The 286,864-nt window shown below is 44.7% G+C and overlaps 10 protein-coding genes, 1 long non-coding RNA gene and 1 other non-coding gene across 25 annotated transcripts; 4 read left to right on the plus strand and 8 right to left on the minus strand.

Annotated features, from left to right (window-relative positions):
• Window positions 1-586: 586 nt before the first annotated feature.
• Window positions 587-85,416, minus strand: LOC128326385 (cytochrome P450 2D14-like). 5 transcript variants are annotated; one of them, XM_053253114.1, is made up of 11 exons: window positions 85,117-85,216; window positions 80,569-80,627; window positions 79,173-79,412; window positions 32,776-32,947; window positions 27,682-27,834; window positions 24,759-24,919; window positions 20,574-20,747; window positions 11,328-11,469; window positions 5,428-5,615; window positions 4,317-4,458; window positions 587-3,718 (listed from the first exon to the last, which is right to left on the minus strand). In XM_053253114.1, the coding sequence occupies exons 4-11, from the start codon at window positions 32,801-32,803 to the stop codon at window positions 3,540-3,542; spliced, it is 1,167 nt and encodes a 388-aa protein (XP_053109089.1). In that variant the 5' UTR covers window positions 32,804-32,947; window positions 79,173-79,412; window positions 80,569-80,627; window positions 85,117-85,216; the 3' UTR covers window positions 587-3,539. The 5 variants fall into 5 exon arrangements, with proteins under 5 accessions (XP_053109089.1, XP_053109087.1, XP_053109088.1 ...); XM_053253112.1 differs by lacking the exon at window positions 80,569-80,627 and having other exon boundaries at window positions 85,117-85,255; XM_053253113.1 differs by lacking the exons at window positions 79,173-79,412; window positions 80,569-80,627 and adding an exon at window positions 81,736-81,811 and having other exon boundaries at window positions 85,117-85,245.
• On the plus strand, window positions 85,412-88,380 carry NDUFA6 (NADH:ubiquinone oxidoreductase subunit A6). Its single transcript, XM_053253116.1, has 3 exons — window positions 85,412-85,598; window positions 87,148-87,263; window positions 88,178-88,380. The coding sequence occupies exons 1-3, from the start codon at window positions 85,457-85,459 to the stop codon at window positions 88,307-88,309; spliced, it is 390 nt and encodes a 129-aa protein (XP_053109091.1). The 5' UTR covers window positions 85,412-85,456; the 3' UTR covers window positions 88,310-88,380.
• A 4,718-nt stretch (window positions 88,381-93,098) lies between these two features.
• On the minus strand, window positions 93,099-95,712 carry SMDT1 (single-pass membrane protein with aspartate rich tail 1). Its single transcript, XM_053252723.1, has 3 exons — window positions 95,486-95,712; window positions 94,443-94,583; window positions 93,099-93,406 (listed from the first exon to the last, which is right to left on the minus strand). Exons 1-2 carry the CDS (start codon window positions 95,627-95,629, stop codon window positions 94,446-94,448), a joined length of 282 nt encoding a protein of 93 aa, XP_053108698.1. The 5' UTR covers window positions 95,630-95,712; the 3' UTR covers window positions 93,099-93,406; window positions 94,443-94,445.
• Window positions 95,713-98,799: 3,087 nt separating this feature from the next.
• Window positions 98,800-105,400, minus strand: PHETA2 (PH domain containing endocytic trafficking adaptor 2). Its single transcript, XM_053252722.1, has 3 exons — window positions 105,096-105,400; window positions 103,379-103,541; window positions 98,800-100,822 (listed from the first exon to the last, which is right to left on the minus strand). Exon 3 carries the CDS (start codon window positions 100,803-100,805, stop codon window positions 100,011-100,013), a length of 795 nt encoding a protein of 264 aa, XP_053108697.1. The 5' UTR covers window positions 100,806-100,822; window positions 103,379-103,541; window positions 105,096-105,400; the 3' UTR covers window positions 98,800-100,010.
• A 4,424-nt stretch (window positions 105,401-109,824) lies between these two features.
• On the plus strand, window positions 109,825-130,832 carry NAGA (alpha-N-acetylgalactosaminidase). Its single transcript, XM_053252719.1, has 9 exons — window positions 109,825-110,305; window positions 114,103-114,263; window positions 117,047-117,221; window positions 119,109-119,286; window positions 121,000-121,094; window positions 122,777-122,938; window positions 124,132-124,329; window positions 126,031-126,177; window positions 129,585-130,832. The coding sequence occupies exons 2-9, from the start codon at window positions 114,112-114,114 to the stop codon at window positions 129,747-129,749; spliced, it is 1,272 nt and encodes a 423-aa protein (XP_053108694.1). The 5' UTR covers window positions 109,825-110,305; window positions 114,103-114,111; the 3' UTR covers window positions 129,750-130,832.
• On the plus strand, window positions 117,465-117,535 carry TRNAA-AGC (transfer RNA alanine (anticodon AGC)). Its single transcript has one exon. It is a non-coding gene; the product is annotated as a tRNA-Ala (tRNA).
• A 2,384-nt stretch (window positions 130,833-133,216) lies between the features above and the next one.
• On the minus strand, window positions 133,217-149,448 carry WBP2NL (WBP2 N-terminal like). Of its 2 annotated transcripts, none has more exons than XM_053252720.1 (8): window positions 149,268-149,448; window positions 142,172-142,280; window positions 139,787-139,922; window positions 138,996-139,088; window positions 138,451-138,642; window positions 137,736-137,879; window positions 136,360-136,436; window positions 133,217-135,274 (listed from the first exon to the last, which is right to left on the minus strand). In XM_053252720.1, the coding sequence occupies exons 1-8, from the start codon at window positions 149,324-149,326 to the stop codon at window positions 135,227-135,229; spliced, it is 858 nt and encodes a 285-aa protein (XP_053108695.1). In that variant the 5' UTR covers window positions 149,327-149,448; the 3' UTR covers window positions 133,217-135,226. The 2 variants fall into 2 exon arrangements, with proteins under 2 accessions (XP_053108695.1, XP_053108696.1); XM_053252721.1 differs by lacking the exon at window positions 149,268-149,448 and adding an exon at window positions 148,804-148,953.
• Window positions 149,449-152,657: 3,209 nt separating this feature from the next.
• Window positions 152,658-187,487, minus strand: SEPTIN3 (septin 3). 4 transcript variants are annotated; one of them, XM_053255514.1, is made up of 10 exons: window positions 187,080-187,484; window positions 175,270-175,461; window positions 172,966-173,094; window positions 171,892-171,973; window positions 169,428-169,565; window positions 168,312-168,429; window positions 168,112-168,207; window positions 166,950-167,046; window positions 162,241-162,292; window positions 152,658-160,085 (listed from the first exon to the last, which is right to left on the minus strand). In XM_053255514.1, exons 1-10 carry the CDS (start codon window positions 187,087-187,089, stop codon window positions 159,950-159,952), a joined length of 1,050 nt encoding a protein of 349 aa, XP_053111489.1. In that variant the 5' UTR covers window positions 187,090-187,484; the 3' UTR covers window positions 152,658-159,949. The 4 variants fall into 4 exon arrangements, with proteins under 4 accessions (XP_053111489.1, XP_053111488.1, XP_053111492.1 ...); XM_053255513.1 differs by having other exon boundaries at window positions 166,950-167,049; window positions 187,080-187,483; XM_053255517.1 differs by lacking the exon at window positions 169,428-169,565 and having other exon boundaries at window positions 187,080-187,487.
• Window positions 187,488-190,673: 3,186 nt separating this feature from the next.
• LOC128326509 (uncharacterized) lies at window positions 190,674-194,128 on the minus strand. Of its 3 annotated transcripts, none has more exons than XM_053253452.1 (2): window positions 193,027-194,128; window positions 190,674-191,690 (listed from the first exon to the last, which is right to left on the minus strand). In XM_053253452.1, exon 2 carries the CDS (start codon window positions 191,679-191,681, stop codon window positions 190,692-190,694), a length of 990 nt encoding a protein of 329 aa, XP_053109427.1. In that variant the 5' UTR covers window positions 191,682-191,690; window positions 193,027-194,128; the 3' UTR covers window positions 190,674-190,691. The 3 variants fall into 3 exon arrangements, with proteins under 3 accessions (XP_053109427.1, XP_053109426.1, XP_053109425.1); XM_053253451.1 differs by having other exon boundaries at window positions 192,478-194,128; XM_053253450.1 differs by having other exon boundaries at window positions 192,176-194,128.
• A 1,955-nt stretch (window positions 194,129-196,083) lies between these two features.
• SMIM45 (small integral membrane protein 45) lies at window positions 196,084-209,862 on the minus strand. The gene is made up of 3 exons (XM_053253454.1): window positions 208,259-209,862; window positions 203,841-203,907; window positions 196,084-202,858 (listed from the first exon to the last, which is right to left on the minus strand). Exons 1-3 carry the CDS (start codon window positions 208,268-208,270, stop codon window positions 202,647-202,649), a joined length of 291 nt encoding a protein of 96 aa, XP_053109429.1. The 5' UTR covers window positions 208,271-209,862; the 3' UTR covers window positions 196,084-202,646.
• Window positions 209,863-215,523: 5,661 nt separating this feature from the next.
• CENPM (centromere protein M) lies at window positions 215,524-226,225 on the plus strand. 2 transcript variants are annotated; one of them, XR_008308089.1, is made up of 7 exons: window positions 215,524-215,873; window positions 217,123-217,202; window positions 218,111-218,209; window positions 219,177-219,256; window positions 219,798-219,889; window positions 222,630-223,352; window positions 225,944-226,225. XR_008308089.1 is itself a non-coding variant. In XM_053253453.1 (6 exons), the coding sequence occupies exons 1-6, from the start codon at window positions 215,817-215,819 to the stop codon at window positions 222,768-222,770; spliced, it is 549 nt and encodes a 182-aa protein (XP_053109428.1). In that variant the 5' UTR covers window positions 215,524-215,816; the 3' UTR covers window positions 222,771-226,225. The 2 variants fall into 2 exon arrangements, 1 of the variants encoding a protein (XP_053109428.1); XM_053253453.1 differs by having other exon boundaries at window positions 222,630-226,225.
• A 47,002-nt stretch (window positions 226,226-273,227) lies between these two features.
• Window positions 273,228-281,063, minus strand: LOC128325659 (uncharacterized). 3 transcript variants are annotated; one of them, XR_008307540.1, is made up of 5 exons: window positions 280,532-281,063; window positions 277,240-277,390; window positions 276,828-277,047; window positions 275,551-275,684; window positions 273,228-273,703 (listed from the first exon to the last, which is right to left on the minus strand). It is a non-coding gene; the product is annotated as an uncharacterized LOC128325659 (long non-coding RNA). The 3 variants fall into 3 exon arrangements; XR_008307542.1 differs by having other exon boundaries at window positions 276,828-276,937; window positions 280,532-281,062; XR_008307541.1 differs by lacking the exon at window positions 277,240-277,390 and having other exon boundaries at window positions 273,234-273,703; window positions 276,828-276,937; window positions 280,532-280,913.
• Between the last annotated feature and the right edge of the window lie 5,801 nt (window positions 281,064-286,864).

Raw genomic sequence — 286,864 nt, forward strand, 5'->3', positions numbered from 1 at the left:
CCCCTGCCCCCATTGTTTGCCGGAAATACCGGAAGTACTGGTTGTGCATGTGCACGTGTGCCATGCATGTCACACATTGCGTGCGCACGTCACACTCAACGTGTGCACGCAACATGCAATGTGCACAGTGAGTGTGCATGCAGTGGCAGCAGGTGCACGCACGATCTGTACTTCCGGTATTTCCGGCAAACAATGGGGGCAGGGGCAGCAGGGAGGAACGCTGATGCCCCGAAAACATTTCGGAAAAAGGGAGCGCTGGCGGGGGGAAAGCGGTGGGAGAGGTAAGTGCACCCTTAAAGAGAGACCCCTGCCAGCGCCGGACCACACCTCCGCAGTTCCATGCACATCCCTAAGTGCCTCTTCCTATTTGCTCTGGAGTTTTCAGAAAAAGTTGCTTAAAACCAGCATTTTAAAAACCCAGAAATACATTGAGCTAAGCTAGAATTTGGAAGACAAAGCCCAATTTGTGTGTGTGTGTGGGAGATTCAGGGTAACAGCCCTGTCTGTAAAGCCCCCAGGCAGCATTTTTATCACAGAGAAGTAGACAAGTGGATTTCCTGAGCCCTGGAAATAAATACCACTCCTCTTCATATAGAATGTATATTTTTAATATGTTCTGAGAGACATAGAGTTGACATTATTCAAAATATCTCATGGTTTAAATATAGGGTAATATAGTTTCTACTAGTACTATGTGAATATATACATAATACATTTTGAAAACAAAAATGGATAATTAGCATGCGAATTGTTTGGAAATATTGTAAGTAATATTGGATGACAACAAGGCTAAATTACTCTTAAATAGTCCTATTAGAATTAAGAAGTCCTTTAGAGTAACTGTTGAGTAGCTCTGTCTGAAGAGCACCCTAATTCAGACATCGGTCTGAGGAAGAGGGAAACACTCATTTAAAAGGGACCCCTTCCATGGATGATGAGCCCATATCCTCTTGCACAGGGGATACTCCTCTGGGGGGTGGGGGCCTCCTTGTAGTGGGTGATTTGATAGAGAGAGGTAGAGAGAGATGGGTCTGAATTTCAGAAGAGGAAACTTCTCCAAAATGAGGAGTATGGTGAAAAGAAAGCTGAAAGGGAAAATCAGGAGAGTCACTTCGCTCCAGAATGCATGGAGTTTACTCAAAACCACAATACTAGAAGCTCATTTAGATTGTATACCCAAAAGGAGGAAAGGTACCACTAAGTCCAAGAGGATGTCAGTGTGGATAACAGGTACCATCAAGGAAGCCATAAAAGGGAAGAAGACTTCCTTCTGAAATTGGAAGGCCTGCCCAAATGAGGAGAACAGAAAGGAACACAAACTCTGGCAAAAGAAATGCAAGGTGACAATAAGGGAGTGGGGGGGAAGAGTTTGAAGAACATTTCGCTAAAAGCATCAAGGGGAATAACAAAATCTTCTTTAAATACATCAGATGCAGGAAACCTGCCAGGGAGGCAGTTGGACCTTTGGATAATGAGGAATTGAAAGGGATTATTAAGGAGGATATGGAGATTGCAGAGAAGCTAAATGAGTTCATTGCATCTGTTTTCACGGCAAAGGATACTGGGCATATACCTGTTCCTGAAACAGGCTTTTTAGGGATGGAGGCTAAAGAACTGAGTCAGATAGCAGTGACAAGAGATGATGTTCTAAACTGTCTGGAAAAACTGAAAACTAGCAAATTGCCAGGGCCGGACGGCATCCATCCAAGAGTCCTCAAAGAACGTAAATGTGAAATTGATGTCCTCTTTGCTAAAATATTATTTATTTATTTATTTATTTATTTACACAGTCAGACAGGTGTTATTGACTGGTTTGTTTTATCCAGACATCGAGTCCTTCCCAAGGACCTGGGATGGCTGAATATCAATGTTGTTGCTGTTATTATAGATATCCTCACAGAATATAGGCTGTTCCCAGTAAAGATGCTTTTTGTAATTGGCTGATGATGATTTCTGTGATGATGATGATGATGATGATGATGATTCCCAATTCCATGCTAGGGATAATTAGGAAGGGGGTTGAAAATAAAACTGCTAATATTATAATGCCCCTAAACAAAACTATGGTGTGGCCACACCTGGAGTACTGTGTACAATTCTGGTCACCACATGTAAAAAACATTGTAGAACTAGAAAAGGTGCAGAAAAGGGCAACCAAGATCATCGGGGCCTAGAGCACCTTTCTTATGTGGCAAGGCTACAACACTTGGGGCTATTTAGTTTAGAAAAAAGACGACTGTGGGGAGACATGATAGAGGTCTATAAAAATCATGCATGGAGTGGAGAAAGTGGATAGAGATATTTTTTCTGCTTTTCATATAACACTAGACCCAAGGGTCATCCCATGAAATGATTGCCGGGAAATTTAGGACCAGCAAATGGAAGTATTTTTTCACACAACGCATAATCCATTTGTGGAATTCTCTGCCACAAGATGTGGTGACAGCCAACAACCTGAATGGCTTTAAGAGGGACTTGGATAATTTCATGGAGGAGAGGTCTATCAAAGGCTACTAGTTGGAGGGATATAGGCTACCTTCAGCCTCAAAGGGAGGCTGCCTCTGAGTACCAGTTGCAGGGGAGTAACAGCAAGAGAGAGGGCATGCCCTCAACTCCTGTCTGTGGCTTCCAGCGGCATCTGGTGGGCCACTGTGTGAAACAGGATGCTGGACTAGATGGGCCTTAGGCCTGATCCAGCATGGCTTTTCTTATGTTCTTATGACTGGTAGAGGATGTATGAGACTATCTGCCTTCCACCACACATCCAGAGCCCGAACAGGACTCTGCCATGAACAGGACTCCGCCATGCTGAGATGAGCGGCGCGGTGGCAGAGTGAGCAGTAGGTGGGGGGGAAAGTCAGGCCACCAGGAATAGGTGTGCAGAACCGGTTCGATTGCGAACCGGACTGCTATGAACGGGGTCAGTTCAAGTGGTTCAGTCATGAACCATTTTGAACCATTTCAAGCTGGTTCATCGAATGGACCGGCCTAGCTGTTCGGTTCCACTGAACTGGCTCACCGACTTGCAGTTTGCTTCAAACTTGGAGTTATGGAGCAAAACCTGCAGTCACTATTCTGCTCAAAAATTATTTTCAAGCCAATTTACATAATATGCAAATTAGGCACCCAGATTTGGAAAGCCAGAATATGGCAGCCCTAGATGGAAATCAGTTCTATGATCACCTCCAGGTTTCTCTGCTTGTCTCTGGGAGTGGATTCTATTCCAAATTCAAAAACATATCTTTGGTCTGAGCAGCAGTTTGTATTCAAGGTTTATATGGTTTTCACAACACACTGATTAATCTGCTTCTACAATTTCCCCCAAGTTTATGTGTGCTGGTAGCTCTTAGGCTCCCCCAGACTTGGCAACTGCTGTCAGGGAAGGAGACACTGAGGGAGCCCAGCCCATTTTTGCATGTTCGTGTGAACCACCGGGATCATACCTGATCCCGGTGCCTACACGGTGGCAAAGTAAGTTAAAACCTCCTTCCCCGCAGACCGTCCGCGAGCTCTTCTCACAGATCGTGAGAAGAGCTCCATTATCTAGGAATGGCACAAATCTGTAAAGTTGGAGCAGGAATTGTTAGGGCAAACACCCTGTCTTCCTTGGGCGTGGGTGAGTTCTCAGGAATGCACAACGTGAAATGCTGCAGAAGGGAGATGAAGAAGATGAAGAGCTCCATTTTAGCCAACTGTTCTCCAGCGCAGACATGGAGACCTGCAGGTAAGGGAAGCAGAATATTTTGTGCATGAGAATAAGTGAAAGAGGGGCGCAGCATCCATCCCTCTCTCTATGTGTATGCCCCCCCCCGCACTCCTTCCATTCTCTCTTTGTTGAGTTGAGTTTTCACTATCAGCCTACAGCAGCCACAGATTTGAGACAGCTCATGCTGATTTCTGCCTTCTTCAGTCTGTATCAAATCAGTGACTTTTTCACTACAGGCTCAAGTTATTCCAAATTTAGCTTAAACCCCAAGGATCACAGGCTGAAATGGTTGTAGGAACTGGACCCTGTGCCCTGTATACTCAGATACATGCAGGCATTCCCTGAGATGTCAAAGTCTGAACTGTTGAATTCAGTCATAAATGTCTATGTCTTCTTGGTGCAACATTCTCCATACAAGATAGCCAGAAATGTGGGAAGTTGCTTATAAATACTTGTGTCTACAGGACAGTTATTTTTTAAGAACGTCTTGGAGTCTTCTCAAGGAAAGTGATCACGAATGTTACCTTGGAGTCATCTCACCATTTTGGAAAGAGGAAGGAAATCAACTACCTTTCATTTTATATCCCATTTATCTTTTCTTTGGATTTACCCAATGAGAAGGGCAGGAAGGCCTCATGTTTGACAAACTGTCCATTTGCATCCAGGAAGTGTTCTGGGTAAAATTGATGTGGCTTCTCCCACATGGTTTCATCCTTCAGCACAGTAGTCAACATGGTCAAGATTACGGTTCCCTAACATGGTGCAGGGGAAAAAGAGTAGTAAGAATCCTCTGCCTATTTTAGCTGGTATTTCTTTCATGACTATGTTGTCTTAAATTAATTGAAATATGTCTCATTTTACAGAAGGACTGTCCAAATTGGCCAAGACCAGTTCCTTTATTCAGAAGTTATAAATAGGACAAATTACTTGTCATCCTGGAAACCAGTCAGTGAAGAGAATGAACACACGTCCTGTTTACAACAGATATACCAGAGAGCTGTAAAGAGAGTGGGCCTCTGCCTTAAATTTGTGGGGTCACCTCCTGGCAGATTTTAGAGAAGGAACATCAGTTGACCTAAAAGGAGATCTGCTCTGCTCAGTGGTGGAAACAGCCAGATCATCAGTGGCTTAGGAAGGAGTCCAGGGGTGTAACTATAATAGGGCAAGGGGAGACAGTTGTCTGGGGGCTCACTGCCTTGGGGGGCCCCCCAGAGGCAAGTCACATGACTGACTCCCCCAGCCACGCACCTGCCCAGGCTTCCTTCAGTTTTATTCATCCTCCGAAATTGATGTGAATATTAAGATCTGGAGCTACCAGAACAGCATGTCTTTCTCTAGTACCATTAAAAGACTTGCAAACATTTATTTACTATGCTTGTTGTTACCACTATTCAGTCTCATTTAAGATTTCTTTACTTCATGAGCTGAGCTTCAGTGAGGGGGGGCATTTTAAAATCTTGTCTCTGGGCCCACTCCAACCTTGCTACGCCCCTGAAGGAGTCTGCAGGCCCACTCAAATTTGTCAATTAAAGATGAGGTTTTTTTAAAAAATAAAAAAATTACAGTTTTTCTGTATATATTGCAATAAAGTATATACAAATTAAAATAATACCAACCGGAAAAAATCCTGGTGCAGAAGAATCAGATCTTGATTTGTGTACATTGCTCAAACATTGCAACTGTGATTTGTTTCCTGAAAATATCTTTTTCAGGGACTATACCTTAGGGATGTAAAAGTTGTCAACTTCAGTATCTCGGTATGTTGCACGTGGAAGTGCAATAGGTGCAATATCAGCAGCACGCTGAATTTCATGGATCACAGCATTCGTATAAGGCAGCTTTTGCTGGTCCTCCATCATGGGTGGTCTGGCCCTTCCAATCACGTTATCGATTTCTTCCTGGACCTTTTCTGGGAATATTAGTTTAGTACTATTAATTATTTTATATGAACCCTAGTCTTCCTTTAGTTAGCTCAGAGTGGTATTCTGAAGTCCCTCAGCAACATTGTCCACTCACTGGCCATTAGGGCTGAGCAGGGATTTGAAGTATTATAATTTAACAAACGAGTCATTCCAGCTCACTTTTTCTCAGGAAGAAGAGAGAGATAAATAGACAAAGAGGACATAAAAAGACACCTTCGACCATCTCTCTGGCTCAGGTATAGTTCTCACAATAAAATCCTCAGAAATGACACATTCAAAACCAACAACTCACATTCTAGATTGGTGAACTGCCTGTCCTGTTTTGTATGTATTGATCCAGTCCCCAGAAGTAATGTCCAGTAGAAGTTTTGATAGGCTTTCTGTCCTTTCCTAGCTCTCCATGCATGGATTGGATCCTGACCATGCTCACTAAAAGGTTTAGAATGTCTTTCCTTTCAGTTCCTCTCTTGTTAAAACTAAATTGAAAGTGTGGCAGCCAAGAAGCGGAATGAAAACACTTTTCCTAATTTGGAAGACATTTCATAGATTTTTCTTATGGAAAAATAGGAATTGGTAAGAAATTAGAGCAGGGGGGAAAGATATATGCTCCTTTTTAAACGATGAACAGTCATGATGGCCGGCCAGTATGCAATTGGACTAGATCAAGCCTGGTTCATGGCAGACCAGTTTGGTGGTTTGAAGGGCAATGCTTATAAAGGGGAATCCATTGAGGATTCCCCTTTACAAGCAAAGAGGAAGCATTCACAAATGTCTTCTAGAGAACGGGGCAGCAGCAAGAGGCAAGTAACAACAGTATATGTAGATGAAAAGATCCTTACTGGTGTGCCTGTGGCCACTGTACCACTCCTTGCTGGCCGGTCAACCTTCACATTCACTGCTGCTGCACAGAAGAGGTGTGTGCTCCCTCCCTCTAGCAGCCCGTGACATACCCAGAGATGTGACTCAGCCTTTTAATGGCTTTTTTGTTTTTGTTTTATTATTAGGTGCTCTTGCACAAGAGCAACATTCTGACAAAACTAGAATGATGCTCTTTCACAAGAACACCATTCTGGCAAGGATAGAATGGTGCTCTTGTACAAGAACACCATTCTAGTTTTGCTAGAATGGTGCTCTTGCATGAGAGCACATCATAATAGATTTTTTAAAAATAAATAAAAGTCTGGGTCAAATCACCACGTGCACCATGGGTGGCTGGAGGGAGGGAGCAGGCTCCACTGCTCCACAGAGGCAGTAAGTGTGAGGACCATGGCCGCCGCTGCGCTGCTAAAGACTTTCTCATCTATATCTACCCTTGTTAGTTGCCTCTCACCGCTGCTCTTGGCTGCCCTTAAGAAGACTTTTCAAGGATCCCCCACCAGGGGCGTAGCAAGGTTGGAGTGGGCCCAGAGACAAGATTTTAAAATGGGCCCCCCCCCAAAGTCCAGGGCCTCCGCACACCCAAGGCTCCCAAGGATTTAAGTCTGATATTCCAAAATAAGTATGCTGCCTGCAAATACATTTCACTGAATACACACACACACACGTCACAATATATAGTGATATACATTGAGTACTATACATTTGTATTATTTTTAATGCCTAGAACACACTAGAAAGATGAATTATTAAAATGGCCCCCTCGCTGCAGATTAGCAAAGGAGACTTTCAACCATGCAGGGTGAACCTATGTTTGTTTTCTCAGAATTCTGAACAAATTCAGTCAAGTTTGATTGCAGGAGGTTTTTCACAGGAGGCTTTTAAAGCCTTTTAACACACATCTCCTCTGGAATAGAGGTGCTGCATTCACATGTTGGCCAGATTTACCCTGAAGTCCCTGCAAGTTATTGGGGAGCAGTTCACACACAAGAAAAATAAAATAAAAGCACCACACATGCTTCACAGTTCTCACTCAGACCTTCTGGGTTGCAAAACAACTTGAACATAAGTGCATTTATAAATGAATGAATAAATAAATAAAATTAATAAAATACTGTTCCAGAAGTTTTTGCAATTTTCTGCCATGAAACAAGCCACTTATAGGACTTTTTAGATAGTTTTTTTAAAGTCAGCAAATTTTCCAAGCTGTTTCAAAATAAATATTCAGAGACTTCTCGGTCCCTCCCCCCCCCATCCAAGCCCTATGGCAAGCAGATCCCTATATATGTGGGGGGGGGGCGGGAAAGGTAACCACAAAAAGGAGTTCACACTCTACCTGGCAAATGCTGGTCTGGGTTAAGCAGGGCAGCAAGGGGTCTTCTGCTGCAGAGAACACTCTGGCTGCCTCCTCCTTCCTGGCTGGCTTGGGCCCTACTCGAGTTCAGGCTTCACTGCGGCCTACACGGAGGCCTCCGTGGAAGCCCCGCCCACCCGCCGATCAGCTGAGAGGCGGGAGAAAAGGAGCTCTTTGCAGCTTGCCTGCTGCTTCCATTGCGGGCCAGCAGAACAAGCAGGAGAGACAGCGAAGAGGGCAAGTGGCTGAGAGGCTATGGGGCTGGGCAGGGGGCAATGGGGAGTCACATGAGGTGCCTCTGGGGTGCCCCTCCAGGCAGTGGGGCCCCCAGACAACTGTCTCCCCTTGCCCTATCATTGTTACGCGCCTGTCCCCCACCCCTTTGCTTGTAAAGGGGAATCCTCACCAGATTCCCCTTTACAAGCATTGCCTCTCAAACTGCCGAACTGGTTCAACCTGGTTCGTTCAAACAGACCGGACCACCCCATCAGTTTGACCAAACCAGTCTGGCCTGAACTCATTCTGAATTTGGATTGAACGGCAGAAATTGGTTCCGTGCACACCCCAGAGATCAATGCCACAGGCCCTCCACTCTTTTATTGTGCTCAGACAGGATCAGTCTCCTTTGGGGTGGTATGGCCACAGGCTACTCTTACTTAATGCTGAAGACTCTGCTCTCTGCTGTATCCCATATTCATCTGCTTTGCATTAGTCTACCCAGCTGTGCTTTAAAGGTCATGTTGGTACTATAGTCTGTTCTCAACAGTTCAAAACAAGTCCCAACATGTGAAATGGGAGGCTGGGCACAACATGGTGGCTTTGTGTACATGAATGTGCATTAGAGACAACAGTTTGCCCTTCACTCAGAGGCATAACCTCTAGAGATCCAGGAACTAGAGCTCAGCCCTGAAAAATGACCACATGGTGGCTTCATGTACATGAATGTGCATTAGAGACAACAGTTTGCCCTTCACTCAGAGGCATAACCTCTAGAGATCCAGGAACTAGAGCTCAGCCCTGAAAAATGACCACTCTAGCAACTCATACTACAAACATTGTAAGCTTTTTCCCCATACCGGCAAAAGAAGGACAGAGTCTGTAAGGACAGTTGGAGCTCTTGTCTAGTCTTGTCCAGTCTCTTTACATTGTAAAGAGGTTCTTTACAAAGGGTTCTTTGCAAATAAGATCTCCTGTATTCGGGCTGACTTGGACTCCACTATTTCTGCAAGGTCTATGGAGGAGGTGTCCAGCAATCCTTCTTGCAGTATTAGATTGGATCAGTTTCAATCTGTGACTCCTGAGGATGTGGACAAGATGCTTGGGGCGGTGCGGCCTACCACCTGTTCTCTGGATCCTTGCCCGACTTGGCTGCTTCTATCTAGCAGGGAGATTGTTGAAGATGGCCTAATTAATATCATAAATGCATCGCTGAGGGAGGGGAGGGTGCCCCCCTGCCTGAAGGAGGCAATGATTAGACCACTCTTAAAGAAGCCTTCCCTGGACCCCTTAGCGATGGACAGATACAGGCCAATCTCCAATCTCCCTTGGTTGGGCAAGGTGATTGAGAGGGTGGTGGCTGACCAGCTCCAGGCAGTCTTGGAGGAAACTGATTATCTAGACCCATTTCAAACTGGCTTTAGAACGGGCTATGGAGTTGAGACAGCCTTGGTCGGCCTGATGGATGACCTTTACCGGGGAATCGACAGAGGGAGTGTGACTCTGCTGGTTCTTCTGGATCTCTCAGCGGCATTCAATACCATCGACCATGGTATCCTTCTAGATCGCCTGGGGGAGTTGGGGATAGGGGGCACTGCTTTGCAGTGGTTCCGTTCCTATCTCTCGGGCAGATTCCAGATGGTGGAGCTTGGTGACAGTTGCTCCTCAAAACGGCAGCTGTTATATGGAGTCCTTCAGGGCTCCATTCTGTCACCAATGCTTTTTAACATCTACATGAAACCGCTGGGTGAGGTCATCAGGAGGTTTGGTGCTGGGTGTTATCAGTATGCTGATGACACCCAAATCTACTTCTCCTTTTCATCCCCAGGAAATGGCACTCATTCTCTAAATGCCTGCCTGAAGGCAGTAATGGGCTGGATGAGGGAGAACAAATTGAAGCTGAATCCAAGCAAGACGGAGGTGCTCATTGTGGGGGCTCAGAATCTGAGGGGTGAGTTAGATCTTCCTGTGCTGGATGGGGTTACACTCCCCCAGAAGGAGCAGGTGCGTAGCTTGGGAGTACTCCTGGACCGAGGCCTCACTCTGGTATCTCAGGTGGAGGCCATGGCCAGGAGTGTCTTCTATCAGCTTCGGCTGATTCGACAGCTCGCCCATTCCTCGAAGAGGATGACCTCAAAACAGTGGTGCATCAGCTGGTAACCTCCCGGCTTGACTATTGCAATGCGCTCTATGTGGGGCTGCCTTTGTACGTAGTCCGGAAACTTCAGTTAGTTCAGAATGCGGCAGCCAGATTGGTCTCTGGGGCAACCCGGAGATACCATATGATGCCTGTTTTAAAACAGTTACACTGGCTGCCAATATGTTTCCGGGCAAAATACAAAGTGCTGGTTATTACCCTTAAAGCCCTGAACGGCTTGGGTCCAAGGTATCTTAGAGAGCGCCTTCTTTTACATGATCCCCACCGCACGTTAAGGTCATCTGGGGAGGTCCGTCTCCAGGTGTCACCGGTTCGTTTGGTGACGACTCGGAGGCGGGCCTTCTCTGTAGCTGCTCCTGGACTGTGGAATGCACTCCCAGCAGAAATTCGTAATCTTGATTCTTTGCTGTCCTTCAAGAGAGCCCTTAAAACCTATCTGTTTGGCCTGGCCTTTCAGGGTTTTTAATCAGTTTTAATTTGTTTTAATACCTGGTTTTCAGGGTTTTAATTGTTTTGATAGTTTAATTGTTTTTTAAGTTGTTTTAAATTGGTATTTATATTTGTATCTCTGTTTTAATTGTTTTTAATGTTTTCTGTTTTAATTGTAAACCGCCCTGAGCCATTTCGGAAGGGTGGTATATAAATCAAACAAACAAACAAACAAATAGATAAATAGTCTTTTCATTGTAAAGACTAAAGACCCTTGTTTCAATCCATGGCAACCTTCACTTTTCTGAAGTAAATGGAGGTAAAAATGAAAGACAGAATCAGAAGCTATTGATCTTTCAGAATTGCTCTGCTTAGAGAAAGAAACTTTAGATTGGAGCAGAACTAAAGATAGGGCTTATTCATGCAACTGTTTAACAAATAATATTTAATCAAGTTACCCCTTGCCCACCAGTTATTCAAATATATGCCTTCTATTGCTTTTATCTAATGGATTTTGCAATTCTCTTATGGTCTCTGGCTGATACAGAAATTCAATTAAACTGGCTGTGTGTGCCACGGGTCTTCAGGAAAATAAGCCCGCCAGTTACCAAAATGTTTAAGGTCATTTAACACATCCCTCCATATCCCCCGATGGTGATCACTTACGCTGAATCTCAGGATGGAGGACCATGTAAAACAGTCCCCAGAGGAGAGTGTTAGATGTGGTTTCAGCGCCAGCCAAAAACAGATCGCAAATCACATTAATAAGGTTTTGCTCATTAAAGCTGGTCTCTGGATTCCCTTTGTCCTGAAGAAAATTAGAGAAGAGGATCATTTGGGTAGAAACACCTCAATATTACAGCATGCTGGTAAGATACTAGTTGTTATGGAAAGCAGACGCTGCACCCAAACATGGCATCCATGTTTAAGAGCCCTACCCTTCCTCGCCACAACATGTAAATGCAACTTCTCTCGTGTTCTTACATCATTATGCTCAATATTTCCCTGCTACTGGCTGTCACTGGTTAGGGATAGGAGTCACTCAGCTTAATAGTTGCCATGAAGTACCATGATTGAAGCATTGTGTAAGCACAAGGACTAATGAGGCCTGTCTTAGTGTTATATAGATTATATACTAGGCTTGAGGAGAATATGCCCCTCCTTCAATATTCTCCACAAAATATCAGGGGGGAAATATGAGGTGGGAAATTCAGACAAATTTCCAGTGAGATTTCAAATATTCTTCAAAAGATTATAACCCTATCATTTTCAGAAATTATTCCCCCCCCACCCCCCGCATCATCCTCATTCAGGGGAAGAAGATGGAAAAAAAATGCCACCATTGTGAAATAATTGATGAAAGAAATAAATGAGACTTTGTGGCTTGCTGTCTATAAAAGAGCAAGTGGCTGTTACATTTTTAACAGCCAACACAATGAATCATTAGGCGTTATTAGGAGCTATTCATCTTGACTGTTGTAGAGGAACCAAGTGCATGATGGGAGATTGCCTCCATAACTGAGTTAAGTTTTAATGTGTCTGGGTCTGTCTGGAGATGGGGAGACAGAGGGTGTATCAACTGATTATGGGTCAGCTATTAAAGTGGTCGTGCGGAATAGAAGAAATAACATTGACAGGTCAATAGGCCGTTGTAGGGGAAGGGAATCAGAAACTTAATTGCTGTTTCCCCTTCTGGCTGTCCTGCCAGCTCTTTGACCTTGGAAAGCAATGCCACCCACCCACAGAGCCTCGTCTTGCTCCTTTGTAATGCCAGGTCAGTCCAGAATAAACCTGAAATAATCCATGATCTGATTCTGGATGAAGGGGCCGATCTGGTATGTATTACAGAGACTTGGTTGGGGGAGGCTGGTGGCCCAGCCTGGTCCCAGCTTCTCCCTCCAGGGTACATTGTTGAGGAGCAGGGGAGGGGACGTGGGCGGGGAGGTGGAGTGGCTGTGGTCTATAAGAACAATATCTCCCTTGCCATGATCTGTGCCGAGAGGTGTCCCGCTTGGCAAGCACTGGTGGCAGGCTCCCAAAAATGGCTGGGCAGAGGCTGGCGCAGCAACTGGGGCTGTTGTGACGGGCATGGGGACTGGGAGGGGGGAGAGTTGTGGAGGAGGTGGCGGGCCCTGGCAAAGGAGGCAGCCAGTCGGCAAAAATGACGGGGAATAGATTGGGGTGGAGGGCGGGGGGAAGCGGCAAGGAGAGACTAGCGGCGCAGATGCTGTGCGCCGGTTCAGCTAGTTACCTATAAAGCCCTGAAAAGCTTAGGCCCTGGGTATTTAAGAGAACTACTCGGCTACTCGGGAACAGGCCTTTTCCATTGCTCCCCCTGGACTTTGTAATGTGTTCCCTGTTGAAATAAGAGCCTCCTCATCTCTGGCAACTTTTTAAAAAGCACTGAAGACACATTTATTCACCCAGATTTTTTAATTAGATTTATGGATTTAAATTTTTAATGTTGGTTTTAAATGATTTTAATGTTAATGATTGTAATGTTTAAATGATTTTAATTGTTTAATTGGTTTAGTTTTGATTGTTATTGTTAATTGATTTTAATTGTTTTTATTTTGATGTGCCATTTTTGGAAAGGTGGTATATCAATCAATCAATCAATCAAACAATCAATCAAATAAATAAATAAATGTGTAGAGAAAACATCATATCCACAAGATCTGCAGGACAGGACATTTCCCAATCCCCTAATCCTGTATAACACTGAGAAATTGATACTTTTTACCTAACCTATCCTGTGGGGCCTGAGACTAAAAACTTTGAAATACAGAGAAGTGTCAGTCCCACAGTCGCCTCTGCCCACAGGGCATCCCACCAGCTCATTGGCTGAGAAATTGTCAACGTGAACCATTGTGACATTTAACACAAGATGCACTCTGCTCAGGAAACCAGAGCATGCTGTGGGGCTGACCAAGTTGGGTGGGGACGGGCTTCTGTAGTGGGCAAGAGCTGCAGGAGCAGCACAGGTATTTCCTTCCACCACTGACCTACAGCACAGATTTGTCTTAACAACTGCGTTCCAAGCTCAGATGTGCCCCATAGAATGCTCTAACATTGGTTGACATATTGCACAGTGCGCTACTGATCAAAGAGTGGAGTAGGAGTGTGCATGGAACTGGCTGGCCTGGTCCGGCCTGGTCCAGTTTGGTCTGGTACCCTTTGAACACCCCCCCCCCCGCCGGTACGGGCCGGGAGGGGTTCGCGAATTCTTTCTAAATTTTCTTCTGCCCCTTCCGGGGGCAGCCGGGGGAGGTCCACAAAGGTTCCCCCTCTCCCCACCTGCCTCTTAAATCACCACCACAGCCCATCTGGACCAACTTTTTTGGCCCGTTTGAGCTTCGGTAGCTCGTCGCGGCAGCCATTTTGGAGGCCACTGCGCATGCACAAATGGCCTCTGCGAGGCCTGGCATTCGTGTGAGAATGTGAACTTATGTGCGCATGATTTCCGGTTAGGTGGCGATGTGATCAGTTGCACTTGTTTGATTTTCTTATCCTGAACTGCTTTATCTTTTCATGACAGAGGAGACGTTATGATATTTCTTAAAACTATATCTGCTGATTTAAAATCCAACCTAAAAAATATCACAGCTTCAATTCACTTCAAGCCTCTGTTGACACTATAAATGCCAAATTGGGAGTACTGGAGAAAAGAATCTATCAGTTAGAAGATAAGAGCTCTTCTGTTGATTCTGCTTTGGGCACATTACAAATGCTCAACAAGAGCCTTCAAGCCAAGGTCTTTACCCTGGAACTAGAGTCTCGTCAGAATTTGAGTATCTGGGGGATTCCAGAATATTTGGGAAAGACTGACTCTATTAATTTTGTCAAAGAGTTTCTCCACACAATATTCACATTGCCAGAAGGGTATGTGTTGGAAATTGAAAAAGCTTCGTATACCTATTCCTTCTTCGCATGCCAGTGATAAGCCTCATTCATTTATTGCAAAGTTTTAAAATCTACAGTTAAAGAGGATCTTTTGAGGCATGCTCAAGAAGGAAAGGGGTTTTTGTGGAGAAACTCTCGTATCATGTTATTCCCTGATTTCCCCAAAGTGATAGCTGATAGACATCATCCCTTCAATAACGCCTGCATGATGGCTAGAGGAAAGAATATATTCACTTCCCAGCGGTGTTCTGTGTTTACTACAAGAACAAATTGAGATCCTTTCATGATTCGTCAACTGCTGAACAATTTCTGTCTACTCATGCTGGAGAATGAATAAATTGTTTAGACTAACTCCCACTATTTGAACATCTGCCGAAACGTCTTATCTCCTTTTCTCACTTTCTCATTTCCAAAGTCTCTATACTAAAGTTAGTTATTATCCTGACTTTAATTGCTTTTTCAGGGGACCACTGGAGTTCGCTGTGAGCCAAGAACATCAAGTTCGAACTGAAAGTACAAATGGTTGTTTGTTTCTTTGATTTTTTATTTTTTCGCCATCTTCTCTTTATTTATTGGGTTAATTGGAGTTTGCATAATGCTAAGTTTTCCTTACTAATAATTATGTATCTGTCAAGTTGTATTCATTTACCTCTTCATATGTACACATATTCATTTTTTCATATGAGCCAGTAAAAAGTTGTTTGTTATTGCTGTTTTGGCCTTTTTCTGCAATCTTTTTAACAATTGAGCATGGCGGTTTCTCTAGTTAGTTGGAATGTCTGCAGACTACATGCCACCTAATGGTGCAGCGGGGAAGTAACCTGCCTAGAGAGCAGGAGGCTGTTGGTTCAAATCCCCGCTGGTGTGTTTCCCAGAATATGGGAAACTCCTACATTGAGCAGCAGCTATACATAGGAGGGTGCTGCGCAGGAGATGGCAATGGTAAACTCCTCCTGTATTCTACCACAAAAACCACATGGCTAGGGGTCACCAGGAGCCGATGGCACAACTGACTTGAAGGCACAACCTGGAAAGTTGCCCTAATACCTCATTTAGGTAGTATATGAATATATCCCAGGTGAATGATCCTCAATTTATTAGACAAATGGAACAGGAGATGGAGGAGTTTTTTCATTTTAACAGGGGCTTCATTACATCATTATCCTTGGTTTGGGATACTTTTAAAGCATTTTTGTGGGGCCGGATCATTGCTTATTCTTCATACAAAAAAGGCAACTAGGGGCTCAGATGGTATCTCTTGAGCAGCAAGTTAGACTAATTAACATTGTATGCATTACATCCACCATCTGAGTTGTATAGAACTTTATTTATGGCTAAAAATGAAGTTAATAAGTTATACTCCTTAGAAACTGAATTTCTGTTGAATTGTACCAGACAAATATATCAGGAACGGGGTGGGGGTGGGGGTCTAGTAAATTATTAGCTTCCAGATTGAAGCAGTTAAACAGCAAAAGATTATAACTTCTATCCCTGATACTCAAGGCAATGTTTATAGAGATCCTGATTTTATAAGCCAGACAGTTTTTTGAGTTTTACTCCAGCCTTTATAGCAGTGAGGCATCTAATATTGACACAGCCATAGATAGCTTTTTGCAACAGGCGCATCTTCCACAAGGAAGATGATCCATCTAATCATCTGATCCACAGGTCCATCTATAGGTCCATCTAACCCAAGATCAAGTTAATATTTTAGCTGCACCCCTCTTCCTCCAAGAGATAATGGCTACAATTAAATCCATGAATGGTCCCTGGGGCTGGATGGATTTTCCATGGAGTTTTACAAGAAATATATTAGTTTCCTAGCCCCAATCTTACTGGAGGCCTACAATGACACTTTTAAAAATAAACATCTCCCTTCTTCCGTTAATAAAGTTTATATAACAGTTCTTCTTAAGCCTGGTAAATACTAAATATTATGCACTAGCTATAGACTGATCTCTTTGTTAAACGTTGATGTTAAGATACCGACAGCTACGTTGGCATGTAGGGTACAAACTGTTCTTCCCATCATTATCCATCCTGTTCAGACCGGATTTATATCTGGTCATCAAGGATCAGATAACATTAGATTGTTGATTGATGTATTCACTCTATCTTCGGAGAGGCAAGACTCGGCCGCTATAATTACTTTAGATGCTGAGAAGGAATTTGATATGGTCCATCTGGGATTCTTGAAACATGTTTTGACCAAATTTGGCTTTCCCTCAAATTTTTTGACCTGGGCTACTATATTATACAGGCCTCCTTATTTACAGGTTATTACCAATGATATATTATCCCCTTTAATTAGGCTAGAATGGGGCACACATCAGGGATGCCCTTTATCTCCTCTCTTTTTCAATATGGTGTTAGAATCCCTGGTTTGCACTATTAAAGACTTGGATAAAATAAAGGGTATTACACTAGGTGGAATTGAACACAAGTTGATTATATGCTGATTATATTTATGTTTTATTTGTGTACCTGAGGTATCAGTTCCTAATCTCATTTCTATGGTTCAAACGTTTGACAATTTATCCGGTTATTCTATAAATTGGGGTAACTCGGATTTGATGCCTTTGGGCTTGATAGGTTTTCCTGATGAGTGTAGGCTATGGGGTTTTAGGTGGTGCCCAGAGTTTTTGTTTGTTTGTTTAGGTATAGTAATCTCTAGGAAAACTTCTCAATTAGTAAATCTAAATTTTTCCAATTTTTTGGCTGAAATGAAATCAGTGGACTATGATCCCATTGAGTATTTGGAGCAAAATAAATGCACTTAAGGTGAATTTAACACCAAGGCTTTTATCTCTCTCTCTCTCTCTCTCTCTCTCTCTCTCTCTTAAGAGGTCTTCCAATTCTTGTACTTTCTTCTTATTTTAAACAAGTTTATAAATTAGTAAATGACTTCTTATGGCAAGAACAGCCACCCAGATTTTCACTCCACAAACTTCAATTACCTATTGAAGAAGACGGATTTAATTTCCCACATTTTCAGGCTTACCACTGGGCAATTATTTTATCTTCAGTTCTAGGCTGGAATAATGAGTCCCAGGCTTCAGCAACACCTTGGGCACAGCTTGAGAATCATTATTTGATCCCACAGAAATCTTGGCGGGTGCTCGGTTCACTATTTGTTCATGGATCGGAGTCATTACAGGTAGTTAAAGCGGCAAGGCATATATGGAGAATCCTGGGTTCTAGACATGGCTTTGATCCTTTTCAGCATGACAAACCTACATAGTAGATTAATCCTAGTTTCAAGTTTGCTTGTAAGTCTTTTTATTGGGCCAGCTGGGCCTCTTGCAATGTCATCACATTAGATCAATTGATATCTTCCGAAGCTGTTCTTAAATCCTTTGACACTGTGAGAGCTGAATTTGATATACCTTCAAATGCTAGCTGGCAGTATAGCCAGCTAAAACATTTATTGTCATGACTCTTTGGTCCTGATGTGATCACAATTTCTGAAATTCCATCTTTATTATTAGATTTGGAACTTTTATTAAATGTCCCTAAGCCTGTAGCCTCACTTTATCAGAAACATAAAGACATTGATAAGATCTATATTGATTATATCCAAGATTTGTGGAATCATGATCTTGAATACCCTATTTTATTAAAAGAATGGCAGGTCGCATTGAAGGCAATGAAACATGCCTTTTTAGATCTTAGAATGCAGCTAATAAAGCAGAAACTTTTATTTTGTGTTTATTGGACACCTCAGATAATGTTTAATAAGGGATGGTTACAGACTGCTACATTTTGGAGGTGTAATTTGTACATAGATGCACTTAGACATATGGTTTGGTCCTATCCAATTATCACACCATTTGAGTCTGAAATCCACAAGGTAGTCAATATGACATTGCAGCTACCACTGTTCATTAAGGATGTTCATGTCTTTCTGGGGTATGATTATAATACAACACTGGAAGGACAAATTTACTACCGAATTACAGCTTTGGATTACTGATATGTGTTTCTTGTCTGCATTTGAACTAGTTTTGTTGTTGTTGTTGCCGCCAAAGTAAAGGAGAAGAATTCTCAGCGATTTGGTCGAAGTTCAATGAACTGTTTGTGCTTTGAAACATAAGCCAAATATCCTGTAAGAAAGTGTTTAAAAAAAAAAAAAAAACACAAACAAACCCTTTTTAGCCTACTTTCCAGTAGGCTTATGATATCACCCGGCATTCTCTGTGTGTGTCCTTGTGTGTATCCCACCCTGGACCAATATGAACCAAATCGGGTACAGTTGTAGGGACACATAGAGACATATCAATGGTGTCATTTGTGATGGTGTCATCCACCCTGATCCAAGATGGCGGATACGTAAATTTTGAGACGCCTAACTTGTGAATCACCTAAACAATTTGAACCAAATTTGCTTCAGCTGTAGGGACACATAGGGATGCCCTAATGGCATGGTGTGTGATGATGTCATCTACCCCAAATCAAGATGGCAGACGCATGAATGTTTGAGGTGCAAATGGGCTAACTTGTGGACTGTCTAACTGATTTGAAACAAAATTAGGTACAGTTGTAGTGAGTGACACACAGGGACACCTCAATGGCATAGTTTGTGATGATGTCATCCACCCTGGTTCAAGATGGAGGACGCATAAACTTTTGAGGTGCAAGTGGGCTAACTTATGAACCGCTTAACCGATTTGAACTAAATTTGCTGCAGCTGTAGGGGCACGTGGGGAAACCTCATTGCCATAGTTTGTGATGATGTCAACCACTCCAATCCAAGATGGCGGATGTATGAATTTTTGAGGCACAAATACACTAACTTGAGGACTGTCTATCCAATTTTGACCAAATTTGGCACAGTTGTAGTGAGTGACACACAGGGACACCTCAATGGTGTAGTTTGTAATGATGTCATCCACCCCGATCCAAGATGGCAGACGCATGAACATTTGAGGTACAAGAGATCTAGCTTGTGGACCTCAATTTGAACCAAATTTAATCCAGTTGTAGAGACAGAGAAAGGAAAGTAGGCTGATTAATTCTTACTAGAACAAATTATATGCATCTGTATTAACACAATCCTTGATATGTTTATATATACTGTGACCTTATTTCAATAAAGAAAAGGGGGCAGGATGTTAACTTACGCATGGCAGGGATACTGGTTAATTTCCACTGAGTTCACCAGGATATTTAATCTTGGATCAGAACTGGGCTTGTCATTCTCCAAAATGCCCTAACCAGGGCCCACTGAGGGTACACTCGCAGCACTGAGGGGAGTAGCCCCTCCCCTCTGCTCTCAGGTTTGCTTTTGATGCAAGTTCACATGTTTTCCTTCGTGTTTTCCTTCTAGCCAATGGTGGGAGGTGGGGAGAGGAAGAGAGTACTGAAGAGCTACATCTGCATTTGTAAAGAGAGTATCCTTCTTATCGTGCTAATGATTCTACATCAGTGCCTCTCCCTATTTACTCCAGCATTTTCAGAAAAAGTAGCTTAAAACCAGCATTTTAAAAACCCAGAAATACATCGAGATAAGCTAGAATTCGCAAGACAAAGCCCAACTTGTGTGTGGAGTGGGTCCAAGTATCTCGAAGTGACCTCAGGGTAAGTTTGGCTGGTGTGTGAACGCACACACTCTCTCCCGAAGGAGATTCGGGGTAGAAGCCCTGTGTGTAAAGCCTCCTGGAGAAGGGATGTGCAAACAGATTAACTGATGAATTGATTCGGGTTGAATCAGGCATGTTTCGATGATTCTACCTCAAACCAAATCACCCTGAAAACAAAGGGTCAGATATGGGGTAGAATAGAATCACCCCAGATTTGACCCGAATCAATTCAAGTGATTCAGGCACCATTTTGAGGCCTTTTTGGCTAGAACGCTAACATTCTTTGTTTACCCACGGGGTTGTATAGCATCACTGACTTGATGTTGGTTGCAAGTTCTTCCATCACTAATCAGTTAAGATCTTGATATTATATAAGGTTTATACATTTCTTCCTTCCTTTCTTCCCATCTTCCCATGAATTTATTCCTACCTTTTCTATCTCCTCCAGATATTCATCAATCACATCTCTTGCCAAAGTGGGATCCCTGGTTTTCTTATGTTCACTCACAATCTCGCTTAACATGCCGCAAAAATCTTTGAAGAGTCTCAGAACGTTATGGTGAGGTCCAGGAATATAGGCCAACCAGGATCCTGCAGAGAAAACCTGATATGGCCATGAATAGAGAAAAAAGATACATGGTAAGGGTAGCATTTCCCTGGAAATGAAATTGAGCTGTACTATCTACTTTTTCATTTTGAAGGGAAGAACCCTAATCCCCAATCCTGCCCTGCTTCCCTTGTGGTAGTTTGATGACTGGAACAGGTAACCATTGTATTAGAATTCTATACCTCAGTTGTCAAGCAGTTCATAAAAAGTCTCCCCTCCCAAAGAACTTGTATGGTTCAGTAAAAAAAACACTTTCACATCACTCAGAGGGATGGGCAAATAACTTTAGCCTTACAGTAAGGCTATGCTCACGATCGCCTCCATATCGAGGAAGGTGCTTGCGCCATTTAACCTGCCTAAATGCTGAAGTTTAAAGTAGGGTTAGGCAGGGCAGAAGGACCTGGATCAGGAGTGATCCCAGTGTTCCACATGAGCAGCCTAACCCAGGCTGGGCTGCTCTAGCCAGGGTTATGGTGCTCACAAGAATAGCCTTAGTATCTATTCAAAGGAAGTTTAAATTGCAAAGAGGAACAAGGAGGAACTCAATGCTCCTCAGCTGAAAACAAGGCAGAAACAGGAGCAGCCCAATATATGCTCATGCAGGAGGTGGGGCACCAAATGCCTGCTGCCTGTGGGGAGCAAGAAACACTTGGCATACCAAGCGTTGCCCCCTCCTTACCCAACAGTATGCCATGGTGCAAGCCATTGCTGCCAGTGACATTACTCTTCCAAGGAAGAGATCTGGAGAGGAAATGTAGAAAAGAGTCAAGTGGTGGGATAGAGCACCTCCTGAAAGAAATGTTCTGGCCCACTACTCATCTCTCCTGCACACTTCATCTTCCACTCTGTTCTCCTCTGTCTTTCAGGAACTGTGGGATGAGAAGGAATGGAAGCAGCAAATTATAGAGGCAATCAGAGGCAGGTGGGTGGCAGTGGCAGCCTCTGTGGCCCCAAACCCCCACAATGGAGATGTCTCCTCATCTATATCTATATATCTATATTATTCTGTTCTCAGCAAAAAGTGATTACAAGTCACCTGAAGTTTCTTTACTTTTGCTAAAATCTACTCATATGCAGCTGAAATCAAGGCTTGAATTTCCTATTTGGCCATACGTCCTCCCAAAGAGACAGCAGCCATGATGGCTGTGCTGTGACATCGTCACTGATTTTCTGCTGAGGCCTGGTCATTCAGAGTATGGAGAGTGAAGTTTGAAAAATCCAGAAGGTACAAGTGGTGTATGGTGCCATTGTGTAACAGCATAACAAAAAGCACACCAGGGAAAAATATTTGTGCATGTTCCTAAAGAGAGGAAGTGATGGAAAGCTTGGGTAGATGCTATAAGAAGTGAAAAATTGTTCAGTTAGAAATCCCATTTTTGTCTGTCAGGACGATTTGAAGCTTAGTAAAAATTTGTTATAAAACATTTATTATCCTCCAGTATAGTGCTTGAATTTCTGTCAGGGCTGGTGAATGTGCCCCTCCCCTGGGAAAGATCAATCTCTTGAAAATAAAGGGCAACCATTATTATATTTGTATGGTTTAACTCATGTATATGAGGTAGATTGGGCCTTTTCTGTCACAAAGGCTTTAAATGCCTTAGGGGAGGAGAGACAGTCTTGTGGTAGCAAACATGAATTGTCCCTTTTGCTAAGCAGGGTCTGCCTTGGTTGCATTTGAATGGGAGACTACATGTGAGAACTGTAATATATTACATTTAGGGGATGGGGCTACTCTGGGAAGAGCAGCTGCATGCTTGCATGCAAAAGGTTCCAATTTCTTTCCCTGATATCTCCAAGATAGGGCTGAGAGAGATTCCTGTCTGCAACCTTGGAGAAGCCACTGCCAGTCTGTCTAGACAATACTGAGCTAGATGGACCAATGGTCTGGCTCGGTACATGGCAGCTTCCTATGTGCCTATGTAATATTTTGTAGTGTCAGTGTTGCTTCTAGATGACAGTGGTCTCTTCCTTCATTTTGTTTCATTTTACTATCCTTATATGGTAGGTAAAGTTCCATCAGTTGGTTGTCTGGCCTGTCATGCCTAAAAGTCCTGGGCCCTCTGGTACATACAAGGAATTTGGCAGTCCATTCCACTTATACGGTATAAAGTTGGTTGTAAAAGCCAAACAGGAGCACTGAGGCCTAGCAGTTCTGAGGTAAAATGAAGGAAGAGGCCACTGTTAGATAGAAGAAATGAAGGAAGAGGCACTTTCATAGCTAAGTAGTCAAAGCCTATACGATTAAGCCCATTTGCCTATTTACCTCAGAGACATGAGTTAAATCATCCAAGTGTAATAATAGTTGCCCCTTCTTTTCAAGATATTACTCGTTCTTTGGGGGCAGATTTATCCAGCTCTGAAAGCAGAGGCAGAGCTATAAAAGGGTGGATGAGTTCAGAGAACCCAAGCCTCCCTGCATTCAGGAGTCACTGAGTATCTGAGAGCTGATGAGCTCCCCACTTCCTCCCTTTCACTGGATGGTACTCCCGCCACTGCCACCGCCTGCTTCTACCACCAGCTACCTTCTTCAGCAGCTCACTTCACTCCTAGGTCCATCCTCCTTCCATTGGCTGGGCTCCTGGCTGATAGAAAATGGATGCACACACGTTCCTTATGGATGGAGGGCGCGCAGTGCTCCAATTGAGCTTGCGCTCCCGACCTAAGGAGGATGGGCCAGAGAGACGAGCAGCTGATGGAAGGAGGGTGTGCCTGCATGCCCAATGGGCCAATGGAAGGAGGGCAGACCTGGGAGCTGGGTGGCAGGAGGCGAAGTTGACCAATAGCAGTAACAGCAGTAATGGTGGGGACACCAGCCAGGTAGGCAGCCAGCTGGAGAGGAAAGGTGAGCATGGAGGAATGGGTGGGGGGTTCATGTGTGCATGAGCATGAATGCAACCATGGGGGAGGGGCACTGCTGCAATGGGGGAGGCCACCTGAGTTCATTAAGTAAACATGGGCCCTTTCTGCCCTTACTTGTGATCATGCAGGAATCTGCAATTGGCAGATTTCATGAATTTCATTTTACAAATCCTTGTTTACAAATCTTCAGCAATCAGTACAAAGCAAATCCATACAACTCAGTCCTCCCTCACATATGAGAAGCCTGCAGGGAGGTTGAGCAGCGCAGATGCCATAATCAATTCAACCAATGGGAGTTTTCCTCTGCCAGGGAAATGTGAAACCTGAAATAGGTTTTTAAAACAAACTACTTTATGAAGGATGAAAAAATCACAACACTACCTAATGGTGAGCTGCTTAAATACTACTTAAAATGCTATATGAGATTTAGAAGACATCCTCATTCTACTGCCTTAGGCAACTGCTTCAGCCCACCTCGTGAATAAACTGGACCTATTCATGGGGCGGGTTCTGTAGATTAGGACAGTGTTCTGTAGATTAGGTGTAGTAAACCAAAGGTCCTGTCTTGTGTATTTCTCTGCCAAATTCAGGACTACTACTGCTACGACTACTATTTATATACTGCTTTTCAACAAAGTTTCCAAAGTGGTTTACATAGAAAAATAAAGAATAAATAAATAAGATGGTTCCCTGTCCCCAAAGGGTTCACAGTCTAAAAAATAAATATAAGGTAAACACCAACAACAGCCACTGAAGGGATGCTGTGCTGGGGTTGGATAGGGTCAGTTGCTCTCCCCCTGCTAAATAGAAGAGTATCACCACTTAGAAAGGTGCCTCTTTGTTCTGTTAGCAGGGGTCCTGCTAACCGGCTGGTGGCAAGTTTCTTGGTGTTCTTGGCAAACTGCCCTCCATAGACCCCCCCTGACCTTGGTGGACCTGAGAGAGTTGCTCAGATACTACCACATGAAGTGTATGAGCAAAATCCTCTCAGAGATCAGCAACTGGCCTTTCTGGGGCCCTTGGGCCCTTGGCTGCAATTCAGTGAACCCGGCTGTTCAGTGAACCCTGGGGCTGGCCCTGTTCAAATATCAAGTTGCGGAGGGATTCCCTGCTTTTGTTTACATACTTCACTCAGACTCATGAAGGTACCTGGGGTATGACTCTGGCCATTGCCTTCATGAGGTTTTCAGCCAAATGAATAAGCTTCAGGAACTTCTCATCATTGTATTCAAAGCGATCCCCAAATGTTAGGATGCAGATGATATTAGTGACTGCATTGAACATGATGTACTCGGGGTTAAAGGGAGATCCTGTATGAGATGCAAGAACAACAAAGAGATTAGAGATGTGTCATCATATATGGCCTGCTTCTTCCTAAGAAAGAGTTATACTAGTATAGAGGAGACAAGAACAGTTCAGGCAAGAAAGCACTCTATCTTTCAAGCACATCTTCATCCATGTAGAAATCAGTCTATTATTTATTGCATTTCTGTCCCATCCTTTCTCCAGGAAGACATGTGTTCTTTGCCCCTTTTATCCAGCTCACCTCACCCCGGTGAGCTGAGAGATAGTGACTTGCCCAAGATCACGCAGTGAACTTCACGGCTGACTGGGGAAATGAAGCTCAGCCTCCTGTTCCTAGTCCGACACTCTAATCACTTGCCTGATGGGATGGATGAGGGGAAAGTGTTGTATGTGAATGACACAAATACATTTGCAGGGCTCACTGCTTGGATCTGTCCCCTGGAACTAGCCTCATATCATTCATATACTACCTCCTGCTGCATGGCAATGCATTACAGAAATGCTATTCCCAGGTGGCAGATCTGCATCTGGAGGGACCCATGATTGTGGACCAGGACATGTATCCAGTCTCATATAACTAAGGCCAAAGTGTCATCCTCCAGCAGTTTTAGGGCACAGGAAGATGAAGATGAAGTGCATAGAAAATGGTTTTTAAGCTTTCTATATTCATAACGGTTCTTAGATAATCCAGAAGCATAATATCATCTATGAGCTTTTCCTCTTAGAGGTACCTTTCTGTATTAATCCTGTGACAGCTAGCTTAATGAAAAGAGCTCACACAGCTACTTTGAGTTTCTTCCCACTGGGAATTTGGGTTTCCCAGCATGGTTAGAAAAAACCCTTCCCTTTGCTAAGCAGTGTCCGCACTTGTTTGCATTTGACTGGGAGACTACATGTATGAGTACTGTAAAATATTCCCCTTAGGAGATGGGACCACTTTGGGAAGAGTGCCTGCATGGTTGTATTAGGGGTGTGCAGAAGCAGTTCGAATTGAGCCAAAAAGGGAGGCTAGTTCAAGTTCGTTCGGTTCAGATCGAACTGGTTCGGCTGGTTCGGGATGCTTGTGAAGGCGGATTAGGTAAGGATTCCCCTTTACAAGCCTCGGGGGACCCCTAGCAACTTAATTAGGGTTGAAAAGAATGGAGGAGGGAGGCCACCTTCACCATGGCAGAACCACTGCAGTGGTGGCGGACCAGTGGTGGCTCCTCTAGGACCTGCTAGTCCATGCTTATGGGGAGGAACACTGCAGAGCCTAGAGGAGCAACCGCTGGCCTGCTGCTGCCACTGCAGTGAAGCTGCAATGGGTAAAGTGAACTCCTGCCCCCCACCTACTCTTTTCAACCCTTATTCAGTCGCTAGGGATTCCCCTGATGCTTGTAAAGGGGAATTATTAAAGGAATCCCCTTTACAAGCCTCCCAATCTGCGCTGAACTGGTTCAACCCAGTTCATATGCATGAACCAAACGGCCCTGCCAGTTCTAATGAACTAGTTCATGGATCACCGGTTCCATGAATATGGTTTGAATTACAATGGTACCGATGCTGGTGGTTCTGTGCATAGCCCTAGCTTGTATGCAGAAGGTTCCATGCTCCCTCCTGGGCATCTCCAAGATAGGGATGAGAAAGATGCCTGCCTGAAACCTTGGAGAAGCCACTGCCATTCTATGTAGATAATACTGAGTTAGATGGACCAATGGTCTGACTCAGTATAAGGGAGCTTCCTATGTTCCTAAATGTGGGAGGCTAAGTCTACCAATAGACGTGACTGGGAGCACAACGGGGAGCACAACTGCACCAGTAGACCTGGACTCTGGAGTGATGGTGTGCCCAGCAGGAAGGTGCTCAGAGTGGCTGTGTAGGCTCTCAGCATTAAGTCAATGATGGCACATGACGGTGGCAGCAGCAGTTTTCTCCTCCTTCATTTCCACCGGGGCTCTTTTCCATGTCTGGAGGGAAGATGGCCTGGTGAAAGTGAGGAAGAAGGGACCTTCTGTTTCTACCCTTACCTTCCAAGGCAGTGATGCACTCTGCAGAGAGTCGTGTCAAAGCTTGGGAGGCAGGGGTGGGGTAAGGTAGCTTCGACCTGGCCCAGGACCGACATCAACTATGCAGCTGGAAGGCAGGGGGTACAGGGGCAATGGTGGCACATTCGGTTGTCTCTCCCCACCCCCAACCACATTTTTCAACACAATTTAACTTGCTAGGGATCCCCTGATGCTTGTAAAGAATGATTCCCCTTTAGAAGCATCCCGAGATGGACTGAAGCAGTTTGATCCAGGTCAACCCGGTTCAACCTGGTTTGTATGCACAAACCAAACAGCCCCGCCAGTTCTAATGGACTGGTTTGTGGACTGGTGGTTGGGTTTGAATTCAAACCCAACTGCCACTGGCAATTCTGTGCACATCCCTATTGTCATCTGATAATTCTCCACATACCCCTCAGGTGCTAGAAAATGCAAGCTAGCAAGATTTTGACAGTTCAAACTGTGCCCAGCCCAGCTTCACATTTGAATGATGGAAGAAAGATCCAGAAATTCCACCGGTCAAAATAATCATCTCATGAATTCGGACAACAGCAATAACAAAAGCTCCCCCTGCCCTCGCATTTTCCCTATCAGGATTACCATGCAGTCATCATTTCGTCTTCCCTCATCTGGACCAAGACCAGAATTAGACTCATCTCTCTCCATGACTGAGATATCATTAAAGATCATGTATCTTCCTCACGCAAACCCCACACCCCATCTCCCCAAGAAATGAGATTCACCTCTTTTGGATCTGAGCTCGGAGCACAAATATCCAGCTTCTTCACGTATTCGCTTTTCAAGTGTTTTCTTCCCCATCCCAAAGTGTTTCAGTACAGACATACAGAACTTTCTCTGCTGCTTCCAGTTATTACTGTAATTTGCCAAGAGTAATCCTGAAGGGCAGAAAGAAAATATTCTGTCAAATCAGTGCTTGTTCACTTCTCCCAGAAATTATTCAATTTAATTTAGATTGCTATCTATCTATCTATCTAATCTATCTATTTTTGTCCTCCTTTCCTCAGCTATTGAATGCAATTCAGTATTTATATTACAGCATTTCGTACTGGGGTTTTTTAGATAGAAGTCAGGTGGCTACTCAGGGATGGTCTATCTTCATTGCCACCCTGAGGTTTGGAATGCACTCCCTGCAGAAATAAGAGCCTTCCCATCTCTGACAACTTTTAAAAGGGCTGTTAAGGTGCCATTTATTCCTCCAGACTTTTAATTATATATACAGAACCTGTCACTGTTTTAAGTTGCTTTAATGTTTACTGTTTTAATGTTTTAATTCTTGTTTTAATTTACGTTATTTTATTGTAAACTACCCAGAAACACGACTTTGGGGTGTTATTGGTATATAAATATACCAAACAAAGTCTGCAAAATCCACCAACACCTTTACTAGCTCATAGCCCATATGTTTCTTGCTAAGTTGGGGCCTTCAAGAACTAAAGCTTGAAGTTTATAAGGCTAACAGTATTTACCATTGTGTTAAATTTTAAATTATTTTATTGTTTTAATTTTGTATTTTACTGTAAACCGCCCAGAGACGTATGCTTTGGTGGTATATAAATGTGCTAAACTAATTAATTAATGAAATAGTCACCTTTTTTTCTTAGTTGGAGCCTACAAGAACAAAAGCTTGAAGATTCTCAGCCTAGTCACCTGCATGTGTGCCATCCGTGTCATGGGCAACGGGGTGAGTGTCTGTCTACAAGTCTGAGTGCCACCGTCACCCATGTACATACTTGACTGCTGGCTGCCTCTCTTTGCCTCTTCTCTTGTCTTCCTTTCTTTCATGTTCCTGTCCTTTGTATGGACAGGTCTAATGGGGAATCTGTACTGGAGAGAACTAGCAAGCCTACTTTTGAGGTGTGTGTGTGGCGGAGGATATCTACTGCAAAGAAAAAGAAAAAGGCAGTTTTTGGTGAGGGCCACTGTTTTGTGGCAGATATTGTTTCTGGAATGCCTTGTGAATGGGGCATCATAGGAGGAAATGCAAAATATCAGAAAACAGCTTCTTCTCTGGAAACTGTACACCGCCACCTCCACCACCCATTTTCTGGTGAATAGCACTGTGAAACTACAGCACAGCCATATTATGCCTCCCTGCAAAATGCCATTTCAAAAATGGAAGAAGGCGGACTGGCCCACACACACTTTTGCTATGAGGGAAGGAAAGATGGACATCTTGCAGCACAAGGCTTATTAAGAAAATCCTTCCTTAGTTTTCCAAAAGGTTCTTTGATAAAGCTGGTGAACAAGACTGGACTTGGGGAAGCAGCAACCCTTAGACTGTCAACTATTACCTGATCAAAAACCAACCATCATTTGCATTCCACAGAGTTTAAGGACCAAACCAGACATTATGTTAATCACGATGCTTGGCCCTGCATGTCTGTATTGTTAACATAAATAGCAGCTGCAGGGAGCCCCATTCCAGATCTTTACTGTCCTAGGGCAGTTGGTTAAAGCCTCCTCTATGCTGTACTCCCAGCCCATATCAGGGCTTCTGTGGCTGTTATTTATGTTAAAAAATACCAACATGCAAGGCTGAATAGCATGATTAACGTCACAACTGTTGGAAGTGAAGGACTTTGCGCTGTCTCTTGTCTCAGTGACAGACTAGTGAGTCAGAGGGCTAGAGGGTCAAGACATTGGTCATTCCTTCTCTACTGCTCTGACACTATCCCTTTGGAATGTAGATTGCTAATTTTAGGGAATTCCTTCCTTCCAGCCACTTTCTTCTTTCCTTCTCTTCCTGTTCCTTCTACCTTGCAACATGCAAGCAAGCTCCTCTCCCTGCACCATGTGTGCAGAGAAGATGCAGAATCCATCTGCATCCAGCTAGCTAGCTAGATTAAAGATCCTAACTCCTCACTTTCCTATCTAGAATGGAGTTCTCTAATAAATGCCATATATATATTGATTTGAAACTATGAACTGGCTCCAAGTTACTTTACTCTCAGCATACACACATGCCTAACTAAATTCCGCTGTGTTGTGCCTCTGTGCACTCTGCTATAATGAAAAGGGTTTCTCCTATCAGATAGAATTCCCAACAACAACTAGTCTGGTTCTTAGACCTTTAACAATGAAGAGTATCCCTATAAGGGGTACGTATAGGTGGCTCTAGAGTTCCCAGAAAAGGTGTAGTGCAGGAGGGTGTGGCTACAGCAGCCTTCGTTTGCCCTAATCCAAAGGGAGTCCTTGAAATATCTGTACTGACTGGCACTTTAAGATGTGGGCAAATATGCGTCCCCAGGGGGCAAGAAAATGCTACCTTTCTACACTGAGAAATCCTAACTATTGTGCTGCTGCTAGTAAGAAAACAGGGCATCATGTGCTCAACAAGTCTGATTTGCCCATGGGAAGAATACTATACTAACTTTTAAAAACAGAAACTGGAAAAGATTCCCATTTTTTGACAAGCATATAGGAGTGGTATGCTGATGGTAAGAGCAGATTGTTGTTGCAGCTCGTTGCAGATTCTTGATGGAATGACTGAATGCAGGAATACACAATCCAATCTAATAAAGGGTGTGTTGCCTGTTTATACACCATTTATTGAACAGCCTCCCCAATGAGGTTCACCTGGAATCATCACTATGTTCTTTAGATGCCAGGTAAAGACTGTTCTGTTCACTCAGGCCTTTTAAATTTGATTTTAAAATCTGACTTTTTAAAAGTTTTGAAATTGTTTTGTACTGTATTTTGTATTTTGTGTATGTTGTGATTTCATGTGTTTTGTGTTTTTACTTGATGTTTTAATGCTTTATTGTGAGCTGCACAGAGAACAATTTCTTATGGGGCAGTAAACAATTAAAGTTTGTTTGTTGATTGATTGATTGTTGTTTACACAGTCAGACAGGTGTTATTGACTGGCATCAGACATTTATCCAGACATTGAGTCCTTCCCAAGGACCTGGGATGGCTGAATTTTATTGTCAATGTTGTTGCTGTTGTTATAGATATTGTCACAGAATATAGGCTGTTCCCAGTAAAGTTGCTTTTTGTAATTGGCTGATGGTGATTTCTGTGGCCTCTGTGGTGTTGAGGTGCTCTTCAAGTTGTTTGGAATTGCACCTAGGGCACCAATTACCATTGGGATTGTTTTGGTCTTTTTCTGCCACAGCCTTTCAATTTCAGTTTGTAGATCTTTGTATTTGGTGATTTTTTTCTATTTCTTTTTCTTCTATTCTGCTATTCCCCTGGTATTGCTATGTCGATTATTTTAACTGCTTTTTCTTTCTTCTTGACTACAGTTATGTCTGGTGTATTGTGTGGAAGATGTTTGTCTGTTTGTAGTCGGAAGTGCCATAATATTTTTGCATCTTCATTTTCTACAACTTTTTCAATTTTATGGTTCCACCAATTTTTGGCTACAGGTAGCTTGTATTTTTTGCAGATGTTCCAGTGTATCATCCCTGCTACCTTGTCATGCCTTTGTTTGTAGTCAGTCTGTGTGATCTTTTTACAATAGCTGATTAGGTGGTCCATGGTTTCATTTGCTTCTTTACAAAGGCGGCACTTGCTGTTTGTGGTTGATTTTTCTACTTTTGCTTCCCCCAGTCAGTGGCTTGTTGAATCACTGACTAGGAGCTTCCAGTCAGCAATTCAACAAACCACTGCCTGGGGAAGCTCTTCAGGGGCTCACGGGCCTCACCTCCAGTACTCGCCATGCCCCCTGCATCAGGGGGTGGGGCTTATGGTGTGCAACACTTTGCATGCACACTTTACAGTCCTAGGGGGCAAGGGAGCTGCCAGCAGGGCTATGTCCTTCAACCACCTAAGTGCTCCCTCACCCCTGGCTCTAGGGGCCCATCTTAACTTCTTGACCTGAAGCCCACTCTTCAGAAGCACTGGTGCTTCTCAGGGTGCCCTTGAGTTTCATTAGTAGGGATGTGCATCGAACCATTCCAGCTGGTTTGGTTTGAATCCAGACCCGGCCCAGTCCAGTTCTGAATTTGGTCGAACCGCAGGCTGGTCTGGTTTGACCCTTGAGCCAGGCCAAAACAGGCCGGTTTGATATCAAGCCTGGTTCGAAACGAGCTGGCTCGCACATCCCTATTCATTAGTTAGGACATCAGCCACTGAGTAGTAGCTTGTTTGTGATGATGCATAGAATTATTATTTGGAAGTGGGATCAGTCATCCTAGTAAGTGAATATATGAATTCTAAATACAATAACTTGGAGAGAAGGGGAGCTCTAAACTAAATTAAATAACAAACTATGCACACTGGCTGTCATACTACACAAAAATTGTGCAAATGAGATTACACAAGAGTAAGTACATGGAGAATAATGGGCTTACTTGTAACATCATTTGTACAATTTTTGAGTCAGTACAATTTTCATAACTTGTGTGCATGCTGTGTTAGTAGGCTGAAGTCCCCTTGCACAGAATGTCTGCCACTTACTTTCTTTTTCTCCTATTTATATCTGTTTTGGAGGAGGGATTGGCAGGAAATTATGGGGAAATATAAGTGTAATTTCTTCAGCATCTGAAATGTCTTCATCATCTGCAAGGCAACCCACCCACCCCCATTTCCCCTGCCCCGATTCTCTCTTCTCCAGCTGCTTTTGTGAGAAGAAAAGGCACATGGAAGTAAATGAAGGAGCAACTTTATTCTGGGCTGCTAAATCCATTAATAAATACCCATGACTGTTCTGTCCAGACTACAGTATCTTTGCAAGAAATGGGAATATAGCAGATAACAGGTGGAGCACAAATTAAATTGCACAAAGACCACTTTTTCTCTGTGCAGTTATGGACAAATCATTTTGCTAGAACATTTATAATTTGGTCCATCAGCACACGAGCAACACTTACCTGCAGCATTTCTTTTATGGCCTATCATACAAAGCAGTGGCAATGATGGTCGATCACTAAAGTCCTCTGCTTTCTTCCCCAGAGCCTCCTTAATCACCTTGAACCCATTAAGGACCACTATATTGTTCCATCCAGCCTGGAGTGAGAATACATTTCCATACTTTTCTCTAATCTATAATAAAGAGCAGCAAAAAAGAAAATCACTACAACAAAAAAGATAACTCCCAAGTGGTGCAAAACAATACATTTTGCAAAATCCAAATGGTCTAAAAATGGTCAAATATGATGTTTTTCTTCAAAAAAGACTTCAAAAAGGCAAAGTTTTCTTAGCTATAAATATAAAAATACCTATAACATTTCCTAATGAGGTTAACAGCACTAAACTTTAGATTAGATGTTTAATTCAGGTGTCCAGATTTGCTCCAGAAATTCTTTTGAACTAGAATCAGGTAGATGAGCCTCTCATGTGAGGAGACTTACAATCGGAAAACTTATGTTCAAGCCCTACTGCTGTACCTTGCCAAGACTATTTCTGAAGGAAACAAATGACATTCCTGCCAATTTGCTCTTTGCTCTCCTCACCTATCCCAGGGAGCACCTAAAAAAAGGTTTGTTTTTATTATTTTTATCTTCAGATATTCTGCAAAGCAGGACTGAGCTGGCTTTTTTGGAAATTCTGATCCTCTTTTGCCAGCCCTCCGAGACCATGTCATGCACATTGTCATGGACAGCCTCCAAATCATACTCTTCCCCATACAGGACATCCTTCCTAACCGTTGCACAGAGAGCTCCTGCCCAGGCATACAGCTGCACATGCACAAACAACAGCTGTCTGGGAACCCCTTGGAAGTTGCCACCTTATCACCTACTCAGGCCCTGTGGAATGTGCACGGCTGAGTACAAACATGGGAAAGCAAGTCCTTGTGCAAAAGGCCCCACTATCACCATGACCATACACAGTACATTCAGTGGAGTGGCCAGGGAGCCCATGACCCCTGGAACTCCAGTACCCATGCCAACAGTATAAGATTGCTCCCTTGGACACAACTCCCAGCTAAGTGGCATCGCAGACCATGGCAACTGTTTAAGAAAATGGTAAGCAGTGGGCAGGTGCACATGACTCTGAGAACTAAGAAGGTATCCTCGAAGGAACCACATTCTCCAGAAGGCCAAGGCCATGATCTAGACCAGTGTTTCTCAACCTTTTTGGAGTCAAGGACCGCTAAATTCTTCGTGCAGAGTTTCAAGGACCGCTACATTCTTCATGCGCAGTTTCCCGGACCGGCAGTTAGTAAAGGGGTTTCAAATCTATCTATCTATCTATCTATCTATCTATCTATCTATCTATCTATCTATCAGACTTCTATACTGCCCAAAACTTGCATCTCTGGGCAGTTTACAATTAAAATAATATAAGCATTAAAATAATTAAATTTGGAATCTTTTGCAAACATGGAATATTAGGGGTTCTCAACCTTGGGTCCCTCAGTTAAACTCCCATAACCCCCAACCACAATGGCATTTGGCCATTATGGCTGGGGATTATGGGAGTAGAAGTCCACCAACGTCTGGATACCCAAGGTTGAGAACCCCTGAATCTAAAAGCCTGGGTGAACAAATTTGTCACCAGTATGTCTTCAGTATGTGTGGGGTGGGGGTGGAGGTGCTTGTGATTACTCAATGGAGAGGGGATGTTGGGCCATTAGAAAAATTCAAAAGCTACATGGGGGCAATGAAAACAACACACAAGCAAGCTTTGAATCCCCCAAAATGCTTCATCAGGCTGGATGTCAAGCAAAGCAAAAAGGAGGTGAGGAGAGGAGAGCAGGGCAAGCTCAGTAGAGCCGGAAATCTACAGTTTAACCCTCTCATGATGGAGGTGGAGTATTAGCAGGAGTTGTGTAGTCGCAGGGCAGGATCCAGACAACGTTAGTCACGCCCACCCACTGAAATTAATTTAATCATCTCTCATTTGTGTCAATGCTGCTTGGTCATGATCACCTGACTTGATCTGGATCCTGCTCTTAGATGTGCACTTTGTGAGGTGGACCTAATGAAACCCGTGCAGCTCCTCCAAAACTCGTTAAATTTGTTACATGGCAGGTGCTGGGAATTGGGTTTTTTTTAATGGTGAAAGAAAATGTGAAGAAGAGCGGTGGATACCTGGCATTAAAAGAAAGGGGGTGATTCTGAGATGGCGGAGGGTGTGGGGCGTTGTAGTGGTAGATGCCTCATTTTCCTCGCTGGGGAGACGAGGCACTGTTCAGGGTGGGTGAGGCAATGGTGCACCGGACTGCACTCGGAAGGTCGCCTGGGTCCAAGAGCTGCCGCCACTGTGCTTGCGCACCAGAGTGTAGCAAGTGTTCCCCATCCTCTCTCACAATGTGCACTTCTGTGCCCCCCTCCCAACTCCCCTGCGGGAGCCAATCACACCAGCCTGCCTTTGGGGCCACGCAGCTCACGTGGTCCCACATGCTGCCCGCGCATACCTGTGAGGTGAGCCAGGGCGGCCCTCCTCCCTCCCTCCTCTGCTTAGCCCTCACCGCGGCATGATCCCGGCCAGAGATTGTCCCCCGCACCCGGCGAGGTCATAAAGGGGACCGCCGTCCTCCACCGGCGGTGCAGACCAGGGGGTTACAGGGGGCAGAGGGACCACAACACCCCACCGATGCAAGAGGGAAACAGCGTTCCCTCTCAAGGCGCCTCGACCACAATAGGCAGCTGGGTTTCAATCAATCAACCTTTGGCTGCAAACAATGAGCATGCAAGAACCAGCAGCCCTTCAAGTGGCAGCCCTTCAGGTGGCATACCTTTTCATGCCCCCACACCGCATACAGTTTGAAGCTGTAAAGATAGGGAATAAAATAGCTGTAGGAAGATCACAGCAGCACGTGGAGGCAAGGGACAAGAAGGTGATACTCTTCCTCTTCCGTACCATGTGCAAAATTGAGGAAGTGAGTGCCTTGATTGCAGTTGTTGGGGGGGGGGTTGACTCCCAGTCAGGGACCGGCGCTCAACCCTTCGGGGACCGGCAGCGGTCCCCGGACCGGTGGTTGAGAAACTCTGATCTAGACTGAGGAAGAGATGGTGGTCTTGGTCAACCTCTTGAATGCAGACTTGAATTCAATGTTTTTGAGCTGTTCGAATGTTTAAATTGTTTTTATAGTTTTGATTTTAATTGTTAACTGGTTTTAATTGTTTTAATCCTGTTGTAAACCACCCTGAGCCATTTTGGAAGGGTGGTATATAAATCGAATGAATGAATGAATGAATGAATGCATAATGTTCAGAGTGCACTCCTTGGCAAATATCAGAAGTATGAAGTGTTGTAGTGGATCTCACAGAAGATGTCACTCAGGGGCCATGATCTCACCTCCACCCAGTATAGGGACTGCTTACACTTCCTCAAGAGGTCCACAACAAACTCTCTGGGGTGCAACCCAGAATCATGGTGGCCTATGACAGGCTCTCAGAATTCCTCTATGACTGCCACAAAATGACATCCATTTTGACATCCAAAATGGTCATCATTGGCAAGAAACATAAGAGCCTCCCAAACCATCAAGAAAGCAGACCTCGCCCCTGTGGTCACCACTAAATCACACACACAACCCCTACCAAGCTCAGCCCATGAGTCAAAGTGAGACAGTGGTGAGGTCTCTCAAGCATCCTCCCAGTCAGGAATGACATGCAAGTCCGTCATGTCAAGGAGGTGGGTCAACAGAGGTGAATATCAGGAAGGCCTCCGCAGGGAACAACATCACACAGGTCAGATACCCAGCAGGCGCATGTGCCTGCAAGAACACTATCTATGTTGTTGCAACCTGTAACAACTCTATCTAAGACACACCAGGCAGGGAAGGGGATGACCTGCAAGCACGGGTCAGGACTGTCCATTGTTCATATTTGTCTTTTCAGGCAAAGACTGTAATTGTGGCAAGTGGGAGGAACTGTGGTATGTGGAGGTGCTCTAAGTCAAAGTTAGTGAGCACCAAAGTAGGGGAGGGGGAAGTGCTTGCCAACAGACTTGCAGGGACACTATAGCCATGCACAGAACCCCCATTCATAATGCCTGAACAGAGATATTGACACATTCAAAACTTTGCCTTCTATTTTAGTGGCCTGGAAACAAATCCCACCTCTACTCTGGAATTGTGTGGTGGGGGTGGGTGGGAAGGGGCCCTTGATCAGGTCATTGCTATCATGCAGTGATATCACGTTTTCTATCATGTTTTCCCGGCTGGACTGCTGAATTTTATGCCACGCTCCTTCTGGCAGATAAGAAACCTTCTATCCCCTACAAAAATGTTGCCAAATTTTGTGCAGCTGCTGTTAAGATCTATCAGCAGCTAATTTCCAGCCTTTATTTTTAGATACTGCTACAAGAGGCTTCTATGTTGGTGTATTCTGTATGACTTAATTTTTATCTGAATGCAGTATCACCTGTTTGTATGTCTAACTGATCAATGATAGTCATAAAGCTATTCATTCAACTGGACTCCGTTTCCCTGTTCTTCAGTTATACATACCATCATGCTTTTCTAATCTCAGAAAAACTCACTGGGTGAATTTTAAGGCTGAGGACCAAAGTGTCCTTTGCACTCAGCTGGGTTTATTCAGTGGTGTCATGGCAATTTAGAAGTGTCGACACTCTCCATGAAAGCCCACAGAACAATGCCCACCCCAGCAGCCATGCCCCATAGCCATGCACACCCTACAGCTATGCCCCCATTGCTACACCCCCAACTTAGACAGATTCAATAATTTGGGGGTTTCTGCTACAAGAAGTCAAGGATACCTTCCTAATCCTACAGACAGTGAACTAAGTAGCCCTCTCTTACTGCTCAGAAAGGCTTCCTGCTTTTTCTTACCTTCTCCAAACAAGCAGTGGATACCTGGCCACTTATGTGCAGCATTCACGTTTAATATACTAATAAAAATAAATTCAGAATTTGTGCTTAGAGATATGGCTTTCCTAAGGCCTCGACTGAACTATAGGCCACCTCCAGCCTCTGGATGCCTCTGAATACCAGTTGCAGGGGAGTGAAAACAGGAGAGAGGGCATGCCCTCAACTCCTGCCCGTAGACTTCCAGCGGCATCTGGTGGGCCACTGTGTGGAACAGGGTGCTGGACTAGATGGGCCTTGGGCCTGATCCAGCAGGGCTGTTTTTATATTTTTAAAATCTGAATTAAGGACTTTCCAGCTGTTGTGAACCAGGCCTGATTTGTATACTAAATCTGCTTATGAGCTAGCATCCAAAATTAGGCCTGTTTCATCAGTGTCACGAAGTGACCAGTTCTTTTATATGGTGACCATGTAGGATCTGGGCGCAAGGAAGAAAGGAGATCAAAGCAATCCAAACAGAACAATCTATCAGTATTACTAACAATATTTCAACCCTAGCCAGCAACAACATTCACCCAGTGTTCCTAACTAACATATGTGTGTGTATTAAATCTTCCTAGAGCCTAATAATAGAATTCAGATATAGTCGGAAAAGACGAGGGGGGTAAGGAAGGTTGAAGGCTGGCATGGGTTGGGGAGATCAGGAATTAGTAGAGGGAAGAGGGGAAAGGATAAGAAGGGGAAAGGATGTGGGGGGGGATCCAAGGCCTGTGAGAACCATATTACCAGGGTCAGAGGCTTGAGAGCGGTGAGGCCTTCAGCTGAAGGAGAGAGGCTGTAACTGGAAACAGGAGCTTGAGAGCGATGATCAAGTAGGCAGTTTGCTCAGAGCAAGGCTGAGAATGAGACCACCATGGCTGAGGAAGTCTTGACTTCTCACTGCGCAGCAGAAGTCAGACAGTTCCTGTCCATGGACAGAGTTCCTGCTGGTTGCCCCGCGGCTTAGCAGCAAACTCTGGGATGACTCTTGAGCAAGTATGCTTGTTAGGCAAGATTGCTTGGGAGTATCTTGGCTGGGGAGTCTTGAATTCTTACTGCATAGCAGAAGTCACAAACAGTCCCTTCTCCCTGGAAAGAGTTCCTGCCTCTAGCCTTGGGCAGCAAACCCTTAGATTGCTCATGAGCAAGTGTTGCTGGTAGGCAAAAGATTGCTAGTAGGCAAAAGACTGCTAGCTCTCTGTCCAGTAAGCCTCATTCTTTATAGTTGTATCTTCCTTTGATCTCCGTAGAGTCTATTCAAAATATCCTCATCCTTCCTGGGTCCCCCAAAAGGTGACAGTGCTGTTACCTGCTGGACATTGTCCTTTGATTAGTCAGGATATTAGCCCAGCCCAGGGAGATCTTAATCTCATCTTCTGTTAGCTGCTATCTTGAGGAGGGGACGTTGCCCAAAGCAAATCTGCATCTCTGAGCTGCAAATGGGAATCTTCTCTTGTCCCAGATTTGCCGGCCTGATCCCATGAGGTGTTAAGGTGTTAGTCAGGTAAGAATTAAAGTCTATAGATGTTTTCTTTGTGTGCATTTACCTAGAGTGGGAATTCTATAGACAGTAATTGAGTATCCCCTTTGGGCATAGCAGAGCAATCACTGACAAGGATTAACATAGACCTTGCAGGAGGAAGTGAGAGCTGAGCTTCTCACTTCTTCCAGACATTATCTGATAATGGGTTAGATTTTAACATCTGGATCATTCTGGCCTGGCTTTTGTGCTTCTTTGAGTACCTGTCAAGGTCTGGCCAACTGCCAGGGAAGATCACGAGACAAAGCGGAGCTGCTGAAACTGGATACGGCTTGGGAAGTTGGTCTTGACCGGACTTGGCTGCACGCTGTCGACACATAGGTTGACGAATGTTGCTTTTCAGCAGTGAGTAGAAGACTGGTGATGTGATTTATAGTGCAAGCCGAGAGCTCCCAGCTGGCAGGAATTCAAGGCTTATCAGCCCTCTGCAAGAGGCGTTTGCTTCTCCTAATAGTCTCTAATTGATCCCTGCATCTCGTGACACGCCACTGTTGTGGAGTCAGCAGGGGTTGGTTGCATAGCTCCTCTTCAGATTGGTCTTTCACGATTTCTGCTGCCTCAGGTTGTTGTGTCTGCTCTGAATTATTAGCCACAGCTGTTTCATGAACACTGGCAGTCGGGCTCTGCCCCTCAGACACTCCTGCATCGCCTGGAAAGTTGACAGCTTCCCCTTCCTCCTCGCTGTCTGACATCGAGGGCATGACAGTACCCATTTCACAATACAATGCTGGATTGCCTCTTCCTTCACAGAGCAGTTCATAAGACCTGGGTGTCAGTTCACCCTGAGTCCAGGGATTAATTCATTTCTTGATAAACTAGAACCAGACACAGGACTGAATTCCACATACTTCTGGGTTGGTATCTCTGGGTCTAATGTTGGGGTACGTGTGCCCCCAACACAGCTTGCCTAGTAAATCAACATATCGGCTCTCAGTCCAACAGTAACTTGCACATTCCCCAAAGAAAACTACTTCGAATCACAGAATTTTAGAGTTGGAAGGGAGGAGAGCTGGTCTTGTGGTAGCAAGCATGACTTGTCCCCTTAGCTAAGCAGGGTCTGCCCTGGTTGCATATGAATGGGAGACTAGAAGTGCAAACGCTGTAAGATATTCCCTTCAGGGGAAGGAGCCACTCTGGGAAGATCAGAAGGTTTCAAGTTCCCTCCCTGGCTTCTCCAAGATAGGGCTGAGAGAGATTCCTGCCTGCAACCTTGGAGAAGCTGCTGCCAGTCTGTGAAGACAATACTGAGCTAGATAGAACAATGGTCTGACTCAGTATATGGCAGCTTCCTTGTTCCTATGTAAGGGCGCTTCTAGTCCAGTCTTTGCACAGTGCAAGAATCTGCCAAGCATGCCTGGCAGATGGCTAGCCAACTTAGGTTGGGAAACCCCTGAAATTGAATCAGGTCTGAAGTTCTGATGTTGCCTGCTTGACTCTGCCCCATGAGATCCAAGACACAGGCCACACTTGTGGACTGCAGTCTGTGAATGGACTGAAGTCTGGACTGAAGCAAGGGAGTGTTAGCGTGCTTCAGAGAGGCAACAGACTTAGAGGCAACGCTTTTGTAATTTAGAAGCACAATGTAAAATGCAGTGGTTGGCAAACTTAATGACTTCTGTTGTACAGAGAGTGAAGACAGGTCCCAGGATGAGATAAGGAGGGGCAGGGGGGACACTAGCAGAGGAAGCCAGCCGGCAGCCGGTGTTCCTCCCACCAGCACCTCCCGGCCATGCCCCCTGCATCTGATGTCAGATGCTACTGCCTTTAAAGGCAGGGAGAGCAGCTCCTGGCCATGCTGAGAACACACCACTGGCTAGTATTTGCTTTCAAATGGGGCTGCATGGCCCTGTTTGGGAGCAAAGCCACACCCCCGGCACCTGATGTCAGATGCAGGGGGTGTGGCTGGGGCACCAGGCATGGCCCATGATTGGCAGAGGCCTGGGTTCTTTGAACCTGTCCGCTCAATGGTGGCTCCACCCCTGGCAGGGCAGAGTGGAGGTTCTGATAGCTTGTTGATGGATGGACTTTGGAAGGTGGGGAGAGAAGGGGTGGCATCTGTTTTGTGAGGAATGCCAAAGGGGATGTATTTCACCAGAGAAGATTCAAGAGTCTCAGCAGCAGAAGTTCTGCTGCTGTTTGATTTTAACTGATTTTTAAAGAGTTTTAAAATTGCTTTGTATTGTATTTTATATTTTCTCTTTTCCCTTTTGGCCTGTCATGATTTAATGTTTTGTGTGATTTTATTTCATGTTTTAATGTTGTGTTGTGAGCCGCTCAAAGGACAATTTGTTATGGGGCAGCTAACAAATAAACAAACAAGTTGTAGTTACCAGGGATTAGTAGTTAACAGTTGTAGTTACCAGGGATTATGGGTGTTGTAGGCCAATATCTGCAGGAGGGCTGAAGCTGAGCAGCTCCCTGACCTAGGGTGACCTGTCTTCCCAAGCTGTTTGGGCATGTTCAGGTGGCATGACTAAGCTGTTTTGGTTCAAGGAGAGGACTGAGAGAGGGACTTCTCTTCCTCATGGCATCAACTGCTTTTCCTTGCAATATCTAGATCAGGATTAATGCTAAATTCCAAAACTGGAGGGACTGTTTGGCGACACAGCTCTTATTTGTCCTGATCTGAAGGATATTTCTGACATGCTTGAACTAGACTTGGAAAGAATATTTGCCAGTGAATTAATTAGAACTGAAGAGAATATTTCAGAGAATTATTCTATCCATTCTACTAAACGCATTGGAGAATATTCTTTTCCAAGTCTAGCCTGATCAGGTATAAACAACATTTATTTAAGGTGCTAGCAAGTATGTGTGGTATACGTGATGGCCCAAAGCAGATGTGAGAAGCACAAGTGGGCATAATGCCTTGGGCTTGCTCACCCCTGTTCACCTTTGTACATGAGAGGAGGCTATTTAAAACTTACTTTTGCATTTGTAGCTAACTCCAGTTTTCCATTACTTCTGAATATGGGCAACTTTCAAACCATGATTAAGTCAGAATATCAAGCCTGATTTTGATACTGAGCATGAATTCTGAGATTGGTTTGTTACAAGCCACACTCACTGTGCCATTTTGGATGCTTCAGTGTACACCTCAAACTTAGCCACTTAAGTCATTTTCTTTCTTTAGCCTGCTTGGAAGAGAAAAGATGGCTGCATCCAGGTAAAAGGTCATTCTGACAAGGCATTTCCATGGCCATTTGCAAAAGGCTGGAATGGATTAAAAGAAATGCTCCTCTGATTGTCTGTGAGCACTTACAGAGAGAGAGAAGCAGTGCAGACCCAAATTAAAGTAGAGAGACAAGGAAAGGAATGCAAATTCTCTTCTTCCCATATATGATGATACAAAGTTTCAAGGCTAAACAAATCTTCTCACCTCATTTCACCCACCCCCCACAGTTATCAGAATTGAGTGAATAATGACAGAAGATGAGATGTGCCCCCACCCCTCTCTGTGCAGGCGATTGCTCTCAACAATCTCTTTGGGAACATCTGTTTTTAAAGGAGCATACGGGGGGGGGCACCCCAAACATAACCTAATCAATATTTGATATTCATGCCTTATTTGGAGAAGGACTGTGCACAAAAGCGCTTCAGGTGGTTTGGTGCAAATTCAAAACAAATTTGAACCGAACTGCTGATCCGCAAGAACTAGGCATCATTTCAGTTTGTGCACTGGGTCAGACTGAGACTGGTTTGACCCCATTCGATTTGGTTCAGCATTCTTGCAAAGAGGAATCTGGTAAAGATTCCTTTTTACCAGCAAAGGGGGAATCCTATGGAGTTGAAAAAGGGAGGGCAGGGTGGTAGTGGAAGCAGGCTTGAAGTTACCTTAACTGTGGCAACAGCATGAATCCTCATCAGCGCTGGCAGTGGAGGGCCAGCAGTGGCTCCCCTAGGCCCCACCGCCATGAGCGTAGGCTGGTGGGGCCCCCATTCAGGCCTCCAAGCTGAGATCAACCTAGTGGCCTCTGCACTTGCACAGAGGCCTGAATCTGTTCCCTGCTGGCTGGTGCTGATGCGGGGGAGCATCAGTGGGGCCTAGGGGGCTGCCGCTGCACCATCACCACATTGCATGCTGCCACTATGGTACATAAGGTGACCTCCCGCCTGCCCTTTTCCAACCCCATAGGGTTCCCCCTTTGCTTGTTAAGGGGAATCTTTACTGGATTCCTCTTTGCAAGCATACCTGAATTGGTCAAACTGGGCTGAACTGGTTTGATCCAAACCACATCCAGATTTGGCACAAACTCAGACCAGCCCCGCTTTGGAGGGGCAGTTCAGTTTGAACTCTAACCAGTTTAACTGGGCCAGTACGAACTGAACCTAGTTCAGTTAGAACTGGTTCTGCACATCCCTAAGTTGGAGCAAGAATTCCAAAATTCCAAAATCCCTAGAAGTGTCCTAAAGAAGCACCTTATTGATCTCCTCCACCAAAACTCTTCAATCAAGCCTCAGCATATGTTTTTGCCAATAAAAAACCCCTCAAAGATGGCAATGATCTCTTGCACTCTCAATCTACCACTGGACTCTGTGCCCCACATTGCTCGGGCGCACCTCACTACTCACCTCATTCTTGAGCCAACAACTGGTGAGGCTGATCCCTAGCTAGAAGCAGGTAGCAATGAAAAATAGCTTTTCTCTTTCTTTTTCTTTCACCCTCAAGCATCTTTCGCTTTCCCAGAATTAAAACTAACCACCCTCTTTTCACTCTCTTTACCCCTATTACCCCTCAATAAAACAGCTCTTTGTTTTCAAGAACACATGTCTATTCTCCTCTGGCCTTTCCAGTGTGTTCATGCTGTGGCCAACATTCCCAGAGTATTTTAAGGGTAATATTACTATTGATTGGTCTGCACCCATTTGAAGCTAATTTCCCCCACTGAAGCAAAGCATAGCGACGGTGCGTGGTAACTGCCATGTGTCCACACAGACCTCTTAAAACAGTGTGATAGTGTTCCTCCTGGTAGCCACTGGAAGAGTGGTACACAGGTGGTGGGCTGCTGCTGCCCCCGCCCCCATTATGCTGCATCTTCATTTATTTAGGGGAGGCTGTCCTCAGCGCCCCCCCCCCCAGTTTTAAGATGAAAGTTCTCAACTGATAACTTTTCCCACAGCTGTAGGTCTAAATAAAATAATTTGGAGGGAAATGGAAACCTAAATGAAATTGATTAATATGTCGAGAACTGTCTCAGCCCTTACAAATATATGCTTTAGCTAGCAGGATGTTATTAGCTGCATACCGATGCAACCTTAGCTTTGATTTTTTGACTTCTATAGTGGTAAGAGTTGCATAGAAAATATAGTTTTACTAGGGTTTAGCCCACCATCACACTGCTTAGTAATAAAACAGGAGAACCTGCCACGATAAAATTTCACTTTCTAGGCAGCTCTTAAAGGAACAGGACTTCTCAAGCCCTGAATGTGGCAACTGCTACCTTCCCATAACATCATATGTCTGGCAAAGCTTGTCCAGTTGGTACTTACACGTTGGAAAGAATTAGGTGGATAGCGTAAATCCAACTCCAGCAAATTCCCAATGAAAGGCAGTGGGGTAGGTCCTGGTGGATAGCGACTACATCTCTTCCTGCGCTTCACATAATCAAGCAGCAGAGCAAGCAGTAGGAGAGAAATGGCCTGTGTGGTGAAGTTGAATGAGACCTGGGCCCACAACCAGGAGACAGAAGCTAGGATCATGACCATCATCTTCTATTCACTTTCTTCCTTCTGACTAATTCTTCTCCTGCAGATTGAAGTTGTTGCAGCTCCTAATGCTCTGTCTGAGTCCCATTCCTTCTTTTATCTTGTCTGTGTCAGATAATCCAGTATCATTAATATAGTTACATTACTAGGTGTGTCTTCCTACTGCAACAGATCAGTAATTATGCCTATGTGTGGAAATGTTGTTGTAATATGTCCAGCCAGTCCTGATGTATAATGTCAAGCTAATAGTAATCTTTATTAGAGGCAGAGTCCTTTCCTGCCTATACTTTTTGTTGAATTTGACTCTTCCTGTAACAATATAAATGAAGTCTTCTCCTCTAATGGCTGCGTTCTTCTGAACTCCCATGATAGATTTCAACAAGTTCTTATGAATACTTAAAAGTGGCTTGTATAAGATAGATCTTTATTACCGTAAAATAAGAAACAGTCCACAACAATTACAGTTCATAGCAAGCATACAGTCAGTACAGTCAATTTACCAAACTACCCACATTTACATAATGAACAGTTCACCTAATAAAGACTTTACCTAACCAATCGAGGGGGCCTTAACCATTACAGGTACATGATAGTAAAAAAATTCACTGAATTTGGAAATCTTAACAGTGTTTTGAAATACTTGCTCCATATACTATATGGATTTTGTAGTAATGATTAGGCTTGGCATTGCCTTCTGTGGTCTTCATAAACAAAATAATTACTTTGTTGGTGATTGCAGAAGGTAGTAGTTTGAACAGAAATGGGAGTGGGCACATCTCACTCTGGCATTACTCACCAAATCTTGTTAAAGCAGAAAAGGGGGAGTGAAAAGAGTACTGAGAAAGATTGTCTTTGAGGAGTGCTTATCAGCTAAGGCTCACAGTGGAGGAAGGAAGCCAGAATTCCATTGCCTTTTGTAATTTGTACCTCTAATTTGGTCTGCCCTGAATCTCTGCATATGCTTAGATGCAACCAGAGAGGCATCTCCCGCATCCATTTTCAGTCCTACAATGACCTGGAGGCTTCAGGGAGCGCCTTATCAGAACAATCTTTAATTTTTGTAATACAGCCCACTAAGCTTCTCCGGCAAAAAGGCTAGGAAAATGGCTATGTTTCTGGTTTGTAGGATGTACTGAAGCACACAAAAATGGCATAGCGAGCAAACTTGGAGACAATTCCTTCTGTTGAGAGAGATCTTTAGGGCTACCCCAAGTTCTTCTTACAGATGAAGACAAGTATAGCCAGACAGGGGATATCCCTCGCCAATGAGCTCCGATCAGCACACCTGGGTTTAATGGAAGTTCACAGGTAGTTCACAGGAAGTTCACAACCTGGATGGCTTTAAGAGGGGTTTGGATAACTTCATGGAGGAGACGTCTATCAACAGCTACTAGTTGGAGGGCTGTAGGCTATCTCCAGCCTCAGAGGCAGGATGCCTCTGAGTTCCAGTTGCAGAGGAGTAACAGCAGGAGAGAGGGCATGCCCTCAACTCCTGCCTGTAGGCTTCCAGCAGCATCTGGTGGGCCACTGTGTGAAACAGGATGCTGGACTTGATGGGCCTCGGGCCTGATTCAGCAGGGTTGTTCTTATGTATTCCATCTTGCTAAGTATATAAAGAAAACTGTGACCTAACTGTGTATGAGAAGACTATGGCATTTGAGGGTCATGGGTGTTGTGTGTATGTACTTCAGAGAGCAGAAGAACATTTTAAACTAAATAACCTAAGGCTGATTTGCAGGGAAAAGATATTGGCTTAACCTCTATTGCATAAAGGAATGTGGGCATGAAATAAAAAGGCAATGAGGGAAGACATTTTCAACATCTCTCAGCTAAATAATTCTTATCTCTATGGTACCTAAAAATAATAATAATAGGCAATTCAAATGCTAGCAAAACTATCAATGGTAGGTTGGTGGCTTTCCTCTGCAGCTTTGGGGTACCTGTATTGCTTTTGATGTGAGAGATCTGGTCCCTCTATGAAAACAATCCCTTCTCCTTTCACTAGTCCACATTCCATTTTACTTTTGGCCCAAACTAGAGGCACCTCCTGCCTCCAGGGGTCATCTGGTGATTCTGGAAAGGGGAGAGGAGCCTTAAAAAAAAAAAATTACATTTATATCCCGCTCTTCCTCCAAGGAGCTCAGAGCGGTGTACTACATACTGAAGTTTCTCCTCACAACCCTGTGAAGTAGGTTAGGCTGAGAGAGAAGTGACTGGCCCAGAGTCATCCAGCTAGTATCATGGCTGAATGGGGATTTGAATTCGGGTCTCCCTGGTCCTAGTCCTGCACTCTAACCACTATACCACGCTGGCTCTGTGGTATACAGCCTTAATGACTGTGCACCTATGGATGGTTGAAATGACGGTAGGAAAAGTCTGAGGCTTGCTACAATAAAATGCTACCATTGGCTAGGCATATTGTGATGTGGTTCTCTTTAAGGAAAGAAACCCCCAAGATTTCCTTCTCCTTTCCTTTGTGGAATGCACCTTCTAAAGTGCACTCCAGCTTAAAGACTTCGATGGGGACATACCGCACAACAGGCGCTGGCTTGACTTCTCCTCCAAAGCCACTGAGCCTACCTGTTGAATAGGGGTGTGCATGGTCCGGAGCCCCCCCGGACCGGCACGGGGGGCCTGTAACTTTAAGCGGGGGGTGGTGGTTGTACTTACCCCCCCCTCCCCGCCACTCTTCCCCCTCCGGCGCTGGTCCGTTCAAATATCTTCTGGGGGCGGCAGGGTTCCTCCCTGCCGTCCCTGCCCCCGTCGTCGTTAGTTTAGGTGCCCAAGAGTTAATCTGTGCAGAAAACTGAAAGAGAGAGGAGCGCTGCCAAGCCTTTTGAAAAGAGACTTGAGGAGGTAAAATGTTTGTAAAAGAGACGAGCGGCTTGCCGAGCGCTAGTGGCGCGCATGCGCCCTGCACGGTGCGCGCGCTCGTCTCCGATGCTGCCACGTGCGCGCTACGCATACGTATGCGGCGCGGCAGCGTCAGAGACGAGCGCGCGCGCACCACACAGGGCGCATGCGCGCCACTAGCGCTCGGCAAGCCGCTCGTCTCTTTTACAAACGTTTTACCTCCTCAAGTCTCTTTTCAAAAGGCTTGGCAGCGCTCCTCTCTCTTTCAGTTTTCTGCACAGATTAACTCTTGGGCACCTAAACTAACGATGACGGGGGCAGGGACGGCAGGGAGGAACCCTGCCGCCCCCAGAAGATATTTGAACGGACCAGTGCCGGAGGGGGAAGAGCGGCGGGGGGGGGGGTAAGTACAACCACCACCCCCGCTTAAAGTTACAGGCCCCCCCCCGAACCGCCGGACTTCCGAACCGGTCCGGCGGTCATCCCAATGGCCCCGAACCAAAAACCATGCACATGACTACTGTTGAAGCAGGCAGAAAGCAGGAGAGAGTCAGATATCTATTTATAGAGAACTTAAAGAGAGTGTTAGAAGTTGCAGACTGAGAATTTCAGATTTTCCAGCAAACAGACAGCTAGTGTCTTGTACATGTGTAATGTGCATGATACAAATGTGTCAAGAATCACGTGATCAATTATGCTTGCTTGCCTCCACCCGTTCTGTTCAGAGGTCTGTTCTGAAGTGTGGTAACAACAACCTTTTGTGACTAGGCTTTGCTCAAAGTTTGAAGCCTTATCCCATGGCAATACGTGCCACAATGAAGCAATTCTATTCTGCACGTATTGAGTCTGCAAGTTCGTGTCCAGTGGAATTTTTCACATTTGTGAGGGGAGTGACTCAGGTTCCCTCCTCTTTGAACTTAGATCTGGACTTCAGCACGGATCCAAGCCATGTGTGAATGCACACTCTCCATTCCCCAAGGAGATGCAAGCTAAAAGCCATGTGTGAAAAGGTTTGGTTTGAATTCAAATTGAATTTTGTGGTGCCAAAACAGCTCATGGTGCCAAACCAGCTCATGGTGCCAAACCAGTTCGGTTGAACCGAGTGGCCTGACAGCCAATTCAAATTTGGCTCCACAATGTAGCTGACAGAGCCCACTATGAAGGAAGTGGTGGCTCAACAGCTCAGTGAAGACTGCAGCTGAAGAAAGGACACTTTCAGAGCACAGCACCATCCTAGAAAATAAGAAGCCAGAAGAAGTAGCATCCAGTGAAGCAGAAGGCTTTAATGGTGATGATCAAAGAACTGGTTCCTCTCTTCCTACATACGTGCAAACAACATCAGTGTTTGAAGAGTGGGGAAACTGGCAAACAGAATGGGAGCAGCTTAATCTGGGGGGAATCAATTTAAGCAGATTAATTTCGATGAGCTGTTAACCACACATTGGGAAATTTTTATCGTTATTGTGTAGGTTTTTAAAATCCTCCTAATACTTTAAATATAGCCTGCTAATTGAACTCACACAACCTGGTTTACTTAAATGAAGTTATGTAACCTCATTTCATAATAAAGTAAACTAACTTCTGTTAATATCAAAATAAGTAGGGCTTCATTACTGCCACAAAGTGAAAGAAGTAAAACTTCAGAAACAAAGTGGAGACATACATTTCAGATGCTGCTGATACCAATATATTGTGTCAAGGTGTTTGGGTCCTGTCTGGAGTGGCAGTGGATGGAAGTAGAAATTGTGACTCCCAAGTTGGACTTGAGACTAGGCTACTAGTGGATTCTCATAAGCTGGTCTTTCTATCCATAAATGATTGAAATTTTCACTTGGTTCTTGCTTACATGAATGGTGATAGTGTTTCAGCACATCCAATTTCTGCAGTACATATACACACAAGATGACTCAAATGGTGTCCACAGCAGGAAGTGGAGGAGGATGGGGAGAAAACTAATCAGACTGCCAAATTAGCTCAGTTAGGAAAACCCACAACTTGTATTGGCTACATCTTTACAGAAATTACTGTGTCATAAGACAAGAATCCCATCTGCTAACAGTTCTCCACAGCCTTCCCATTGGAGGGCATATTTACCTTCACCTAGGGGTGTCCATGCAAGTTATTGGGGAGCATTTCACATGCAATTCTGGTTTTCCCCAAATTTGGGCTGTGCATTTCAGCTTAGCCTGAGTTATGTCCGGGGTAAAAAAAAATTAAAATAAACTAAGGTTTTGGATATGCCCTGATGCTTCTCCCGTGATACATGGAGGGGCCATTACTGATAACTCGGCTTTTTTCAAAGTTTGCATTTTCATGGGTTGGTTTTTTTTAAGAACATCAAGTGAGGTTTTTTTTTTAAAGAACATCAAGTGAGGGTGCTGCTTGATAACTAGATTCACTCACCTTCCTCTAGGCTAAATGAAGGGGACTTTGATAGCTGTTTTTTTGAATGATCTGCTATATGAGTGACTTGAAATTGCGGGGGGGGGGGGGGGAGGTCTGATTGTTTGTGACAGAATGACAAAACTCTGTGGGGGTTTTCTAATTTGTTTTCCCTCTTGCACACAGGGTGCAGACTCTGAATTTCGGGTACTCTCCTCTCCTCCCAGCCTTTTTCTCTTCCAGGAGGCTTTACAAACAGGACTTCTACCCCAAATCTCCTTCAGAAGAGAGTGTGTGCATTCACACACCAGCCAAACATACCCTGATATCCCTTTGAGATCCTTGGACCCACTCCACACACCAATTGGCCTTTGTCTTATGAATTCTAGCTTATCTCAATTTTTAAAATGCTGATTTTAAGCTACTTTTTCTGAAAACACTGGAGCAAATAGGAAGAGGCACTGATATAGAATCATTAGCATGATAAGAGGGATACTCTCTTTAGAAATGCAGATATAGCTCTTTAGTAATCTCTCCCGCCCGCCCCGCCCCCCGCCATTGACTTGAAGGAAAACATGGAAGCCTGCCATGTGAATTTTCAAAAACAAAAACCGAGAACAGAGAGGAGGGGCTGCTTCCCTTGATGCCGCGAGTGTGATTCAAAGTGGCTTTGCTCAACATTTATCCCGTAACATGAAGCCATGTGTGAATTTTATTTATTTATTATTTTATTTTTACATTTTATATCCCGCTCTTCCTCCAAGGAGCCCAGAGCGGTGTACTACATACTTAGGTTTCTCCTCACAACAACCCTGTGAAGTAGGTTAGCCTCCAATTGCAAGAGGGATTGGATATTAGGAGCTGGGCAATGAGGGCTGCATATTGCGATATTGAAGAGACGTACATTGGGATCCCAACATTAGAAAATATGTTTCTGTAATTTTTTTTGCCAATTGTAAAACTAAGGGTACTGTCTATGTGGTAGTTTGCCCATGTAATCTATTGGGAGCAGCATGAGAGCTATTAAGACCCGTATTCTTGAACATAGATCCAGGATTAAGAACAGAATATTGGATGCCCCATTGGTACAACATTTTGTAGAAAAGTCCCACTTACCTGATGATTTGAAATTTTTTGTATTGTTCAAATATACATCAAGATCCTTTGACAAACAGGATGTACATAGGATTCTCCTTCAAAAAGAGGCTTATTTCATTTATAAGTTCAGAACATGTATACCTAGGAGGTTAAATGTAAACTATGATTTCTCCAGTTTCCTTTAGAGCTGCATGGAGATCATTAGAATTTGAAATTGTTTCCACCTGTTCTTTGATTGTTTGATCCATTTGGGGAGTATTTAACTTCAAGGCTGATTGCAGTTTACTAAGGAGATTAGCATGCTTTAGCAGTCACTTGTTGTGCCACTTTTAGAGGCAAAGCTATTCCAGATGGAAGGTCTGTTTTTGAACATTTACAACATTCATATTGTTTTCCTTTACATTGTGGGTGCATTATCATTATTTTTGGTTTATGCGCAGATTATTTGTACTTCCGATGAAGACTATTCTGAAAATGGCTTTTACCTAGGAGGCCTGTTAAATTCTTTAAGACGATCACATCTCATCTACGAGGATTTACTTCAGGCATTTTTGGCACCATTACATCAGCATTTGTAAAGAATGACACCTTTGAGTTTGTGGAGTTATTTGTCTACGTCTTTGGTATTTTGGGACCTTGCATTTTCTCCATTCCTAATGTAAAGATTCTTTTTCGAACTGAGTGTGCATTTTTACACATTCTCCACCATCTGAGAGTGAGTTACTCCCACCTTTTCAGAGTGATTCATAGTGTTCATTGCATATTTATCATCTTACAGTGTTTGTATTTTGGATGCCTTGTGAAGATCTTGTATCAGTCTTTATTTGGTGCAGTTTTGCACTTTTTGTTTGAGTATGCGTTTGTTCTGAACATCCTATATAATAAAGCCCTAGCGTGTGCGCCCGTGTCTCTGGTGTCTGCGCCCATGTCTCCCTCGGCCGTTCTGGGCATGCGTGGTGCGCGTGCGCAGAAGAGCCGAGGGAGAAACGGCCGCAGGCACCAGGCAGCCATGTTGGCTGGATGGCCGGCCCGGCCACGGGAAGGCCGGAAGCGGCGGCCGCGGGAACGGACAGACTGCGGGGAGGGCAGAGGCGGCAGCGGTGGGACCGGCCCTGCCGCGGGGAAAGCCGAGGCAGCGGTGGCGGGTCCGGCCCGGCCGCGGGGAGGGGAGAAAGGGCGGCGGCGGGTCCGGCCTGACTGCAGGAAAGGGAAAGGCAACGGCGGCGGGATCGGACCGGCCGCGGGGAGGGGAACTGCAGCAGCGGCGGGACTGGCCCAGCCTAAGGAAAGGAAAAGATGGCGGCGACGGGACCGGACCCGACCCGGAAGGGAGAGAAACGGCGGTGGCAGGACCAGCCCGAAAGTCCAAAACAAAAGGTTGTACTAAACACAAAAGTCCAAAACAAAAAGTTGCAATAAGCACAACAAAGAAAAATACACAGAGCCACAGACAGAAGCAGCGGCCAAGTCCGACACCCCCCGCCCGCCAAATCACCCGGAAGCCAACACTAACAATAAAATAAATAAAGGCACACACAAGAGCAGCACCCCCCCCACGCCCAAAACCAGAGAAGAAATAAGCCCCCCCACACAGCCTAGGGCGGGAAAACAAGGTTCGTGATTTGCGCATGCGTGCCAGAAACAAACGGACCAACGGTCGCTGCCGTGAGACTCCAAGAGTGCCACAAGCACAGCAGCAGCCATCCAAGCCTCTGAGTCATTAAGCAGGCCCCAAGGAACAATCAGTGCCTTAATTAGTTGTCCTGTGTTATTGACAGTTCATTTCGCTTTTCCTAATGCTTGCCAAGTAGGCTGATCTTACTTTTGCGCTGCATCTGCACCAGATTTGAATGGCAGACTAACAGTGTGTGTGTGTTGCCATCCATCCCTTCCTTGACTATTGAGGGAAGAAGCTGGGAGTCAAAATCCCCTGCGGGGAGCCAGCCGCCCACCCGGGAGAAAAGCCCTAGGTTCGCCCAGCCGGAGCATGTGTGGGGGAGAAAGCCCAAAGCACCCACTCCTTAACCCAACAGGACTGCTGGCCAGTAAAACAGGCAAAAACACATTGCAGAGAAAAGCACTGTTTAGAGCAGAGCTTGCTCATCACTACCATGAAGGGAAGAGGGAACATCTTGGGCAAGGCAGTGACTGTGCTTCTGCCCCACCTTTCTCCAGGCGTGTACCATCTACCATCAGCCTCTGCTGCTTTAAAGCTCAGGCTGAGCCAGGGGCTGAAGAAGGGAACATCTTGGGCAAGGCAGGCTGAGCCAGGGGCGTGAGCCGAAGGGAGAGAGCACAAGGGCTCTCGTCCTTGTGGCTCTCAGCCTTGGGGCGAGCTGCCTGGAGTTGGAGGATCTTCAAGACATCCCTTCTATCAAGAAGTCAGCATATCCCTTCCATCAAGAAGTCCCCCACAAACGGGGCCGGCCCTTGGGGTGGGACTGGGGACTGAGGGGTTGGGTTGGGCCGGGCCAGGCCTTTTGCAGACATGTGTTTGGGCTCTCTTGAGTGGGATGGTGCTGGGGGTGTGTCTAGCAGTTCAGGGGCAGCTATTACTGTAGTGGTGGGGAATAGAAGAATTGGCGCTGGCAGAGCAGCTGGCCGTTACAGGGGAAGGGAAATCAGTAATTTAGTAACTGTTTCCACTTCCAACTGTTCTGTCAACTCTTTGGCCTCGGGGAGCAGCTCCAACGACCCACAGAATCTGGCCTTGCTCCTCTGCAATGCCAGGTCAGTTCAGAATAAGATTGAAATTGTCCACGATTTGATCGTGGATGAGGGAGCTGACCTGGCATGTATAACCGAGACCTGGTTGGGGGAGGCGAGTGGTCCAATGTGGGCTCAGCTTCTCCCGCCAGGTTACTCTGTTGTGGAGCAGGCCAGGGGAAGTGGGCGGGGGGTGGTGGAGTGGCTGTGGTCCATAAGAATACCATTTCCCTTACCAGGGCCCCTGAGAGACAGCTGACTTATATTGAGTGCATATTTTTGAGGCTGGGAACTAGGGATAGATTGGGGATTCTGTTGGTGTACCGTCCACCCCACTGTCCAACTGCCTCCCTAACTGAGCTGACGGGGCTGGTGGCGGAGTTGGTGTTGGAGTCTCCTAAACTTTTGGTGCTGGGGGACTTCAATATCCACTTTGGGGCTGGCTTGTCTGGTGCGGCTCAGGAGTTCATAGTGGCCATGACAACTATGGGCCTATCCCAATTGGTTTCTGAACTGACTCATGTGGCTGGCCATGCACTCGATTTGGTCTTTTGCTCAGATCAGGGGGGTGTTCCGTGGGTGGGGGACCCAGTGGTTTCCCCATTGTCATGGACGGACCACTACCTGGTTAAGGTTGGTCTCACAGCCTCAATCCACCCCTGCAGGGGTGGTGGACCTATTAGGATGGTCCATCCGAAAAGGCTGCTGGACCCAGTGGGATTTCAAAAGGTCTTGGAGGATTTTGACGTTGGTGCGGACGGTGATTCTGTCGATGCACTGGTGGGAACCTGGAACAGGGAACTCAACAGGGCAGTAGACACAATTGCTCCCAAGCGTCCCTTCCGACCTGCTGCAAAAGGGGCCCCTTGGTATACTGAGGAGCTGCGGGGGCTGAAGCGGTTGGGTAGGCGACTAGAGCACAAGTGGAGGAGAACTTGGTTCGAATCTGACAGGATTCAGCATGTGACCCATTTGAAGGCTTATGCGGTGGCAGTGCGCGCAGCGAAAAAGAGATTCTGGTCTGTGCGCATTGCGGCTGCAGGCTCACGCTCGGTGGAGCTATCCCGGGTTGTGAGGAGTTTAGTTTCTGCTCCTTCTTCTTTCAATCGGTCCCCGGAGTTGCTCTGCTGTGATGCCTTTAATGGGTTCTTTGCGAATAAGATCTCCTGTATTCGGGCTGACTTGGACTCCACTATTTCTGCAAGGTCTATGGAGGAGGTGTCCAGCAATCCTTCTTGCAGTATTAGATTGGATCAGTTTCAATCTGTGACTCCTGAGGATGTGGACAAGCTGCTTGGGGCGGTGCGGCCTACCACCTGTTCTCTGGATCCTTGCCCGACTTGGCTGCTTCTATCCAGCAGGGAGATTGTTGGAGGTGGCCTAGTTAAAATCATAAATGCATCGCTGAGGGAGGGTAGGGTGCCCCCCTGCCTGAAGGAGGCAATGGTTAGACCACTTTTAAAGAAGCCTTCCCTGGACCCCTTAGCGATGGATAGCTAAAGGCCAATCTCCAATCTCCCTTGGTTGGGCAAGGTGATTGAGAGGGTGGTGGCCGACCAGCTCCAGGCAGTCTTGGAGGAAACTGATTATCTAGACCAATTTCAAACTGGCTTTAGAGCTGGCTATGGGGTTGAGACAGCCTTGGTCAGCCTGATGGATGACCTTTACCGGGGAATCGACAGAAGGAGTGTGACTCTGCTGGTTCTTCTGGATCTCTCGGCGGCGTTCGATACCATCGACCATGGTGTCCTTCTGGATCGCCTGGGGGAGTTGGGGATAGGGGGCACTGCTTTGCAGTGGTTCCGTTCCTATCTCTCGGGTAGATTCCAGATGGTGGAGCTTGGTGACAGTTGCTCCTCAAAACAGGAGCTGTTATATGGAGTCCCTCAGGGCTCCATTCTGTCACCAGTGCTTTTTAACATCTACATGAAACCGCTGGGTGAGGTCATCAGGAGGTTTGGTGCTGGGTGTTATCAGTATGCTGATAAAAGAAGGCAGTAATGGGCTGGATGAGGGAGAACAAATTGAAGCTGAATCCAAGCAAGACGGAGGTGCTCATTGTGGGGGCTCAGAATCTGAGGGGCGAGTTAGATCTTCCTGTGCTGGATGGGGTTACACTTCCCCGAAGGAGCAAGTGCGCAGCTTGGGAGTACTCCTGGACCGAGGCCTCACCCTGGTATCTCAGGTGGAGGCCATGGCCAGGAGTGCTTTCTATCAGCTTCGGCTGATTCAACAGCTGCGCCCATTCCTCGAAGAGGTTGACCTCAGAACAGTGGTGCATCAGCTGGTAACCTCCTGGCTTGACTATTGCAATGCGCTCTATGTGGGGCTGCCTTTGTACATAGTCCGGAAACTTCAGTTAGTTCAGAACGCGGCAGCCAGATTGGTCTCTGGGGCAACCCGGAGAGACCATATGATGCCTGTTTTGAAACAGCTACACTGGCTGCCGATATGTTTCCGGGCAAAATACAAAGTGCTGGTTATTACCTTTAAAGCCCTGAATGGCTTGGGTCCGAGCTATCTTAGAGAGCGCCTTCTTTTACATGATCCCCACCGCACGTTAAGGTCATCTGGGGAGGTCCGTCTCCAGTTACCACCGGTTCGTCTGGTGGTGACTCAGAGGCAGGCCTTCTCTGTGGCTGCTCCTGGACTGTGGAATGCACTCCCGGCAGAAATTCGTAATCTTTTCTTTGCTGTCCTTCAAGAGGCCTGGCATTTCAGGGTTTTTAATTTAGTTTTAACTGTTTTAATCTTAACCTGGTTTTCAGGGTTTTAATTGTTTTGATAGTTTAATTGTTTTTAAGATGTTTTTAAATTTGATGTTTATATTTGTTTTTCTATTTTAATTGTTTTTAATGATTTCTGGTTTTTGATTGTAAACCGCCCTGAGCCAACTTGGAAGGGCGGTATAAAAATCAAATAAATGAATAAATAAATAAATAAATAAAATGATGTAATTTGAAGGATAACCTAGAAAGAAAAATAGAAAAGAATAACCTAAAAACATAATAAAAAAACAAATAAGACAAAACAAAAACATCTCCATGTAGAAAGTAGTTTGACCGTGAGGTGACTAATTTCAAGACCAGACACATATTGGAGACTTGAGGAAAAAGAAACAAACTTGACCAAAAAAAACACCAACCACCATAAACCAGTGCCTCAGCCTTGAAGGCCATGCCATGACGCTCAACAGCTTTCAATAGAAAACACTTCTCACTTCTGCTCTCAGGCCTAGATCCTCAACTCAGTAAGTAAGATCTAACAAACATATCTACACAACCCTACTAGCGCCCGTTATTTTAACGGGCTTAAAAATACTAGTTCATTAATATTTCGACCTGTTTAAGGTTGATCACAGATTTTGTTTATGTTCATTACAGCCTCCAGGCAGGCATTTAGAGAAAATATGCCATTTCCTGATAAGGATGACATGGAGAAATAGATCTGGGTGTCATCAACATATTGATAACACCCTGCACCAAACCTCCTGATGATCTCTCCCAGTGGTTTCATATAGATATTAAAGCGAACTGGAGACAGTATAGAGCTGTGTGAAACTCCACACTTTAGTTCTCACTTTGCAGAATAGTCTCCAAGTGACATCATCTGGAATCTACCAGAGAGGTAGGAATGGAAGCACTATAAAACAGTGCCACCCAATCCCAACTCCCTCAGGCAGTCCAGAAGGATACCATGGTTGATAGCATCGAAAGCCGCAGAGAGATCCAAAAGGATCAGCAGAGTCACACTCCGTCTGTCGATAGCCAGTTGGAGATCATCCATCAGGCCAACCAAGGCAGTTTCAACTCCATAGCCCACGCAAAAGCCAGTTTGAAATGGGTCTAGATAATCCCTATCATCTAAAACTGCCTGGAGCTGAGAGGCCACCACCCACAATCACCTTGCCCAACCATGGAAGATTAGCGACAGGTCTGTAATTAGCTAACTCCGAGGGAGCCAATGCAGGTTTCTTCAAAAGCGGTCTGATAATAGCCTCCTTAAGACAAGGAGACATCCTGTCCTCCTTCAGAGACCCTCCTTGATAATATAATTATCAGATGAAATAAGCCAAGTTGGGCAAGGGTTCAGAGAACAGGCTGTAGGCCACACAGTCCAAAGCAGTTTGTCCACTTCATCAGGAGTCACACTTCCACAGTAGGTATTGCAGAGTCCACAGTAGACTCTGCAATAATTGTGAAATCCAACTGAGCCTGAATATGAAAGATTGTATCTGCAAAAAAGTCATGGTTCCAAGTTTAAATTCAAGGGGGAGCGGTACATTTAAAATCAAGGGGGAGGTTTGTGAGCCCCCTCACAACCATAGACAACTCAGCTGAACATGAATTTGTGGAAGCAATGTGGGCGGAAAAGAACTGCTTCTTTGCTGCTTGCACTGCCAGAGCATAGCTTTGAAATGTGCTCTGTTGTGCCCAATCAGACTTGCACTGAGTCTTCCTCCACTTGCACTCTAGTCGTCTACCTCGCTGCTTCAGCTCCCGAAGCTTATCCGAATACCACGGGGCTGTCTTTAAAGGAGGTCGGGGAGGACTCTTAGGAGCAATTGTGTCTACTGCTCTAGTGAGTTCATTATTCCATGTTTATATAAATAGATTGGAGTGGGGGAGAAATAAAGTTAAGTGACAGGGTCAGGATAACTTGTCCCAAGGAGGTCTTTTGCTTAACATGCCTCTTTCTGCTGAACTCATACTTAACCTTTGATGGAGCTGTTACATAGAAAGCTTGCAGCTGATTCTCCTTATTTTTGGAAGAATATTCCACAGACTTATTCTCAAGTGAATGTGTGGGTATAGATTTACGGTAATATATCAAAGTGAAAGCCATGCTATCTCCAGCTCCCTTCATAAGCAGAGGTGATCCTATAATGAGGCAACTGCTTGAAGGAAATGATGTATGGGTACTATATTACAGCAGGCCTGAACAACATAAGGCCCGGGGGCTGGATCCAGCCCACTGGGGCTTTTTTGCTGGCCCCAGGGGTGACCCAAAGTATTGTGATGCCTGATGTGAGGTGCAAAATGCCACCTTGCCCTATGGACTTGGTGGGGGTCAGCCCCCTTTCAAAATTGACCTTTGTAAGCATTGAAAGTGCATGGGGGACAGAGAAGAGGAAAGATTGCTAGGAGCCTCCTCTTACCGTCTCATGCTGGGGGTAACTAATAATTACTTTAATTAATATTTGTAATAATTTAATAATTTAAATGTAATCATTAATGTGCTGGAAATTTACCTTGGCCCCTATATACCAAGACATAGTTGGTTTTGGCCCACCAGAGTATTTGACTTGTGCAAGCCTGCATTACAGAAAGACAACACTTGTTCAATTCTCATTGACTTAAGTGGTAGTTGCACACAAGAACTTTCACCTAAATCAGCAGATTAGCATCACCAACTTTCACATCCTTTCCCAATGCTTTAATCACTATAAACTAGCTCCACCTCATCTCCTCCTTGTAGTAAAGCAGCAAATAATAAAGCAGCAAATAACAGCAGTGTCAAAGAAGATTAGCAGATAAGAAGCCAGAATTACACAACACAAGCAGAATCTCCAATTCCAGTCGTATCAGAGACGTTTCTACCAAAGCATAGAAGGAGAAACTGCAAGAAACCTAGAAACACCAAGAAACAGTGCAATACTGGGGGAAATTATGGGACAATCCAATAGATTATAATAAAAAAGCAGGCTGGGTGAAAGAGGTCGAAAAATGTAACCAACAAATGCAAGATCTAATAATAACACCAGAATTAATAAGTGAAAGAGCAAAGAAAATTAAAAATAGGACTGCTCCAGGTGACTATGAACTGCATGGCTTTTGGCTTAAACACCTAACAAGCCTTCATAAACAACTATCAAAACAGTTCAATCACATTTTGCAAGGAGGTGATATTGAACAATGGCTAACAACTGGGAAAACTCATCTCATAATGAAAGACCCAGCAAAAGGTGCAGTTCCAAGTAATTACAGACCGATAACCTGCCTGCCAACCATGTTCAAATTATTAACTGGAATAATAGCAGATGAAGTAACGCAGCACTTATTAACTAACCAACAGCTTCCAGTTGAACAGAAAGGAAATTGCCCGAACACCAGAGGCACAAAAGACCAGCTGCTGATTGACAAAATGATTTTAGAAAATTGCAAGAGAAGAAAAACAAATCTAAGTGTTGCATAGATTGACTACAAGAAAGCCTTCGACTCATTGCTTCACACATGGATACTAAAATGTTTAGAAACAACTGGTTTCAGCAAAAACATTCAGATATTTATTAAAAAAGCAATGAACATGTGGAGTACACAGTTAACAATCAATGGCGAGACACTTGGACAGGTTAGCGTTAGAAGAGGTATTTTCCAAGGGGACTCACTATCCCCTCTGTTGTTTGTAATCGCCATGACTCCACTTTCACAAATACTAAACAGAACAGGCCTCGGATACCAAACATCTAAAACATCAAGTTATCAGATACAGTGCGGGAATAATAGACTGGACCCAGGCAGAGCTAGAGATGATAGATCGTAAGACCAGGAAAATCATGACCATCAATCATGCTCTGCACCCGCGCAGTAATGTAGATAGACTACCTCCCTTGCAGCTCAGGTGGAAGAGGAATGCTGCAAGTCCATCAAACAGTAGAGGAGGAGAAAAGAGGCCTTGAAGAATATATAAAGGACAGTGAAGAAGATGCACTTCAAATGGTCAATAATGAGAAACCATTCAACACCAATGAAACAAAACAGGCCTACAAGAAATAACAAGTCAAGAACCGAGCACAAAAATGGAAAAATAAGCCACTACATGGTCAATATTTGCACAATATAAGTGGAAAATCAGACATCACCAAGACCTGGCAATGGCTTAAGAATGGCAGCTTGAAGAAAGAAACAGAGTGTTTAATACTAGCTGCACATGAACAGGCACTAAGAACAAATGCAATAAGAGCAAAAGTTGAAAAATCCACAAGAAACAGCAAGTGCTGCCTTTGTAAAGAAGCAGATGAAACCGTGGACCACCTATTAATCAGCTGTTGTAAAAAGATCGCACAGACTGACTACAAACAAAGGCATGACAAGGTAGAAGGGATGATACACTGGAACATCTGCAAAAAATACAAGCTACCTGTAGCCAAAAATTGATGGGACCATAAAATTGAAAAAGTGGTAGAAAATGAAGATGCAAACATATTATGAGACTTCCGACTACAAACAGACAAACATCTGCCACACAATACACCAGATATAACTGTAGTCAAGAAGAAAGAAAAACAAGTCAAAATAATCGACAGAGCAATACCAGGGGATAGCAGAATAGAAAAAAAAGAAATAGAAAAAATAACAAAATACAAAGATCTACAAATTGAAATTGAAAGGCTGTTGCAGAAAAAGACCAAAATAATCCCAGTGGTAATTGGCGCCCTGGGTGCAATTCCAAAACAACTTGAAGAGCACCTCAACACCACAGGGGCCACAGAAATCACCATCAGCCAATTACAAAAAGCAACTTTAGTGGGAACAGCCTATATTCTGCGACGATATCTATAATAACAGTAACAACATTGACAATAAGATTCAATCATCCCAGGTACTTGGGAAGGACTCTATGTCTGGATAAAACAAACCAGTCAATAACACCTGTCTGACTGTGTAAATAATAATTATGTAATACATAATAATGTATTTTTTCTAATAATGTATTATGCTCACTCACAAACATATAGCACTAATTAATTTAAATTTTTTGCATTTTATATCCCACTCTTCCTCCAAGGAGCCCAGAGCGGTGTACTACATACGTGAGTTTCTCCTCACAACCCTGTGAAGTTGGTTAGGCTGAGAGAGAAGTGGCTGGCCCAGAGTCACCCAGCAAGTATCATGGCTGAATGGGGATTTGAACTTGGGTCATAAGAACATAAGAACAGCCCTGCTGGATCAGGCCCAAGGCCCATCTAGTCCAGCATCCCGTTTCGGACAGTGGCCTACCAGATGCCGCTGGAAGCCACAGGCAGGAGTTGAGGGCATGCCCTCTCTCCTGCTGTTACTCCCCTGCAACTGGTACCCAGAGTCACCCCGCCCCCGAGGCTGGAGGTGGCCTACAGCCCTCCAACTAGTAGCCGTCAATAGACCTCTCCTCCATGAAGTTATCCAAACCCCTCTTAAAGCCATCCAGCTTGTTGGCTGTCACCACATCTTGTGGCAGAGAATTCCACAAGTTGATTATGCATTGTGTGAAAAAGTACTTCCATTTGCTGGTCCTCGATTTCCTGGCAATCAATTTTATGGGATGACCCCTGGTTCTAGTGTTATGGGAGAGGGAGAAAAATTTCTCTCTATCCACTTTCTCCAAACTGTGCATGATTTTATAGACCTCTATCATGTCTCCCCGCAGTCGTCTTTTTTCTAAACTAAATAGCCCCAGGTGTTGTAGCCTAGCCTCATAAGAAAGGTGCTCTAGGCCCTTGATCATCTTGGTTGCCCTTCTGCACCTTTTCCAGTTCTGCAATGTCCTTTTTAGATGTGGTGACCAGAATTGTACGCAGTACTCCAGGTGTGGCTGCACCATAGTTTTGTATAAGGGCATTATAATATTAGCAGTTTTATTTTCAATCCCCTTCCTAATGCTCCCTAGCATGGAATTGGCCTTTTTAACAGCTGCTGCACTTTCAACGAGCTGTCCACCACAACCCCAAGATCCCTCTCCTGGTCAGTCACCGACAGATCGGATCCCATCAGCATTTACTTGAAGTTGGGGTTCTTCGTCCCAATGTGCATCACTTTACACTTGCCAACATTGAACCGCATTTGCCACTTTGTCGCCCACTAGGACTGGGTCTCCCCAGTCCCACTCGAGTCCCACTGGGTCTCCCCAGTCCTAGTCCGTTCCAACAATATATGGCATATTACATATGAAAATCCAAGATTCCACTTCCACCCTTTGCCGACCTTCACCCTCACAACAGATATTACAGAAAGATCTAAAATATATGTAATATATTTGTCAGCCCTCAGTATTAAAACACACACACACCAAATCTTGGATGTGGATGTTGGCCCTGTGCTATATTGAAATTTATAAAAGGTTCCCAAGTTAAAACAAATGTTTCATCTGAGTTATTCTGCAAATAGGTGGTAACTTTAGCCATCGAAGCATATTCCCATAGCTTTAGTAGTCATTCATCCAAAGCCGGGATTGCCTGTGACTGCCAATTGGCAGCATAAAGAATCCTCATGGCAGTAATCCTCTATAATAAAACCCTTGAGTGTGTGACCGTGCCGCCCGTGTCTTTTTCGGCAGTTCTGGGCATGCGCTTTGCGCATGCCCAGAACCGCCAAAAAAGATACGGCCGCCCAGACACGGGCGGCCATGTTGGCCAAATCGACCCAATCGTCCCAAACAATTCCTGCCGCGGCCGCAGACCGACCGACCGACCGCCCGCCCTCCTAGCTGCCCGAGTCCTCCTCTCCCAGCCTCCCCCACATGATTAAGGGCCAAATCGGCCCAAACAATTGCTGCCGCGGCCGCGGCCGCTGTCCGCCCGCCCTCCCAACTGCCCGAGTCCTCCTCACCCAGTTAGGCCCCCGTCAGTCGGCTGATGAAAGTCCATATTCTGAGAAGGAGAGAGGAGCTCGCAAACAGAGCTCCTCTCTCTGCAAAGCCTCTGCCCAAACTGGTGCTATGGACGCAAAGGATGCAACAAGCGTCCTTTGCACCCAAAGCGCCAGTTTGGGAAGAGGCTTTGCAGAGAGAGGAGCTCTGCTTGCGAGCTCCACTCTCCTACTCAGAATATGGTTTTAGATCACCCGACTGACGCAGGCTGGGGTTGAGGAGGACTCGGGCAGCTGGGAGGGCGGGAGGGCGGTTGGCAGCCGCGGCCATAATTGTTTGGGCCGAATTGGCCCTTAATCATGTGGGGGGGCGAGGACTAAGGCATAAGTGGGGGGGAATCTAGCGCCCATTATTATAACAGGCTGAAAAATACTAGTCATATATAAAGATAGCTCTGTGTATTTAGTAGGTATACAGGGTTTAGTCATATTTGATAAAAAGAGCTCAGGTGAATAAGGAAAGTTTATATTTAGAATTTATTGCATCTTAGTATCAATTTATTCCAGAATTGTTGTGCTTTTGCCGCAAGTCCACCAAATGTGAAAGAATCTCCCCACATGATTCTTACATTTCCAGCAATCTCCCGGGTAATCACTGTCCGTCTTTCTAATGGTCATGGGAGTAATATAGCAATGAAAATACATTTTGTACCCATTTTCTCTTAGGGTACTATTTTGCTGTAAATTTAATATTCACCTTCCATTGATGCTCCCATTGTTGAATATCAATTGTCCTGTTTAAGTTTTGCATCCACTTAATCAAGCAGTCTTTAATCTATTCTGTTTCTGAATCATATTTCAGCAGCAACTTATATATCAGTCCCAATAAATGATCAACGGTTTTGGTTATTAGTACTTCAAATTCCGTTAAGTCTTTGAGCTTACCTCATTGTTTTTGTATTTCTTTCTGCACTATCGAGCTAATTTGTAAATACTAAAACCATGAAGGTTCCTTGGACCATTCCAAAGCGAGTTTGAATAGATTTAGGTATTGTTTTTCCAGTAGTTAAATTTTGCATACTATATGCCTTCTCTCTCCAAATATCAAATTTATTAGATTTTTCTTCTTGGGGAAAAAATTTAAAATGGATGTCAAAGGTGATAGATCCAGGCTGATCCTATTTTTTGTACTTATCCATGAACCCTGATATCTGTAGATTTTCTAAATACTGTACAGTCTCCTCCAGATCCATTGTTTCCTTTCTGTATAATTTAGTATAATAATCTGTAAACTGATCAATCATTCTATCCGTATTTAAAACAAACTCTTCGCCATTCCATATGGAGGTGATAACTCTCTTCTCGCTTTCTTTTCTCAGTTGGTACGCCAATAGTTTATCAGGTTTATTACCCTTCTCAAAATGTTTTTGTTTTGCATAAATCATGTTCTTGTGTGTCTCTTTTGCTTCTATGAGATCCAGTTGTTTACGGAGCTCCTTTATACTCTGCCACATGTCCTTCAAAGGATTTGTTTTGTGAGTAGTTTCTAAGTGGTTCAGCTCATTTAGTAGGGACTCCTCCTGCTTTTGCAGATCCCTCTCCGTCCTTGAGACCTCCGAGATAAACAATCCTCTCATAAAAGCTATACTAGAGTCCCATATGGAGAATAATGAGACTTCTGATGTCATATTTCTCTGGAAGAAACTCTTTAATTCATCTTAGCACTTCAACTTAACTTCTTGCAGTAACAGAAGATTATTCATTCTCCACCTTCTTGGACCCATACGTTCTCTATTGAGTCTAATTACTAATGGTTTATGATCAGCATAAGTAAGCGGCACCACTTTCACATCAATCAATCTCGGTGATGCAGATTTCGAAATCATACACATATCTATTCTGGAGTAAGTTTGATGGGGTTGGGAGAAAAAGGTATAGCCCTTTTCCAAAGGATGCTTGTATCACCATGCGTCTTCTAGAGATAGAAGTGTCATGTAATCCAGCGTATTTCTTGACAATTTGCCAGAATTCTTCTTGTGTTGTCCTGATTTGTCAAGGGCTAATGAGAAAACTGCATTCCAATCTCTCATCACAAATACTTCTCCTTCAGCTATCTCCAGCAGTGACTGAAAAAACTGCTCGCAGAATTGAGTCTTGTTTTCGTTTGGGGCATAAATTGAGGCTATTGTAATTTTGATTTGTTGCTGAATGTGGAACCTCAGTATAATGTATCTGCCAGCTGTATCCTGTATTTGCTCTTCCAAAGTCCATGACACGTCCTTGACATAAATCACCACTCCAAAAAAAATTTTTTTGTATACCCAGAGGCCACATAACTCTGGCCCAGAGACTTGCAATCCAACAAATTAACATTACTTGACCTAATATGAGTTTCTTGAAGGCAAATGCTTTTTTTTTTCAATTTCAGAAAAAAATTCTTTTAAATTGATTATTCAGTCTGTTGACATTTACATTGAATATTTTTATTTCATCCATGATTCTAAATTCTTAACGTCGTGTTTTGTTTTGTTTTGTCCTTACCCCCTCCCCTAAAAAGCTGAGGCCTGATCCTGTTTTGCATCTTCTGGTTGGTCCCCGTCCAAAGTTTTATCAAGCACAATTTACATTTACATTTTATATCCCACTCTTCCTCCAAGGAGTCAAGAGCGGTGTACTACATGCTTAAGTTTCTCCTCAATTGAAGTGTCTGTTACACTTAAGGATTCCAGAAGGCGTTCTGCATCTTGAGACATGTATATCTGGGCCTTCCCACTGTCCATAAAGATTTCCAGACAAAAAGGTACTGCCTGCCTGTATTTAATTCCTCTCTCCTGAAGGGCAACAATCAGAAACTTCAGCTCCTGGCGCTTCCTTAAAATATCAACAGGGACGTCTGGTGGAATCTCAATTCGCTTGCTTCCTTGTTCCAAAAGGGAGACTCTTTGTACACGAAGAATTGTTTCCTTGGTCCTTTCGTTTATAAATTTTATCATTATATCTCTTGGGAGATTCTTATCTCAGGCATACCTTGAATTCACTCTATAGATTTCTCAGATATCAAGAGAGTCTTCCGGATCAAGTCCCAAAAACTGTAAAAGGAGGGATTCAATCTCCTTTTCCAGGTCCTCTTTTCCCACTTCTTCTCCCACGCCACCAATCTTCAAATTACAGGCATGAGGTTGAAATTCTAAAGTCTCCACCCGCTGTTCCAAGCGTTGATATTCAGATTCTCGTGTTGTCTTCACGGTTTCCAGTTCCTTCTGAGATTCTGTCATCTTATGAATAAGTTGGTCATGCTCGGCTAATTTCTTTTTAACCACATCAAATCTGGATTTCACTTCTGTCTGAAAGGAATCCAATTTCGCTTCAATTCACTGTGTTGATTTCTGAATTTCTCCTGTTACATTGTGTAATTCTGTAGCAAAAATTTCTCGCAGTTTGGAAAGGGAGGTCGCCTCCTGGGAGAGTTGTGGGTTTTCTTGTTGGCGCAGTCCTACAGCCTCAGAGTCTTCTTCTGTATCAGCTTTATCGCCTCCATGATCCTTTTTTAAAAATCAGTTTTTCTGGATTGTGGAAGAGCCTTTGGCTCAAATACTTGCTCATTAAAAATGTCAATGGCGAGAGCTATTTTTTCTTGGGAACTCACAGGATTTAAGAGAGCTTTATGTTTTAACTGAATTATTATTGTCTCCATATCCACAAGATTTTCTGTTATTCTATTCCAAACCAAAAGATTTTATACAGAAATAATTTCCCTAATTTAATGGGCCAGCCGTTGTACTAAAATTACAAAATTAGCAGAAGCTTCTATGCTATGGGATTAGAATTCTCTGGGCAGTAAGATGATTTATGCTGTCTAAAGAGAACAGCAGCTATCGAAAAAGGGAGGAAAACTGTTATCTAACGTCTCCACCATTTAGGATTCTAAAAGAGGCAACATCTGTCAAAAAGAAAGAGGGGTGGAAGTTACCTAACGTCTCTGCCAATTATTGTTCAGTTCCATATGCACCAGTTACTCAAAAACTCCGAACCAGACTGGAAATTAAAACTCAGTAAGCCCCAATTGAAACCCAAGAAAAACCCCTCTTCATACAATACAGACATTCAATAACATTCCAAAATATTCCAAAACTCTTGTAAATTGTTCAGAACTCATGAAGTGAGATAAATGGTAGCTTGACTCCCTCTTGTGGCGACAGGCTGAGAAATTCCAGGATTTGTCAGAAAGGGAGAGGAAGGAAAAAATTATCTAACGTCTCCGCCAATTATAATTCAATTTCATATACACCAATTACTCAAAAGCTCCCAGCCAAACTAAGAATTACAACCGAATAAACACCAATAGAACCCAATAAGAGCTCCTTTTCATACAATACAGAAATTAAATGGCATTCAGTATTCAAAAAAACCTTGTAAAATGTTCAGTACTCATAAAGGGAGATAAGTGGTTGTCTGGCTCCCTCTTGTGGCAGCCGGCTGAGACTGCAACCCAGTGAAATAAGATACTCCAACAGGAGGGAAAGAAGTAGATCTATAGTATCTGGGGAAAATTTACTTTGCGCTTACAAAGAGAAGATATCACATCAAGAAAGATTAATATGCTTGTGGGACTGATTCTTAGAAATAGTTCCAGATGAAAATAAATTCCAAATCTTGAGTTTAAAAGCCTCAAAAAAGAAAATAAAAGACTGTAATCCAGAGTGATTTATGTCCCTTAAGGAGTTCTCCCTTTAAATCCAGTTAAACAGGGTAGCCTCCAGCTCAGCAGATCTTCTAAAAGTCATTGCTGTAAAACTCTTCCTGCAGACCCGTCTACAATAAACCCCAAAAATTACTTTTATAATCCAATCAGTGTTCCAAAAGGAGTGTGGAAATATTCAGAGAGGGGTGTGTGTGTGTGTGTGTGTGTGTGTGTGTGTGTAAGAAACCACTAGATCCGGCAACTGTATCCAAAACTCACAGAAAAAGAGGAAAGGAAGGAACACCTAGCTTTCTCAACAGATGCAGTAAAAAACCCCTACCAGATTGTAAAAGCAAACAGTTAAGCCATAAATCTCGCCATTTACCTCCAACCTCTAGCCTTTTATTATCTTAAATGTCTAAATGCTTAATTGTAGTAACTCTGCAATAAATCGGCTCAAAAGATTGGAAAAGGCACTTAGTAATCAAGAGAAATATTTTAGTCTTTAAACTCTAATTAAGTCCCCTCCCCCTTCCTCCTGCCCCATTCACCCCCTTTCCAGGCTCTCCGCTGCTTCCCCGCCACTTTCTCGTCTTGCTGGCTGTCCCGCCAGCACCTCCTGCCATCCACCCCTGGGGGCGAGGCCAGACTTTGCTGCTGCCACCACCTCCCCCTTACCCGGGACAGCCTGGCCTGCTGTCCCCCCGCCGCCTCCCGCCTACAGGTAATTTTAAAAACATTACCTGTAGCCCCTTCGGGGGGGCTTCCTAAAGGCTGTGGGGGCAGTCTGCAAAGGTTTCCCCTCCCCTCTCTGGCCTCCAGGGCCTCGCAGGGACCATTTCAGCATGTGCGGTGGCCATTTTTAAAAATTTTTTTAAATGGCCACTGAAAACAAAATGGCGACTGCGCATGCTCAAATGGTCTTTGCGAGGCCTGGCATGGCCTAGGGCCTCACAGAGGCCATTTGAGCATGCGCAGTGGCCATTTTGTTTTCAGCAGCCATTTTAATTTTTTTTTAATTTTAGAAAAATGGCGCCCCCCTTCAAGTGGTGCCCGGGGCACGTGCCCTGCCTGCCCTACCCCTAGATACACCCCTGCCCCTAACTCTTTATGAGAAAAGCCATCTCAGGGCCTACTTGCGGTTACCTCATCTAGGCCCAGAAGTACATCTCTGTGATGAAATGGAGATTTGTTTTGGAATTACAATTGGAAAATATTTGTTTGCATTTGTTTTTGTGGTAAAGTATAAAGTTATACTGGAGGTTATGTAATGAATGTAGTGGAGGCAGCAAAAGCACTGTGGTGATTGGGCAGTGGGGATTCCACGTGCAGATTGGGAGGAGTCTGTGTCAGTTAAGGGCAGTTAGAAGGTAACAGTTACTGGATGGGGGTGATGTGCTTTCTGTAACAAACAAAAATAAATCCTTGGTCATTTCTTATCTTGATTGGCAACTTTTACTGTTATTAGTCTCGTGAAGATAGAAGGATTTTTGTACCAAGACAACATGGCTACCTGAGATGCTGGACGTATCAGAGTGAGGGCTGAAAGTTTCCTCAAATGGAGGTAGCAGGCTGATATTCTAGCTACAAACATTGCAAAACCTTTATAGAAGATATTATAGTCTCAGGGCCTTGTAGCAGTTACCTCTCCCTGGCCCAGTAGTACATTTCAAGTTGTCGGGTGGTGCCTGTTCCTCCCTCCTCTCCACTAAGATTTTTTTTAAATTTTATTTTATTCGAACAGTATTCACATGGTAACATAAACAATATCCCCCGCTAACTGGGCAAAGAGGCACCTTTTACCGTGGTGATTCTCTTTATTTAGCAGGGGGAGAGTAACTGGCCCTATCCACCCCCAGCACAGTACTTCCAGTGACTGTTGCTGGTGTGTGTCTTATGTTTCTTTTTAGAATGTGAGCCCTTTGGGGACAGGGAGCCATCTTATTTGTTTGTTATTTCTCTTTGTAAACCGCCCTGAGCCATTTTTGGAAGGGTGGTATAGAAATCAAATTATTATTATTATTATTATTATTATTATTATTATTAATAATAATAATAATAATAATAATAATATCACCACCAGTGAGGCACTACCTTGGCGTGGTTGTGGGGCTTGTGTGCTCTGATGAAGGTGAGAGCTATGCCAGAGGTCCAACCATACTGGACAGGTCTCACCAGAGGAGCCAGACAAAGAGTGCCACTCCCATCAACAATATGGTGAGACGTAACTTTAATAAATCTATACCGGCTCGGTTGTCGCCTGGGTCAACAAGGACCGCGCCAGATGCTATAGTCCCTGGACATCTGGTGGCAAGTGGGCAACAGGACTCAGGATCTTCAGTTGAACAACCAAGGCTGGAGACAGCAAAGTTACTGGAAGAAACGTCGCTTAACCGAAAAAAATATACAAAAAATGCCAACAAGGAAATAATGATCTGCTATTACAAGTCTAGTCCAACTAGAAGAGGTTATTTTAAAAGAATGTACCAAATTTGGAAAGAGAAGCATCCAGACACAGAAATAACAGAACAAAGGCTAGCAGACCAGAGAAGATCCATAATAAGAAATAAAGTATTCACAGGAGTTGAGCTGGAAGAACTGAAAAGAGCAACACAGGCTCAAGATATGGAAGAAGAATTATCACCAATTGAAGAAGTTGCTCAGGCGCAGGTGGAGGAGGTGTTGGAAATCGAGGATGCCACTGTTGCTGAACTTTTTCAAAATCAAAACCAGGCAACCTCCCCTTTGCCTTCACCTCAAAAACCCAAATGCCATTTAACAGAAAAGCAACAAGAACTAAAGCAAAAAATAACTGAGCACATGAACCAAACAACCACCAGGGTTCGACTTCCAGCTCTAAAAACAGTTGCCAAAAAACAACTTGCTCAGGCATTAAAAGATGTCAATGCTGCACTTGCAGAAATAACAACCAATAATTTGCAAGAAACAAACCAACTAATGTACAGTGCAGCAACAATAACAACACAAGAGCTCGGATATAAGATCAGTGGACCTGTCAAAAAAGAAAGCAGTACATCACCTAAATGGAAGATTAGATTAGAAAATAAAATCTCCAGGCTTACTGTAGATCAGATGCTAGTAAACTGAAAGATATGAAAGACAAGAAGCTGAAGAATGAAAACACCAAACAGTATCTGATCCAAAAATACCACCTAGATTCAAGGAAAATTAGAGAAGTCCTGGAAATAATAAAACAGCAAATAACAGCAGTGTCTAAGAAGATTAGCAGATATGAAGCCAGAATTACACAACACAGGCAGAATCTCCAATTCCAGTCGAATCAGAGACGTTTCTACCAAACCATAGAAGGAGAAACTGCAAGAAACCTAGAAACACCAAATAAAGAAGAAACAGTGCAATACTGGGGGAAACTATGGGACAATCCAATAGATTATACTAAAAAAGCAGACTGGATGAAAAAGGTCAAAAAATGTAACCAACAAATGCAAGATCTAATAACACCACCAGAATTAATAAGTGAAAGAGCAAAGAAAATTAAAAATTGGACTGCGCCAGGCGACGATGAACTGCATGGCTTTTGGCTTAAACACCTAACAAAGGCATGACAAGGTAGCAGGGATGGTACACTGGAACATCTGCAAAAAATACATGCTACCTGTAGCCAAGAATTGGTGGGACCATAAAATTGAAAAAGTTGAAGAAAATGAAGATGTAAAAATATTATGGGACTTCCGACTACAAACAGACAAACATCTGCCACACAATACACCAGATATAACTGTAGTCGAGAAGAAAGAAAAACAAGTCAAAATAATCGACATAGCAATACTGGGGATAGCAGAATAGAAGAAAAAGAAATAGAAAAAATCACCAAATACAAAGATCTACAAATTGAAATTGAAAGGCTGTGGCAGAAGAAGACCAAAATAATCCCAGTGGTAATTTGCGCCCTGGGTGCAGTCCCAAAAGACCTTGAAGAGTACCTCAACACCATAGGGGCCACAGAAATCACCATCAGCCAATTACAAAAAGCAGCTTTACTGGGAACAGCCTATATTTTGCGACAATATCTATAATAACCAACAGTACTGATGATAAAATTCAGCCATCCCAGGTCCTTGGGAAGGACTCGATGTCTGGATAAAACAAACCAGTCAATAACACCTGTCTGACTGTGCAAACAAGAAATAATATCACATAGCAACACAATACATTCAACAATCATATTTTCCATATATCACAAAATAATCCGGAATCAAATCTAGTACTATTAATATGATAAATATGATCTGTCCAAATACAGATTCTATTCTCAAAGCCTTCATTAATCTAATCTTATGTTGATCTTTTCGAAAGTACACTGATCACCCATTCAAATTTCTAAGATGTAAAAAAAAAAAAATGCAATTTCCATAAGTAACAGCTTTACCAAACAGCCAGGTGTATCTTGAGTTACTATTATAATTAATATAAAATATTACTGTTTGCTCACATATTTTATACCCCCACTCCTAACAATATTCCCTCCCACCCCTCCCCAACTCACTTGGACCATAGCAATCTCTCGCAGAGGATCCTAAACAAAAGGAAATCCTCTTCAAGGTCCAAGTGGGGGGCAGAATACTAAACCAAAGCTTCCCCCTCCTGAACCCAATGCATTAATACAATATCTCAAAGCACCTAGCCAATCTCTATTCATTATCCTAAAAAAATTCTCCTTCCAATAAGATCATTACAATTATTATCTAATTAAACGTATAACACTCAGTGCAAAATCCTTTACTTCACATACTACAAAAACTTCCCTTCTAACAACTAACAATATAGCCTCTGCTAAGTTCCAGGGTAATCTTCTTTAGTTGCCTCCAGATGTGTCTCTAAGCTCAGCCAAAACCTTTCATCATGTGACACAGCAAGTTTGAGCAATGTCTGACATTTGTTGAGATAATTTCTTAAACTGATTCGTTTGTTCAGACATACCTGCCAAGTCATTCCTTATCATTGCAACAGGTTTATTCCATTCTGTTTCCAATTCCTGTTTAAGTTGTTTTATCAAACCTTTATTTATTTTTATTTATTTTGCATTTATATACCGCCTTTCGTTAAAAAGATAACCCCAAGGCGGTTTACAAAAGTTAAAAACATACAATAAAAAGACAATAAAAACATCATGTTAAAAATATAAAAACATATAAAAACAGGCATAAAAACAATACAACAAATACAACAAATAAAAACACAAAGAAGCTGCAGTAGAAAATGATCATGTAAAAGCCTGGGTAAAAAGCCAAGTCTTTAAAAGCTTTCTAAAAGCCGTGATGGAGTCCGAGGAACGAATGGCCACTGGGAGAGCATTCCAGAGTCTGGGGGCAGCAACAGAGAAGGCCCTGTCCCGAGTGCACGACAGCCGGGCCTCCCTCATTGTCGGCACCCGGAGCAGGGCCCCCTCAGATGTCCTTGTAAAGCGGGCAGCAACCCTTGGGAGCAGGCGGTCCCTCAGATACTTTAATTAAGCCCGCCTCCAGATCTCATCCAAGATTTGAAGAGGTTGACTTGACTAGCAAGTCAGAGGTTGCCAGTTCGAATCCCTGCTGGTATGTTTCCCAGACTATGGGAAGCACCTATATCAGGCAGTCGTGATATAGGAAGATGCTGAAAGGCATAATCTCATACTGCCTGGGAGGAGGGCTCTGTGGTCACCAGGAGTCAACTGACTCAACACCGGTGACACCGACTCAACAGCACACTTTACCTTTTAAATTATACACCTTTACTTCTTCCATATCCACCATATCCTCCTCCTCATTACTGGACTGAGGCATCGCTCCAGCTGTCTGTTTCATCCAAATAAGCTCTAATTCCTTTCCTTTCCCTTTTCACTGTGGACCTTTCCTAGACATTCTAGTACTAAGAAAACTTGCTTCAGTCAAACTCATTTGTAAATATTGAAACCATTCCAACCTAAGGGTTTGAATTGATTTTGGTCTAACCTTTCCAGTAGTTAAATTTTGCAAAGTATATCCCTTCTCTCTCTCCAGAGATTGTACTTGTTGGATTTTTCTTCTTCATGAAAAAAGATATTCAAAATGGATGCCAAAGGTGATAATTCTGGACTAATCATTTTCTTATATTTGTCCCTAACACTTAATAAGCTATTTCTAATTGTATGTGATTTTATTTCTGGGGGTTTTTTTGTATTAATCCATAAAATCTTATGTAATCCTTACGACAGGCCTGATCCGTCTATATTCGTAAATGAACCATATGGTGCTCTAATCCAGTCCAAAGTCCATGTCAAACAGCTAGCATGGTAGTATAATTTGAGATTTGGAACAGCTAATCACTATTTCTGCAAGGTCTGTGGAGGAGATGTCCAGCAATCCCTCTTGCAGTATTAGATTGGATCAGTTTCAATCTGTGACTCCTGAGGATGTGGACAAGCTGCTTGGGGCAGTGCGGCCTACCATCTGTTCTCTGGATCCTTGCCCAACTTGGCTGCTTCTATCTAGCAGGGAGATTGTTGGAGGTGACATAGTTAATATCATAAATGCATCGCTGAGGGAGGGTAGGGCGCCCCCCTGTCTGAAGGAGGCAATGGTTAGACCACTCTTTAAAAAGCTTTCCCTGGACCCCTTCGTGATGGACAGTTAAAGGCCAATCTCCAAACTCCCTTGGTTGGGCAAGGTGATTGAGAGGGTGGTGGACGACCAGCTCCAGGCAGTCTTGGAGGAAACTGATTATCTAGACCCATTTCAAACTGGCTTTAGAGCTGGCTATGGGGTTGAGACAGCCTTGGTCAGCCTGATGGATGACCTTTACCAGGGAATCAACAGAGGGAGTGTGACTCTGCTGGTTCTTCTGGCTCTCTAGGCAGCGTTCGATACCATTGACCATGGTATCCTTCTGGATTGCCTGGGGAGTTGGGGATGGGGGCACTGCTTTGCAGTGGTTCTGTTCCTATTTCTCAGGTAGATTCCAGATTGTGGAGCTTGGTGACAGTTGCTTCTCAAAACAGGAGCTGTTATATGGAGTCCCCCAGGGCTCCATTCAGTCACCAATGCTTTTTAACATCTACATGAAACCTCTGGGTGGGGTTCATCAGGAGGTTTGGTGCTGGGTGTTATGAGTATGCTGATGACACCCAAATCTACTTCTCCTTTTCATCTTCAGGAAGTGGCACTCATTCTCTAAATGCCTGCCTACACGCAGTAATGGGCTGGATGAGGGATAACAAATTGAAGCTGAATCCAAGCAAGACGGAGGTGCTCATTGTGGGGGCTCAGAATCTGAGGGGCGAGTTAGATCTTCCTGTGCTGGATGGGGTTAAACTCCCCCAGAAGGAGCAGGTGCACACCTTGGGAGTACTCCTGGACCCAGGCCTCACCCTGGTATCTCAGGTGGAGGCCATGGCCAGGAGTGCTTTCTATCAGCTCCAGCTGATTCGACAGCTCGCCCATTCCTCGAAGAGGATGACCTCAGAACAGTGGTGCATCAGCTGGTAACCTCCTGGCTTGACTATTGCAATGCGCTCTATGTGGGTCTGCCTTGTACGTAGTCCGGAAACTTCAGTTAGCTCAGAATGCGGTAGCCAGATTGGTCTCTGGCGCAATCCAGAGAGACCATATTATGCCTTTTAAAAAACAGTTACACTGGCTGCTGATATGTTTCCGGGCAAAATACAAAATGCTGGTTATTACCTCAAAGCCCTGAATGGCTTGGTCCAAGATATCTTAGAGAGTGCCTTCTTTTACATGATCCCCACTGCATACTAAGGTCATCTGAGGAGGTCCGTCTCCAGTTACCACCGGTTTGTTTGGTGGCAACTCAGAGGCAGGCCTTCTCTGTAGCTGCTCCTCGGCTGTGGAATGCACTCCCAGCAGAAATTCGTAATCTTAATTCCTTACTGACCTTCAAGAGAGCCCTTAATAACCCATCTGTTTGGCCTGGCCTTAAAGGGTTTTTAATTTGTTTTGTTTTAATGTTAACCTGGTTTTCAGGGTTTTAAATAAATAAATAAATAATCCCCACCCCTTCTTTTATATCTTGCATAATCTTGAATTTAACTCTTGGTTTTTTGTAGACCCAAATAAAGGAATTTAATTGTCTCTGCCATATAGTCAATGTTTTATCTTCGATCTTGATCAGAATCATTTGGAATAAAAAGATCATTTTTGGCAATATATTCATTTTAACCGTTGCTATCTTTCCCCACCAGGAGAGATTTAATTGTTTCCATCTTTCTAAATCTACTGAAATGAACTTCCATGTTGATAAATAATTGTTCTTAAACAAAACCCTGTTACTCCCTGTCAAGTTGATGCCTAGGTATTTAATAGATTTCATTGTTATCTGGAATCCAGTCTTATCTTGCAGATAACCTAATTCCACAGCTGACAATTCCACGCAATACTCTGAGTTTTGCTTTTGTTGATCTTATAACCGGAAACCTTGCTATATTGGTCTATGTATTCTATTGTTGTATCTAGAGAGTCCTTTGGTCAGGTCATAGTGAGAAGCACGTCATCTGTGTGCAACTTTATTTTATGTTCTTGATTCCCCATCTTAATTCCGCAGATTCTTTGTTCTTGCCGAATTTTCTGTGCTAAAGTCTCAAGAGCGAGAATAAACAGCAAAGAGGAAAGGGGGCATCCTTGTCTGGCACCCTTATTAATTGCACAGTTCTTTGAAAGAGTCCCATTCACTATTATCTTTGCTGATTGCTCCTGATAAATACTTTGAGTCCAAGAAAGGAAATCTGAACCATAATTCAATACTGTAAACAAAAAAGTCCAGTCTAAGTTGTCAAAGGCTTTTTCTGCATCTAGAAAAATCATTGCAGCTTTGCTCTTCTTCTTTATAATGTCATCTATAGCATTTAATGCAAATCTCAAATTATCTTTCATGTATCTCTGGCATAAATTCAGTTTGATCTGTATGAATGACATCAGTTAAAAAGCCCTTCAGCCTTCCAGCCAAAATCGCAGCAAAAATCTTGTAATCCATGTTCAGTAAAGAGACTGATCTGTAAGATTCGGGATGGGGTGCATCTTTCCTTCCTTATGAATAAGATAAATGAATGCTTCTTGCCAAGAGGATGGCAAACCCTGGCAACACAATATTTTATTCATTACTTGGGTAAGCTGATTAATTCATATTTCTTGAAGATGCTTGTAGTAGATCGATGAAAGGCCATCTGGGCCAGGGGTGTTATTCTTTAAGTGTTGTATTGCTGCTCGTTTCCTTTTCAGAAACCGGTTTATTCAAGAGTTCCTTCTGTTTGTCGGTAAATGGCCGTAACTGTAGCTCTTCCAAGAACTGCACAATCTCTTCTGCGTCTCTCTTTTCTTTCCTGTATAATTTAGTGTAATATTCTACGAATTGGTCAGTCATCTTGTCCACACTTGAAGCAAACTCTTTTCCATTCCATATTGAAGTGGTGACTCTCTTTTCTTGTTCCTTTCTCAGCTGGTATTAATTATTATTATTATTATTATTATTATTATTAAAACTTTTATACCGCCCTTCCAAAAGGCTCAGGGCGGTTTACATTAAAAACTATTAAAATCAGTTAATAATTAAAACAAAAATAATAAAGCATAAAAACAATAACTAACAATTAAAAACATCGTAAAACAACAATTAAATAATCAGAAGAATTTTAAAACAAGTTTTTAAAAGCTGGTATGCCAATAATTTATCAGGTTTATTGCCTTTCTCAAAATATTTGTTTTGTGTAAATCGTTTTCTTGTACATCTCTTTAGCATCTATAAGATACATCTGTTTACGAAGCTCATTTATGCTTTGCCATATGTCTTTCGAGGGATTTGTCCTATGAGCTGTTTCTAGATGATTCAATTCTTTTAGTATCAGCTCTTTCTGTTTTTGCGAGTCTTTCTTCCTTTTCGAGGCCTCTGAGATAAAAATTCCTCTCATAAAAACTTTGCTAGAATCCCATACGGAATAGAGTGAGACTTCTGGAGTCATATTTCTTTGAAAAAAGCTCATTAGTTCATCCTTGCACTTCAACTTGGTTTTCTCTTGCTGCAAAAGAAGATTATCCAAGCTCCACCTTTTAAATCCTGTGTACTCTTTATGAAATTTGATTATTAATGGATTATGGTCAGCATAAGTAAGCGGAGCTACTTCCACTTCCTGTAGTCTCGGTAATGCAGTTTTGGAGATCTTGAGTACGTTTGATGAGGTTGGGAGAAGAAAGTATAGCCCTTCTCCAAAGAATGTTTATATCACCATGCATCTTCTAAAGACAGAAGTGTCATATAATCCAGTGCATTTCTTGGCAGCTTACTGGAATTCCTCTTATATTGTCCTGACTTGTCAAGGGCTTAAGAAAGAACTGTGTTCCAATCTCCCAACACTAAAACTTCTCCCTCAGCTACCTCCAAGAGGGATTGAAAGAACTGCTCATAAAACTGTACTTTGTTGTCATTAGGAGCGTATATTGAAGCAATTGTAATTTTGGTTTGCTGTTGGGTTTGAAACAGCAGTGTTATATATCTTCCGGCAATGTCCTGTGTTTGCTTTTCCAAAGTCCAAGCCAAATTCTTAACATAAATTGCCATTCCCTTCCCCTCCCCCACCTGAAGCCACATAACTTTGACTCAAAGATTTACAATCCAGTAAATTAATATTGCTCAATTTAATATAGGTTTCTTGAAGACAAATTAAATCTGCTTTTTCTTCCTCAATTTCAAGAAGATTTTTCTTCTTTTAAATGGATTATTCAATCCATTAACGTTAACACTGACTATTTTTCTTAAACCTGCCATTTTGTAAAATTCTTAAAATCTCTTTCGTTTATCCCTCCTCTAAAAGGCAGAGGCTTGATCTTGCTTGGAGTTGTTTGGAAGTAAGGAAAATAAGTATTAAGTCTATGTCTGTGTCTCTAATTAAGTCCTGATTGGAAAACGGTAAAAAGAAGATGAGAGGAGAAGCTCAAGAGACAAACAGATTAAAAGTCAGATTTAAACAGCAGGCAAACCTCTTAAAATGCAGGTGGGCGGCAAATCTCTTCCCTTGGGCTGAGTTGCTTGAAGAAAAGTTCTCCCTCTGGGATCATCCAGAAACTCCCGAGATTTTTTCCAGACCTAAAAGCCTCCAGGCTACCCCCAATCCGAGAGGAACTGGCTCTTCCTTCTGTAATCAACCTTGCTGGCTGAAAATGTATAGCCCGTGGGAGGAGTCAGGTCTTTTACAGACCTTACTTCAAGGCGCCATTTTGCTTTGAAGGAAATACAAAAACAAGGTGGAAAGCTGAAAGACTTAACTGAATTTCAAGGATTAGTAATTAAAAATGCGGACCATTTACTGGGATTGATATAGAAGCTGTTGCTAAAATTTGATACAGAAACGGAACAGATCAAAAATTGCATGGTTAAATGGATGCAAAACATAAACAGAACAATTGTTCTTCAAGATAGGGAATACCAATGGAAGACAAACATTAAATTTATAGCAAACAGTAATTTAAGAGAAAACTGGTATAAAATGTTTTTTCATTGGTATACTACTCTGGTGACCATTAACAAGATGGATAGTAATTATCCAGGAGACTGTTGGTAATGTAAACACTATGTGGGGACATTTTACCACATGTGGTGGACTTGTAGCAAAGCTCAACAGTTTTGGAGAAACATTCACTGTAAGATGCAGCAAATTCTAAATATAAGATACCCTTACTTGCCAGAGCTCTTTTTGTTAAATGTGACTAAACCTAGCATCCCCTTTAAATACACAGAGTTATCTTTATATATGATTACTGCTGCCCGGATTCTTTATGCTGCCAATTGGCGATCACAGATAACTCCGACTCGAGGTGAATGGCTACTAAAATTATGGGAGTACGTTTCGATGTCTAAGGTTACAGCCTACTTACACCATAACTCAGATGAATCATTTACATTAATCTGGAAACCTTTTCTAAATTTTAATATTCTTCAAGGTCTTCATCCACATTCAAGATTTGGCTTCTCTTAAAAATGATGCTTGATGTATATTACCTACACTTGCATGTTTGCTGTAACTTTGCTATGGGGTAAGGGAGGGTAATCAGGTGGAAGAGGCTTTTCTGGATTGTTATTTGTAATATTTTATATGCAGTTATTGTAATCTGGAAGAGACGACAATGTAATCATGTTCTTTCTTTTCTTTTAAATAAAAAAAATCTATTAAAAGAAAAGAAAAGAAAACTTGCTTCAAACAATGCTCTGGCAAAACTAAACAGGTTATGGCTAACTAATAAGCTTGGTTGGAGGGAGTGCAACAAGCTCAGTGCGCCATCTTCCCCAGTGGCTAGCTACCCCACATCTCTCCACTAAGATGCTGGAGAATGGTGGTCTTGAGACAGATCTCTCAGCAGCTTGACTCCGATGGCTTACCTCCTGCAGTTGCAGAAGTGCCATGCTTGGGGTGAGGATGGGATCATCGCTGCACTCCCCTAAAGTAAAATATATAGGTATTGTAAGTTCCATGTTCTGGAAAAATTTGGTTGCATCCAGTGTAACCACTTGAGAGTAAGAAGTCCTTGTGAGAAAAGGTACATGATTCAGGACAAGGGTTAAATCTGTGGTGTGGAGAAGCTCAGAACTTGTACTCAATATTGTTTGTTTGTTTGTTTGTTTATTGCATTATAGACTGCCTAATATAAAATCTCAAGGTGGTTTACAAAATTAAAAACATAATACAAAATATAAACATTTAAAATTCATAAAAAGATAAAAATCATAATAGATAAACACACATTAAAAATTTAAAATGAGATTTCAGTTAAAAGCCTGGGAAAATAGGTACAACTTCAGGGTCCTCCTAAGAACACACAGAGAAGGAGATGCTCTTATTTCAGCAGGGAGCGCATTCCAAAGCCCTGGGACAGCCACAGAGAAGACCTGGTCCTGAGTTGCCACCAAACGAGTTGGTGGCAACCATAACCGGTCCTCTCCAGATGATTTTAATAGGCGACAAGGTTCACGACAGAGAAGGTACTCTCTTAAATACCCCGGGCCTAAGCTGTTAAGGGCTTTATAGATAATAATCAGTACTTCGTATTTCATTTGGAAACATATTGGCAGCCAGTGCAATTCTTTTAGAATCGGTGTTCTATGGTCCCTTCAGGTAAACCCAGAGACCAATCTGGCTGCCTCATTCTGTACCAATTGTAGTTTCAGAACTATGTACAAAGGCAGCCCCACGTAGCATGCATTACAGTAGTCAAGCCTAAAGGTTACCAGCATACACACATGGACAAATTTGTTGGTACCCTTAAAACTAATTGAAAAAGTGTTTTATGCCTCCTGAAAAGTGATTAAATGAAAAAGCAATTGTCCCATGTATACCTGCATGCCTTTGATATGTCACCAAGTAAAGCAAAGCAAGTGTGAAAAGAGATAAAGTATTGCTTATTCTACAAAGATATTCTAAAGTGGCCTGGACACGGTACCCCTAGAAAAGATAATAAATAATTGGATTAGAGTGATTTTTCAAATTAGCTGTTTTCTTTCATTAGTATCATACATGTCTCCAATCGTGCAATCAGTAATTCAACCTACTTAACTGGAGAAAAGTAGTCACTCTGCTGTTTGGTATCATCGTGTGTCCCACAATGAACATGGACCAGAGAGGTGTCTGAGGAGATCAGAAAGAAAATTATAGACAAGCATGTTAAAGGCAAAGGCTATAAGACCACCTCCAAGCAGTTTGATATTCCTGTGACAACAGTTGCAAATATTATTAAGAAGTTCAAGGTCCACGGGACTGTAGCCAACCTTCCTGGAAGCGGCCACAAGAAGAAAATCAACCCTAGAATGGGCAGAAGGATAGTGAGAATGGTAAACAAAAAGCCAAGGACAACTTCCAAAGAGATACAAGCTGAGCTCCAAGGACAAGGTCTATCGGTGTCTGATCGCACCATCTGTTGCTTTTTGAGTGACAGTGGGCTCAATGGAAGAAGGCCCAGGAGGACTCCACGGCTGAAAGAAAAACATTAAAAAGCCAGACTGAAATGTACTAAAATGCATATTGACAAGCCATAAAGCTTCTGGGAGAATGTCCTTTGGGCAGATGAGACAAAACTGGAGCTTTTTGGCAAGTCACATCAGCTCTATGTCCACAAAAACGAAGCTTTCGAAGAAAAGAACACCATACCTACTGTGAAACATAGAGAAGGCCCGGTTATGTTTTGGGGCTGCTTTGTTGTGTCTGGCACGGGGTGCCTTGAGTCTGTGCAGGGAACAATTAAATCTCAAGACTATCAAGACATTCTGGAGCGAAATGTAATGCCCAGTGTCAGAAAGCTCTGTCTCAGTAGCAGGTCATGGATCCTCCAACAGGATAATGACCCAAAACACACAGCTCAAAGCACCCAAGAATGGCTAAGAACAAAACATCAGACTATTCTGAAGTGGCCTTCTATGAGCCCTGATTTGAATCCTATTGAACATCTATGGAAAGAACTGAAACATGCAGTCTGGAGAAGTTACCCTTCAAACCTGACACAGCTGAAGCAGTTTGCTCAGGAAGAGTGGGCCAAACTACCTGTTGACAGGTGCAGAAGTCTCACTGAGAGCTACAGGAATCACTTGTTTGCAGTGATTGCCTCAAAAGGTTGTGCAACAAAATATTAGGTTAAGGGTCCCATCATTTTTGTCCATGCCATTTTCATTTGTGTTATTATTTGAAATATTCTGTTGCTTCAAAACTCTAAAGCAAAGTCTGATTTTTGTTAAATGCGGAATAAATAAACAATGATGTGTGCCAATTACTTTTGTTAGTTTCAAGTTATTTCATAGACAATTGTGGGTTCTTCCTTCTTTGTGGAGGGGTACCAACACATTTGTCCATGTGTGTATGTACCACTATTTTGAGATCATTTGTCTCCAGAAATGGATGTATCTGGCGTATCAGTCGAAGCTGATAAAAAGTACTCCTGGCCATAACCTCAACCTGAGAAATCAGGGAGAGTTTAGGATCTAGGAACACTCTCATACTATGAACCTGATCTTTTAGGGGGAGTGTAATTCTGATATAAAATATATCAGTCAAAAAGGAAAAGGAGACAAAAAGTTTTATCGTAATATTTGTAGAAACTTTATTTTTAAAAAATTATCTTTTATAGCAAGTTTTCTCAAACCTGCATTTCTAGATGTTGTTGGACTACAATTTCCATCACCCTCACCTACAATGCCCCTTGGTCATTATGGCTGGGGATGATGGGTGTTGTTGTTCAACAACATCTGTGGACCTGAATTTTAGGAGCCCTGTTTTAAAGATATTTTTGTGGCATTTCAAATAAACCTAGCAAGTTACCCCTGTTAGATGCCCAGAGGAAGGTGAAAAACCTCCAGGATCTTGGCCAATCTACCCAGGAGCTTTTCAAAATGCAGCTTTGCTACACTTAGGCGGGGGTAGGGGAGTTCATTCATGCTGCCAATGGCATTATTCAGCCTTGCTCCTAACAATTCAGTTATCGCACATTATATGTGTCCTTAAAAAGGAGCACTTTGATGCAGTGTTTAAAATGGCTTCGCTTTAGGAACTTCCTGTTGTTGGAAATTCTCTGTGGTGAGAGAATCCCTTTCTCAATATAGCAGAGTGCACAGAGCACAACACACAGCGGATTTAGTTAGGCATGCGTATGTGCTGAGAGTAAAGTAACTTGGAGCCAATTCATAGTTTCAAATCAATATAAAAGGCATTTATTAAGGAACTCCATTCTAGATAGGAGAGTGAGGAGTTAGGATCTCTAATCTGTCTATCTAACTGGATGCAGATGGATTCTGCATCCTCTCTTCACATTTGGTGCAGGGAGAGGAACTTGCCATGTTGCAAGGTAGGCGGGCAGGTAGCGAGAGAGAGAGAGAGAAGGAGGAAGGAAGTTTGAATCCCTGAGATTAGCAATCTACATTTCAAAGGGATAGCATCAGAGCAGTGGAGAAGTGATGACAAATGTCTTGACCCTCTAGCCCTCTGACTTACTAGTCAGTCCTCCACTGTCTGAGACAAGAGACAGCACAAAAGCCACCTGTCTGGGAAAGGTTCTGGAGGAAAATTCCTTCTTGACCTCAAAAATGGCAGTCAGTGCTACCCTGGGCTTGTAAACAAGGACCATAAGCAAGCACGCCCTCTACCTAGGTTCCCACTTCAATGGCTGACTGGTGTCCTGCATGCTGTATTGCTGTCCTTCATGGAAAATCACCATATAAAGATAGCAATTCATTTTCTGAATTAGTGGAATACAAGGTTGCCCCAAGGCCATTTTGTTAGTGTGACTAATTTGTCAGAGCAGCAAAGCAAACTTGTCTCTTCCTGCATCACCCAGTACAAGTCAGTAACCTATGTTAATGTGTCTGCGCACAATGAACACCATGTTGAAAAATGTGTGACTTGTATGCAGATAGGATGAGACATAGTCTTGAAAATAAAACTACCCTTGCAGGCAGCTGCTCCATTTAAGATTTCAGGTTTGTCACCCAAACTCCACAGATTTTTGTAATGCAGAATTTAACTCTTTGTAAACCTCAACTTTGGAGTGCAGCATCATTAAGAAATGGTGATATATGAAAGGACATAAGTTGCTTTTTAAGTCAGAAAGCAAATTTGCCCACGGAAGTGACAAAAACGCCACCTACTGTAGACGGGTTCCCTGGAGCACCAGCCAGCCATTACTTTTCCCCTTGCAGGCAGCAGCAGATTTTTGTGATAGGGTAGGCTGACCCCTCTCTCTTTTACTTCTCCCGTTTCTGCTGTAGTGAGCGTAAACCTCTTAAGAAAGGAAGCAAGCAAGGACGGACGGACAGACAGGCAGCTGGGGTGCTAACAATCCACAAGTATGGTTACAAGTTACCGCCCATAAAGAGTGAGTGCGAACGTGTAGCAACAATTAAGGCTGGATCTCAGGTGACTATTGAAAGCAATTGTGGATATTTTAATACCTTGATATGATGAAAAAATATTGCGGCGACGGGGGTAGGAGATACCTCGCAAGAAACAGCTCCAGTCAAAGTTGGTAATCCTAGCAATCCTGGAGAAAACACTCCGTCTGATAAGAAAGACAGCGAGCACAGTTTAATTAAGCCGCTATTAAATCCTCCATCCTTTAACAAGCCGCCGCCTTTTCTAATCATAACTTCATAGACCGTCCAACCGCTTGAGAGTGGTAGATGATTGGCATGTACTGAAGCCAATAAGACTTCGATAGACGAGAAACACACAGCTCCGGCTCTGCTGCGCGCAAAGCGATAGGGGCGCTACGGGCCGGGGAAACAAAGCAAAATGGCGGCGGCTGGCGCGGGGAAAGCCGCGGTCTCTGCCACTGGGGCCGTGGTCAAGCCGATCTTCAGCCGGGATTTGACTGAGGCTAAGCGGCGCGTGCGAGATCTGTATAGGGCTTGGTACCGAGAAATCCCAAACACTGGTGAGGGGACGTGATTAGACTCGCGACCTCCCCTTCAAGGTCGCTTAAAGGGGCAGTACGGGGTGAAAATGGTCTTTTCCGGGGCGGGCAAGAGATGTTTGCATTGGCTGATTTGGGAGTGTATTTAACTTCATTAGCTGCTCCAGTCCCTTTAAGTTTGTTGCAGAGACAGTGCCCCTTTCTGGATTAAAAGCAAAGCTAAAGCGGGCCACTGCTCGGGTTCAGCTGCTGCTGCTCGGACGCACCCCTGCTGCCTCAACCGCATCATGCCAGGATGGAAGCCAGAGGTATATTACCTTGGCTTTGTCACTGTCTCCTCTGTGACCTTGGGACCAGTTTCCCATGCATAGCAGTACATGCTATGGGTGTAGTGGGTATTCTGATATATGCCTGGTTATTATAACAGATAATATGATTTTGTGCATATGGCGTAAGGAAGATCCACACCTAGTATAATTAGCCATGCTGTTTATCGATAGCTGCACTCTCTCACTTCCTCACATCTTCTGTATTTTGTCCCCATCAACTTTGGTTCTCAGAGTTTTTGTTCCCAGGCCTGTGGTGGTGTGTTTATTTGCCACATTCTTTACCATGGGTCACTTGTTAAATGCCCTGGTGCATCTCCAAAACTGTATCATAAACTAAAAGCTAAGCTGTATATATTGGTGGCATGTTTTCATATTTTATGTGACTTTTAGATAATTGGTTAAAAATAGCTGCTTGTAGCTTTTGATATGCTATCTCAGGTGTGGGTGGAAGGGGGAACAAAATTCTAGTCTTGTTGCATGGACTCAGAGATCTATGAGAGTTGAGAGATGAATTGATTTGTGGACTGCTTTTCTCTATTTTGGGCCCTTAGTTTAAAAAAAAAATCTACAATTTTAAAAATGTTTAAATTCTTGTTCACCTTCTAATCAAACTGATCCTCAGGGCAGCTTATACCAGCACCCCAACATGTGCTGCAGTCTGTTACACACATACATGACCAAGGTGGGCTTTACTTCTGAGCAAATATGCATAGTACTGTATTATAGTGTTCTGTAACTGTGAGGATGAGACCCATTAAGTAATGGCAGCTGGAATTGGCAGAATTTAAGCAAGACCTTCAGGCTTCACAGAAAATGAAATTGTATATGGCCTGTTTCTTCTTAAGCTTGGTATTTCTTATTTGCATAGAAGAGGGATATTTGTACCTCTCATTGTAACCAACCCACACACACACACACACACACACACACACACACACACGGTGTCAGATGATATTGCTTTGCTGGCTTCTAAAAGATTTTTGTGGATAATGAATAGGAGCCTGCAGGTTACATATCTTCTTTGCTTTGGACTAAAAGTCCAAAGAGAGTTGTATGTAATAAATAAGAGTTTCTGCAATTTAGAGCTGTTATCACCATTTATGTCTCTTGCTTACTCCCCCTACATTTGAAATCCGTCAACTGGTGTAACTTTTTTCTACCAAGAGTGGTATTAAGCAATGATGTGAATAAGTCTTAACATCAGTTTTCTTACCCGACTTTTATTTTTGCTTCTGAACTAGTGCATATGTATCAGTTGGACATCACAGTGAAACAGGGGCGTGATAAAGTGCGGGAAATGTTCATGAAGAATGCCCACATCACAGACCCCAGAGTTATTGATATACTGGTTATTAAGGTAAACCAAATAATGTCTTAAATCTATAGCAGGCAGAAGATGATTGCTACACCTTCTACTACTACTTCCCCCCTTGCGATGTTGTTACCTGCAATACTCTGCAGGAACAAAATCTCTGCAGATAATGAGGTTCTCCTGTATAGCTGAGGATGGATATTGAAAGTGGAACTGGTTACAAGAAAGGGACTGTGTTTTAAGGAATGTTGGGGGACATACGTTTCAAAAAAAACATGGGGCATATGGCTTAATTGTCTTTATCTATCATTGGAATCAGGTCGAAAAGCCAAAGTGGCAGATCCTGTGCAGTCTGTTGTTTGCTTTCATCTTCAGAAGCCGTGTGAGCTAGCGATGTGCACGGAACTGCAGACGGCCAGTTCAGGCGGTGGGATGGGGGGATTACCTTTAAGCAGCAGGGAGGGTGCTCTCCTTCGCCCCACCCCCGCTGTGTTCCCCCTGCCAGTGCTGTCTACAAAATCACTGGTGCAGGGTAACAGCATACCTCCTTGCCGTCTCAGTCAGCGTCAGACTGCTGTGCAGACAGCACCAGCAGGGGAAACACTGCGGGTGAAGGAGACATCACCCTCCCTGCTCCTTAAAAGGTAACCCCGAACCGGTTTGGCAGTCCACAAAAGGGCCACCGAACCGGTTCGTGCACATCCCTAGTGTGAGCCTGCTCAGGAGAATACAGCTCAGCCAGGAAACCCTTGCCTATAGCATACTACATCTTTCTACTGAGTATATCTAACATAGCAAAGTTTCACAACAAATCTCAATGGTCACTTGGGATGTTTGCTAATTAAATTGCTCTCAAAGCCCTGATTTGATAGCAGATACAAGTTCTATTTCACACTAGCGTAATAGGTTGAAGTAGACTGCTGAGGATTTAATACTGTTTTTTTCACTGTCTGGTATAGGGGAAAATGGAACTCCAAGAGACTATTCACGTGTGGAAACAGAGGACTCATCTCATGAGGTTTTTCCATGAAACTGAAACACCGCGACCCAAGGACTTCCTGTCCAAGTTCTATGCAGGCCATGACCCTTGAGTCAAACAGACTTTGTGGAACTGTCATTCTGTTTTTATGTGCTGCTGCAAATAAAGCCCTGTAATATTGAAGAGCTCTTCATTCACAGTGGTTCCATTCTCGCCTACAACTGCAAATAAAGAGACCTTGAGTCTGTGGGAATGGGGGGTGGGTTCTGGAGCCCCGGAAAATGAGAAAAAAATCACCCGAAAACCAGGGGATGGGGGAGCAGAAAAAAGGATGGAGCACAGCCCTGTACCTTGGCCACCTCAGCTTTCATGCTCGCCCACTCTAGGTGCTCCAGCAGTGGTCCCCAACTCCTCCTGTACTGAGTAATCGTGATGTTTCCCCACCCCACAGTTGAAGTCCAACACTTAGCAGTGCAAACCCCTGGCCTGACTGGTTGGTAGGTTGGCCAGAAAAGCAGCACAGAATTCAACCAACTTCAAGTAAACACACGGGAATTGCTTCACTCTACTGCTGGAGTTAGCAGGACTCCATCTTTCTCTCCAGTCTCTGGCCTTCAGCAGCAGAAATCAAGTTTAAGAAGCAGTGGAGTTCCTTCACGCCACTGCTAGAGCTAGCAGCACTCCATCTCCAGTCTTCTGCTTGAAGCACAGATCATGAAGCAGATGCAGGCTCTGCAGAGGCATAGTTGCTACTGCCTTTGTCGTCGTCATTCCTCTGCAAAGCCTCTGGGTACCAGTTGCGGGGGAGTAACAGCAGGAGAGAGGGCATGCCCTCAACTTCTGCCTGTGGCTTCCAGCAGCATCTGGTGGGCCACTGTGCGAAACGGGATGCTGGACTAGAAAAAAAATCACCCTGCTGGATCAGGCCTTGGGCCTGATCCAGCAGGGCTGTTCTTATGTTCTAAAGCCATGGAAAGTGCAAGTGTTGCTTTCTTGTGATGACTCCACAGCTGTGGTGGTGGGTGTAGTTACCTTTGCAATGTAGCTGGTGATGACAGGAACAGAGGAAGCTGCCATATACTGAGTCAGACCATTGGTCTATCTAGCTAAGCATTGTCTTCAGACTGGCAGTGGCTTCTCCAATGTTGCAGGCAGGAATCTCAGCCCTATCATGGAGATGCCAGGGAGGGAACTTGGAACCTTCTGCTCTTCCCAGAGCTGCTCCATCCCCTGAGGGGAATATCTTACAGTGCTCACACTTCTAGTCTCCCATTCATATGCAACCAGGGCAGACCCTGCTGAGCTATAAGGAGACAAGTCATGCTTGCTTCCACAAGACCAGCTCTCCTCTGATGCTTTGCTTGTTTGCAGAGCCCAGTAGGTGTCCTTATAGGGTTGCAAAGCAGCCTCCAGCTGCCTTTTGAACTTGATGTGCTCCTTCAGGGGATCAAGTTCAAACACTTCGTCTACCAAGGCAATCCCCAGCTGCAGGATCTCCGAAAACTCCATTGTGGTGAAGGGCTTGGGGAGCATGTCTTCTTCCTCACTCTCAAGAGCTGCCTGCATTATCTCCATTTCTTCCTCTGTGAGCTTCTCCTGATGGGATTGGAGGAGTTCCTCCACCTCATGTGGCTCAATGTCTTCCAGGCGTTCACCAATGGTGCATGCTAGGTTGGCAATCCGCTCCACCTTATCTGCTACAGAGGGAACAGCTACAGCAGATGAAGAGGTGACTGCCCCAGGCCACAACCTATTTCATACTGTGTTCCATGTTTGGTATTTGATCTCTGCAAGGGACGCTGCAATTTCCTCAATGCAGTCTGCAATGCTGTAGCTTCTCCAGCAATAGTTGATTGACAGAGAGGGATTGGCTTCCATGAGACCCAGCATCCTGAAGGAGCGGCGAGTGTAGTAGGAGTTGAAGGTCTTGATCAGATCTTGGTCCATCAGTTGGATCAAGGAGGAGAAGTTGGGTGGCAAGAAGGTAATCTCCAGGTTTTGGTGTGCGAACTGCAGGGCCGCAGAATAGCAGGGCCTCAGAATAGAGGTGTTGTCTAGCAGCAAGAGGACTCTGAAGTCCAGGTATCACTGCACCTCATGCAGAAAGCAGTTGCTCACCCAGTCAGAGAAAACCGCTGTAGTCACCCATAATCTCCTGTTGGCCCTCTAGCCACCTTGAGGCAGACATGCTGGACACCACACTCATACAGATATTGGCTTCACTTATCTTGATGAAGCAGACAGTGGACTCATCGATGACATAATGATGTGCAACGGATGCTGCACTGTCCCCACAAGCCAACATGTCCAGCAGCTTCACCTTCTGGCTCAAGGGCAACACTTTGTAAGACCTTTTGCCACTTCCTTCAGCAGAGCTCTCCTCTGCACTTGCTCATTTTGACTGTGGAGGTAGGAAAAAAATATACAATGATGTATGGTACAGTACAGAAATTGTGCCAGAGAACCCACATACATACCAAAAAATGATGAAGTACAGTACAGGACTGTAACTGGTAATTAAAATCAATTTAGAATGGATGCTTAAAATCAATTTAAAGGACACAGTACTTTAAAATTTGCAATAGATACTTAAATATTTTATGGGTACTTAAAAATGAATTAATGGATAATTATATTTTAATTGCTATTTAAATTAACTAGTTTTACAGTACATTACTATAATTATCAAAATTAAAAATTTAATTTGAATTTTTTAAAGTAAAAAATAGAATTTCCTAAAAACTAAGTTTATTACAGTACTGTATTTAGCATCTTACCAGGGCTGCACAATGCTGCAAGAGCTCCTCCAAGAATCTGCACAGGGATAGCTGAAGAAAGGCTTGCAAAGGCTCCACAAAAAGGCTCCAAAAGCTCTAGAGCAATGGATGCTAAAGTATCTCAGTGGCTCCCTAAGGACACCAAACCTGCCAAATGCTCTCAAATAAAGCAAATCTATCTGTTTAAACACTCCAAAACTGCACACCAAATCACTCCTGCTCCTCCTCCAAACTCCTCTCACTTCTCACAGAGCACAACCATATATGGACGGATCCGCATGCTGAAAACTGCATATACGCAAGACCAGTCTTCCGCAGATACCATGGTTGGGTAAATATTTCATGACCACGGATTAGTGATGTGCACGGAAGTGCGGTTCAACACCAGCGGGGGAGGGTGCACTTACCCCTCCCGCCGCTTTTGGGGCAGCCTCCCGCCCATGGGGCAGCAGCGTACCTCCCTGCCGCCCCTTCCTGTTTTTGGCTGGAAGTATCACATGTGCGTACGCGCGCACCTGCCATGCACATTGCATGTGTGATGTGTGCGCACATGATGTGTGTGGCCGGTGCACACATGCGACAGGCGCATGCACAGGCAATACTTCTGGCCACTTCTGGCTAAGAACGGAGGAAGAGGCAGCAGGGAGGTACGCTGCCGCCCCATGAATTTTGCTAAAATGGAGCATCAGTGGGGGAAAAGCAGTGGGAGAGGTAAGTGCACCCTCCCCCACCCTTAAAGAAGCACCCCCACTGACGCCGCCTTCAAACTGGTTCAGAGGCCTTTAGAATGGTCTCCAGACCAGTTCATGCACATCCCTACCACGGATACATGGAACTGTAAATAACGGGGGGCACCTGTACAAAGAAATCCTACGTACAAGTTTTTGGGAGCCTCAGGATAGCAATTACACTGACTCCATCCTTTCTAGACCGTGTTCCAAATCCCCAACTCTTAGTCTATGGAAGATAATTTCCAAATATTCTTGAAGTATTTTTTTTAATCAAGCATGTATATTAAGTGTGTAAACATATACAATTCTTCAGAGCAGTTCTAGCCTGCCTTTTGGTGAATGTACCATATCTAGTTTCCAGTATTAGACACGTGCTGAAATGTTGGTCAGCCAAGCTTTAGAGCCAAATCTGCTGGGCAGAGAACTTGAAATGTTTAGACAAAATTTCTAGTGATTCTAGCCCCTCAGTATATAGGCCTTCCACTGGTCTTCAGCTTTATTTCAGGTGGGTAGGAGAAATGATATAAATAAGTTTTTAGATAAGCAAAGCTAATATAAATGTATTAGAAACCTATTCCTTTCATTTCTTCAAAGTAAATATTCACTCTGTAACCCAGCACTACATGATTAGTCCTAACTGTACTTCTTTAAGGAATAGTAGAGGTGTGCCATTATTTCTACATGGAAAGCCCAAACAAACCCAGGCTCCTCTTGTACTGATTTTCCTTCCTGAAACAATAGTCTTACTTTTGTCAAGTCTCAAACAGGGAGGGATGCCTCTTTACAGTGTGCCTTTTTCTCTGCATGTGCAATATTCCCTGTTTTGTAGCCCTTAAGTACATATATCCCTCTCTTACTTTCTAACATCAAGATGTTTCAGTTTTGCTCTCAGGCTGGTACTGAAGCAAAGTTCACAAAATTACTTTTGCCAAACCTTAAATATGTGCTTTAAATTAAATTGTATCTCAAAATTTAGACTTCTATGAATCTTTTGTTTTGGTAGGTGTAAAATATAAACTCAAATAGCCATTGTCAATACTTCATAACACTGCATGTCAGCTTTCAAATAGTGTTGCATACCTGCCAAGTACTAAATCAGTGACTTTATATCAAAATTCAATTTTTTAAAAACTAACTTTTCAGTCTTTCAGACTAAATAAATTATTTACAAAACCTTATTTAAAATGAGGTAGCATAAGTTCAGTTCCGTGTGACTCCCCTCCTTCCCTTCAATGTAGAACATTGAACAGTAATAAGAATTGCCCAGTTTGTTTCTGTTGTACTAGGGTGGTTTCACTTTTCTTTTAGAAGGAGGGAGAGCAATCATAGCCTTCTTTAAAACATGAATCAAGGGTCCAGTGTAAAAATGTAAACAGTGAATGGAGAGACACAGTCTTGGTTTATCATTCTTTATAATTTCAATCACTTCAATTTTTAAATAGAAATATTTATATTCCTAATGTAAAAGAGCAGGATCCCAAGCACTCTTTCAGATGACATAAATGGTGCCACATACAATGACTGCTGAACCAACAAGCATATATGTATACACACATATGTAGGTTATCTTCATTTAGACATGCAGAGAGCATTCATTGATATGACAGATGTCTAATGCCTTCTTTACAAAGTAAAGGGAGGAGGTCACAAGCAGACATTCCTGTCACAATAGTTCATCTATGGTGTTCTTTCAGTGCAACCCTGTAAAGAAACAATAAGATGTTATTTGACACTATGGAGCTGTCCCTACACTTGGTTAGAGAACACTAGTTTGACACTAGAAGAAATAAACAGAATCTAAGTAGGTTCAAATAGAACAAATTGCCAATATTATATGTGCAACATCAATACGTTCTATGTATTTCTTTCTGCCACACAGACACAAATGCAAGTTCCCTGTGACTTTGGCATGTATTCAGGGGGGAAACATCTACTAGAGCAGTGTTGCTCAACCACCGGTCTGCAAGGCGTTGGGTCCGTGAGGCATCACTAATAAAAATCACCCTGCAAAAACACAATTTTGGGCCGGTGGGGACCACTGGGAGCTCTCCAGAACTCATTAAGGTTCTTTTCACTTCCTCGAAATGAGCTCTGGAGAGCTGCCGGAAATTGTTTTTTGGGGGGTGCCTGGGGGTGGGGTTGGGGCTGAGGGGAGCGACCCCCTTACTAACTGCTGGTCCAGGAAACGGCACATGAATAATGTACTGGTCCATGAGTCCAAAAACGTTGAGAAACACTCTACTAGAGAACAGTCAGACTGTTAGCCTGACTGAACAGTCAGTCTCTCCTAGACTTAGACATGTCCTAATATATAAATTGTCCCTTCAACTATAATTATTTCATCATTATACTCAAGAAGATGACTACAAAAATACGTGACTAATAGTAACAAGAATTTTGTATGCTTTTGTATATATGCTGCAGAACAATCTAAAAAAAGGAGGAGAGGAATAGGAAGTGCCATCATGGAAGGGACTGTAAACTGGGATGTGTGTATTATAAGTGGGAGGGGGAGATGCTTTCTCAGTTTAAGAAGCATGTAGATATCCTTTAAGGCCTCACATTCAAGAGTCAAGTTGAATAAGCTGGCAAGTCTGTTGCCACAGGATGTATAGGTATTTATAGAATGGTGCTATGCCACAGCTTTCCATGAGTGGCAATACCGTTTCACTGTACAAACCTCTCCCTTATCTCAAGTCAAATAGAAGAAAAGTTAATAGAAGATCAACATGCATACCTATTAATCGTCATCGTCGTCATCCTCTGGCACAAAGATATCATGTTCCTCAAGCAAGGCTGCAAAGTTTTTGCTGATCTGTGTCCCAACATAGAGGAAGGGAATTACAATGGCAAACACACGAAGGAGACCGAAGGGCATCTAGAGAGATTAAATGAGAACAATTTAATATCTCCCAGAATGCAGATTCTACAGAAAAGCAAAACCACCATTAGCAGGGGTGCAGCTATAAATGAGTGGATGGGTTCAAAGAACCTGGGGGCCCCCAGCTCCACCCCTCCCTATTTTCTTCATCACTCCAAGGGACCACCAGGGAGAGGGGTGAACATGGGCCCCCTCTCCTCTAGTTACACCTCTGGCCATCAGCAAATCTCCATCTACCTACAAGAGTTTCTAAATCTAGAACTGATGGGAAGCTTTAAAGAAATGATATCTTACATAGACTTGTTCTTATACTGCATATAAATAAATACTTTTATGACTGATTTCAGGCACAGAAAACTTGTAAGTGAATAGAGTACTGAGTAAGTAGAGTCCGAATATCAATAATGCAACACCTTTTTGGTATTCTAAACACACAAATAGGAAAACAAAGGTCTACATACTAAGAGTGATTTATTGAACTGCTGAAGGAGTAAGACAACAGATACTGGAAATACTTGAACTGCATGTTTTGGAAGACACATACGAATACTTTCAATATATATACTGGGGGGGGGCTGAAAAACTCCAGTGAGGGGGGCATCTTGCATGCCCGCTGGATCATGAGAAACCCAACCCTTCCCTTTCCTTTCACAAATTCACAGACACTTTTCAACAAATACTTCCGCATTCTAAGGCCCACCCCTAATGCCGCTTGCCATTGAGCAAAGCTCTGCCACTCAAATGTCAAAGTCGCCCTTCAAGTAAAATACTTATAACCCACTTGCTGACACCATCTGCCAATCAACAGCAAGCCGGCGCCCATCGCGATTAGCGATTGGTTGGCTTACTCCGTATCGTTCTCCTTCTCGGCGGCCTATTTTTCCCCCTCACCCACTCACTTTAACGGGCTTGGGCAAGATGCCACCAGTCGGGGTGGCGATGACATTTCGCGAGGGTACAACGGTCGTCGAGGTCACTCTCTGGATCCCGATGGGCCCCGCCCTCGCCCACGAGCCAGCGGCTGCCAATAGGCGCCCAGCCATATTGCTTGTAGTGATTTCCACGCTTCCGCCGGCCGCTATAGCGACGTTCGGGCTATCAAGAAGAGTGGGCGGTGCTTTCTCAAATCTCGCGATAACAGGTGTCCAGTGCGCAGGCGAATGTTGCGGAGCAGAAAGGGGAGCTTAGAGTACTGGACAGCCGGGAATTCACTGGGAGTCTCTCGAATGTTTGCTGGGCATCGAATGCGGAAGCATTCTGGCTGACATCCAAACTAGATTACTCCTGAGTAGTACTATTGAAAATAAGTAGTCCTCTAGCGTAACTGCTGCTGAGTAGGACTACTGAGTAACTTAGTCTGGATGACAGCCAGACTTGACAACCTTTCTTTGTTAAGTTCATGATTACCCGCTCTCCTCCTTGCATCTAGAAAAGATCTCATCTCTCATCTTTGCAGATGTGGTTGTGTGTGTGTGTGAACAATACATTTACTTCCATATTTTGGATAGTGTAATTGTGCAAGTGGTTACATGGAATTTTGAAAATGGTCTCGCCCTGCTCTTGGGTTTGTGGCATCCTGCTGTAAAGTGATGTATATTAGCCTGGAAGAGATGTAAAAACATCAGAGATTTCAGAACCTTGCACAATTAGGTTATCTCTTTTTTTACTAGGGCAAAATCTTACACATCCCCATTCATATCACTTATTTCATTTCCTGCTGTCAGGTTATTGTGTTTTGTGCAGAAGGTGCATCTCTTCTCATAATAAAAAAAAGCATAGGAGTATGCACATCACAAGAACAGTGCGATCCTTGATGGGGGAATATTAATCAACTTTTGACTATAGAAAAGTGCAGTGGGGGTTAAACCCACTTATTTTCTTTTTATTTGCCTGAAAAATGGAAACTCCCCAAAATGTCATATTTTATTTACACACAAGCACTGTGTGTTATTTACACACACTGTCTCCTCCTCCGCCATGGTCATCTCAGGGGTGCCGGTACGTGGAAAGAAGAGTGGCTGCTGCAGCACCTGCTCCTCTGCCCAAGGCTAGCCAGAAGCCTGCTGTCAGTGTGTGTGTGTGTGTGTGTGTGTGCGTGCGCATGGAAGTACATGTGTGACCATTACAGGTTTTCTGCAATTCAGCATGCCCCTGTGGGCCCTGAGTGTTACAATATATGGTATGTTTCAAAAAATCTACAAGATTGCAAAAAAAGTGTTTATTGAATATTAAGTTTAAACTACAACTTTCTATAAAACAGGACTGCTCAACTTAGACCCCCCCCAGGGGCGTAGCTATAATTGAGCGAAAGGGTTCAAAGAACACGGGCCCCCAGCTCCTAAGGGCCCTCCAGCTCCACCCCTCCCTATTTTCTTCATTATCTTCCTCACTCTGGGGGGCCGCCAGAGAGAAGGATGAACACGGGCCCCCTCTTCCCTAGCTACGCCCCTGACCCCCCATCTGTTTTTGGACTACAACTCCCATAATCCCCAGTCTGGACAATAGCCAGGGATTATGGGAATTGTAGGCCAACATCTACAGGAGGGCTAGTTGAGCAGCCCTGCTATAAAACAATAGAATGTATATTCTTGTACTAGGTATAAAACACCCACCATGCAAACGTACTTTTCCTTTGAATAAAGACATGTAATACTCAAAGTTACTGCAAAGCAGATTCAGCACTACATGAGTGTAAAACACCATGATGTCATTAGCTTTGCTTTATTGCAAGTATTCAGCAAATATATTGATTGCTGATAACAATAGTCCAGATCAGCAGTGCTGAAGAAAAGATTGTCTTTGGAGGCAGAGGTATTTCTGGTACAATTTCCCTTCACATGATCAGCCCAGGCCCACCAGTGCAGGAAGTGCCACTGTATTTGGCATGACAGCTCAACTGTATCTTAGTAAAGCAGTTCCCATGGTTCTTTTCCACACTTAGAACTTGGCATAATCAATATTAGCGTGTTGCAACTGCCCACAGACTAGAACAAGAGAACAGATCTCTGAAGATTATGATCACTATTGGCTTAGATTTGAATCTATGGTGGAGTGGTTTCATTGGTGTAGCAATTAGTTATAGCCCGAGGTCACTAGACCTGTTAAAGAGGAAAAACTGGAGTCAAAAATACCAGAAAGCAGCAATACGGAATGTACAATTTGTAAGCTGGAAACAAATAAAAGTAAACAAAACCCTCCAACTCTTAGCAGTATCAGTTAAGCTGTAGTTTCTAGAGTTATGATCTCTCACCCCAGTGATTCTGGTTGAAAAGCTTAAAACCCTCTTCTTTGTTCTTACAATTTCCCAGCCTGCTTCTTTTAATCTCTCGCCTAATATATCCCAGAGGGACACTTCCTTCTTGGCTCAGTCATATCTTCTACTTATTATTATTATTGCACTAATAAGTGGAGAAGGGTGACAGGAGGTCAGCACGTAGTCCTCAGCAGTGCATATTCAAGAGATGGGATGCTTATGTGGCTGTAATGTCAAAGGAGTCCTCCTGAAGTGTTCTGAAACATGCCAAGTCATAACACTGTCAGTGTCAAGCACATCACTTAAAGCAGGGGTTCTCAATGTTGGGTCCCCAGATGTTATTGGACTTCAACTCCCATAATCCCCAGCCCTAGTGGCCTTTGGTTGGGGGTTATGGGAATTAAAGTCCAATAACATCTGGGGACCCAATGTTGAGAATCCCTGATTTAAAGAACTGAGTACTTATTGGAGGCACATAGCTCAGCCTATCCTTGGAAAGGCTGGCTTCTTGATATAATAGAGGTGCTGAAGATGGAAATGGCAAGTGCTTAGATGGTCACACAATATTACAAAGTAACAGCATGAGAGATAATTGCCTTCATTATTTGGTTCTTCTACCAAGGTCCTGTTGCCTCTCCTGGACCTCAATATTCAAACAGAGATGAGCAAACAGGACACCTGGGTGATTGATTTAGAACATCAACCAACTTAATGTTTTGAGGACTAGTGCAACATATAGTGGCTAAGAATCTGAACTGAGAAATTCCTAAATTGAAGCTCACCTCAATCATTAAATCACTCACTCAGCCCCACTCTGACATCTGCAATATAGGGTGTTGGCCTATCTTACAGGATTGTTGTACAGAATACTGACAATGTCAGTGACGTGCCTTGAATACCTGAAGCATGTTGTATCAATGCCGAGTTATCATTCTGCTGAACAGAACAAGGCAACTGTCCTATAAACATACATACATAAAACTAGAATACAGAGATGAAAACACCCCCAATAAGTCTTGTATACAGCAAGAGAGAGGACAGTGAAAAATAGATTTATCCTCTGTATAAAGAAGCTGCTATATTGAAACTGCTTTTAGCCCCAGAACAATACTAGGTAAGCACATATGGCCCACCCCTTCACTTGCATTCAGCTTCTCCTTTCTGATCTATCCAAATAAAACATATTCAGCAATACAATGCTAGAGCCTGAGGGCCAGTCTTAGACCAAATGCCACACCAAGTAAGGAGCACATTTGGTGTATATTCTGATTGTTTTTGCTGTGCATTTTTTTAAAAGCTGCATTTGTAGTCCCTTTCCGAACTTTGGTTCATGATTTGTATGAATGATTTACCCGTCATATACAGATTTACAGATCCATGCAAGCAAATGTATGTATGCATACCATATATAAGCAAATAAAAACAAGTTTCTTTCCCCTAATTTTATAGAAACAGTTTGATTTTTAAAATTCCTGAACTGCCCAGTACCACTGTCCCTAAAGTCTGGCACACTAGGATCAATTTCCAGGCTCACCAGTCCCTAAATCTAATCCTGAAGAGCCCTTTCCTCTCACCGAGTAGACCCAACCTATTTGTCTGCTTTGGCTGGTCAATGTTCAGACCACTCCTCTCAAGCTGTAGGTTATGAAGAGAAGCATTTTAAAACTTATTCATATCAGCTCCTCCTTCCCGCTTTCTAGTTCTCCCAGTATACACACTCCACTGGAGAGTCATCATCTAAAGACACTTTCAAACATCACCGACCCAGTCCAACGTCGATGTTCCTGGCTTCATAAACACATGGCAGGACTTCCACGAAACTCAAGAGGATTATTGATTGGAGGTCTATGAACTTGTGCAATAAAATTTGTCTTGGACACCCCACTAATGAACTGATCCCAGGGCCAAATGTGAGAAAGTACCTTCAGGCCTCTTGCACAAACATTCTGCTTGAATTACAGGTGGTGCATAGTTTGGTTTCCAGGAGAGATTGGAGCCATTTATAAATGCCCTGGAGATAGAAGGCTGTGTGGAGTGCATATCCCAGGACATACTTATACCTGCAGTTAATATTCCAGAAAGCAATTTAGGTCTTCTTTGGCTGGAAGAATAATCCAAAAAATACAGTACAATATATGTAACAGCACATATTTTCCCTTCCCTCGCTGTGTTCACATTTCTGCTTTTTTCTGGATTTCCAGCCATTCTCTCCTTACCTCTGCAATCTCCTGACCATACCAATCATGCAACTTTGAGAAGCAGGCTGTCTCTGGAGACACGGGACTCTCCAGTGCAGCAGAAGCCAGGCCAACAACAGGTGCTCCACTTACACTGCTGCCTGCCTGCCTTCGACGCGGAGGTAAAGGTGGAGGTTTCAAATATCCCCCATCTTGGTCCAAAGAAACCACTCCGGCAAGAGAGCAACCATTGCCCCATGTGGAGTAACCATTCTCCAAGATAACCGGGTGCTCTTGGATGGGCACCATAGCAGGATTGGAGAGGTGTCTCTTCCGGCCAGAGGAGGATAACTTCTTTGGCAATTTCTGGCAGGCGGCCAAGCTCTTTTGAGCCTCCTCCAGTTGTTTTTCTAGCTCCCTGACCACGAGCCTCATGTAATCGAAGCTGGCCCGTGAAAGGGCCTTCACCCAGGCCTCCATAGCAGCATGGCAGTCTGCAACCAACTCGTAGGCCTTGCCGCCGGCACCATCAAAGCGGATGGCAAAGGCAAACTCCTCAGCAGCCTCACACAGCTCCACAGTGCAACCCTCCAGTACAATGAGCCCGAGAGGGTCACGGCTCTCCCGCTCCTCAAAATAGAACAGCAAGTTGCCCTTGAGGATGAACCAGCGACGGTGGTAGGAGGTGGTGTGGTGGTGGCGCTCCACGCGCTTGCACAGGAAGCCAGTGTGGTCTGCTGGAGAGTCACAGGTGGCATAATGTGCCACGCTTCGCTCATTCAGCTTCATTGTTGGAATCCTTCACCCTGCATTCGACAGACAAATGCGCGGAATTGTCACTTTGGAGCAGACTACAAATTCACCATCATTGAACCCCGTCTTGGAGGATACGGCAGAAATTAAAGATATGTCCACTCTGCAACTGAGAATTAAAAATACTGACTGTGGTGTTGGGCCAAACCCTTAAGTTACTAGATCTGACCTGTTCTTCTAAGGATGTCATTTGTTCAATATTTATTAACCTTTGCTCAAACAGTGGGGTCAAACTGATCCAGGGAAGTAGGGGGAAATGATAAAATGTGTATCTACAAATTCTTCAACTCCATACTGCTGGTATTCCTCAACATTAAGGAGGTCAATTGCCCCTGTGGTATTTCATATCCCACCTACCATTTCTAATTTTTTGTCAAGGTAATTTCACCCAATTGCAATGAATAAGAAATTGGAATTGGCACACACCTGTTTGTTTCACTTTTGTATGCACAAAAATAGTCATGATTGGCTTTTTTTTTTTGCTGCTGCTGCTGCTGCTGCTACTGTTTGTTTGTTTTTAATTAATTAAATTTAACTGCTGCTGTTTTTCCCCTGTACTGCCAAACTGAAATGCTTAATGAAGGGTAGCTTTTTGTCTTTGCAGCTGGAGTCATCCTCAAGGCAACCCAAACTACATTTTACACCAAATTACCAATGTAATTTTTTTCCCCCAGGCAAGGGTTAAGTTACCCAGAACTAGACGGGTAATTATAAATACTTTTAAGGGAAATCAAGAGCAAAAGAAGAAAACTCCCGGTTTGTCAAAGGATTAAATGAAACATTCCCACTAAGCCCCAGCAAGTTACAACAGAATTCCTTCAGTCATATCAACACAGAATGTTGCTTCCACTGCAGTATTTTTTGTTCACAGACATTAAAAGCAATCACAGGGGCATTTCTGAGTGGAAACACTATGTGGGGATTAGTCATCCATGTAGCTTTTCAGGAGCTGGGTTGGTGCAGGACCTGGCAAATCTACAACGCTGTACACAGATCCATCTAGGTAACAGCCCCTTTATGGCTGCTTGAAAAGACCTGAGCACAGAATGTTGTTCCATAGGAAGCAGCATAAATTCATAGGGACTTTAACTACCTTGGATAGTTCCTGCCTTCCTGGAGAAAATTGAGAGGCTGATGGGGAATGCCAGACCATGGTTATTTGTAGTAACATTGCAAAGTAGCAGATGTCTGTAACCCATCATTAGCAGCTGGAGAAAGGGCATTTTCAGTGATGGTGCCCAAACACTGGCACTCAAGCATGAATCATCCCCTTTGCTAAGCAGGACCCACCCTGGTTTGCATTTGAATGGGAGACTACATATGTGAGCACTGCAATATATTCCCCTTAGAGGATAGGGCTGATCTGGGAAGAATCCCTGCATGCTTGCATGCAGAAGGTCCCAAATTCCCTCCCTGGCATCTCCAAGATAGGGCTGAAAAAGACTCCTGCCTGCAACCTTGGAGAAGCCGCTGCCAGTCTGTGTAGGCAATATTGAGCTAGATGGACCAAGGAACAGACTCGAAAGAAGGCAGCTTCCTATGCTTCTATGTTCTTGCCTTCATTGTCTTTTTGGCACCAGGAAACATCTGTCCAACCTGTTCTCTTGAGTATTTTTTTTAATATTATCTAGTTTTGGTTTTACTATTTTAATGATATTAGTCTTGTTTTAACTGGATCACAGGAAACTGCCTAATACCGAGTCAGACCTTGGTCCATCTAGCTCAATATTATTTACACTGACTGGCAGTGGCTCTTCAAGGTTTCAGGCAGGAATCTTTTCCAGACTTACCTGGAGATTCCTTCTGCATGCTAAGGAGATGCTCCACCACTGAGCTAAAGCCCCATTCCTATAAGTAGACGGCCATGTCCTAGAATTGTCTGTATGTTTGTTGTAATGATGATCTCTTTAATGTTCACTTGTAAGCTGCCATGACAAATCAAGGAGTTATCTTCCAAAGTGTATGTGTTTCCCTGTAATAAAACAATTTGTGAGTCAGTCTTTTCTGGGTATTATTATTTAGCAGGCATCTTGCTTTACTAGTGTTTTCAAAGGTTGTCCAGATAAGTTCTCCTAACTTGGAAAAGAGGCACCTTTTAATGTGGCGATTCTCTTTATTTAGCAGGGGGGGAGTAACTGGCCCTATCCACCCCCAGAACAGGACCTCCAGTGACTGTTGCTGGTGTCTATCTTATGTTTCTTTTTAGATTGTGAACCCTTTGGGGACAGGGAGCCATCTTATTTATTTGTTATTTCTCTATGCAAACTGCCCTGAGTCATTTTTGGAAGGGCAGTATAGAAATTGAATAAAAACAAACAAACAAACAACATAAAACAAGTCCTTACTTTTAGGTACTGCCATCATGTACATGTTAATACCCCCTCACTGAGGAATTATAGGAACAGGGAATATAGAGGAGGGCCTTCACACTCAGCAGCATCCTACTACAGCCTCTTAAATGTCCACTGATCAAAAGTTTTCTATTTTTCTCACTTGCCATTGTTCATCGGGGGGGGGGGATCCAGTCAAGCCTCTGCAGAAGTACATACCCTTGTTTACCCCCACTACAGACGGTGGAGAGAGGAAAGAGTGTGGGGTCAGCTGTGCTGATTAGGCTGCTCCCCAGTCCCAAGGGGTTTACCGAGCTTCATTTGTTTCTTGCTGTTGATGCCCAACACTGTAGCTGAAAATGATGGATTCCCAATATTGTAGCTGAAACAAAGAACTGTGTAAGTGCCCATTAATTTGTATGTGGTTTTTTTAAAGCAGAAATTGAACAGGGCAGAACACATACAACTAAAAACTATGGCCCATTTCCACCACAATCCCATGGCCTGGTCATTGAAACATCAGTCACTCTGACAAAGTTCCAGATTTCAAAATGACATGTGGGATCATAATATCGAAGGACTGACCAAGGCTGTAAGATCAAGTCCACCCCCTCCTCCCATTCCAAAGCAGGATCTAGCCCACAGTGTGCCACACACCAAGCACCAAAGGGTACAGCATTTCTGTACATCAGGCTGCTGCTAAAGACACATGAGCAGAACCAGGCAAAAGAAGTTGGGAAGATTAGCAATGTGCAAACCTTTTGTAGGGCAATCTCATCTACTTCTCCATCACAAATGTGTCTGTTTTGTAAACGATTGTGAACCGCCCCGAGACTTTGGTTTGGGGTGGTATATAAATGTATAAAATAAAATAATAATAATAAACCCAACAATCCCCTATCCCCATCTCCACTACTGACCTCTTTTGCCCCTGATTATCATCTAGCATACTATCATTGTGTTGCCACCAGGGCCAGCATAGCTGGGCAGCCCAAGGGCCTCAGAAAAGAATACCACTGTTGCCCAGGGCCACTTCTGTGCACATAGCCTTGTGCAGTGGTGGTGGAGCATCTCTCTCAGGGCTCACCCAGGAAGGAGTGGGCCAAGGAAGGGCAGTTTTCCAAGGATCCCCTGAAACCTGGAGCCAGCCCCACTGTGTGACAGTCTCAACAACAGATGCAGCTTCCCCCCTAGCATATTCTTCATGCTAGGAAAATGCTGCATCTGTTGAATTTCTACCTACCCCACAACTATTAAAGAAACAAAGGTGCCAATTCACTGAATAGCTTCTTGCAGTCACTGGACCAACGCCCCATTGTTTTTCTTCCAATTCTATCCTTGGGGTATACATTTCACTCCAGCTTAACCAAGGACACCCCCTTGGGCCACAATACTATTACTAACCAATGAAGAGGGAGGGGGATCTCTCACTGTTTTACCAGAGTAGAAGAAACCAGCAGAGGGTCTCGATTCTCTCCCACCCAGCCAAGGGAAGAGAGTCACAGTGGCCTGTTCGCTTTTACTAAGACTACGACAATGGCTCTTCTCACCTTATGCGGGGAGGGAGCACTTCTCCTGCAACAAATGGATCGGGAAACCCCACTTGGACAGTCCTTAACAGAGAGAGAGAGAGAGAGAGAGAGAGAGAGAGAGAGAGAGCGCTACTAAGCAGACGTGGCGTGAACATATCGTGAAGTTTGATGAAGGGCCTACTAAACTTGATCCCTACAGCCTACATGCCGAAAGACCCACATTCAAGAAGGAGATCCTGCTAAACCACATTCAAGAAGGAGACCCTGCTAAACCTCCGGAGCGCAGACCGCCTGGATATCTCCTGAGCAAAAGAAACAAAGGAATGCAGCCGGGTGGGAATGGTTTGACCGACCCGCTTTAAGGAGGATCGAGGACGTGGAAGGAAAGTTATCTACAATCTTACCTTGTTCTAATACTAGGATTGTAACCTCTTTGAACTTTGTTACATCTCGGCTTAGCCAATTATCCCTGCTCCCCCCCAGTACTTTCTTCTTGTCCTCCCTCTCTCTCTCTTGAACTGCAGTTATTGCCTGGTTGATGGATCAGATTTCTAAGAACAAAACCCGGAACGCAGGATCATCACTGGAGTGGCGAGTACCGGGACCCTCGAGGGGTAGCTCTTTTCAATCCAGGTTTTCCAGCAATCTTTCTTAACAGAGTGGAGGCTTCAGTTTCGTGTTTCTTTTACTTTCCCCTTCTTCTCCCTCCAACCTCCCTCCGCCCGCCCCCACCTTTTTGAAGCCACGTATAGAAGAATTCAGAATGTCACGAGTAAGGGTTTTATTTTCCCTGGGTATCCTTTGTGATTAGTCTTCTTTCATGGGCGTTTCACTTAAGTTCTGAATGCTGAGGTCTTTCATTTAAATCAATGTTACAGGTTAAACACATTACATCCAATGCAATATATGGAGTCATACAGAAAAGTCCACCAAATATTTGTATTTCCTAAGTTTCCTTGCCCGAAATAATCTTGTTTTTATGTTGAAGAGGGGAGTGTCTTTCTTTTAAAAGTAGTATTTAAACTTTATGTCTGCTTTTGACACTTTAGAAGTAACCCCTCTCCTCCAATCCCAATTGTTCACAGGATCGGGGTTGTTTGTAGTATAACTTTGCAAGAATGCTACCAGAAAGCAATTATCATGCTAATTTATAAGGATCCGTTTTAAGCCCCAATCTCTAAATCCATAGCAATTTATATTATCTTTCTAGGCTCTTCTTTGAAAATCCTTTCTAATTAGAAGTTGTTTTAAATAAAATCGGATCAACTGAAATTATAATATTGAAGATGCAGCTTAATGTTACAGAGCGAAAAGTTATGCAAAAGAACGAAAAACCGCAATGTCTACTTTTTAAAGAGTCTGTTTCATTATTTTCAAGTATAGCCATAAGAGGGCGCCCTGTTGCAACGTGTGCAGCTAGGCTATGGGGAAGGGCACAAATCAGGAAAGAAATAGCAACAGTCTGCTGACGACTGGAAAGATAAAATACGACAATCAAGCTCAACCGTGGGGGAAACAAGGTACCAAATGGAAACCAATAACACTTATAGAATAGCTTGTGGAAAGAGTCTGAAATGGCTATTTTCCAGTCATTGTGTGTGTGTGCGCATACACGTGTTTGTGTGAATGACAACCTTTGCACATTTTAAAACTTAGATACAGGCCCTTCAAATGCATGGTACAGTTAAAAAATGTACTTCTGTACCTGCATTCAACATAACATGTGAATGACTTTACCTATGTAAAGATCCGTACCTGAGTACACTGTACACTTGTGCAAGTGTGAACATAACTTTTGAATTGGCTTAAGGAATCTGCAGGATGCAAAGTTATTCCCCTGGTTATTTCCAGGTGCCTTATGGATCCTGATGGTTTTCAGAGGGCTCTTGGGGATGTTCCCAGCAATCTGGTGGGCACTTCTCCAGCACAGCTCATTGAGGCCTGGAACATCAAGGCCAGGAGGGCTCTGGATGAAATTGCCCCTAAGCGGCCTCTCAAGATTCATGGATCTCAGCTTCCTTGGTTTACTCAGGAGCTTAGGGAGATGAAGTGCCTTAAGAGATGCCCGGAGCGGGCTGGAGGAAAACTAATGCTGAAGCCAACCAAGCACAGTTACTCTCTTATCTTCAGGAGTATTCCATGGCGATAAGGGCAAAGTCTTCTCACTTCTCTGCTCTTATTGCATCAGCTGACTCTCACCAAGAGGCCTTATTCCGGATTACCTGTTCCCTGCTTGGGGATGCAGAACCAATGGAGGTTCCATCTGGCCGCTGTGACATGTTTTCTAGATTCTTCGCTGATAAAGTTGCTCGCCTTCGGCAGGAGTTGGACTCCAGTTGCACAGGATCCAATGAGATGACAGAGACTTCGTCTTGTGATGTCATCTGGGATACTTTTGAGCTTGTTGAGGCTGACGACATGGCAGGCAGCCCTTACTGCTGGATAATGTTCATTTCGAAGAAGCAAAATGAACGTTATCCAGCAGTGAGGGCTGCCTGGAAATGAGCTCCGGAGAACTGTTGCGTGGTGCCTGGGCGTGGAGTTGGGGGTGAGGGGATTAACCCCTTAATAACGGCTGGCCTGGGAAACTGCATACGAATAATGTCTCTCCCTGGACGGGGTTGTGCTGCCCCTGAAGGAGGTGGTCTGCAGCTTGGGGGTCCTCTTGGACTCACAGCTCCTCCTTGAACAGGTGAAGGCTGTGGCCAGAGGTGCCTTTGCACAGCTTCGGCTGGTCCGCCAGTTGCGGCCCTGTCTCAACCAACAGGCCCTGGCAGTGGTAACTCATGCCCTCATCATCTCTCGTTTGGATGACTGTAATGCGCTGTACCTAGGGTTGCCTTTGAAGATGACCCAGAAGCTTCAGTTGGTCCTGAATGTGGTGGCCTGCCTGCTTATGGGCACTAGGAGATATGATAGTGTGACACCTCTCTTGCGGTTGCTGCACTGGTTACCTATTTGCTTCTGGGTCCAGTTCAAAGTTCTGGTTTTTACCTTTAAAACCCTTCAGGGCTTAGCACTTGTTTACCTTCAGGACTGCCTCTCCCAGCCAGTCTTGTCCCATCCTGTGAGATCTTCTCAGGTTGCCCTACTTTCGGTCCCTGGTCTCAGAGAGGTCCATAGTACTAGGACCCATGGAAGGGCTTCCTCTGTTGCTGCCCTTCACTCTGGAATTTTCTCCCTCCCCCCCTTCCCAGATTTGGTCTGCTTCCTCCCTTTCAGCCTTTAAAACCTTATTGAAGGCATTTCTTTCCCACCAGGCATTTGCCCTTTAAATCTTTTTGAAAAATAAATAAATCTCAGATGCTGTTCTTGTTTTGTACACTGCCTTGAGTCTGTGGATTGGGCAATATATTACATCTTTTAATTAATAGATAAAGAGATAAAGAGATAAAATAAAATATTACCAGTTCAGACTCTCAGTGCCTCTTCTCACACGAACTGCCAATACATTTTCCAAATAATGGATACTCTGTATGTGCCTATATACAGCCTTGCAACTGATTGATTAAATCATTTCTAGCCGGCCTTTTAATTTGCTTTAATATCAAAACTATCTAATTTTTTTTAAAAAAAAATCTCATTAAACACAAACACTCAAAATATTATCCCATAAGAACAGCCCTGCTGGATCAGGCTCAAGGCCCATCTAGTCCACCATCCTGTTTCACATAGTGGCCCACCAAATGTCTTCAAGAAGCCCACAGGCAGGGCATGAGGCCTTGCCCCGCTCTCCTGCCATTGCTCCCGTACAACTGGTATTTAGCAGCATCTTGCTTCTGAGGCTGGAGGTGACCTATAGCCTCCAGACTAGTAGCCACTGATAGCACTGTCCTCCATGACTTTGCCTAAGCCCCTTTTAGGGATGTGCATGGAACCGCAGTGGGGCGGTTTGAAGTGGTGGGGGTCTCCCTTTAAGAGCGGTGGGAGGGTACACTTACCCTTCCCACCGCTTTCCCTCCACCGGCATCAGTTTTTTTAACAGCCTATTGGGGCAGCAGTGTACCTCCCTGCCACCCTGTTGCCCTCATCTTCCGGATATGACCGGAAGTTGCTGATGCACCTGCCGTGCCAGCGCTTGCAGGCGTGTCAGCAACTTCCAGTCATATCTGGAAGACGAGGGCAACAGGGCGGCAGGGAGGTATGCTGCCGCCCCGATGGGCTGATAAAAAAACCCAATGCCAGTGAGGGGAAAGTGGCAGGAGGGGTAAGTGCACCCCCCCTAATGGGCCTCCGAACCGGTTCCATGCACATCCCTAGCCCCTTTTAAAGCCATCTAAGCTGGTGTCCATCACCACATCCTGTGGCAGAGAGTTCAATATGTTAATTATGTACTGTGTGAAGAAGTACTTCCTTTTGTCAATCCTAAAGATCCTGACTTTCCATTTCATGGGATGACCCTTGGTTAATAATTTTGATTCTGGTAATTCCCAATTCAGCCATTATGCTGTACAAGTGTACATATGTCTGTACACTCGCAGATACGTTTGTGTGAATGATTGTACCTGTGTTGTTCATTTTAAAAGTGAACCTGGATACAGGCCTTTCAAATGTATGGCATAGATAGGAAGTGTACTTCTGTACTTATGTTCAACATAAAATGTTAATGACTCTACCCATGTACAGATGTCTACCTGTGTACACTGTACACTCATAAGAGTGTTGAACATAACATGTAAATGGGCCTATGGTCTCATATCTGCCAAGTGGGTCACACCTTAAATAATGCAGTCTCTAAATTACACTCTTATACAAGTTGCTTTGTATTCTTCCCATTCTTTTCTAACAATTTTTTTTAAAAAAGTCAAACCTGCTTAACGAGGCTTGATCACATTCCCCCCCCCCCACCTTTGGAGACAATTTACAATATGATTTAGTAACAGGGCACCCAGCATTGCCTCTGAAATCGCCTCGCTTAAAAAGGAAACTTTTGGTCAAACTTCTTGTTAGAGCATCTCTCAGGGAACAGTCTCCCAGTTTGTAGCCAAAAATGAGTTGCTGACGGTGGTAGCCCAAACTGCTTTTTCAAAATATTATTTAAAGAGAGCAGAGATGTACAGACGGCGGTCACGTCTGTATACGAATACGAGGAGACGGTATACAAGCAAGCTGTTCCTGTATTGAACTCGGTTCTTCCGGTTCGATCACATTCAACTATAACGAGTCGGAGACCAGCCTACTTCTCTCCTCCTGTCGCCCAGTAACTCGGCATGGCGGCGTCCTCTGCTTGCCTCTTATTATTTTAAGCAAGCTAACGGCGCCTGCTGTTGAAAGAGAAAGCAGAAGACGGAGATCAGCTGACGAGCTCAAAGCAGCCGAACCGGTCAGGTGATCCGTGGAAGACCTGGGGGGAAAACATTGCGCCCCTTGCGTGGTCGTCTTTATTCAGGGTGGTGGCTTAATTTCTTCTGTCACAGTTATCTGCTGAGACTTGTGGGTTGGTTAGGCGCATGTTCGCTGCTGATGCTCCAGTGGGCGCCAGTAACCAGCTGAGGGCTGTTTGGTAGCCGTTTATCGAGAACGAAATTGACATTTATTTAGTAATCGCAGCTGCCAGAGCGAGGAGTGGAACGTGCGATAATCTAAACCACCACCACTGCTGTTCCGGCTGTGGGTGAGTCTTTAATATTCCCTGTGTTCATTGAACTCTAAAATGCTTCTGACAAACTTGTTTGGGGATGACTGAGACCATGAGTGAAGGATTTGTACAGTGCTGATTATATGCAGTGATTTCTACTTTCCCCCCGCTCTTGCCACCGGAAATGGTAATAGCTCTGTGTGTGTTTTCAGAGGTGTAACTTTTTTAATTCATACCCCAAGATTTAGTTAATTAGCATTGCTCCATGTCTGAGCTACATCTACTCTAAGTAGCTGGTGTTTTTTCTCCAATGAAATATTTCCTAGCTGTAGCTTAAAGGTTGACACAGCTGCCTAGTTGTACTGCTAAGTTGTAAATGTAGCAGTTGCTTTGCAGCAGGGGGAGAACAACTGGCCCTATCCATCCCAGCACAACATTTCTCCAGTGGCTGTTGCTGATGTCTGTCTTACATTTCTTTTTTTGATTGTGAGCCCTTTGGGGACAGGGAACCATATGGAGTTTTTGTGTGTAAACTGCTTTGAGAACTCTTTTCAAAAAGCAGTATATAAATATTTGTTGTAGTAGTAGTACATATGTGATTTCAGTCTATTGTTGGGTTGGTGAGATACTTCCCATATGTTAAGCTGCTCTACACTAAATTGGAGGAACCTTCTGGCTAACCTACATTGCCTAAACTGGCTGAAAGCAGCTCTTCAGGGCCTGGGTGGAGAACTTTCTCAGCCGTGCAACCTGAGAGCCTTTCCCTACAGAGACTGAACCTGTGACTTGCTATATGTGAAGTGCTTGTTCCCATACTGCTAAGTTGTGACCACTCCTTTCTTTCTTTCTTTTTTAAAAAAAACACCTAGATGGACTGATAAAGACATCCCATGATCTCACATCTTTGACTGAGTCAGCTTTAAAAACAGCAGCCGACCACACCATGTTTTCCTGTGTTGCTGCTGTGACTCTGATTTGGTATCATGTATGATGCTGACATAGTCAAATTGAAAGAGGATGTTTTCATGCCCATTTTCTGCAGTGGGGACTTTCACTTCCAAAAAAAGGCTGGAGGGGAGGGTTGAAAAATTAGATGTAGTCTTCAAACTGTGATGACCTCCCTGCCCCCCGCCTCCAGACAGCTTCATAGGCAGCTGAGGGCCCCATGATCAGGGGCAGATTAAGCTTTTTGCCACCCTTTTACCTTAAAAAAGTTTGCCTTTTTTCTATAAGGTAAAAGGGGGAACTTTCTCACCCACTCCACCCTTGCTGCAGCTGCTGCTGCCCACAGAGAGGAGCAAAATTTGCTGTTCCTCAAATTTTGCCGCTGTAGGCAAACGCCTACTCTGCCTCTCCATTAATCCACCACTGCCCATGATGCCCAGGCATACCTGGACTCCAGGATCCTGGATGACCATGTAGCTATGGGACAGTCACACCATCTCTGGTGTAAGAACAGCCACATCAGCTCCTGTCCAGGGCCTGTATATCTGCAGCACCTCTTTCTCCTGAGCTAACCCTCCAGGATTATGGATCTTGCAGTGGCATAGGTAATATTGGACAGCTCCTAGGCCACTTGGGATCCTCAAACAGGGGCTCCCTACAGGGGGGTACTGGTATCCCGGGGTACTTAAAGGGCCTCCCAGAGGTACTTGGAGCTCTCCTGCTGCCCTATGCTGTGGACACACTGTTTCTTCCCCGTCTGAGGATTGCCAGCTTGAAGCCAGCTCATCCTCTGTGGTGTGTCTGCTGGAGAGAGAGGGAGGAGAGTGTAGAGCTTCCTCCGCTTCTGATTGGCTGGCTACAAGTTGAAGCTCAGCATACCCCTCGCCTCAGCATGACTTCAGAAAATTCTGAGTACTCCCATTGAAATTAATGGGACAAGTAAACGCATCCCATTAATTTCAATAAGATTCTTTATGAGTAACTTAGTGTGGATGTGAGCCAGTGACTGTAGTAGCCTGACTCTCCATCTGTAACACATAAATTTGTGCTTTTTTGAATATATGTCTGGACACTTTCTCTCTCTTCAGTGTTACACTTATGAGATGGGCTGCTCCAGTCTCTGGCTTACATCTAGATTAAATCTGCATAATTGCTTAAATCATAAGCAATTTGCATAATTGCTAGAAATAGTGGGACAAGTTTACTATTGGGAGTACTGATCAATAATGAGCATACTCATGAATAACTTTTCTGGATGCAAGCCAGTGACTGGAGTAGCCAGTTTCATAATAGTAATATAGAAGAGCATGTGTGAATAAAATGTGCTCTCTCTCTCTCCTCTCTCTCTCAAAATCTCTATGGGGTACTTGAGTTAAAGGTTTGCAACAGAAGGGGTACACTTGTTTTAAAAAGGTTGGGAACCCGTCCTAGTACATAGGAGAATGTGTGTGTGTGAAGAAAGGGTCAGTTTCCCTTCCAATAGCTGTCATACCAACTGACTAACCTGTATTTTAAACTTGGGGGTGTGTATACATGTCTCTTGAAGACTTTCAACAGATACACAAACTGCAAATCAGATGCTGCAATTGCATCCCCCCCACCCCAAACTCTAGTTCTCTCCTCTACAAATATGAGCTTATTTGGCCTTGAGCATGAGTGTCTGATACGATACGATGAATATTCCTTCCATCCAGTTGTTAGTTACCATGTGCTCCATGGGCTATGCCACGGATCTGAACTGGGGATGGGGAACAGTGATTGACCCTTCAGTAAAAGCACAGGAAGCAAAGCCATATAGATTTGACAGTACATGTGACCGAGTGTGGCGATATTGGTACAAAGCTATGATGCAAGTAACAAAGCAAGTGGGGAGGAAAGGTGTGAGGCAGAGGAGCAGAGAGGGAGGATGCCTGATAGAATGGAAAAACACAGTGAGAAGTGGTGGCACTATGGGATGGAATAGGGTGCTGTAGTTGCATCACTTGTAGGGATGTGCAAACTGGCTTGAGCTTGAGCTGGCTTGAGCTTGAACCAGCTTGGTTTAAGGGCTTGACCTCGAGTTGGGCCGGGCCTGGCTTGGCTTGAGGTTGAGCTCAACCCCCTGGGTTGATTCGGCCCCAGTTCAAGGGTGCCATAGACGTTAAATTTGGGTTTTTTAAAAAGGCAGGCTCACCACTGAGGGCTCCTGGCCACACAAATGGTTTGTGCACGGCAGCCTAAAAAATGGCCACCACACACTCACAGAGGACCGAAATGGCCCCCAAACAGGCCAAACCAGCCCGTAGGACTCTGGGGGAGCCAGCGGGGGAAGGGGGAACTGCCATAGAACCTCCCCGCCCCCATGGCCGCCACAGCACCCTCCAAGGCTGCCGATCAGCAGAGATAAGTCTGCCTTTTAAAAAAACTCCACAAATTTAACATCCATGGCACTCCCAAACCAGTTCAAACCAAGCCAGGCCTCTGTTCGGGGGTGCTCTAACTGAACATGCCTGGTCCGGTTTGAGTCGGGTTCAGACTTGAACCAAACCGGGCAAACCAGTTTTGTGCACATCCCTAATCACCTGTGTTATGTGCAGTTGGAACATTTTTGACTGAAGAATGGATAGTCCTGTGCAAGAAGGGAAATGCATACAAATGATGTGTAACAACTTGCTAAGCAGGGATTATCAAACTTGGTTCCCCAGATGTTGTTGGACTACAACTCCCATCATCCCCAGCAACAACCATTGCTGCTGGAGATGATGGGAGCTGTCGTTCTGCAACATCTGGGTAACCAAGTTCGCGAACCCCTGAGCTAGAACATAGGCTACAGCCTGTCGGACATTGACCTCTTAATGAAAGGTAGTGTGTTTGTGTGTTGTTTTTTCACCTTCTTCACCATCCATCAGTCTGTGGCCATGAAGCTGGCAGTCTCTGTCATCCTAGCCCTTGCCACCTCCTCGCTGGCTCTGGAGAATGGGCTCATGAGAACACCTCCAATGGGCTGGCTTGCATGGGAGCGGTTTCGGTGTAATGTTGACTGCAAGAACGATCCCCATAACTGCATCAGGTAAGTGCAGAAAGCCTGGAGAAAATTTGGCTTTAGCATGTGACAGGTGCCAAGATGAGTGGGTGTTTTGTTTCATCTCTTCATCTAGCGGTGATCAAGCTTTAAGTGTAGTGGTTAGAGTGCTGGACTAGGACCGGGGAGACCCGAGTTCAAATCCCCATTCAGCCATAAAACTAGCTGGGTGACTCTAGGCCAGTCACTTCTCTCTCAGCCTAACCTACTTCACAAGGTTGTTGTGAAAGAGAAACTCAAGGATGTAGTACACCGCTCTGGGCTTCTTGGAGGAAGAGCGGGATATAAATGTAATAATAATAATAAGAAGAAGAAGAAGAAGAAGATGTAAAAATATTATGGGACTTCCGACTACAAACAGACAAACATCTGCCACACAATACACCAGATATCACTGTAGTCGAGAAGAAAGAAAAACAAGTCAAAATAATCGACATAGCAATACCAGGGGATAGCAGAATAGAAGAAAAAGAAATAGAAAAAATCACCAAATACAAAGATCTACAAATTGAAATTGAAAGGCTGTGGCAGAAGAAGACCAAAATAATCCCAGTGGTAATTGGCGCCCTGGGTGGAGTTCCAAAAGACCTTGAAGAGCACCTCAACACCATAGGGGCCACAGAAATCACCATCAGCCAATTACAAAAAGCAGCTTTACTGGGAACTGCCTATATTCTGCGACGATATTTATAACAACTGACAATAAAATTCAGCCATCCCAGGTCCTTGGGAAGGACTCGATGTCTGAATAAAACAAACCAGTCAATAACACCTGTCTGACTGTGTAAACAAGTAATAAAATAATAATAATAATAATAATAATACATGTAATGGCATTCACCCCACCCCTCCCTCCCTTCCTCTGTTGTTTCCCCTTCTCAGTTTATTATTGTAACCAGGGAACAGAGACCTGTCCTCATTGTTTCTGTAATTATGTAAGATACCCTATTCACTGATGGCATGCTGTAAATAGCAGTTTTAAAAAGCAGCCATCCCCATGCAGTTCCTTCAAGTCTAGCTCTATTTTATAGGAAGGCTATTTTGAGGTATGTCTGCTTTAGCTGCCATGTACTTCAGGTCTGTCTATCAGGATACCCACTAGCTGTGCTCCAATACTTGGCCTTTATACCTTTTCAAGACATGGTTAGGTAAGAGCCTGTGAGGGTTCACCCTACCTGAAGGTCCTGTTTCTCTGCCATCACTCAGGTCTATTGACGGGATCTGAGACTAAGGAACTTCTTCCCCAGTGGGGAAGGGCCTCTCTTTCAGTGGTGTGGGAGAAGAAATAAATGAAATTGATAAAACAAACAGGTTTTTAAATTCAATAATAGTTCTTTTAGCAAGCTGGTTACAAAGCCAAGTAGTTCAGAAGCGAACTGGTTTTAAGTTCAAAAATGTGGTTACAAGGAAATGACATAGCTTACATTGATGGTGACACTGGAGAAATTATCTTCCTTGTCTCAGAGTTACTGCATAGCCTCTCTCCTGCGGTTTCCCCTGAATAGGTCCTGGCTTTTCACACCAGCAGCTCTTCCTTGTTCAGAAACCCTAGCTCCTCAAGCCTACAACCTACCATCTCCCTTCTTCATTCCCAGACCAGCAATCCTCAACTGACTGTAACTGCCTCTCCAGTTCTGCCTGCCCAGCCCTGCATTCTAGGCAGGGTTTCCTAGCCTCTCCTGCAAGGATCTCCTGTCCTGCTGCCAATCATCCTTCTGGAAGTTTTTCACACCCGGCCTTTAGTTTGTATCTCCTCCAGAATGGAGGTATGCATTCACATATCAGCCAAATTTACCCCAAAGTTCCTGTGAGCTATTTCACACAATTTGGATTTTTCATTGCACTGTAGAGTATAGCCCAATTTATATTCAGTGTAAAAAAAATCCATCGGTTTTTGTTTGCTTGCTTTTTGCATCAGTTTTGGGTGGCAGCTTCCAACTCACAGTGCAGACTTGCAACAACTGGTTATATTCTGTTCTATAGAATAACAACACATATAAATAACACAGGTAACAACTCAACAGAGCCCATGGTTGGACAGATCAACAGCACACAGGTGCATGTGTACCAACAAGTTGATCTGGACAGTCTCTAGTTATGTGGTCCCCTTTCATTTCCTCCTTAAGCAGCACTTCCCAAAGGAGAGGACACAACCCAGTACTGGGTTGCAAAACACCTTAATGAAAGGCTCCAAATATAGCTTGGATGAGACCTTGCCTGGAATGCTCTGTGTTGGGTCCTCAGTATTGGAGGTGAATAAACTGATGGCTGGTTATAGGGTGACTTCATGCATTTTAGCATTTACTTTTATTGTGCACAATACAAATTTGTACATACGCACATTATTCAGAGTGTATGCTGCAGGTAACTCCTGATTGGTACTGGAAGTTCTGTTACTTTTATGGATATTGCATGTAGCAGTCCTTGGTTAATTGCTTTGTTCCTTATTTTGTTCAGAGCTGGTATCTTGAGGATCTCTTGTGACTTGCAGATAAGGCTTTCCAAGGAGAGTAAGTAAGGGAGAACAATCTCCACTCCCTGGAGAAGCACTTTGGTACCACTGAGACAAGCCTGCCATCTACAGACAGAGTAGGCTATTGCATGCTTGTCATAGAAAGTGTATGCCTATGCAATATACAAAGAAATCTTGCTGTTGGATATATCTCTTCCATGCTTCATAGTTCCTTCTGGCCACAGACAGGAATTAAAGAACCCTGAACAATTTTTTAAATTCTCTTTTTCAATGGGCCTCTCCTTTCTTTGTGGGATAGTGAGAAGCTCTTCATGGAAATGGCAGATAGCCTGGCGGCAGATGGCTGGAGAGAATTGGGCTATGTGTACGTGAATATGGATGACTGCTGGATGGCAAAAGAGCGAAATGCAGAAGGACAGCTGATTCCAGATCCTGAGAGGTTCCCTAGAGGGATCAAGGCCTTGGCAGATTACGTGAGTGGACTTTTTCAGTACAGAATCAAGATCAAGGTGATCTCTCATCTGGGATTTGAAAAATACAAAGCTCCCTGTTGGATAATCTGCAGTGGGGATTAAAACATGTTGTGAAGTACTGGGCCACCAAAGCATGAGTTACTCAGAGAATCAAAGCCTTTACTTTAAGGGGGATGTAGTTTGCTAATTCATAGTGGGCCAGTTGATAGTTTGCAGAACTTTGGATTCTGTTTTCATGGGATTGGGCCATAGCTCAGTGCTAGAGCATCTGCTTAGCATGCAGAAGGTCCCAGGTTCAATCCCTGGCATCTCCAGTTAGGCTTGAGAAAAAAATCCTCCCTGGAAAGCTGCTGCCAGTCAGTATTGAGCTGGATGGACCAATGGTCTGACTCCATAGATGGCAGCTCCCTATGTTGGTTTCCCAGGCACACTGGAATGGAGAGGAGAGCTGGTCTTGTGGTAGCAAGCATGACTTGTCCCCTTAGCTAAACAGGGTCTGCCCTGGTTGCATATGAAAAGGAGACTAGAAGTGTGAGCACTGTGAGATATTTCCCTCAGGGAATGGAGCTGCTTTGGGAAGACTAGAAGGTTTCAAGTTCCCTCCCTGGCATCTCCAAGATAGGGCTGAGAGAGATTCCTACCTGCAACTTTGGAGAGGCTGCTGCCAGTCTGTGAAGACAATACTGAGCTAGGTAGACCAGTGGTCTGACACCATATATGGCAGCTTCCTATGTTCCTATGAGGGAGGCAACATAATGATGGTTCTAGCTTAGGGAAAGGTAGGCACTGAAAGAAGACTGGGAAGATGACTGAAGCAAGCCTGAAGTCTTGAGGGGGCAGTGTCTCCCACAAAGATAAAGTTGCTCAACTGGGTTTATAGAAGGAAGGGAGACTCATGCAATACTAGGAGGATGGGTGAAGCCAAGACTGAGTAAGCTGTAAATGTCTGCTTTGCAACAGCAGGAGAAGAACATTTTGTGCATGAGTCGGTTTGTGATTGTTGGTTCAACAGCTCTGTAGGAAGAGAGTTAGGTGATCTGGTGTATGTGACAATGGGCAGAGCTCTCCTGTCTAGCCCACCAGATCATTTTGCAGGAGTAGCCCTTGACATTACCCAATAGTGTTGAAAATTTTGGGCCTTGTTTTTTTAGCTCATTAAGATCCGTATGGTCTGGCCACTGAAGGCATGCAAGCAGGGATGCAAACAGGAGAAAAGCTTGAGGGGCAACTCCTGATAATTTTTTTGTGGGGGGTGGGAAGAAATACTCTTTGGGGGGAAGATATAGGTTATGAGGTTTGGCTGTGGGAAGTTCAGTACAATGAGTGGGGAGGGACTCCTCAAATGCTTAGGGAGTGGCTCTGTATCCTAGGTGCAAGAGCCATGCTGAGAGCTGGTTCACAGACAATTCCTTTCCTTACACATAAGCCAACATGAAGGGACACATACTCCATTTGGAGAACCATAATATGAGATGGGTAGTAAATGGATGCAGTCAGCAGTGATTCCCACGATCATGCAAGATGGGGAAAGTGATGACACAATCCCAAGGATTGTTGCTGGTTGCATCTGTGTGCCACCTGGATTACGTTTGCACATGCTTGTGGGGATGCTTTTGGCAGGTGTGTCTGAACTGATTGTGTACAGGAGGGAAGTCTTGGGTGAGGCAGTCCTTAGGGGCTTACAAGGCTACACACGTACTGTGCATTAGAATAAAGTGGCTTTCTAGTGGCTTTTTCTCCAGAGTTGGAAGAAGAGGCTCAATAATGCCCAGAATGGTGCTACTTTGCTTGCTACTTGGACTTGCATACTCAGCCTGCCTTTAGAGAGTAACATGGTTTTTTCAGCTCCCCCGGCTCAGTCTCATAAGCCATGACTTGTTTTGGCAGGTGCACTCACGGGGGCTGAAACTTGGCATTTATGCAGACCTAGGCAACTACACGTGTTCAGGGTACCCTGGCACCACCCTGGACCACATTGAGCAGGATGCTTTAACATTTGCACAGTGGGGAGTGGATATGCTGAAGTTTGATGGCTGCTACTCAGACACGAGCACCCAGGCCAAGGGTAAGGATCAAAGGGCTTCCTGTTTGCCTCTGCTTGTTCCTCTCTCTTGCTACTCCATAGGGCTGGATTGACCCCTGCAGGCTAGTCCTGAACAGGGTGAATAAAACAAATAAATACTAAAAAACATTCTAATCTGATTTACCTTTTTATATATTTAAAAAGACCAATTATAAGAAGTGTCTCTCATTCAAAATAAGCTGCTCTAAATGAAAACCTGAAATTATGTTAGATTTATATCCCACTCTTTATTAAAACTCGGAGAGGCTCACAAATAAAACATAGAAACAAAATGTATAGAATAATACTGTGAGGGGGAGTGTATTTAATGTGGTGTTTAATATTTCTTCAAGGTTGTTGTTTAAACCTTTTGTTATTTCCTTGGTTTTGCTGCCACCAACTATGGTTCAAAGTACATAGTAGATCTTTTACTGTCTTCTGGACAAGTAATGTAGTTGTACAGGCATGAGAGGGTTAACAGCCACTCAGACTACCTTCTTGAATTAAAAAATAAGATAAAGGCTTACTGTGCTAGTGGTGAATGCAAACATCCTCAGAATCTTTAATCAAAGATTCTGAGGATGTTTGCATTCACCACTAGCACAGTAGCAGGGGCATATCTAGGGGAGAGGGTTCACCCTCTCCCCGGTGGCCCCTCGGAGTGATGGAGATCATAAAGCAAACAGGGGTGGAGCTGGGGGGGTTTCTTTGAACTTGTCAGCTCTGTTATAGCTACACCCCTGCACAACAGGTTTGTATGCTTGCTCTACTATACATGTTTCTTTTCCAGTACTTTAGTACAGTACTTTTCCAGTACTTTAGTACAGTACTTTTCCAGTACTTTAGTACAGTACTTTTCCAGTACTTTTCCAGTACTTTCTTTATTTACAGCATTTACACAATTCTCATGTGGTTCAATCTGTTGCTTCCCAGAATCTCATTTTAAAAAACATATTTCTTTACTTAGAACTTATCTGGGTTCTTTTTTTACAAACATCCTCTTTCTATCTAATTGCTTCCAGGATCACAGAGCAACTGAACTCTCTCCATCCCTTTCAAAGGGTTTTTAACTGTCACATGCCCATCATGGGCTCCACAAGCCACACCTACAGAGCATTAACCCTTTCCTGACCAAATAACATTCTACAGTCCCACTATACCATCATTTCCCACAAATACAAATCACACATGTTTAAGGCTACACATAGAGTCTCTTTAAATGGAATTGTAAGGTGGATGGACTTGATTATGACAGCAATGAATGCACCACTGAGAGACTTTAAAGGCCAAGCTGAAGACTGATCATCCTGGAGAGAATCTATCTATGTGGTCTCTAAGAGTTGACACTGACTTGACAGCACTTAATCAATCAATTAATCAATGTATCTGTCAAAACAACTGTTAGCAAAGGCTGTTCTGGGTGAACAAGAACCATGCCTAGGGAGGGATGAGTGGGTGGAGAGAATACCTGATTTCTGAGACCAAACTAATATACTGTGTTTCGTGGTGGAAAAGGCTTGGTGATTGGCGTGGATCCTGGCTTTTAGATAGAGTGCATGCCCATTCAGTATGATTGCAAAAAAAAGAAAAAGAAAAGGCCTCTTCTGTGCTTCTCACTTGGTGTCCTCCCCCACTTCCAAATGTGTATTACTGAAAAGATCCCACAGTGATTGACTGTGACAATTCCCTTTATGTTATACTGTTCCTCCTACAAAGGTTATCCTAGGATGGCCCAGGCTCTGAATGCATCAAGCCATCCTATCGCCTATTCCTGCAGCTGGCCAGCCTATCATGGGGGACTTCCACCGGAGGTAAGGCATATCTGAGGATGGATTCCATCCCCCACCCCCACCACTATGCTGCACTCTCTCTTAAAGCTTGTTCAGAATTTTGAAATGAAGCTCCCCATCCTCTTTTGGGTAGTGTGAGTAGGAGTCCACCAATGCAATGTTGATTGCCCATAGTGAGTGCATCTTTTAATCTGGCAAAGGACAGGCAGGGACTCCTCCCTAGGCTTTGGAGACATTTGGCACATGACAAGGTCTCACTGCTTCCAATTGTTTCTGAAGCTCAGTGCTACAGTATGTCAGCCATAAGACCTTGTTCCTCCCTGAGCTGAGGTAGTGCCCGCAAACTTGGACTGCCTGCTAAGGATAGCCAGAATCTGTGAGAACTCTGTGGATTTTGGAAGGAGAACATGGCACATTGGGGAAGGGGGATAAATAATGCTACATAGTGCTCCTTGTACAACATTAGCCCAGACGGGGCACAATACGAGGGGGAATGGGTCAGCAGAACACATTTGTGTTACAGCCTTCCTTCAGATGCTCAAGATGGCAAGGAGGGCGGGTATGCCCACGTTGTCCTTGCAACGATTTGCTTGAGAGAGAATACCTGGCCAAAGGACACTCACTAGGCTTCCTAGTAGGGCAGGGATTTGAACCTGGGTCTTCAGAGCACAAGTCCAAGATACTGGCTAATATACTGCACAATGCTAGCAATTACAAAGGGAGATGAGGACCCAAGAAGCAACCACTGAGGCAAGCTAATCCAGAGTTGATAAGAAGCCATCAGAGTTAAGCCAAGCAAGAGATCAGAAGCCAGAGAATCAGTCCAACAGAGGTTGTTGACAATCCTAGCTTGTACCACTCAGTTTACCATGCTGCCTGATGCAACATGATTCCCCAAACCCAACATTTTTGCCTTGTCCTTTTACTTTGATATTTCAGGGCAATCTTTTACTCATTTATTATGTGTATTTTTATGCCACCCAATATATACATACATCTCTGGGCAGTTTACACACTGAAACCAGTTTAAAACAACCAAAAATAATAAAGCATTAAAATGATTTAAACAATTTAAAATCTTAATATACACTTTAAAACTTGTTAACTAAAAGGCCTGGTTAAAAAGGTACGTCTTCAGCTGTTTCTTAAAAACAATCTGAGATGGGGAGGTTCTGATTGTATTTGAGAGTGCATTCTAATCTAGGATCTAGCATCTCGGATTGTTTTTAAGACCCTATTCTGAGTTGCCACCAAACGCTCTGGTGACAACTGCAACTGGATCTCCCTCTTAAATACCTTAAACCCAGGCTGCTCAGGGCTTTGTAGATAATAACCAGCACTTTGTATTGGGCTTAAACTCATTGGCAGCCAGTGTAGCTTTGAGTTGTACTACCTGGTTTCGTTTTTCTCTTTCTCATAACAGTGACATGCTTGTGCCTTCTATCATCTCTCCAGTTGGATGGCTAAAGAGTTTGTAGCTAGATGGTTAATTTTTTCTCACCAATGACTCTTGTGATGGTGTCTGCCCCTGAACACTTGACACCTTCCTCAACACCTTGATTTTACCAGACAATGGACACTTTTGATGTGTTTCACCAGTATCCCCTCACCTGATGCTGACAATAATATTATTGTGAGTGTTATTCCAACAGGGGGAACCACCCAGGTCTGTCTGTAACTGCCTTCTTTCCTGTCTCTTTCAGGTGAACTACACACTCCTGGCAGGCATCTGCAATCTCTGGCGCAACTATGATGATATACAAGACTCTTGGGATAGTGTCCTTTCCATCGTGGATTGGTTTACAGCCAATCAGGAAGTAATTCAGTCAGTGGCTGGCCCAGGCCATTGGAATGACCCTGACATGGTACTGCTGAGTAGAGGATGTTGATGTGAAAAATTGGAGCAAGAGCAAGACTGTCTCAGACATTCTAAAGCTAGGAAGAAGCAATGGAGATCACTGTTAGCAAACGTTCATCTGTTCTCTGCACCTTGCTTGCAAGGGTGAACGTCTGCAGGTTAACCGGTCTGGCCTGCCAGTGGCACAGCCTGTGTTCTGACAGGCACCTGTCCATGGCAGTGCTTTCCCTACCCTGGCAGCGAGGGCCAGAAATGCTGCTCCAGTGGGGTACAGGGGGAAAATGGAGGATTTCACTTAACTGGCGGCAAATTTAGCTGCTGCCAATATATTGAACACAGCGCAGGAGGAGACTCCCAACCCAGCATCCAGCAGGGGGGCTGCACCGCCCCTCGCTGTTCAGTTGATCTCTGTGCTGTGGAGGGGAGTCATGAGCCTTCTCCCCAATCCATTTAAGATAGCAGTGGCAGCTAGATTTGCCACCAGTTAAGTGAAATTCCCCACCCTCACCCCCAGCCCTAAAGGGTGCCAGGTTGTGGGGTGGGGGCCGCAACCTGTGCACTCAGTTACAGCTCCGCCCCTGTGCCCTGCCTTTGTGTTTCTCTTTGAAGTATTCCCATTCCACTGTAAATGCTTACCCTTCTGCCCAGGGCTATATATATCCTAAACAAAATGAAATATTCTGTAAAAATGGATGTTGCAGTAAGAAAAGCCTGAGTTCTGCTCACTATATACATAGTAAAAAGTAGTATATTCTTGCCTTATCCTATTGAGGGACAAAAAGCTAAGCAGGATACTGATAGTGTACCCCTCACTCCACTAGCAAACTTTTTAGAAATCCAGCTAACATTTACCTTGTCATACTTCTGAGATTTTATCATGTTTTGAAATCAAATCTTGGAGCATTATGGTTAGAAACTTAAAAGGAAAAAGCGGCGATACTTGGGATGCTGAATTCTGCACCAAACAGCAATTTCTACAATATGATCTTAGACTACATTCCACCCTGACAACACCTTCCTAAACCATCTTTAGAAGCCCAATAGCCCTGGTTAAGCCAACCACAGAGAAGTGAACTAACTTGTTAGGTTTCTGCTTATTGAATCGGAACCTTCTGAGTCAAGCCACTTCGAATCTTTCATCTCTTGCTTTCATTCTTCACTCCTTTGCTACCTTAGCTTAGCCACTTCTTTGTTTTGCAGTTAATAATTGGAAACTTTGGCCTCAGCTATGAACAGTCCCAGTCCCAGATGGCTTTATGGACTGTGCTGGCTGCTCCCCTTTTCATATCCACGGACCTCCGCACGATTTCGGAGAAAGCTTGGGAGATTCTGAAGAACAAACTGATGATCAAAATTAACCAAGATCCCCTGGGAATCCAAGGACGTAGAATCCTTCAGGTGGGGAATACTAAGGACTGGGTGAGCAGCTCATGCAAACTCTTAGAGCAGCGCTGTGGCCAGGATGGACAGGGCCCTTCCCGCCTTTCCAGAGGCGTATCTAGGGGAAATAGCACCTAGGGCGAACACTGAAATTGCACCCCCTGTCCAAACATCTGACACGCATCTTTCAGATAACTTTACCATAATATCAGCTCAAAAATACAAGTCAAGCTCATTAATCTTTTAAGATTTCAAAAACTATTCAGCACTGGACGTAGCCAGACCAAAAAATGCTGGAAAACTACAAATTTCAGTATGCTGGTGCTCATGAAATACCCAAATACTATGTGGAGGTGTACTTGGAAAACTAAACAGAAGTGCCTGTCTAATTCTCTACTATGCATTGTAGCATCACTATTACATAAGTTTTAAAATTAAATGGAGAATTGGACTTTTCCAGATACTCTGAAAATAATTAAAGGATATGCAGAGTAAACTGTGTCACTGCTTAGAATATATCCTAGTCTTTCAGAAAGACAGTTAAAATGAGAGAAAGAGAGCAAGAAACTCCCAGTGGCCTTAATACTAAGGATTTCACACTGATTCAAAGACAAACTCACCATTAATAGCCATATTATTAAGACATCACATTTAACTCACTTATCATAAGAGCAAATGAATACAATCCTAACTCATAAGCTTCAGCTCAGTATTCACAAGCCCTGATTTGCTATACATAGTGCCAATCTGAATATGTGTACAGTGTCTTATATCATACTATTTTTTTTAAAAAAAACCTTTTACCTCTGGCCGCTTCAGGGGGCTTTCTAAAGGCTGTGGGGGCATGGGGTGTCTGCAAAGGTTTTCCCTCCCCCCGCTGGCCTCTAGGGCCTCACAGGGACAATTTGAGCATGTGCGGTGGCCATTTAAAAAAATAATATATTTTTAAATGGCCGCTGAAAACAAAATGGCCACCGTGCATGCTCAAATGGCCTCTGCAAGGCCTGGCATGGCCTAGGGCCTCACAGAGGCCATTTGAGCATGTGCGGTGGCCATTTTGTTTTCAGCAGCCTTTTTTTTTAAATTTAATTTTACAAAATGGTGCCCCCCCTTAAAGTGGCACCCAGGGCACATGTCCTGCCTGCCCCACCCTAGATACACCCCTGCGCCTTTCTCCAGAAATTTGTTCCAGGGCCCCAAAATATACTTCCCTCCCTCACAGTAGTTAGCTGATGGAAGACCTGACCTGCTACAGCAGGCTGTAGCTTGCATTTTATCTCCAGTCTGTTGCCTAAGGCCAGAGGTTGTTAATGTTTGTCTTCCCTTGTGATGGAGATGATTGATCTCCATTCTTAGGTAGAGCAATTGAGGTGAGACACAGACTGTGAAAAGAAAGGGTATTCTGAAAACCTGGTGGGAGAGGGTGCAGCCAGGCCTTTGTTTCACATTTCTGCTCCTTGAGGACATGTGGAGTGCAGAGAAGCCTCCTTCTGCACCAGGATGCAAAATGTCTTGACAGGGCTAGCTAAGCTCCAGCTTGACACTGTTGTGCCCACCCACAACAGACCTGGCCCACCCACCCTGGCTTGTGGGGCCCCGACAGGCCTGGCCGGAAGTGCTGCATACTCCTGTCTTCCTTGAGACCTCTAGCCTAGTAACTGTGGTGGTCCAGAAGAGTTTTCTTGTTGGTAGGACAATCTTTTCTATTTATTATTGTAGGAGAACTCTTCTCACATAGAAGTCTTTCTGCGGCCACTTTCTCACTCCGCGAGTGCTGTGGTTTTCTTCAGTCGACGGACAGATGTGCCGTACCGCTACACCACCTCCCTTGCCCAGCTGAATTTTACACAGAATGCTCTGTATGAGGTATGTACTTAAAGTGTTCTCTGTATCTCACAGTAGTTTTTCCATCTGCTTCTGCTGTCCTCTGAGAGCACATGCTATATACTGGGCATGATCTCCATCATATATACTGTCCCTGCATGTAACATTGTCCTGCATTCACATTACTGTTGGGCATTCTCATTCTTAGCCTTCCAACCACTAGTTCCTACCCACTGGTTCAAATACCTCTACCTACCTTGACAGAAGCCTGATTAACACTACTGAGTGGTAGGTAGCATGCTTTATATGCAGCCATGTTGGGGCTGCTCCATTTTTGTGCTGTGGTTCATTGCACAGATTTGGTGTGCTCTCTCTGTTTGCGCTACTGCAAACATCTGGTTTTTTTATAACATGGTGAGAACTTCCAGGGAATGGTCTGTGGGCATATGATACAGTTGCCTTGCTGAAGCTAAGCAAACTTCAGGAGAAGCAAGCTTTAGGAGAGGAGAGCTGGTCTTGTGGTAGCAAGCATGACTTGTCCCCTTAGCTAAACAGGGTCCACCCTGGTTGCATATGAATGGGAGACTAGAAGTGTGAGCACTGTAAAATATTCCTCTCAGGGGATGGAGCTGCTTTGGGAAGAGCAGGTGGTTTCAAGTTCCCTCCCCAGCTTCTCCACAATAAGGCTGAGAGAGATTCCTGCCTGCAGCTTTGGAGAAGCCGCTGCCAGTCTGTGAAGACAATACTGAGCTAGATAGACCAATGGTCTGACTCAGTATATGGCAGCTTCCTATGTTCCTAAGCCTAGGCCTGGTCAGTGCCTGGATGAGAATCCCATGTGTGCAACCTTGAGTTTCATGACTGAAGGCAGGTGGGATATAAATGTAATAAACAAGGTGCTCATTATTATCTCTGAAGCCCTTAATGGCTTGGGCCATGGTTAGAAAAAATCGCCTCCTTCATGAACCTTGCGGAGATAACTGGAAAAGGTCCGGTGCCACCAGCCCATGTGGTGGTGATTTGGAACCAGGCCTTCCCCTTAGCTCCCCGGACTTTGGAATTTGCTCCTTGTCAGAAGAAGAGCTGCCCCATTTCTGGCTATTCAAGAAGGCTGTTGACAGATCTGTTTTCTCAGGCTTTTAGTTACATTTTAAAAGTATTTTAACAGGTTTTTAAATCTTTTGAATTGTATGTAAACTGCTAGGAAATGTTCTGTATCAGGCAGTTTATAACTATAATAAATAAATAATGGTGCCACGAGCCCATTCACACGACATGGGCTGCTTGAGTAGGAGAGTTTACCCAAGCAGCCTGTGTTGTCTGGGAAACCAGGAGGCCACCCCAAGGCAGTTGCTGCAGACCTGGATAGTCCAGATCCACTACTGGGGCAAGAGGTGAGGTAGGAGGGAAAGGGGGTCCATCTTGCCTAACTTTCTGGTCCTCTGCAGCACCAGCACTCTGGAAACGGCTACTGGGAGCAGCAGTCATATCAGCCTGAGTGCAGTGCAGCCAGAGAGAAGAGCCCTGCTGCATTGGGGAGGGCTGCCTCTCTGGTGCTCATGCAGTGTATTATGGGATGCAGGAGGACTTCCTCCTCCTGATCCCACTTTGGGCATCCACCACCACACTGGTCATGTGGGCGTGCGAGTGGCAGAATCCCAAAGAAGCACTTCTCTTCCCCTCCCCCCCCGCCCTCACTGCCGCCACATCTGGTGTGAATGACCTCTTGATGTGTTTGCCACATGAAACAGCCTCAACATTATTGAATCTGAAATAACCACTGTGCTCCTGCTTTTTTCTTTTGGTGGATTGCTATATATTTACATTCATGTTGGTATGCTGAGCAGAGGACTCTGGCAGGTTCACATGGGCAAATGCAGTCCCACAGGTACCCTGGCTCTAAGCTGTGTGGAGCTTTAAAGAATGGCCCGACATCGGTCTAAGTGATGAGTTTGCAGAGGGGGGAGAGATGATATATGCAATGATGTAAGCTCTTGCGCAAAAAAAAAAAATCAAGACCAGCACCTTTTAATCTAGTCAGAGCCAGCGTGGTGTAGTGGTTAGAGTGCTGGACTAGGACCGGGGAGACCCGAGTTCAAATCCCCATTCAGCCATGAGACTAGCTGGGTAACTCTGGGCCAGTCACTTCTCTCTCAGCCTAGCCTACTTCACAGGGTTTTTGTGAGGAGAAACTCAAGTATGTAGTACACCGCTCTGGGCTCCTTGGAGGAAGAGCGGGATATACATGTAAAAAAACCTAAAAAATAGTCCAGAAGCAAACTGGTAACCAACGAAGCTGCTGCAGGATGGGTATTTCACTGATGAAGAGACTTGCACCCACGATTATCCTTGCAGCAGCATTATGGACCAGCCAAAGCTTCTGAACCATCTTCAAGGATTGCTCTATGTGGGGCTCATTGCAGTAGTCTAATCAATATTACCAAGCATGAGTGACTGAGGCCAGGTCTGACTTCTCCAAGTAGGGTTGTAGCTGGTGTACCAGCTGCAACTGGTAAAAAGCACCTCTGCACACTTCCACCACCTGTTCTTCCAAGAACAGTGTTGGGCCCAGAAACACCCCCACAAGTTACAGACTTTGTCTTTCAGAGGGAGTGAGACCCTGTCCAAGACCAGATTTACCTTGCTGCTTGGCTAATCAGCTTTTACCAGCCCAGAGCACTTCCATCTTCTCTGGATTAAGTTTCAGCTTGTTTGCCCCACTCAGTCCAGAACAGCCTCCAAGCTCCAGTTCAGAGCACCCATTGCCTTCTTGGTGTCTGCTGATTTAAAAGATAGGTAGAGCTGGGTATCCTTGGCATATGGATGGGACCACAGCCCACACCCACAGATTACCTGTCCCAGAGGCTTCATGTAGATGTTAAACAGCATAAGGGGCAGAATAGATACCTGTGGCACCCCAAAGACCAATGGATGGAGCAGGCATCCACCAGCACCACCTTCTAAGTACAAGCCTCCAGGTAGGAATGGAGCCACTGTATAACTGTGCCCCAAGTCCCAACCAGGAGAGACAACCCAGCAGGCTAACGTGGTCGATGGTATCTAAAGCTGCTGAGAGGTCCAGGAGAACTATTACAGAACCTTAACACTATGCCCCGAAGCTGCTGCAGACTTCTAAGCAAGCCCCAATGTTGTTCAGAACCAGCAGTTGTGGATGTTGCATTTTTGCAGGTTTTCCTGTTCACAGCTAGAAGAAATGCAGCTTCCACATCTGCTGCCTCTGAACATTGTCAGGGTTTGTTCAGAAGTCTGCAGCAGCTCCATAGAGCTGCGATCATGTCATCAAGTATCTTTTGCCTCTTGGGTAGCATTGCTGTGAAATAACTACTGTATTCTGATTGTAATTTGTCCAAATTGGTTATTGATTTATTGGCATGTGAATTGTGGCAATTATTTCCTGTCTTGTTCATACCCTCTTTTTGTGTTACCAGGCACAAGATGTGTACACTGGTAAAATCAGAAGCCTGAAGACCAGTGACAACTTCACAGTGGTTATTAACCCCACTGGAGTAGTCATGTGGTACCTCTATCCAACCATGCACCTGGAGCAGCCGAAGCAGCAGTCGGACACTAACTTCCATCCCTTTGCCCTGTGATGTCAAAAGATCAAGTGGGCCAGTGCCTGATATAGCCTGTAAGCAAACCACTAGGGGCATGGAGTTCCCTATTGGTATTGTTGATGGCACCATGAAATTGAAGACTAGATGATCGCATTGTGCAAGGAGGGGATTTTACACATCTTGTGTAAAAGTAGAGATTATGCATATCTACCTCAAAGGCAGAGGAGAAGCTCATAGCCTGATTCTATGGATTTACTTCTAAGAATATCCCACAGTTTCAGTGGGGCTTGTTCCAAAGTAAGTGTGTAGGATTGCAGACTTAAGAGTGCCAAATGCTTTGAAATCATGCAGTGTCCTTAGATACCATGTAGCAATAATGCAACCTCAATCATCTTATAGTAGGAAAGACACTTAAAACATTCCCACTGATCAGCAGAAAGTAGCTTACCCTAGTTTTTTTTTAATAAATGACCTGGAAAAGTCTTCAATTTAATGAACTTCAAATTAACCATACTCTTCTCTCCACAACTATCTGTAGTTTAATTTTTCCACACATACACTAGCTTGGCAATCATCAGGTGGGGGAGGGGTGGTTTGGGGTACACCTCATGGGAGGAGAGCTGGTCTTCTGGTAGCAAGCATGACTTGTCCCCTTAGCTAAGCAGGGTCTGCCCTAGTTGCATATGAATGGGAGACCACATGTGTGAGCACTGGGAAGGACTACACTTGGCAGTGTTCCATGTATGTCTTCCACGATGGTACAGAGGCTCAGGAAGGCTCTAGTTTCCCTTAAAAGTAGCCCCCAGCACGGGGCAAAGCACAATACTGCACAGTGCCAGGGCAGAGTATTCAGATGGTGGCTGTCACTGGCCCCTGGCCTTTAGAATGAAGAAGATTTCAATAGCTAGTTCCACTGATCTACCTCTTAGCTAGGGAGAGAGAAATGAAAGAGGGAGACTTGCAGTTGAGTGCCAACACAGAACTCTTAGCACCCCACGGAGACACAACCTGGTGCTCTACTAAATAGTACACATCACATTTTTAGATGTGTAGCAGCAGCAGCTCTGGAGATTGTAAAGAATACAGGTGGACCTAATTAAATGCTTTGTGGTGTCAAAATACCTTGTAATCTGACTAATGGTTTTTCATGATCATACTTCCACAGAAGACCCTTCCATATACCAATGTTACAGAAAATGTTTTGTTCACATGATATCCCAAGATTTAGCTCACTCTTGTAAATTGAATGTTAAATGGCAGTAACGTGTCCAGCCTTTGCTTCATCACTACACTGGTTGCTGGGAGTGCTTCTGGACCAATTCAAGGTGCTAGTTTTGGCGTATAAAGCTCTACATAGACTGAGACCCACACACTTGAGATTGTAGCCCTATTCAGACATTGTGCTCAACATAACCTGTTAATAACTGTACCTGTGTATGCTGTACACAGCATATACCATTCAGCATGTTGCCTGAGTAGGACTCATCTTCCAGTAGCATTCCACTTACTATCTTCACGCCTCAAACCATGCCCTGTTCCCATTATCTTTCTGCCATTTTAACAGTTACCCTTAGCAGCTGGCCTTGATCAACCTCTGGAAGTGTTCCTCTTTGCTTTCATTCAAAAGCTGTAAGGCTCCTTTTAATCAGGTCTCTGGGATTTTTCCCTAATGGCTTTGACAGGTGATACATTTTCTTGTTTACTATTTTTAAAATTCTATTTCCATTGATTACATTTTTGCTTTGCAAGTCGTTGAACATCCTTTTTCCCCAGCACATATTCCAATATTAAGTATGAATTGATTTTAAATAAAGGGTGGTAAAACTCATATGAACCCTACAATCTAATATTTCTGCTAGGATGTATTTTACAGGTTGCTACCATGCTGCTGAAAGCAAAGTCAATTTGTTGCTAGTTATTAAGGTTTCTCTCCCCCACCACCACCACACACAAAAAAGGCCTGGTTCACACAATCTGAGTTGAATATGGGTCACAATCACACCAATGTTGGAAACTCACATTGAATCTAGATTCAAATATCTTCTTGGTTCCATGTAATATTCTAATTTTCTGAGATTGTGGATTTGGGGTTTTCATGAGCTGTACGCCGTGATCATCACAATTATAACAAATTAAGGCTTGACTTATCTCGCTTTGCATGTAATGCGTCTGTCTCATATCAGTTTCACCTTTTAATTTGCATTACTGAAATTAATGGACTTTTGCACGATATTCTAATTTTCCGAGTTTCACCTGTATATATTTGTTTATTTCGGCCCAAGGCCAGCATAGCTTCCCAGAATATAGGAAACTCCTATATCAGGCAGCAGCGATACAGGAAAGTGCTGAAAGGCACTGTCTCATACTGTGTGGCAGAAGGCAATAGTAAACCACTCCTGAATTCTACCATGAAAACCAATCTTTCCTTTACCAAAGGGAGGCAGTGATTTTGGACAGCAGGTTCCAGAGTGGGTGCTATTTTATTTGAATCAAAAGGGAAAGGAAGTTTTTTTGCTTTAAATACAAAAAGATTTATGACTACCACTACCATCTGTTTTGAGGTATTAACATACTGTATCACTCCACTCCTGGCTTGTATAAACAAGACAAAGGAACACTGGAGGTGATCCTATGTACAAACCTTTTTGTGGGGGGAGGGGGTACATTGTTGAGCCACATTAACAATGCTGAGTCACAACTGCATTCAGCCCATCATTCTCTGATACAGTGCACTGAACGTGCCTTTTCAGCTTTTCCAGAGTCTTTAAACTCCTCCTGCTATAGCTAACACACTTCTAGAGGAGGACTGTATAAGCAGCAAACACCAACTGGACTTGTGAAAGCCACAATCTAGTGTGAGTATTCAAGGAAGATGCTGGTAGTCAAGCTGGTCATTGTTGGTGTCCAATTTTGTACTTTGGTTTGTCTTAAGGAAAATGCAAGCTACCTTTCTGCTTGTATTTGCATTTCAAATACAGTAGTATTTGTAAGGAATGGCAGAAGTACATACTTCCTATAGGAATCAAGTGTTTTACTTTAAGATCAAAACTGTGTAGCACTTTTAAAGAGGGAAAGTATTCATGTAGTCTGCTAAGTCTCACAGGTTTCATCCTCTGTACCACTACAGCTTTTCATCTTTATACTAAGTGTGTGTTTACCTACCCATCCCAGTTTGACATACCTGGGCCCAAGACAGTCCTTCCTAGACCCACTTCTCCCTTCAAGGGATTCAAGAGGGAATGTGATCATAGGTCACACTTTAGACAATCCCCCACACCTTCACTTCATCAGCATGTTCTACATCTAGAATTGTTCATTAGCTGTTTCATGCTCCACTTGAAGTGCTACCTCTGTTAATGCTAGAGTTCAGTTACCAAACAGATATTCCCCAGACAGTACTAAATACAACCCCATTACTAAGGAACTGTTCCCCAGTGACCCACTCAGATCCAGACACATAAACAAATCCATCAAGTTGGCAACACATCACAGATACCAGTATGAAGATTCCAATACTTCTGTATTAAAGTGCAATCCAAAAATATTACAAACAGAGCTAAAGATTAATTTATGGAAAGTCATAAGCATCCTGGGATAAGGTTAAAAGGTTATTAGAAAAGTTCTTCCTATGCCTGCTACACTGAGTAACATGCTCAGCTACTACAGGGGAAGAGGAAGAAAGTGACCAAAGAGCACATACTAGTGTGTGCCTTGGCTTTTCTTGTAAAACATAGCTCTGCTATACAGGAGGAGGAGGAAGAGATTTCAAGAGTGACTGGGCTTGTGAAACAGATCTTCTATCAGTAGATCAAGAGTTCTTTTGAACAAATATAAGAGGAATTAGCATGTGAAAAAAATCACAGCTAAGTCAGTAACAGCATCGTTAGCAAAGGGCCAGATTACACAGTACATTCAGTGCATCCATGCCCCCCCCCACCAACATTCACTTTTGTTTACTAACAGCAGCCAGCAGGGCAATCTGGATTGGGACCATGCCAAATCCTTCCCTCCCCCACTGCAGTCTTGGTTGCCTCCCATGCTTATTTAGTACACAACATTTAAGTGTGTCAGGACTCATGATGCATGTAACTGTCTTCTGGGCCTGAGACATCCACAATACAAGAACAGCAATTGCACCTGTGTGGCTCTCTTGCATATAGCTTAAATCGAGTGAGGAAGGGTAGAAAGGTTATCTCCTCCAATACAGTTCAGATGCAAGAGTCCATCTCAAAATGGCTTTACTGTGTGTAAAGAAGGGACTCTATATCCCCCCTCCCTGCACCGTCCTCACATAGTGCTTCTGTTACATGAGTGCCCAGTGAGGAGAAATGGCTTAAATATTCATCTGAGACTTTGCTAAAATTATTACTAGAATCATTCCTGTGCTCTGGTAGAGAAAAGGTACTCTCCGGCAAAATACACTTCTCTGTTGCACTGGCTGTCACAGAGTACAAAAATATTCTCGGCAGGGGCGAGGCTGATATCAAGACGACCAGAACATTCTGCTTGGGTCCCATGCCCAGGACCTCTGATGTAGAATTTATTTAGAATTTATTTTTAAATTCTATGCCTAGATTCCAAACCATTTGCTTTAGTACATTTCATTTTGTTCCTCTTACTGCAAGGCTAATCATTTTATAAAGCTACTTCTTTGGTTTCAGGGGCCCTCAACCTGACTCATTAATACATCCCCCTCATTACGCTACAGGATACACTGTACAGACACTGATCCAGCAGCTCTAAGCAAAGCAGAGAAGCCTACGGTAGTACAGATGACTTCATACAGATACATCTGCTCTGGTGCTTCTACCAGACATCCTTTTACTAGATATTGTTAGACTGCAGGAAGCGTAAAGATCTCTCCTGCAAAGCCATGTGTCTTATACCTGTAGCTGGAGATGCAACAACGTTTAAAGACATAGACCAAAAGGCCCACCAATAGATCTCCCTTCACCAGCAGCCTTCTTTCAGACATCATGGGAGACTTCCCCCAAGATCCTCCCTGCCCCATCCAGTAAGGAGGTACAAGCCTCCATGTGTTTACAGATTCACGCCCCCCACCTCTGCATTAAACTGCATCGAGTTGAAATTTTTTAAAACACTTATGCCTATAGGCGAGCAGCAATGCATGAAAACAATGTACTCCTTTCATATTTATATCTGCATATCATTATGGAAGTGTTTTGCTTCACCCAAAGAGCTTCAGTATTTCATCCCTATGCATGTGAAGTGGCTTAACCCACATTATGGGTAATTTAAGTTTCCCTTCAAATTAAGGGCTCACAGAGTCACGGCAGTCCTATCCTGGCCTCAGGAAAGAAAGTAAGCAGTCAGGAAAGCTTACTGGTCACTGCTCTTTTGTATTGCCATGCTAAAAAGTTTAAGAACAGTGGGTGTTAGGGTCACCCAACACAGTGCACATTATCGACACAGGATGACAGAGAACCAGGAAGAGGCGGCAATGGCAAAGTCTTCAAGGGCAAAAGACATGGAGGGTGGCTGCTGGGCTCCCATTAGTTGTTCTTTTTCTCATCAAGTGGTGCATAAGGAGGTGGCTGATCCTAAAATAAGAAGTGTCAGTCAGCATATCCATTCTACTGCAAAAGAAACAAGGTCTGAGTTCTTATTTTCATAGGACTACTATTAAGATTTAATCTGACAGACAAGGATTAAGGCTCCACTAGACCAGACATTGCACTGTCCATTGCGATGGTTCAATCGTGTTCCAAGATGGACATCTGGAGGCTCCTCTAGCCACAAGATAGCATCTTGTTCTCAGTACAATACAGGAGGAGTCCAGTAATGCCCCCACAAAATGCTGCAAGCCAGAATATACAAGTTTTATGTACTCTATGCATGCTTCTGGTGAGCAGCAGATATGTCTGCAATAGGGATGTGCACAGAACCATTCAGCACTCCATTCCAGGAGCGCCAAACTGGTTCCGGCAACTGGTGTTCGAACTGGTTTGGAGAGGGCGGGGCAGGGAAGATGCTGTCTACCTGCCAGCCCCCACCCACCATTTTCCCGCCACCAGCACTCTTCCAAGGAGTAGGTGCGCAGGGCTGCAGCATGCCTCCTTGCAGCCGGGATCGCCATGCAAATGGCTGATGTGCAAGCCATGCGCACACTCACTGGCCATTTGTGTGGCGACGCTGATCCCAGCTGCAAGGAGGCACGCTGCAGGCCCATGTGCCCACTTTTTGGAAGAGCGCTGGCGGGGGGGAAGTGGTGGGCTGGGAGGTAGGCAGTGCCTTCCCTGCCCCTTAAAGTGACCTGTCTCTGCCCTCCCAGGGGTGCATGGAACCGGTTCTGTGCATATCTCTAGTCGGCAACAGCTCCAGTCTCAAAAGTGGAGAGGGACAGAAGGAAGGGAAGGTCTGCTTCAGCATCAGTATTACTCAAATTATTGGAGGATTTTAAAAAAATTGTTTCAGAACAATCTATTCTTCTTTAAAGTTCAACTTTCTCCCACACTTCTTTAGCATTGCTATCTATTGCATTTGAGGCAAAAAAGGCATCTTCAGCAATCCACCTACTGCTGCCAGCAGATGCTCAGTTGAATGAGAGGATAGCAAAGATTCTCGCTCTTCCTGCTCCCTTGTTTTCCCTGCTGCCCCTCAAAAGTTAGCTTCAGGAAGTCCTTACCATAGGCATGTAGACATTATGAGGATTGGCTGGGTTATAATATGCACTGGAAGTTGCCTCTGCTGCTTTGTTGCCACCTACAGCAGTAAGGGAAGAATCAGTCAAGACTTTTTCAAACACAATCCAGAGATTTAAATCTGTGTTGGCATCATTTTCTAAGTAATATAGGAAAGGGAAGTCACACTTAGCACATGACCAAGCACTCAGCAGCATTTTGGTTTTTGGACAAATTGAACTGCAGTGATTTTGGTGTTACAGGAGGTGGGAGAAGGGATCCCACAGTGACCACAGAAAACAAGGCTGTTCACACAACAGGAAACTAGGTAGGACAAGTGTCCCACCCAGGTTTGGGAGCTGTGCACACTCCCAATTTTCAGTTGTGTAGGAACAAACGACCGGATAGGAGGAGGGGAAAGTGCTTGTGTGGGAGAGAAGAGCTAGGTAGCAAAGTGCCATCCTACCCAGCTTTCATACCCAGCATTTACCCAAGATAAGAAGAAAAGTTGTACTATCCTGCTCCTGTCTTCCAAACAATCACTTCTTCCTCCTCTCTAGTTGTTTGCTCCCTCACAATTGAAAATTGGGAGCACACACAGCTCCCAAACCTGGGAAGGACCCTTTTCCTACCCAGTTTTTGGTTGTGTGAACAGCCTCACTGAACAAAATAAAAAATTATTCTGACAGAGAGGAGAGGACAGGACAGGGCCCACATATATACATGTGCAATCTCAACACTCTCTCTGCATTCTTGAATGAGCCAAATTCTGCATTCTTGTAAGTATCCTGGGCTCTAAAACCTTTGTAACTTTGACTAATCTGCTACAGGCCTCTACAGCTCTCTCCAATTACAGAAAGTCACATTTGCTCCCATGCAGTATTCCCTCTAACAGGGATTCCCAGATACTGATTGCAGCTCCCAGAATCCCCAAGCAAAAGCCTTTGCAGCTGGAGATTCTGGGAGTTGTAGTCAACAACATCTGGGAATTCCTGTTAGATGGAACACTACTCCCATGGCTGTTAGAAACAGGTAATTCTTCACTTTATAATGTTACTAAGGAAATCAGTCAACCACATCCAGACAGTAACTCATACGTTCCTAGAAGTTCCAGAAATGCATCCCCTCCCTCTGTAAATCATATTCAGCCTTTTCTTGAAACAGCTAGCAGGACAGTTTGAAACTTCATTTTAATACAGGCATGCTTAAAAGAACAGAAGCTCAGCTAGACCAGAAGAGAATTTAGTCTTGCAACACCTTGACAGTTCACACCTCTTCAGTGGAGACCTTCTTATTCCAAAACCCAGGAACTGGTATCTTATGAAGAGTCTAATGCAGATGTTGCAGATTCTAAACAGGCAGCTCTGCCATATGGTCTTACCTGGTGTTCCAGGCTCTGTCCAAGTCCTGGGAGCTGAAGGGCCTGTGTCTGTTGGAGCTGAAGGGCCTGCAGCAGCAGGCCCAGGATATGGGGGAGGAGGTGCCATATACATTGTGTTCATCCCAGGAGGAGGTGGATACATGCCTGAAGACAGACAACGCTCCATTTCATAACTGTCTATGCAGCCATCACAGAAGTATTCAATCGGCAGCAGCTTACCAGGACAATCCCCCCTCCTCCCCTACATTACATATTTTCCTTGGTCACTCACACATGCAAAGCTATGGATAACAACTATACAAGCTGCAGTCTGTACTGGTCTGCAATTGTTCCTATCAGATTTATAGCAAGTAGGGGACCCGCAGAAGCTGAATCACTCTGCACTGATATACCGCATGGGATTGGGGGTGGGGGGGCAGACATGCAAGCATCCATTACCTGAATTTAAGGGCCCTGTAGACAAGCCCAAGCCTTAATGCTTTTTTATTTAGAGGTCACCCTCATTAGCACTGAATGTAACCCAAGTGTTCGATAAAGGTAAATGATAAATATTTCGTGCTGCAGTTCACATTCTCTAGATTAGGGCCAGTTGCTTCAATCATTTCATTTGCATGGAATGGTTACACATTTTGTCCACTTCTGAAGTACAGACTACAGACAAAGCACACTACAACCCTCATTTGAACATTTTATGAAGACTATTAAAAGATTTTACCTGGAGGTGGTGCATATGGATATCCCATAGGTTGTGGAGAGTATCCATATGGACTATAAGTATATGCCCCAGCTGGAGGTGGTGGAGCGTAGCCCCCTGGTGCATGCATATAGGCTCCTGGAGCAGGGGCATAGCCCCCAGGAATAGGTGCGTACACGTAGCCAAAGCTCTGGAAAGGGATTCCCCTGGAAGCTGAACACAATACATTTAGTAAGTAAGATTCTGAGCAAGCTATTTTCATTGCATTGTGTGTATAAAGCCAACAATGTATTCTTATCACATTTCTCAACTGGACCCTGAAATGAAATCCCAGATGCCAAATCACTGGGTTCTAACCAATCAGAAGGAGATTGATGTTAGGCAAAACTACCTCCTTTCCCAGTGATGGTGTTCTTTTGAGTTCTGCAACTGGAGCAAGACTAGACCATGAGATTAGCATTTAGGATTGTAGAATAGGGCTTGATCAGGACTACCTGGAGATATAGCTATCAATTACTGCCATAAAAACTAGAGAACAGTAGCACAGGGCAGGGGAAGAATCTTACCATTGCTAGCAAGTTTGAACATAAATTGCCCAAATTCTATGGCGCCGCCACTGGGGAAACTCATCTTAAATGAAGCCTGCCCTTCCCAGCCACCTAAGAGAGAGAAAGAAAGCATGCTGAAGTTCATCTATAGTAGTTTCTCAAAAGTTTGTCAGAACAAAATAATCAGGGTTAATTTGAATCTGTTTGTGCTTCCTGGCAATTAGTATATTTTAACTTGATAGCATAAACAGTGCAAGAAGCAAAATCAACAGGCATTCTAACAGTGTCATGGAACAAACACACCAAATCTTCTCCTACAAGGTCAACTTCCATGAGATTTCTGCAAAAACAGCATTTTGATTGCTCATTTTTTCCTCACAGCAACAAAAAAGGGCTCTCAGAAAGTTTCCTCTAACTTAAAATAGTATCAGAAGGCAGCAATATATGAAAATATATATTTCCACAATAAAGACCAACTTTTTCCTCTTCCCAAACCAAGCCATCAGAGATTAGGATGACAATTTGTGGGTCACTTACTCTAGAGTAGTTCTACTAAAAAAAGATATTTGTATGAGATGACTAAAATAGTCAGAACCCTTATGTTTTTTGGTTTCGGACACACAGCAAAAGGCCATTGCTGCCATGTGATACCTTTAATTAAAAAAAACAAACAAACAAAAAAAAAACCACTGCCATAAATTGCCTAGGGAACACAGCTCCTCAAGGACAATAGAAATCCTTTCAGCAGATTTTACACATGTCCACTCTACGTTTAAATGCATTTGCCCTCCACAAATGGAAATACACACCTCCTGGTTCTGCTTCTATCACACCTTTGATATAATTGGCAGAAAATACTGGCTGCTCAATGGAACATCCTTTCATCAAGTAGAACGGCATCACAAAGGACATCATGGGGTCCTTGCCCTTGGACACAAAAATGACCTGCAAGGTAGTGAGTTGTCAGTCAAACTTGAACTCACATTTTCTTCTATACAAGGCCCAAAGAAGCCAATACAGAGATTAAAAACAATCTTCTATATATCATCAATTTTATTACAAATCTTCTATATATTTAGTTCTCTAAGGCATACCCGTGACTAATCCCATGTGTGGCAGCTCTCATGAGAGTTCGCAAGAAGAATCACTGATTGGGCAGTGGGGATTCCATATGCAGATAAGGAGGAGAAGCCTGTGATGGTTAAGGTCAGTTCGAATGCAACTGTTAGTGGTCGGAAGATGTTATTGATTGTAGAGGACAGGAATCTATCTATATAAGGATAGCAGGCAGGGGTTTGCGAAGAGAGGGGTGGTGAGGGAGGAAAGAGCCCCTTCAGGAGAAGGAGGCTGCTGTTCTGTGAATTAGATGAGGAAACAAGATGAAGATCTGCTAACTCAGGGAGGGAGGGAGAAAAACATGAAAGGAGGGGGAAGAAAGAAGAGTGGGGAAGAGAGACAGAAGGAAGGGCGAGGGACAGGCCCGAGACTGTGAGTAGCTTGAGGGGAATGAGTGGCCATGGCGGCACTGCAGCAAGGAAGGGCCCGGTCAACCACTGCTGCTGTTTGCGGCTACCAAGGCCATTGTCAGAGGGAGGCAGGCAGGCAAGGGATGGGCCCGGGCCTGTCAGCGGCCTGAGGGAACGGCCACAGTGGTGGCAGCAGGAAGGAAGGGCCCGGTCAACCACTGCTGCTGCTCCTGTGGGGAGGAGCGGGGCTCAGGTGGGGAGATCTTGGGGATAGGAGGCTGCAGCTTGGCCAATAAGTGCCAGTAACACTGCCTCCACGACCAAGAGAAGTGAGGGGGATGGAGTAAAGGGATGGAGGAGTGACCAAGAGGGATGAGGGGATGGAAGCAACAGGATGGAGGAGGAGGAGCAGGAGTGAAGCTCAGGTGAGGGTAGGGAGATCTCTGAGGTGAGGGGGGCTGTGGCAGAGGGTGAGGGGAGCAATTAAGAACTAACACAGAAATGCTCAGTGCAGGTTAAGCTAGTCTAAATATAATTCCAGGCCAGTTGTCCATTATAAACTGATGACCCAAATCAGGAATTTGAATTATTAAAAGCTTGATACAACAATAAGTATCTTCACCCTTTTCCTAATTGTCTGCAATATCAGGCTTAAGCAGACCTGCTTTGGGAGGAAGTTTCAGTATAGAGGTGCCCCACTGAGCCCTCTTTTTCCTAGTGCTTATGGCTTTCACTTCTAGTCTTGAAGATCTAAATGGAAGCATAGGGCTCATTAGGGGAAAATGTATGCCAAATCCAACTCACTGAGGACTTTGACAGTCACCAACATCTTAAGTGATCTCTGCCTTGAACCCAACTGGGAACAGATATAGCTGCCAGGTAACTGGTGTCATTCTCTTCCTACCCTTCTCCAGTCAAACGACAGGTTACTGCATTTTGCACCATCAGTTTCCAAACAGCCTTCAAGAACAGTCCTATGTAGGATGCATTCCAATAGACCTTTGGTCTTCAACTCACAAGTCAGAAGACACAAGTGAGGTGTGCTTCAGTCCAAAATGAATCACAGTAATGGCACTGCCAGCTTTTCATTCTGTTTACTGGAGACCCCACACAAAGAAAGAGAGCACTCCTTTACCTTTAACAGTTACACACAAGAGGCCATTTCTGTAGGTGCTCAGGTTGGAAAAGCTGTACCTGCCAGAACTTCCACTTGTATATAATTGTTAAAGGGACAGGAGCTTTTTCTTCCTCTTAGGAGGAGGAGGAGATTATAGATACAGATACAGATACACAAACACACATTTTTCATGATACAGATGGTAAACAATTAAAAGTGGGTTCCACGTTACAGGTTAAGATTAAAGGCGAGCTCAGAGTTTGAACGTTTGAAAACTAAGGGTCAGTCTTCAAAGTTAGAATGGCACACTAAAAAGTATTACCAGAAGCACATTGAGATTATATATAATTAAATCTAGAAACATCTGATGAACCTGCCTGGAATAATAATGGAAGATAATAACCTAATAGCAGCATAGCGTAGAGGTGGAAAATCTGCTGTACTAAACAATTTTATATTGGCTGTAGATCAAACAAGAAATCATGAAAAGCCACTCTGATCTCAGAGGTGTTTCTTATTGCTCCTTTCCTTAATTAAATGAAAACAAGCACCATTTCAAAAGGTGCCTGGACTAAAATATGTCATTGAAAATGCCCTTGGCTAAGACCTACCCTGTAGGGGGTGAGGAACAGCATTCCTTTTTTCGTGCCTTTGAAGATGTCAGGTTTGCCAGTCACATCAGAGAAAGTCAGCTCCACATCTTTGCAGTGCCTGAGAATACTTTAGGGAAGATGACAATATATGGGTATCAATTAGCATGCGCTTGCCAGCACAGATGAGTGAAGAACTAGCCCTAAAATACTCGTCAAGAAGAGCCACTGAAAATTAGATACTGACTGGACATACCTCAGAAGACACACTGGCCTTCAGGCACTTAGGAAGTGCAACCCCACTGAATGTTATCAATCCCACTGGACATTCTCTCCCCACCTGAAGCATGATTTATTTATTACATTGATATTCTGCACAACAAACAAAGTATCTGGGTGGTTCACAAATTTGTTGGCAGCGAAGAGGGAAAGGACCTTTTAAGTTGCAGTACCCTCTGTGATGAAATGAGATTGGAGTGCAAATAGTTAAAGTTGTCTGGATATGAAGGGGTTAAAGCCCAGTAGAGCTGAGTCCAGGAAGCGCCTGGTGGGGGAGGGGAAAACAGAAGAGTAAGAATTCAGTTGGAGGATGTCCCTGGGAGCTGAAGTGACACAGGAGTGTGTGGTTCTGGAAACAATAAATAGAATTGTGACGCTACCATATGAGCTCTGGGAGGAAAGAGTGTATAAAACCAGACACAAAGTATTTAAGCCAGGAGCAAATGAAAGTGTAAAAGCAGTGGTTTTGTAACCAAGCAAGAGAACAACTCTACTTTCCAAGTAGAGAAACAAGCAAACCTCAGCAACTGTATATTTACACACCTTTATTTGTTTCGTGAAATAACCAAGGGAAGTGTCTCTGTCTGTACCCACACGCCTACCTTCCTGCATTACCAAATCTGAAGACCCCAATAAAGAGAATTCTTGATTATTAAGAGAGCATATATATGGTGGCAGTGAAACAAAACCCTGTTGGGAAGATTAGGAAGTAAAAACACACAAAATCTCCCCCCTCTCATCAGATCCTCCATCTGACATTCCTTGCTTTGCTTCCAGTTGCTTTCCAATGACATTTTGCTGTCTTATGAAACTTTCTCTTTCTTCAGGTCTTTATCCTGAATGTTGGTCAGTTTCTCCAGTTTGTGTTTTTATTGCTGCTGCTTGTAATTTTATAAGTTTCCTGTTTTTCTTGTTTTTATGCTTCCTTTGTGTTTTTTATTCTGTGTGGGCCACCTTGAGCAGTCTGAGTTTAAGATAATCTATCCTATCATTTTTTACAAAATAAAATAAACTGTAAAATTAGCAAAACATTTAGCAAAATTCCACACCAACCCTTTCAACTAGTTCTTTACTCAGTAGTAAAGATCTTGTCAGAAACTCTTTGGAACTGGCTCCAAAACTGAAATATTTGGGAGGTGCTATCTCTTTGTTATTAGGCTTTTCTGGAACAGTCTACCAAATATTCCAAATCACTCAGCACCATTACCTGGGAAACACCTTTTCTCATTAAAACATACAGAATCTATTGCTGCAGCCCAGTGTTCCCTCTAACAGTTCCCTCCAGATGTTGTGGGCTACAACTCCCATAAACCCCAAGCAAAAGCCACTGCAGCTGGGGATTCTGGGAGTTGTAGTCAACAACATCTGGGAATCCCTGATGGAGGGAACACTGCTGTAACCCTTACTGAAAAATAATAAAAACAATCCAGGCAGTCCACTTGTGAGTTAACATTTGTTCATGAAACATCTGGACTAACAATTTCTGTTCTGGTAAGGTTACTCAGAGTTCTCCATTGTGTGCAGATTTATTTTTTTAAAAAGAAATTAAATAGTGTTTCTTTCTTCACCATAATTCCATACTATGCTCACTTAGAACATAGCCAACTTACTTCTCAGTAAACATGGAAAGGACAGGACTACAAGAAGAACAAGCAATCTAGCCTACCGACCACAAAAAAGTAATATATCATTGTCCCAACCAAACTTTGCCTTCCCCTGGCTCCCATTTTAAATTCCTCTAAACATGTCAGGCACTTCTAAATATTAAGTATACAGACACTACCATGTAAATCATCTCTGCACTGCATACATTTTCTTATACTTCGCAATTGTATAGTACTTCCAGATATTCAAAGTGCTTCATGGGTGTTATCTTTTTGTAACCCTGTAAGGTAAGCAAGCATTATAGATGGGGGAGTAGCTAAAGCTTCTAGTGAATTCATGGCAGAGGAGAAATTTGAACAGGGAACTTTCCAATTTGTAGCTCAGCTTCTTTGCCATTACACCAAACCAACTCTTTTTTTCTGTCTTTCAAAATCCATGCTAGTTTCTTTAATGGCTATTTGGCCAGTAATCAGTAATTTGATACCTTCTTTTTGTAAAGAGTTCCAAATATTCTTATTAGAATATTCCTAAACTACTTCTTGATCAGTAATGTTTTACTGGTGACCTATAGTTGTTCAAGAATGTGTTATGAAAGAACACATCATGCCTTCCAATTCAGCACTCTCACGAACTAGAAATCATGTGACACTGATTTAACTCTTCTTGGCATTCCTTCTTCGTTTGTCTCACCACACAGCCAGTGTATGACAGCCTATTATATTTATTTATACCATGCTTTGTCCTAAGACCCCAGACCCCTAACAAAACAGAAAACAAGACAATAAAACTCAATTTGAAAATATAGAACAGAAATATAGCTAAAAATTTAAAAAAGCAGGGACAGCTCATTGGCCAAAAGTTTGAATAAAAAGGGCAATCTTCACTCTCCTCATGAAGGCTGGGAGAGAGCAGGTGAGTGAGTTCTACAGACTGGGGGCAATAACTGAGAAGGCCCTTCCCTGCTTACTCAACAAGTGGGCCTCAGCAGGTGCTGGCACATAGACCAGAGCCCTCTCAGATGATTTAATCAGGTGGGTAAATTCAGCTGTGAGCAGGCCCTAAGATCTCTCATCTCAAGGATTTTCAGCCTGGGGTACATAAACCCTGAGGGTAATCTGAAACTTCAGAGGAGGTACATGGAGCCCTCCTGTCACTGACATGTTGAGCCATTGGCTCCTGGTGAGAGGATTCATCTTGCCAATGGAGACAACTATTCCTCTGCAGGAGGAGGAGTGTCCAGCAGTATCCCTCTGCTGAGCATCAGCTAGCATCTCCTTCACTGCTGAGCCTGTCAGTCAGGTTGAGGGAGTGGTGGGCTGAGCTTTAGCACCTAGTCAGCCAGTCTCAAGGAGGAAACGGGCAGAGCCAGGCCGAGAAACATTGGTCACCAGGCCCTGAACATGAGAGAAGGAAGAAAGCCACAGCATAAAGCTTGGGGTGGGTGAAGGATTTTTTTCTTTCTTTCCCTGCACATAATTCCAGGGCAGATTCACTTGTATTTTATTTCCCACCAACTTTGGCAAGATTTACTTCTGGAGATCACAATTCTTGGCTTTATGCATATTTTATATCTATGGGGCACTTTATCTGAAAGCTTTGAGACAGAAGGAGACATAAAAACAGCCCTGCTGGTTCAGGCTCAAGACTTGCCGCCTCTCTTGACATTGCTCCCCTGCAACTGGTATTTAGGGGCATCTTGCCTCTGAGGCTGGAGGTGGCCCACAGCCACCACACTAGTAGCCACTGATAGCCCTGTCCTCCATGAATTTGTCTAAGCCCCTTTTAAAGCCATGTAAGCTAGTGGCCAACAACACATCTCATGGCAGAGAATTCCACAGATTATGTGCTGTGTGGAACAGTACTTTGATGGTCCTAAAATTCCCAGCCTTCAGTTGCAGGGGATGATCCATAGGAACATAGGAAGTTGCCATATACTGAGTCAGACCATTGGTCTATCTAGCTCAGTATTGTCTTCACAAACTGGCAGCAGCTTCTCCAAGGTTGCAGGCAGGAATCTTTCTCAGCCCTCTCCTGGAGATGCCAGGAACTTGGAACCTTCTGCTCTTCCCAGAGTGGTTCCATCCCTAAGGGGAATATCTTACAGTGCTCACACATCAAGTCTCCCATTCATATGCAAACAGGGTGGATACTGCTTAGCTAAGGGAATAAGTCATGCTTGCTACCACAAGACCAGCTCTCTTCTCCCTGGTTCTAATGTTGAGAGAGAGGGGGAGAAAAATTTCTGTCCACTCTCTCTATTCCATGCATAATTCTATACACCTATCATGTTTCCCCACAGTCACCTCTTTTCCAAACTAAAAAGCCCCAGATGTTGTAGCCTTGCCTCATAAGGAAGATGCTCCAGGCCACTGATCATCTTGGCTGCCCTCTTCTGCACCTTTTCCAGTTCTGCAATGTCCTCTTTAAGATACGGTGACCAGAACTGTACGCAGTACTCCAAATGTAGCTATACCATAGATTTGTATAAAGGCATTATAATATTAGCAGTTTTATTTTCAGTCTACTACCTAATGATCCCTAACATGGAATTTGCCTTTTTCACAGATGCCATGCACTAACACTTTCAATGAGCTGTCCACAGTGACACCAAGGTCTCTCTTGTGGTCAGTCACTGACAGCTCAGACCCCATCAGCGTATGTGTGAAGCTGGGGTTCCCCCCACAATATGTGCCACTTTACACATGGCACACATTTGCCATTTTGTACCCACTAACCCAGTTGGGAGAGATCCTTTTGGAGCTCCTCACAATCGGTTTTGGATTTCACAACCCTAAATAGTTTAGTGTTCTCTGCAAATCTGGCAAATTGGGTTGATTACTCCAACTTCTAGATCATTTATGAATGAGTTGAAGAGAACTGGTCCCAGTACAGACCCCTGGGGGACCCCACTTCTTACTTCCCTCCCTTGAGAAAACTGTCAATTTATTCCTATCCTCTGTTTCCAGTCCCTCAACCAGTTACCAATCCACACATGAACCTGCCCCCTTATCCCATGACTGCTAAGTTTACTCAAGAGCCTTTCATGTGGAACGTTTTGGAAGTCCAAGGATACTATGTCCACAGGATCACCTTTATCCACATGCCTGTTGATACTCTCAAAGAACTCCAAAGGGTTAGTGAGGCAAGACTTGCCCTCGCAGAAGCCATGATGGTTCTCCTTCAGCAATTCCTGTTCTTCTATGTTTAACAATTTTGTCCTTAAGTATGCTTTCCATCAATTTACCCAACACAGAAGTTAAGCTAATTGGCCTGTAATTTTTCAGATCCCCACTGGATCCCTTTTTGAAAATCAGAGTTGCATATGCTACTTTCCAGTCCTCTAGTACAGAGCCTGATTATAGGGACGTTACATATTTTTGCTAGGAGATCAGCAATTTCACATTTAGGTTCCTTCAGAACTCTCAGGCGGATGCCATCTGGCCCTGGAAATCTGTTCATTTTTTAGCTTTTCAAGACAGTTTAGAACATCCTCTCTTGTAACCTCAAAATGGCCCAGTTTTACAGCCTCCAAGCCTGAGAAGCTCAGTTCTGGGGTGGGTCTGTATCCTCCACCATGAAGACAGATGCAGTGAACTCACTCAGCTTCTCTGCAATCTCCTTATCCTCCTTAATAATCCCTTTTACGCTCACATCATCTAAGGGTCCAGCCACTTCCTTGGTAGATTTTCTGATGCTGATATATTTTTGTTATTCCCCTTGGCACTCCTAGTTATGTGCTCCTCAAACTCTTTTTGCATCCCTTATTGTCTCCTTGCATTTCCTTTGCCAGAGTTTATGCTCCTTCCTGTTCTCTTCATTTGGGCAGGTCTTGCATTTTCTTAAGGATGCATAGCTTCCATGACTCTACTTGTTAGCCACACTAGCATCATCCTGAACATGGTGGTACTTTTCCTCCTTCTTGGTATACATTCCAGCTGAGCTTCTATTATTGTAGTTCCCAGCTTTATTATTATTGTAAGTTCCCAGCTTTCTGGAGCGATTTGACCCTCCCAACTTTCCCTTTCAGCCTCCTTTTTGACAATTCCCTCATTTTTTGAGAACTTTCTTCTGAACTCCAATGCATCAGTTTTGGACTTGCTTGGCTGTGCTCCACTCACATATAAGCTGAATTGGGTCACGCTATGGTCACTGTTCCCCAATGGTTCTTACCATAACTCTTACATCTCAAACACTAGGTCCTGGACTCCACTCAGGATTAAGTCCAAGGTCACCTTCTCTCTGCTTGGTTCTATGACCAACTGTTCCAAGGTACAGTCATTTAACATGTCTAGAAATTTGGCCTCTCTGTCAATACCCAAACATGAATTTGCCCAGTCTATATGAGGATAATTTAAGTCACCCATTATTACAGCTCTGTCTCTTTTTACCTCTCTGATTTGCTTCTCCAACTCCAGGTCCAGAGTTTACACTTGTTTTAAAAAAGGCTGAAAACCCCTGTCTTAACTGAAGCAAGGAGACATCTGAATGCTATATCCACTGCCTATCTGCAAGTGTAGTGCCCTCCATTTTCTACAAAAAACCACAAAGTGTGCACAACTTTGTCAGAGGCACTGCAGAAGCAATTATATCTGTGAGTCTCTACTCTCTCCCCCAGGAGAGAAATTCACTAAGGAGAAAAGCTCTCTGTGGCATATGGACCACAGCCTTGTGGTGATGCGATTTTACAATCCTGTACTTCTGTGTGTCACAGGGCAGAAAGGAAGGGAAATATGGATCATGACCACACACACACACACACACACACACACCTTGCAAGAACAGAAGAGGAAAAAGGAAACGCGCGGGCGTGTTACAACCGTAGCCTCCACAAAAAGCTCTACCAACTCCATAGACTAGAAGATATACCAACTCCATCTGCCCGCTTAACACCACCAGCTGACTAGGAGACAAGTATCTCTGTGAAGGCTGCACAGAAAGTGAAGAAACATCCTGCGTAGCCCTCACACGGGTGTGTTGACTAACTGTTTTCCGTGCGTCACAATCGCAGGATTACGCAGAGGTCAGTCCGGGTGCGTCCACCGGAGTTCCCAAGTAATAGGTTTAGGCTTGCAGGCGCAGGCTGGGAACATGGGGGCAACTTTTCTCAGGCAAGGACAGCCCGAGAGGCTGCCTTGACACGAGTCATTTGTTCTTCCAGACACGCGCTAGTCCCCACGACCCCCGAGAGAGCGGGCTACGCGGAAGCCCCACTTCCAGCCTCGCCTCCGCTTACCTCTCCCCGTTAGGGGGAATAACCCCGCCGCCTTCGTTGTGGTTCCTGTTCACCGCCATCTTCCCGACCACTGACTGACTGGCCCCAAGCGGGGCGACTCTTGCTCGGCAGAGCCGCCCCCGCTGTAGTGTAGACTCGGCCGCACGGACCCACCTCCCTACTGGGCGGGGCGACGTCGCGTCAGCCAACGGGAGGAAAAGACAATAGAGCCAGTGAGAAAGGAAATAGGCTAGAGTGACAGAAGGACTAACTAGTGGGGAAACGGAAAGCGCCGCTTCCCAGCCATGATTGTGGATGTGTGCGCCCGAATATCCTTAATTTTAAAATCACACTTTTCACGCGAAGTAACAGCGGGGATGAGCCTCCCATCTTTACTGGTCTGTTGTTTTGTTGGAGGCATAGGTGGCGCCAGAGGAGGGCAAGAGACTCTCCACTCATAATAGCTCTTCTCCCCATTGTTGGACCCCTATGCAGGGGTGTAGCTAGAATTGAGTGGATGGGTTCAAAGAACGGGGGGTCCCTTTGATGGGGCTTCCCATCACCAGACTCTATCCCTCTTGTGCTTTTAATTTATTATTATTATTATTTTGTCGCCGCCACTTGAAGGGGAACACAGTGTTTTTCACTTCCTTTTTGGGGAGACCTCAAAAAGTATTTCAATGTAAACCCGGAACTTCCCTAACAGGACAGTATGATGCGGCAGTCTGATATGTTCTTATCTCTGTGGTTAAGAGGGGAAGAGAGAATTCCTTCAGGACATGCGCAGTTTGGCTGCTGTTTCTTCAAAGCCGTCGTACCAGAAGTGATTGGTGACGTAATTTGAGCTTTTTATTGTTTCTGCCTTGCTTGCATTTGTTTTTCTCTTCTACCCTTCTATTTCTTTTGTCCCTTAAGATTGCTGATTCTAGTGTTGTATGCTGCTATGAAAAAATATGTAAATAAAAGAGTTGTACTTGCTGTTCTTATTTTATTTGAAATACAACAGAAACAATACAAAACAAACTGCTAAAATAATTTTAAACATTCAAAGATTACTAAAAGCGTGGTTAAAAACAAAAGTGTCTTCAGGGCTCTTTTAAAGGTGGGTAAAGATGTTAAACTACGAACGTCTACAAGGAGCAGATTTGCGCACCCCAGGAGTGACTACGGAGAAGGCTGTTCCCAAGTCACTGCCAGAGAAGCTGGCGGCATATGTAGAAACGGACCTCCCTCGATGACCTTAATGTGTGGTGGGGATCATGCAGAAGGTGGTGCTCTCCCAGGTAACCCAATCCTAGGGCTATAAAGGTAATTACCAACACTTCGTATTTCACCCAGAAACCTATTAGTAGCCAGTGCAATTGTTTCAACACAGGCATAATATGGACCCTCCAAGAAGCCCGGGAGACCAATCTAGCTGTTGCATTTTGGACCAACTAAAGCTTCCAAACTACATACAAAGGCAGCCCCACATAGAGCACATTCCCATTATCAAGCCTAGAAGTTACCAGAGAGTGCACCACAGTTCTGAGATCATTATCTCATAATGGTAGCTGTAATTGGCACCAAAATGTGAGTGTAGGCTTCTCTGCAGTCCTAGTGCATGTTGCTTCGCATCCTATAACTCACACACATACAGGCGTTGAGGACTGTTAGACTGTGGGCTTCCTGAAGGCATCTGGTTGGCCATTGTGGAAGACTGGACTACATGGACCTCCAGTCTGATCCAGTACAGCAGGGGCAGGCAAACTGAGCCTCTCTAGCTGCTGTTGGGCTACAACTCCCATGAGCCACAGCCACAATAAATTGTGGCTGGGGATGATGCCAGCTGTAATCCAGAAACAGTTGGAGAACCTCAGGTTGCCCACTCTGGCAGTAGAGCTTCTTTTATATAGATGGTAAAACAAGTAGTTCTAAATACAACTAATGGAGCCTACGTCCCACTTTTTTCAACACTGATGCTGGAGTTGTATCAGGATCAGATCACATGACTTTTAAATGGGTGAACTGATCCTTTGAGTGGGTGCCATCTTGTTTCAAGATGGCAAATCACAATAGAAATTTCTCCATCAGGATACACTAGGGCTTTATCCTATGTACTGCATGTTTGGCTTGTATGAAATTGTAAACTTCTGTGTGAAGAACCAAGTCCTCCTCTACAGCCATTACCATCAGGCCAAGGCGGAGGCAAGTAGCAAGGCCCCTCCATTAGCCTAAGGAGAACTGTCACCTGATATTGTCCCTCCCCGCTGTGAAGAAACAAGTCCTCCTTTACAGACATTCCCATCAGGCTGTAGCAGAGGGTGATGCAAGCAAGAAGTCTCCTCCATTGGCCTGAGGACCAAGTACCTTCTGGACCCTCCCCTCTGACAACATTTTTTTCTGAGCCTGTCAGAGCAAATTATAAATCTAACAAATAATAAACAGATGAGTTCTAAAGAGGGGATGCTCTGGAGGTTCAGATAGCCATAATAAGGCTTACAGCAGAAACATGCCTTAGCCTACTCTGTAGCAGCTACACAGTTAAGAAGTGAGCCCTACCTCTTAACATTAACTTTTGAAGCTTTAGAGCTAGATGAAAAGGGGGTGGGACTGGGCACCAATGCTGCTTCTCCCACCAAAAACAAAAACAGAAAAAATAAAAATTGCACATGAAGCAAGACCCAACTTTTGTTTTTTCTACCATGCTCAGCCACAGGCTCAGGTAACACATACACAACAGGGATGTAGTCCAACATTTTGTTGTGGATTCACTCTTGTTCTGTAAAAATACTCTTGAGCTGACCTTGATATGAAACTAGTTCTGAGGCTGTGAAATCTATTGAGAGGAAAGTAATCTATGGCATCACAGAGCCAGCCTGGGCATGTAAGACAGTGGGGCTATTCCCACGATCAGCCAAAATCGAGCTAGGGGAGTGATTGTGGGCTCCCAGACGGTTAACCCGCCTAAATCCCCGTCCCCCAAAACCGATTGAATTTTTTCAATCGTGAGTAGCCGCGGCGCGGCTCCGCGGCTACTCATGAGGAGACCCCCAGAGGGGAGGTGAAAAGCCGCCTCCTGGCTCCGGGGGTCTCGCCAGCATGCCCTGCACACTTGCGCAGGGCATGCTGGAGCTTGCGGGGGCTGATCGGCCCTCCGTTCCCCCCAGCCCCCACTGGCTCCGTCACGGAGCTAGCAATCGTGTGGGCAGCCGATCTGGCTGCCCAGGGCTCCCTATTTGCTCGTGTGCAGGGAGAGCGGGCTTAGCCCGCTCTCCCCGCGCTGCTCCTGAAACTGGGTCTCACTGATCGTGAGACTCGGCTCAATATTATTTGATACAATGATGCTGAAAGTAAGTGTCAGACCCAAATCGGGGAGAAACTTTAAAAAGCAAAGAAATTACTGAGCAAATAAACCAATTAATCACTTGATCAAATGATGTTTTCTTTAATCAGACAACAGAACACAGATAGAAAGTTAAGTCTAGCAACATTTACATCACTGGTACTTGTCTTTTTGTCATCTTTTTCATTCAGGGCTAGAGAGATAACAAGAGGACTTCATTGTGGTACTCTCTTGGGCTGGAGGTACCAGGAGGATCTAGATTTCATTCATTCACTTATGCTTGTACTGTATTTACCCAAATAGAAGATTACCCTGAATTCAAGATGACCCCCTTAAAATATAAAAGTGACATACAGGTTATACTTGTATTTACCCTAAAAGAAGACTCTGAATTTAAGATGACACCCCCACCCCCATTTCTAACATCAAAGAACTGGGGGCGGGGGACTAGCCTTGGACTCAGATAAATATGGTATTTGTTGCTCTGCATTAACTTATTGTAATCTACCAGTGTCCATTAACTTTCTTCCAAGAGGGTTCTACATTTCCAAAATGCTTTAGATAACATCTCTATATGCACGATAACAATGTGGGGTTTTCTTTCAGACACTACAGTATGAGCTCTTTGTGCCCCATGTCTCAGTTTATTGACTTCTTTTTCTGACAATATGATACAGATCTGTACGTAGTATCAAAAAAGGAGGGGAAAAGAGGAAAGCCAAAATTAATGTCAAGGGGCATTTAACATCTTACCAAACTATTGGTACTGTATAATTGTTAAAACAGTAGTCATCATATTAGTAATCAACAAAGGGCTCCTTAGGTGTCATCGGTGATGCTAGAATTGAAAAGAAGAATGGAGAAAAAGACAATTTCATAATAGTGCATTACTTTGGTTGCTGCTGGAGTCTGTGAACATTTGCAGCTCCCACTGTTGGCTTGGATCCAGAAAGGCAGAAGTCTACACAGAGAAGGCATGACTGCAGATCTTTGCTTTTCACCATCATGGATTGCTTTGACAAGATCATGCAAACTTAGTTGACTATAATATTGATGGAAACCTCTCTAATGGAAGTCAGCATAAGCATGGAATTTTAAATCAAATGCTATGGCTGGGGATAAAGTAACCAATAAGTACATTTTACTGTTTAGAATGATGCAGATATAAATTGTTCAGCAGAAATACAATCCATCAAGACCCCTTCAGTTTTGGATCCCCTGAACGGACCAAACTTCCTACATCAAAAAGAACAATCTTTATCCTCAAACTCACTGCTTCCATGGATAATCTAAGGGAAACACAGCCCTATAGTTAAAGTTACAGCATTAAGAAACTCTTCTTTGCATGAGTGGGCTGCGATACTACACACCTTCATTAGACAATAGCATCAATGCCTTATATATCTTGCTCTGCTTCTTGTCGGTGAATGATGCTATCTGAAGAAGTGGGCTTACTGTTATGGACTCATCAGTCCAATTTTGCTTCAGCTCTGAAATGAAAATGGCTTAAATGGATAAGTATTTATGGCTTTTGTAGCCTTGGATAGACTTGAATTCTTGCAGTCCCACTATGGGCCGGTAAGCATGTTACAGCTCCCAAGTGGAGGCCAAGCTGCTTTAAACTGCTTCACATGGCAGCTTTCATCACATGGTGGGCTATTAGAGCGCAGCAGCTCATCATGTGAATTTGCCAGTTTCCTCCGTACTGCAAATGTCTCCAAACGCTCATGGAGAAAGTTGCCAATCCACTTGAGCCCTATTTACACATGTTATGTTCAACATACATACAATCTGTATACATGTATTCACAAATTAGGTTCAGTGCACACACACTAGTCCGATTCTATCTGTACCCTGCCTTTGAGGGTTCCTGTATCCAGGTTCACTTTAAAAATGAACACATGTGCAGTGATTCACAGAAAAATGTGTACATGTGTACAGATACCTCTACACATGTACTGTACAACCTAATGTCTGAATAGACTTTACTTAGTCACACAAACAGTTCACATGAGCCGTATTAACACATTATGTTCAATATACATACCAACTGTGTACAATGTACACACATACAGATCTGTATACAATTCAGGCCTCCTCAGTTGAGGCCTGACAGCTGTTTTTGAACTACAACTCCCATAATCCCCAGCCTCAGTGGCCAATAGCCAGGGATTATGGGAATTGTAGGCCAACATCTGCAGGAAGGCCGAAGTTGAGCAGCCCTGAACATGTACATTCACATGTTATGTTCAACACATGTACAGCAGTACTTTTCCTATCTGTATTCTGCATTTGACAGCGTCTGAACCAAGATTCACTTTTAACATGAACATGTGTACAATCATTCACATAAACAATGTATATGTGCACAGACATCAGTTTGCACATACAACATAATGTCTAAATAGGGATATGATGGTGACATACATAGCCACATGAAGATGTATGACACACATCCCAAAAATGTTTGCCTGATTTATAACTCTGTTGGCTCTTGGAATCTCCTCAGTGCTTCACCTGAGGAGATTCCCTCCAAATTACTTTTGAATTTCACTTTAGGCAAAATTTGACAACAACAGCTAGGGATATGTGAAAGCCTCCTAGAAAATTTCACCAGTCTTCCGGAAATATTTCCTCCATTCATCAAATACTAATCTTCTTAGTCCTCTCTCTTGCATTCTTTCTCATCTCCATGCTTTATCTCTCTTGGCTCCTTATGCATGGAACTTTCCCCCTTTAGCTATTCAACAACTTCCTCTTTGTCCTACTTCAAGAAATGATTTAAAATGCATCTTTTCTCTCTTGTATTTCCTTTCTGATGTTCTATTTGATGTGTTTGATTAATTTTCTAATTGTGGGTTAATTATTGTATACATTTTGCTTTAACTCTTTTTGCTTTCTTTTCTTTTTATATAAGTAGTGCAAAGTTTCCATTCCACCCTGCTCCAAATCCCCTCTCCTTTTGTCCTTTTAGATTATGAACTTGCAAGCAAGGACCCAGGGGCGCAGCAACTATGCTTTTTGTTACCACTATTGCTTTTTGTTATGTGCCACAATAGAACATCATCCTAAATTATTTTTCAAAAGGTTTTGTAAATTGTGGACGATGCAAATCATTTAATGGTACTAGAGAAAGACATGCTGTTCTGGTAGCTCCAGGTCTTAACACTCACATCAATTTCGGAGGATGAATACAACTGAAGGAAGCCCGGGCGGGTGCACGACTGGGGGAGTCAGTCATGTGACTTGCCTCTGGGGAGCCCCCCAAGGCAGTGGGCCCCCAGACAACTGTCTCCCCTTGCCCTATTATAGTTACACCCCTGCAGGGACCTCTTCACATTATTTTTGGACAGTACCTAATATCTATATTAGGTGCTTTAATCAATCATAAATGATGATAATCTTTTGACTTCCCTTAAAATTCCCGTGATTATTTACTGTGAAGGAACCCCAACGTTTGCTTTGAATTTCACTTTAGGCAAAATGTTGGTCTCAACTTTACATCATGTTAAATTATTTTAAGTGGCTCTCCAGGTTTGCAATGTGTACCAGCCCTATGTATTGCCCCATTCAGAAGAGGATGAGGAACTGCTGGCTGTGAAATAGTCTTGATACGATTAACTGGTTGGGGGGTGACAAGATGGAAATATGAGCATAATCCAGCACAGAAAATGCTGATATATCTGGTCAGACCAGTTTGCTACAAAAAGGCCTATGCACCTTAAGTTAATAGGAGAGAGCTAATAGGAGAGAGACTGGGATGGACACTTGAAGCATTGTAGCGCAGTTACAAGTAAGACAGAAGGATGCATAGGGATTTGGATGAGAACTTCTGCTTGCATGTGGGTGGAGTCCAACTGATATGCATGGATTCAAGTACCATTGTTGAGGCTTTGCCTGTATCTTAGGCAGGATAATGCTGATACAGGGCAGTAGGATCTGTTTACTAGGTTTCCTCTGCTCAGCCTCCAGCAAAGCTAAAAAGAGCAGATATAGACAGACAGAAATAAGCAATGCTGTTAGAGATAACATCCTGTGCCTGACAATAATGATGTTATATTGGCAAACATACAAGATACTGAAGTGGGCTACGCACAAATATAGGAGCTAAAATCACAGCCACAATGCATTCATCTCTGATGTACCTCTGCCAAAGGACATCCATTCTCTCCTTTGCCTATTGTTCTAATCTCCACTCCGGCCTCACACACTTCTGATATTATATTCAAGTCTTATATGCCAGTTTTCCTTTCTTCTGTTGTTTTATAACCTTATAATTACTATAGCAACCCTTCTATAAAGTGTTCTTTCATAGGGCCCTGTACAAAAACATGCATTGCTTCCAACTAGCTATTTCAATGACAGATGATTCTCCCAGCTTTATCCATGCTTCTCAGAAAGGCCATGCAATTATGTCTTGTTCTTGCAGGGCTGTGGAAGGCTGCCAATCTGACAACGTTCACAAAAATCCCCTCAGAGCCAGGGAAAGATTACTAAGCTCTTTTAATCTTTGACTTAAACTAGGTTTGATCAGATATGTTCAAACTGGCTGTTCTCACTGACCTCTAAATGGCTACACTAGAGAGAGGAAGAAATAAGGTATTGTTATTTCTGCACAGAAATAATCTGTGGCCTGTCCAACGTGAGGCAAACTCATGCTTCATTGACTAGGCCTGCACTGAAAACAGACAGATCTTGTGTAACCCACACTGAAGAGTTGGATCATTTGCCCCCAGTCCTATGATTCTAGCATTGTGGCAATGTAATGCAATATAGACATTAGCAAACTGTCATATTTGCCTGAGCTATAAAGACTTGGGTCTCTTGGCTCATCATACAATAGAAGTTGTATGCTAACATCCAGCATCACCACTGTATGGACCAAGACAGAAGTTGTCACCCTCATCCTCATGCCAGAGTGGGTCTTTCAATAAAATATATAGTCAGCTAACAATCACCTAAATGAGGAAATGGCATGGGTATCATATATAGTTTTGTTTGTGTAAAGGAGAATGATTAATTAGCATGGGACTAAGCAGAGAGGTCATGGCACAAAGTTCTGTGGATCAAAGTGTTTCTTCTTAAATTAATTATATCATTTTAAACACATATTGCTATGGTGCCCACTTCTGATGCTGCCCAAGGCTCCAAAAGTGAACATTCCCTGCAGTGGAAAAATTACATGGAAGGGTTTCAGAGCATCCACAGTCTTTGCTCTTTCAGGAGCCACCACAAAAGAGTAACAGTGTTCAAAATGGTTATGGGATTTTGCATTCACTTTCCTTTCCAGTTTCCAAGAAGCAATTCCCAATTTTCATCTCCCTCCCTCCCCCTCTCTCTCTTATCAGCTATAATAGCTTATGGGGCGCCTTTCCCAATATGGCAGTTCCCATATATTAAGATCATTTGAAGAAGCCTGTTTCAGATTGTATCTTTTCCATCTGTGAAACCAAGAAAGGTATGCAATGAGCCTTTCTCTGTAATGACCCCAGTTTTATTGCATTCCCTCCCCAAGGAGGCCCTCCAGTGCCCAAATCTCCATGCTTTTGGAAATCTGTAAAGCTTTTCTGTTTAAATTTGCTTTTAGTGTTCTTTAGTAACTTGCAATTGTGACTAAGAGGTAATAATAGATTATATTGTGATGGTGGCAGCAGGTTTTGTTCTGTTCCTATGACTATATATTGTATCTCATATTATTATTAGACAATTTGGTTCTACTTGGAGGAATATGGGACACCATTTAAAAGTATATTAAATTGGACAGAATGAAAAATTGAATTTGCATAGAGGAATTTTGTTTTATATCTTAAATATATTTCCTAATTGTTCTTAAAAACAAAGTCAAAGTAGCTAATTAGAATGAGCAAGGCTGACTTTTTATCTGAAAGAATTGACAATACTAATTGGTACTTATGGCACATTGGAAGGCAGTATGAAATAACAGAGTGAGGGTGGGGCAAGGACAGTTTGGGACTGGTATAGGGCCATAAAGTCCTCCTAACCACTAGAACTTCCACACAAACCACCTCTGCTTTTCAGGTCTTCAAGTAGAGATACTCATACACCTTTAAACTGTTTTCTCCATAGCCATGAAGGTGAGGCACTTGCTCTTTGCTTAGGAAATAAAAGCTAATATTTTCATGTGCTGTCAGACTCCATATCAGAAGATCTGTTTTGCAATTGGCAGCACACCTGGTACAAACAAATGGTGTCCTGGACAAGTAGAACCACAATAAGAATGCCTCACTATAGAGATCAAAGGAAAGCATGCCCTGCCCAAGTACTTTGTTCCTTTGTCAACTCTATCCTGTTTGACCTCTGAATGCGCAATAGATTGGGGCATCTTCTGGGAAATATTCCCAGTTTAAGATACTCTCTGCTTAGCAGAAAGCTGCCCTCTCATAGTCAGTGGGTTGGAGGGAGAAAAGGCACAAGTGGGACATGTGTTCTTGCTGTTTCCAGCTCCTACAGCAACCCAAATGGGATTGTTGCAATTATGTTCCTGTTGAAACATATGTCTGACAATGTTAAGGGTCACACAGGACCAAGACATCTGAGATGTGTAATGGCAACCTAAAGATGATATTTGCACCTATCAAAAATTCTTTGTATCACAATTTGAAAGGGGTTCCTCTCTATAAAATGCCCCCACCGCGAAACAAATTAACATTTCCAAATGAAATCCAAACTCTTAGCTGTCTTTCTATAAATTTGCCTCTAAGCAGCACCACCCATGGCAAACATTGGCCAAAATCCAGTCTGTCTTTTCCACCATGGCACTTTGATTCTAAACACATTTATTTGGCAACAAATCCCTCCCACTGATTTCCCTGGACCTTACTTCCACATAAGTGTGCTTATGATCCAAGTCTAAGTCCATTTTTCCTGCTTCCATATTAAGTGGTGAACCTATGATACCACAGGTGAAGAACCACCCAACCTCTTCCATACCTGTCAAACATACACCAAAGCATGGCTCTATGATGCCACCATTAATGCTTACAACTTCCTTACATGGATCTCCAGTGTTTTGTTTTGTTTTTTCCTCCCTTGGAGGCACTCCACGTGACCCCACACCACTTCCAGACTTCCTTTCAAAATTCCCCACGATCAGGATCCACAGCTGAATCTTGAAATATGTGACAATGGAAGACTAGAGTCCGCTGTGCAAAATACAAAATTTAAATTAAAAACAAACAAACAACAGTATGGGAACATTTGAGGAAGTTGGGGCTATGTCCCTGGTTTTCCCCCATATGCACACACAAAGGATATTCCACATGCTTCAAAGAGAGGCTTGAATTCAAATCAAGGGATGGGGTGATAGTAGTGGTTATAATTCAGAGATGTCAGATAACAGCAAGACCAGATGGGTCATTCACAGGTTACTTTCATGGTTTTCTTCTGTCTCTACAGTCACTGGGGGGAGTCCTCCATTGTCATTCAGTCGTTTAGCCCTGTAAGTTTCATAGTGGATGTTGTGTGTAACTTCTTTTAGGTCTTGAAGGTGGGTCCTGAAGATCAGGACAGAGAAAGAGAGAAGTGGCTACTTTACCATGCAAGCCCAGGAGCATTCAGGTAGCTCTTTAGTTTTAAACAATGAAAGGGGTAATACAACAACAAAAAGGTTCCTCTCTCAGCATTAGCTCATCCTTTCATAGAGCATATACTTCATTTATTTTTTACAAAATTGTTTGTTCCTTTTCCCATTTCACCAATGCAGTACATCTCCACTCCATTTTCCAAAACAGTGGCTACAATTTATCTCCCTGCGCAAGGATTTCCGCAACAAACCTACCACCTATCCTCATGAATGTGTCGAATTCCTTTTTAAAACCATCAAAACCAGTGGCCATCATCACATCTTGTGGTGATGAATTCCATAAATTAATTCTCTGCTGTATGGAGAAGTACTATCAATATTTTATTGGGTAACCCTGAATTCTAGTGTTATGAGAGAAAAAGAAAACATTCTCTCTGTTCACTTTCTCTACACCATGCATAATTGAATAAACCTCTCTCATGGCCCGCCATCTTGTTTAAGTGCTTTAGCCTTTCCTCATAAGAAAGGTGCTCCTACCCTTTATCATTTTGGCTGCCCTTTGTTGCTTCCTTTCCAGCTCTGACAACCTTTTTGAAATACCAGAACTTTATGCATTCTTCCAAATGTGGCTGCAACATTCATTTAAATAAGAGCATGACAATATTGGCTGTATTATTCTGAATCTATATTGCAGTACTCCTTAACACAGAGCCAGGGCTGTCCTTAGGGCAGGGCAAGCAGGGCAACTGCCCCAGGCCCTGCTTTTTTAACCCCCATTAAAATTAACTGGAAGGGGGGCCTACTCTCCTATTTGCCCCAGCTCCTGCACCCCACCAGAGCTCTCTAAGGACAGCCTTGCACAGAACTGTCCAACTTTTATTGAACTATGCAGCATGACCTTCACTTTCCTAAAGAGTCACAGCCATTATAAAGGCATGGCAATGCTGGGCATCTTATTTCAAGCTCTTTGCTAATCATTCTTAGCATAGAATTTCTCTCTTTTTTTAACATCACTGCAAATTGAGTTGATCTTTTCATTGAACACTATGACTCCAAAATATTTTTCCTAATAACATTAATCACCCTTTCCACTAATACATATACAGTATGACCACTGTATACAAAAGTTAAAGTATTTCCTCAGTGTGCATCACTTGACATTTACTGACTGACATAATGAGGGCAGCATTATTATTATTATTATTATTATTTTTATTATTATTATTATTACATTTATATCCCGCTCTTCCTCCAAGGAGCCCAGAGCGGTGTACTACATCCTTGAGTTTCTCTTTCACAACAACCCTGTGAAGTAGGTTAGGCTGAGAGAGAAGTGACTGGCCCAGAGTCACCCAGCTAGTATTATGGCTGAATGGGGATTTGAACTCGGGTCTCCCCGGTCCTAGTCCAGCACTCTAACCACTACACCACTCTGCTACTGAAAGGCATCATCTCATACTGTGTGGGAGGAGGCAATCGTAAAAACTCTCCTGTATTCTAACAAAGACAACCACAGGGCTCTGTGGCCACCAGGAGTTGACATCGATTCGACAGCATGCTTTCGTCAAAGTAGGCATTGTCTAACTTGTCCTTTCAATTTCAGTGGGACAACTTTGAGTAACTTTCCTCATGTTGGCGCTTTGAAGACTAGCTGCTCAACAGCAGCAAAATGCCTCTGTTCAGGCAAGTTGCATTCGAAACGTAAGCAGCAGGGGTAGCAGTCTCGCGGAAACGATCAACCCGAAAAAACAGCAACCTTTTTACGCTGCATATACAATGCCATAGCTCTAAATTGCAGTGATTAAATTTGAAACAAGGCACTGGAAATGTGAACGGCACCTGCTGTCCATGTAGGGACTGTGGTGTCACAACACAAGAAGTGTGGAAGCACACTTCCGAGATGTGACATGACCCTGTTGCGGGGTCTAATGTGGAAAGCGCCCATGTCAGCCAGTTACACTGAACTTCATTTTGCAGCCCTTAAAAACTGCTTTTAAAAGCACTAACTTTACTTTTTAAAATCACATTTAATGCTATAACTGTTCACGTGTGAAAAAACCTTTCATTTGAGATCTTACCAGCAAGTTATTTTCAATTCAATAAAGAGCAACAGCCAAGGAACTCACCTAATGACGAAGTCTCGGAGTAGGGCAAATTCACAGTGATTGAGATTTTCCACTGTAAATAAAAGAAAATAATTCCAGTAATGTGTTAAATAGGAAAGCAGTAATAGAACTGGGCACTCTCCTCTGCTCCCCCGACCCTGGGGCAGCTAGGGTGACTGCAGGGGCCGCTGGTGATGGTGCACCTGTGCACAGGTGTGAATGGCCAGGCAGGGGACTGGTTTTTCAGGCACCTCGGCTGCCATCCCCAGGAGCAGGAAAGCAATCTCTGGGATAGCTCTGCCCACTGCTTCCAAACCCACAGCAATGCAGCTCTACTCAGAGTACCCACAGACTGACACTCATATAAGTGGGCATAGTCTGCATGGCCATTTTGTGGCCACACTCATCATCATGTTTTGATGAGGAGTAACCAAGGCCATGCTCATGAATAACGGGTGGTAATCCACACTCCACCGAGGAAGTGGCTGGACCCCACTTTCCACCCTTTCTTTGTTAAAAAAAATAGAGCAGATCCCCCCAAAGCTCCCCACATGCTTCCTCTGTTCGGGCCTGTAAAGCACCCAGAGGGCATGTAGATGCCCCCCTTCCCCTTGCCCTGGTGGGTGCGTGGTATTGGTGGAGGGCTGGACACTTACATGGACCTGTCCACCCATTCAGAACTCCTGGTTCCTGGTCTACCCTCCTGCCATATGCAGAGCTGCAGGTACAGGGATGGATGGGAGAGGCGAGCCCCCACCCATACCCTGTTCTCCAGACAATGCTGGAGAGCTGGGTGGCCATTCCAGGGTGCTGTAAAAGGTACACCTGTACACATGGACATGCAGGCAGGAAATGGGCACGGTATTGTGGCAGCTTGTCCGCGTTCCCCAGGTCTAGAAATGTGTTTCCTGGGATAGCACTCACTGCAACTGTGAGCCAGAAACCATCCTCACTCTATTCAGAGCACCCATGGCCTGACACCCTCATGAGGGAGGTGTTAGGTGGAGAAGGCGATGGGTTGCCCTCTTGAACCAGTGATGCTTTTCCCAGGCACATTGCTTCTTTCCTCTCCACTCTGATGGTCCCTCTCATGAGCTGTTTGGAGGTGTCCCTTTGGCCTGTCACTCTGATGCCTGGCCAGTGAGCCCTGGATAGAGTGGCAGTTTCCTTGAAAAAGGAGCTCAGCTGACCCAAGACTGTCCTCAGTGACCTGTCCTGCTCATGAACTTGCCTCTGTGGGCACGAACCCCCCCAAAGTGGAAGGAGCTGGGGACCCCTTCCCCACCATTGCTTTGTGAAAAATAGAACTTGGCTGCTCTGGAATCCCTTCTGGCGGGTCTGCTTTTCAGTCCCTGCAAACAGCAGCCTCACACCAACCATTTATTATTATTATTATTGTTATTGTTATTGTTATTTCAATTTCTATACTGCCCTTCCAAAAATGGCTCAGGGCGGTTTACAAAGAGAAATAACAAACAATAAGATGGCTCCCTGTCCCCAAAGGGCTCACATTCTAAAAATAAACATAAGACACACACCAGCAACAGTCACTAGAAGTACTGTGCTGGGGGTGGACAGGGCCAGTTACTCTCCCCCTGCTAAATAAAGAGAATCACCATGATAAAAGGCGCCTCTTTGCCCAGTTAGGAGGGGTTATTTGTCCATTTGCATGGACAGTGTGGGCAGTGGGCTGTGGAGTGGACCCTTCCAGCCATTCAAAACTCTTGGGCCAGGGCTGGCATTGTGGCATATGCATGTAGATCTCAGGTGTGGTAATTCCCAGCCCCGGTTTCCAGCCACCCTGGGATGGCTGTGTCACCCATTGGGGGCCATAGGTAATGTGCTCATCTCCACTTTGGCGGGTGGGTTGGCAGGGTTCAAGGTTTGACAGTGGCTTGGCGGCAGTTGCCGAGACCAGGCAAGCACTTGCCCAAGGGCCCGTCCCTGCAGTTTTTTGGCTTGGAGCACCCTCCCTCACTCCCTTTAGTCTGCCACGCTCATGAGAGAGTGGTCTGTGGGGTGATGGGGTGCTCTTTATCATACATTGAGAGCACCACCTCATACAACATGAGTACCATCTCATTCATTTGGCATTCGTGACCCACAGACAGTCCTTCTTATGAGTAAAAACTAGGGAGCAAATATTACCACCCAGGGAAGGGGCTGGGCTCCCCTTCCCCACCTTTTCTGTGCAAAAAATAGAACTTGGTTGCTCTGGAATCCCTTTGAGGGGGGTCTGCCTTTCTGACCCTGCCAAAAGTGCCACCACACCAACCATTCGCATGGACGGTGCGGGCAGTGGGCTGCGGAGTAGACCCTTCCAGACATTCAAAACTCCTGGGCCAGGGCCGGCATTGCGACGTATGTAGATCTTGAGGTGCAGTGATTCCCAGGAGTAGAAAGCCCCAGTTTCCAGCCACCCTGGGACATCTGCACTGCCCATTGGGGCCATGGGTAGGGTGCACATCTCCACATTGGCGGGTGGGTTGGCAGGGCGCAGGGTTTGACAGTGGCTTGGCGGCCATCACCGAGACCAGGAAAGCACTTGCCCAAGTGCCCGTCCCTGCAGCTTTCCTGCATGGCACATCCTCCCTCGCTGCTCTTTATTTATTTGTTTGTTTGTTTATTGTTAAATTTGTATACTATATACTTTCATTAAAACAATCTCAAGGCAGCTCACACTGAAAAATTAAAACAAGACTATAGAAATTACACAATTAAAATGTTAAGCTAGAATATAAAAACACAGATCTGACTAAAAAGATTTCGAATACAAGCACAATATAACTATGCAAAATACAAAGCAGCAGCAGTAGAGACAATCATATGAAAGAGTCTGGGTAAAAAGCCAAGATTTCACACACTTTCTAAAAACTATGATGGAGACAGAGGGGTGAATAGCCACAGGGAGAGCATTCCAGAATCTGGGGGAAGCAACAGAGAAGGCCCTGTCCTCTTAGTCTACCATTCCCGTGAGAGAGCAATCCATGGGGTAATGGGGAGCTATTCATTCCACATTGAGGGCATCACCTCATACAGCCCCCGCTAACTGAGCAAAGAGACAACCTTTAAAGTGATGATTCTCTTCTATTTAGCAGGGGGAGAGCAACTGGCCCTATCCAGCCCCAGCACAGCAACCCTCCAGTGGCTTTTGCTGCTATCTGCCTTATGTTTCTTTTAGACTGTGAGCCCTTTGGGGACAGGGGACCATTTTATTTACGTATTGTTTATTTTTCTTTGTAAACCGCTTTGTGAACTTTGGTTGAAGAGCAGTATATAAATATTTGTCGTCGTCACCATCATTGTGGTAGTAGTACAATATGAGTACCATTTCGTTCATTTGGCATTCGTGACCCACAGACAGTTCTTCTCATGAGAAAGACTTAGAGAACAAGTATTCCCACCTGGGGAAGGGGCTGGGGCCCCCTTCCCCACCCTTTCTGTGTGAAAAATAGAACTTGGCTGCTCCAGCTTCCCTGCTTGGGTCTGACTTTTGGCTTCCCCCTCCCACAGCCGTGATCCGATGCCCTGCTTGTGCTGCCACTTGTGGGGTTTGTGCTTGTGGACACCCATGACTGTTGCCCATGAGCGGCTGCGTGGCTTGACTGGCTTGCCAGTCCAGGATGGGGCATGTTGGCATCCCTGTCGTCCGGCAACTCCATAGCTGCACAGCTGACAGGAGGGGCATGGGCTTCTTTCTGAGCAGCTGCCAACTAGACCTAGAAGCGTGAAGCAGCCACATCCTCGGGGTGGGTCTGCACTGCTGCCTCTATGACTGGAGTTTGGAAATGGGCACGTAACTGCAGTTATGGGCGAGTCTGCCTTCAGGCATAGCAGTCCAGTGATTATGGAAAAGTTCAGTGGCAGTTCGGTGGCAAAGCTTAGAGAAAACCTCAGGTTACAATTGAAGTTTGTCGGGGGAAACTGGAATTAACTTTAGACCCTTATTAGCCGTTTTGTGTGTTCTGGTGTACTAGCAGCTTTAACTGCAGTTAAAATGTACCTGTATGTGTAAACCAGGCCTCAGAGTCCTCTGCCTCCATCTTTGAAGACATTGGGGCTATTCCCATGATCAGCAAAAATCGGGCTAGTGGAGGCTAGCCCGATTTTTGCTGATTGTGAGAACCACCAGGCTCCGCTGTGAGCCCGGTGGTTCTAGAGCGGGTAACCCACTCAAGCACTCCTCCGCTTACCGGGTTTGCGGAGCGAGCGCTCCACAAACCTGGGCTATCTGATTGTGAGTAGCTGTGGCGTGGCTCCGTGGCGTGGCTACTTGCAAGTAGACCCCCGGAGGGGAGGCGAAAAGCCGCTCCCCAGTATGCCCTGTGTGCTCATGAGACCCGGTCCATTGTCTTACATTCAGAGTCACCTTTTATTAGGAGAAACAGAGAAATTAGAACTGTTCAGTTGTTGTTGAAAGCTAATGCCTGTTTGGGTATGTAGTTCTGTGTCTCTCTTTCAGTATGCGATGTTTCAGTTTCTTAATAAATCTTTATTTGTTTTTTGAACTCAACTTACTGTCTCCAGATAATCTCTTGGGTTGAACTTCTTTACCACCAGAGCATACTCTGCTATATGAGGATTTTAATATTTTGCCTTACACCACTCAACAAATACAGTACAATATACTGTGTTATGTTGGGACTTGTTGCTGGGGCTGTAGACTTTATCATTTGATACCTGAAACCTATAGGCATCTAAAACAATAAGATCGTCCTCTCTTTTTTTACCTTCAATGACTCCCCATGGTGTCTTCCTGCCCAGGACTCTTTTCCCATTCACTTGATATTCCTTGTCACTGCCCACCACTGCAAATGGCATACTTTCCTGCTGAGAACAAACAGTGAGACAAGTTGCTCTTCTGAACTACACTTACAGACAATAGTTGTTTCTTCCACATCTTGTTCCATGTACCTTTCTGCCTGTCACCACCTGCCATTCCTAGCATGTGTTCTTTTGCAGAATAGGACATGCATATTTCCCAGTCAAAATTACCCAACTCCAGACTATATAGACCTTTAATAGTTCTATAATTCATTACTGAAGCATTTCTATGGTGTCTGTGTGATATGTAGCTAACTGAAGAAACTTCCTTGGCCACACTAGAATTTATTTATTTGCCAGGTATTATTTCACAAAGTCTAAAAAAAAGTCTTATGTATTAGGACCAAACTATGAGCTTCCAGTCTCAAAGGCATGATGCCTCTCAATACCAGTTGCAGCAGAGCAACAGCAGGAGAGAGGGCACGAGCTCACCTCTTGCCTGTGGGTTCCCCAAATGCATCTGGTGGGTCACTGTGTAAAACAGGATGCGAGACTAGATAGGCCTTGGGCTCGGTATCCAGCAGGGCTGTTCTTATGTTCTTATGAAATAGTAAAGTTAACTTGCAAATGTTGGCTGTATTCAACATGGAAAACCTGTTTACACTACTAGTTTAACATCTGCCCATGCTAACTAAATGTGATTAAATGTGCAGCTGACCAACAGTGTTGATGTTAAAAACTGGGAATCCATGTCACATACAGGAACCTATACAAGGTGCAATTCAAACTGAACACTTACTAGGCACCCTGAACACTTAATAAGTGGAAAGGCGGGATGTAAATAAACAAACTATAAACCTTTGAAAATATGTAGATTTCCCCCACTTAAACCTGTAAAATGCAAATATACGCATGAACAGAAATTCAAGCTTCTCAGCCACCAGAAAATAGATGTGACCTAATTTTCATCTGAGGAAGTACTAACAGTATTTAGAGGTTCAGAAGAACCGTAGCTAATTTTAGTTAGTTACTTCTAACTGATGCTCAGCATCAAGCAAGGTAGCCATAAACTATCATAATACAATAAACCCTGTTCCACAGACACAAACATAATCATGAGCATCTTACCCTGATCTTGTCATTCTCTGTCTTATCCTCAAGATCCTCATCAAACTCTTTCTGGGGGTAAAACTCAATTCCATTGACTTCTAGTTCTTTGCGAACCTGGGTGAGAAAACATTTCAAAATGGAGAGCAATGTGAACAAAGAATATTGATCCTAGTGGTGTGCACTTGGGTGCATTACTGGATGTTCCCCAGATAACTTACCCTTTGTTTGAACTCAATCTTTTCCTCCAGTGTCATGGTGTCTGCCTTGGCAATAACAGGGATGATGTTTACTACTTTGCTCAAGTGTTTCATGAATTCCATATCCAGAGGTCGCAAGCTGCAGCCCGGGAAGAAGACTTTTAGAAAATCACCACCACCTTTAATACAGATGAGCATATTTTCCTACTCCTGGCCTCTGCAAAATTAATCCCCTCTGCTTACTCTGTTGCTAGGTTAGAAAGGGGGAAAACTGAACAAAAACCTTCCCCATCTGTGACACTAGATCTTTTCTTGTTAATTTCCTCCATGACCACAGCATAAAATAGTTATTGGACATACACAACAGACTGGGAGAGAGATAAAGAAGAAATGGGGAGACTCTTAAGGGCTGCAACCACAAGGTATCAGAAAAAAATTGGTACAAGGCAAAATGTAAACACACTGATATATGCTATCATATCTGAAAATTACGTGTCAGAAAAAAATTGGTACAAGGCAAAATGTAAGCACACTGATATATGCTATCATATCTGAAAATTACGTGTATTCTATGAGGATAACACAAGTCTCTATTTTGTTAGGAAACTATGGCTAATAGCAAATTCCCAATGAGTGTACACGGACAAAATGAACACTTGCATGATCTTCATACATAACAAGATACATGAGCATTTCTTTTTCCAGCAGCCATGTATACTCATGTACATAATATATCACATGTGAAGGCACCCTAAGAGGATGCTGCCATGGGCGGTTCCCATGAGCGATGATCGTAGACAGAGACATATAAGCAGTGAGGACTAGCAAAATATTATGGAACTTTTCCGGCGCTCCATAGTCATAAACTTCTGGCAAGGCATGAAATGTACTTTTACCACTGCTAACTATACTCTTATTTTGACACAACAGTAAAAATGTGTCCAAGTTCCCATGTGGACATCAGCTGCATCCAGCCTATTAATTCCCTTGGTTTTCTGTGCAGCTTACTGGAGGATTGGCACACTAGACTGTGCATGGATGTCAATTGGCTTCTGGGGGTCACATATGCTGAACTAGCACATCACAGCCCACCCTCCATCATATGAGCATGCATTAGAATGGGTGAGAGATACATACGAGTGACCTGTGGGAGAAATAAAGTAGAGGCAACAATGGACTCTTGTGTCTGGGATTCGTTTCTTCCTTGCAATATTCACCTCCTCCTTCAGGAACTTCTCATATTGCTCATTGATATATTTCTCAATGGGCTCCCAGCTAAGAGGGCCAGGAATAAAGAGAGAAAACAGAGGCTATATGTGCATCTCGTATTCAACCACAGGCCAATCTGTCCCTAGTGTCCTTATTTCATAGGAAAAGAAGACACCAATTTGGGTAATGAGGGAAGAGAGACAGAGATTCTTACAAGACCAAAACCACTTTATTTGCTCCCTGATAGAACTGAATTTCCTGGACCTGACCTGTTTTGAAGAGGGGAGGAATGAAATGTGGAAAAGGTAGGGTAGTGGGGAATTAATTTTAAAAGAGCTTGACATGTAACCTAGGCTTGGATAGTCTGAATTATTATAGTATTATGCAAACAAGTGTATACTACATGTACAATTTGCCCAATCTGTTCTTGTCATATATAGTTCTGTGTTTAATATCAGCCTGTCATATTACAACATACAATCAACGAGTTGTTTACATGTACTTAGTTTGATTTACGCTGCAGCTGACTTCAGGTCAGTGAAAATCAGTTGCTTGATAAGAATACATAAATTTTTAGTTGAAATCACCAAATCTGCACTGAACAGGTAAACAGGTAAACAGGTTACATTAAAATAAAAACAATTAAAATCAATTAACAGTTAAAAACAAAAACTATAAAAACAAAATAAAACCAATTAACAATTAAAACAGTTTAAAATCCCCAGAGGACCAGAACGAACATTTACGGTTTAAAGACCCTGGAAGGCCAATCGAAATAGATAGGTCTTAAGGGCTCTCCTGAAAACCAATAATGAATTCAAATTACAGATTTCTGCTGGGACTGCATTCCACAGCCCAGGAGCAACTACAGAGAAGGCTCGCCTCTGAGTTGCCACCAGACGTGCTGGTGGTAACTGAAGACGGACCTCCTCAGATGACCTTAACATGCAGTGGGGATCATGCAGAAGAAGGCGCTCTCTAAAAAAATAAAACAATTAGATGCTGTTTTAATAGTTTGATGATTTTTAATATTTTAACATTGTTTGAAGTTTGAAATTGTTGCAATGTTTTAACCTTTTTACATGTTGTTTTTATTGTTTTTTGTAATCCGCCCAGAGACTTGTGTTTGGGGTGGACTATAAATGTTAGATAGATAGATAGATAGATAGATAGATAGATAGATAGATAGATAGATAAAGAGGCAGTGCCTGCTTGCCTCAGGGTGGCAAGCTGGGCATCCCACCCCACTCCCATAGGTATCACCTCACCTACCTGTCACTCCCAATGCAGCCCGCTGCATTCCCAGCATGCCAGCAAACCCCCCCTCCCCATTCAGTGGTGTCTGAGCACGTGAGGCTGAAATATTAAAATTCCATCCCTGTGCGCCCGAAAGCCAGTAGGCAGTAGGAAACAGGTGGAAGGGGAGGCAGAGCCTTGTGTGCCACCTCTTCCTCCTCTCACTGCTCCTCTTCCTCCTCCTCCTGCTCACCAGCTTCTGGGCATGCAGGGATGGGTTTTTTAATTTCATTCCCGTGCACTCAGAACTCAGTGAACAGCAGGAGAGGAGAAGAGAGAGGTGGGGTGGACTTGGACGCTGGTGTCTGGGTCAGAGGGCATGGCCAAGATAAGGGGTGTGGCTGTTGGTGGTGAGGCAGTGCCAGCACTTAAGCTGGGATTGCTCTGAGTAAATGGACCAAGTTCATTTCTAACATCTAATGTCCATGTCTTTATCCCTGTTTGCTCTTGTCTTACATTATCCGGGGCTGTTTTGGAGGTTTAGTGCCTTAGACTGTGTGTGTGTGTGTGTGTGTGTGTGTGTGTGTGTAGCAGTTTAGTATTCCCAGACCTGAAAATAGATAACCATATTTGTTGGAATTTGCCACAACATTTATGTTGGCAGGCATACTCCTCCAAAGATAACTATAGCAGTAGTCCCAAACTTTGCACCAAGATAATCCTTCAATGTTCATTTTTCTTTGGAAGGCACCTTTGTGGTCCTCCCGCCCACTCCACCTCTTTTGGCAGCATTGTGACTCCTGTGGATTAGTGACATCATAGATCCTGATTTCAGTAAGGAGAATTGCTACATGGCAAAACCCTTCGTGTCTACATGTGATCAAAAGTGTGATCTTATAGATCATGTTCACCCTCATGTATCTAACATTCCTAAGTGGCATTTGACTGTCATAAAAACATCAACCCTGCAATGCTGAATAAGTGGACTCATAGAGAGGACTCTTTCAATCGTGGAGTTTGTCTCAGACCAAGAAAATTCTAATCCCTGTCTATTCTGAGCCCCACCCCTCACCATATTCTTTTTCAAGTTGTGTCTGTTATCCAGGAGAAAGAGGGGAGAGAGGACTGAGAAGCAGCAAAGAAACCAAACTCTCACCAATTTTCATTGTTGATCTGGTCACCAAATCCAGGAGTGTCAATAACTGTCAATTTCATTTTGACACCTCCTTCTTCAATAACTGTAGGGGAAAAACACTGCTGTTATCGTCCTTTATTCATCCCTTCCTTCCTTCATTTATTCATTCATTCGATTGCTATACTGCCCTTCCAAAAATTGCTCAGGGAGGTTTACACAGAGAAATAATAAAGAAATAAGATGGCTCCCTGTCCCCAAAGGGCTCACAATCTAAAAAGAAACATAAGATAGACATCAGCAACAGTCACTGGAGGTCCTGTGCTGGGGGTGGATAGGGACAGTTACTATCCCCCGCCAAATAAAGAGAATCACCACATTAAAAGATGCCTCTGTCAAGTTAGCAGGGGTATATGTGATTTATGTGATTTTATTATAGCATAGGATATATATGTCTGTAAGTAACAGACTTTTATTTACCCCATATTTACCCCATCTTCTAATTCTTTGAAATGGTATGAAGCCATCTACATCACTGTGGGAAAGGGAGAGACCCCTTTCAGTCTATAGATCCCATTCACTATGGTTTTTGTAGAAATATCTATCTTTGCCTAGAACCTTTTGTATTTTGGGGGGAAGGTAGAAAGGGAGCACTGTGGAGCATGCACCTTTTGCAGTGATCTGCAATAGATGATTAGGTGCACAGGACAAATTCTTATCCACCTGAGGTGTGATTTTCACTTCTTCCCCATTCCTCCAAAAGTGCTTTCCACTTGCGGGAAAATGTTCCTGAGGGCTGCACAACTCTCAGAATCATATTCCTGCAAGCAGGAAAGGCTTTGAAAGGAAGAGAGAGAAGCAAAATTCAGTCCCTGGCCACCCCTCTATGCCCATTTGCTGCACAATACACCATCACCTCAGGAATGCTGGAATCTCCCTGTGGACCTGCAGCCCTTCCTATACTGAATTACTGCTGTGCAGTACATTGGCCACTGTTACATTTTGTTGCAGGTCCCACTTGACTTTATAATATTTGAAAGCCAAGAAGAAAATACACATGGGGTGAGGGGAATGAGAGATGCTGTTTTGGCCTCTTACCATGCCCAATAGCCTTGATTTCCACAGTCTTGGGGATCTTCTCTTCACGGTTCCAGCCCGAAGATTTCCGGCTCACTTGGGATTTGAAAAGTGTGTTCACGAGTGTTGATTTTCCCAGCCCACTTTGGCCTGAAAGAAGAAGTGTACATAATTTGCCAGTCTTTTTGTGTCGGTTTAACTATTTATACTTAACTACTGGAAAGAGAGAAAGCACTGGATTAAGAGTGAGAGCTCATCAGGAAGATAGTCCCTTGCACTTGTCTGGAGCAACAGCAAACAGCTAGGATTATAAGCATGGAGGACAGGTCCATTAGTGGTTATTAGTCTTGATGGCTATAGGCTACCTCCAAGCTCAGAGGCAGGATGTCTCTGAATAAAAATTGCAGGGGAGCAGCTGCAGATGTGGAGGCATGCCTTTGTCTCTTGCCTGTGGGCTTCCCAGAGGCATCTGGTGGGCTACTTTGGGAAACAGGATGGTGGACTAGATAGTAGGGATGTGCCTGAATCGTTTTGGCGCCTCATTAGAGAGGCACTGAAATGATTCAGGTGGCTGCATCCAAAATGTTCTGGCACAGGGCAAGCTTTAAAAATCAGTCACGCAGGAGGTCCTTACCTGCTCTTTTGCTGCCCCACCACTGTTCCAGGCATGGTGCTGTCCTTCCCAAAAGACCACACATGGCTGCATCGCAGCAGCACACACATGGCTGCCATACATGCAGGCGGTCATGTGTGCACCACAGGGCTGTTCTTATGTTTTTATATTCTAATGTCCCAGATAAATGCAGGTAGGTTTTCCCCTGGGATGCTGTTGTGGTGAATGTAGCAAGGCAGGTATGGTGTCAGGTGACTGGACCTGTAGAGACCAGCATGAGCAGTAGCCTTGTGCACAACTCTGTCTCAGCCAACAAACTTGGCACATCTCATTTCACTTTTGCCCCTCTTGTTCATAAATTTTGTGTATTTTGTAGATACATCTGCTTCTTTCCAGAATTGCATGCTGCATGCCTGGGACAGACAGACAGACAGACAGACAGACAGACCTAAGCCCACCCCAATACATTTGATGTTACATGCTGAAAAAATGGGAGGACTTAGATGGATTGTGAAGGGGCTGGTTTCTAGGATTATGAATCACAAAGTAGCCCTGTTTTTAGCTTCTGCCAGCTGATGCATTTAGCAGGGTGTCTAAGTGAAATCTCATCCCCCTACATCAGTGATCTTCATTATTTTTCTAGTAGGGGCAATTCTGGCCACACACACAAAAAGTTCAGTGTGAGAGCCATTCCTCACTCTGGTGACCTCCACACAGTACTGCACTTTTCTCAGTGCTGAGAGGGCCCTTTAAGAGAAACGGAGCATCTCTTAAGAGCTCTAGAACAGGCATCCCCAAACTGCGGCCCTCCAGATGTTGCTGAACTACAACTTCCAGCATACCCAGCCACAAAAAATTGTGTCTAGGGATGCTGGGAGTTGTAGTTCAGCAACATCTGGAGGGCCGCAGTTTGGGGGTGCCTGCTCTAGAAGGAAAGCACTGGGAAAGGCTACACTTCCCAGCACACTGTGCATGCCTTCCAAGGTGGTGCAGGGGTTCAAAGGGGCTCCATTTCCCTTAAAGGAGCTCCCCAGTGTTGGGCAAAGTGCAGCCCTGGACAGCAGGAATGGTCATCTCTGCATGATGCCAGGGGAACTCTACAGAATATTCACCTTTGGATGCAACTTTTCACAGATCAAATAAACAATCAGCCAGGGACCTGCACTAAGGGTTGATGGGGGCTGGCACTGGCCCCCGGCCTTACATGAAGATCACTATTCTACATAGTGTGAAGTGTAACAACACAGGCACAGGTTGACTACAGTGAGAATAGACCTTTTGGGTCACAAATAATTGGAATACAAATGTTGACATTAGTCTGGTTTCAGTCTTGGGCTCCTAGCATCCTGACTCCTTACCTCATGTGAGTCTGCAAATAGTGGCCAACATCCAGACTAACAAGTGCTGGTGCTGCTGATATTGCTGTGGGGGAGGGGTAATTTTGGTCAATCTCCCCTTTCCTCTGAAGTCCACCGTGCCTCCCAAAAATATGCCCCTGAAGACTGTGCAATCTTCAGGGACATATTGTTGCAGGGCACAGTGGGCTTCAGAAGGAAGGAGAGATTGACTAAAATCACCCGCCCCCATAGGACCAGTACAGTGTTAGCAGCAGCACTTTGTTAATCTGGATGTTGGCCTTTATTAATAGTGTCGAACTCTGGCTTCACATCAAAGCTGTCCATCACAAATCTGTTGGCTCCAGCTCTTCCTACCTACAACCATGATGTTGAAGTCAAATCCAGTTTTCATGGTCTTCTTGCGCATTTGTTCTATGATGGTATCGATCCCAATGTAGCCCAGCAGGTTAGAATTAATACCAACAGGTTTCATCGGTACTGCTGGCTTCTGCCGGGGCTCTGGCACGAGCTCAGACATGGTTGTTTCAGGCTTGGTATCTGCTGGCCCTGCAAGAACAGAAGAAAAACAAATAGTTTATGACCCTGAACAGGGGTGTAGCTATAATGGAGCCAATGGATTCAAAGAACCCAAGTCCCCCAGCTCATGAGGAGGCCCCAGCTCCAACCCTTCCTATTTTCCTCATTATCTCTCTCACTCCAAGGGGCCACCAGGGAGAAGGATGAACATGGGCCCCCTCTCCCCAGCTACGCCCCTGACCTGCAGACAACTAAAGTACTGTTTTGAGGGCTGAGATCTGGAGTCACTTGACTTCTACTTCTGTTTACATGTCAGGAGAGAGAAAGGCCAAATTCAGACATAACACAACACCAGAGATGGGTGACCCTCCATTTTCAATTGTAAACTGTAAACCACACTGCAGATGTTCGTCCAACTGCAGTTGAGCAACCTCCGGTTCGAGGAGATGGGAGCCGCTCCCTGCTGCTCTGAGGATAATCCCAGAAAGCTCCATGGCCAGACCGTGGGCAAAGCATCATCACATTAGCAGAACAGCTGTGATTGGCCACGATCTCTAAGGGGGCATGCTGAGCACGATCGTGCATTTTCAGAGCTCTCCACCCACCCTTGGCAGAGAAAATGCATTTAAATCCCTTTAAATGCTATGTCATGTGAGTCCTTCTTCGGACAGTGAGGGCACTGTCACCCCTCAAAGAGCTCTGCACTCAAATAGTCCCATACAAACACAATTTCGGGTGGGGGAGGGTGTCCAGGAGGGCACTATTTTCCTCTTACTCAGGAAAGAGAAGGGAACATGAAGACTTCATAGGAGGCAATAAGTATATAAAGGAGAGCAAAGGATGCTGGGTGGGGGAGGTCTGTCCTGCATTTATGGGGATCAAGGGGAATAACTGAGAATCCACTCCCCACCACAAGACCACCATTCAAGAAGGTGCCCTGCTCGGGGAGGCTGCAAACTTGGGGACCTGACATATCCTGGCTAGTTCCATTCCCCCAGCTTCAGATTCTCCAAGATCAACCCTGAGACCCCAGGATAAGAAGTGGCAGTGAGGCCCAGAGGAGGAGGTACAGTGCTCATCTGTCAATAAAAGGTCTCCTTTCCCTGAGCCCTACTCAGCAGCAGCAGGAGGAGGCCAGAACCAACATATCATGTGGATAGGAACATAGGAAGCTGCCTTGTACCAAGCCAGACCATTGGTCCATCGAGCTCAGTACTGTCCACACTGACTGGCAGCAGCTCTCCAAGTTTTCAGGCAGAAGTCTCTTCCAGTCCTACCTGGAGATGCCAGGGAGTGAATCTGAGACCTTCTGCAAGCAAGGAGATGCTGTGCCACTGAGCTATAGCCCCATCCTCTAAGGCAGGCCTGCTCAACTTCGGCCCTCCTGCAGATGTTGGCCTACAACTCCCATAATCCTTGGCTATTGGCTACTGTGGCTGGGGATTATGGGAGGTATAGTCCAAAAACATCTGGGGGGCCTAAGTTGAGCAGGCCTGCTCTAAGGGGTATACATTAAAGTGTTCATATGTCTTCTGACCAAATGCAAACCAAGGCAGATCCTGCTTAGCAAAGGGAACAACTGATGCTTACTATCACAAGACCCACTCTCTTCCCACTGAACAGGGTTCTGATGATGCTTCAGGAAGACAGGGGCAGCAGGGCCAGTTATAGAATAGTCCAGTTGTTACTTGCTAGTTGCTGATACAAAACCCAATCTCAACTGGCTCTTAATCCCAAGTGCGTCCTTAGCTGGACAGCTCCCCTGTTCTTTTTAAATGTTGCTCCCTGACCTGCTGGACAGCTCCATGTTTTTGCCGGCAAGGAAGGAACCTGAGCCACCCAGCAGTGGTAGCAGGAACAGGACAGCAACTGAGCCCCAAGTTAAGTGAAAGCACACACCTACAGGGCCTGTTTTCTAATGTGGAACTATGAGGTGCAAATGCGGTCCATAATGATCTGTCCAAATAATTACAAGAGAAATATGAATGGGATACCATCACATCTCTCTATATGTATTGATACACTACATTTTATCTGGAGCCATTGCACGCCTCATGTGGCAGATAACATAACATCTTACAAATACTAAAATGCAGTTCTTGTATTAGCTTATGCCTGGTCACAAAATGGCGACTGACATTAAAAGGGCTTAATAGTTTTGATTGGCATCCAAAAATCAAATCCTAGCAATTCTAATGGAAAAGTTGAAATATCTGTGCACTCCTGTTTGCATGGCTAAATAATACAAGAGATGAGACATTTCCTCAGCAATGGCAACTGACTGATGTGAATCATGGGAGAGAACACTTACTGTTCATGTATCCAGTACCTCTTGCCCGCCAAATTTATTTTTATTTATTATTACACACATTTGTATATTGCCCAAAATGCAAGTCTCTATCAAAAGATAGAGATACATTTAGTTAGAATTACCCAGGGCAAAAATCCTTTTAAAAAAACCTAATGACAATCAGCATCTCTTCACTCTATAGCAAATCAAATGCTCTGGGGGCCGTTCAACACTAGGACACTAGGCTCGGAATAAGGCCACTTCATAGATCCAGTTCTAATAGCTGTATTCAAATGCTTCAAACATGTCACATTTCTACTCTGCTGCCTTTCTTTGTCTATTCAGTGCCAGACTCATGTGACCAATGCTGTGAAGAAGTTCTTTGGAAAAACCCCAACACAATGTAATTTAAGTTAAGGGGAAACCCTGATTCAAATCTCACCTCAGGAGCGAACTCGCAAAGTGGCCTTGAGCAAGCCATTCCCCTGCAGACTCAGCCCCCACTGCTTCCACCTGCAATAATACTGCCTAACCTTACAGAATTTTTGTATGATTCTATTTGATTCATTTATATCCCACCTTTCTTCAATGGAATTCACAATGGTGTACATGGAGTTCACACGTGTCTCACTGACCAGACCTAGACCAGCTTAGCTTCAGCAAGGCTACTGCATCACATGCCTTCAAACAAACCATGTCTTAACAATGTCTGTGAACTATTTGGAGCACTCAAAAGAGCTATATCAAGGCTTATTATAGGGCTATTACCAGTGCTTACCAGACCTCTACTAACTGAGCAAAGAGGCACCTTTTATAGTGGTGATTCGCTTATATTTAGCAGGGGGGAGCAACTGTCCCTCTCCAACCCCAACACAGCATCCCTCCAGTGGTTGTTGCTGGTGTCCACCTTATTTAATTTATTTATTTATTTATTTATTTATTTATTTAATTTCTATACCGCCCTTCCAAAAATGGCTCAGGGCGGTTTTACACAGAGAAATAATAAATAAATAAGATGTTTCCTTTTAGATTGTGAGCCCTTTGGGGACAGGGAACCATCTTATTTATGTTTTATTTTTCTGTGTTAACTGCTTTGAGCACTTTTGTTGAAAATCAGTATATACATATTCATATTGTTGTTGTTGTTGTTATTCACCGCTCATGTCATTGCAATGAATCCTTGGCATACATGGAATTTGACTTGTGATCTCCAGCTTTTTCATGATTTGGGGCAGCAATTCAGGGTGCTTCTGGTAGACATATGGAGGTTGTTCACACAAGCAGCCCTATCCAGGCTTGGGCAGGGCTGCTTGTGTGAAGCGCTGGGATAGAGGCTGATTCCGGGTAGCCAAGGATTTTTACCCAGGAAAAAAGACATGAGCATGCCCTTTTACCCAGGTCTGGGGTCGTGTGTGTGCAGAAGTGCTCTTCCCCCTGGACTTTGGGGCCGAAGTCCAGGGCCTCCACACCCCTTGGGGGTCCCCAAATCCGCTTTAGCTGTCCTAGGTGGTGTGGTCACCATGCTGCACCACCAGCTCGCACTGCGCCGGGTGGCCAGGTGTGATTGTGACCTGTGCCGATTGCTTTAGAGACAGAGGGAGGAGTGGGGAAAAGAAATATGTGGGAGGGGAATCTGTTAACTTGAAAGGTTTCTGCTAATGCAGATTTGCATAGATACACCTGTTTTATAGTCTTGTATTCTTGTGAATTCAGCTGCTGTTTGCGCCCTCAAGAACTCACATGTTAAAAATAGTGCATGAGTCACCGTGTGTGTGTGTGTGTGTGTGTAGGGGGATGATGCTTAACTGGAGGCGGGGAGAGGGACCTCTAAAGGCCTTTAGGTCCACGCTCCAAAATTACCTAGGTGCACCTCTGTGTGTGTGTTCAGCTGGCAGACACAGAGCCAGGCGCCTAGAGGGCCCGGCTTGAGGGAAAATCCTTCAATGCACCGTACTCCTCGTATGGTGCATTTAGGAATATCTGAAGGCCAGGCTGCATTTTCTCGGCCTCCAGAATTCCACGCTGCTCATGTGGGCACCTGAGCTGCACATGGATCGAGATCATCTGTGGGGAAGCTAAGCTCAATCTTGCCTCCCCCACCCCACGCCCTCCCTGCCTACTGAAAATGGCCATGAGAACTTCTTTATGGTGTCATTTGACCTTAATTTACCTTTGACAGTGGCAGGAAGATGCACCAAAGATAAATCCTTTCTTCCCAAAATTAACCCCATTTCCATTAAGACTGCAGCAGTACATACCGAGCTCTGTGGGCACTGTGTAGCTCTGCTGTAGTGACTCCAAGTTCTCTCTCTCTCCTATCTTGGCAGACTTAGAATTAAGAACATGAGAGCTCAGCTGTCCTTAGAAATGGCCCTCTCCTCAGTGGGAAGTCTGACTTTAACATTTTACAACCAGTCTGTGATTTTCCTACTACAGACAGAACATCTCTTGAGGCTTCTGTTGCCTTTTTTGAGCTTCCCTGAAGCTGTTGCTGGCCAAAAAGCTCCAGTGATCTTACTAAACACAAGTAACTCATACTGCCGCCTCTCTTACAACTTTATTCACACTTGCTTCTTTTCTTTTTTCAACCATTACCTGCTGTATACTCAATACGCAACCCTAGAAACTACAGGAGTGCCTGATAGTAATATATCATAGGCAGATATATTACACTTAAAAATATGCTTTATCTTGTGAACCAACTCTGGCAGCTGCACAAATAACTTTTTAAAGTGGTACCTCTCTTATGTTTAGGAGGAGGAGGCCAACTGTCTCTGTTAATCCCAGCATAGTGTCCCTTCCAGTAGCTGTTGTAGGTATCTCCCCTACTCATCTTTCTTTTAAGATTTTGAGTTCTTCTGGGACAGAGAACCATCTTCTCATTGCTTTTGCTATATGAAAGCAAGCTGCCTGGATAACTTTTTGTTTTGTGTTGTTAAAAAGCAGTCTATTCTTGTTGTTATTGTTGTGGGGGGGGAAATAATTATACTTTTTTATCATCATCAAAAAAAGTATTGTGGATTTTTAAAAAACCCATCTTGGTGCCACCCAAAAGCAAAGCAAAGCAAAGCAAAAAGCCATGATCAGAACTATTTTAAACAAGCCCACTTACTACTCTTACTATACTTCTGGTCCAGATTTGTCCCAGAATTGCTTCTTTCAACATGCCAGTGCCTCACAGCTCACGCAGCTCTTTGTTCTCAGGTAGTGGTATGTGGGTGACCACATAGCCCTCTACATCTGAAGTGTCCTTGTTTTGAATGGCCACCAAGAATTCCAGGCTATTTGATTTCTGCCAGAATGTTGTGTCTGTCTCCGGAAAGGTGTGCCCCTGCAGTGAATTCCTCCTCTCCTTATTCACACTGAATCTATATGCCCTGGTAGGTACAACATGGTGATGCGCTTCACACAGTTGGTGTGAAGTGACGTTCGGGTAGTGCAGGGAGAGCAGGCTTACCCCGTTCTCCCTGCACACAGGCATGGAGCTGTCCCTGGGCAGCCAGATCGGCCACCAACACAAGTGCCGGCGGGGATCGGGGCCCAGCTGGCCCCTAGAAGTTCCAGGATGCCCTGCGCAAGTGTGCAGGGCAATCTGGAGAGACCCCCGGGGCCGGGAGGCTTGTTTCAGTTTCCCAGTGGGGGTCTCCTCATGTGGTGCTGTGGCGCAGAGTTGTGCCGCGGCAGCACACAATAAACAATATGGGGTTAGTGGAGCGCTTGCATTTAAGGGGAGGGGTAGTTTTTGAGGTTTGCTACCTGGAGCTGCGCGGCTTCCATGGCAGCAGACGGGACGACTAGAGGAAATCGAGCTAGGCTTCCTTAGCCCGATTTCCCCTGGTCATGAGAATAGCTTCGGTGGGTATATGGGCCAACTAATTTGACCCTCTGAGATATGCTTACTAGTGAGGGGTCTGGAAACCAAGCCCTATGAGAAACAATTGAAGGAGCTGGGTTAGTTTAGCCTGAAGAAGAGAAGAATAGGGGGGGGGGGATATGATAGCCGTCTTCAAATATCTGAAGGGCTGTCACACAGAAGAAAGAGCAGACTTGTTCTCTGTTGTTCCTAAGGGCAGTATTAGAACCAATGGATTGAAATTACAAGGGAGCATTGTTAGGCTAGACTTCTGTTCTATTCAAAGCAGACCTACTGAAATTAAAAGCACAAGATAGGCATTTTCAATGGGACTACTTTGAGTAATTTTCCTCATCATGTCAGCCTATGATTCTTTACTTGTCAACTTTGAGGAAGTTCTCACAACTATGGCGCTCAAACACATACCATTTTCTTTTCTACCCCTTCATTTTGTCTACATGAATTGAAACTTCCACCATGGGTTCAAATTCTGGTTTGTCTTGGCATCACGCCTCTTCAAAAAATGAGTTGAATGATGCTATACCAAACCAGAGAGCCCACCTAACATATTCTATGGTGGGAGAGTCACATGACCATTTCACTACAGGAATCTAGGTCAGAAGGAGATGCAGCTCAGAACAAACAGCATGGTTAATTATAGAGCCACCCCCATATTTGACATCACAGCTCCAAAACTGTGAGATATTAAGTTCCTATAACCCTTGAGCACATAGCAGAATACCTATTTGCCATCTGGGTTGAGGGTTTTTGTCAACCTGGATTTAAATACATAGCCCTAGACCCAAGAATTATTTTGTTTGTTTTAGGTATTTATACCTTGCCTCTCTATGATAAAACATACTCAAGAAGTCTTAAAATTCAAATACAATGACTTCAGAAGTAACAACATTAGTATGAATTGCCACTGAATTGGCCCAAGATTGCAGTTAATAGTCCTTCTGTGGTAGCTATCCTCCATGTTTCCAGATGTGCAAGAACTCTTATATACATATGAAAATTAAGGGCCTCCATATGAAGCACAAGACCTCTTGCACTCTCATACACAAACCTCCAAGAATTCAGACTTGCTCAGTGTATCACTAGCATTGGAGCCACTAACTTGGAAAGGCAGTGCAGCAGCAGTTTCTAGCATGGCCCATGGGTCTGAAGAAAAAGCATATATGGAACTTGGAAGAATGTGCTGGAAGAAAAGTATTTTCTCTGCTCCATTGCGGTGTCCCCAACCAGATGTGATTTGCTGTGCAAAAGAGTGTTAAAATATAAGAACATAAGAACGTCTCTGCTGGATCAGGCTCAAGGCTCATCTAGTCCAGCATCCTGCTTTACACAGTGGTCCACCAGATGCCTCCAAGAAGCCCACAGGCAGTGGGTGAGGGCTTGCCCTCTCTCCTTCTGTTGCTCTCCAGCAACTGCTATTGAGAGGTATCTTACCTGTGTGAGTGGACGTGGCCTATCGCTACTAGACCAATAGCCATTGACAGACCTGTCCTCCAAGACTTTGTCTAAGCCCCTTTTAAAGCCATTCAAGCTAGTGGCCACCACCACTAGCAGAGAATTCCATAAGTTAATTATGCTCTGTGTGGAAAAAGTACTTCCTTTTGTTGGTCATAAATTTCCCAGCCTTCAGTTTCATGGGATGAGCTTTGGTTCTAGTGTTGTAAGACAGGGACAATTTCTCTCTGTCCACTATCTAGCCATGTATGTGGCCGCTGCACCTAGAACAGGGTTAGGGACCCTTTGGCACTCCAGCTGCTGTTGAACACCATCTCCCATCAGCTCCGGCCACAATAAATCTATACTTTACAGATCTGTAGTTCAACAACAGCAGGAGTGCCAACGGTTGCCTATGCCTGTCCTAGAGCAAGAGCACAGAGCATGGATGAGTCAGAGTGGGCTTCTTTCTGTCTCAGTTTGTCTAGATAAATTACCGGGTGCAGAAGAAAGCTGGAGTTTTCTCCCCTCTCCTATCCCGCATTCTCCATACAAGAGTTCTGAGCAAAACCTGAGAAGGTTCTGGGGTGAAGATTCCAAACCAATAATTTGGCAACATGGGCCAAGGCATTTTATAAGGTTCATATCTGCCTTGCTTGAATTCCAGTTCTAAAATACAGGAGGTCTGGCCCTACCATTAGGCAGGTGAAGCAGCTTGCCTCAAGCAACAGATGTTTATAGAGGTAACTATAAAGGGCAGCAGTGTCATTTATGTAACTCACTGTTATATTTTTGCCATCATTAGGCATCATTTGGATTTCCTGTCTTAAGCACCAAACTACCTTGGACCACCTGAAATACGGTTATTTTCCTTTGTAACACATGGCGCAACCTGTAGATGAGAATGACTCTCTGAGGTGCTTCACACAATTGGTGTGATGTGCCAGGAGGGGTTAGCCCGCTCTCCCTGCATACAAGCAGTCGCTTGTTGTTCGGTGGCCGAATCGGTTGCCCAGACGAGCAGCTGCTCCAGCCAGGCACTCCCACGCCCAGCTGCAGCTCCGGTAGGAGCTCTGGGGGTCAGAGGAAGGGGAGCGCTGCCATGCGGCCCTCGGCCCCCCAAACCCCAGGAAGGCACCGTGCCTTCCTGGGGTCCCACTCCCCCCATCCCAGTGTGACAGCCATGGCTGCAAGATGCCACAACTGATACACGATCAAATAAACAAGGCTAATGTAGCGATCATTAATCTCATTTAGGGTGGGGGTAGTTAGGCGGGCTAGCCTCCAGAGAACCACCAGGCTCGCCCTCGAGCCCGGTGGTTCTCACGATTGCTCGAAACCGGGCTAAGGGAGCCCAGCTCGGTTTTGAGCAATCGTGTGAATAGCTTCTCTAAGTGCTATATCAGTTGATAAGAATATTTAGGTGATTGTGAGATTTTTATTAGCTCTACCTTGCTGTAACATCATTTCAACACATCTAATTGTATGTTGTATGTATTTGCTCAGCCTGCTGAAAGTAATGAACAAATGGGAACTGATTTTGGTTGCTTCGGCCCTAGATCCAGATGAGAATCAGTACATAAGAACATAAGAACAGCCCTGCTGGATCAGGCCCAAGGCCCATCTAGTCCAATATCCTGTTTCACACAGTGGCCCACCTGATACCTGGTGAGAAGCCCAGAGGCAGGAGCTGTTAAATAAGTAACCTATTTATTCAAGCATTTATGTATTTGTTCTCATATATGGATAGCTTTTTCTCCTCCCCTTGCCTGCCTGTTCTTTGTCTGAGTAGCACTATTGACTGTGAAGCGGGAGAAGTGAGGGAGATGGAAATGCCAGAATATGTAGAAGCCAGCTTTTGGTAACAAAATAACAATTAGCTCCCATCCAACAGTTTTACGGTATGCTGCCTGTCATAAAATAGGAATGGGATCAGACCCCACTTCCACTGAAGCTTGTGAAATGCCCACACAAAGGATCTCAAGATAAACACATTGAACATACATCCCTGGCAGCCAAAATAGTTTCCATGTGTCTTTCCAATTTTTAGTCTTTTAAAAATTGTCCTAAGGAATAATTATCACAACCTACAGCTGTTGCTTCTAAAGCTGGAGAGAAACGACCTTTGTTGCTACATACACACTTGCATACAATACAAAATGAATATAAGCTTTGGGGACCATCTTCTCTCAAGTAGGTCACAGCCTCATTGGGTGGCCTCAGGTTCATTTCATTTAATTCGGCACATCAGGGAAATGGAGGCAAAACAGACAAGCTCAGGGTTTAATTTAAGCCAAAACTGACCAGGCACAAGTCCTCAAATCTGTTTTGAATACCAGACCTCAACCCTGAAACATGTGAAAACATAAAGGAATGCTCCTGAGCATGTGCAGTGCCCTTTCTTCAGTGAATAAGCACAGCCAGCCCTCACATATTTGGGCTTAGGGGTCAAAATACATGTTGTTTATGAGCCCCCACCACCACCACCCAAACACTGTAGGGATGTCCTTAAGCAGATGCAGAGAGCAGAATCAGTCAAAGGCAGAGCCCTCTTCCTTCCTTCCTTCCTTCCTTCCTTCCTTCCTTCCTTCCTTCCTTCCTTCTGGAAAATAAGAAGCTGCCTTATACAGAATCAGACCTTGGTCCTTCTCAGTATTGTCTGCACTGACCAGCAGTGGCTCTCCAAGGTTTCATGCAGGAGTCTTTCCCAGCCCTACCTGGAGATTCCACATATTGAACCTGGGACCTTCTGCATGCAAAGTAGGTGCTCTACCATTGAGCTCTTCCTTCCTTCCTTCCAAAAAGAAACTAACCTCTGTCTAGAATTGTCCCAGCTCTCTGGAGCTGCTGCAGACCACCTCAAATTTAAAACGGCCTATACAGAAGAAATGAGAGAGGAGAGATCTGTTCAGACATCTTGCTTCTTTTCTCAACAACAACGGGAATATACTCCCCCATGGCATATTTTGCACTCAAGCTTTTCCAAGAGGTGGGGTGCATTTTCTCTGACCACGGAAGACTGTGCGGTTGAAAAGCCTCTGTATATACACACACTGCATCTATGAGATGCCAGCCTAGTCCCTAGGTCTGACAGCTCCCAGCATTAACACATTTCCCTAGCATGGGAGTTCATTTATTCTGGCCTCCTCCCACTCTCCCCTGCCCCCTTCTTAATGTATAGCCCTTCAATACCTGCTATCCAGCCTCCACACCATCATAGCCCTTCATCTTCCCCCTCCCCTCCCCCTCCCCCTCCCCCTCCCCCTCCCCCCATTGCCTCAAGCCCCCAGTTGCTTCCCATTCCTCACAAGTTCTAACCCTTTGGCTAACACACCTTGCTTGCATACAGCCGGACTCCAGGCCAGGGCCCATAGCCAATGCCCTCTTGACTGTGCTGGGGAGGATTCCCCCGCACCAGGGGTGTAGTGGAGAGGGGAGTCGCACAGGGCCAGAGTGCCAGTACTTCTCGGCTTCTCTGGCTGTTGGGGTAGGCATGGCCATGGGGGTGGTGGTGGCTGTCATGGAGAGCGCCTGCCCTCCTGAATTTGCAAGGACATCTCTGCCCACCCCCATTCCACACCCCCACCCACTCCAGTGCCTGAGGAGGCTTCTAATGCAACCCATTCAAGCCACCCAAAGGAAGCAGCCGCCTTGGCGGGGGGTGGGTGGGCGGCAGCAGCGAGCAAGCCAGTTCCAGGGCAGCAGCTCCTGGCCCTGATGGCCAGCTGGGATGCATTCCCTCCTTCACAAAAGCCTCAGTGTCTGAGGCACAGCAGCAGCACAGCTACGCCAGCCTCAGCCTGCTTCCTCCTTGACACCAGATGGAAAAGATGAGCAGGAAATGCCTCTTTCCCTGCCTGCAAGATTTCCCCGCATGTCTTGCATGAAGAGGGGCCAGTCTCTCTCTCTTTCTCTCCATTCCAACTGCCCATGCGAATGCATGTGTTGCTGAGCCAGGGCGAGTGCCGCTGTGCACTGCCTGAGCATCCCTCTTGCATCTCTGAGCCCAGCCAAAGCCAGAAGAGTGCGCAAGCATCCGTATGGACCACCTACCTTTGAACATGAATCTTCCTTTGTTTCTGGATACGGTCCTTCGGGGTGGGGTTTCTCCTTACTTCCCTGTGCCCAAAAGGCTGCCTCTGAATTCTGATATTCTCTCTGCCCTTCCCTCTCCCTCTCCCTCTCTCTCTCTGCCTTTCCTCCCTCCCTCCCCCCTCTCTTTCTCGCTCTCCTTTTTCTTCTCCAATGGATATTTCAGATAAGCGGGGATGGTACTGCTGCTAGTGCCGCCGCCGCCGCCGCTACCATGGTCACGTGACCTGAATATTAAGCATCCCTGCAAACTCTCCCCCACACTCTGCCTCCCTCTGCCCCCAGGATCCAGGGCTGTATCATCCAAGCATCTGGGAGACCTTAGCTGGATTGGTGGTCATGAAAATGTGTGCCAGCTCCTGAAGGGAGATGCTGTGATAAATGGAGCCAGATGGAGCCAGAAGATGCCCCCTCCCTCCCCACCACGTATACAGGCTCTTTTTCCTTCCTTGCCTCTCCACCCGCCTCTCCACCCTGTTCCCAGGCAGCTTTTGTATGCTGCTGTTGTGCTGAGATCTCTAGAGACAGCCACTGTTTAATGCAGGAGGGTTTCTTAACCCCTTTACCCGAGAGCTACTACTAGGGCCACTGACAAAGAAATGAAGACAGTGTGTGTCTGCATCGAATGCTTTGAGGATCCGAGCCTGCTTGCTGTCTTGTTTGCATAGGAGGTGAACATGGGGAATAAATCCATTAAAGCCAGAAAGGTCTCGCTCTCTGGCAAGCACACTACACATGTCTTTGACAGCATTTTGCCTCCATCATTATTATACAAACAGCAAGAAGCACCCACACAGTATGGAGACACACAAAGCGAGTCTGCCAGCAATGGTCTGCATGTCAGCTCTGTCAAAGGGCAATCTGCCTTTGTGTCAGTGTGCATAGTGCACACTGGATGTCTCTCCCTGTGCCTGTAGGTTTCTACATCTGTGCATGTCTCTGCGCGTTTGTCAAAGCCAGCGAAAATGCCTCGGAGAGGTGGAGAGACGGAGGTGTGTCTACTGAACACCTTTGGTTGACTTCTCCAAGGGGATTGAGTTTGCCTTGACAAATGTGCAAAGACAGACACAGGAAACACTTCCATGTGAGACAATGTGTATAACCTGCATATAGGCTGCTGCTGCATGTGGTTATTGCAAAACTGTGGATTGCCCTATTTGTACCATGCTGGGAAGCCATGACCCCATGCAGTGAAGTATACATGCAGTCTTTATATGTTCATGAAATACTGTATTTACCTGAATCAAAGGCCATTCTGAATTTAAGATGACCTTTAAAAAAAAATAATAGAGGTAAACACAGATTAAACCTGCATTTACTCAAAAGGAATGGGACTCTGGATTTAAGACAACCTCCTGATTTCTCATATAAAAAAACTTGGGGCGGGGGGGTGGGGACGACCCAGTCTTGGATTCAGATGAACACAGTATATGCAGTCCTCACATTTGGTTGGATAACATAGGTAGCATGTGGTAAATGAGCCCCAATTGAAGCACTAGGAACATAGGAAGCTGCCTTATATGGAGTCAGATCATTGGTCCGTCTAGTTCAGTGTTGTCTACACTGACTGGCAACAGCTCTCCATGGTTACAGGCAGGACTTTCTCCCAGACCTACCTGGAAATTCCAGGGAGTTAACCTGGGACCTTCTGCATGCAAGCAGATGCTCTCTACCACTGAACCATGACCCCATCCCTTAAGGGGACAGTCTTGTAGCATTTCGCATGTAGTCTCTCATCCAAATGCAAACCGAGGGAAACCCTGTTTGTTTAGCCAAGGGGACAATTCATGCTTGTGCTGCCACAAAAGGTACCTCTTGCTACCACAAGAAGTTCCTGGGCCTACTGCAGAGGTCCAGGAGACAGTATCACAAGAAGAAATCCAAGGCTGTGAAGGTGAGGAGAGCTGGTCTTGTGGTGGCATGCATGAATGGTCCCATTTGCTAAGCAGTGTCTGTCCTGGTTTGCATTTGGATGGGTGACTACATGTGACCTCTGTCTGCTGTGAGATATTCCCCTTAGGAGAAGAGACCATAGCTCAGCAGCAGAGGCCCGGGTAGGTTCACTACTGGCATCTCCAAGTGGGGCTGGGAGAGACTCCTGCCTACAACCTTAGCAGTGTAGTCAATACTGAGCTAGATGGACCAATGGTCTGATAGATCTAAGGCCGCTTCCTAAGCTCCCATGAAGGACTTTTGCACAACTGTCCATAATTTGGACTGTGCCACCTACTCTGAACCCATTCTTCCCCTGGCTTACCATTTGAACAAGTGGGGATTAGCATATGGATTGGTACAGGCTAGAGTGAAGCTTATGAGTATTCAGGGTACTGAACTGCCATGCCTGAGTCCTGAGAAAACATATATCTGTCTTCCCCCCAAATATTTCTTTCGCTATTGATTGTGCTACAACGCCCAGCTGGCAATATTCTCAAACATTGTCTGGATGTGCCCTGGTCTTTCCTTCCCTTGGGTCCAATTCACACGTGAGCCAGCCACTTTTCAACTTTCCCCCAGAAGCCCCAGTCTGAATCAATCCATATGTTCTGCTTGCAGCAGCCAACAGCCATTTCTGCAACCACAGTAGCACTTTCCCAGCCACTGTGATGCCAGAAATGCCTGATGGCCACTGCATAGCTCAGGGACAGAATATCTGCTTTGCATGCATAAGGTCCAAGACTCAGTTGCTGCCATCTCCAGTTGAAAGGATGCTGTTAAGTAGTGTAAGGATGCTGTTAAGTAGTGTAAGATGCTGGAATCTCAGACTAGTGGGTCTGGTGGCAGGACCAGGCTCCTTACTCTCTACCACCAAGACGGTTTGCAGATGGAGGGAATTGCTGGCTAGATCTCTGCTGTGCTGCAGCACAGCGCTGCCCTCACTGCAGATGGCTCAGTGTGGAAGTGCTGCTATCAACCCAGTGGGATCAGGTGACACAAAGAGCCAATAGGGTCCCACCTGGCCCTATGAAGCTGCTAATTCTGAGCCAACTCTTCAGTGAGTAACTTGCTCAAATGTATATAGAGCTGCTAGCAGAAAATCTAATCCTGTTTCAATAACTGCTTACCACCAGGCCCAACAGGGATCAAAATTGGGAAAGATCACTGATAATTAGAGCAATGCTTACTGAGCTAGATGAATCATTATACAGAAGTTTTATATCTTCACATTCTTCATATGTTCAATGAGGTTCCTCTACTTGGTCCTGTTCTCTACAGACTGCCTCCAGCCTAAGAGGCAAGATGCCTCTAAACACAGTTGCAGGGGAGCAACAGCAAGAGAGAGGGCATGCCTTCACCTCTTGCCTGTGGGCTTCTCAGGCGCATCTGGTGGGCCACTGTATGAAACAGGATGCTGGACTAGATAGGCCTTGGGCCTGATCCAGTTCTTATGTTCTTATGAGGAATTGGTGGGGGCGGGGGATGGAATGGATGGCTTACATTTGTGTCCTGACTCTGACTGACTTTATGCATTGGCAGAGCTCCTTGCCCAGCCTAGCAAAACAAAATTAAATCATAAAGTATTACCTCATTAAACATGACATTCCGAGGTAATTCCTGCCCACTGGTCTACTTTATTTAGAAAAGAAACCCCCCCACACACACACACGCACACACACACACACACACCGGCAGGTGATCACGTCTGGACTTACATTCAAACCCAGTTGCATTTGTCACAGGAGACATCATGGAATCTGCCATAAAAAGGCTGCCCATTGCATCTTGTCTCTCAAGATACTCCTGTGGAAGGGGAAGTAAAATCTTTCCAGATCCATCTAAATCTTGGAGTGTGTATATGTCTTTTGGAATGCCAGATCTGTCATTGGAAGAAATATCCTCTTTAACAGCTGCCTTCAGAGATGAATTTGTGGGATCTTTTCCTATGGTTTGTGGATGTGGCTGAGGAAATGATGGTGGCGGGTCAGCAGGGGTCAAACTTCTCTGGGAATCTGGCATTTCTGTTTCTGAGATATGGTCTTCACTTTCATGGTTGAGAGTGGTGGTTTGGGCATGTGTACAGCTCTGAACTATGTGAGAGGTTTGTAATCCAGATAATGGCTGCGGACCTGGTACAGGCAATGCTCCTCCCCTCCCCAATGCTTCCTTTCTCAAATGAACCTTCTGGAATTCTCTCTTTGCCATAGAGTGTAAGAGGAGTTGTTGTCCAGGTGGAGAGGCACTGCTGCCCTGGCGAAAAGTAAATGAGAGAGAACTTAATTTCCGTGGTGTCACACCGTTAGTTGCTGTCCACTGAGGAAACTGGGATGTCGTGGGAAGTGGATATGATGTGGAAAGCTCGTGGCTACGTGGTGGTTTTGGAGGCCCAAGCCTGGAATTCAGTCTGGAAAGCCCTCTGCCCTTTGCCAAGGGGATTTGCCTGGTGGAGTCCTGCATGAAAGAATTGAGGCAAGTGTCTTTTTTCAAGATGGGGCTGAAAGCTGCCAGTCCCCCAGCTCCAAGGGAGCGACTTGAGAGTCCTGGGATACGGCTGGGATTGGATGAGGTTCCTAAGGTTGGAATACACCTTTGGATCCTGTGAGGGGAAGGCGTAAAGTCCTTATCCATTCTGAATTCCTAAAGTAACAAATCACATAGAAAGGGTTAATGCAAAGTGGTCCCTATTCATCACTAGCCTGACCTGACTACACTGTCCCGGCAACAGTACCCACTTCCCTCATGTTATCCGTATCCACTGTGCTTTGGGGACTGAGGTACTACATTCTCTCAACATGTGGTGAACCACCCTCCCAAAAGTATACAACAACAAAGCAGCATGTCTGAAAGTCTTGGGGCAATCCCTTGGTTCCCATCATCTGCTGTAATTTAACTACATACCTGTTGCTGAAATTGATGCATATTCTTCTCCTGTTAAATTATGCTTCTCCCCTTTCCTCTACTGCAGGGGTTCTTAACCTTTTTGCACATATGGACCCTCCAGATCCTCAATATTATCCATGGCCCCCCATCCCAATTATATATTTTCATACAGCTCCAGTAAAAATTACAGGGGTGGGGGGATACTTAGGATTGTTAATGTCAAGATCTTTAATCTGGCTCACCTGGAAACAAATTAAATTCAGTGCAGCAAGGATTTTCCACGGACATGTGGACTTGTCCATGGATTCCCAGGGGGTCCACGGACTCCAGGTTAAGAACCGCTTCTCTATTGTCTCCCCTGTGTCAAATCTGCAAGGTCCTCAAATCAGGGACCTGTTTACTTGCCTTCTATAAAGCACCACATACATGGGTGGTGCAATAATAGTAATAAGAAAACATCCACCAAATAAAAGCCTAACATCACCACTATCCACCACAATAATAGACAAAAAACCCCACAAACACTCTTAAAGGTTAAAATTACCTGCAAAGAATAGACAGGAAAAACTCCACTTTCCCCATGAATATTTACAGAATTTCACAAACTGATGAGATATAGAAAACAATTCATTTTCCCTCTTGCTGGATGCATGATATTAAACTACTTTGTTCTCTTATTCCAGTTTATACATAAAATTTATGGCTGGAGACAGACAATCGTCTGAGAGAGCTGATAACCATTAAGAGGGAATGCTGCTCAGGATATGTATTCTCATCCCATTTTTGCCTTTAGCAAATAGCCCTGGCAGGATTTTCTAGTGTTAAAAAAAAAAAAAAACACCCCAAAAAACTTGAACCCTGATTGACCAGAAGTAGCAGACGGATAAAAGAAATATGCATCCGCAGCATGGAAAGTGATGCCGCTCTCAAGACACTTCCAGCTCTCTGAAAAATGACTGTCTATTTCAAGCCAACAGAGGTTCCAGCCATGTGGTTCAATCCGTTAATCCAGGAGTCTGCTGATTTCCCTCACCCCCACCCCACCTTGTTTTCCCAGTGGCTTCTTTAAGTTGAAAGGAAGCATTGAGCTTACCTGGAAAGATGCAGGTGTTAGGCAGCTTAATATCCACTGTGAGCAAGCATCTGGCCAGAGCCCACAGCTGGTGAATATTCCAGATCTTTCAAAAGGCAGCCTGCCCCCCAGTCACCCACAGACTGCAATCAATCTAGCCAAAAAAGTTAACTACATGAGCACTTAGAAGGAACATTGACCATAAGCCCTCCTGGTGACTCCACGGTGAACAAATCAGTGCCCTTCTTCATGTGGTCCGCCCTTCCCATTCTCTGTCCATTCTATTTAGCTGTTGGATGTTTTCCCATCCTTCTTAAGAAATTAAGTGGGAGACAGAGTCTGGGAGAACTTGGAGCTAAACACAGCTGGATGCAGAGGCAAGGAGGAGTGGGCAGGCACTGAATGAGAGCACTCATAGGGAGCCCTGACTAGGAAATGAAAAACAGGACAAGTAGATCCAAAGGATATAAGTGCAATCAACAACTATCAACACTGTACACCAGCATTTTTTCTTCTAAGAAACTTTACAGATGAAACATAAATGGACAACTATGCAGCTATCTTGGTGGTGGGACTGAGAAGGGGACACACTTAACAATTATTAAAATGAGCACTGGGCTCGAACCTACAAAAAGACTTGGGAGCCATACCCCTTTCGATGGACAAAGGTGTCACCAACGGGATCAAAGTATAGTCAAACAAGCCACCTCCTTCCATACTGCCATAGGTTGCCTGCCTGTAAGTTTTTCACACCCGGCTTTTAGTTCACATCTCCTCTGGAATGGAGTGGGGTACATTCACATATTGGCCAAATTTACCCCAAAGTCCCTGTGAGCTATGGGGGAGCACTTCACCCACAATTCAGGTTTTTCATTGTGCGTTAGACTGTACCCAAACCTGGGTAGGACACAGTTTTCAGTTGTGTGAATGACCTCATTGTGTATAACCAAAAAAGACTTATAAATATTGTCCTCTGTTAAGATCTGTGATAGTTAATTGATCCCTCTTAGTGCCCATTGTTTCCATATAACTGTTTTAAAAACAAAAAACAAAAAACATCAGTAGTATGTGTGGATTTCCCCAGAGTGTCATCTACATGTGAGCATACGGGTCAAATTTTAATGATCTGGCAAGCTCTTTTTATGCATGTGGCTCATGTTCTCTGTTTAACACAATAGTACCTTTCTGGGTATCTTGGCTTGGCTTCTCACTTTAAGTATTCTGAGCAGAGTTTTGAAATTTTAGTTTTGAAATATCATTTGAGGTCCTTACATCAACTACAGCTCTGACCTACTTGAAGTCATACATGGGGGAAAAAACATGTCTAGCTAATCATCATGCTCACCCACACTTTCATTCAGTGTTTGTTTACAGGACACAAGAGCAGGAGGGGGTGGAACAATAAGCTTTCTGTGGAGGGCCTGGAGGGCCTAGAATCCTAACATTGCATCCATTCCAGACCTTTGACCGTACCACATTCTTGCCACCTAACCCTGTCATTCCCAGACAAGGCTGAGTGGTAGAACCACTGACGTATAGATTGCTTATGTAGGTGAAATTCCAAAACCATGCGATGTGAAAGTCTCTCTAAGCATCAAATCAAGATGCTAACTCCATTCCATTTGTGAAGTAGCACTAATGGAATTTGTTTATTTCCCCAGCTTCACTCAACATCACAAACTGTCTTTTGAACCATATGCCCACACGTGATGGAGGTGCCAGGGATGGAGTGCATGTGTTTTGAATAACAATACTATGCAAGAATGGTAGGCCCTCCCATATCTGAGGGGGGAATATGGGCTCACTTGTTTTAAGTCAAAAGAGCATGAGATATTAGTTCTGGCATGGTTGTGAACAAGTCACCTTCCTGGGGGCAAGCTCTGCATAAGACTTTTGAAATGAAAGCCAGTCAAGTGGTAGCTAGCTGGAATGGTTGCCTTTGCTAAGCAAGGTTCACCTTCGTTTGCATTTGGATGGGTGACCACATGTGAGTCCTGTCTGCTGTAAGATATTCCCCATAGGGGCTGGGGTCATAGTTCAGCGGTAGAGCATCTGCTTTGCATGCAGAAAGTCCCAGGTTCAGTCCCTGTCATCTCCAAGTAGAGCTGGGAATGACTCCTGCCTGAAACCTTGGAGAGCCGCTGCCATAGCATAGACAATACTGAGCTAGATGGACCAATGATCTGACTTGGTAAAAGGCAGCTTCCTATGTTACTAAATGTTATCTTCAAAACAAAGGCATATTTTCACATGCAGAGGTCATTTTGGTATATGTTTATGGTCATATAATTCACTTCCATTGTATTAACATTTTCAGATTTTTCAAATTCTATAAGCACTAGCAACTGAATCCAAAGACGTGTTGGCCATGTGCACACTCTGCCTTCAGAAGTCCCTTTCCTACTGCACCACCTTTGAAAAAGTCATGGGACTATGAAGCAGTGCAGAGAACTGCAGTCAGAAAGTGAAATCTGAAAAGCCATCTTAAGGAAAATAATCCACTTTCTTAAAACTATAATTGAACCATCTTGAGCTCCATTCCTCTATACTTAATAAGAAATAGTAGAGCAAAACAGAATGGTCACCATTTGGAAAATGAGACAAGATATGTATTAGTTTCAGTTTTCTTTGGCCTTTTAAAATTTTTCATATCACATACTACTCTGCTGGATATTGAATATAGCTGAGAATTTATTGTAGGTCCATGCACCTGCTACAAGTAAAAAATAAAGCCATATTTCTTTCATGGGATACTAGAATATATGATTACAAGTACTGTCAGCTTACTAAGATGTTTTATATTGTTCTTAAATGTTACAGAAACCCAACTACCCCCTGTTCTGGTGACTGCATTTGTGCACACAAACCACATGAACCAGTGAGAAAAATCCACACAGCTGACCATGCAAAATGTGCTTGTGATAAACTGCTCAGGACCAAGTTACATAACTGGTTCTATATGTGAAAAACTGTGTGGGTAGACAAACAGAAAATAAGACCTAACTGCAGTTTTAAAAAGGTTAATATTTGCTTGTTAATATAGAAGTGTCAAAGGCAACAAAGCACCAAGAAACTTGATTGACGCTAGAAAGTTTATTAGAATTTTAGTAATAACTAGAATTTTAATTTCATAACAAAAAAAATTAACATGAAATTTCATTTCATCAAAAACAGTGGCATTTATGACTGAACAGTGCAAAACATACATTGCAAAACATCACACAGGATTGGGGTTACTCTTAGTTTTTCCTTAGCTCCTGAGACAAATGAGTTTAATTCACAGTACCAGACTGCCTGGGGAAACAGACAGGGGGAAAGGAAAATAGATGTTGGTGATGGAAACTAAGGTCACAGCTTGTTGATTGCCCCTGTCCATGTAAGCATGACCCCTGCAATGTATTCTTCTTCAATCATTCATCCAGTCTAACAATCTCTTGTTAATTTCAGTGCTCCCTCAGTATCAGAATGACACTCTGAGAGGCTTCCCAGAGTTCACTTGCCACTGAGGTGATACAGGAGAAATTGATCAATTTAGAGAAAGAACACATGAACTTTTAAAAACATGAGGTGTACATACATGGGTATGACACATTTACTCTAAGCCAGCAACAGCAATCTGCGTGGAAATATGTTTCTGTACCTGAACCATTTATAACAGAGTAAAACAGTCTGGTGTTCACCTTTCCCCAGCTTCTGAATCATCACAGAGCTGGATCAGAGTTGGGGAAGTATTTGTTGTGTGTGAAGCTCCAGTCATTCTGTGAGACCTGCAAGTCTCACAGTGCAAGTGCCTGTTCAACTTTCTGCTCTGCTTGAGTTTCACTGAATCAGGACCACTGTGTGTAATAATAATAATAATAATAATTATTATTATTATTATTATTATTATTATTATTATTATTAGTAGTAGTAGTAGTAGTAGTAGTAGTATTTTATTACCACCACCAGTATTATTATTTCATGAGTCCTACAAACAGCATTGTGTACTCTGGAGTCATTACTATGGTTTTAGATTTCATGAGTCTGCCAGACTGTCAGATTTGTGTCATAAAAATCACACAAGTGTACCCACATATGTTGATACCAAAATGAGCAATAATAGTCCCAATGCAGAAAACTGTGAGGACAGCAGAAGAGCCTTCTGCTGTAGTCACTGTTCACACAAAGCAATCAAATCTGAAGAGTAAACGCCTCTCACAGCTTCAATCACCCTCAGATGGGTTGTAGTCATTGGTCAAAAGGAATCCTCTTTGGATTCAGACTGAGCACACACATGCAGCCCACAGAAGATCAGCACTGCGAAGAACTCCTCAGAGCTATCTCACAGTAAGTCTATGTGGGAGAGGCACAATGACAGGACACCCCCACTGTTGTTGTGGATGTATGGGTAAGCTGCAGGTTTACCTCCAATGTACTAGTGTTATCTCCAATGTAGCAGCAATGTTACTCCCTCTTCTTCTTACTGCAGACTTTCTCATAGAAGCTCATTTGCTCTGGATTAGGTCAAACGTCTGAAATAGCCGTGATAATTCAAGGCATTACAGTTCATAAGTCAAGCCTCCAAACTCTATGTGCTTTTAAACAAAAAATGAGTTCTTATGTTTCTTTTGATTTCTGAGTCTTTAAGGACTCCCATTTCCAAAGTCTTCTCTTATAATACAAGAACTGGAACAAATTTGGAATATAAAACACACAAACTTCCAATTCAAGTTGATCCATTAAGATAACTAGAACCTGCATCAAATGTGGCTTTCACAAACTTTGAATTTCAAAATGGAACCATTCAAAATTTCAGAGCACTGGGATGCTGACTGTGTTTTAGAACTTTAGCTCAGATTTCACACTAACCTTTACAGTTTGGAAATACCAACATTAAACATGTCTAAATATTATTTGAATTTAAATTATTATTATTTCAAATTATTCAGATTCCAATTCTGATCTGCATGTTAATTTCAACTAAAAAGGGAAATATATCCTGCAAGAGTCTGACCATGTAAGTATATGATACAAGAAGAGATGTGTCAGTTACATGTGGGTTGCATGTGTGTAGCCTAAATGCTACAACTGAAGCATAAAATGTTCATATATCAGTTTCTTATGACAATTTCAACATGATGATGGAAGCAATCTGATACCTTAAGAATAGCACAGCACATGACAAGATTCACAAAACAAACTCTAAAATGACCACAACCCTGCTATTCCATATTTAAACGGACAACATCTACAAACATTTATGTATTCCAATTGCAGGTAGTTGCCCCTGGGTCGGCAGTAGGACATGGAATGTGACAGATCAGAAAATTTAAGACTTGGCATACAAAACAACACAAAACCGGAAAAGAGGCCAGGGCTTGAGTGACAGTGCGGACAGGCCATTAGTTGATCAAATCTCTATTTATCTTTGTTTAGAACTTTTCGTAGCCACTGAAGAATAGGGTTTAATGTGGCTTCTATTTGAGCAATGTCAAGCTCAAATAGAGGGTTGGCTTCCCTTCCTGCTTACAGAGATAGGGTAATTACAACTATTGATCTGGCTTCTGAAATCCTAAGGAGTTATGGCACAAAACTCAGTGACTTTCTTGTTGTCTTTGTTTTATGAAAATATCTTATGCTGGTGAAATAGAAAACATATTGTGGATTTTGTGCTGGTGACATATGGAAATAGAACTCTTCTATTTTCCTCCAGGACAGAAGCAGAAAAGTACAACTTACTCAACAAATCAGTTCTCAACTGTAAACACCATGAGTGTTTTTAATTTTGAAATCCATGAGTGGATTTAATTTTGACGTTTCCTGGACATTACTAGACACATTAACTTGAGTGGCTGATCTCCCTCCTAGCCATTTTTGGATGGCAGGCTGTGTTTCTTTAGAGCACCTATCAATGCTAAGGGCATTGCTCAAGGACTGTCCACGCTATGCAGTTTCATTGAAATCAAAGTGTCTACAAAAGCTTACATGGTCACTTAATCACTCCCTAATAGATATTCTCTTACACCTAAGGTCACTTTGCACAATATAAAAAAGCACACATTTGCAGTAGGTGTACCACAGGGATGTGTGGTGGGTGTACTGCAAACATCCCCCCCTCCCCCATTGATGAAACTGCCTTGAGAAAATAAACTTAGAACAGGAGAAAGATCCTGTGGATATGTACACAAAAGTTGTGTGCCTTCAGTTATTTCCCCCACAAACATGGAGCATTAGGTAGAAAGAAATAATGTAGCCTGTCCCCAAAGTCTTAAAGCTCCTGGTCTCTAATAAAAAGGTACTTATTGCTGCCCCATTGATCAACCTGGGGTCCATTCATTGGCATCGGTAGCCTAGTTTGGAGAATAAGAATCAAGGCCCAGAAAGCAGGTCTTTGAGTGACACTCAGAGACTATGGCTATACTAGTAATAGTAACTGGTAGGTCATGGATTCATGGCTGTTTATTTACATTCACATTGAAGCACAAAATAATATCTTAGAAACTTCATAGTGCAGCCTTTTTATAGTTTCATGTTCTAAACAACCGTTGCTTCAACCCAGCAATGGCAATACTGCACAGAAGCAGCCTTATATGTGCAGACCCCTTCAGGATCAGTCTATGTGCCCAAAATGACGCTGCACAAGGTAACAAAACAGAATACCTGCAGCTCTTGGCACATGTACAGGCCCATTATTGGACCAAAATCATGACTTCACCTGCCAAACACATAGTCATCTTTGCTAGTGCCATTTGATCTTAGAATACAGGAGCATGCCCACAGGCATAGCTAGAGCAGAGGGGGCCCGTGTTTGCTTTTCTCCCCAGTGGCCCCTTGGAGTGAGAGAGATAATGAAGAAAATAGGGAGGGGTGGAGCTGGGGCCCCCGGGTTCTTTGAACCCATCCGCTCAATTATAGCTACACCCCTGAGCATGCCCCATGGCCATCAAAACCACATTGGTGTCCGAGAAGAAATCCAATACATACAGACAGTAAATAAAACCACCACCATTTGGCACCCTTTAATGACATCCAAAAGGTTCTGCCTGAGGCAGCCAGCTCACTCTGCCAGATAGTACCAGCTAGCCCTGGTGCAGCCTTTTCTTATGTTTAAGGAGCTCTAGATGAGGCCAGTGCATAGCTAATTTAACCATATTAGGAAACATATGAGACTCTTCAGGTGCTTAAAATTGCATGCTTTTAGTCAAGATCTCTATTGTGGAACACATGAAGCTACTCAGCTATGTTCCACACCAAGAAGCTACTCAGCTACGTTCCCGCATACCACAGAAATGGAAGGTACCATACTTGTTCTGCATAAGCAAAACAAAACAAAGTCCCATGGAAATGTTAGTGCAGGTGATTGAACTTAGCATGATCTTTACTACATCTATATGGCCAAAGGCTCTGAGAAAAGTTCTTGACAGTTGTAAAAAACCAAACACAGAACACCCCCTTTGTGCAAAAAACCGTCATCACTAATATTAGCAGTATCCTCAGGCAGCCACTGATAACAAATCACATCAACAATATGATATGTACTGTGCTCTGATTCAGTTGCTGATGAAAAAGTGTGTCATCCATTTTCAAGTAAGAGTGATCATCAGCTGTGTGGTTTCATCCCAGAGACAATTCACTGTAAGGTGGTCCAGAAGCCATGCTGAAGGAATAAGCATCTTTCCTACAAGGTTCCAAGTTCCTGCTGTACTATGCCATTGTCAGAGTGTGGTACAGAGTAAAACAAATGAAGGCAGTGGAATGTACTGAAGTGAGTATGAGAAGGCAGCATATGAGGAAGCTCTGGAACGTAGAGAAGAGTTACTGTATGTGCAACAGAGTGGCAGTGAATGCGTCCCAATGAAGCATGAAACATATAGACATGTCTTTGATAGGATAAGACTAGGGAACAATGACTTGGAAAGGCACATAACTACACAGTGACTATGTCCAGGCAGCAATAGCTGTGCTGCCTTAATATGGGCACAGTGGAAAAGCAGAGGAACATGGCCTTATTGTGGGATGTATAAAAGCAAAACTGGTGAATTCCAGAATTAGTACTTCATAGTGGCAGAACAATGGAATAGATACAGTACGTTAGCACCGCATGCAAGAAAGAACTCTGTGCCAGAAAGGGAATAACTCCACTATGCAGTTAGAAATGATGTCCTAATGAAGTTTGGAGAAAATGGTACACAGTAACACCAATGATGGGGACTCTCATCATGCCACAGATTCTAGCTTCTGTTAATATTGTTTGCATGCAATCTGCACAATATAAGAAATAAAGTAGATGACTGATGAACCCATTCTCCCATGCAGCAGTACAGTATTTTGGTAACAAGTCAGCCCTAGAGGAAATGTGGACAAATGTGAAAGCATTCTGTGTATATAAAGAGTATACCTACTCCATAACCACTTATAGTGGAACTCGAGAAGAATATCACTGGGTGCACCATCACAGTCTGTTTGGCTCAGTGGCTTTTATTGAGGATGCAGGGAAGGAGAATGAGGGTATGTTCATACTTTTAATTGTAGTTGTCAGTCTAGTGCTAGACTGGGCACTCTTGATAGGCCAAGTCCAAAACTTCTGTAGCAGGAGATGACTGAAAAAGTGCAGCTTTTCCTATAATAATGGATTCTGAATCAAAAGATATTGGGAACAAAGGTCTCAATAATGAAGAAAAAAATCTTCTCAGTAATTCATCTGTATAGGCTTCTCAAAATGAAGAATTTTTTTAAAAAAGAAAATGTAGACCCAGATAGATACTTATGGGCAGTGAAATGATCTGAAATGCAATTATAGACCACCTTAAGTGGCGCAGAGGGGAAATGCTTGACTAAGAAGCAGAAGGTTGCTGGTTCGAATCCCTGCTGGTACTATATCGGGCAGCAGCCATATAGGAAGATGCTGAAAGGCATCATCTCATACTGCATGGGAGGAGGCAATGGTAAACCCCTCCTGTATTCTACCAAAGAAAACCACAGGGCTCTGTGGGCGCCAGGAGTTGAAATTGACTTGATGGCACACTTCAACTTTAAGGGCATATGTTTCATAGAACATGTCATTCTAAGCATAGTACCAGAGATGAGCAGAGAATTCCGTCTGTGCAATCAATTTGGTTTTCTGCCTCACCTGAAAGACTTTTATCAATTACATACTGCTAGTAGTCAGCTTTGCAAGATGTACAGCTGTCCAGGATGTCAGGGCCAACACACTCAGATCACATTTGCAGTAAAAGATTCCACATGCCATTAGTCATCCATACATTGCCATCTTACACTCTTGTAGAAATCATCTATATGTCATGACCATTCTCAGCAGGCTAATGGTGGAGATCTTTCTCTGTGGAGGATCCAGAATTTCATGTGATGGAGAGATGTACATGTCTTAGGGACCTGGTATTTAGAGCCAGAAACCAGGAGCTCCTTGTTTACATTATTCTACAGATTTTGCATTTAGAACTAGAGTGGCAACACAAGATTTCATTAAGAGAGACCCATGTCAGCAAAGAATGAAGCTATGGTTTGATCATGTTACATGCAGCTGGAAGTTGTCCTGGGCAAGTCATGGTTCTTAGTAAGCGATAGTAACTTGTAATTTCAAAAACAAAAACAAAAATTGACTTTGTTTCTAGACACTTTCATGGCTCTATGATAGCAGAATACTAGACTTCCGGCACCCCAAATGCAAGGTTGTCTCTTATCATCAATGTTTTCCGAAGGTCTCGTTCCATGATCGGCCTTTGTGTCCGCCACTTGTGTGCTTCCTGCAATCCTGGCTCAAAGTAGTATATGCATGCTCCAAAGCCCACCAAAATGAGAATGGAGATCATTAGATACACTGGCACAAACCAATCCAAGAAATGAGGCATGATTGCTGGACAAAAGGAAGGCAAAAACACAGTTAACACTGGTTGAAGAGCATAAAGGCATACATAATTGGCATTAGCTGAAGAGTACCCCTGCTAACTGAGCAAAGTGGTGATTCTCTTATATTTAGCAGGGAGAGAGCAACTCTCTCTATCTAGAACCAGCACAGTGTCCTTCCAGTGGTTGTTGCTGGTGTCTACCTTATATTTCCTTTTAAATTGTGAACTGTTTTGGGACCAGGAACCATCTCACTGTATTTTCCCCCTATGTAAACTGCTTTGAGCACTTTTGTTGAGGGTGGTATATAAATATTTGTTGTAGGAGCAATAGGAGTATAAAATTCTCCATCAAGCTTCTCTCTGTATACTAATGTAAAAGCTAAGCAAACTTGCATATATTAAACCTTTGTTTAAGACCCATTCATGCCTATTACTGAAAGTTCAGAACAACATTAAAACATTAGTTTTGTCCTAGGTTATCATGCTTGCCTAACAGTATCTACACAGCAAAGCACGTCTGCCATATTTTCAGATTTGGTGTACAAAACCTTTGTGCATCTAGGTTGTACAAAAGGTCCAATCAACATGGGTAGGTTGGGAGTGCAGCCAGCTGACACATTCCTGATCCATCTCTCCGCTTTGTGAATTTATGGTACCCACTTTAAGAATAGCCATGAAATAATTTTCTGTATTGCATTATCTGTCTTGCACATTACTACTCTCTTCCTCTTTATTCTGGCCATTTGCTAATCAACCAGCAGTCACAGATACAGCAGTCAGAAGAAATGAAGGAAGAATTATATAAATGGGTAGTTTCTTCTGTTGTTGAATGGACCTATTTTTCAGGACTGTAGGTATCGATTCCTCTTTTTTCTTCCCCCTTTAATCTAAGCCTCTATTTTAAGATCTTTTGCCTGCTCTAATGCACTTTAATTATACTAGAGTTCTCAAAAGATAGTATCTGCCTATTAGAGCCAAATAATGGTTTACCTTGAACAACCAATCTTTCTTCCCTTGGGTTGCTTGTTAAGATGTCCTTTTTCAAGTCACTATATCCCTAGAATAAAATTATATTTAAGAAGCCAAAGATCAGAATAAATTAAGCAAATATGCATATCTTTCCTTTATTGCAGTATTTTAATGTTTGTTTTGTTTGGGAAATGGTACCATCCCAGCCATCGAGTTTTCCCTACCACCACCCCACCCTATGGTATGTTTTCCTGGACTCTAATTTTTATTTCTCTAATTCCTAGATGAGCTATCCATGGAAAACTCTTGAGTTTTCTTTCCTTATTCCATCTTTCCATTTTATGATTTTGATTGAAGCTGCATCCAGGAAGCAGTCTGTGCTATGACTGTTGGGTAAGGTTACAGTGCTAAATCACAAATATAGGAAGATATGCCAACAAGGACAACAGCGGTGGGAGGGTTGCCATCTTCAATGATAGTTTTGGGTCATTGTCTACCATCTGGATCAGCAGCAGTCAGCATGGGGATCAGCAGCACAGTCATGGTTCATGGTTCATGGATTAGCACAGTCAGATAAGAGAGTACCATGAAAAAATGGCAGAGCAAATATTGACATATCACCATTATTGGCAATCAAAAATTCTCCATCTGAATGTGCCCTTGAGCCATTACTCAATCACCTCTAGCTTCTGGTATTCGTGAGATCTTTGGGACTACAGCAATAACCTACTTTGTGAATGTCTCTATCCCTTCTTGTTTTATCTCATGATTGAATTCTTTTCTATTTCATTCTCATTTTAACCACTCTGCTGGGATCTGTGGACAAAAGCTGCCATAAATAAATAAAGTACAAATATTTTCAGGTTTTAAACAGGAGATGAACCCTAAAATATGTTTAATTTGTTTAGTCATTGTACTTTTTGTCCATAGATCCCAGCAATTTCTCAACATTAATAAAACATAACAGTTTGCTGGTTCTTCCTTCTCCTCCCCACCCCCCACCCCAGCCCCACACAGGCAGTTGGTGGTTGTATGGCCTCTATGAGGAGGGAGGGGCTAGTTTAGGAGACGTTTGAAGGGAAGCAACAGGTGGAAGTGGTTATGGTGTCTTTTTTTGCTTAGCTGACTCTTCCTTCTCTTTCTCCTCTCAGGCATCTGGTGATTCTAAGTATTTGCCTACAATAATTCTTTGTTCTTCTCCCATCTCTCTATTGCCTCTTATTTCTGTTCCTCACTCTGTTCTCTCTTCTACTGTCACAATGTAGATCGTAAGTTCTGCCCTTGAGGGCAGAAACCTATGTTTTGGGCTTCTGTTCCTTTGTCAAGTACTATGTACACGGATGGTGTTATATAAAATAGCTAAAGGCCTGTGGCATGTAAGGGGAGGGAGAATTTCAGCCCTATTTCTTCCGACACTCTTTCTCCTACTCATCACTGTGGTCATTGTCTCAGAAAGAGCAATAGTCTTACAGCCAGGTCTTTTTTCCAAACCTGGCCCTGCCCTCCCAAACGCAGCAGGCTCTGAGGAAATAAGGGGATGCTATCCCCTGCCTCAGAAGCAATAGGATGGGAAATGAAGCACTGCTCTGCATTGCTACCTCCCGGGGGCGTATCTAGGGTGGGACAGGCAGGGCACGTGCCCCGGGCGCCACTTGAAGGGGGGCACCATTTTTTAAAATTAATTTTTTTTAAAAAGGCCACCAAAAACAAAATGGCCACCATGCATGCTCAAATGGCCTCTGTGAGGCCCTAGGCCATGCCAGGCCTCACAGAGACCATTTGAGCATGGTGGGGGCCATTTTGTTTTCAGTGGCCATATTTTTTTTTAAAAAAAATTAATTTTAAAAAATGGCCACTGCTCATGCTCAAATGGCCCCTGCAAGGCCCTAGAGGCCAGTGGGGGAAGGGGGAACCTTTGCAGACCCCCCCACAGCCTTTAGGAAGCCCCCCAAAGGGGCTACAGGTAAATTTTTTAATTTAATATGTCACTGTACACATGTTCAGTTTGGCACTATGTACAGAGAATCAGGGCTTGTGAATACTGAGCTGAAGCTTATGAGCTAGGATTGTATTCATTTGCTCTTACTTTGCTTATTGTGATAAGTGAGTTAAATGTGATGTCTTAATGAATATGGCTATTAATGGTAAGTTTGTCTTTGAATCAGTGTGAAATCCTTAGTAATAAGGCCCACTGGGAGCTTCTTGCTCTCTTTCTCTAATTTTAAATGTCTTTCTGAAATACTAGAATATATTCCAAGCAGTGACACAGTTTACTCGGCATATCCTTTAATTCTTTTCTGAGTATCTGGGAAAAGTCAAATTCTCCATTTATTTTTAAATTTTATGTAATAGTGATGCTACAATGCATAATAGAGAATTAGACAAGCACTTCTGTTTAATTTTCCAAGTACACCTCCAAATAGTAATTGGGTATTTCATGAGCCCCAGCAGACTGAAATTTGTAGTTTCCCAGCATTTTTTGGTCTAGCTACGTCCACTGCTAAATAGTTTTCGAAACATTAAAAAATTAACGAGCTTGGCTTGTATTTTTCAGCTGATTTTATGGTAGAGTTATCTGAAAGATGGGTGTCAGATGTTTGGACGGGGGCGCAATTTCAGTGCTTGCCCAGGTGCTATTTTCCCTAGATACGCCTCTGCTACCTCCTGAACTTGATTCTTGGCTTGGGATGAAGCATCCAAAGCACATGGCCCACCCTCTGCTTTGCTTTCCTTCCACTACAAGTCATGTGGTCCTTCATTATTATGGTCAGGGATGATGTGTAGATTTTGCCCTCTCTGCAACACTCCATATGCAGTACATTTTGTTCCATATGCAGTACATTTCCCCACAGGAGTGGATGACATCCATTCACTGATATGAGAGAAAGTAAAAGTTTTCACTCAGGGGTACCACTGCAATAAAGATTAAACCTCATCCTAGTGCCTGAAGTAGATTTTGTGTTTTCTCAACTATGTCCCAGATTTCACCCTATATAGTGTGCCCCACAGAATGCAAGGAACTTTTAAATTTACCCCATCTCCATGGCCTTACTTTGGATTCTGTTTCTCAGCCATGCTCAACAGTGATAGGCAGATATGTAGATGGATTCTTCCAGACTAACTGCACTGGAGTACTGCGGAAGGGGCAACTTTTTACTACTTCCCTTTCTCCAGGAAGCTCTCGGTGCCATGTGAAAATAAGTCCCTGAAGTCTGCACAACCCTCAGGGACGTATTTTTGTGTGACACATTGGGATTCCTGGGGAAGGGGAGAGCATGAGAAATTACCCATTCCCCAGTGTGCAGGTGTAGTTAATCTGGAGAAAAACTGTTAGTGCCCCTCTCACTGCACTGACACTTCCTTGCTCTGAATGTCAGACAGTATTATTTAATGTTTTCATTAAAGGATAACAAAAGGTAAATCTATACTATTATAAAAAGATTATATCCTTATAAAAGGTTATGACCTTTATAAAACATGACCTTATAAAATGTTATCCCCCTCGGATATTGATCCATAGCACAGTGATCTACATTTCTGTATATAAAACAGATTTTAAAAATCAGCTGAAAGCTAGTAGATTTCTGTGCCATGTGAAAATTTAATCTAGAAATGGAAGGCCTTTCCTCCTCTGACCTTGATTTTTAAAAGAGGCAACATATGCAGTAAGAAAGCAAAGGAAGCCATCTCATATCAGAAAGCAAGGTTTAGGCTGGACCCAAGGCTTCTGATATCAAAACTAAATTCCTGGCCTGAGCATGTGTTCAGAGAGGTGCCCTGTTTCCAGATTCTAAGTGTACATCCACCACCACCCTCAGCCGCTATTTTGCACTGGTCTCCAGTTGGGGATCTCAAAGTCTGTACACTCCTGCTGAACTGACAGTAAAACTCCATCTTCTAAACCCAGAGTTTTTGAGCAGAAAAGTACAGTACAACTTAATTTATTTAGACCTTCAGTGTTATTATCATCATTATAGATCTGCAGAATTCTATCCACACCCACCTTCATACTTTATGTGCATTATGTCCCAAGCTGACATGCACCGTACGTATATCCCCATCACATAAAATGTCATGCATCTCCATCACAGAACAGTTTTTAGAAGAGCCTAACAAGTTAACTGTTCTAAGCACAGCATTTTCTTACACAAGAGTGGTTCACCTATGTGCTTGCTTCTGTTTTTATGGCTCTTCTTAGTGCCCATTTAAGTTAAGGTATGCCAGTGGAGGCCCTTAGGAACAAGAACAAGCTGTGTGTGAGGTTATGTTCCGTTTGATGAAATACTAAGTCTGTGAGGAGTGAATTCCCAATTGTGTTTTGTGAAAAAGGAGTGAGATCATCCCAACACTGAACTTCCTAAAAACCTCTGACCTAAGGACTGCAAGGGATGTCAAGTGCAACCCTGCTGGCTACATAGCAACATTGCTGCATCGCCTACCTTGATCCACATGCATGCATCATACAGACTGCTGCTTCTTCGCAATCCGTTCTGGCCCCAAACGCGCTGTGGACTCCAGTGACTTTTCAGTCTTGTGATGCTGCTCCTTGCTGCATGTGTCAGACGAAGGGACAAAGTACTTCTCCAGTGGAAGGCAGCCCGAGGGCATCAAAGTACCAATGGATCAAGCTGCCATTTGCTCTGCATGTAAAAATGCTCCTGTGTGTGCTGCTGTGACATACGGTCCATCTCACTGCCTCATCTGATGCTCCCAAGCCAAAGACCACCCCCCACAATTGCCCTCACATGAATGGATCAGCTTTGGCTGCTTTCCATCCTGCTCCCGCTCCAGCAGTCACCCTCCCTTTCAGCCTCACAAAAGAGGCGAGACCTTCCCTGGCCAATCAAAATGCCACAGCAAATGAGGACTATCGGCTGCTGTCATGGCAACAAGCCTAAAGAGCTCTTCAGTGCACATGGTACACAGAAGAGGAGAAGAGAGATGCTCTAAATCTGATATCATGTTTTCAATTGGATAAATGTTTGCAAGTATACAACCATTCATTAAAATCAAGAACCCCATCAACACTAAAGTTGTCACCTTTAGCTTTCCCAGACACCCAAGAGCCGGCTTCTGCATGTGTGTGACCCTTGATGGAACAGGCAGAGGTGCACCTATGTAATTTTGGAGCCTGGACCTAAAGGCCTTTGGAGTCCCCCCTGCCCCGCCCCCAGCAAATTAAGCATCATATGCTCCGCTGGGCAACCACACCACCTGGGACAGACTAAAGGATGGCGGGGGGCAGGGGCTGTGGGGGCCTTGGATTTCAGCCCAGAAATCCAGGGATAAGAGCACCTGAGGGAACAGGAACCATAGGTGCAGCTACATCCACAGAAGCACTGGGATTTACATCTGTGAATGCATGCTGTCTTTCCTCTTTGTATTGTTTTCAAAGGGATACACATTCTGGTGTACATTTGATTGTGTACTGCTCTCAACATTCTTAAAGCTTTTTTTTTTTAAGTGGGCATGATCCATATTAAACACACACATGGGGGTGGGGTGGGAGAGAAAGTATGGAGAATAGGATGCCTGCAGTAAAATGAGATTTGGGAGAGAGGGTGAATATTGGGAAGGGAAGGAACTGGCCAGCAAAGAAAAGTTCATCTTCTCCTTCCATGACTGAAGAACAATTGTGTAAGAACATAAGAAAAGCCCTGTTGGATCAGGCCCAAGACCCATCTAGTCCAGCATCTTGTTTCACACAGTGGCCCACCGGATGCCTCTGGGAAGCCCACAGGCAAGAGATGAGGGCATGCCCTCTCCTACTGCTACTCCCCTGCAACTAGTATTTAGAAGCCTCAGAGGCAACTTGCCTCTGAGGCTGGAGATGGCCTATAGCTCTCAGACTAGTAGCCATTGATAGACCTGATAAGAAGTAGAGGTGGTGTTTTTCCCCTCGTGAGCTGGAGATGAGGGTATTTCTTAAAGAGGAAATACATTTCCTTTCCATCTTTCTTCATTTACTCCTAATCTTCACCGCTGTCTTCTTGTCCTCCACATGTGGGCTCCATGACCTCCCACACTACACAGGAAGATCTTTCTAAAAAGAAATTTAAAAGACAAGGTGTCCAGTTACACAATTTGCATAAAATTTGCATTTGCATTGATGTTCTACCTTTTCTACATCAACATGAATAGAAAACTAGTGTGATACAGTAGTCAAGAGTGTGTCAGAACAGGACTTGGAAGACCCAGGTTCAAGCCCCCATTTAGCCATGAAATTTACTGGGTGACCTTGGGCCAGTCATTCTCTTTCAGCCTAACCTACCTCACAGGGTCATTGTGAGGATAAAATAGCAGGGAGCTATTATGCTGCTCTGAGTTCCTTGGAAGCAAGGTGAGATAAAAAGATGTATAACAAAACATGAAGACAATGTTGTCCATTTGTCCAAATATCATTGTAGAGCATACACATTCCATATGCCTACTGTTAACAGAAGCTGATAGGACAACTTTGTAAAGATTTGGTACAGTCAGCTCTACATTTCCCAAACAGTAGCTTCCTCCACTATTTTTTCATGAAGCTTTAGTTCAGACCATCATGGACATTGGATTAGATGGCCCCTTTGTTATATCTGGCAGGGGTCTTCTTGTATTCTTATTCTGCAGCCGGTTTTGGAGGAGATAAACTTGAATGGGGAAGGGAATTGATAGGTTTGAACAATGTTGTCCTACCTCCTACTCCAGCCTCCTCTGCTGCCACTTGATTCAGCCAGGGCCTGTGCTGGCATGGCTCATCTTTTTTTTTTACTACAGAGCTAGGTTCTCAAATGAAGAGAACTGACAGTGGGCAGAAGGGTAGAAAAAACAGAAAAAATGCTCTAACCAAGTCATACCCTTCTCCTCTAGTTTTCTCATTCTCCCCCAGCTTCCCAAGAAAAATGAAAAGTCTTACACTTTTCACACTTGCACAAATGCTCCTTTCTGGAAGGAACTGATGCTTCGTACTGGCTGATCAATCAATTCTAGTATCCTGTAGTACAGGTACAGAAAAATTATTTATTTATTTTTAAAAAAAGATTCTCTAAAGCCAAGGGTATTGGCAAACAAATAATATCCTTGAAAAAAACTTTTCAAAGGCTGACAAAAGTGGCAGAAATTAAGTGTTGGCTACGTTTTCCTCTGGATTATGGTTTGATATTTAAACACCTAATCATTCGAATGTAGAGACAAAACTGTGAAATACTTGTACAAGTCCTACAGGGTATATAATGGATCTGCACAATTGAACAGGCCCTTTTCTTGCTTTCCTGACCTGAAGCCCCACCACCATATAGTTGCTCCCCTGGATTGAGTCAGCTCCTAGGTAAGTGGGTATATAATTGTAGCCTTTTGTTTCCCTTCCCCCCTAGAAGAAGTTCTGTGGATGGTCATGCATACACCCTCAACCCAAGAAGCTCCTTTCAATAAACTAGCTGACATGCAGTCTTATGTCAGCATAACTGACACGCCAGGAACAACTCCTTCAAATTAGTTAGTAAAACAAGCACCAAGGAAATAATTTGACTATAACCAAGCTCATTTTAACAGAAAGGGTTTTTTCTGATAGCACTGCAAAATATGTTCCAGCCCTAAAATTCTAAGATGGCATCATCCTAGTCTGCTCTCGTATGTGTAGAAAGGAACCTGGGCTGAAACTGCCCAACCATTTTTGGAAGTGTTTGGAATTCAATAGACTTCCTTGCACCTGATTATTAAAATCTATGTCTGACATCCTAACCACCATCCACACTTCAAGCAGCTGCAAGGATGTGGTGAGAGCCTGTGCACAGCGCTGCCTTATTCTGAATTTGGAGTGCAATAGCACAAGAGCACTAATATTTGAGGTGCTCTTCCAAATTGGAGATGTTTTCACTCCCACAGAGCGCTTCCACAGCATGAAAGAGCATTATGAAATATTAAGCACTGTAGCACTCTTGCACTTATAATTCAGAACGTGATGGACCAGTGTGCAGGGTCTCACTGTATCCCTGCAGCTGCTTGAAACATGGACATTTCAATAGTCAGGATGTTAACCTATGTAAGGTTACACATTCTAAGTAGATGCTCAGAATTCTCAAGTATACTATTTGATAATGAAGATGAGAGCTATATATGGTTAAGTCAAACACTTCAATTTGTTAAGAATGTTAGCTTGATTTGAGAATAGATTCTGTGGGGTGGAAATTCCGGAGTACATATATGAGGCACCAAAGTTGGAAAGGTCAGAGGCAGTGAGAGACTCATGCTGCTCCAGTATCCCTAGATGCTCATGTGAAATGAGTGGCAGTGCTCTTAGTTTGGTGGCCACTTATCAGCCTCTGAATCTCAGGCAAACCTTGCTGATTACAAACGTTCGCTATGTTTTTCTCTGGATATAATGTGAGCCCACATTTATGTGTAGAATTGGGGAGCATGTTCAGATTCATTATGAATAGCTTGGTGACCTAGATTAAATAACTCATGATGTTCAGGCTACAGCTTTCCTCATAATTATATACAGAGAGAAGGTAAAAAATGGGGGCAAAGATGGAAGATAAAGAAAATGTACCTCCTTTTATTAGTCTAACCTTACATAGTGAAAATCTAAGAAGATATTTGTGCTAACTTCTCATTCCATTTTGAAAAACTGTTTCAGATTTAACACTTTATTTTTCCTTCTCAAACTTTTAGAATATGCCTATTCTGGGCTCATTCTTACAAACTCTAACTGAATATGACAGGGAACATAAATATGCCTGGATTTCTTCTGCTTCACCTGCAATTTGTCCAGTGCTGGCAGGAAGCTGAAGTGTCAGCCTTTGTTAGGATTTATTTTTTTTAAGCATGATGTCAGACTACATTCTCTCTCTTACACACACACATACAATTTTTAACATGCTCAGAAAGAAGAAAGCATATGGGGTGGGGAGTTACTGGCCACAGAACAGCCCATATTTTGTGCTGAACCATGACATCACCCTGAATCATTTACTTCCTTCCTCAGTTCAACAGACTGTGCTAACAAATACACATTCAGGCCCAAAAAGAACAAGCTGATCACATGTTACCAAAGAAGGGATTTCTGGAAGTTGGGCTGCGTTTTCCCAGTCTCTGGATGGCTGCATAACTCCTGGGAGAGCCACGCTTGTCTTGTGGGCATGTCCACGTGACCAGAAGAGGACTGGAGATCGTCTGGGGGGGGAAGGCAGGTGCTATCCTGCCTCTCCCCGACCCTCCATGCCTGACTTGAAGGTCGCATGAACGACCTTTCTCTCCATAGCAGATGGGCTTTCTCTGTACTGCTGACAGTTCTTAAACTGTAACAAATAGGAGTTGCCATATTTCAGCATTTGTTTAATATACAATCTATGCAAATATGCAAATTAAATGTGCAGTATGCACTTCATCTTCACTTCTAGTAAGAACCATGGAACAGGGAAGCAAAAAAGTAGGATATGAAAAGTAGCTAATTTTTTAACAACCATCCTAACAAGGAAGGTACAAGTTCTCAGTTTGGCAAAGTCAAATATTATATATTTCATTTGTATATTTATATATAATTCACTTATACAGGGGCTGAACAGGAATAACATCTCTGTCAGGATATCTTCCCCCCCCCCACTTTATTTTTATTAGTTTTCTACATATCAATGTGACTTCCCATTCATCTTTCAGCACAGTTATACTGCAACATCCATATTTGCTCTCATGTAAATATGTTCTTCGTATTTATATATCTGGTTATTATATCCTAATCCTTGTTTTCATCACCATAGTAATCTATTAGTTTAATTACTATGACAAATTCCCCAACAGTTATTTTTACATTTCAACCCCCGTTAATAAATCCAAATTCACATTGTTTTTCATATACCACAAAAAGGGTTTCCAATCTTCTAAAAAGTTTTATATGTGACTCTCTTACTAATACAGTAAGTTTTGCCATTCATATGCCTTCATCAGCCATTCTTCTTTTGCTGGAATTTCCGCAGATCTCCATTTCTGAGCAAGAACCATTCTAGCCGCCGTCGTAAGATATAGGAATAAAAAATTTCTATTTTCTTTTGAGATGTCTTCATTAATTATGCCCAACAGAAAGGATTCAGGTCTCTTATGAAATACACATTTAAAAATCTTTTTAAGTTCATTATAAATCATATCCCAAAACCTCTTTACCTCTCTGCAGGACCACCACATGTGATAGAAGGACCCCACGCTATCTTTACATTTCCAGCACTTATTAGATACATTTTTATACATTAAAGCTAGTTTCTTAGGTGTTAAATACACCTGTATATCATACATCTCCATCAGGATATCTGAACAGACAAAAGTCAGTGGGAGAGCACATTTCATATATGTAAGGTCCTAGGTTTAATCCCTGTCATTACCGGAAGGGCTTGACAAAGAAACCCTCAGATGAAAACTACTAGTCTGCTGCCAGTTAGCATAGGCAACACAGATGGACCAAGAGTCTGGCTCTGCATAAGGCAACAGTCTCCCATTTTTATGCACCATTAAAATCTCATATAAATTTCTCTAGCTTTGGAAACCTAGGCCAACAGCTATACAAGTGGCCTTCGTTAGTCACGGTCCCAGCACCTGCAGTTTTGCATATCCGCGGTTGAATCATAAGCAACCAGTTTCTTTATCCAAGGTTTAAAAAGATAGGAGAATTTTGCCTATCTGCTGTTCCTGGGTGGCCGGAAATGACTTCTGATGTTATTTGTGGTCACCATTTTGCAGCATGGAACCATTTTGTGTCTTATTCTCAAAATTTTGTAGGATCTGCAAGTTGGGAGGGAGCTTTCTGGAGAGCAATGTATTATGCTTTGTCTCCTTTATTTCTGCTTTTTGGGACCTTTTTAAAGCTCAAGGAACCTAACCCAATTCCCATTGACTCGAGGTTTAGTTATTTGTGGTCTTCCTTTAGGTATAGGTGAGAACAGAACCCCTGAAAATAATGAGGGCCAACTGTATCTAGATTTTAAGATATATACCATTTATTTTGGACATATCCAAGATAGTTGTTCCCTGATCTTTTTGCACATTTCAACCAGTTTCCAAAACTGTTCACACAGAAAAATAAAGATTAATAGAATTGCAGATTAATAAGATTATTATTAATAAGATTAATAAAATTACAGCTGTATTGGCCTCAACATTCCCCTTGAGAGGGCAAATAAAGAACAGACTAGGAAAGTCTGTCGGAAAGCAGCAGCATTGAGGGTCTAGGTTTCACGAATGGCCCAAACCCCCAACAATGCAGCAACAGAATCACTGCATTACACAACAAAATGGCAGAACTATTTCTAATCCTGTTAGACAACGCTGCTTCCAAAAGGCTGAACATGTAATTTGCCTAGTCCACGGATACTACTGTTATTAAGAGTATTTATAGACCGCATTTCAACGACAGCAAAAAGGTCCAGGAAACGGCGTAAATAGCAAAGAATTTGAGGAAATGGGGCTCACACAAAAAGTAGCCTAATTTCTGGAATGACTAGAATGAACGGAACCGGTTAAGCCCCACTACAAAAGGCCCTCTCCAACATTTGGCAAATTGGCCCGTTCTGCCTTGGGAGTCCCCGACCCCTCCTCCTCGGCCCTAACGCGTCCCCAGCGTGCACGAATGACATCACGGGGCACGCGCAGCTACCAACTGTCACTCTCGCGCGCACACCCCCAACGGTGTCCGACATTCAGCGCCAGTCGCAGAAAGCGCGCGCAGCGCTGTATAGAAAACGAACACTCTGCAAAAGAAGCCCCCTCGCGTATAAATAGCTCCACACGGAGCATTCACATTCACTCCTTTAATAAAACGTAAACAAACATGTAGTGGTCTTCCGCCATGTTCTGTCCGCATTCCTTGCCCTTCCTTCCTGCCACCCATCGTCAAAACCCGCATGCGCAGTGGAAAAACGATGATTCGCCCTGTCCCTGTGACCTTTCCTAGGAAGCGTAGGAACGCGCAGGCGTCCTGACGACACACAACTAGCGGCTGTTTGAAATTCGGAGAACCGCTCAGTAGTCATGTCGATGTTGACAGCATTCGGTAAACTCCCTACGCTTAACTCCGCAACTATTTTGGTATGTATGGCCAGGGTAAAGATTACTGTGAACAAGCCATGCCTTTGCCCGAAAGGACTCGGGGCAGATGTATTATTTAATACTAGCTTAACCCACGCAGATTAGCCACGGGTATGCCCTAAAGAATTATATATATCGGAGAAGATTTTCTTATTATGGTATCTATATGTGCAGTGTGCTTTATAAATAATTAGAAACAATAACTTTGTAATTCCTAAGTAGGTTTCTTGCATCTTTTCCTTGAATATATCTTCTAAGCCCTCGTCAAGCAGGCATGTTTAAAGTGGCTGTTATATTTAGGAGGTGGAGAATAATTGTTGCTATTCAACCCCTAGTAAAGTGCCTTTTCCAGTGGCTGTTACTGGTGTCGATTTTTTGAGCCATTTGGGGACAGCAGACTATCTTTTTTCTATTATTATTTCCTATGTAAACTGGTTTGAGAACTCTTCTGCTGAAAAGTGGCATAATAATATGAAAACCACCTTGTAATAAATGAGACTGTTGGTCCATCTTTGATCAATTTCTTTGCTCACTTGGCAGCAGCTCTCCAGACTTGGGTCTTTCCTAGCCACAGGTGCCCACAGGAATTTTTCAGGGGGTGGAGCATATATACATATGAATATAAATAGAAATCTAAATGTTGTACCTGTCTGGGGAAGGGTGGGGTGGCAACCAGGGGTGTAGCTATAATTGAGTGGATGGGTTCAAAGAACCCAGGCCCCCAGCTCCTGAGGAGCCCTCAGGTCCACACTTCCATATTTTCTTCATTATCTCCCTCACTCCTAGGGCCCACTGGGGAGAGGGGTGAACATGGGCCCCCTTTCCCCTAGCTACGCCCCAGTGGCAACTGTCCTCCCCCTGAGGAATTACCATGTTCCTAGCCCTGTCTGAAATTGCGAGAGATTGAACTTAGGACCTTCTTCATGCCAAGCAAGTGCTTTGCTACTGAGCTACTGTCCCTTGCCTATTTTTATTTAGAAATCATGCACTGGTTCTTTAGACCTATGGTGGAAGAAACTGCATCTATTGAAAGTCTCCCTTCCAGGCAAATGCTAAAACTATGACAGTCCAATTCAGTGTTGAAGCTGGTAACTTTCCATAAATAGGCCAGCGATCAAGAAGTTTGTTAAAGGGATAGGTGGCTAACTAGTAACAGATCAGGAAAAAAATGGGTGACTGGGAATTGTCAATAATTAGTTATCCTGATTTTTCAGCTATTGACCTAAATAATCTTTCTCTCTTTTGACAGTTGGTGGGAACAAATGAAGTCTTCCAGCAGCAACTAGCGAAGACCATTCTTAAGGAGAAACAAGACTTACAAATAAATATGTAGGTGGCAAAATAGAGAGAGGATTATTTCATCTCAGTTTAAATTGGAAAACTGTCCATACTATTAAAAATGTAATAGCTTTAATGCTTGTGTTTTGTTTTGTGGATTTCTGTAGAACTGCAGTGTTCTAAACAACGTTTGGTTCTACTAAGCTGTTATATTTCAGTGCAAAGGACCACAATCTAACAAGAGTATTTTATAATCTCACTAATAACCAGTGGTTTTATTCACACTTGCCAGCTTTTTCAGGGAGAAAAAACTGGCTTTGGACAGTAGTAAATCTTTTTATTTACTACATTTATGTTCTACTCTTTCTCCAAGGAACCCAAAGCAGTATATGTGGTTCTTAGTTTTCCATCCAAGAAATGGGAGATCAATCCGAAAATCATAAATTCCATATGCCTTTGTGGAACGAATAATGCAGTTGCAGTGCTCAACAAATAGAAATAGTCTTCTCATATCTGAGCCATTACAAATTGGGAATGGGCTTGGTATCTGCTACATTGCTATTATATTGGAGAACATTGCTTGCTGCTTATTTACATAACAGCCCTGCTGGATCAGGCCCAAGGCCTATTTAGTCCAGCATCCTTTTTCACATCAGATGCCTCTGAGAAGCCCACTGACAAGAGATGGGGGCATGCCCTCTCTCCTGCAACTGGTATTTAGAGGCATCTTGCCTCTGAGGCTGGAGGTGGCCTATAGCCACCAGACTAGTAGTCATTGATAAACCTGTCCTTCATGAATATGTCTATAAGAAAAGACTAATTTTTCCTGCCAGAAGTGTTTTAGCCAACATCAGTGTTAACATTCTCAGTTGCTTTTTCTCCTTATTACTACTTTAAGTTAAATCTGCTCAACCACTTCCTAGCCTTGACTAAATTTGCATCTGGGTTTGTCTCAACAGCCACGTGACAACCTCTCTCCCTTTACCTGAGGAGAGAGATCACATCCGGCCTCGAATTGACCTGATTGTGTTTACAATTAACATGCAAAGCAAATACAGGTATGTGCAGAAAAGATGGATGTGAGGAAAGATGATGTCCTTTACTTTTATTTAAAGTTCATTAATGTTGGTGTGTTTGGAGTGCTGGGTATTGATGTTGAGGAAACCCAAATTCAGATGCCTGCTTAGCCCTGAAGCTCACTGGATAGTCATGGACAATTTACTGTATTTCAGCCTATACCTCACTGGGTAGGTGTGAGGATAAAATAAAACAAACCTATTTTAAACTATCTTCAGTGTCTTGAAATAAAACCTGCATACAAAAGTAATAAATGATTGTCTGGTAGCCTGATCTTATACTGTACCCACTTCTTCAGAAAAGCTGGAAAACTAGTCATACCATGTTAGATTACCTTATGTTACTCTTATAACATTTTATTGTAACTGGGGACTAAAATAGCTTTCACAGTGAATGCCGAAATATCCTAGGATTTGTAACTAGAAACACTGTAACAATTTCTCAGTGTAAACCAAGCAGCTGAAACAGTGTAGGCTGAAGATGGTACATGTGCAAGTAAATCGTTCTGATTCCCATATCTCGTTACACATTGACTATGTTTTAGTATTTAGAATAAAACCTTCACAGATCATGAAGTGTTTTACCAAAGCCAATTCTTCTGATGTCTGAAAAGAGTGGTCTACACCAAGTATTATCTGAAATAAAAGGAGTTATATGGAAATGAAAGGAATTATCCTTTTCTAATCAAAATTCAGAAAAAGATCTTCAGATCTTATGTATTTAGCTTCCATTGGTGGTTAAGTTGCAACTTTATTCTCATAGTAAATTCATGCACATTCCTATGTTCTTATGTTCCACATAGTCACTGAGCATTTTCTTCTTGCCCTGTATATTTCCTTATGATTTTTTAAATTGCAAGTATGAGACTTGTGTAATTATTCTACAGATCTTCATTTTTAGTTTGTTCTAACTAAACCACGCATTGTGCTTTCTTGCCCTTTTCACTAGTTTTAAGGATGTTGAAGCTTCCCTAGTACACGTAGATGCCAACTTTTTCCTTGGAAAAGTGTGCTTTCTGGCCACAGGCGGTATGTATCCCATGTCTGCCTTACGCCAAAATTCATTCATGTTTTTCACACATTACTGACTGCCTTAAGGTTAAATCATCAAAGTGAGGTGATTCTGTATCTGGTGTTTGCACAAATGTGACTGGATTCCACCTGTTACCAAGCATGGCCATGGTTCTTTCCTTACTCCCTCTTCAGTCCTCCAGCTGTATTGCCTCATATGCCCCTTCTTAGTTTTAGAGTTCATGTGTAACCATATATGTCTCCCATAACAAGACCATGTCTTGATGTTACTTGGATCTGCTGTGGTAGATGTCTGATCCATCAGACGAGAAACTCTAAACTGTGCTAGTCTCAAGAAGACAGTTGTTGGAGATAGGGGGAGTAAAGGAGCATATTGCCTCTCGTATTGAAAGTTTTGTTTATAAATACACATACAAAACTGGAAGTAAAGATAAGTGTAACTAAAACTCTCATAAAGAAGATATACAGTCATATTAGAAAAAATAAACTTTGAGGTTGAAAAATGTCTTCCAATCTGTTCTCTCTTCTTTTTGCACAGCTGGTAGGATGAATCGAATCAGTGTGGACATGAATGCTGTCTGGAAGCTGGCAGACCTTTACTGCAGCCCTGTTTTATTCTGCGAGTTGGAAGTAAGGATCCTTGACTTTTTGACTTAATGTAGTGATGGGTCAGAAAATCTTCCTTGCACATAAATATTTGTGTACCAGTGTGTTGTATTTTATCCAGGTAGCATGCATCTTCTGTGCCCAACTATTATTTATTTATTTATTGTTAAATTTATATACCACCTCTCATTAAAAACAATAAACAATGTGGTTCACACAGAAAAATTAAATCAGTACTATAAAAATTACACAATTAAAATATTAAGCTAAAATATAAAAGCAGATCTAATTAAAAATTTTAAAATACACATATAAAATAACCATACAAATACAAAGAAGCAGTAGTGGAGACAAGCAGTGGAGCAATAGTCCCCCAGCACCACATTCTAGACCCTCCCCCCAAGAAAGGACCAGAGCCACTCCAATGCAGTACCTCCAATTGCCATACTCAAGAGGTGGTCCAGAAGGATACCATGGTTGATGCTATCCAACAGGGCTCATGCACTCTCCCTGTCTAGTTCCCGGCGTAGGTCATCCACTAGAGCAGGGATTCTCAACGTTGGGTCCCCAGATGTTATTAGACTTCAGCTCCCATAATCCCCAACTAAAGGCTACTGGAGCTAGGGATTATGGGAGCTGAAGTCCAATAACATCTGGGGACCCAACACTGAGAATCCCTGCACTAGAGCAAACAAGGCAGTTTCAGTCCCAAATCCGGGGCGAAAGCCAGATTGAGAAGGGTCCAGATAATCCGTATCATCCAAGATCCTCTGCAGCTGGGATGCCACCACACTCTCTATCACCTTGCCCAAAAAGGGTGGATTAGAGACAGGTCTGTAGTTGTCCGGGTTGGAGGGATCAAGGGAGGGCTTTTTTAATAATGGTCTTACGATCACCTCCTTGAAGCATGATGACATCCTGCCCTCCCTCAATGAAGCATTAATAAGCACCTCCAACCATCTGCCTGTACCCTCCCTGGCAGTTTTTATTAGCCATGAAGGGCAAGGGTCAAGAACACATGATGTCATCCGCACACTGCCAAGGATCTTGTCCACATCCTCGGGCTGCACCAACTGAAAAGAATCCAGCACAATAGGACCAGATGGTACCAGGCATGTCTGTCAGAACTGCCAAAACTCTGGAGTCCAGCATGGGTGCGAGCGACTTTATCTGCAAAGTGACTCGCGAACTGATCACAATGGGCTATAGAAGATTTCTCCCCCATTACCTGGGGAAGATGTTATGCAGCAATGTCTTTGCTACACGAAACAGCTCTGCTGGTCTGCACTGAGCAGATGCAATGGAGGTGGATAAAAAGCATTTCTTCGCCGCCCCACCCTCCACCACGGAGTAGTCTCTAAAATGGCCTCTCGCCCATGTTCGGTTGGATTCGTCATGACTCTTCCTCCAGCGTTGTTCTGGCCTTCTCCCAAGTTGTTTCATTGCCCTAAGTTCCGAGGAAAACCAAGGAGCTGAACAGGCTCCACCAAGCTGGAGAGGGCATTTAGGAGCAACTGTGTCAACAGCCCAGGTTGTCTCTCCATTCCTGAGAATCACCAAGGCCTTGATAGGGTCACCAGCTCTGGACACTGGAAACTCCCTGAAGGCCATCTGGAAATCAAGTGGATCCATAAGCCTCCAGTGAGCAGATCATTCTAATTGGTCCACCACCCCTGCAGAGGGCAGATGGAGCAGTCAAACTAAAGCCCACCAGATGATGATCTGTCCATGACAAGGGAGTTATCTCAAACTCCCTCCTGCCCAGATCATTTATTCCCTGGTCGGCAAAAACCAGATCCAGAGTATGTCCTGCTATGTGGGTAGTGCCCGATACCAGCTGAGACAGGCCTAAGGTTGCCATTGAGGCCATGAAATCCTGAGCTGCACCTACTAGGGGAGCCTCAGCTTGAACATTGAAATCCCCCAAGACAATAAGTTTAGAGGCTCTCAAGGCCTCCTCCGAGACCACCCCGCCAGCACAGGTAGGGAGACTGAGGTGCAGTGGGGTGGTCAGTATACCAACAGAATCCTCAGCCTATCTCGGAGGCCCACCCTCAAGGACAAACACTCAAAATTCTGAGATTGCCTGACCAGGCACCTGGAAATGGGAAAGATCTCTCGATAGATGACTGCAACACCAACTCCCTGACCCTCCAAGCGGGGCTGCTGCATGATCAGGAAACCTGGAGGATAGAGCTGACCATTATGACCTTTAGTACAGCACATAGCTAAAAGAATGCAGATCTAAGGGTCTGGACTGGAAAAACTAGAAAGATGGGGCTGCAAGGGTGATTAAAAGCTCATGGTCAGCTACTGCTTTGACTGTAAATAGCTGGTGCACTCTAAGTCCAATTCTTATTCTTCCTTTCCTGGCCCCCAATTATGTTTGTCAGCAAACTGGCTCTTGGGGTCATTTTTGTACTTGCCATTTTCAAGTGAGACGTCACAGCTTCTACCTAATTTGCTCTAACATGTAGAACTCTCACTGCAGAACTGGGGCTGAAGTTTGGCTTGTATGCATAAGTGAGATATTGCTCTATAGGTATGCTATGGTTTACCTGGTTTACTCTTGGCATTTCTGGGTCTAGTTTGCATTAGTAGACTGATGGATATCAGTGGGATGATCTTTGGACTTGGTCTCACTGCACCTTCTAGTCATATGAGGCAAATGTGTGTTTTGACTGCCACTTCTATGTCAGCATCTGCTAACATTTCTGTGTTCACCATAAGAGGCTAATAGATGTTTGTCTCCCCCGTTTTCCAGTGTGAGAACATCAGAATTGCCACAGCTCAGCGGCTGCTCCGGATGCTACAAATATGTGCCGGTCATGTGCCAGGGATTTCTGCCCTCTCCTTCAGTTCCTTAATGAAAAGCTCTGTTGATGACTCCAGCCTCATGGCATAAAAACCTGTCTTTTCGTGGTTTTGCTAACAATGGTTTCTGGATGAACTTGGCCAAATGACCAGAAGATAGCCAAGGATAAACACAAAACTATGCAAAATTCGTGAGGCAACCCATCTCATCCCAGAATGAAACTACCACCAGAAGCTGCATTTTTAGAGTTTGCCATATGAGGTCTTGTAGCACCACTATGAAGAAGAAGAAGTATCTAGGATTTGCTTACCAAGACATACTGGGGTCAAAGAGCCTCTGAGAAAGTTGCTTTGTTGAATAAAGAGTCTTACTAACAAGCCAGGCAAATCGAGCTAACCCTAAAGCAGACTGCGTCATTATACCCTTTTTGATGGATGCATGTATGCTTATGTGTGTGTGTAATACATATTACACAATACACATACACACCCCATTCAGAGCTCTAACTATCAAGAACTTTATTATTTGTGCTATTTTAAAAGTCTCTACAGAACAGGACATTAGAATATGACTGCATCAAGAGTCAAAAGGGCACATTTTACTTCAGACGGGGACACAGTTTGAAGGGTAAACAACTAGAACAGAAGTTCCTTTTAGGACAATTGTAGATTGGTAAGTAAATACTTTCAACTTTTTCCAAAGCATTTAAATTTCCCATCTGCTGAGTTCTTGAAGGTGATGCTTGCTATCTATTTAAGTATCCAGAGCTGTGTGTTGCTTTAGTGGCATACAGAATTTTTGTTCTTGATAAAAAGGCTGTGTAGTTGGCAGCATATGCCTACACTGTGTGCATGACAGAGAAAGGGTAGATGTAGTTGCAATATGATTCTGCAAAGCTGCTTGCAAAAGGAAAATTTTAGTCCAAATTACAATCTGATGAAACAAACAGAACCAGATTGTTTTTTGTATTTACTGCCACATTTTGATAACCTAGTTCTTCATCTGGAAAATATTTTAAGAGAAGCAACTGCTGCTTCAAATATATTATGCTTTCTATAGAGCAATGCTCCTTGTGTATAAGTTCATAATGTGTGAAGGGGCCCTCAAGGCAGCAGAAGCACTAAAAACTTCCACCCATGTAAGGTTAGCAACTGGCATGATGCTACCATTACCATCAATTCCAAGGGGCAACTGGCCAGAACATTTCTGCTGGCTTCAGGAGACATTACATTGGAAAGTGAAGAAAATTGGAAATAGTGTGTAGTTGCTGGGCAGTTACTAGCAGCCACTGGCCTATGCCATTAGCAGCCACATAGGATTTCTTTTTAAAAAAAATTGATATTCTACATAACAGGCCTCCAAAGCAGCTTACAATAAAAGAAACCCACAAGAAGATAGTGGGGATAAAGGTTCTGGCGAGATGGTGACTTAAAGTGTCTATTCCCTAGTCTTTAGATGTTGCTGTTATTTCAGCTGCTGCTGCTTTGAAGGTTCCACAGGGGAAAAATAGTCATTGTCTACCCCACACATGCATACTTCAGAACTGTGCCACCCAGCAGTCAGGGCCTGGTAACACTAGGTAGTCCTTTCCAGTTCTTGGATGTTGCTGCCCCAACTCCACATGTGATTTCTTCAGCCATTCCAAGTTAAGGTACCATGAATTTGGCTGACAAGCTACATGTCAGCCACGGTTACTGGACTTTAAACAGGCATTTGATTCTGAGACTTGATTCATTACCCATTCAGTTTTGTATGTTAAAATGTTAATTAAAATCTTTTCCTACCACTACCTGTGGCAGACCGTGAGTGTGATGAATGTCTGCCTCCTGGCAGGTGCCATCTTGCAGTCTCATACTAGGGCCTTTTACGTGGGCGGGGAGGCATGGTTAAGCCTACCTTCCCCACAGATGATCCAGACTAGCCCCAGACATGCCGCCACACCCATCATTGCCATGGTGGTGACCAGCACAGTGTTCCAGAGGAATCCCATAGTGTACCACGCAACAAGCGCAGTGCACTGGGAGATTCCCCCAGGAGACCAGCGCTCTAGGCACTCGTCTGTGTCGGTGCGGGTTGCAAGCAGTCCACGCTGACGCACAATCCCAGAGCCTGGGTTAATAATGTGCTCATTCTGTTAACCCGGGCAAAGAGCTGGGATTTCGTGCCACAGCAACCCCAGGATCCACATGGATCCCAGCAGTTCCCATGGGCAGCCAAGCCCAGGCTTGGCTGCTCATGAGAACAGCCTCAGTGTCTGACTATGCTACATCCCAGGGTAGTATAGCATTCAAGATGATGCCCATCAGAAGGCCACTGTGCATTGCAGCTCCCACTATCATCAACAGAGGCGGTGGCAAAAACTAAAAGTACAATTTAAATTTTACATTCTGTATTTTATACATAGTATTTAAATAAAAACATTTTAAAATATATTTTACAAAAACTGAGGGTTCTGAAACAAACTGGGACTGAATAAATCCTGAAACAAAGGAAACAGTAAACTATGAAAACAGAATTCTAAAATGGAATTGTTTAATGTACATGACCCTGCCTTAAAAGTGGAAGCAGTGGCATTACTACTTCTAAAACCTTTTATGTGTGGCTTGGCTGCAAGTGGGGAGAAGCACTGGCCATGCAATTAGTGCAATTGCCACTTAGTTGCAGGCCAAAGCTTACCTCTTCTGCCCTATAGGATGAGAAGCAGCTGCATGTCTTCCCCTACACCTTGTTATGTGCTGATTATATGGATAATCATTCTTGGTGTGACAATGCAATAGAAGGGGTGCTGGTAATGCTATGTAAAATCTTTCACTAGGCCTCAGAAAGCCTAGAGGTTTGTCTCTGCTAAATGATGACAAATTTCCCATATTATTTGCTTAACAGTACATTCAGCAGCAAAATGTCAAAGCAAGAGATGTTTACTTTGTATCAATATCAAGTGAATGGTTAATTGCTACAGCTTTGGCTGAATGAGCGAGTGAAAGAGTGTGTTTGGAAACGTATGGAAGTTTAGGAGCTTACCAGCTATGGGACAGATGAGAGGTTTGAGTATTTACTTCCTCATGACATGAGGAATGCATCTCCTGGTGATGTGGAAAGATTACCCTGAGAAGCAGCCAAGGCCTGACTCTGTTGGAGCAGTCTGACCCAGAAGGATCCTTGGGGGACTTTTCAAGTGATGAATTGGCAGGTCTGGTCATCCCTTCCTTCAGAAGTGGCGTGTTCAGGTCAGGAAGACTCACCCTCACATTTATGGGTTTTAGGAGAAGAACTGGAGAAGTCCTCTCAACCCAAAGAAGAGAACGAGTGTGCAGACCATAAGCTTCTCTCATCCCTTCCAGACTGGTACCAGCTGACTCTGGCCAAGTAACGGACAGCTTGTAAGTTTGCATGTGTGACTGCTTGCTTGTCAAAAGGTGCAGCTAGGATTTTAGTCAGACTTGCTGTATTATTACATTCGTAATTTTTGCATTATTGGATTTATTACTCTGCTGTATTTGTTCTGTATTCTTAATAAAAGTTACATAAAAGGTGTTAAGCTTAAACAGGTTGTCCAGTGATTCTTCTCTTTAAAGATCCTATATGTGAGATTACCTCAAATCTTGCATAACAACCTCTCAAATGTATATGCTGCAGAAGCACTTGGGAGAGCTAGGGTATCTGTCTACATGTTCTCTATCAAATCTTTAATTTGTATTTCTTGTGCTGTAGAAACAATGTCTCGTGACACCTTAAGGATACACACATTTATTGTGACATAAGTTTTTGTGAACTAAACCTTACTTCCCAGATGCACAGAGTTTATCCTCATGAGATATAAACACATACATGCACTGTTATAGAGGAAAAATGTAAATAGTGGGAGCAACTAACCATGATATGCAAGAGGTAGTAGTATGTAAAGTAGCCCTGAATTCGTGTGTGTGTGTGTGTGTGTGTGTGTGTGTGTGTGTGTGTGTGTGTGATATGCTGCTGTTTATGCTGTAACCACAAGATGGTAGCAAGACCCTTATTTAAATACTGATCATTATAATTGGAGGTTTCCGGCTTGGCTTTCTAATGCTATTGATGCCATTTGTCAATGGAGTCTGCTCTGGGAAATAGAATTCCAGAATTAATACAGAAATAAATAGCAACTTTGTACCATTTCTGACAAAACCAGCGCTCAAAGCTAGAGCTTTTGCTTCATTTTGCATTTGGCTTGAATGAATCCAAAAGCAATGGCAGTTCCCTGGGACTGAGCGCAACTGTCCATCCTAATAGATGGTGGTTACTTTCTACTCTGAGTTCTATCCACAAGGCAAACTCCTGTAAAATGGCAAAAGGGATGGGGCCAGGAAGTGTAAAGCATTGACTATTCACAACCAGAATTTTGCCGCCTCTACACCAAGAGCATTCTGTACTAGATGGTTACACAGGCAAGGGATGAAGCACTTGAGAGGAACGATGTGTCTGATCTTATGCTCCAGAGCTTTTCCTCTGGAAATCATAGAATCAGGCTTAAAGGTCATTATACCACATCAGGTGATGCACCATCAACTAACTTGTGGCATAATAGTAGTTAAAGGCACTGCTAATCCATTTGCTTCCATGGCACAGCTGTGCCATTTAGGAAACTTATTTGGGCAAGTGTGGTCGTCTTACTACCATGAATATTTATATACTGCTTGCCAACCAACATTCTCAAAGCAGTTTACATAGAAAAATAAATAAGATAGTTCCCTGTCCCCAAGAGGCTCATCATCTTTAAAAGTAAAACAAGTAGACACCAGTAACAGTCACTGGCGATATGCTGGGCTGGATAAGGAAAGTCCCTTTGCTGCATGAATCATCACTTTAAAAGGTGCCTCTTTGCTCAGTTAGCAGGATCCAAGCCATGATTCAACCTTGTGTCTCTGTAATAAGAATCACTTGTGGGAGGGGACAGAGCAAGATATCCCTCCTTCACTTTACAAATATATGATACAGCTTTTGCTTTTAGAACAAACTGCTCTGTGAGGTTCAAGTGGACTGTCAGTTGCTAAGCTTTCATTTGGCTTATTTTTAAAATGCTGCTTCTATATCAGGAAAATTTCCCAGTTTTAACAACTATATTCTGTTGGCTTAAGTTCTAAATGTTGGGACCTTCATGATCTACCCTGCTGCAATGCTTTTCATTGTTAGCATTTTTAATACTAAAAAAAAGCTAGAAAGGACCTCTGCTGCTTTCCATGCAGTAAGTAGCAAGGTGTCTGACCTGTTACATACACAGGAACAGGGCTACACTGCAGAACATGCATTCAATTTAAAAAATTCAATCTAAATAAAATCTTGCGATGGGATTGGGTTGGAATACACTGAAGATTAGCCTGAACTATCTTAGCTTTATTCATAAGTAGCTCTTCTCAAAGTCAGGTCACCTCTTCAGTTCAAAAGGACTAGCATCTTAATATGACTGCAATCCTATTTGCCACTGGGTCTTATTTCTGAATAAATGTATTGAGGCCTGGGGCATGCTTAAGATTGCAGACTCAAAGATATGCCTAGTGCTGGGGTTTTGGGGTGGGAAACACTGAGATTTAGCTAACTCTCCATTCTGCTTGGTGATCTGTGCACTCAAAAGAGTGCATACTTTTGCAGCAACAGAGGCTAGCCAAAAATTGGTTTAGCCATCAATTGGTATGCAGGTACACAGTCTGGGGGTGCTTCTGGACACAAAACTCTCCCTGGTGTCCCAGGTTGAGGCAGTGGCTAGAGGTGCCTTTTATCAGCTTTGGCTGATACACCAGTTGTGTCCATTTCTTGAAATAAATGACCTCAGAACAGTAGTACATCTGCTGGTCACCTCCAGACTTGACTACTGCTATGCAATCTATGTGGGGCTGCCTTTGTATGTAGTCCGGAAACTGCAGTTAGTCCAGGATGCGGTGGCCAGATTGGTATCTGGGTCATCTCGGAGAGACCATATCACTCCTATCTTAAAACATCTACACTGGCTGCCGGTAGGTTTCCGGGCAGAGTACAAGGTTTTGGTTATTACCTATAAAGCCCTAAACAGCTTGGGCCCTGGGTATTTAAGAGAATGGTTTCTTTGCTATGAACCACACCGCCCATTGAGATCATCTGGAGAGGTTCGTCTGCATTTGCCACCGGCTCGTCTGGTGGCTACTCGGGGATGGGCCTTCTCCATTGCTGCCCCGAGGCTTTGGAACACACTCTCTGCTGAAATAAGAGCCTCCCCATCTCTTACAACTTTTAAAAGGGCAGTCAGGACACATTTGTTCACCCAGGTTTTTAATTAGATACTGTTTTAATAGTGTTTTAGTTGTGTTTTAATAGTTTTAACTTTTTAATTTTAATTGTTGAAATGTTTTAATCTTTTATTGGCTGTTTTTATTTTGTAAACTGTAAACAGAACTTCTGTTTTGGGCAGTATAGAAATGTATTTAAGTAAGTAAATAAGAGAAAAGAAAAGCTAATATTAGCCAACATGACAACAACTGTTTATAACAGGAATGGCCAAGTGGTGGCTTCTAGACAATCTAGTTCTCAATAAAAGGGACATTTTCCCACTAAGTGATGTGTTTTTTGTGTTGTTTTTGAACCATCCAGTGTGCTCCCCAGGCCCAGAAGAAGTAGCTTGTTTCAGAGTGCTGCTTCTCTTTTGTCCCTCCCATTTGTTTTCTGGAAGAAAAGCCTGCACGTCAGCAAGAGGGAGCCCTCCAGCCCCGGTTAGTCATCCTGAGGGGCAGAGTTCTCCCTGGAGCTTGCTAAATATGCGATGTGCAGTTTGGGAATTTAGTCCTTCAGTATGAAGAAGTCCTGCTATATACCAAAACCAGCAAGGGAAAAATATACTATAAACTGAGAAAATGGATGCTGAGGCAAGCAACAGCCAGCATTTCTCCCATGGAGAGAGACAGCAGGCTGGGGAAGAGCATCCTAGGGGATCTGGGTAGAAATCATGTTACTAAAGCTGTTTAAAACTTGACTCGACAGAGCCCTGGAGAACAATATGTAGAGAATAATTCTGCACATTAGCTAGAGATGATTGCGCATGGGGAACAAACATGACCTACTCTGCTAGACCGTGGCTTCATCATCTCTTATTTCCTTTGATTTTTATGCCGCTCAACATAATAGCACTGGGTACTTAGTCACCTCCTTCCCAAGGGTGCAGAGAAGATTAATTAGCCAATGTCCGTGCAGTGCTTTGAAGATGAAAAATGCTAGACGCAGGCAATGCTCTCTGTGTTGAACTTGCTAGAGGATTCCAAGTGGTTCTGTTCTTTCATGTTTTGCATGCTGCATTTCAAACAGAAGTAGCAACACAAAATGATCAGTTGCTAACTAGGAAAGCATTACACTAAATGCAGAATTAGCTTACCTTTGTGGTGCTATTGGGCTTGGGTTGAAAGAGTTATCCTGATTAGGGATTTATTTGTTTCTCTGTCTAACAAAAGCAAGGGAAATGTAGAAAGAAAGAAAGAAAGAAAGAAAGAAAGAAAGAAAGAAAGAAAGAAAGAAAGAAAGAAAGAAAGAAAGAAAGAAAGAGTGATTCTTAGATCATGTACAATCAATGCAACCTATACTGGACAAAGCTCTCAAAGGGCATATATGTGTACAACTGCACAGATGATACAGATGATAAGGGATCAGTACAGAGTTCAATGGAGCCCTCTTCTCATTTGACCCTAAGGTATGTGTGCACTATAGCACTCTGGCCATTGCTCACTAGCATGCTGTCCATACACTTAGCCAGCCATCCCACTTTTTCCCAGCCCCCCCCCCCTCATCTGCAAATTACTCATACCTAGAAGACCAGTAACTTGCAGAGTGGATCCCTGAAGGAGAGGTACATCTGGATGGATATACAGGAGGCAGCACTTATGAGTGCAGTAGCACTGGAGGGGAGAACCTGGTCACTGGGGCAGAAGCCTATCCCCCATTTCCTCCATTTACCCAAACCTGCCAGCACTGAGGAAAACAGAAGTGGGGTGAGACAGAAAAGCAAGGACAAAAATAGAAAATAGAAAAGTGCAGGGCGGGGGGGAGGGAGAAGGCAGAAAGCAGAAAAGAAGGGCAGAAGGCAGAAAGCAGAAATTGCACCCACCCCCTCAACAAGCATGCTAGTAAAAGATCAGACATAACAGCCAGGGAATCCTCCATAACAGTGTTTCTCAACCACTGGTCCACGGACCAGTGCTGGTCTGTGAGGCATTGGGTACTGGTCCATAAGGCATCACTAATAATCACCCCCCAAAAAACTAATTTCGGGCTGGTGGGGCCCACCGGGAGCTCTCTGGAGCTTATTTCCAGGCAGCCTTCACTGCTGGATAACATTCATTTTGCTTCTTCGAAATGAACATTATCCAGCAGTGAGGACTGCCTGGAAATGAGCTCCGGAGAGCTGTCTGAAATTGTTTTTGGGGGGTGCCTGGGGGTGGGGTTGGGGGTGAGGGGGATGACCCCCTTACTAACAGCTGGTCTGGGGAACTGTGTACGAATAATGTACCAGTCCATGACTCCAAAAACATTGAAAAACACTGCTCCATAAGGAGGAAGCTTCCTCCAGCCCCTTCTCAGAGGCGTAACTATAGGGGGGGCAGGGGGGGCACGTGCCCCGGGTGCCATCTTTTCTGGTCACATGGGGGGCGCCGACATGACAAAAATATTTTTTTAATTTTTTAAAAATTTTTTTGTTAATACAAATGTTTCCTGCTCAGTGCAGCAGCGCTGCAGCAGTCAAGGGAGCGCGTCGGCAGCCCATCTCCCACGAGCGGTCCCTTCCGCGCTGCCCGCCCCCCCCCCCATTGCTTTGCTGGCGCCTGGCAGCCAGTCAGTGGCCTGGCTTGGCGGTGGGCGCTTGTGAGGAAAAACCTAAGTATAATGTAGTATGTTGTGGCACGGGGGGGGGTGCAGGGGGTGCCATTTCAGTGCTTGCCCCGGGCGCCATTTTCCCTAGTTACGCCTCTGCCCCTTCTCCCTTACCCGCAACAACTTCTTTTGGTCTAACTGGCTGGACCAGCTGCTACTCAAGCTGCTCCAGCCAATCTGATTCCTAGGGGGCTCCTCCTGCCCACAGGACAATGGGGAAAACATATTAATATATACTCCCTGATGCAACCAGGAAGTGCATTTTTAACCCATTATTTTTGTTATTCCTGAAGGCAGTGACAGGAGAAGCCCCCTTGGAATCAGATTGGCTACAGCAGCTTGAGTAGCAGCCAGTAAGACCAAAACAAGAAGTTATGGACAGGGGAGGAGGGCTGAAGAAGCTCCCTGCTCTGAAGGTTTCCCTGGCTGCTGGTAAGTCTGATCCAGGCCTGCTCAACTTTGGCCCTCCTGCAGATGTTGGCGTACAACTCTCATAATCCCTGGCTATTGGCCACTATGGCTGGGGATTATGGGAGCTGTAGTCCAGAAACACCTGGCGGGGGGCAAGGTTGAGCAAGCCTGGTCTGATCCTTTATTAGCTTGTTTGTTTTTGGTTGGCGGGGGAGGGGGGAGAGGAGATTGGTCTTACTGACCAATCACCACTGCATGCGTGTCCTAGTCTGGATAATGGTTGATATGTATCTGAGGGCCAGATGAAGACAAAGGGAGATAAGAAGGCTCTACTGAACCCTGTTCTGTCTCTCATCTGTATGCACAGCAGCACCTGCTGTGGGATGCATTGTGAACTAAGTTTACAAAAATAAACTGGGGAAAGAAAACAAATCCCTTTTTCATTCATGATCTTGAAGTAGAACTTTGATGGGAGAGAGAGCGCGCTTTGATGAGAAACAGAAACAATGTTTCCTTATTTAGACAACATTTTGGTCTATTTATAGTGTCTGCTGAAAGTGTTCCTGATGGGATGGGTGAAGAAACACCTGTTTTCAGAGGCGTAACTAGGGAAAACGGCGCCCGGGGCAAGCACTGAAATGGCGCCCCCCCGCGCCCCCCCAACATACTACATTATACTTAGGTTTTTCCTCACAAGCGCCTGCCGCTACCACCAAGCCAGGCCACTGACTGGCCGCCAGGTGCCAGCAAAGCAATGGGGGGGCGTGGGCGGCGCAGAAGGGACCGTTCGTGGGGGAGGGGGCGCCGACGCGCTCCCTTGACTGCTGCAGCGCTGCTGCACTGAGCAGGAAACATTTGTATTAACAAAAAAATAAAAAAAATAAAAAATAATTTTTTTGTCCTGGCAGCGCCCCCCACATGACCAGAAAAGATGGCGCCCGGGGCACGTGCCCCCCCGCCCCCCTATAGTTACGCCTCTGCCTGTTTTAAAACTAAAAACAGTTTCAAAACAGAGTCAGTACCAAAATACGTACATCCTAACTCATTTGATGTCTTGCCTCTTTCCAAAACAGACCCAGACACAATGAAAACTAATTCACACAGCCATTCTGCATATGGATGGCCCTTTCTTCCCTTCCCTTTCCAGCCTGATTGTACTGTGGGCATCTTAGAGTTGCTTTGTACTTGTCAACATGTGGCAAAAGACAGATTCATGAGATGAAATAGCGCATCCACTTTTTGGTTTATGTTGTTGCATGCAAGCCCTCTGACATTACAAGCTGAACTTGAGATTTTGCATATCTTCATGAATCATCTTAATGGAGGGGGACAGAGCTGAGCAATATTGAGTGAAAACCATGTCACAAACAACTCATTTCCCCCCCACTATGTGCATAATGCAGTCCTCACCATACATAATGTATGCCTATCCATATGTTGTGTGGCAGCTGTTACTGACAGCTATTTTTTTAATGGAAGTCCATATTAGAAAGTATGTATAAGTGGAATTTTAGACTAGTTAAGATGCAGGTCAGTGACAATGGTAAGTGACACAATAAGTGCAAATGAGTCCAAGTTTGTACCATTTTTTGTTGAATGTACATCATGGCACAGAAAAAGCTTCCGATTGAACAATGTCTCCAGGTATTTCTCCATTGACTTCCTTTATAATATTAAGTTTCATCTGCAAAGTAATATTTCAGTCTAGTGTGATCATAATACTGAAAGATCTGAAGATCTTGATTTAAATGGCAATTGTTTATCATTTGGAAGAATATCTCTCAAGATGTATTCCAATATCCCGCAATGGTTCTAATACTTACAACTGAGAAGTTTTAGTGCAGTAAATATCAGAGATGGCACTCTAAGATGTGAGTAGATACCCTTTGAATTTTTAATATTTCAAAGTATTAATACAAAAGGCTTGCTATCTAAGATATATTATTTATTATTGATCCTACAAGACTCACTGGGTAATGGTGGGCAACTGTCCCTATTCAGTGCCAGCACAGCATCTCTCCAATGGCTGTTGCTGGTGTCTATCTTGTGTTTCTTTTTAGATTGTGAGCCCTTGGGGATAGAAAACCATCTTCTTTTCTGTGTAAACTGCTTTGAGAACCTTTCCACTGAAAACCATAATACATCTAATAAATGACTGGGAAGATCTATATCTGGTCAAGTGTGGAAGGAAATTTACACTAAAGGGTTAGCAAGTCTCACTTTGTACCAATATTAGAGAAAATTTTTTTAAGATCTTATATAACTGGTATTTAACTCCAAAACACTGAACAGGCACTGGAGAATGCTGAAAATGTTGTCTTCCTAATATGGATTTTATGCATAGTGATTTTGTGATAGTATGATGGACTTTTGGGGGAAAGTTTTGTTGGTTATTAGGACAATGTTAGGGTGTTTTATACCCCTAGATATCCTTTCTGTATCCTATTGGGATATTTAAGATAGGTTAGATAATCACCAACTGGTACGAAATATTCTAACTGCAGCAAAGACGGTAATTTCAAAGCTTTGGAGTAGTCCTGATTGACCAACATTTAGCAAATAGTTTTCTAAAAGTTGGAACCCTACAGTAATGGCTAGAGTACATCCGGTTATGTGATCAAAGACACTAGTTGACCACTTTACAAAAGTTTGATCTCCATTTATGGCTTATATGGCCATCCGTTTTCCCTCTAGGCTACAGAAATTGGGGCTCTTTGCCTTGGAAAAGAGGTGACTATGATCGAGGTGTATAAAATTATGCATGGAGTGGAGAGCGTAGACAGAGAGAAATTTTGCTCCCTCTCTCACAACACTAGAACCAAGGGTCATTCCATGAAACTGAAGGTTGGGAAGTTTAGGAACGACAAGAGGAAGTACTTTTTCACCTAGTGCATAACTAATCTATGGAATTCTTTGCCATGGGATGTGGTGAGGGCCACCAGCTTGGATGGCTTTAAAAGGAGCTTAGACAAATTCATGGAGGACAGGTCTATCAATGGTTACTAGTCTAGTGGCTGTGGGCCACCTCCAGCCTCAGAGGCACGATGCCTCTCAATACCAGTTGCAGGGGAGCAACAACAGGAGAAAGAACATGCACATACGTCTTGCCTGTGGGTTCCCCAGAGGCATCTGGTGGGCCACTGTGTAAAACAGGACGCTGGACTAAATGGGGCTTGGGCCTGATCCAGCAGGGCTGTTCTTATGTTATGTTCTCTCTTTTGTATATTTTGAACTCTTTAATTTTTAAAAAAAAGATGCAAATGACCTTGAGATCGTGAACTAGCTTGTCTGTGTTACTGAATCTTTCTCTGCTTCTCTTCTGGTTGAAGGTGAGAAGCGGTATACTGAATTAATAACAACTGAGAGTGGCTGACATGATGTTCAGTGTACCACGGACAGTTCTGCACTGCTCACGTTGCTGTGAGCATCTAAAACAACAAAATGCTATTGTACAAGAGCACTGTCTTGTACTAATATATAAAATTGTGCAATCACACTTGCATGACATTACAGACATTGGAAATAATATCCTTAGTGTCACAACTGTGTAATTTTATCCATTTGCACAAAAATGTTCTTGTTCAACAGTGTCAGCATTGTTTTAGATGCCCGGAGCGGTACAGGTAGAACTTCCCATGGTGGATCAGTCCCTAATCTGAGGTAAACCAAGTCAATGACACCACTGATGCTTTCCTTTCCAAAAGACAACGGGCAGGGGAAACAATACAGTATCAAATTGATAAAGCAAGTATCATCTTGCAGGTGAGGGTGAAATTCTGAGACCACAGCTGTGCCTTCCAGCTACTGTTTATGGAAAATGAGACCTCTCTCTTGCTCTCTCATATCATGCTGCTCTTAGACTCTTGAAAGATGAGAAGGGACACCCCCACAGAGAAGAGAAGAGAACTCTTACTTCATAGTCTACCATAAATTTAGAAGATGAGCAAGGTTGAAAAAAGGAGAAGCTGAGTCTTCAGCTAGCACTGCTAGCATCATTTAATTGGCATGCAAATGATGAGGGAAGAGGCAGGCTATATTTTCAGAGAATTGGGGGTTCAAATAAGAATTGTAATTTGCACAGGAGCACATTGACTTGTGGCAATACATATAGCAATTTAGAGGTGACTTCTAGTGCAGTGAAATGACTATATCCTTGTCACCCCTGCTTCAAGAGTTCTCCAAAGGCCCATTCAACCATTAAGTTACACCTCAGTTCAGATGTCTGTACACAAATACCTGTTTTGTTTGAATTACCTGCAGTCATTTAAAAAGTGAACCTGCATACTGGTCCCTTGAATGCATGGTACCAAAAGTGTACCTGTGATCAACAAAACATGTGAAAAACTACATGTATACAGTGTACACTCTTTATATGTGTTGAACGTAATATGTGAATAGAGGTCAAGTGTGAGATATATCTCCTTCAGGGGCTACTGATGGTGGCCAGTCAGCAAAAGACTGTGTTTCAGGCAGCTCTTAAAAGACCTTGGATAGGACCAGGGCTGTGATGCAGAAAATCCAAAAAGCATCTCTTTCCCCTCATTAATATGCATCACATTCCACCAGGAAGTTCTCCCCTTCTGTGCAGGCTTAATGCAAACCATCAGGAATGTGGCCTAAGGCATTGTGGCCCGAGGGTCAGACATCTGTCTGCCGGGCGCTTTCCAGATTAGATCCTGCAACGGGTTCACATCGTATCTCAGAAGTGTGCTTCCACACTTCCTGTGTCGTGACACCACAGTCCCTACACAGACAGCAGGATGCCATTCACATTTCCAATGCCTTGCTTCAAATTTAATCTCTGCGATGTAGAGCTAGGCCATCGTAGATCTGGCGTTAAAGAGTTGCCGTTTCCCCCCAGGTTATTAGTTTCCGCGAGACTGCTCCCCCTGCTGTTTACATTTTGAATGCAACTTGCCTGAACAGAGGCATTTTGCTGCTGTTGAGCAGCTAGTCTGGAAAGCACCCTGCTTAATGGCATCTAAAATGTGCTGCCTGTGACAGCCACCTCACCTTGCCTCATGGCAGACCCACCTTTGGTTAAGGTCAATTTAAAAATTGTATCCCAGTTCCCTAGTTGTTCCAAGTGGATCTCAAGGCACAGGGGGCTGTAATCAAGAAGTCTGAAATGTACTGGGGCAGATTAAGTGGAGGAAGCTTCTGAAAGACAAAAGAAGCAGTGATTTGGTTCTTCTAATCTTTGGGTCATTGTGTATGGCCAATGCAATATAGTATACATACAGCAAACGCTTTGTTTATCATCCAGAAGGTTTAGAATTACGTAAAGCATTAAGTGCATGAACTAGGTGCCACCTCTAAATAATTCAAGTCTCCAAGGTGCCACTTTGCTCTTTGGATCAGATGAAAAAAGTTCCACTTCTGCTTTGCACCTGATCAGAACATTTTTTAGACCAGTGAGAAATTGCCATGGAGACACGATGGACAAGCAAATTAAGATTGGATACCAATAACGCTTCAGATTGGGTGGGGAGCTGATTAAAGTGTGATTGCCAAACATCAAAACGACATGATCGTTGTCACAGAAGAGCAGTGGAAACCCCAGAGTGACTCAGAAAAGGGAAGTGAGAGAGCAAGCGCAATGGGGAGTGGAGGACTGAATTGCCCTGTTTTCTGATTGAAGTAAGCATTCGTTCCTGCTTCAAAGAGCCATCAGGCAAAACGAGCAATTAATCAGTTACCTGAAAAGTGCCAAGGGACCTCTGCTGAGATCTGGCAGCCAACATTATCCAATGTCTGCCTGCATACCAGTGACTAAAGCACAAAAACTGCTGTTTGACACCATGCAACGTCTCCTACCATTACATTCATTCTTTATATATTGCTCTTATAACTTGAGCTTACACATCCACATTGAAAAACCTGAAAGAGATTGATTTAAGACTAGGTTTGAAGACAAATATGTGGGTTCTTCAAGTTTCTGACTATTTGTAATAGAATTGGCAAGGAATGAAGAGTTTGCATGGAGCTTTGGAAAAGTTCCTACTTTTTTTTTTTTAACATAATCAAAATCTTACCTTTTCAGATAATAGATTATACCAGCCGACCCCGCACAGAGCATCTGTGCGCTCTTTGGGGCCGGCGGTTACCTCTCCCTCCCCCTTCTGCCCCAGTCTCTGCTTCTGGGCCCAGCCACCTCTACTCCCAACTGCCACTTCTGCCCCCCCTTCTTTCCCCCCCTCCTGGGCCTTGCCTCCATGGCCGGGCCGGGCCCACCACCTCTGGCCTCTATGGCTGGGCCACCGTGGTGGCAACCAATCCTCCTGAGTGCACCTCAGCCAATCAGGTGCGTCCGCCACCCAGCCAATCAGCTGGGCTCTGGGACGCACATTCCAAGGCACACCCAGGAGAATTAATATAATAGATTGTTTCATTAATGGCTGCATTTGGAAGATTCCAAATATGTTTCACCATATATCCACCCATACTAACCAAAAACTTTCCAGGGGCTGTGCTTGGCGCCCCAGCCACATCTCTGCATCTGACATCAGACATGCAGGGGGCATGGTCATGTTTGCAAATGGGGCCACGCACCCCGTTTGCAAGTAAAATACATCATTTGCAGCAGCGGCCAGGAGCACCTTTCCCTGCTTGTAAAGGCAAGGAGATGTGTTCCCAGCCAGGCAAGGAAACCAGCCCTGGCTGAAGCATCTCAAAAACAGAACCGCTTTTGAGAAGCTTTAGACCAGGGATTCTCAAACTTGGGTCCTCAGGTGTTATTGGACTTCAGCTCCCATAATCCCCAGCCTCAGTGGCCTTTGGTTGGGGATTATGGGAGTTGAAGTCCAATAACACCTGAGGACCCAAGTTTGAGAATCACTGCTTTAGACAGTGATTAGACAGCTGAGTTCCCAGCATGGATCTGGCATCAGTCACAAGGGGCATGGCATGGCAGTGGGCTGGACAGGGGCCACTGGTGTTCTCCCTATGCTACTGAGTAGTACTCACAGAATCCTAAAAATGAGAGTGCATCCTTGTTGTGTGGCTCTGCTGCTCCCTTTGCCAAGTCTGTTTTGGGATGTACACCACTCTGAGATTTTGTGTGTCTCAAGTATATCACCAACCAACTGTGTGTAAAACTGACATTTCTCTGCAGAGACAGTAAGTTCATTTTGTTGGCGTTTTCTTAAGACTTCAGTTTAGCATCATACTCCTCAATGGTTTTGCCATAAACTAAAATGTCATCTTGAAAGCAAGTGATGCCATCCGTAGCCCCCAAAATTGCATGCATCATTCTTTGAAATACCAAAGCTGCCTTTTGAATGAAAAAGACCCTCTGTGGTAATGAAGACTGTGTATTTGCAAGAACTTTTGAGCAGAGGGAATTTATGATAGGCAGTGAAGCAATATAGCCGCCGACTTTGCTGGAGTAAAATCAGGGGTAGTGAGGAAGTAATTGCAGAAATAGGACCTCCATTGTTTCTAGGGAAGAGCAGGTTCTCCTGGGGTGCACAAGAAACAAGATGGTGGTGGGATTTGAGCCATGCTGTAGAGGACATCCACTGAACAACAGAGTTCAGGATTCATAAGGAAAAAGTACATTCAGGGGTTGTGCATGTCAGGAAGCTGAATCAGCAGCAATAAAAGAATACAGCAGTTCAGGAATGTAGGCCCATAATGCAATGAAATGAAGATGCAGGAACTCTTACAAGCTTTGCAGGCTCACATGCATAGCTGGTTCAAAATCTCGTTGCCACATATTTTATCGTTGTTTCCCTTGTAATCATGAAGTGGCCTTATCTTAGTTTAACTTTATTCAGAAACAACTCCATTTTTGCTTCTTCTTTCCCTCCTTTCTTTCTGACTACACTCCATACAGGATCCCCACTAAGACAAACTTCTAAAATATAAAACATAAAAGATTACTAAGTAGAATATAGCAGTGGGGCAGGTGTCCAGTTGTTGTTTTTAAATTGTGTTGCTTTAAAAGACTCCCTTGCTTATTTTAAGTACCAATGAACATTGGTACAAGGGAAGACTTAATTTTTAAAAATTGGCTGACATGATGAGGAAAATTACTCAAAGAAGTCCTATTGAAACTTGTCCCTTTAAGTTAGGCATTGTGTAACTTGTTCTTTAGGACCACTCTGAGCAATTTTCTTCATTGTGTCAGCCACTATCTTTCAAGGTTGCATTTGCTGTCTCATGCCATATGCCACTCTAGGTAATCACCAAAGTATATCTAGGATAGTGTGGCAGGTTTTAAAAAATTGTTGTTGTTGTTTTTCTGTGCCTTTAATAACAGCCTGGTGTGAAAAAATTAAGTAGAAGCTTTCCCAAATGGGCAGCTTTTCTGTGGCAGGGAAGTGCCTAAAGTTAAGCCATTCTGAGCACTGAACCAAAGTACTACTTTTTTAGGAAGCATATAATGTGCAGGAACTGTGAGTTGTCAGGAGCAATGCTGAATAATGCCATTGGCTGTATGAACGGTACCTTCTGTCACCATCTTGACATCGCTGTAAGTGGTGCTCATATGAACACCCCTAGTAGCCTAAAAGTAGTAAAGCTTTGTTGTTGCCACTTGGAAAAACTCCAGTGAAGCTTTCTCATTCACTTCTTCACCACACCAGGAACATCTTCAGCCGCTTCATTTCTGTACTGCTGAAAGCACAGGAGCAAAGCCATTAAAATGTTGGCAACTTGAACAGCAGATCCTGGTCCCTGCCCTCCCCCACCCTGACACTTGTGCAGTTTCCTCTGCAGCATCTCTTCTCCTTCATGGGAGTCCTGCATTGGTCATTTCAGAAGCAGCATTGTACGGGGTTGGACATGAGGAATCTATACCCATACTGAGGCCATTGGATAATTGTAAAATACCATTGCAAAGGGCTGTCTTCTTGTACCCAGTGTTTTTTGCTGCCATGGATCTGTAGGGACTCTGGGAGACACTTCTGTAGTTATAAACTGAATTGTGGGGCAGACTAAAGCAGGGGTTTCCAACCTTGGCTCTCCAGATGTTGTTGGACTAAAAATCCCAAGGGTAGGGGATGATGGGAGTTGTAGTCTAACTGTTGGAGATGGAGTTCTAGTGCATCAACCTTTTGCACCGACAATCCCAGTGACCACTAGGGGCATTGGCAGTAGAGGTAGTTAGAGAGGGTCTCCTTACCTGTCCCTGCTTGCCTCTGCTCTATGACCCCTGCTTTGACTCCTCAGGTTTTTCCTGTAGTGAGTCAGTCCTCTTCCCTTTCTCTTAGAGAAAAGGTGGAAACATCTCTCTCTCTCCCTGCCTATTCATTATGTAGCCTTTAGATAGGATTAGGTATTTTCTTTCCTAATGTATTTCACCAATAAACTAGTTAAGTAACTTAGACTCTACAATGATCTCCATGTGTGTTCTTTAAATAAGACACTTTCAAGAGGATGCCATGTTTCTCTATCTCCTCTCCAAATGGCAATTGGTGATAATGCTAGAAGAGTAATAATCTATCTGTCCATAAGAACAGGAAGATGAACAATACGCAATTCTACAATTATAAATTGTCTCAGGCAATAGGAGTTAAATTTGCTGTACACAAAGGGGAAGCATCCAGTCTAAATTAGTTGTGGTTGTTTCATTGAAATTAATGGGACTTAAATTAGTCATGACGAACTTGTCTCATTGAAAATAAGTTCCAGTAGTTCTTAATCAGGTTTATCTAGTCTGGATGCAACCCAAGCTTTTGTTCAATTTTTTTTGAGAAAAAAAGTATTCTTAATGTAAACTTAAATTAAGAATGCTTTTTGTCTCTAATGGCTGACATGATGGAGAGAATTACTCAAAATAGTCCCAATAAAATGTCAATGGGACTATGAATAATTTCTTCCTCATGTCAGCTAATATTTTTAAGTGTAACCAAAGAAAAAAATCTCCCTAGACAGATTCACCATAACAACTTTCCATCCTCTCACTCCCAAAACTGGGCATTAGACGCTTAATCTCATCTCATCCAGCATGTAAAACTCTCTGTCATGGGGGATGCAGTTGGACCCCTCACTGACAATATTCTGTTGCAGGCAGATTTTTTAAAAAATGGTGTTCTACTTTTTTTATTTTTATCATGGCTCTCTCTGACTGCTTGCTTTTAATGTTGCTGTTTTAGTAATTTGTATATTATATTTTATAGCATTTTAATCTTTTGTCTGATGCTAGCTGAACACTTCGAGATTGGAGGGGAGAAGTGAAGTGTACACTTTTAAAATAAAATAGAATATATAAATGAAATAACAAATGCACTAATTTTTTCCAAGAGCTATCTGTTCCTGAGTAGAGGGAACATCCATGTCATCTGTGTACATAGACATTGAAGACAAAAACTCATACAGCTGAGGATATTTCATATTTATTTCTTTCATCAAAAGCTCTTGCTTAATTGGCTGAAGCATCAAACAAGCACTTACAGCTGATGGAATCCATTCTGCATCTGTCCAAGTATAGCTTCAGGCATCATAAAGGAATGTTGCCTTTCCTCATTTTATCATTACTCTCAATTCAGATTTAGCAGTAGATTCACATAAAACCAGGAAAGGGAGGGGGATTGGGAGCTATGGAAATGATCTGGAATCTGGAAAAATCTGACTTTCAGTGAAAAGTTTAAGAAACTGTATGCATAATTCATCCAAACAAGGCTGGAAAGTGTTTAGTCTTGGTCCATACATACTGTTATGGATGCTAGCATGGATGCGAACTGATCATCATCCTTTATTAAGGATGATGGCAAGCTAGTCGTACAGAATGATCAGTTGATGTTTCATCCAATGATGAGTCTCCTGATAGTTGGAATACTCTCTCCAGCTTTTAGCATGTGATACCCATTCATGCTTTGAGAAGGCGGACACACCTCCAACCAAGAGGATCCATCGTTTCTCCTTGTGGATTTATGGGCTGCTCTTTGAGAAAATATTTACTGTTGTTGTTGGCTGACATGATATGCAGCGTTATGGAGGCAGAAGGCAGCCTCTGTGCTGTTAAGAATGGGTGGTAGCACTAGCAGTGTTTCCACAGGTTTCCCCATTGCCATGAATAGGGAAAGCTGTGGAAGCACTACTTCTGTTATGGCCTGTTCTTAAAGTATCAGGGCAGCCCTGAATGTTTTGCACAAAGGGCTTTTAAAGCCCTTTAGCTCGCATCTACTCCAGAATGGAGGGTGTGCATGTGTTCACATATCAGGCAGATTTACCCCGTAGTCCCTTCAAGCTATTGGGGAGCACTTCACACACAATTTGGGTTTTTCACTGTGCATTAGAGTGTAAGTAAAGTGTGCTGTAGAGTTGGTGTCGACTCCTGGTGACCACAGAGCCCCATGGTTGTCTTTTGGTAGCATGCAAGAGGGGCTTACCATTGCCATCTCCCGTGCAGTATGAGATGATGCCTTTTGGCATCTTCCTATATCGCTGCTGCCCAGTATAGTGTTTCCCAAAGTCTGGGAAACATACCACCGGGGATTTGAACCAGCAACCTCTGTCTTGCCAGTCAAGCCGTTTCCCTGCTGCTGTGCCAGTGTAGCCCGATTTCTATCCGGGGTAACAAAATCCACTTTTTGCGTTGAGTTTTTGCGATAACTTGGAGTTCACAGTAAAGCCTCCCAGAAAACTCTCGGTAAAGCCTGCTGTGTGGAGAACTCTCTGCGCACAGTATTACAGCTCCGTTACGCAGCATATCATAGTGCTGATTAATTTTGTTGGCTGACATCCAGACGAAGTTACTCAATGTTACTACTCTGAAGTTATGCTAAGTACTTAATTTCAATAGAACTACTCAGGAGAAATGTAGCCTGAATGCCAGCCCCTGAGGCTGTGCTCAGGAGCAGCCCAGCCTGGGCTAGGCTGCTCGTGTGTAGCACCAGAATCAAGCCCGATCCTGGCACTGCCCAACTGCCTAACTCAGCTTTTAACCTCAGCAGGCAATCATCTGGATGATTGCCGCCAAGTTAAAAGGCTTCTCCCTCCACACCCACTGCCATTTCCAGCAGTGAGACGGGGGAAGGAGTGGCCGTGCGGAGTGTGCAGCACACCCTGGGATACGAGAGGTGGGAAGTCCTCCTGCTCCTGGCTACAGCTTTTGCTGGGCCGCCGCTCATAGGGATATGTGGAGTGGCAAGAGCACAGATGATCGTCACTTGTCTGCAGGGGAAGACAGGCACGCTCCTGCCTCCCCCGATTAACCCTCCCAGCCGAGGTTGTGTGAAAGGCCTCACTGTTGTTCTTTTGCGAAACTGTAAGGCACACTTCAGTCAAAGTTCAGCACCTTTAAATGTTCCTTGATTTCAGTGGAAGAGTAAGCCACATCCTTTCATAAGAAAATCAATGGGAATGAAAAGTGCAGAATTATGGCTGGATTGTGTCCAGGTGCTAAATATGCATGCCGACAACTATACATTCTACCAAACTGTAAAATGCTAAAGACTGAGGGAATTCACCTAGCAAGGAATTTTCACAATTTGTTAAACTGTTCCGTTCATGCACAATTGTCTCCAAAATCTATGTGTTTTCTTTATACATATGCCTAATGTTAAGCTTGCCATTAAGCCCACTTGAAGCGATGCCAGGGTAGAGAAAAAATGAACTAAACCAGAGGTAAGAGAGCAGCCTCCCTGACATAGCTGTCTCTGGGGACACTGGTGGTCTGCATGCACTTTACCTTGTTCTCAGAGTCAGTCATTTAGAATAATTCAAATAAGACCTATGCATGATCTTTGGGCTGTTGGGCAGTAAGGCAGCTATTTGCAAATACTTCTCCTGTGAAATGAAAAATATTAGGGGTGTGCATTTCGGGTTTTCGGTGATTCGGCTAGGGACCTGAGCCGAATCACCCTTGTTCTGTTCTGTGCCCGAATTTTGCTGATCCGAATCACCCCCGATTCGTTTCGGATTCGGATTTAATCCAAATCCAAATCCGAATTGATTCGGATCAGCAAAAAGGACCCTGGAGCCAAAAGAGTGGGGTGGGGTGGTAGTGCCTAATGGGTGTAGGCTACCACCCCAATTTCAGGGGGATGGGACAAAGGGCTGATTTTTTGTGATTTTTTGAAGTTTTTGTGTCTTTGGGGCAGATGGGGGGGCAGAAAGTGGATCTGCCCCAAAAGAGTGGGGTGGGGTGGTAGTGCCTAATGGGTGTAGGCTGCCACCCCAATTTCAGGGGGATCGGACAAAGGGCTGATTTTTTGTGAATTGCTGAGGGTTTTCTTGGGTGCAGAGTGCTAGATTCATTCATTCATTCATCAAGCAGCATATAGTACTCTCAACCCTAAATGACCCTAACACTCTCACTTTCTCTCACTCTCTCCTTTATTACTATGACGAGTATGGGAATGAATCAATCTTCTAGCACTCTGCTGCACCCAAGAAAACCCTCAGAAATTCACCAAAAATCAGCCCTTTGTCCCACCCCCCTGAAATTGGGGTGGCAGCCTACACCCATTAGGCACTACCACCCCACCCCACTCTTTTGGGGCAGATCCACTTTCTGCCCCCCCCATCTGCCCCAAAGACACAAAAACTTCAGAAATTCACAAAAAATCAGCCCTTTGTCCCACCCCCCTGAAATTGGGGTGGCAGCCTACACCCATTAGGCACCACCACCCCACCCCACTCTTTTGGGGCAGATTCACTTTCTGCCCCCCCATCTGCCCCAAAGACACAAAAAATTCAGAAATTCACCAAAAATCAGCCCTTTGTCTCACCCCACTGAAATTGGGGTGGCAGCCTACACCCATTAGGCACCACCACTCCACCCCACTCTTTTGGGGCAGATCCACTTTCTGCCCCCCCATCTGCCCCAAAGACACAAAAAATCCAGAAATTCACCAAAAATCAGCCCTTTGTCCCACCCCCCTGAAATTGGGGTGGCAGCCTACACCCATTAGGCACTACCACCCCACCCCACTCCACTCTGCTGCCCCATATCCCACTCCAAGTCCAGCAACAGTGCCCTGCCCTGAACCTCACCTCATCCAAACTTTTTTGGCCCACTACAGTAAACAGACAGGCACAGCCAGGAGGGAACACGCATAGCATGTGGAGGACGCACGCAAGACAACAACACTCCGCAAGTGGAGCAGCAAGGCTTGGCATGTTGCTGTTGCCCCCTCCTAGCCCACACAGCTTTGAAGAGTAACGGATGATGATGGCAGATAAGAAGAGAATGGCAGCACGCACGTGTCTCTGGACATTTCTTTTCCTGTCTGACTCTGTGGCATGAGATCGCCGCATCTATGTATGGGCAAGCACAATCTTCAAATAAAATGCTGTCAATCAACTCTCAAACATGACCCGATCTTCATTTGGAAACATAATACATCTCCCCACACACACGCACAGGCACAGTGAATTGCACCTGTCCTGTCCTTTACCGGGCCCCACGCAGCCACACCACACCACATCACACAACAACACCACACACCACAAAGAGGTCTCTGCAACAAAGCAAGCTAGAATTTGCAGGCTTTTTCGGATTGCATCCCAATGCATACCGCAGATACTGGGCAGAAAGACTGTGTGCAATCACATGATGCAACATTACCACTAGTTTGGAGTCTAGATGCCTTTATTCCCCTGTGTGTGTGCACTGTGCAGGTGTGCTGCTCACTCACTCTGCAAGCGGGTTAGGGCTGAAAGGGCTGTGTCGCCTCAGGTTGCAATGTGTGCTCTCTCTGTCTGCGTGAGACAGACATTTGTGTGAGGGCTGCACCAGCATCAAGCTCATCATTGGCAACACAGCTTTTTGGGGGGAGGGGAGGGGAGGGGGGTGCATGTGTGTGTGTGTGCCGCTTCAGGCACAGCAGTAGTACTACTCCCATTGTGGCCAGAAAAAGCAGGCAGCAGCAGAGCAGACCATCTCACTCAGCGGCGGCGGCGACAACCTAATAGCTCAGTAGACCAAGGCAAACCACATATTTGGATTTGAACAGAGGAGAGCATGAAGATTAAGAAAGAACATCACCTGACAAGCAAGCCAAAATCAGAAATAAGCACATCACATTGAGAAACGCAGCAGACAGACGTTTTTTAGATTTCAGCTTCAATACTATTGTTCATGGGAGGAAGCAATGATGATGACAGTTTTAGCAGGCAAGCAGGCTAGCAATTAGCAGCAAGCCCTCTCAGTGACAGTGTGTGTGCCCCCCTCGCCAGGAGGCACAGGCCCATTGCACAGAGCCACTACTCTCCCCTAGGGATGTCCCTTCCAATCCTGACTGTGCCCCCCCCCCCCACGCACACGCAGCAGCCTGTCTCTGAGGTTGTGGATGGATGGTGCGCTGCCCTACGGCCCAGCCTTCAGCACTGGGCAAGTGGGTGCTCCCAGCATCGGGGGGGGGGGGGCCACCACAGATTTCTTCTGCAGAGACAGCGACTACAGCTCCCATTGTCCCTAGTCTTGATGGTGGCCAGCCATCGAGACAGTGGGAAATGGGAGTTGTAGTCTCTCTCTGCCACATCTGTGGTAACCCCTCCCTCATGCTGGGAGCACTCACCTGGCAGTCCACCATCCCAGGCTGACAGTGCAGCGGTACCTGTGTATGCATGCGTGTCTGGATGTGCCAGCAGCACTAAGGGGCATGTTTTAGTGGCAGGGTGGGCTTAGAGGGATGGACTGTGACACATCTTCTGGCCGGGATGAACTGCCGTGGCGTGGGAGGCGCTGCATAGGGGGGGGGGTGACGTGAGTCACTCGCCCTCCACGGCCAGTTCGGGGTAGCCCAGCAGGGGGAGGTTGGCCTTCAAGAAGACGAGCTGCTCGACCAACTCAGCATCCAGGCGTGAGCGCAGAGGAGTCACCACGTCCCCGGCCATGGAGAACAACCTCTTGCTCGAGACGCTGGTTGGCGGGCAAGAGAGAAACCGGACAGCAACGGCCGCCAAGTCTGGCCAGACTTTGCGACGCGTTGCCCAAAAGGGGAACGGCTCACTCTCCTCGTCTTCCGTCGCCTCCTCCAGGTACTGCAGAACAGTCTGCTCAGCACGGCTGGGGCGAGGGACAGGCTCCTCCCGTCTCCCCGGCATGAGACTAGCATAGCCCCTGAGCCACCGGGTGGTGGTTCGAGGTCGCACTGGCTGCTCTGCTGGTCCCACTGCCAGAGAAACCACGCCGCTGGACTGGGAAGAAGTGGGGGTGGTGGCAGTGCTGCTGCTGCTGCTGCTGGGGGTGGGATGCGCAGTGCCAGCCTGCGACCAAGACCCCTCCTCCTGGTCGTCTGCTGCATCACCTATCCCTAGCCTCCTTTCCTCTTCACGCTTCACGTGTTCGACCAGGAGGCCCCTCCACCTGGGCAGCTCGCCAGGAGGCACAGCGCTGCCCTTCATCCTTGGGTCACAAATGCATGCCAGGACATGCCATGCAGATGTGGCCCATGGTGTCTTGAGCTGCTCAACTACCCCAGTCCTCAACCGACCTGCCAGGGCAATCGCAACCCCAGTGGTCAGAGTGGTCTGGAGATCGCTCATTGCCTTCTCCAGGAGAATAGCAGTGGGCAAAGCCAGGCTCAGCGTGGCAGTCTGAGTACACAAGTCGTTCGTAGCAGAATAGAACGGCTCTAGTACTAAGACCAGCTCGCGGATCACCGGCCAGTCATCATAGAGAGACTTGCACAGATCCAAGCAACCACACGTCCCCAGGCTGTTGAGTGCTCCCTCTTGCTCATGCATGCGCCGGAGCAAGAGAAAAGTGGAGTTCCACCGGGTAGGAACATCCTGGGGGATTTGGTGTTCAGGCAGGCCCAGCTCGATCTGTCTCGCCTTGAGCTGGCGCCTTGCCTTTCACTCCGGTGGAAGTGGCCCGCTACCTGGCGGCAACGCTCCACCAGGGCGGCCACGGGAGCAGCAGGATCCTGACCTAAACTACTAGAAGAGCCCCGAACACGCTGGTGCTCCTTGGCCTTCTTCGGCGCCTCCTTGAGGCCAAGCGCACCCTTCACTATGAGGTTCAAGGTGTGCGCAGCGCAAGCGATGTTCACACCGTAAACCCGCCTAGCAGCCTTGGTGAGGTTGGCTGCGTTGTCCGTCACCATGAAGCCTCGGCGGAGGATTGGCTCCCCAGCCAGCCACGCCCCCACCTGCCGCTCCATGATGGCAGCCAACTCATCTGAAGTGTGGTCTGTGTCCATCGCCTCCACATGCAACACTGCCCAAGAAGGCGTGCATGCATGGGAGGAGCTGGATACAGCACCAGCAGCGCCAGATGTCCCCTCACCCCCATGCCCCCACCAATGGGCTGCCAGGGACATGAAGGCAGTGTGCAGCCCACTGCGGCTAGTCCAGATATCCGCAGTGAAATGCACACTGGTGTTTGGCCCAGCTGCACGCAGCTTGGCCAACACGGCCCCCCTGCACGCACGGTACAGGGAGGGGACCACCCTCCTGCTGAAAGTGGTCCTTGAGGGGATCTTGTACTCCGGAGAAAGCAGCTGGAGCAGACGCCGGAAGCCGACATTGTCGACAATGGAGAATGGCTGGTCATCAAGAGCGATCATCTCACCAATGGCCCGAGTCACGAGATGAGGCTTTGGACGATCAGACCGCTTCCCAAGAGATTGCACCCACTGATGATCGGTCAGCTTTTCCTGCCTGTGGGCAGGAGCCGCTGGCCGCTTGCTGCTGCTGTCACTACTACTGCTTCTGCTACCAGGTGAGGCACCGGGCCTACTGCCAGTGCCAGCAGAGGTCTCCACACCTGGGTGCCGCTGACGCATGTGCGACCACAGCCCTGAGGTTGTGAAGTGCATAGGGTCCCTGCCTCTGTTGACCAGTGCCTTGCAGTGGGTGCACACAGCATGGGTGGGATCACCAGGGCTAAGCTCAAAGTGATCCCAGACCACACTGCCAGACTCCCCAGTGACACGAGGTCGCTTTGTTGGTGGAACTTTTGCTGGTTCCTTCTCAGGCATACCACCACCGATGCCCTCAGCGCTGGCATGGGAAGGCCCAGGGGCAGGAGAAGATCTCCTGAGCCCCCTCAGATGCCAGACTGAGCCCCCCACCAACCCCCATAGTGACCGTTTGGGGGGTCCGCAAGGTGGATCTGGCTGGACTGCCAACCTCCTCCACCAGGACCACCTCCTCTGCTGCCACAGGAAGATCTTCTTCCCTGGCAATCTGGGAGGACCCCCCCTAAATCCTGCCTGGCCGCAGGCCCTGGCATAGGGCCAGGCTGACCCGAGAAGAAGTCAAGCCTGCGCGCTGAAGCAGGGCCGGGGGCGACTTGGGGAGTAGGCCCCTCTTGCCGCCCCCTGCCACGACCAGCTGTAGGAAAGACAAGCCTCCCACTTACTTGCACCCTCCCTTTTCCTGCTGTCCTCCCAACCATTGCTTTTTAAAACTTTTTTAAAAATTTCAAAATGTGAAGAAGGGGTAGTTGTCTCAGGGGGCAGCAGGTATACTAGAGGGCCAGAAAAACAGTGGATGTGCTGCGGCGCCGGTGACTTTACGATGCCTCCTTGCTTAAGGCTTGTTGTTGTTGGCACAAATGCTGTTGCTGCAAGATCCCAGTCAGAAGTTGCCGTGCAATGAATGTATCACGACACAGTCAGTCACAGAGGGACTGGGAGACAGTGGGAGTTACTTGATGCGCGATACAACAGAAGCAGGCTGTGCAACAAAAAAATATAAAAATTAAAAATTAAAATACTAGCTCAGCTGCTGTGCAGTGCACAGGTGCAGGAGGAGTTATTTAAGGCTGGAGCCTTGCGCACACAGTGTGCAGTGCACTTAGTCAGTAGAAGTGAAAGTAAGTTTAGTTATATTATCTTTCTCTGACCGTTGGTCACTTTGAATGGAATGGACTGGAGAATTTATTTGTTGCAAGTAACTTGTGTTGTTGTTACTAATGTATCGAACGCACTCCACCACAGGGGAAAGTTACTCTCTCTGTGGTCTGAAAGTAACACACAGTTACAAAAATGTTTCAACAAATTATCTCTGTGTCAATTTCAGAGGCAAACAAGATGAAAAGTAACTGTGGGCAGACTAGGCCCTTAAAAAATATTTCTGCAAAATACACAAAAGCAGCAACAGAAATATAAAGTTGCAGCACTACTAGGCCAGGCCACTCTTACAGTCTACTGCTACTCTACAGTTGAACCTCCTCCTAATAGCTAGCTACCGGGGAAGGTTACACACAATCCCTAGTTATTTAGAACCCTATTTATTTAAAACACTATTTAAAACCCAATCTTACAACTATCACAACACTTTAAAACCCTATTTATTTAAAACACTATTTATTTAAAACCCAATCTTACAACTATCACAACACTTTAAAACCCTATTTATTTAAAACACTATTTATTTAAAACCCAATCTTACAACTATCACAACACTTTAAAACCCTATTTATTTAAAACACTATTTATTTAAAACCCAATCTTACAACTATCACACAACACTTATAGAGAAAAGTGAAAACCCCAAAAACCTAAAAACAGGGAAAAATTAATAAACCCCAAATGCACAGTTAAAGGAGCGGAACACTACAGATTAGAACGCCGTGTGTGACGTGCGTGTGTCTGTGTGTTGTGTGCGTGTGTAAAATATAAATGGCTGGGCCAATCTCACTCAGGTGTAGGCTTCTCCAATGCCGGGTCTCTGGCATCCACCTCTGAGGGTCTGGTCTGGTGGTGGTCACACAGGCGGGCCTGGAGTGCAGGCAGGCAGGCAGGCAGCAGTGACTCTCCGCAGAAAAAAATTGCGCAAAAAAGTGGTTTGGCAAAAAATAGGGTGGGGGGATTCAAAAGGAGAAAAAAACCCCTCCTTTCCCACCAAGGGCTGCAGGCTGGCAATGCTTGCAGCCAGTCAGATGTTTAAAAAAAAATCTAAAATCTATTCCTCTTCTCTTCACAAAAAAGGATTTTAAAAAATGGGAAGAGGTTTGCTCTGCAAGGAAGAGGTTTCCTTTCCTTAAAAAAAATCTCCCCCTCTTTTAGCCCCAACAAGGATTAAAAAATGAGCAGAGGATTTGCCTCTGCAAGGCAGAGGTTTCTTTAAAAAAAAAAATCTCACCCTCTTTTAATCCAAAAATGGATTAAAAAATGGGAAGAGGTTTGCTCTGCAAGGAAGAGGTTTCCTTTCCTTAAAAAAAATCTCCCCCTCTTCTAGCCCCAACAAGGATTAAAAAATGAGCAGTGGGAAACCTCTGCAAGGCAGAGGTTTCTTTAAAAAAAAATTCCACCCTCTTCTCTCTTTATTTAAAAAATTGCTTAAATAAAGCAGAAAACCAACCAACAAGGCAGAGCACTGGCGTAAATGCAGAAAAACAGCACCCACAAAAATCCAAAATCAAAATGGAGGCAAGACTTACTAAGCAAGGCAGCAGATCTCTCTCTTGTGTCTCTTCTCCCACGCAAGGCAGCAGAAAGTTAGAAAATGGCTACTGGTGGCCCCTTAAATACCCTCCTGCAAAGCCCTCCAAAAATCACCCCCACCCTTGACCCTACCTCCACCTGTACCTGGCCAATGGGAGGGTGTGATTTACTATCCAAACCTTATTTGGTCATTTTCCTCTGCAGGTAGGAACTTTTATTTTCAATGGAGGTGAATGGGAAAATTTTTTTGCATTGAAGTCAATGGAGAAAAAAAGGCGGGAAATTCAAAGAGCTGTCAGAATGAAAATGGAGGGGGAAGAAGAAGGCAATTCTGCAGCCACAAAATAGAGGCTGCAGACATGCCCACGGAGGTCCGAATCACCCGAATATTTTTTCACGAAATCGGGGTGATTTGGATCGGGCACAGAAAATTTCGGAGGTCCTCAGGGGTGATTCGGATCGGCTCCGAATCACCCGAAATTCGTTGTTTCGGGCACAGAACGATCTGTGCCCGAAACGAAATGCACATCCCTAGCAAGCACCCCTTCTTTCCCGAATCTGATCGGTATCTCTATGCACAGCATTATGGCCCATTCTCAGAATTAGATGCCGTAAAACACTAGAAGGAACAGCAAACTGTAAGACTGGACGGATTATGTTAGAAACTGGCATAAGAAGCCAGAAAGTTATTCTGGGCATATGAATGGATTCTTTTAGGGCATATGAAACTGCTTTTCAAATAATAAAGTGGCTTTCCATGTGGGTGTTGAAGTGGGGAAAATCCACTAGATATCTGTTGAATGAGTGGAGGGAGTGATCTCAATTTTTTAAAAAAATTGTTGCTTGCTCGGATGGATACCCAGACTAAGTGGTGGACACCCAAGGCGGACAGAGAGTGGCATCCAGCTGTTCAGCAGGCATGGAGTAGGGAGAGGGTGTCCCCATGGATCTTTGCTTCCCATGGTGTCCTCTACGTTATAGGAGACAGTTCATAGCTGCAGCAAGCATCATTGGAAACCCTGTGATTTTTCTATTATGCATGTATGCATTCTTGAAATAGGCAGGCAGAGCTGCCCCTGTAGCTTCAGGATGCATGCGTTCTCCACTCTTGTAACTGGTCTCTGCTTTACCTGTGGCTCATATACAGGTGAAACTCGGAAAATTAGAATATCGTGCAAAAGTCCATTAATTTCAGTAATGCAAATTAAAAGGTGAAACTGATATATGAGACAGACGCATTACATGCAAAGCGAGAGAAGTCAAGCCTTAATTTGTTATAATTGTGATGATCATGGCGTACAGCTCATGAAAACCCCAAATCCACAATCCCAGAAAATTAGAATATTACATGGAACCAAGAAGACAAGGATTGTAGAATAGAACAATATCGGACCTCTGAAAAGTATAAGCATGCATATGTATTCAGTACTTGGTGTGGGCCCCTTTTGCAGCAATTACTGCCTCAATGCGGCGTGGCATGGATGCTATCAGCCTGTGGCACTGATGAGGTGTTATGGAAGACCAGGATGCTTCATTAGCGGCCTTCAGCTCTTCTGCATTGTTTGGTCTCATATCTCTAATCCTTCTCTTGGCAATACCCCATAGATTCACTATGGGGTCAGGTCAGGCGAGTTTGCTGGCCAATCAAGCACAGTACACTGTATACTTTTCGGAGGTCCGATATTGTTCTGTTCTACAATCCTTGTCTTCTTGGTTCCATGTAATATTCTAATTTGGGGTTTGGGGTTTTCATGAGCTGTACGCCATGATCATCACAATTATAACAAATTAAGGCTTGACTTCTCTCGCTTTGCATGTAATGCATCTCTCTCATATATCAGTTTCACCTTTTAATTTGCATTACTGAAATTAATGGACTTTTGCACAATATTCTAATTTTCCAAGTTTCACCTGTAGATTGATCTAATTTTACAGTCTATGACATATATAGTTGGCACTCGGTTTCACCCATTCACGGTATAAACTGCATACCAGTGTAGTGGTCGTGGTGGGGATAAGTTTTGGTTATTCGAATACAGGAATACAGACAGAGTACACAAGAATTGAAATAAAGGTGAAGCTTTTACTCGGAGGGGTGTGTGTGGGGGGGAGACTAGTTCAAACAATAGCGTTTGCAGTGTTTTAAGAGCAATAACCATAAGAGCAAGAAGGAAAATGATAATGGGATCAGCGCAGGCCGTGATTACTCTATGCTGGCCCTAAGAGAATCTCACCGGCAGCTCTTCGTCAGCCCGTCTCTCTGCTCAGCACTGCCTTGTCTGATCCTGCTGTTGTCTTTTGCTCCGGTTGTCCCAGGAGAGATCCAGATCTCGTGTGCGATATTCAGCTCTCTTGTTTAGGCCCATTTGCATGTTTTGTTCAACACTGGTACGGCGAGTGTAGAGTGTACACAGGTACAGTCATTCACATGTTACATTGAATGCAGGTACAGAAGTACACTTCCTTTCTGTACCAAGGGCCTGTATCCAGGTTCACTATATCGAGGCTCACATCAATACCACACACCACTCATACAGCATAACATCTGAATTGGGCGTTTGTGATTCAACGGCTCTTACTGCTCCCTAGCTGTAGTGTTTCCAACCTCCCCTTTCTGATCCCTGAAATTTTGCCCACCTCCTCTGGATTAGCCAATCATGGCAAATACAAACTGGATGGAATGACCTCCAGACAGAAAAAAAAAACAAATGGGGATGGATCAAAGGCCAAGGCTGCTTAACCTTTGGTCTAAGGAACTCTAACACACGATGGGGGACAGGCAGCCATTTTAAACATCTCAACAGGAAGAACAAGCACACGTACAACAAAATGCAGGTTTTGGCCACATCCTCCACAGAAGTCAAAAAGGATATTATGAAGGCTGTGTCAAATGCTTGGTATAAATCAAGACACACAGCAATGGCTGCAGCATTTCCATGCTCAAAGAAACTAGGAACTCTCTGTCATGACTTGTTCATGACACATTCTTCATGCTGGCTACCGCTAGTGATCACCAGATTCTTTCTTTCTGCAGTGCACTGCTCACAGACGAACATCTTCTGATAGGATTTGCCCATCTAAACATTCATCAAAACCAGGCAGTGACATATCCCGGGAGTGTGTCACTTCAAGCTGCAGGTGTGTGATTTGTGTGATCCTCCCCTCCGAAAGGTCACCACACATAGAAAGATAGCAATTTAGGGAAAAGGTTACATTGAACCAAGGGTACGCATCACCCCAGCCAATTGAGGAGTTTCCCGCACCCCGCCCACCGCCGCCAAAGCTAACTACCCAAATCTACTCACAAAATAAATGAATGAGTTTAAAAGCTCCTCAAGCTTTCCCTCTTTCTGCACACCTGTGTGGGAGCCTTCTCCCCAACATACTAGGTTTCCACACCCAGAGAGTTTCCTTAAAATTATTATTATTTGAAAACCCCATCGTCAACTGGCAACCAGGATGCAGAGCTTTGCCACTGGATGGATGGTGTGAGTGTCCGAACCAGCCTCCCATTGGGAGGACTTGGAGGGTAGGGCTGGCTCCCAGAGCGCTGCTAGGGCAGAAGGAGCAATCCTGCTTCTTTTGGATTTGTGGATCCTGCCTCCTTGCAAAGCTTGTCCTTGCGGCTCTAGAGATCCCACTCAGGGCTACCTGAGAACATCTTGCCAGAGTTCTGCCATGAAATTCCTTGGCATCTATAGCCCCAAATAAATGACACGACACAAGAAATGGGTTAAAACTAGGGCGATGACTTTATTAAGCTAGTTTCAACAGAGAGCTGCAGTGTAGCCAAGCCACAGTGCAGCTGCCACCCCTAGGGTACAGCACCGTATCCCCTCCTCTGACCTGCCATCATGATGCCGGTGACCACGGGGCTACTCTATTTAAAGGCACCGCTCCTAACATGGGCCAGATCAAAACCCGCTTCCAGTGCAACAGTGCAGAGTAGGCAAAAAACCAGCCACCTCCAGGCCAATCTGGGTGGCTGGGGAAAATTCCTACTCGGCCCCAAAAGGCGGCCAGCTAATCCCACACTGTCGCCCGGGGGTGTGTGTGAGCGGATGCCAAGGTGTTCCTGCAGAAAGCCAGCAGAGGTTGGGGACTGCTTTTTATCAGCATGCCCTCATGCCCCTGGACGGCCCTATGGACCGAGGATAAGGGATGTGCTCAAATCATTTCGGCGCCTCGTTAGAGGGGCACCAAAACCATTCGTCTGGCTCAGACGTGCCGATTCAGGAACATCCCTACCGAGGATGCAGTCACAGCATGGTCCACTGTGTGTTCCAGGCTTGTTTCTTATACCCTGCCGGGAATGGATGCAAAACCAGCACCCCCCACACTGCATGCAGTGCTAGGAGAAGGTGTGGTCTTGCACCCAGGCTCAGAATCAAGAGATGGGGCAGAGGGAAGGGTTGCAAACTCACAACTTTAGAAACTAGTTTGTAAGTGGTTCTGTAAACTAAGGTGTGGCTTCCACTCCTGGCGTGAAGGTTCGGGGGGCCCAACCATGCCTCCCTGTTAAGAAGGGGGTGATTTTTGCCTCAGAGGTGAAGGCAAAAATCCTCTCTGTGGAGAATTATCCACCCTTCCACACAAAAGAATCCTTTGGTGGTGGGAGTCTTCTCCCAACACCTTGAATGGACTCGAGGCTTTTGGGAACCTAGCTAGAAAGAGAGTGGGAATCTGGTGTGGGCTTGCTCTCCTCAATGCCAAGAGGGATTCCGGGAAGGGCTTCTTTGCTGCTAGAATGGAGAGAGAAGAAAAGGATAACAAGTGAGAACTTCAGATTGGCAGACCTGCTCAACTTAAATGTCATTTTCACAATGACCCTCAGTTTCAACTGTCTTGGTTTCATGTTGATGTCTTTATCCGGCCCCTGCCAAAGATCTGCTGCCCAAAATGTGTTGGGTTTTCTTCATGAACACATAGGGTTCTGCACCAGCAGACTATATTAATTATTGCAGGGGTGGCCAAACTCTAGCTGTCATTGGGTTATAATTCCCATCACCCCCATTGCTGTTGTCGGCACTCGGGTTTTCCTTTATTCCTTCTTTCCTTCCCCTCCCCAACCATCCCTTTCCCCTTCTTTTGCCCGGCGGGTAGTATTTAGCTGTGTGCTTGCGATAAGAAAACACTCAGACTCAAGCGTGCTCAGCTCCCTGCTAGGGATCCGATGGGCTGCACACCACCCCAGGGTATCTTAACAAAGAGCAGTTTGAATATAAAAGAGAGAAACATTTTAAAGATATATGGAATAAAAGGCTTACCATCACCTTAAAACCCCCCACCTTAAATATGAATGGAAGCAGAGGAGGGCAGCACACCAGTGTCCCCTGGAGTCCAGAAGGGCTGCCTAACTCCACTGCCACACTCTCCTCCTAAGCTCCCCACCCATCCTGGCCTGGTCCAGCTCTTGTCTTCTCCAGCCCTCCACAGAATTGGAACTGGGATGCAGCCAATCCCTTCTGCATAGCCCCTTTGCTCCCCAGACACACCCACATCCAAGACTTTTGAGGATCTATCCCCAAATGGGGTTCGCCATGTCTTTGCAACCGAATTGGGAAATATGGGGAAAGGAACTGAGCAATTCAAAAACAAAATTACAAAAACAGTCACTGATACTGACCTTAACCTTGGTTCGGCTGTGAGGCGAGGCCTTGGGTAAGACAACGTTAATCTCAACAGCATTTTCCACTCCTGGGTCACCAACTGGAGATGCTCCATCTAGAGCTGCCCCATCCTCCTGGGATTCTACATTTCCCTTGCATTGACTGGCAGTAGGAACTTCTGCAGGAGTTCTACTCATTTCTTGGCCAGCATTTTAATCCCTATCCTGAGGGAAATCAGGGAGGGGGGCAGGACTGAACTATTGCCAGTTGGAGAAAGGGGTTGCGGGAGTGTCCTGGGGCCATCTGCAGAAGGGGGTGCGGGAGTGTTCCAGGGCAAGCTGCAGAATGCGGGGTGCGGGAGTGTCCCAGGGTCAGCTGCAGAAGGGTGTAGTGGGAGTGTCCCGGGGCCAGCTGCAGAAGTGGAGGTGAAGGAGTGTCCCAGTTCTAGTTACAGAAGGGGTGTGTGGTAGTGTTCCCAGGCCAGCTGCAGAAGGGGGGGTGAGGGACAGTCCCGGGGCCGGCTGCAGAAGGGGGGGTGAGGGACAGTCCCGGGGCCGGCTGCAGAAGGGGGGTACGGGACAGTCCCGGGGCCGGCTGCAGAAGGGGGGTACGGGACAGTCCCGGGGCCGGCTGCAGAAGGGGGGTACGGGACAGTCCCGGGGCCGGCTGCAGAAGGGGGGTACGGGACAGTCCCGGGGCCGGCTGCAGAAGGGGGGTACGGGACAGTCCCGGGGCCGGCTGCAGAAGGGGGGTACGGGACAGTCCCGGGGCCGGCTGCAGAAGGGGGATACGGGACAGTCCCGGGGCCGGCTGCAGAAGGGGGGTACGGGACAGTCCCGGGGCCGGCTGCAGAAGGGGGGTACGGGACAGTCCCGGGGCCGGCTGCAGAAGGGGGGTACGGGACTGTCCCGGGGCCGGCTGCAGAAGGGGGGTGCGGGACTGTCCCGGGGCCGGCTGCAGAAGGGGGGTACGGGACAGTCCCGGGGCCGGCTGCAGAAGGGGGATACGGGACAGTCCCGGGGCCGGCTGCAGAAGGGGGGTACGGGACTGTCCCGGGGCCGGCTGCAGAAGGGGGGTACGGGACTGTCCCGGGGCCGGCTGCAGAAGGGGGGTGCGGGACTGTCCCGGGGCCGGCTGCAGAAGGGGGGTGCGGGACTGTCCCGGGGCCGGCTGCAGAAGGGGGGTGCGGGACTGTCCCGGGGCCGGCTGCAGAAGGGGGGTGCGGGACTGTCCCGGGGCCGGCTGCAGAAGGGGGGTGCGGGACTGTCCCGGGGCCGGCTGCAGAAGGGGTGTGTGTGAGTGTCCCAGGGCGGCCGGCAGAAGTGGGGAGGTCCTCCTGAAATACCAAAGTTTGTATATGGACCCTTCTTATTTCTGATCTAGTGCTATTCAATGGTGCCAATTTCGTTTGGAAGTGGGTAATGGGATTTTCCTCAGGGCAGGGAAGCAGTATATGGCCGGTCTGGTCCTTCTGGCATACATGAAGGAACATGACAAAACAGAGAAAGCTTTCGATTACAGCTAGGTACTATCTATGAAAATAATCTAAGCCGTTTCTCATATAAAACCCAAAACCAAATAGCAAAATAAAACAGCAACCAATTAGGAACAGACTTAGACAATTTAACATGTCAGCTGAAATGATGAAGCAGACAAGGACTGCAGTACTTACAGACACTTGGACAACTGTCCCTCTTTCTAGGACCTTCACTCACCACTGTCAGCATTACATCTGCAGACCTGCTACCTAAATGACTTGTTTTCTTAATGGCTTTCAGTTTTAACTAGGGATGTGCAGAACGATTTGCCCGTGAAATGGTTCCCTGCAATACGGGGCATTTCAAGCAGTTCAATCTCACCACAGAACACTCTACAAAAAGGGGTCTTCTTCGAGATCAACCCAGAACCAATCGGTTTTGTGGCGAACTGGTTTTCTGTTTTGAGCGGCAATTGTGGATGCCATTTTGGAGGGCTCTTTTCCCCTTGCTGATTGGTTTTCTAGCATTGCCTTCCAATTGGCTTGTGATCTCCTTGTTCCTTGATTGGCTTGTCATCACACACAGTCAAGTGTTGTCAGGGCTCAGTGTGCCCCCACTGTTTGGAGGGAGGGAGCAGGGAGGGGGAGCCCAAAGGAGGGAGTTTCAACGTGTATTTAAGGGGCTGCTCGACAGAGAGAGCCACACACATTTAGAGGATATCAGAGGAGGGAGACTGCAGCAGAGCAGAGCAGAGGGTGGTGGCAGAGAGACTGTGCCAGTGTCTGGCTTACTCTCCTTTTATTTTCCTTCCCAACTGCTTATTTTTCTATTATTTTTACAATTGTACCAGCAGCCCTAGTGGTAGTGGGTTGAACTGGGTGCTGCTGTGGGTTTATATTCTGTATCTTTGTATCTCCCCCCCCCCCTTCGGACTTGTAATAGCCCTCGGTGCCTTTGATAGCTGGCATGCTGAGATTTCAACCCCTCTTCTCCTTTGGTGGCCCCAAACTGCGCCTTGCTGTGTGCCTGGGCACTTTTTGTTTTTGTAGGCTGTGGCTGCCCAACCTGCCAGGCTCTCTCTTTTTCCCAGGTGTCTCCTGGATTGATTGATTGATTGATTTTGCAAGCTTTCTCTTTGAGTCTTTGGGTGGATGGGTGCCCAGCTACCCACCCCGCTGGCTGTTAAGTGCCAGTGACTGCTTTGTCCAAGTGCCGCCTGGAGCTCCTGGTGGGACAGACTCAAGCAGAAGACGCCAAGTCAGGTAGTCGCCAAACAATCAGAAGACAGAATATCTTGCCTGGCACCTTTTCCTGCCAATCAGGGCAGATGGGAGGCTGCAGCAGGGGGAAAGAGGGGTTCTCTCTTCTTCTCAGAGAAAATGTCTGTTTGTGGTTCTTCTGAGGCTGCCAGAGGTGCACCTAGGTAATGTTGGAGCCAGGACCAAAAACAATTTGGAGGCTCTCCCCCCCACTCCCGCAAATTAAGCATCATCATGCTCTGCCGGGCGACCACTCCATCTGGGACAGACTAAAGAGGATTGGGGGTCCCCTGGGGGCTGCGGAGGCCCTGGACCTCGGCCCCAAAGTCCAGGGGTAAGAGCACCTCTGGAGGAAGCTGTAAGGATCCCTCCTTAGCTAGTGTCCACGTTGGCTTGGTTGCTCCCGAGCCCTCACTGACTGTTCCTGCCCAGTAGGCCTTTCTCCTCTTGTCTTCCACCCCACAGCCCAGCTATGCCTTTCCCCTTCTGTTGCCCAGTGAAGTTCTCTTTTGCTTCTTCCCCCTCCCCCTCCCCTCCTTTCCCCTCCCCGGATACACCTCTTATCTTCTTGAATACTACACCTTCTTTCAAAGTCTGCCGTTTCCTTGCCGGATCCTGCTTGATCTTTTCGCATCTTGACCTTACACCAGATAGATCAAAGGAAACACCACTTGTCCCCCAAATCTTTCATGGTCCTGTTCTGGTGCCCCGTTTTCTATGGATATAAGGAAAAAACAGATGCATCCAGTTGTGTAAGCAGTTGAGCCACAGTACCCAGGTCTGGGCGCAGTCGCTGTGCAGCCTGGCACACGAGCAGGGAGGAGGGACCGTGTGACTTTGTCACTCTTTCCAGTCAGACTCGCGCTCCACAAATATGACAAATGTGGATGTGCTATTTGCAACCAAAAAGGATTCCCAACATGATTTCCATTGCCAAAGGAATGAGAAGAGAGTTCCCTGTCCCAAAGGGAATTGGGACACAGTCTGTGCAGCAGCGCAGCAGAGAGACCAGCAGTAGCCCCAGAAGGATGCTTGATGAGGGGACAGTTGCTCCCCATCCTGCTAAACAGAAGAGAGTCACCACTTTACAAAGTGGTGCTTTGCGCAGTGGGCAGGGGTGAAGTCCAAACTGTGTGACACAAGAAGGCCTGAAGAGATTTCCTTTTCCCCAAAGGACTCACAATAGCCACCAAATGGCACAGCGGGGAAATGACTTGACTAGCAAGTCAGAGGCTGCCAGTTCGAAATCGCGCTGGTATGTTTCCCAGACTATGGGAAACACCTAGATCGGGCAGCAGCGATATAGGAAGATGCTGAAAGGCATCCTCTCATACTGCGTGGGAGATGGCAGTGGTAAACCCCTCCTGTATCCTAGCAAAGACAACCACAAAGACACTGACTCGATGGCACACTTTACCTTTAAAGGACTCTGGGTACGTTTCCCAGACAATGGGAAATACCTAGATCGGGCAGCAGCGATATACGAAGATGCTGAAAGGCATCCTCTCATACTGCGCGGGAGATGGCAATGGTAAACCCCTCTGGTATCCTAGCAAAGACAACCCCCACCACACACACACACACACACACTAAATATGAGAACTACCCTCAAATGTACCTCTTTAACCATTCAGCAGGGCTGATTTTGCACAAGGGGGACCCTGGAAGGGCCACTGTGCTGGACTGAATAGGGGCAATTGCTCTCCAGGTGCCCAGTAGAAGAGTCTCAACATTAAAAGGTGCCTCTTGGCCCAGTTAACTGGGGTCCAGCTATTAGCAGATAGAGCAAATTTTATAGAAACCCCCTTAGTCTCCTCCAAAGGGAACAGAGGGAGGGCAGGGCTCCCTTGAAACTCACCACTTGATGAAGTGGGCCACAGCACAGAAGAGAAGGCCCTTCCATCAGGATGACCACGACTCCTCTGGCAGGATGCTGAAGGTCCCCAGGAGTTAAACCTTCTGCAAAGCCTGGCCGAGGAAAGCAGAGAAGAGAGGAAGCAGCTACTCTCCCAGACCACTGTCCCATTCAAGGCTCGAAAAGGCTTCAGAGACAGCAGAAATTGACTGCCAGGAAACTTCTGAGCAGTAGACAGTTAAGAGGACAGTTAGGTGATGTCATAGAGGGTGATGCCAGAAAGAGAACAAAGAGTTTGAAAAAACCCCAGTGAGGCTTGCTTAGAAAGCAGGCAGTTTCCCCAAAGCATTGCGAACCACAAGTTTAAAATCCACATTAAAAAATATTGTATTTATTTATCATATCTTTATACTACCTGGGGCAGTTCACAAGTTAGCCACTTGCACCTCAAACGTTTAAGCATCCGCCATCTTGAATTGGGGTGGTTGATATGACAAACTACGCCGGCAAGGTGTCCCTATGTGTCCCTACAACTGCACCCAATTTCTTTCCGATTGGTCCAGGCACTGCAAAGTTGATAGGGACACACACACACACACACACACACACACACACAGAGAGCTGGGTGAGCACATAAGCTTACTGGGACGTATGCTAAAAGGGGAATCTTGCAGGCTATGGACACCAAATTATAACATTTGGTTTCTAAAAATATGACAAGTGGCAGATTTTTCATGTGTTCCCGATTTATTTCCTACAAAGTTAATATAGATAGCCAAAGTGTCACTTACCTGAGTACATGTGTAAGATATGAGCCCTCTTCAGTCACTACTATACACAGATACGGTTCATCCAGGTACAAAGGGTGCAAGTATCCACCAGCTGCCCCCACCCACCCACCGTTCCCACCTGTTCCATAGTGCGCTCTTCCCAAGTCCAGTATTTGTCTGCAGAGGCATTCAGGCACCTCCCTGTGGGCATTCAGGGACCAGGACAGACAGGGCTTTGTTTTCCTCCGAAGGGAGGCTGTGAATTCTGGCTTAGCCTGAGGTATGTCCGACTTAAAATAATCCTCTATTTCCAGCAGCTTTTGAAAAACACCTAAAATGGTGTTTTTCACCAAGAAATGGTGATTTGCCTGAGACCATCCGATGAGCTTTAAAGCTGGGTGGGTTATCTAAACCAGAATTGCCCATGGCCAAGCCCAGCACTGTAGCCTCTATATCACACTGGCTCTCAAGTAAAAACAAAAACCAATGGAAGCAAGGGTGCAGATCCTACCTAAGCATTGGAGGAGTTCCCACCTCATTTTGCTGAACTCCCTCCACACCAAATCTAATCATCCATATCTCCCTCTTGCAAGTGCCTTCCCTTCCCCCCACCCAAAAATTAAGTGAGGAGTTGCTCCCCAAGTTTTTCCTCTCCACAAGTGAGGAGTTGCTCCCCAAGTTTCTCCTCTCTCTGATTATCAAGTGAGGAGTCGAGTCCATCTACCAGGGGAGAGTTGGGAGGAAGAGATGGTCAAGTGGTGTTGGAGGGGGTGGGACTCTGTTCAGTGGCAGCCTTCAAGGTACCGTTGCTTTACATTACCCTCCCATTGGCCACTAGTCTTTTTTAATGGACACCTGGAAGTGGGACTGGTATGGGGTGATGGCGGAGGGGCAAAAACATAAAACATTATGTTTTACACAAAACATTATGCTTTATGTAAAACATAAACGTTCCACAGCTTTTAGGTGATTACCTTTTAGCTCTATGGCTCACACTCTCTAGGCATAGATTCTACTTCTTTAGTCAGCGATGGCTGGTCAATAAGGGCAGGAGGGGCTGCCCCCCCTAACCAAACAGAACCAGGTATTGGTCCCCAAAAAGTTCAGATACGACCCACCCATGTGGCTCCTTGTTTTTCCTGTGCAGCTTGCATGGCCAGACTTGTCCCCCACAAGCCCGTCCATGAATCTTTCAGCACTGTCCATACTGAGCGTCCTTGTTGTTATCTCCTGGCCGGCAGCTGCTTGTGCGTACGATGCCTATATTAAGGCTTTAACAGTCAAAGCAAAGTTGTTACTTCTTCGATGGTCTTAATGGCTGGTCTCCACACTGCACTTGCTGTGTGCATGAGGTTGATGAACACAGAGGCGTATCTAGGGAAAATAGCGCCTAGGGCAAGCAGTGAAATTGCACCCCTGTCCAAACAGGAATGATGGGACTTGTAGTAAACAATTTCTGGAAATCCCTGTTAAAAGGAACACTGTACCATCTAGATATGGTTGTTGATCAAAACCTGAAAACATGAGCCATTTTTATTAAAGACTTAGAACAACAGTCAGGAGTTATGTGAGGATTCCAAGTGTCATTTTCTCTGTCTCATCTCATGCTTTTTAAAAAACATGACTTTGTCCTAGAGGATCACCTGACCAAATAGCCACTAGCAAAACAGGGGAAGAAGGTGGTGGCGGGGGGAGTCTATAAACCAGTGAATGATTCCTGCCAGCCTTTGTCTTGTGATGATTGTTTGCTCATGATGGGGTATATGTGCATTCACCACACTAGTGCTTACTTTGACACCAGGAGGGAGGAGGATACATTAGTTTGCCACACTAGACAGAGGCATTTGCAACAGGAGCAGACAGCCAAGTTCTGCCAGGGCCAAAACCAGCCCCTGCCAAACTAAGAAATCATTGTAATTTGCCCCTTCCTGTCACAAGCAGTGTGCTGTTCTTTTATTATTGACTGTAACTCTCAGATATCCCAGTCATGGATGGAAAATTCAGGGTCAATTTACAAGAGACACATTTTCTACATGGGAGTTTCTTCTGTGCAGGTGTTGTGCAGAAACCCATGTGTAGTGACCACCAGGGGCATAGCAAGGTTGGAATGGGCCAAGATGAGATTTTAAAATGGGCCTCCAGCCCCTCAAAGTCCAGGGCCTTCACACACCCCAGGCCCCCAAGGATTTAAGACTGAAATTTCAAAATATGTATGCTGCCTGGAAATACATTTCACTGAATACACACATGCACACTTCACAGTATATAGTGATATGCATTGAGTAGTATATGTTTGTGCTACTTTTAATGCCTAGAACACACTAGAAACACTAATTATTAAAATGGCCCCCTCGCTGCAGATTAGCAAAGGAGACTTTCAACCATGCAGGGTGAGCCTATGTTTGTTTTCTCAGAATTCTGAACAAATTCAGTAAAGTTTGATTCCAGGAGGTTTTTCACACGGGGCTTTCAAAGCCCTATAACACACATCTTCTCTGGAATGGAGGTGCTGCATTCACATGTTGGCCAGGTTTACCCTGAAGTCCCTGCAAGTTATTGGGGAGCAGTTCACACATAAGAAAAATAAAATAAAACAAAAGCACACACATGCTTCACAGTTCTCACTCAGACCTTCTGGGTTGCAAAACAACTTGAACATAAGTGCATTTATGAGTGAGTGAGTGAGTGAGTGAATGAATGAATGAATGAATAAATATAATATAATATTGTTCCAGAAGTTTTTGTAATTTTCTTCCATGAAACAATCCACTTATAGGGCTTTTTAGATAGTTTTTGTTTTTAAAGCCAGCAAAGTTTCCACTCTGTTTTAAATTAAATATTCAGACTTCTCAGTCTCCCCCGACCACCACCCATATCAAAGCCCTATGGCAAGCAGATCCCTATATATGGGGGGGGGGGAGTAAACCACAAAAACGGAATTCACAGTACCTGGGAAAAGCTGTGCTGGATGTTCTGGGCAGAGGGGCTGCTGCAGCAGAGAACTCTGCCTGCCTTCTTCTTCCTGGCTTCCTTGGGGCCTGCCGAGTTCAGGCTTCAGGGAGGCCTACACGGAGGCCTCTCTGTAAGCCCCGCCCACCCGCCAATCAGCTGAGAGGCGGGGAGAGAAGAGCTGCTCTGCAGTTTGCAGGCCCAGCCCTGGAGGATCCTAGGCCTTGCAGAAGGCAAGCAGGATGGTAAGGCTGAGGGGCCCTGGGGCTGGGCAGGTGGGCAATGGGGTGGGGGTGGCAGGAACTGGCGTGGCGCCCTCCCCTCAGTGGCGCCTAGGGCACGTGCCCTGGCTGCCCCACCCCAGTTCCGCCCATGGATGAACACACCCCTCCCGCGCAGTGGTGGCCTTCCGTGATAGACACCTCCTTCCCTTCCCCTTCTCACTCACGTAAAGGGAACAGGTTACTGACCCACACCCCCTGCTTTGGAATTTGGCACCAGCCATGCATTCCCACCACCGCCTCGCCATCCACTAGTGGCATCACCACTGGTACCGCCACTGAGAGCAGCAAGGCTGGGGATGGAGGCAAGAAGGTCCGCTGGGTTGTTCATGGACCTCGGAAAGTGTCCAGTCACAACTGCAGAATCAGTTCAGGAACAAGTCCACATTCAGTTGGATATCCCAGCAGATGGCACATATGGGATACCAATGCACAGGGCAAGGAGAGTTGCATTCTATTCAGTAATCTTATTGCTGTTTGTTTGTTTGTTTGTTTGTACATTTATCCCAAGGGGGTTCCTCTAGAGAGTTGGGGGGGGGGAGTCAAGAGGAAAAGCAAGGGGAAGGGAAGGAGAAAATGGAGTTGTTGCTGAATAAACCTTTAGTTAAATCTACTTAAAATGTCCTTGTGTGTATGAAGGAAGCAGCTATAAAACACGACTCGGAAGAATCCAATCACCATTTTGATAAGAGAGCAGGCTGGTCTGCTCTTTTGCTGACTTCTTTGTGTTTGTTTGGAGGGGAGGAAGGCAAGCGCCCCTTCTTTCCCGAATCTGATCGGTATCTCTATGCACAGCATTATGGCCCATTCTCAGAATTAGATGCCGTAAAACACTAGAAGGAACAGCAAACTGTAAGACTGGACGGATTATGTTAGAAACTGGCATAAGAAGCCAGAAAGTTATTCTGGGCATATGAATGGATTCTTTTAGGGCATATGAAACTGCTTTTCAAATAATTGCAGAAGTGGCTTTCCATGTGGGTGTTGAAGTGGGGAAAATCCACTAGATATCTGTTGAATGAGTGGAGGGAGTGATCTCAATTTTTTAAAAAAATTGTTGCTTGCTCGGATGGATACCCAGACTAAGTGGTGGACACCCAAGGCGGACAGAGAGTGGCATCCAGCTGTTCAGCAGGCATGGAGTAGGGAGAGGGTGTCCCCATGGATCTTTGCTTCCCATGGTGTCCTCTACGTTATAGGAGACAGTTCATAGCTGCAGCAAGCATCATTGGAAACCCTGTGATTTTTCTATTATGCATGTATGCATTCTTGAAATAGGCAGGCAGAGCTGCCCCTGTAGCTTCAGGATGCATGCGTTCTCCACTCTTGTAACTGGTCTCTGCTTTACCTGTGGCTCATATACAGGTGAAACTCGGAAAATTAGAATATCGTGCAAAAGTCCATTAATTTCAGTAATGCAAATTAAAAGGTGAAACTGATATATGAGACAGGCGCATTACATGCAAAGCGAGAGAAGTCAAGCCTTAATTTGTTATAATTGTGATGATCATGGCGTACAGCTCATGAAAACCCCAAATCCACAATCCCAGAAAATTAGAATATTACATGGAACCAAGAAGATAAGGATTGTAGAATAGAACAATATCGGACCTCTGAAAAGTATAAGCATGCATATGTATTCAGTACTTGGTGTGGGCCCCTTTTGCAGCAATTACTGCCTCAATGCGGCGTGGCATGGATGCTATCAGCCTGTGGCACTGATGAGGTGTTATGGAAGACCAGGATGCTTCATTAGCGGCCTTCAGCTCTTCTGCATTGTTTGGTCTCATGTCTCTCATCCTTCTCTTGGCAATACGCCATAGATTCACGATGGGGTCAGGTCAGGCGAGTTTGCTGGCCAATCAAGCACAGTACACTGTATACTTTTCGGAGGTCCGATATTGTTCTGTTCTACAATCCTTGTCTTCTTGGTTCCATGTAATATTCTAATTTGGGGTTTGGGGTTTTCATGAGCTGTACGCCATGATCATCACAATTATAACAAATTAAGGCTTGACTTCTCTCGCTTTGCATGTAATGCGTCTGTCTCATATATCAGTTTCACCTTTTAATTTGCATTACTGAAATTAATGGACTTTTGCACGATATTCTAATTTTCCAAGTTTCACCTGTAGATTGATCTAATTTTACAGTCTATGACATATATAGTTGGCACTCGGTTTCACCCATTCACGGTATAAACTGCATACCAGTGTAGTGGTCGTGGTGGGGATAAGTTTTGGTTATTCGAATACAGGAATACAGACAGAGTACACAAGAATTGAAATAAAGGTGAAGCTTTTACTCGGAGGGGTGTGTGTGGGGGGGAGACTAGTTCAAACAATAGCATTTGCAGTGTTTTAAGAGCAATAACCATAAGAGCAAGAAGGAAAATGATAATGGGATCAGCGCAGGCCGTGATTACTCTATGCTGGCCCTAAGAGAATCTCACCGGCAGCTCTTCGTCAGCCCGTCTCTCTGCTCAGCACTGCCTTGTCTGATCCTGCTGTTGTCTTTTGCTCCGGTTGTCCCAGGAGAGATCCAGATCTCGTGTGCGATATTCAGCTCTCTTGTTTAGGCCCATTTGCATGTTTTGTTCAACACTGGTACGGCGAGTGTAGTGTATACACAGGTACAGTCATTCACATGTTACATTGAATGCAGGTACAGAAGTACACTTCCTTTCTGTACCAAGGGCCTGTATCCAGGTTCACTATATCGAGGCTCACATCAATACCACACACCACTCATACAGCATAACATCTGAATTGGGCGTTTGTGATTCAACGGCTCTTACTGCTCCCTAGCTGTAGTGTTTCCAACCTCCCCTTTCTGATCCCTGAAATTTTGCCCACCTCCTCTGGATTAGCCAATCATGGCAAATACAAACTGGATGGAATGACCTCCAGACAGAAAAAAAAAAACAAACGGGGATGGATCAAAGGCCAAGGCTGCTTAACCTTTGGTCTAAGGAACTCTAACACACGATGGGGGACAGGCAGCCATTTTAAACATCTCAACAGGAAGAACAAGCACACGTACAACAAAATGCAGGTTTTGGCCACATCCTCCACAGAAGTCAAAAAGGATATTATGAAGGCTGTGTCAAATGCTTGGTATAAATCAAGACACACAGCAATGGCTGCAGCATTTCCATGCTCAAAGAAACTAGGAACTCTCTGTCATGACTTGTTCATGACACATTCTTCATGCTGGCTACCGCTAGTGATCACCAGATTCTTTCTTTCTGCAGTGCACTGCTCACAGACGAACATCTTCTGATAGGATTTGCCCATCTAAACATTCATCAAAACCAGGCAGTGACATATCCCGGGAGTGTGTCACTTCAAGCTGCAGGTGTGTGATTTGTGTGATCCTCCCCTCCGAAAGGTCACCACACATAGAAAGATAGCAATTTAGGGAAAAGGTTACATTGAACCAAGGGTACGCATCACCCCAGCCAATTGAGGAGTTTCCCGCACCCCGCCCACCGCCGCCAAAGCTAACTACCCAAATCTACTCACAAAATAAATGAATGAGTTTAAAAGCTCCTCAAGCTTTCCCTCTTTCTGCACACCTGTGTGGGAGCCTTCTCCCCAACATACTAGGTTTCCACACCCAGAGAGTTTCCTTAAAATTATTATTATTTGAAAACCCCATCGTCAACTGGCAACCAGGATGCAGAGCTTTGCCACTGGATGGATGGTGTGAGTGTCCGAACCAGCCTCCCATTGGGAGGACTTGGAGGGTAGGGCTGGCTCCCAGAGCGCTGCTAGGGCAGAAGGAGCAATCCTGCTTCTTTTGGATTTGTGGATCCTGCCTCCTTGCAAAGCTTGTCCTTGCGGCTCTAGAGATCCCACTCAGGGCTACCTGAGAACATCTTGCCAGAGTTCTGCCATGAAATTCCTTGGCATCTATAGCCCCAAATAAATGACACGACACAAGAAATGGGTTAAAACTAGGGCGATGACTTTATTAAGCTAGTTTCAACAGAGAGCTGCAGTGTAGCCAAGCCACAGTGCAGCTGCCACCCCTAGGGTACAGCACCGTATCCCCTCCTCTGACCTGCCATCATGATGCCGGTGACCACGGGGCTACTCTATTTAAAGGCACCGCTCCTAACATGGGCCAGATCAAAACCCGCTTCCAGTGCAACAGTGCAGAGTAGGCAAAAAACCAGCCACCTCCAGGCCAATCTGGGTGGCTGGGGAAAATTCCTACTCGGCCCCAAAAGGCGGCCAGCTAATCCCACACTGTCGCCCGGGGGTGTGTGTGAGCGGATGCCAAGGTGTTCCTGCAGAAAGCCAGCAGAGGTTGGGGACTGCTTTTTATCAGCATGCCCTCATGCCCCTGGACGGCCCTATGGACCGAGGATAAGGGATGTGCTCAAATCATTTCGGCGCCTCGTTAGAGGGGCACCAAAACCATTCGTCTGGCTCAGACGTGCCGATTCAGGAACATCCCTACCGAGGATGCAGTCACAGCATGGTCCACTGTGTGTTCCAGGCTTGTTTCTTATACCCTGCCGGGAATGGATGCAAAACCAGCACCCCCCACACTGCATGCAGTGCTAGGAGAAGGTGTGGTCTTGCACCCAGGCTCAGAATCAAGAGATGGGGCAGAGGGAAGGGTTGCAAACTCACAACTTTAGAAACTAGTTTGTAAGTGGTTCTGTAAACTAAGGTGTGGCTTCCACTCCTGGCGTGAAGGTTCGGGGGGCCCAACCATGCCTCCCTGTTAAGAAGGGGGTGATTTTTGCCTCAGAGGTGAAGGCAAAAATCCTCTCTGTGGAGAATTATCCACCCTTCCACACAAAAGAATCCTTTGGTGGTGGGAGTCTTCTCCCAACACCTTGAATGGACTCGAGGCTTTTGGGAACCTAGCTAGAAAGAGAGTGGGAATCTGGTGTGGGCTTGCTCTCCTCAATGCCAAGAGGGATTCCAGGAAGGGCTTCTTTGCTGCTAGAATGGAGAGAGAAGAAAAGGATAACAAGTGAGAACTTCAGATTGGCAGACCTGCTCAACTTAAATGTCATTTTCACAATGACCCTCAGTTTCAACTGTCTTGGTTTCATGTTGATGTCTTTATCCGGCCCCTGCCAAAGATCTGCTGCCCAAAATGTGTTGGGTTTTCTTCATGAACACATAGGGTTCTGCACCAGCAGACTATATTAATTATTGCAGGGGTGGCCAAACTCTAGCTGTCATTGGGTTATAATTCCCATCACCCCCATTGCTGTTGTCGGCACTCGGGTTTTCCTTTATTCCTTCTTTCCTTCCCCTCCCCAACCATCCCTTTCCCCTTCTTTTGCCCGGCGGGTAGTATTTAGCTGTGTGCTTGCGATAAGAAAACACTCAGACTCAAGCGTGCTCAGCTCCCTGCTAGGGATCCGATGGGCTGCACACCACCCCAGGGTATCTTAACAAAGAGCAGTTTGAATATAAAAGAGAGAAACATTTTAAAGATATATGGAATAAAAGGCTTACCATCACCTTAAAACCCCCCACCTTAAATATGAATGGAAGCAGAGGAGGGCAGCACACCAGTGTCCCCTGGAGTCCAGAAGGGCTGCCTAACTCCACTGCCACACTCTCCTCCTAAGCTCCCCACCCATCCTGGCCTGGTCCAGCTCTTGTCTTCTCCAGCCCTCCACAGAATTGGAACTGGGATGCAGCCAATCCCTTCTGCATAGCCCCTTTGCTCCCCAGACACACCCACATCCAAGACTTTTGAGGATCTATCCCCAAATGGGGTTCGCCATGTCTTTGCAACCGAATTGGGAAATATGGGGAAAGGAACTGAGCAATTCAAAAACAAAATTACAAAAACAGTCACTGATACTGACCTTAACCTTGGTTCGGCTGTGAGGCGAGGCCTTGGGTAAGACAACGTTAATCTCAACAGCATTTTCCACTCCTGGGTCACCAACTGGAGATGCTCCATCTAGAGCTGCCCCATCCTCCTGGGATTCTACATTTCCCTTGCATTGACTGGCAGTAGGAACTTCTGCAGGAGTTCTACTCATTTCTTGGCCAGCATTTTAATCCCTATCCTGAGGGAAATCAGGGAGGGGGGCAGGACTGAACTATTGCCAGTTGGAGAAAGGGGTTGCGGGAGTGTCCTGGGGCCATCTGCAGAAGGGGGTGCGGGAGTGTTCCAGGGCAAGCTGCAGAATGCGGGGTGCGGGAGTGTCCCAGGGTCAGCTGCAGAAGGGTGTAGTGGGAGTGTCCCGGGGCCAGCTGCAGAAGTGGAGGTGAAGGAGTGTCCCAGTTCTAGTTACAGAAGGGGTGTGTGGTAGTGTTCCCAGGCCAGCTGCAGAAGGGGGGGTGAGGGACAGTCCCGGGGCCGGCTGCAGAAGGGGGGGTGAGGGACAGTCCCGGGGCCGGCTGCAGAAGGGGGGTACGGGACAGTCCCGGGGCCGGCTGCAGAAGGGGGGTACGGGACAGTCCCGGGGCCGGCTGCAGAAGGGGGGTACGGGACAGTCCCGGGGCCGGCTGCAGAAGGGGGGTACGGGACAGTCCCGGGGCCGGCTGCAGAAGGGGGGTACGGGACAGTCCCGGGGCCGGCTGCAGAAGGGGGATACGGGACAGTCCCGGGGCCGGCTGCAGAAGGGGGGTACGGGACAGTCCCGGGGCCGGCTGCAGAAGGGGGGTACGGGACAGTCCCGGGGCCGGCTGCAGAAGGGGGGTACGGGACTGTCCCGGGGGCCGGCTGCAGAAGGGGGGTGCGGGACTGTCCCGGGGCCGGCTGCAGAAGGGGGGTGCGGGACAGTCCCGGGGCCGGCTGCAGAAGGGGGGTACGGGACAGTCCCGGGGCCGGCTGCAGAAGGGGGATACGGGACAGTCCCGGGGCCGGCTGCAGAAGGGGGGTACGGGACTGTCCCGGGGCCGGCTGCAGAAGGGGGGTGCGGGACTGTCCCGGGGCCGGCTGCAGAAGGGGGGTGCGGGACTGTCCCGGGGCCGGCTGCAGAAGGGGGGTGCGGGACTGTCCCGGGGCCGGCTGCAGAAGGGGGGTGCGGGACTGTCCCGGGGCCGGCTGCAGAAGGGGGGTGCGGGACTGTCCCGGGGCCGGCTGCAGAAGGGGTGTGTGTGAGTGTCCCAGGGCGGCCGGCAGAAGTGGGGAGGTCCTCCTGAAATACCAAAGTTTGTATATGGACCCTTCTTATTTCTGATCTAGTGCTATTCAATGGTGCCAATTTCGTTTGGAAGTGGGTAATGGGATTTTCCTCAGGGCAGGGAAGCAGTATATGGCCGGTCTGGTCCTTCTGGCATACATGAAGGAACATGACAAAACAGAGAAAGCTTTCGATTACAGCTAGGTACTATCTATGAAAATAATCTAAGCCGTTTCTCATATAAAACCCAAAACCAAATAGCAAAATAAAACAGCAACCAATTAGGAACAGACTTAGACAATTTAACATGTCAGCTGAAATGATGAAGCAGACAAGGACTGCAGTACTTACAGACACTTGGACAACTGTCCCTCTTTCTAGGACCTTCACTCACCACTGTCAGCATTACATCTGCAGACCTGCTACCTAAATGACTTGTTTTCTTAATGGCTTTCAGTTTTAACTAGGGATGTGCAGAACGATTTGCCCGTGAAATGGTTCCCTGCAATACGGGGCATTTCAAGCAGTTCAATCTCACCACAGAACACTCTACAAAAAGGGGTCTTCTTCGAGATCAACCCAGAACCAATCGGTTTTGTGGCGAACTGGTTTTCTGTTTTGAGCGGCAATTGTGGATGCCATTTTGGAGGGCTCTTTTCCCCTTGCTGATTGGTTTTCTAGCATTGCCTTCCAATTGGCTTGTGATCTCCTTGTTCCTTGATTGGCTTGTCATCACACACAGTCAAGTGTTGTCAGGGCTCAGTGTGCCCCCACTGTTTGGAGGGAGGGAGCAGGGAGGGGGAGCCCAAAGGAGGGAGTTTCAACGTGTATTTAAGGGGCTGCTCGACAGAGAGAGCCACACACATTTAGAGGATATCAGAGGAGGGAGACTGCAGCAGAGCAGAGCAGAGGGTGGTGGCAGAGAGACTGTGCCAGTGTCTGGCTTACTCTCCTTTTATTTTCCTTCCCAACTGCTTATTTTTCTATTATTTTTACAATTGTACCAGCAGCCCTAGTGGTAGTGGGTTGAACTGGGTGCTGCTGTGGGTTTATATTCTGTATCTTTGTATCTCCCCCCCCCCCTTCGGACTTGTAATAGCCCTCGGTGCCTTTGATAGCTGGCATGCTGAGATTTCAACCCCTCTTCTCCTTTGGTGGCCCCAAACTGCGCCTTGCTGTGTGCCTGGGCACTTTTTGTTTTTGTAGGCTGTGGCTGCCCAACCTGCCAGGCTCTCTCTTTTTCCCAGGTGTCTCCTGGATTGATTGATTGATTGATTTTGCAAGCTTTCTCTTTGAGTCTTTGGGTGGATGGGTGCCCAGCTACCCACCCCGCTGGCTGTTAAGTGCCAGTGACTGCTTTGTCCAAGTGCCGCCTGGAGCTCCTGGTGGGACAGACTCAAGCAGAAGACGCCAAGTCAGGTAGTCCCCAAACAATCAGAAGACAGAATATCTTGCCTGGCACCTTTTCCTGCCAATCAGGGCAGATGGGAGGCTGCAGCAGGGGGAAAGAGGGGTTCTCTCTTCTTCTCAGAGAAAATGTCTGTTTGTGGTTCTTCTGAGGCTGCCAGAGGTGCACCTAGGTAATGTTGGAGCCAGGACCAAAAACAATTTGGAGGCTCTCCCCCCCACTCCCGCAAATTAAGCATCATCATGCTCTGCCGGGCGACCACTCCATCTGGGACAGACTAAAGAGGATTGGGGGTCCCCTGGGGGCTGCGGAGGCCCTGGACCTCGGCCCCAAAGTCCAGGGGTAAGAGCACCTCTGGAGGAAGCTGTAAGGATCCCTCCTTAGCTAGTGTCCACGTTGGCTTGGTTGCTCCCGAGCCCTCACTGACTGTTCCTGCCCAGTAGGCCTTTCTCCTCTTGTCTTCCACCCCACAGCCCAGCTATGCCTTTCCCCTTCTGTTGCCCAGTGAAGTTCTCTTTTGCTTCTTCCCCCTCCCCCTCCCCTCCTTTCCCCTCCCCGGATACACCTCTTATCTTCTTGAATACTACACCTTCTTTCAAAGTCTGCCGTTTCCTTGCCGGATCCTGCTTGATCTTTTCGCATCTTGACCTTACACCAGATAGATCAAAGGAAACACCACTTGTCCCCCAAATCTTTCATGGTCCTGTTCTGGTGCCCCGTTTTCTATGGATATAAGGAAAAAACAGATGCATCCAGTTGTGTAAGCAGTTGAGCCACAGTACCCAGGTCTGGGCGCAGTCGCTGTGCAGCCTGGCACACGAGCAGGGAGGAGGGACCGTGTGACTTTGTCACTCTTTCCAGTCAGACTCGCGCTCCACAAATATGACAAATGTGGATGTGCTATTTGCAACCAAAAAGGATTCCCAACATGATTTCCATTGCCAAAGGAATGAGAAGAGAGTTCCCTGTCCCAAAGGGAATTGGGACACAGTCTGTGCAGCAGCGCAGCAGAGAGACCAGCAGTAGCCCCAGAAGGATGCTTGATGAGGGGACAGTTGCTCCCCATCCTGCTAAACAGAAGAGAGTCACCACTTTACAAAGTGGTGCTTTGCGCAGTGGGCAGGGGTGAAGTCCAAACTGTGTGACACAAGAAGGCCTGAAGAGATTTCCTTTTCCCCAAAGGACTCACAATAGCCACCAAATGGCACAGCGGGGAAATGACTTGACTAGCAAGTCAGAGGCTGCCAGTTCGAAATCGCGCTGGTATGTTTCCCAGACTATGGGAAACACCTAGATCGGGCAGCAGCGATATAGGAAGATGCTGAAAGGCATCCTCTCATACTGCGTGGGAGATGGCAGTGGTAAACCCCTCCTGTATCCTAGCAAAGACAACCACAAAGACACTGACTCGATGGCACACTTTACCTTTAAAGGACTCTGGGTACGTTTCCCAGACAATGGGAAATACCTAGATCGGGCAGCAGCGATATACGAAGATGCTGAAAGGCATCCTCTCATACTGCGCGGGAGATGGCAATGGTAAACCCCTCTGGTATCCTAGCAAAGACAACCCCCACCACACACACACACACACACACTAAATATGAGAACTACCCTCAAATGTACCTCTTTAACCATTCAGCAGGGCTGATTTTGCACAAGGGGGACCCTGGAAGGGCCACTGTGCTGGACTGAATAGGGGCAATTGCTCTCCAGGTGCCCAGTAGAAGAGTCTCAACATTAAAAGGTGCCTCTTGGCCCAGTTAACTGGGGTCCAGCTATTAGCAGATAGAGCAAATTTTATAGAAACCCCCTTAGTCTCCTCCAAAGGGAACAGAGGGAGGGCAGGGCTCCCTTGAAACTCACCACTTGATGAAGTGGGCCACAGCACAGAAGAGAAGGCCCTTCCATCAGGATGACCACGACTCCTCTGGCAGGATGCTGAAGGTCCCCAGGAGTTAAACCTTCTGCAAAGCCTGGCCGAGGAAAGCAGAGAAGAGAGGAAGCAGCTACTCTCCCAGACCACTGTCCCATTCAAGGCTCGAAAAGGCTTCAGAGACAGCAGAAATTGACTGCCAGGAAACTTCTGAGCAGTAGACAGTTAAGAGGACAGTTAGGTGATGTCATAGAGGGTGATGCCAGAAAGAGAACAAAGAGTTTGAAAAAACCCCAGTGAGGCTTGCTTAGAAAGCAGGCAGTTTCCCCAAAGCATTGCGAACCACAAGTTTAAAATCCACATTAAAAAATATTGTATTTATTTATCATATCTTTATACTACCTGGGGCAGTTCACAAGTTAGCCACTTGCACCTCAAACGTTTAAGCATCCGCCATCTTGAATTGGGGTGGTTGATATGACAAACTACGCCGGCAAGGTGTCCCTATGTGTCCCTACAACTGCACCCAATTTCTTTCCGATTGGTCCAGGCACTGCAAAGTTGATAGGGACACACACACACACACACACACACAGAGAGCTGGGTGAGCACATAAGCTTACTGGGACGTATGCTAAAAGGGGAATCTTGCAGGCTATGGACACCAAATTATAACATTTGGTTTCTAAAAATATGACAAGTGGCAGATTTTTCATGTGTTCCCGATTTATTTCCTACAAAGTTAATATAGATAGCCAAAGTGTCACTTACCTGAGTACATGTGTAAGATATGAGCCCTCTTCAGTCACTACTATACACAGATACGGTTCATCCAGGTACAAAGGGTGCAAGTATCCACCAGCTGCCCCCACCCACCCACCGTGCCCACCTGTTCCATAGTGCGCTCTTCCCAAGTCCAGTATTTGTCTGCAGAGGCATTCAGGCACCTCCCTGTGGGCATTCAGGGACCAGGACAGACAGGGCTTTGTTTTCCTCCGAAGGGAGGCTGTGAATTCTGGCTTAGACTGAGGTATGTCCGACTTAAAATAATCCTCTATTTCCAGCAGCTTTTGAAAAACACCTAAAATGGTGTTTTTCACCAAGAAATGGTGATTTGCCTGAGACCATCCGATGAGCTTTAAAGCTGGGTGGGTTATCTAAACCAGAATTGCCCATGGCCAAGCCCAGCACTGTAGCCTCTATATCACACTGGCTCTCAAGTAAAAACAAAAACCAATGGAAGCAAGGGTGCAGATCCTACCTAAGCATTGGAGGAGTTCCCACCTCATTTTGCTGAACTCCCTCCACACCAAATCTAATCATCCATATCTCCCTCTTGCAAGTGCCTTCCCTTCCCCCCACCCAAAAATTAAGTGAGGAGTTGCTCCCCAAGTTTTTCCTCTCCACAAGTGAGGAGTTGCTCCCCAAGTTTCTCCTCTCTCTGATTATCAAGTGAGGAGTCGAGTCCATCTACCAGGGGAGAGTTGGGAGGAAGAGATGGTCAAGTGGTGTTGGAGGGGGTGGGACTCTGTTCAGTGGCAGCCTTCAAGGTACCGTTGCTTTACATTACCCTCCCATTGGCCACTAGTCTTTTTTAATGGACACCTGGAAGTGGGACTGGTATGGGGTGATGGCGGAGGGGCAAAAACATAAAACATTATGTTTTACACAAAACATTATGCTTTATGTAAAACATAAACGTTCCACAGCTTTTAGGTGATTACCTTTTAGCTCTATGGCTCACACTCTCTAGGCATAGATTCTACTTCTTTAGTCAGCGATGGCTGGTCAATAAGGGCAGGAGGGGCTGCCCCCCCTAACCAAACAGAACCAGGTATTGGTCCCCAAAAAGTTCAGATACGACCCACCCATGTGGCTCCTTGTTTTTCCTGTGCAGCTTGCATGGCCAGACTTGTCCCCCACAAGCCCGTCCATGAATCTTTCAGCACTGTCCATACTGAGCGTCCTTGTTGTTATCTCCTGGCCGGCAGCTGCTTGTGCGTACGATGCCTATATTAAGGCTTTAACAGTCAAAGCAAAGTTGTTACTTCTTCAATGGTCTTAATGGCTGGTCTCCACACTGCACTTGCTGTGTGCATGAGGTTGATGAACACAGAGGCGTATCTAGGGAAAATAGCGCCTAGGGCAAGCAGTGAAATTGCACCCCTGTCCAAACAGGAATGATGGGACTTGTAGTAAACAATTTCTGGAAATCCCTGTTAAAAGGAACACTGTACCATCTAGATATGGTTGTTGATCAAAACCTGAAAACATGAGCCATTTTTATTAAAGACTTAGAACAACAGTCAGGAGTTATGTGAGGATTCCAAGTGTCATTTTCTCTGTCTCATCTCATGCTTTTTAAAAAACATGACTTTGTCCTAGAGGATCACCTGACCAAATAGCCACTAGCAAAACAGGGGAAGAAGGTGGTGGCGGGGGGAGTCTATAAACCAGTGAATGATTCCTGCCAGCCTTTGTCTTGTGATGATTGTTTGCTCATGATGGGGTATATGTGCATTCACCACACTAGTGCTTACTTTGACACCAGGAGGGAGGAGGATACATTAGTTTGCCACACTAGACAGAGGCATTTGCAACAGGAGCAGACAGCCAAGTTCTGCCAGGGCCAAAACCAGCCCCTGCCAAACTAAGAAATCATTGTAATTTGCCCCTTCCTGTCACAAGCAGTGTGCTGTTCTTTTATTATTGACTGTAACTCTCAGATATCCCAGTCATGGATGGAAAATTCAGGGTCAATTTACAAGAGACACATTTTCTACATGGGAGTTTCTTCTGTGCAGGTGTTGTGCAGAAACCCATGTGTAGTGACCACCAGGGGCATAGCAAGGTTGGAATGGGCCAAGATGAGATTTTAAAATGGGCCTCCAGCCCCTCAAAGTCCAGGGCCTTCACACACCCCAGGCCCCCAAGGATTTAAGACTGAAATTTCAAAATATGTATGCTGCCTGGAAATACATTTCACTGAATACACACATGCACACTTCACAGTATATAGTGATATGCATTGAGTAGTATATGTTTGTGCTACTTTTAATGCCTAGAACACACTAGAAACACTAATTATTAAAATGGCCCCCTCGCTGCAGATTAGCAAAGGAGACTTTCAACCATGCAGGGTGAGCCTATGTTTGTTTTCTCAGAATTCTGAACAAATTCAGTAAAGTTTGATTCCAGGAGGTTTTTCACACGGGGCTTTCAAAGCCCTATAACACACATCTTCTCTGGAATGGAGGTGCTGCATTCACATGTTGGCCAGGTTTACCCTGAAGTCCCTGCAAGTTATTGGGGAGCAGTTCACACATAAGAAAAATAAAATAAAACAAAAGCACACACATGCTTCACAGTTCTCACTCAGACCTTCTGGGTTGCAAAACAACTTGAACATAAGTGCATTTATGAGTGAGTGAGTGAGTGAATGAATGAATGAATGAATAAATATAATATAATATTGTTCCAGAAGTTTTTGTAATTTTCTTCCATGAAACAATCCACTTATAGGGCTTTTTAGATAGTTTTTGTTTTTAAAGCCAGCAAAGTTTCCACTCTGTTTTAAATTAAATATTCAGACTTCTCAGTCTCCCCCGACCACCACCCATATCAAAGCCCTATGGCAAGCAGATCCCTATATATGGGGGGGGGGGAGTAAACCACAAAAACGGAATTCACAGTACCTGGGAAAAGCTGTGCTGGATGTTCTGGGCAGAGGGGCTGCTGCAGCAGAGAACTCTGCCTGCCTTCTTCTTCCTGGCTTCCTTGGGGCCTGCCGAGTTCAGGCTTCAGGGAGGCCTACACGGAGGCCTCTCTGTAAGCCCCGCCCACCCGCCAATCAGCTGAGAGGCGGGGAGAGAAGAGCTGCTCTGCAGTTTGCAGGCCCAGCCCTGGAGGATCCTAGGCCTTGCAGAAGGCAAGCAGGATGGTAAGGCTGAGGGGCCCTGGGGCTGGGCAGGTGGGCAATGGGGTGGGGGTGGCAGGAACTGGCGTGGCGCCCTCCCCTCAGTGGCGCCTAGGGCACGTGCCCTGGCTGCCCCACCCCAGTTCCGCCCATGGATGAACACACCCCTCCCGCGCAGTGGTGGCCTTCCGTGATAGACACCTCCTTCCCTTCCCCTTCTCACTCACGTAAAGGGAACAGGTTACTGACCCACACCCCCTGCTTTGGAATTTGGCACCAGCCATGCATTCCCACCACCGCCTCGCCATCCACTAGTGGCATCACCACTGGTACCGCCACTGAGAGCAGCAAGGCTGGGGATGGAGGCAAGAAGGTCCGCTGGGTTGTTCATGGACCTCGGAAAGTGTCCAGTCACAACTGCAGAATCAGTTCAGGAACAAGTCCACATTCAGTTGGATATCCCAGCAGATGGCACATATGGGATACCAATGCACAGGGCAAGGAGAGTTGCATTCTATTCAGTAATCTTATTGCTGTTTGTTTGTTTGTTTGTTTGTACATTTATCCCAAGGGGGTTCCTCTAGAGAGTTGGGGGGGGGGAGTCAAGAGGAAAAGCAAGGGGAAGGGAAGGAGAAAATGGAGTTGTTGCTGAATAAACCTTTAGTTAAATCTACTTAAAATGTCCTTGTGTGTATGAAGGAAGCAGCTATAAAACACGACTCGGAAGAATCCAATCACCATTTTGATAAGAGAGCAGGCTGGTCTGCTCTTTTGCTGACTTCTTTGTGTTTGTTTGGAGGGGAGGAAGGCAAGCGCCCCTTCTTTCCCGAATCTGATCGGTATCTCTATGCACAGCATTATGGCCCATTCTCAGAATTAGATGCCGTAAAACACTAGAAGGAACAGCAAACTGTAAGACTGGACGGATTATGTTAGAAACTGGCATAAGAAGCCAGAAAGTTATTCTGGGCATATGAATGGATTCTTTTAGGGCATATGAAACTGCTTTTCAAATAATTGCAGAAGTGGCTTTCCATGTGGGTGTTGAAGTGGGGAAAATCCACTAGATATCTGTTGAATGAGTGGAGGGAGTGATCTCAATTTTTTAAAAAAATTGTTGCTTGCTCGGATGGATACCCAGACTAAGTGGTGGACACCCAAGGCGGACAGAGAGTGGCATCCAGCTGTTCAGCAGGCATGGAGTAGGGAGAGGGTGTCCCCATGGATCTTTGCTTCCCATGGTGTCCTCTACGTTATAGGAGACAGTTCATAGCTGCAGCAAGCATCATTGGAAACCCTGTGATTTTTCTATTATGCATGTATGCATTCTTGAAATAGGCAGGCAGAGCTGCCCCTGTAGCTTCAGGATGCATGCGTTCTCCACTCTTGTAACTGGTCTCTGCTTTACCTGTGGCTCATATACAGGTGAAACTCGGAAAATTAGAATATCGTGCAAAAGTCCATTAATTTCAGTAATGCAAATTAAAAGGTGAAACTGATATATGAGACAGGCGCATTACATGCAAAGCGAGAGAAGTCAAGCCTTAATTTGTTATAATTGTGATGATCATGGCGTACAGCTCATGAAAACCCCAAATCCACAATCCCAGAAAATTAGAATATTACATGGAACCAAGAAGATAAGGATTGTAGAATAGAACAATATCGGACCTCTGAAAAGTATAAGCATGCATATGTATTCAGTACTTGGTGTGGGCCCCTTTTGCAGCAATTACTGCCTCAATGCGGCGTGGCATGGATGCTATCAGCCTGTGGCACTGATGAGGTGTTATGGAAGACCAGGATGCTTCATTAGCGGCCTTCAGCTCTTCTGCATTGTTTGGTCTCATGTCTCTCATCCTTCTCTTGGCAATACGCCATAGATTCACGATGGGGTCAGGTCAGGCGAGTTTGCTGGCCAATCAAGCACAGTACACTGTATACTTTTCGGAGGTCCGATATTGTTCTGTTCTACAATCCTTGTCTTCTTGGTTCCATGTAATATTCTAATTTGGGGTTTGGGGTTTTCATGAGCTGTACGCCATGATCATCACAATTATAACAAATTAAGGCTTGACTTCTCTCGCTTTGCATGTAATGCGTCTGTCTCATATATCAGTTTCACCTTTTAATTTGCATTACTGAAATTAATGGACTTTTGCACGATATTCTAATTTTCCAAGTTTCACCTGTAGATTGATCTAATTTTACAGTCTATGACATATATAGTTGGCACTCGGTTTCACCCATTCACGGTATAAACTGCATACCAGTGTAGTGGTCGTGGTGGGGATAAGTTTTGGTTATTCGAATACAGGAATACAGACAGAGTACACAAGAATTGAAATAAAGGTGAAGCTTTTACTCGGAGGGGTGTGTGTGTGGGGGAGACTAGTTCAAACAATAGCGTTTGCAGTGTTTTAAGAGCAATAACCATAAGAGCAAGAAGGAAAATGATAATGGGATCAGCGCAGGCCGTGATTACTCTATGCTGGCCCTAAGAGAATCTCACCGGCAGCTCTTCGTCAGCCCGTCTCTCTGCTCAGCACTGCCTTGTCTGATCCTGCTGTTGTCTTTTGCTCCGGTTGTCCCAGGAGAGATCCAGATCTCGTGTGCGATATTCAGCTCTCTTGTTTAGGCCCATTTGCATGTTTTGTTCAACACTGGTACGGCGAGTGTAGTGTATACACAGGTACAGTCATTCACATGTTACATTGAATGCAGGTACAGAAGTACACTTCCTTTCTGTACCAAGGGCCTGTATCCAGGTTCACTATATCGAGGCTCACATCAATACCACACACCACTCATACAGCATAACATCTGAATTGGGCGTTTGTGATTCAACGGCTCTTACTGCTCCCTAGCTGTAGTGTTTCCAACCTCCCCTTTCTGATCCCTGAAATTTTGCCCACCTCCTCTGGATTAGCCAATCATGGCAAATACAAACTGGATGGAATGACCTCCAGACAGAAAAAAAAAAACAAACGGGGATGGATCAAAGGCCAAGGCTGCTTAACCTTTGGTCTAAGGAACTCTAACACACGATGGGGGACAGGCAGCCATTTTAAACATCTCAACAGGAAGAACAAGCACACGTACAACAAAATGCAGGTTTTGGCCACATCCTCCACAGAAGTCGAAAAGGATATTATGAAGGCTGTGTCAAATGCTTGGTATAAATCAAGACACACAGCAATGGCTGCAGCATTTCCATGCTCAAAGAAACTAGGAACTCTCTGTCATGACTTGTTCATGACACATTCTTCATGCTGGCTACCGCTAGTGATCACCAGATTCTTTCTTTCTGCAGTGCACTGCTCACAGACGAACATCTTCTGATAGGATTTGCCCATCTAAACATTCATCAAAACCAGGCAGTGACATATCCCGGGAGTGTGTCACTTCAAGCTGCAGGTGTGTGATTTGTGTGATCCTCCCCTCCGAAAGGTCACCACACATAGAAAGATAGCAATTTAGGGAAAAGGTTACATTGAACCAAGGGTACGCATCACCCCAGCCAATTGAGGAGTTTCCCGCACCCCGCCCACCGCCGCCAAAGCTAACTACCCAAATCTACTCACAAAATAAATGAATGAGTTTAAAAGCTCCTCAAGCTTTCCCTCTTTCTGCACACCTGTGTGGGAGCCTTCTCCCCAACATACTAGGTTTCCACACCCAGAGAGTTTCCTTAAAATTATTATTATTTGAAAACCCCATCGTCAACTGGCAACCAGGATGCAGAGCTTTGCCACTGGATGGATGGTGTGAGTGTCCGAACCAGCCTCCCATTGGGAGGACTTGGAGGGTAGGGCTGGCTCCCAGAGCGCTGCTAGGGCAGAAGGAGCAATCCTGCTTCTTTTGGATTTGTGGATCCTGCCTCCTTGCAAAGCTTGTCCTTGCGGCTCTAGAGATCCCACTCAGGGCTACCTGAGAACATCTTGCCAGAGTTCTGCCATGAAATTCCTTGGCATCTATAGCCCCAAATAAATGACACGACACAAGAAATGGGTTAAAACTAGGGCGATGACTTTATTAAGCTAGTTTCAACAGAGAGCTGCAGTGTAGCCAAGCCACAGTGCAGCTGCCACCCCTAGGGTACAGCACCGTATCCCCTCCTCTGACCTGCCATCATGATGCCGGTGACCACGAGGCTACTCTATTTAAAGGCACCGCTCCTAACATGGGCCAGATCAAAACCCGCTTCCAGTGCAACAGTGCAGAGTAGGCAAAAAACCAGCCACCTCCAGGCCAATCTGGGTGGCTGGGGAAAATTCCTACTCGGCCCCAAAAGGCGGCCAGCTAATCCCACACTGTCGCCCGGGGGTGTGTGTGAGCGGATGCCAAGGTGTTCCTGCAGAAAGCCAGCAGAGGTTGGGGACTGCTTTTTATCAGCATGTCCTCATGCCCCTGGACGGCCCTATGGACCGAGGATAAGGGATGTGCTCAAATCATTTCGGCGCCTCGTTAGAGGGGCACCAAAACCATTCGTCTGGCTCAGACGTGCCGATTCAGGAACATCCCTACCGAGGATGCAGTCACAGCATGGTCCACTGTGTGTTCCAGGCTTGTTTCTTATACCCTGCCGGGAATGGATGCAAAACCAGCACCCCCCACACTGCATGCAGTGCTAGGAGAAGGTGTGGTCTTGCACCCAGGCTCAGAATCAAGAGATGGGGCAGAGGGAAGGGTTGCAAACTCACAACTTTAGAAACTAGTTTGTAAGTGGTTCTGTAAACTAAGGTGTGGCTTCCACTCCTGGCGTGAAGGTTCGGGGGGCCCAACCATGCCTCCCTGTTAAGAAGGGGGTGATTTTTGCCTCAGAGGTGAAGGCAAAAATCCTCTCTGTGGAGAATTATCCACCCTTCCACACAAAAGAATCCTTTGGTGGTGGGAGTCTTCTCCCAACACCTTGAATGGACTCGAGGCTTTTGGGAACCTAGCTAGAAAGAGAGTGGGAATCTGGTGTGGGCTTGCTCTCCTCAATGCCAAGAGGGATTCCGGGAAGGGCTTCTTTGCTGCTAGAATGGAGAGAGAAGAAAAGGATAACAAGTGAGAACTTCAGATTGGCAGACCTGCTCAACTTAAATGTCATTTTCACAATGACCCTCAGTTTCAACTGTCTTGGTTTCATGTTGATGTCTTTATCCGGCCCCTGCCAAAGATCTGCTGCCCAAAATGTGTTGGGTTTTCTTCATGAACACATAGGGTTCTGCACCAGCAGACTATATTAATTATTGCAGGGGTGGCCAAACTCTAGCTGTCATTGGGTTATAATTCCCATCACCCCCATTGCTGTTGTCGGCACTCGGGTTTTCCTTTATTCCTTCTTTCCTTCCCCTCCCCAACCATCCCTTTCCCCTTCTTTTGCCCGGCGGGTAGTATTTAGCTGTGTGCTTGCGATAAGAAAACACTCAGACTCAAGCGTGCTCAGCTCCCTGCTAGGGATCCGATGGGCTGCACACCACCCCAGGGTATCTTAACAAAGAGCAGTTTGAATATAAAAGAGAGAAACATTTTAAAGATATATGGAATAAAAGGCTTACCATCACCTTAAAACCCCCCACCTTAAATATGAATGGAAGCAGAGGAGGGCAGCACACCAGTGTCCCCTGGAGTCCAGAAGGGCTGCCTAACTCCACTGCCACACTCTCCTCCTAAGCTCCCCACCCATCCTGGCCTGGTCCAGCTCTTGTCTTCTCCAGCCCTCCACAGAATTGGAACTGGGATGCAGCCAATCCCTTCTGCATAGCCCCTTTGCTCCCCAGACACACCCACATCCAAGACTTTTGAGGATCTATCCCCAAATGGGGTTCGCCATGTCTTTGCAACCGAATTGGGAAATATGGGGAAAGGAACTGAGCAATTCAAAAACAAAATTACAAAAACAGTCACTGATACTGACCTTAACCTTGGTTCGGCTGTGAGGCGAGGCCTTGGGTAAGACAACGTTAATCTCAACAGCATTTTCCACTCCTGGGTCACCAACTGGAGATGCTCCATCTAGAGCTGCCCCATCCTCCTGGGATTCTACATTTCCCTTGCATTGACTGGCAGTAGGAACTTCTGCAGGAGTTCTACTCATTTCTTGGCCAGCATTTTAATCCCTATC

The sequence above is a fragment of the Hemicordylus capensis genome, chromosome 5, assembly GCF_027244095.1.
Source record: "Hemicordylus capensis ecotype Gifberg chromosome 5, rHemCap1.1.pri, whole genome shotgun sequence".
NCBI classification, from domain to species: Eukaryota; Metazoa; Chordata; class Lepidosauria; order Squamata; family Cordylidae; genus Hemicordylus; species Hemicordylus capensis.

Bases quoted from the DNA above. Each gene is read 5' to 3' on its own strand.
- SEPTIN3 (XM_053255513.1), bottom strand. The intron at 168,430-169,427 runs GTATGTATCTCT...CCCGGGCTGCAG, and splicing joins ATTTCTCCCACAGGTCACTC to CTTGCGACCTCTGGATATGG. The intron at 160,086-162,240 runs GTGAGTTCCTTG...CCTGATCTTCAG, and splicing joins CTCCGAGACTTCGTCATTAG to GACCCACCTTCAAGACCTAA.
- SMDT1 (XM_053252723.1), bottom strand. From the start codon at position 95,629: ATGGCTGGGCGCCTATTGGCAGCCGCTGGCTCGTGGGCGAGGGCGGGG. The intron at 94,584-95,485 runs GTGAGTGGGTGA...TAATCTCTCTAG, and splicing joins TCTTGCCCAAGCCCGTTAAA to ATGCCCTTCGGTCTCCTTCG.
- CENPM (XM_053253453.1), top strand. From the start codon at position 215,817: ATGTCGATGTTGACAGCATTCGGTAAACTCCCTACGCTTAACTCCGCA. The intron at 217,203-218,110 runs GTAGGTGGCAAA...TTGTCTCAACAG, and splicing joins CAAGACTTACAAATAAATAT to CCACGTGACAACCTCTCTCC. The intron at 218,210-219,176 runs GTATGTGCAGAA...CCTTTTCACTAG, and splicing joins AACATGCAAAGCAAATACAG to TTTTAAGGATGTTGAAGCTT.
- WBP2NL (XM_053252720.1), bottom strand. From the start codon at position 149,326: ATGGCGGTGAACAGGAACCACAACGAAGGCGGCGGGGTTATTCCCCCT. The intron at 142,281-149,267 runs GTAAGCGGAGGC...TCTTCCCTAAAG, and splicing joins ATTCCCCCTAACGGGGAGAG to TATTCTCAGGCACTGCAAAG. The intron at 139,923-142,171 runs GTAGGTCTTAGC...ACTACCTTGCAG, and splicing joins TGTTCCTCACCCCCTACAGG to GTCATTTTTGTGTCCAAGGG.
- LOC128326509 (XM_053253450.1), bottom strand. From the start codon at position 192,235: ATGGACAAGTCCACATGTCCGTGGAAAATCCTTGCTGCACTGAATTTA. The intron at 191,691-192,175 runs GTGAGCCAGATT...TTGTTACTTTAG, and splicing joins TGAATTTAATTTGTTTCCAG to GAATTCAGAATGGATAAGGA.
- SMIM45 (XM_053253454.1), bottom strand. The intron at 202,859-203,840 runs GTAAACCATTAT...CCTTTTGTCCAG, and splicing joins AGAAAGATTGGTTGTTCAAG to CAATCATGCCTCATTTCTTG.
- NAGA (XM_053252719.1), top strand. From the start codon at position 114,112: ATGAAGCTGGCAGTCTCTGTCATCCTAGCCCTTGCCACCTCCTCGCTG. The intron at 117,222-119,108 runs GTGAGTGGACTT...TTGTTTTGGCAG, and splicing joins TCAAGGCCTTGGCAGATTAC to GTGCACTCACGGGGGCTGAA. The intron at 122,939-124,131 runs GTACTGCTGAGT...TTTGTTTTGCAG, and splicing joins ATTGGAATGACCCTGACATG to TTAATAATTGGAAACTTTGG.
- PHETA2 (XM_053252722.1), bottom strand. From the start codon at position 100,805: ATGAAGCTGAATGAGCGAAGCGTGGCACATTATGCCACCTGTGACTCT.
- NDUFA6 (XM_053253116.1), top strand. From the start codon at position 85,457: ATGGCGGCGGCTGGCGCGGGGAAAGCCGCGGTCTCTGCCACTGGGGCC. The intron at 85,599-87,147 runs GTGAGGGGACGT...CTTCTGAACTAG, and splicing joins CCGAGAAATCCCAAACACTG to TGCATATGTATCAGTTGGAC. The intron at 87,264-88,177 runs GTAAACCAAATA...TGTCTGGTATAG, and splicing joins TTGATATACTGGTTATTAAG to GGGAAAATGGAACTCCAAGA.
- LOC128326385 (XM_053253111.1), bottom strand. From the start codon at position 85,308: ATGATTAGAAAAGGCGGCGGCTTGTTAAAGGATGGAGGATTTAATAGC. The intron at 20,748-24,758 runs GTACCTTCATGA...TGGCCATATCAG, and splicing joins TGGCCAGAGTCATACCCCAG to GTTTTCTCTGCAGGATCCTG. The intron at 5,616-11,327 runs GTAAGTGATCAC...TAATATTCCCAG, and splicing joins CCTCCATCCTGAGATTCAGC to AAAAGGTCCAGGAAGAAATC.